This window comes from Trachinotus anak, unplaced genomic scaffold, assembly GCF_046630095.1.
Source record: "Trachinotus anak isolate AG129_WGS33_773 ecotype Australia unplaced genomic scaffold, CSIRO_AGI_Tana_v1 ptg000021l, whole genome shotgun sequence".
Lineage (NCBI taxonomy): Eukaryota > Metazoa > Chordata > Actinopteri > Carangiformes > Carangidae > Trachinotus > Trachinotus anak.
Window position 1 is genome coordinate 6,128,824 of NW_027273872.1, and position 226,968 is coordinate 6,355,791.

General features: G+C 38.7%; 2 protein-coding genes and 2 long non-coding RNA genes across 10 annotated transcripts; 1 reads left to right on the forward strand and 3 right to left on the reverse strand.

Annotated features, from left to right (window-relative positions):
- Positions 1 to 4,544: 4,544 nt before the first annotated feature.
- Positions 4,545 to 78,525, reverse strand: fam13b (family with sequence similarity 13 member B). 5 transcript variants are annotated; one of them, XM_071457976.1, is made up of 24 exons: positions 78,266 to 78,525; positions 58,858 to 59,010; positions 55,261 to 55,473; positions 50,421 to 50,633; positions 48,984 to 49,161; positions 48,230 to 48,374; positions 38,399 to 38,526; positions 23,509 to 23,553; positions 19,160 to 19,255; positions 18,105 to 18,252; positions 16,224 to 16,321; positions 15,144 to 15,195; positions 14,768 to 14,888; positions 13,886 to 13,957; positions 12,982 to 13,255; positions 12,725 to 12,866; positions 11,668 to 11,749; positions 10,757 to 10,948; positions 9,754 to 9,968; positions 9,320 to 9,403; positions 9,137 to 9,232; positions 7,921 to 8,291; positions 6,594 to 6,695; positions 4,545 to 6,197 (listed from the first exon to the last, which is right to left on the reverse strand). In XM_071457976.1, exons 3-24 carry the CDS (start codon positions 55,424 to 55,426, stop codon positions 6,074 to 6,076), a joined length of 3,144 nt encoding a protein of 1,047 aa, XP_071314077.1. In that variant the 5' UTR covers positions 55,427 to 55,473; positions 58,858 to 59,010; positions 78,266 to 78,525; the 3' UTR covers positions 4,545 to 6,073. The 5 variants fall into 5 exon arrangements, with proteins under 5 accessions (XP_071314077.1, XP_071314078.1, XP_071314079.1 ...); XM_071457977.1 differs by having other exon boundaries at positions 58,858 to 59,005; positions 78,266 to 78,524; XM_071457978.1 differs by lacking the exon at positions 13,886 to 13,957.
- Positions 6,819 to 9,901, forward strand: LOC139606022 (uncharacterized). The gene is made up of 3 exons (XR_011684528.1): positions 6,819 to 6,897; positions 7,930 to 8,020; positions 9,768 to 9,901. It is a non-coding gene; the product is annotated as an uncharacterized lncRNA (long non-coding RNA).
- Positions 78,526 to 79,485: 960 nt separating the features above from the next.
- Positions 79,486 to 90,176, reverse strand: cxcl14 (chemokine (C-X-C motif) ligand 14). Its single transcript, XM_071457981.1, has 4 exons — positions 89,795 to 90,176; positions 87,313 to 87,418; positions 83,111 to 83,224; positions 79,486 to 81,757 (listed from the first exon to the last, which is right to left on the reverse strand). The coding sequence occupies exons 1-4, from the start codon at positions 89,856 to 89,858 to the stop codon at positions 81,742 to 81,744; spliced, it is 300 nt and encodes a 99-aa protein (XP_071314082.1). The 5' UTR covers positions 89,859 to 90,176; the 3' UTR covers positions 79,486 to 81,741.
- A 10,978-nt stretch (positions 90,177 to 101,154) lies between these two features.
- Positions 101,155 to 193,138, reverse strand: LOC139606249 (uncharacterized). 3 transcript variants are annotated; one of them, XR_011684582.1, is made up of 5 exons: positions 192,798 to 193,138; positions 159,703 to 159,829; positions 112,781 to 112,864; positions 101,678 to 101,811; positions 101,155 to 101,460 (listed from the first exon to the last, which is right to left on the reverse strand). It is a non-coding gene; the product is annotated as an uncharacterized lncRNA (long non-coding RNA). The 3 variants fall into 3 exon arrangements; XR_011684580.1 differs by lacking the exon at positions 112,781 to 112,864 and adding an exon at positions 134,313 to 134,363 and having other exon boundaries at positions 192,798 to 193,136; XR_011684581.1 differs by lacking the exon at positions 112,781 to 112,864 and having other exon boundaries at positions 192,798 to 193,135.
- Positions 193,139 to 226,968: the final 33,830 nt, after the last annotated feature.

A 226,968-nucleotide genomic window follows, 5' to 3' on the forward strand; every position in this document is an offset into this window, starting at 1 on the left:
TGGACTTTGATCACAGCAGATATTTTGACTGACCACAGCAGGTGAAAACAGGTGTATGTGGTGAGCCTGTAAAATGCTTCTGGTTCACATAAAGCTACACCTTTTTGATTTTTCCTGCTCCGTCAGCAGAATACGTCTCCTATGGTTACATTCGATTTGACATGAAAAAGATGCTCTGGCTTTGTGTGTTTTAGTCTGAGTCCGTGGCGGTGCTTTGCATCACACCTCACTTGTTGCCATAGAAACAACATCAGACAATATTGCATGGTGACTTGAGGTCCTCGTGTGGGGAAAAGTTGAATGTTTTGTGTAAATGTTATCTCAGGTCTAGTTTCCTGTAGTGGTCTAAGATCTGACTCCTGATGATGGACTTGTGAGTGACACAGCTGTTCATGAGGAAATAAAAAGTATTAACAGGAAGTTTCAAAAGTAAAAGTACTTATTATGCAGAATGAGTCCTACAAATATAACTAGACCATTTTTATTAGTGTTAATATTAATGGGACATTAATATTGTAGATGGTTTCACTCCATATACTACATAGTTTAATCTGTATGTTATATATTAAAATGATATTTTTTGTGTTTTAAATCTTAATGAAGCTGTCAAACGTAGTGCAGTAAAAAATAGAATATTTGCTTCATAAATTTAATGTAGTAGAAGTTTAAAGTGGCATAAAATAAAAATGTATTGTGTATATATAAAACTGTATTTACTAGAATTATTTGTTAATAACTACTGAGGCTAAATAAACTTTTGTAATTAAAACTCTAATGTGATGCATTTAAATTATTAATATCAAAAACAGGTTAGGTTAGGTTCAAGGCCAAATAAGATTTTTATTTTTATTTTTTATTTTTTTTAGTTTATCAGCAGAGACAAATAGTGGCTATGTGTTAAAAATAAGTTTTAAAGACTTGAATTAAAGGTAAAAATTTGTCTTAAAAACATCCCTATATTACCAGTTTTCTTGCTATATATAGTATAATTTATATAATTCACTATATCATATCATATATCTTTTTTTTTTTTTTTTTTTTTTACTTATTTGGCCTAAAAATCTTAGAAATGAATTCTGTCATTAGTTGTTGTTTAATGTGGTTCTCATTACTTTTCTTTAATTTTATGGCTGCAAATAATTATTTTATTTTTTCAGTAACTTGTTTTGTCCATAAAATGTCAGACGTTGCTTCTTCTAATTTCCCACAGACCAACCTGATGCCTCAGATGTCTTGTTTCTGATCAACCATCCAAAATATTCACTTTATTATAATGGACGACAAAGAAAAGCATCAAATCCTTTTTAAGAAGGAAATATTTGGCATTTTCACTTAAAAAAAAAAAACAAAAAACAAGTTGCTGGTTCATTTGCTGTAGCTTGATAATCACTGCAGCTCTAATCTATTTAACCTGTACTTATACTTTACACCACGCCCAGTTTACGGTTCGCTTTGGTTTATTTGACTCAAGAACAAGGAGAACTGATGTGGCAAGCTTGTCAATTTTATTTTCATGTGTAAATGTTTGTTACTGATTGTATTTTCTCATCCTTTTTGTTAATGAAGAAATAACAGAAAAAAGCATTCACAAAGTATGAAAACATTTACAGATACACACAGTATATTGATGTGATAAAACACAGGTCACCTGGAGGAAGCAGGAGAAGGAGCAGTTCACAACCTGTCTCTCCTGAAGTCCTCGGGTTGAAGGAATTTAACGCAAAATTCAGTGTCAAAGATGTCGTGAAGAAAATAAATTCATTCGTGGAGTTTGTGAATAGAACAGAAATCTAAACACTGACACTCCTCAGACCTGACTGTTAATTCTCCAGCTTTCCTGAACAAGTCGTGAAGAAACAAGACCACCCATTCTTAAAATTTTTAAGGCTTCTGTTTACTCAAAATCCCTTTTACAGAATTGTAAGATATATATTTGATCTCTTCTGTTGCTGTTTTGACCAAAAAAACTGATCATTTCCTTCAGGAGGAGCCGTGACCTGAGAGATCTTTGACACTGACGTCTGCTGAGAATCCCGGATGTGTGAGACCTCCATGCATGTTGGATGGGTAAGTGAGAGATGAAACATACTGTACACCGACAGCGACAGCATACATTTACAGTTTACAACGTGTGAACCACATGTGACATTTTACCACTCTGCTGCTGGCACAATGTAAAACAAAAAGTTGATTTAAAAAGAAACAAAAAAACAAACTGAGGCGCAAAACAAATCAAATGTAAAAACTCAAAGAAAAGCCCTTCAGAGACTGGTGAAAGATTGTTTCCACTTTTTAAATGATGATTAAAAACTGGAATGTTTTCTGGTACGACACGTCTGTCGTTGGCTTTTCAATCCCTGTTCACCTTCCTGTTTAAGATTTATTCATATTTTGGTTTTTCAGCAGCGCCAACATGAAACATTATGCTGACAACAGTGGTAAATACACAACGTGTAAGCAGAGTGTTTGTCAGGCTAAAAACTAGACTGGGAAAAAAAAAAAAAAAAAAGTTGTACCTCAGATATTCACACAGTTGATCCAACCCATCATTACCCATGACCGGATACTGTAAAACCTCCACGCAAAGTTTTATTATTGCTGCTTCTTCATGGCACAAATAACAGAAACAATACATCATGTTTTTTTGTACTATTATGTTCTTGTTTGCCATGCAAGCTCACTACAGTACTGCCTCTGTTTTAACTTATATTACACAGAGCGACAAAATCAATCAGAAAACAGAGCATGTTCATGTTCGATTAGCCACACACAGTGCCAGACTAACTTCTACAGCTGGTTTTACAGTTAGTGAGTAGATACAAAAGGATTATTATTGTTATCATCACACAAAAGAATTGTTATGATAGTAATAGTAATATTTATAATGATGATTAAAAAAAACACATTCTCAGGGCATCACAAATAAAATGAACCAAAGGGGGCCAAACGTAATGTTTGAAATAATTTAACATTTCTGACATTCATTCCTTCGGGTGTTTTTTATGTACACTATATATTTATATTTGTATAGAAGTAGTGCTTCATTTTTATAGAAATACAAATGAAAAAACACAAAAGGGCTGCATTCTGTGAATGCTGTGCAAATAACATCTTTTTACATCAAATAACCTCCTTTACCATCCAGACAAACGCACTGCACCCTCCCTCCCTCCCTCCTTTTGTTCACAAACACAAAAAGTTCAACTTTTAGTCTCATTCAAACCTTTGAGCTCGTCTGTCTTCCACTGACAGACAACAGACTGCAGTCAGCTGTGATCCTGGCAGGTAAATGTACATCGATACAGTAAGAAAAGCACATTTTTTGTCGCATCTGCCTTCAATAGCTACAACATCCCACAATTAACCAGCTACTGAGATTCTGATAACAGAATTCACCTCCTAAACAGCCGGTTCACTAACTTACCAGCGAAAGCCAAAATTCAGCGACTGTTGGAAATTTCTTCATCCCACATTTAAAATCACACTGTGATATCTTGAATCTGATCATATACAAGACAACATGGCCTCTAAGAAGAAGAAAAATAAAGAGGACAAACTCGTTGGCATGCATCAAACCTCAAAATGGACTTTCTCCTCCTCACCTGCTCTCATTTTACCTGCCAGCAGGAAATGAAACTTCACTGGAAATGGAGATTTGACCAGGGACAGACACACAGCTGAGGTTACTTTTGTGTTTACTTTCTTTGCTGTAAAACCTCCCTCTCTGTGTTGCAGACATTATGCTAATGCACTTATCAGACCTCCAGCACCGACTCTGTGAAACAAGACATCATCAGCTGGGAAAAAATGAGTTCTCCACAGATGGAGCTGCATCTCTGTGTCGGTGCCTCGGCGATACAATACAGCCTTTAAAGCTACAGTCAAACTTCAACCGGGAACAAAGATGAGTCACTTTAAGTTCCTCAACAGCAGCTGCACAGCAACTACGTACTGCTTTTCCCTACCTGATACCCGACCTGGTCAGACTACCGTCACCTGTAACCAACATGCTTTTGGTTTCGGAGAAGAAGCAACGTGGAACTGATACTGGGTCCTCTCCTCAGCGTTTATCACCCATAAATCCCTACGAACCTGCCACAACTAATGCAGAATTTTTCCAGATGATTTTTGCAACAACCGTATACACCTCCATCATAAAATCTCCAAATCTGAGTAGGACTGTTTCCTATGAGCATCTTCAGTCTAATGCTGCTTTTAAGTGCTGTCAGAAATGTCAGAGTCACAAAAACCAGACGTTGGAGCTTACGCCGACTTAAAAGCAGCTTTTTTTTTTTTTTTTTTTTTTTTTTGCAAGAGTCTCATAGGAAACAAAGTTTAGTGATTTTGCAAAGAAGACAAACACGCAACATCACCGTATGCCACCTGCTGTACATCTTCTTGACAAGTTTTGCTGAAATAGAAACAGAAAGAAGGGGGAAAATGCTGAAGAATAAAACTAAATGAAAAAGACAATGTAAATCAGTCTTTCACAACAGCTCCAAGGTCAAACTAGGAAGTAATACAATTTTTTTTTTCATTTTCCCTTGGAATATGACAGATATTCTTTTTCATTCAACATGAACAGCAGTGTCTCTCAAACACGTACGAGTACAATTTTTTTTTTTTTTTTTTTTTTTTTTTAAAACAAGACTACACTCATAAACTTGTTTTTAAACTTTGTGAATTCATTTTAAAAGCAGTCAGAAGCATCTGGGATATGAAGATGTTAGATGAAGTTCAACGGACAGAATAAAATAATTAATCACCTTGCACCAAGGGGGCAGGTTTAAGAAATCGTGACTCCCTGAAGCAAGGAGAAAGAGGAGCTTTTCACACTGAACGACGTCCCAAACGAATGCGTGACTTGAATGAAGAGTGTCTGAAATGCCAGTCCTTGAGCTGTCCCATAAGATTACTCAGCATGGAGGAAAAAAACATGAAGAAAAGTTCTTGAAATTAAGAAGTCAGAATGTTTTTTTAATTCTTCCTCAGAAGTTGAGGAAATGAAACATGAGAAGAAATGTCTTATGTCACGTTGGTGGGATGATGATGATGATGATGATGATGAAGAGAAACACAGTGATGATGAATTTTTCCTGTTTTTAACCTGCGGGTGTGTTTTAGATGATATGACGTCAGAGGAGGCAGCAGATTTGCTGTGGCTGATCGAGTGATTTTAAGTTTGACTGGTAGTGGTGCTGCAGTCATGTCGTGGGTAAATACCGTAAATATCCACAACTTAAGTCACCTTTAAGGTGAAGGGTATTGATCAAACTGAGCTTTAGCAAAAGACAGATCTGTCCTTATTTCTGACTTCAACGAGGAAAACGCTGTAGTCGCATATAGATGCTGATATAATCTCTTAAATCAATGACAGTTATGTTTTGTGTGATTTTTGTGATCAAAATGGAAAAAATAGCAGTTTTTAGCTACATATCTACAAACATCAGAAACTAACTGTAATTTAGCAGATTACACTGACTTGAAATGTTTTTGTTAAATGTTCTGCTTATGAATTACTTTCTACTTTTTCTTGACTTGTCAGGAAGAAATTCCCTTCCCTCGTTCTAATACTGATATTACCAACAACCAGGGTTTGGTTGCAGTCTGAATGAATGCTGTACACAAACAGCTGCAGTCTTGTTGTGTGTTGTCTGACCAGTTATTAATAGTTTTTAGACATCAGAAAGTTCTGGACTTTCTGTGGGCAGAAACTATGACCCAAGAACCTTGTCATAAAAGAGCAGCTCAGGTCCTAAAGTCCCTAAAAATGTTACTGGAAAGTTTCCTGCATTCGGGAAGGAAAGTAAAAAGCAAGTACAGTGTAACTCTGAACCAGCACGTCACTCTACGTCACTCACTTCTCCCTGACATGACTGCAGCAGACCAAGCAGGGACCATGACTGATAGTCTCGACTCGTCTTGGTGTGGTTACGGTTGTTAGCTGGAGTGTTTGTGAAACCCTCCCAGGTGTGATGATGTCTGACAGACTGATGGGCGTCCTGGGCGGGTCCTCTCAGCAGCGCTGACAGCTGATGTGTGCGTTGTTAGCGGGTCTCCGAGGAGGGCGGGTCTAGATGGATTTGGAGGAATCCTGTTTGCTGATGAGGACTTCCAGGAGGCGGAGTTTGGCCTTGATCCTCTTGTATTCTCTGTACTCCTCCATCATCGGCACCCTGTCCTCCTTCTGAACATTTCTACAGCAGAGGAGAGAGAGGGAAGAATTAGCTTTCATTTTCAATTAGTGAAAAGCAAAACAAATCACCTGATCAATTAATCACCTGCCAAGCTGGATGAGACAAATCCTGACACATCTCATCTCGTTTATTAAATGTCTTTGTTGTAAGATGTAGCTCCACCAGTGGGACTTATTTTTTTCAAGGCAAATGTATTTGTATCAAAGTGTTTAATATAAAATGTTGGAGGTGCTGTGGACCCTGGATTATTATTTACTATTTATTCCCACTCAAGTTATTTTTCTGGATTCAGCGACATAACTGAATGTTTGTCATCAAATTACTGTCGGAGAGAATATTGATTGACTTGCTTGGATAAATGAGGGCTAAGAGCTGATGAGTGTCTCTCCCACCTACCTTCCATTATGCTGATAGAAATCTTCCTCAAACTCTCTGATGGTCTTCCTCAGTTTCTTCTTCTCTGCTCGGGCCTTCCACAGCTGTTCCAGCAGCTCTGGCCTAGAGGATGAAGAGAAACATGAGGTTGCAGTTAGACATTGTCACTAAGTAAGAATGGAGTTTTGTGGCTGTCAGACTTGAGATGATTTTTCACATGTTCTCTCAAATCTACATAAATTCACAGGAGCCATTTGGATCCAGAGAGGACAGCAGGAAGTGAACTGTGGTGGTGTGAGGGATCAGTTGTCAGGATTATTTCCAGGTAAGAGACCTGAATGTCCAAACCTGATCTGATAAAGGAGATTAAAGGTGTGTGTCTGTCTTAACTTCAGCTCGGTGACACGTTAAACAGATTACAACCAGTGTTTTCCTCCTGTCCTACATTATTTCTGCTGCTGTCTGCAAAGTTAACGATAATCTTTTTCTCCCACGAGAATAAGGCTGATATTAATTAATACAGTATCAAAAAAAACAACAAATGACAGTGAACAAAGAGCCTTTTTATCCCCCTTGCACATTTTTGAAGTTGTGCCTCAGCTTCACGCTGCATGTACGGTGTTTGGCTCTGCCTGCTGTCACTCACCTGACACCCACAGGAATAAACAGATGTTTCTGTCAGAAATAATCTCTTAAATACCAGTCACCATGAAAACTCACCCATGTCTTTTTATTTGGGCAGTTTTTTTCTGATTATGTTTTGGCATTTTTGCCTTTTAATGGACAGTTTAATCAATCAGAGACACTGCAGTTATAAGGTTCGTGTCTGGAAAACACGCCAGGCTGTTTTATGTTCATGAAAAATTAAAAATAAACTGTAAAATAGCAAAATGGTGCGGTCTGTTTTCAAGGAACATTCCTACACTTTTCAAACTGGATCTTATAATTGTGGCCATTCTACACTTGACCTCACCACTGCAGTTAAATCCCTCAAGAGTTGGAAAACGTGACTCTAAACAAACTCTATCAGTGCAAGAAGCACGATTGTAATGTTATCTAGTTGACCAATAAAAAGGATGACTGTGAGTCATTACACTGTGATGGCCGGCCATATTTATTCAAACTAGACGACACAGAAGAAGGATGGAGAAAAGAGTTTGAAATGATTTATGTGGTTGCTGGAGTCTGTATAATGGAGATGGTGAGCAACGTGACCTGTACTCGAAAAGGGACAAGTGTGAGACCCAGGTGGATTTTTCCTACAGCTGTAAATGTAAACAAAACAATGGGTACAGGTGAATCAGGTGTTCTTCTGACGAACATTAACTGTGTGGTTTTCTGCTCTTACATGGACGAGGCGTTGGAGCTGGAGAGTCGCAGATCGAGCGCCAGCCTCCCCGACCCTTCCTCTAGCTTGGCTCTCATTGGACAGTCGCTCTGTCTGTCAGGTTGGTTCTGGCTCCTCATTTGCCTGTCGGTCTGTGTCACCAGGTCAACGGCCATGATGACCTCGGGGCTCTGCATCTCCCCACCGCTGCTCTCTCCCTCCTCTTCCTCATCTTCTTCCTCCTCATCCCTCTCCTCCTCCCTCTCATCTTCTTCTCCACCACCTTTCCGCTCGTCCTCCTCCTCTTCTTTGATCTCCTCCCAGAAATGAGCAGTTTCACCCTCTATGATTGGCTGGAGGGTCTGACTCCGCCTCTTACTGGAGGGGGACACCTGGGGTAGAAAGAGGGGGGGGGGTTAGTATGCAGTAAAGCAGGAATGGCATTAACACAGCAGGTGAGTTGTTATTTTATGCACACTTGTGTTGTTTGAATGCTATGTGTGTATATATACACACACACACACACACACATACATATACATATACATATATATACACATATACACACACATATATATATATATATATATATATATATATATATATACACATATACACATATATATATATACACATATACACACATATATATATACACATATACACACACACATATATATATATACACATATACACACACACACATATATATATACACACATACACACACACACACATACACACACACACACACATATATATATATATATATATATATATATATATATATATATATATATATATATATATAATCTCATTAAATATAGTGGATAAATGGGACAACTTTGTATTAGCTAGGTGTACTTTGTAGCTAATACAAAGCTGTCCCATTTATCCACTATATTTAATGAGAGTATTAAACACAGTAAACACACCTTTCAGTATAACACAAAACAATTCAAGAGCACCACAAACTACAGCCTCCAAAATGACCATGAAGTTGAATCAGCACCTCAACAAACTGAACGCTGCAGCCTTCAGACAGGTGCGATTTATTTCAGGGCTGCTGGATCAGTTTTAGCTACATGTAGACATATAGACTCTGTATATATGCACAATATGCTGTAGTGATTTTGCTGTTTGTGTCTACATTATTATAACTAACTTAAATTCAGAGTGATTATTAGTGAGTATGTTGCTCATGTGGTAAAATAAATATAAAACTATGTGTACTTACTGTGATAGGTGTGATGCTGACTCTAGTGAGCATCTGTTTGACCAATCTGTAGCGATCATACAGAGGCTTCACCACCAGACGCTCCTCTCTGGTCACCTGAGACACAGAGAACTGGTTTGAAAGTCCGATAGTGTGTTTTGATGAACGGACATCTAACCAGGATTTGTGATGTTGGAGACTTACCGGTCGACCGTGCAGACCCTCATAGTGCAGCAGGTTCTTCTGCAGGACTGTCTTCTCACAGGACAACTGCTCCTTTGTCATCTTCTACAGAGACAGACATTCAGACACAGTTGATAATGGAATAGTGACTTTACATTACCGTGCACTGACTTTCTATTACAGTGCATTGTGCAAGTGGCAGATATTAATATAACATAGCAGCTGTGATCTACCACAGTTGCTGTGTGTACATCACTGAGCTCATTTTCAATATCATATCTAAACGTTTCATGCCAAAAAATGACCTAGTTTGTTTCACATGTTAAAAACTTTTATTAGTACAGGAAGTTTGGTGAAGTAATTACAGCTCCACCACAGTAATTAAAAACACCTCTAGGTGTGCAGGGCCTTAAACATGACTGCTGATCCAAACCCTGGTAACATCTGCTACTCACCTTGATGTCATCAGGCCACCCGTCCTCCTGCCGCTTCCCTTTGACCCTGCGCTGGATCAGCTCCAGTGTTTCCTCTCTGGTGGGACGTGGACCCTTGACCTCCCCTGTTGTATCGCAGGCACCTTGATCCAGGGTGGAGCCAAAGCTCTTGGGCAAGGTGTTGCTCCGAGGACGAGTCTGGGGGCCGAGCTCACTCTCTGCACGGTGTTTGGCATCTGAGGATGGAGGGATAAAGTGATGAGGAAGGAGATGAAGGAAAAAAAGGGAGGAGAAAGAAAGTTAAGCATAAAAGAAGGAACGGGGACAGGAAAAGTGGTTGCAGAAAATAAAACAATGGGGAGAAAACCTTAAGTCTTCAGGCAGCAGATAAGACATCTTTGATTGGACAATTAGCCATGCAGGAGTTTACTAGACAGCTGTGGTGGTTAAGGTGAGCTAATCACAACATGAGGAGAAAGACAAGCATGCACACACACCCTGAACAAAAACACACATCACCACACCAATTAAAAGCCCAAATACAGCAACCAACAACCCTGCGTGAACATTTTCTAACAGTGCCTGATAGTAAAACTGTTGAAAAACAAAGACATTCAGAAGTCCCTGAGGCAGACTGACGGCTACACAGACATGGTGCTGCTGAATTTTAATGTGAGGTCTGTTCAGTAATGTACCACCAGTGCTCTCTCTCCCTTTGGTGATAAATAAATAAAACTTTTATAAGTTTTAGTGCATCGTTTTGACACAATCAGAAATCTTGCCTTGTAAGAAAAGTCCACATTTAAATGTGTCTCCTCAAATATATTGTTTTTATTTTCAAATCAAAACCCTCGTCTTCCGCACGTAACTTCACTCGCACACATCTCCAGTGAACTTTCCTGAGCCAACATGCTGTTTCAACAGAAAACACCAAAACAAAGAAGCAAGAAGCTCTAACAGTGCCGCCTCATTGTGACTGTCAGTAATGTATGTAATGTCTACTTACTGAGGGATTGGTACTTACTGAGGTGAAACGGTCTAGAGCTCAGGCCTGAGTAGGGGTGGAGCGGGGGGGTGAGTGTGTGATGGGGAGGTGAGCAGATAGAGGAGGAGGAGGAGGAGGAGGAAGGGGAGGAGGGAGCATGGTGGCGTCTGTGTGAATGGAGCAAAGCCTGGTGCCTCAGCGTGCTTCTGGGTAAAAGGTGGTGCTGGCGTCCTGGTTGGCCGATCAGTCAGTCAATCAATCAATCAATCGGTCGTTGGGCGATAGGAGGAGGAGGAGGGAGGAAAGTGGAGAGCGGGTGCTCGCGTTATTGTTGTTTTTCAATTTTGATTTGAAACAGAGAGAGAAATGTTTCGGCCACTGCGTTCTCCAAAAAGGAGAGCCATCACCCCACAGAGAGGAGGTGGACGAGTGTCAGTGGGGTTTGTTCAGTAAGGTGAAACAATGGACTGTGCCAGAACAATATTTAATATTTATTAAATTCTACCAATTCACCCTCTTTTAATTCCTTTGTTTGGGCTCAGTTAATAAGAATCAACACCAGTTTACCAAAAGGCAAAAACTCGCATAACTTGACCGTAACTGATTAAAATAAAGGTTATTAGAAGATTTTTTACAATTATTTTGCATAACAAAGTATTTTCCCACAGTTTCCCCTTACTGAGCTCACCCCAGATAATGAATGTGGATTCACAAGGACGCACCAGCACATTGGATTGTGAGAGCCACGCAAATGAGAGCAATGTCAACCCCTGGCATGTGCGTGTCTGTATATTTGTGTTAAACCAGCATACATGCGGTGCTGTTACAAAGGTCAAAGGTTAGGAGTGGGGAGGGTCAAGCTGTCCAGCATGGAACAGGATGGCACACAGACACTCTGACCCCGACACACACACACACACATTCACAGGAGAGAGAGCGAGTGGTTCTACCTTTAATCTGCCTGCGGATCTTGGTGAGGTCGGTCATCCATTTGAGGACTTTGGGGTTAGCTGCCTTGTCTCCATGAGAGGGCTGCAGAGAGAGGAGGAGGAGACAGAGGACGAAGAAAGAGTTGGTATTTTAGTGAAAAGGTCAGGATGATACTGGTGGATTTACAACAGCAATTTGGTTTTTACAAATTAAGAGTCAAAATGCAAAACATTAAATGATCAGGATTTGTGATTCCATTCAGCCTGTGTATGGAATCCACTATAGATCCACCTCAGTGTCACCTCAGAGATTTGCAGCTAAATCAAGGGCTGTTTGTTTCTGTGCAGGATTATGTATTAAGCCTCTTAATGTTTGTAATTTCATGACACTGTTTTGTATCCCAAAATGAGCATCAAACCTGAACAATTGCTCTGCCAGTGGTTGAACATATCTCATTTGAGCCAATCAATGTAATGACAAAGAATAATAAAATCTATATTTCATAATAGATAAATTGCTTCATAAATTGCTGTTTCTATTTTTCCATCAGCTAGTATTAGTCACTCACAGTCTATGGTCCTCTGCAGTATTTACAATATATCAATGTAATTTATATTTTGGGCTTTTTATTATTACTAAATAGCTCCTGAACTTCCAACAGTCTTACAGACAGGTGTGATGGATCACAAATTGTTACTGTGAAACAACAAAAAAGTCCCTGATCACTTGTTTTTATTTTATTCACATTAAGGTCCTCAGACCTTCATTAGGTAAAATTCCTATATAAAGAGATGAGAGGGAGGGGGAGAGACAGACCATGTTAATGAACAAAGGAGGAGGAGCAGGAGGAGAAGGATGAAGGTCTGAAGACTGAAATATCCTGAATAATGTAAACACAAGTGATGACTGTGTTGGTCTTTTTGGTCGTTTCTGTCAGGTTTTTCCATTATTTAAAATCATACATGTGACATAAATGTACTTACCCTTAATGATGTACTTTTTTAAAACCATTTTCAGTCCGACTAGTTCTCTTTCAATAATACAATCAATACACATGTTTTACAGTTTATATTTTACCTTATAGTTCCTCTCCTTCTCGAACTGCTCTTCAAACTGTTTGATTTTCTTCTTCAGGTGTTGTAGCTTCTTGGTGAGTTGGTGAGTCACTGAATCTCCTCCTCTCATCGACTCTTTTGAGCCAAACGATGCTCGCCGCGGCCTGTCCAAAGTGCACCACAAACCAGACATTTATGCTCCGACTTGGACCAAAGAAAATCAGTGTAGGTGTGATTATCACTTTAAACCCACAGACAGAATCTAGAATCTCATCGTACCTCTGTGCTTTGGTCGGTGAGGTGGCGTCTGGGTCCTGCTGGAGGAAGCGTTGGGCACTGTGGGCTCCAAAGTCAAGGAAGCGTCGAGCCAGAAGGTGAGGGTGGGAGCGTGAAGAGGAGGGGGAGGCGTCCTGCCCTCCCTCCCCCTCCTCATCCTCACCTTCCTCCTCCAGCGGCAGTGGGGGGAGAGGAACCATGCGACCAGCCAGGGGGGAGAGCTGTGCCTCTCCACTCTCGCTGTCATCCTGCCAGGATTTGTAAGCTGGGATAGGGTCTGTAGAGAAACGGTAAGGAACAGAGAGAAGAGGGCGTCAGAGCGAGTCAGCGGAGGTCAGGGAAGGAGGGAGAGAAAAGTCTGATTTAATCCCTGACTATAAAGAGAGTTGCATGTGAAGTAGGTGCTGCACATATCAGTACACAAAAGCTGCCGGGGATGGGGCTTTTGAGCTGATACATTGAACAACAAATTAATTTTCTTCTTCAGTACCCTGCTGAGTCACTCACATATTGTCAGTGCTACGCTAACAAGCTGAGTCGAGGGGAAAAAAAAGAAGAAAGGAGAAGGTGAAGGAGGGGTCAGAAAGATAATGAGACAGAGCTGAGACACAGAGAAGCAGAGTCAGGGGAAAATGTGTATTCAGAGAGGAAATGTGTTCTGATCAGTCTGCCCAGCGATCCTGCAGCAGGAGGGAAGAGCAAAGAGAGACAGTAAAACCAGCCTACTTATCAGCTCTGAGGGAAGGAAGAGTGTTTTACATGCATCATCAGTATCACACAAGCAAATTTAATACTGTGAGATACTGTGTCCAAACCAGCAAGCAACCAGCAAATAAAAAAAAAAAAAAAAAGGATGAGGAAAGATGGGCAGACTGGTGGAGGGTCGGGCAGATATGAAACTACTTACCTTGGCCTTCTTTTTGCAGGTGCATACATGAGAAGTCTATGGGAGGGAGGTGGAGATGGGAGGGAGGTGATGCTGTTTGGATGGAGGGAAGACAAGGAGGAGGAAGAGGGGAATAAGAAAGAGGAAGAAGAGGAGGAGGAGGAGGGGCAGGGAGAGAGGCAGCAGAGAAGAGGAGCGGTGAGGTCAATCAATCCTAACAACTTCACTCACCAACACTCATTCTGTGTGTGTCCAAGTTTATTTGGTATAAATACAAACAGATGAGGTCAAGTTTTTCCTCAGTCCCAACAGATAGATAATGAAGCTTCCAGAGGTTTCTGATGGTCAAAAAGTCAGTTTTTGGAAGAATTATTTTTCCATGATTGATTCATTTAGTCTATAACATGTCTGACAAACGATAGAAAAAATCCTAAAGTTGAAGGTGACATCTTCAGATGTCTTTACTTTTGTTTCTGACAGAGAAAAGTATCCAATTCTCACGAGTGGTTGGAACTGTGGAAAGTTTCCCATTTTTGCCTAAAAAATGAAGATGATGATGATGACGATGATTATTATTGTTATATCTTTTTGGATTATTATTATTATTCCATTGTCAAAATTGATCGAAGTTTAATAACTGATTAATCAACTAATCATCCGTTAATTCAAAGATTCTCTTAAATATACTGAGGGCATTTAAGTCTCTTAGCCTGACAGACAAAGAATTTTTAATGTTAATCTGAAACAAAATTACTGTACAGCTCAACTCAAACCTAAACTCATATGAACTAACATGGCGGGATAACTGCGTTCTACCAAACTGTGAGAAAGTAAATAGTTTAGGAACGATGTTGTAGGTGAATAGAGAGCGTGCTTTCTCTGCAGAGACAGGGAGATTCCCACCTTCCCACTGGTTGTCAGGAAAGAGTTGGAGGTGGGGAGAGTTTGGTTGGCATGGCGACAGGTGATTCCTGTTGGTCTCACTGGTGTTGGCGTTCTGATCACATCGGCATGACCCCAAGTCCTGAAGGGAGAGAGAAAGAGAAAGATTAAAGAAACAAATAAGAGATGGAACAAATGAAGAAAATAGATGCGACTGACTGAAGATAATGACAAGAAAGTGGATAGAAAGAGTGGATGGAGGACAGACAGAGAGAAATGAATTAGAGAAGAAGGAAAAATGAAGGAAAGTACAGTAGCGGTGTAGCAGTAACATTTTGCTAAATGTTTTTAGATCATAGACATACACTGTGATACATTCCCACATATTGATACTTACACTATGTATGGTGTCAGTCTGCTCCATGGTGTCACAGGGTTGATTGTCCTGCCTGAAATGAAAGATAACGAATGTAAGATCCACCTAAAAAAATCATGACTTAAAGTGGTGAACAAAATACAGTTATACACACACTCATCTGGAGGTTTGTGACTGTGAAATTGTGATTTTTAGGGTATACACCTTTACTGATATTTTTGCTCTGATAATCTAGAACTGAGTTGTTTGTTATTACTGTGTAAATTAATCAAGAAAAGCTTTTTTTTTCATGTGCTGAGCCGTGTTTGAGGATCCCACTGCAAACACTTGATGTTAAAAGCAAGAAAACTCACCTCACAGACGTAGACACAGAAATCTTTGGCTTTGAGAAAAAACCTAAACCATTTTTGATCCAGCTCTGACTAGAACAGAACTGCACTGTGAAAGATCTAAACAAGATCTGATGAAGAGTCACACTGCAGTCACACAAATAAAAGCTTTTCCACATTATGAATGGTTTCTTGAGGGAAACACCCATGAAACTGCTGCGTCAACTTTCTGTTGTGTCTATTGCTCAATCAATCATTTTGTCCTGCTTATTAGCTTTTGTCCATTTTACCTGAAACAGTATTAAACCTGTGAAACAGTATTAAAGCACTGGCTGCCTGAACCACTTTTACAGTTTAAACACTGCACGTGAAATGTGGAACATCATCTGTGCTTGTTAACAATTACAAGCTGGAGGCATTTAACAGTAAGACATATGATGCAGCGTAAAAAAGGAGCTCTGGCTGAGACAGCATGTCCAAGCGATTAAGAAACGCGAGTTGTCAAGTGATCAGTGCCTGACAACATCACTGCCCCTTGTTTGCACGTTAAAGAAAAAGAATTTCACTCTATCTGGGAAAGAGGAAAGTCCTCTCTTCACATCACTGAGATTCTTGTCCAAATTAAGTTACTTTGAGTCCAAATGTGCTTTGATCCTTTAAACACTGTATAAAGAAGCATCTCACTCTGATGAACTTACTTGTTATTTGTTGATTTGAGGTAAAACTGAATTCACTGAAGGCTTGAAAGTAAACCATAACTTAGGTAGCTCACCTGGCAGTGTTGATGTTGTTCTCAGCATCTCTGACAGCCTCTGCATCCAGGTCCATTCCCAGGCTCTCCTCCAGGGTGGTGCCAGAGTCCGGCGAGTCCTGGGAGAAAGCGTCAACACCAATTTCAGATTAATTTTCTTGATTTTATGAATTAGAATCAGAGTTAAACAAAACTAGCAGAGCAGAGTATGAGATATACGTGTGCAAGAATAGAAACTGTGTTAAACTGGGACTCTAACATAAACAGGTGCTTCCCTATTCTTAGAAACCACACACATTGTGTGTAGTTTCACTTTTTTTTTTTTTTTTTTGGATTAAGCAGCAGAGGCTTTTTGCTCTGCCTTAAATACAAATAAATTGCACAAATAAGTATTGAAATGTGGCCATCTTACTCATTACTTCAGTGCAAAGCTCCAACACAAGAAAAAAAAAATCCCAAAGTCAAGGTGAAGGGATTTCCCATCACCACTGCTCTTCCAAACTACCTATCTAACCCTACCTAAAACTGCTACCACACTGTTATTGATGAGTTAAGGTCCTAAACATTCATACTGGAGGTTAAGGTTGTATGTGCTCATTGAACTGAAGTAAACTGAACAGGTTTGTCAGAATAGAAACGTGGTTAGTCATGAAGAGACAGTTGTCACATGACTGTGGAATAAATGAGTTGTCACACTGGCACAACTACTATTATATAAGAAAGTAAATGGTGTGAGTGTTGTAGTTTGATTCTCATGTGCTGCTGTGATTCCTACTGCTTTATTTAAAGAAATGGACCCAGATTACTGCAGAAATGAAAAGTTTCTCATCAGTCCCTGACCAGTTGGCCTCTGCTGCTCACCTCTCTCCTGCTGTCTGGACACTAAAATTGTTCTTGGGATAAGAGCCACTGAGGCTCGAAGGGGGTAGTACCATTGAGGGGTTTTGAATTCCACTGTGACAGGACTTACTAAAAATTTATGTGATGGTCAAGACAAGAGACACTTTAATTGCCTTATGTCCTGCCAGGATCTCCATGACAAAAGACAAATCTGTAAGAAATCTGGGCATCACTAAATTTGGACCTCAGTTTTATCAAGTCAACTGTGAAATCTGCCTTTTATAATTTAAAAAACACTACCAGAATCACAGACCTGTTGTCCGGACGTGACCTTGAAAAGCTGATTCATGACTTCCAGTCAGATTTTAGAATCAGTTTTACAAACCTCTAATTAATCAGTCACCGTTCTTGGCCCTAAATACATTTCTCAGTTGTTAATTCCTTATGAACTCACTAGACCCCTCAGATCATCAGGGACTGGTCTATTAGTTTTTCCTTGGCTTGACACTGAGCATGGAGAAGCAGCTTTTAGTTATAAGTGTTTTTACATGTATGTTTACATAATTTTAATACATATTCAGTATGTCATCCCCTCATGACTATTTGTTAGTTCGAACAAACCACAGCCTGTATGTATTTGTGTATTCACTGATGATCAGTGTGTGTATTTCTTCAACAGGCCTGTTGTCTCTGCCTGCTACCCCAGTAGGATTCCAGCTATCAGAGCAGAACAAAGATGGACTCTGCTGATCATAACAAACATTCAGCCACCGAATGAACCGACACACTGAGACTGGAAGGAGGTTAGTTGTGGGAAATATGCTGTCAGCCCACACAGCAACTGGTCTGGGTCTGTGTATTGTGTGAGTGTTTTTGAGGGAAATCTCCATGGTGTGTGTGTGTGTGTGTGTGTTGTAAAATGTTTTCACTTTTAATTTCTGTACATAGGGGAGACAATTATGCTTTTGTCATTGTTACACTACGTTAACATTTAGTATGTGTGTGTGAAACATAACAAACGAGCATTATGTGTATGTGTGTGTTTCTGTTTCACCCACAGACCTGTGTCTCCTCCTGGCTTTGTTGTATATGTTGCTCATTTTCTGTGAGTGGGGTCTCTCCCTCTGTGTCGGAGGGACTGTCCTCAGGATCTGTTTGTTGCTCCTCGTCTCCATGGCAACCCTCTTCAGCAGGCTCACTGGGACTCACCCTGAAAATAAAATTCAAAAAGTAAATGATACAAGCAAAGTACCTGTATTTTAAATACAAACTAATAACTTCACACTTTGCTATACAGGTGAGGATAAACCTGCTTATTTTAGTACGTCATGTAAAACCTTTATGATGTCATGTCGCCTTCATGGTCGAAACCCACAGATTCCTTTACATCTTGTTTTGTCTCGGAGGTGACTGACTAGTGAACAGCTGCTCCTCTCAACAAGTACTACTTTCTTATTAACATCACTGCTGCCAACATGTTTACCAGTAACCTGACCCATCTGACTGGCTTTGTGCCTTTGTACACAGTGTTCACTATGTCAAATATGTTTCTTTAAGGTCATCCGATGCCACTTTCGGCCGCTGAGGAATCTCTAACGCATGTTTCTACCAGCAGGTGCAACTTCAAAGTTTTGCCAAAGGTGTATAAGAAATGTGGTGGCAAGTGTTTAGTCTTTGTTTAAAGGTCTTATATTGTACAAAGTGAGATTTCCATGATTATAAAGCAGTTCTAGATGCTATAGGAATACTGTGAAATTATCAAAGTGTTTAATCCAATGGGAAATGCACGCAGCCCGTACTTCGGAAACTGTACCTTAAAATGAGCCGTAGGGACTTCCGTAACTTTGTGATGTCATAACTATACAGTTGAGCATCTGTTCAGCTCATTTCAGCGCCAACTAACCATCACCATTTGACACAACTGTGTAAGAGGAGACGTAAAACTATTGAGATAGTTTTTGATACTTAAAACCAAAAATATATCTTGGTATGAATGTCAAAACTTCAAATAAAACACTAGAAAAGTGGGCCCTTAAGTGCTTTTGGTTTTTGAGTATGTGTACGTCTGTATTGTATTGTGTGTTTCAGTCTCAGTGTTTCTGTGTGTGTACTCTCACCCCTGGCTGTCATAGTTGCTGAGGTCTTGGTCGATGGAGGTTTTCAGCTCAAAGAAGTGCTGCTCCACTGCCGCTCTGATGGTTCGCTGAATTATTCTAGGAAAATACACAAAAATACATTGACTTCATTCATTTTGCAGAGATTACTATGCGTATTTATATTTTTTATTGTGTGTGGTTTGGGAAGATGCATTATGTCTTGACTAAAAAAACGTATTTAGTTGTGACACCTTAAATTACAACTAAACATATATTTAGCTCATAAGGGTGACTTCAGTGGACATGAAGCTTTGAAACTATGTGCAACTTTGTATTGTGTGTCCTGTTTGCCTGGTCAGTGTTGTTCTGTCACTGTGTTTATGTTTTAACTGGGACCTGCCAAAGAGGCTGCAGTTGAAAATTAGCTCTGTTTAAAATCATGTTTTATAATAAGTAACAATGGAGTCCATGTTTCTTCCGCTGGAATGAGTTTAGTTCAACTGTAATGAGGGTAAACTGTCACAGCTCAGTTTACTGATGGCTTTGTCCAAACAGGACCAAAGCTAAAGATTTACCTTTACTTCACTACCGTGTGTTCACTGTTTGTTCAGTAGTGGTGGGACTGGGAAAATATCCAAGTAAATCCACAAAAATGAACAACCTCCAAAGTCAACTTTTGTTTTGGACTAATTTTGGGTTGTTTGGGTTTGGTTGATAACAGACCTCTGTAGTTTCCAATAGTTAAACTTTAATTCTGCATAGTTCCATTCACTCACAACTATGACCAGAATTCAAGCAGCAGTGAAGTAGGTCATCTTTAAACTATTATGTATCTGACAGATACAAACTAAATAATGTCAAAGTCTGTAAAACATTCTGATATAAAGATTGAAAATATATGTCAGTAAATGTTGCAACGCTGACTGCTTAAACTAAATGGAGAATCCAGTGCTGGAGTTATTTATATTATTATAAGTTACAAGTTTTTCTGCCATTGCAAAATAAGTACCACCTACCTCCTGTATTATTGCTATTTTAGTTCTGTAACCTGCACTGTACCCATATTTGGGAACAAAACAAAACATACACTAATATGTCCAAAACTAAAAATATGCTACTACAAAACTATACTACAAACTCCCTCAGCTTCAAAAATCTAACATGACCAACACTGCAGTTATTTTGTAATCCTTAAAACAATCCTATTTCCTCTTACTGATCAGAACAAAGACTGTAGTGTTTTAACACTAAAGCTCATTGATGTGCAATCCTCTCTTACTTTAAATCACTGAACTGTCTCTTAATTTATGTGCTCTTCTGTTCAGTTACACTGAATCCAGTAACCTCAGTGGATTGTTCAACCATTTATTTCAGATCTTTGATTCAGATGAAGGTTTGCCATTACCCCGTAATGATGTGCAGATTACAACCTTCATCTCTGTAACCACATGTGATCCTCCTCACACAATCCTACCTGTCATCAACCTCTATTAATGAATGAACTCCACTAATCGATTAACAGACAAATGGCTGCAGCTTTAAATGGCAGACTAATGTGTTTAGCTCCTTGCCAAATACAGGAATATATCTGGCAATGAGGTTATAATATTTAGAGGGATTTACTAAGGGTCAGTAATGTATCAAACATTTTACGAGTCCGATAATCACTGAAACCTTTTCTTTCCCATTCTGGGCTATTTGACAAGTCCGTATTAAGTCAATAACCTGGCCCTGTTCTAAAAGGATTAATAATGCTTAAACTAGAGCTGGAGAGGAGAGGACATCACAGCCTTTAAAAGGTAACAACAACAGACAAACTTTGACCTCTGCTACACATACATGCAACTGTTGATCCACAGGCTCTAGTAAGATTTTATTTAGCTTGCTTTATTTACTGGACTACGTGTGTGTGATCATCGTGTGTCCCTTCGTCTTTCACTCTTGACTTCTTGCAGGCTGTTAGCTTTGTCTCTCCTCCAGCTTAGACAGCAGTGAAGGTTGAAGACCTGGTAGAAACAGACATGAACTGCTCTCTCCAACTCCTCCACACCAACTGCTCTCCTGATGGACTGTACCTCATCTGGTTTAATCTATGTTCCCCCAACTTTTTTCTGTACATTTATATTATTTAACATGTCTACTCTTTAGTTAAATGTGCTCTATACCACTATATGGTACACAGTCACCAATGAAGTTAGATGATTTTAAATGGAAGACTTGGAGCTGGAACCTAACTGTGTTTGGGTTTCACAACTATGTCCATTTAAGGCAAAACCTCATAAAGGTGCTGGGCCCAGGTCAAATAAATGTGTGTGAGCTGTGGATATTTCAGCCAAATATACACTTTTGTGCACACATTTCCCACTCTCGCCTGCAGCAGCAACTCTGCCTCCTGCTGCAAGAAGCTCCACTAGTAATAACTATCGACCACACACAAACACAGCCACATGTACTGATACAAAACACACACTCTGCCCAGAGAGGCACCGTGTTTTATTGCTGCTATTGTCAAAATTTTATCTAAATCCTTCCATGCCTCCTGGCAGAGGACAGGCCTTTTGAACACATCCTGGTAGCCGGAGGACAGCGAAGACATTAATTACACTCAGGGACGTAAGACTTTCTAGGCAACCAAGGTCCTTGCAGCTATCTAATGCACTTCTGGAAATGAGCGAACAGTTAATGTACTCGCATGACACCTGGAGGGCAGTCAAACATCTGGTGAATGAAACTCAAGTAACATGTTTTCCAGTTCCAGCTAGGTAAGTATTCATGTTAGTGTAAGTATTCTTTTTTTTAAATTTGTGGTCAAAAACCTCTCATCTTTTCATGAAACGTGTGTATGTTGTTAGATTAATGAACAACAGGGTGTTACAGCAAATCAAATGATGTGAAAAAGTGTAAGTGTTTACTCTCAACCTCCTGTACAGCACACAGTCAGTGTCCCAAATTGCTCAGAGCAGAGCAAACAAACTGAGTCCCTCATCCATTATATTAGTGAGTTAAAATTACTAAAGCTTTGTAGGTGACATTTTCAGATAGCTTGTCTCGTTTGATCAACAGCCACACAACCAAAGATTTTCAGTTTACAATGACATTGACAAAGAAAAGCAGGAAATCCTCTCATTTTGGAAGCTGGAACCAGAGACTTTTGGCATTTTTTCACTTTTTTTGGTTGAAAAGAAAAACAAAAGAATCACTGAAATGATGAACTCAAAAATGTTGACTAATTGACTAATCATTTCAGCTCTAAAACAGGTTATCCGATTGTCTGCTTAGAATTTCATCTTGCACTGATTTTTGTTTATCTAGATTAAATCTGACTAATAAACATTTATTTTTTAAACATACAATGCTAAGCCAAACAGGTCATTCTTGGCATGTTGAAAATTATGAAAAAGCCACCCTGACAGAGAAACAATGTGCCACTAGGCTGAAACAAAAATGAGCTGATCAGCAGAGTATTAATTTGATAACCGATTAATAAATTAAGCAATTATTTGAGCAAAAACCATCAAACACTTCCAAGTCCAAGCGTCTAAAATTGTGATGATTAACCCCTTCTGTAATAATAAAATTAAATATCTTATTGTGTTAAACTGTTGGCCTCGACTAAACAAACAATATGAAGATGTCACGCTTTAAAAATGGTGATAAGCATTTTCTGGCATCTGAGAGACCAAAAAACATGACCAGATCAATTCCTACAACACGTTGATGTCAACAGATGCAAATGGTGAAAATGAGAATGTGACTACTCTGAATGGACCATTCGCAGCCATTTCATGTGTTATTCCTGAGCACTGAAACAGCTTGTGTTAGTGCCCTCAAGCCTTCAGGTCAATTAACTCACATAAATGTACAGCACCATAGAAAATGGTTTTATTCCGTTTGCATGTCATGCAGAGACCTGAAAGTCATGTGATTGTTGCGTTCATGTCAGGGGAGCGAAAGCACAGAGCCATGCAAAAGGCTTTAGCTTAGCTTTATAATCAAAACACAAGGTTGGCTTTCCTCCTTATTACTTCCTCTTTAGCTCTTAACTTTCTCTAAACTTGACTCTTCTCAGCGCTTCCTGCACTCTTCATTCCTGTTGTTTTTTCTGCCTCTGGAGCAGATGGCTCTAGTGTCCCTCTTCACACTTCAGCTAATCTAAATCTGTCTTTTACCCCTTCTTTGCAGTTTTTCTATTATTCTCTTACTATAAATTGCAGGATATCAGTGCTTAGCTTAACATTTTTTCTAATTAGTTTCTTAGGCAGCTAGAATTTTAGGTGTGTATATTAGTGTGTGTAGAGAACAGAGAATGTTATTGTGAGTGGATAAAATTACAGGAGCGTGTGTGTGTGTGTGTGTGTGTGTGAACTTACTCAGCAGAGTCAGCAGGCAGGATGGATATGGGGGAGAGGTGGGAGCTGTAGAGAAAGAGAGAGAGAGTGAGAGGGGAAAAGGACAACATGGTTAGAACATCGTGTACTCCTCGACTCCCTTCCCATACTGACATGAAATGACCTTGGAGAGTGTGGGTGTTGGGCAGCAAGAGCCAAAACAGCGAAGAGGAATGAATGCACCATGAATGTGTCTGTGTACACTGTGAGTCAGAAGCAGAGAGAGGATCAAGCACTGAGTAGTAGAGGTGAAAGAGAATGAAATCTATTGTGTCAAGTGACAATCTCAAGAAATGCACCCCACACACACAGACACAGACACAGACACAGACACAGACACAGACACAGACACAGACACAAATAAATTTTGAGTCAGTGGCGCCACTCTGGGTGGGCAGATTGTTATTTAGGCTACAGGGCTTTGCTAAACCCTGCTGATCAGATAGAAGGGTGTGTGTCATGTCATATTTGTTCTTCCATGTTCCTTCATAAGCAAGTGTGTGTGCGCGCGCGCATGTGTGTATGAAACTAGGAGGCGGCTGAGATGTGCCCGTTGATTCAGCAGCCTGCCGCTGGCCTTACAAACGCACTCAGTGCCAAGCACGCAAGGACTCCAGACTTATATAACACCTCTGCACACACACAACACAAGGTCATTTAGACTATGCCCAAGAGCATGGGTAGGTCTCATATATACTATGTGTGTGTGCGTGTGTGTACGTGTGTGTGCTTGTGTGTGTGGTCAAACTTGTCTCATTAGGAAAACAGCAGCTGAGGTTATGCAAGTGTTACGTGTGCATTGGCTCTTTAACACAATCACACAACCACACGCCTAATGCAGCAAGAAGTCTTCAGGTAGATCGATACAGACTGAATTATTAACGGCAGATAGGAACGATAATGCCCTCCATCTTTATGCTTCTTTTCTTCTAATTCCTTCTCTTGTTTTGGGCTATTCTTTCCATCCTTCAGCTGCTTTCAACTCTTTTCTGCCCTCCTCGCATCATTTCTGGCTCCCTCCTTTCAATTATGATTTTTTTTATTTGATTTTCTCTCTACAATCTCTTGTTCTCATCAGTTTTTTCTCTCCATTTACTCCATATCACCTTATTGATTATTCTCACCTGCATCTATAACCATCTTTCCTTTCTCTTATTCCACCCCATGACCCTCCACACAAACATCTTTCTTCATATTCATATCATCTCTACCTTTTGCTTATCTTTTTCTCAACTTTCTCCCTTCTCCATCTTCCTTCCCTCATGTTTCTTTCCTCCTTAATCTTCTCTCCTCCTTTGGTTCTGACTGACTTTGAATGTAACAAGCATCTCACATTCCCTTTCTGCCACTGTTACCTTGATGAAGCTTGTGTGCGATGAAGACAGAGACAAAAAGAAAGAAGGAGAGTTGCTAGTGTTGCAGAGATCAAACAATAAGTTTGCCAAAATGTTGCCAAAAAAAGTTGTTGTGAGGGAAGAGGAGTAAGTTAATGTGAAATCATATACTAAATAAAGACTCTCTTTTGTTCTCTTGCCCTCCCCAGTTGATTAACTTGGATCACTTTGTAATAGCATCTCTAGTATTTTGTCTGTCTTTCTCCAACGTCCTACATGTACAGTATATCTCAATCAGTAATTATCTGGACTGAGTTTACATTAGATAATTTGTCATTTAAGGCTCCCCGCTCTTTTCTTTTCCTGTTAGTTCGAATGGAGAACTGCCCTTTAAACAGTTACACCCTGCAGCAAAGACTGTCTCTTTGAAGGCACCCTTAATAGCATCTGAGTTCTGCAAGAAAGGAACCATGCTGGGTGGCTGCATCACTAACAATAGATGCTTGATAGGACCCTCAAGGATGTTACATAACCTCCATGGGCCTTAAGTAGCAAAGATAATATCTGATCTTACACCATTTTGCCCCTGAGGACTTGAACTAAAACCGTTGTTGGCCCTTAGGGATGTTCTTGCCCTCCTCAAGCTCCCTAAGCAACAAAGATAACATTTCTGTCGGCGTCAGTTAAGCCTTAAAGGACCGTACATAACACCCTTTATAGAGCCCTTTAGGGTATGTCTTCCCTGACTAGGACACTATGAAGGGCAGATAGGATCATGGAAAATTCTAGGTCCCCAGTGTAGAATAGTGAGGTTTTGTATCAGGATGGAATATTTCATGCAGTTTTCTTTAACTAATCAAGCAGCATAGCTGTCATATTAACAAACAATTAATAAATAAACAAACTCCTGTCCTAATGGTGATTAGGACAGGAGTTTGGCAAAGCACTTTTGATTTCTATCTCACACATCATTAATTAGTTTTGAACAAAAGTTGACAAATAAACGTTTCCACTCTGTTTTAAATATTTACTGTTATGAACAAAATTACTTTTTCTAAAGTACAGTAACATATGATATAAACTGAAGACTGGTCATTTTGATGAAGATCCAAGTTGGATGCATGTTCCAAACCATTTTATGACATATAAAGGTTAAGAATTTATTTCCACTTGAGTTTATGGCCTGAAGCTGCCACATGTACAAGGGTGCCAAAAGAGTAGTAGTTGGCGAATAAAGCCTTGGCTTTCAAAAGTTCTCCATGTAGGTCGGATTAGATCAGCTCCTGCCCTACAGGCACAGCGGCAGTAGTAGCCAAAGACAGAGATAAGCCTTTGATAATGTCTTAAGGAATCACACCTTAGGCCAGCAGTAATATTCTGACATCTGACAGTGAGAGCTACTCAGGTGTTTTTAAATAATGTCACTGCTAACAGACTCAGAGTTTTATTTATCCAGTAACGACTGATCGCTGATGGATGCCACTTTTCCCCTGCTCACGTACCTGTCACCTGCCCCATACTATCAAACTTCTACAGCTACCTTCTGATTTGATTTTTAAATAAAACAAGATTAAAACACAGTAGCCATTATTAGTTAACTATTTTGACTCACTAATTGCTTTATCAACTACATCCTAAAAGCATCTGAGGTGAGAGGCAGAGTAAAAGGAATGCTGTCAGATTCCCTTAGATCACATCAGGCTAATCTGCCGTGTGCTAACTAGATCCCTCAGCATGATCTCAGCAGTAAAAATCTGTTGCAGCAGGTAACCGGAGGCACTTATGCATCATCTGAAGGTTGAATAATGCTCTTGTGATTCCACTTCAATAAAAGAGACATTTATAAAATAACTGATAACATAATAAAATGTCATCTATCTACTTAACCAACCATTCATTGACCTGAAAATTGAAAACATGTTTCGATATCAGCCTCTTGGTAACTTTACAGTTATGGTTGCCTTAAATGCAGTTATCTTTGAAACTCAAACTGAAAATGATATGAACTGGATATGAACTGACAATATAATCGTTTTAAACAAGAGCACCATAAAATTGTTGTAAAAGAAGGTCATAAATGGAGTGTTTTGATAGATTTATTATTGACTACAACCAGTTTATTAGGTACACCTAGTTATTAACTCATGCAGTCTAGCTTTAGTCCTGTTCGTTAGAATTCTTTTACAAGCATTTTATGGTGCTCCTGTATAAAACATTACATTGTCAATTCATATCATATTCAATTCGAGTTATTAAGAGTTTTCAAAAAACAGGATCATAAAGATAACTGCATTGAAGACAACCATAATACGTATACAACAGCCCTCTAATAAAGCCTAAAGGTTATAATGTTCAGTTTTTACTGAAATTGCTTGAGTGCGGTGTTGATTCAACTCTATGGACACTTCAAGTCAGTTTTTGCTGTTGTATAATCAACTGGCGTAAACAGATGGTAGTACTGCATATCACAGATATAGGACAAGAGTATCAGTTTCACACAGCTAAGAGTATATACTGCAGAGCTGAAACGCTGTGCTGTGTATCAGTGGCCTCGTCTCAGCTGACCCAATGACTAAACAAAAACAAAAAGAAATCTCAGAATGACCATGGTCTTGACTGCTGCATTGAAAACAAAATAAGAAGACAGCAGAGAAATTTTGTGTTCTTGGTGCTGATGGTAAAGAAGAAAAAGACAAATTAAGGACTTTCCTATATTACTTACAACAATTATTGAGTAAGGGTTAAAAAGTGTGTGAGTTTGTGTAAGGTGAGTTTGAGGCTGATAATGACTTCACCGAGATGGTGTTGTCAGCAAACTTGAATCTGCTCTGTTCTGGCTCGGAGGTACAAACTACTGCAGTCTATGCATCCACTCACACAATGTCTTACCACACATATACACCAGCCTGCACAAAAAGACATTTTAGTGCTTTGGCCTGCATCTACATCAGACTGTAAGACTTTCCTTCCCTCATACACACACTACAACACACAGAAACCCACTGCAATTCACAGAAACACTCACACAAGCACACACAGAAACATAAGCATCGTCTTACATGTCATAAACAGCTATTATTACTGCCTCTGAAACAGTAAACATTTATAGTCCTTCGTTTCAGGGCCAAGAAACTCTCACAGACTCCAGGAGCAGATGCTAGCATTCAAAACATCCACAACTTGAACACAGAGCTGGAGTTTAGTTTTCTACCTAGATACTGCTCATTGGTTTGCTTCCAACAGCTGCTTTGCACTTGGGACTATTAATGACCAATGCATGTGCTTCTTCATTTGTTTTCTCTTAATTATCCCACAGACATTTGGCCATGTGAGTTTAATGAGCTATTTTGTTTAGGTGACTCAACAAATCTTCCCCTTCTCTGCCTCCTCAACCCCTCTTTAATTCTTCATTCCACTTGCAGAGTCATGAAGAGATGATGCAAGACTGCTGATAGCTTGCATTAAAACTGTGATATTTTCCAGCACAGGCTTAGTGTGCGTATAACTGAATGAGCTTGATAAATAAACCATGCTTGCAAAAGATATTACAGTCTCTGGTGTCACGTAAAGTTCATGTCTAATGATAAAAGTTACAAACATCCTCACAAAGTCCAGATTAAGGCTGCAACTAATGATTATATTCATTAATAATTAATCTGTGAATTATTATTTTGATTCATTTATTAAACGTTTAGTCAATAAAATGGTGAAAAATCACAACTTCCCAGAAAACAAGGTGATATCAAATGAAACAAAATGAAATATTCTATTTTGCAACTAATGGTTACTTTCAATATTTCACAATATGGTAAAAGAAAGTTCATTATTATTTCACATCAATGTGACATTTCCAAATGTCTTCTTTTGTCTGACCAACAGTCCAAAACCAAATGAAATTTTATTCACTATCATATACAGTTTGACACTTTACTATCAGCAAATCCTCACATTTGAGTGGCTGAAATCACCCAAAGGACTTAAAGTTTTAGTCAATGATTAAAATTCTTGCTGATTCATTTTCTGTCAGTCAGCTAATCAATGAATTGGCCATTTGTTACAGCACTACTCCATATTCACCATGGCAAGAAGCCATGCGAGCTGAGTTGCTGCTAACGTTTGCTCAGCTTGTTCTTCTGATAAATAAAGATCCAGATGTCTGATGACTAAAATTCTTCATCTGGTTAAGATATTCAGTGAAAAAAAAGCAAAAAATCAGAAAAACGTGGCTTAAAAAAGTCAATTTTGAGCTTCTGGCAGACAACCACTATGCTGACGCACGCACAAAGGGGATATGATGCCACTGACATGCAACCAAATGAAACTGACCATTACCTTGATTAAAGTCACGAATTTCTGTACAAAACAGCTGGAAAAATTTGGGACAATGTAGGTATGTAACTCAAAAAAAAAAAAATATATATGTATAACATGGGTCTAGTCTAGACTGTTTTAGGCATTTCAATGCAGAAGTTACATATTATATCTTTAATGTGACCAAATATTTATTTGAGAGGACAACTGCCTATTTCTTCCCCTTTGTGTATATCAAAATGCTGACTAATTCTCAGCCCCACCCACCCTACCTTTTTTACACTTAGATTACCTAACATAATATCAGCTGTTAAGTAATTTCATGACCCCTTTTCCTTCACCTTCTCCTGCTCTATTTCTAATTCTAGTTCCTTTGAAAGAAAAGACACAGACTTCCTCATGTCTCTTCTCTTTCATCTCTCCCTGTTAACAAAACAATGAACAAGACACACAATCCCAGCTCATTTCCCTCCATTCTTACATTCATAATAATAAAGTGGAAGGCTTTAAATCCCCCAGCATTAATGTTTCCTCAAATTCATTCCACCATTCACAACTTAATCTTTTCTTCTAGCTTCCCCTATTTAATTGTTTGTTAATCACTTCATTCATCCACTTTGTTGCCCTTTTTGCCCTTTCCATGCACTTCTTTCTCCCACCGTTCCTCATTCATTCATTCATCTATTCATATATCATCCAACCACATATTAGCTTTCTTCTCCAACCATTCAGTCTGCCATCACATCATTTATTCCAGTCAGAGTAGAGGGGTTACATAACCCTGATGTTTACCTCTGCAGCAGAATGTCACAGGCCATTCTCATTTTTCCAGCTGTGTTTTCTCTCACTGTGATCTGTCCTTTTTGTTTTTTTTTTTTTTATGTCAGTGGATCCAGCCTGCAGGTGTGTCAGTGTGAGGAATGACTCTTTATGTCTAGTAGGATGTTTCTGTCAGTTTCTCTGTTGTGTCTCTTCTTCCTTTTTGGACAGTGCCGTCAGCGAGCTAACATGCAGGTTATTCAAGTCCAGTCTGTTTTTTTTTTTCTTACGATCATCCAGCAGAGAAGTCAGGTTGACTTTTAACTGAACTCGGCACGATTTCTGTCTCCTTCTTCTTTTTGCCTGTTAACAACTTGACACATCTCATGTAGGAGCAGTATCTAGCGGTTAAGCTTGTTCTGTCTGAACTGTGAGTCTCTCCTCTGGTCAGATTTCTTCTCTTTCAGTGTCTGGCAGGTTTGCAGGTTGGCCTCGTATCCACTGTGTAGGTTATCCCAGTTGAGCACTTTGAGGTGTCAGCGTCAGTACCAGCAGGTCGAGCAGCAGAGCCAGGGTATCGCCTGGGTGCATTCTGTGGTGTCCTCTGAATGTGTGTATGCTCTTGAATGAGTGTGCGACTGTGTGTGTGTGTATGTGCGCGTGCGTGTGTGTGTGTGTGTGAGTGAGTGAGGCTGCCTCACTCTGCACTCTGTCTGTAAAAGTGCTGCAGTAAACATCCAGCGCCCTGCTAAAATATATGAGCTTCTGATGTAACTAGGCAACAACCCCTGGAGGACCAATGGAATGGGAGGGGCTGAAGTTGTGGAGCCAATCATAAGGAGGGAATGAGTTCTGTGAGCCAATCATCAGGCAGAAAGTGGGAGGGCATTTTGATTCTTTTGCTCCACTCAGGACTGACTATAAACTAAGCAGTTATTACAGCCGACCCAGTGGGCTGTGTAATGGCGTGTACACACACACACAGGCATAAATATATACACAAAATGCACATTAGCACAGCAACACACAAACACACACACCTGTGCCTTTTATATCACCCCCATGAGCCTTCTGTAATGGCAGCCTTTCAAAAGCATTAAGACATTTAATACAGGATCAACCAAAAACAGGACAAGAAGGGGTGACAGTGAGTCAGAACGAGTGGATCATGAAAATGAAGGTATGACAGGACACAGAGAGACAAATACAAACACAAAGGAAAGAGGAGCAAATAATAAAAGAAATGAGAAATGAGGTTTTATTTACCATTTGATTGTCACCTGATCGTAAATAAATTACACTGTGATGTCACAAAGAGAAGCAATAAAGAAAAAGTATATCAACAAAGACACTAAAGAATGACTGACAGAAGAGTAGGTCCAATCAAAACCTAATTAACCTTTTCACTCCAGCTATAAGCTAAATCATCTACTCAAACCACTTTGATTCTGCAGCAACATTTTGTTTAGATCGGGTCAAAACATTTTAAGTTGCATATCATGTCTTGTAGAGATGTTTGGCATCTCAAACAGGAAACAACAGACGAGATTTGTGTGTCTTTGCGTTTAAAGCATCCTCACCCGAGAGCAGTAAGCCGATATAATGCAAAAACTAAACAATAACACAATGGCTCTTGCCGCCACCAAAATCTAGTGATTCTTCAATTCCAGACAACGTGGCTCTTGTTTAAGTGACTAAATGACTAAAAATGACAACACTAACAAAATTAGTGTTTTAGATTCTTGGAAGCACTTGTCTGATCAGGAGCCACAGTGAGAGCAAGATAGCGAGCAGTTATTTTGTTTTTTAAAAGATCAAACTGTAAGGTACTCCAGATAAATTAAAAAAAATTCACAAAGGGCATTATGTCCATAGAGGGCACAGTTCCCAAAAGAGGCTTTGAAGATTAATATTTTTATGACTTTGGATGACAAAGTTGAGCCCCATGTTATTCCACACTGGGTTCCTCCTGTTATTTTTCTGTTAAATATTTTTTTTTTCTTTACTAAAGACAGAATTGAGTAAATGTGGTTCAGTGGTTCATCTACTGACTGGATATATAAGGTGTCCTGCTAGTTGACACCTGCACAAAGTATCCTTGGATGTGACTGATTTGTAAAAATACCTCAATAGCCCCTGACATCCTAAAATAGTTTCATTTTTAACTGTATTATGTTTCCTGTCTGGGGTACACCTGTCTAAACTCTATGACATTCCAGAAATTCCTCAGGGGAAGAAAGAATAAATGTGAAGCAACTTTGGTCACACATCATTAACTCTGCTTTGGCTACAGTTGAGTGCTAATTCACCCTGCCTGGTATTGTTGGTTCTGCTGAATCTAATCTAGAACTTGAACTTTATCTTCTATGACTAACACAATGCAACTACAGTGGCGAGGTGCTGACACAAAGAGGCCTCAGCAGCAGCATGTGCTACGACAATTAAAGTAAATATTTTTCCGTGATGATTTAGGGACGCGCGTGCTGCTTAGAAAGCCAGATAGGACAGCTGTACTCGAACTGAGGGTGAGAACTGATAGCCCATGTATAAGTGTGGTGCTATCTAGGTCAGTTAGTATATCACACTCTGTGCCGAGTGCTTGCACGCAGACCTCGACACAATCAGAAACTGAGTGGTGAGGGTTGGGGGGAAAGCAGGGCAAGAAGTAAAACAAACTAAGGGAAAGAGAAGGAGGTGTTCTACTTAAACATTAACTACTAATGAGTCCAACGGTTATAAAAATGTATCATATCTGAATCTATAAGAATTAATGCTTTTGGGCCATACAATGATATACAGTCCCAGTTAAAAATTTGGACACACTTTCCCCTCTGAGAAAGTGTGTCCAAACTTTTAACTGGGACTGTAGGTACCTCTGTTGAGAAAGGTTATATATCAGATTATATGGCTTGTTTATATACAGTGCATTCCATTGTAATATATGGTGAGGACATGCGCTGTAATGTAAGCAAGGACTGTTTTCAGACCTCTCCCTGTGGGTGCTTTAAAGGACAACAACAACCATTTCCCTGCAAGAATCAACCAAAATCCCTCTTCACTTTAAACCATTGCTCCGGGTTTTGGGATTTTTCACAAAACTTCTATAAAATTATAATGTGCTATGTTCTGATCACAATTTGATTTATCACTTCCTGTGTGCATAGAACTGCTTACACAATATATCAGAATTTAACTGGAGGAAATTAAGTGGAAGCATTTAAGCTAATTAAAGTGATCTAAATATAAATAAATAAATAACACTTCACTAAAAAAAATCTTACCTTGTGTGTAAATCTTGTTTCCTTTGGTGTCATTTTAAGAGGAAATAGCTGTTGACTTTTGACTATGTGAACCATCTCTGAACTAGGTCAAAGTGCCAAAAACACACAGATGATAACCCTGTACTGACCTATATACTGTGTTTATGTCTATGTATAGGTCATGTAGATATATTTCATTCAACTGCTCTGTTGCACCCAAGTCATGACACTAAAAGAAAACCAGAAAGAGAACAGGGTCAACACAGGGACACATACCGCACAGTATGATCAGCAATAAAAACTGTGCCACCACAAGTGTAGCAAAGTGTAGCATAGGTTTATCACCATCGAGTCCTACATACAGTAGCAGGAAAGCACTGGGAAGCCCAGCAAAGACTGTTTTAAGAGTCAAGTTCATTTTACCAAAAAAGATCTACAACTGACAATTATCCTCCTTTCAGAGTCCAAGTGGACCAAGATGGAACTTTGAGAGACGTCCACAAACCTGATTTTGAGCTCTGGCAATCAAACAAGATGTGCAATGATGCAAAATACACTGGCTGCTGTGACACTTCGTAAGGTGCCATTTTTTGAATATGGAAGAAAAGAGACACATACCCTTCTGCCATCAGGATTTTGTGAGACTCATCGCATCACTCATCTGGTCACACTGTGATACGCCATAAACTTACATGATTAACTTAATAATATCCTGGATTTCTGTGTCTGTGTGTGTGAGTATCATCAGGTGCTTGCCATAAAAAAAGCAGATGTACTTGACCGAAAGAGATGAGTTTACATATATTTGTGTCTGCGTGTTTTTGTGCGCGTGCACATGCACATCGTTGGCACAAACAGAAGAAGAGGGCTCGCTGGCACAGTGTGGTGTCATGTTGAGATATAAATCATATAAATGACAGGAGGAATATCTCTGAAGGGGATTCACTGTGAGGACCTTTAAGAGGTACAAAACTAGTTATTGCAACACGAGACGGGACGTATGACAGTCGTGCTAGGATATTATGATGGTTGTAACTGTGAGGAATGAGAAGCAGGAATGGAGACAAATTGAAGATAAGTGTTTTATAATGTTCTTAAATGCTTCTTCTGGCTTGACCTTTTCCCTCTTGAGATCTGATATTGTGTTTTCACTCAAACTGAAAATCAATAAATCATTCACAAGAAGGGACGCTCATCCAATTCTCCCACCCTCTCCTTGCCCCCTCATGGCCTTCTCTGACCTGATTCTCAGTTGCTGCCATTAATCCATCCCTCCTCCCTGCCCATCTCCTCCTCACTGGGGCCAGAAGTGCATCCCAAGCGCCCTCTTCCCCAGTCTGCCAGGATATTTCAGCAGCCTCATCAAAAAATACTTTCCATACACAGGGAGAATATAAGCAGAGTAGAGAGGGAGGGAGGGAGGGAAGTAGTGACGGGGGAAGAAGAGAGATCAGAAGAGAAATACCAGGGATTATATATAGATTTGAAATGAGCAGAGGCTGTCAGCATGTAAGATGTGAGTGTATGGCTCTGTCAAAGTCTATTAAGGGAACAGTGCAACAGCAACAGAGGGCAGACTTCCCTGTCTGTCAAGTGCAAGACAAACAACTCAGCCACAGTTAACGTTGAGTCACTAGACGGGAACTTTCTCTGTATTTCTGAGCTGTCATACCCACTTAAGTGTCAAAGAATATCTCATAAACACATGAAAGAGAAATACACACGTATATAATGACTCATCAAAACCCTTGAAATACTACTCAAGGTTATAATCCCATAAGCAACATTTTGAGACAGTGAAGGTAAGTAACACTACACTGTGTGTAAATGAATTAGACAATAAATGAAAAAAAATGCTATTATGAAACATCAGGCTTAGAAAATGTTTCATAAACTGAGCAAACTAAAATGTATGTTATTCTAGTTGAGCAATCTTTCAGGAGGAATCACCACAAAGATGAAATGAAACCATCAAAAAGATCCATGAGATGGAAACACTGACTTTTCTACTGAGACTGATAATTTATACATTGCAAGATGGACAACATGGATAATATATTTGCTGAAATAATAGACATAACTGCTGGCTTACCTCTCTCACCTTTACTCCTTTTATTTTCATCAACCTTTTTCTATTTGTTGCATGTGTTACCATTCATCTGTAATTATATTTAAATCATTTAGAGCCATATAAAGGTTTTTTGCCCATAATACAGATCTGTGATACAGATGCGATGGTGCCTGGCAATGTTGATCATCTCTTTTGTTATTATTTGGATAAAAAAAATGAAAACAATTTCAGGAGCCAAGGGAAATGTATTAATAATTTGGCACAATTAAGATACTTAAAGTCATTCCTGTTTGGTACGGTCAAATGATCTGAACAGTGATCCATCAATGGGACACATTTTCAACAAATGTATTTAAGTAATCAATTGTCATTGTTGTTTGTGCAGGACTGAGAGAGATTTAGTTCTACAACTGAAGTTTCTTCATCTGTGGAGTTGAAAAAAAGTGGCCATCTGAACTTCCACATAAAACAGAGAAATAAAACATTTTCTTTAATTTTGTGTTAAGAAGACTTACATGCTTCTCACTGTATGAGTGGCTACCTCGAGAAACACTTGATATTTTTAGCAATTTAAACAGATGTATTCTGTTAAGTTCTGGGTCAACAATGTTTTAAATGGTGTTGTGGTGTAGCCTGTCAACCCCAGGGTCTACAAATAGGCCAGACACTGAGGTTAGACAAGGTCACAGGGATGATGGCTACAGGCTAGAAGTAATACCAACTTACACAATCACATAAGACTTAAAGATCAAAACAGACTAGCTAGTGTCGTGCATTTGAAATACTATGCAGCATGTTACCCTCGTCCATCTTCATCAGCAATGATTAAAGCTTTGAGTGCAGTCTGAGCACCACTGTACAACAACTGCCACCTAAAACCCTCCCTCCAGTACCACACACACGCAAAAAGAGACACACAAAGAGGAATCCCTTGGTGTTATCCCACAAACAATGTATAACTACTAAACTACTTAGAAACCAAAGATGCAGACATCCATACACACATGACAAACACACACACAGCAGCGTGAACATGCCTGTTATCCATGACCTTATGCATCAACACAGACAGTTCAACCCTGCACTGTGGGCTGAAAGTAAAGTGGGACAACAGCATCCCTGCAGCACAGGCAAAATGTTAAAATGTTGACTTGAGCCAGTAAAGTCAACAATGAGGCCACCTTTTGCACATGACTCTGTCTTTGTGTTACACTGAGTGACACAAACACATACTGCGGGCGTTATATGATTTAAGTCAAGTGAGCATGGGTGTGTGTAGTGTAAGAAACTGTGTGTATGTGGATTATGGATTACTGTCTGTAATCACCTTAAAGGCCAGTAGGACTAGACTGGCCAGCAGCATGACCCGGACAGACACAGACACACACACACACAGGCAGGAATTAAACTGGTTTAAACGACCATGACTCAGGATCTAATGTGAGACAAATTTTAGAAGCAGCGTAGAAACATGTCTGCTTGAGTTGAAAACGTTTAAACCTGAAACTGCTTTAAACATACACAACAGACAGAGACTGACAGAGAAAATCAGAGAAGGGTGGAGGGAAAAAACTGAAATAATTGGAGTTCCTGCTAAGCTCTGGGATCAGTCAGAGGCTGAGTGAAACATAAACACACAAACTTCACACACACACGTTTAATGTGCCCGTTTCTAGCTATCTCACTGCTAACATCTGCACAGTTGGTACACATTGGTTGCTTGGGGGTAACAATACAGACAGCATCGATGGTCCCTGGGGTCAAGTTTGTGTGAATGATGTGGAGAGAAAATCCGTGTCTTCTGTCTGAACACATTAAGATCGACTGAGGTCTCCACATCAAGACAATCATTCTTGTATGGTTGAAATGTATTTTTCTGGACAATGCATAGAAACCCAGACTAGATCAATGTAGAGGGAGACAAAATGCAGGCTGACTCATTCTTTCAAATGCAACTGGCATTAGAGAGTAATTACAACAAACTGAACATATAAAATGGGCCATAAAATGGCAATCATCACCATGAACAAGTGTAGCATAGTTGTAAAAAAAGGGCATAAATCACTGTAGAATCTGGAGACAGCTATAACTTCTAATTTAAATGGAAAAGAAATTATTCATTTTGGAAACATATTTATATTTACTAGCTTTTCTTAACCGATGTTTTGCTCTTGGTGGATGTTGTATCTGTTTTGTTAATTCTGTTTTGTTGCTCCCAGGTTACTGTCCTGTTGATTTGATATTCACTTTGTGAAGAACTGTGAAGTATTGTTCTGAAGATAAATCTTTACTAACCTACTCACTTTGTGTTCTGTGCTTACATGAGTTTATCTGCACAGCAAAGTTCTGCTATGACTTAGTCAAAATATGTTGTACTGAGCTCTGAACTCAAGACATAATAAGACTAACTTTTGAATATATGCTATATATTAAGACAACATGGCATAAAATGTGTAGGTGCCTATATACAATAGTCTGGGTGTAGTGCTTAGTAATCAACTTAAAGGAGATCAGCAGATCAGAAGAAGCAGAGGAGATTGCAATGTTCCTGCAGGAGGATTGAACTCTGGTCCTTCAGTCTGGAGGGAGACTCATTATCCTGTGTACGTGAGCATCTGCATGTTTGTCTTCTGGTTGGTTAACAGCTAATTATAATCAGCAAGTCATCACACAAGCATCTTTAAATGTGAACTAGTGGAAACTGCTGTAACTGTGATATAATTTAGCATATTAAAGAATGAGCAGCTCAGTTTTTCACATCAGACTCATTTTAAGCGTGGAAACCCTGTTCTGATCTTTGAACTTTTTGAGACAATTGGTGTTGTCTCACAATAACAACCAATCATCTTTAAATTCTTTAAAGATGTGAAGATATCATCCGAACTCACAAGTCCATGATACAACAATCAAAAGCTGTGCAAAACAGTCTAAGCAGAGCAGCAGATAACTAAGCAACCGAATAACTGATCAGCTTGAAGGATGGTAAATACCATATAACTGCAATGTCCTGGTTTTTAAATCCAGCCTGGGACCGTTGTCACATGTCATATCCCCCTCTCTATCCCATCTGGAATGACTCAAGATTTTATTTTTGATTCTTTTATCTAAAAATATAAAATACAGCAGGTATATCTCACCTGGCTGTGGGGTTGTCATCAGTGTGTGTGTGTTGTGGTGAGTCGGAGGAGGCAGGACCCTCCTCCCCGTCCTGAGGAAGCTCTTCACATTCTGCCTCACACTTGTCGTCATCCAACAGCTCTGTGATCTGAAGACAGAAATATATAAGAACAGAAAAGGTTACTACTAAAAATGTATTTATCATTGAGATGAAAAACCATGTGATCCGGAATCTATTTATTATAATAATTATAGCACCACAGATACTACACATGGTTTCTATCAAGTTGTTATTTTTGGGATTTTTGCAAAAATATGGAACTAAGATTACTGCTTTGCAGCCAACAAGTCAAGTTCAGAGTTTCCCGTAAATTACAGAGACTGTGGCAACTCGCAACAGTTTCATAATGAACTGAAAAACTTTACACTTATCATAACAACATAAAAGATCATCATCAAGAAAAGCCAATTGATTCATCCCACTGTAGCTCTCTCTTTCTTTCTCTCTCTCTCTCACAAACACACTTACAACAGACCTTCTGTCATAGTCGGCCTGGTTATTGGGAACACTGGGAGACCAGTGGATCTTCAAAAAATCCATAAAGTTTTTACTGTCCTTGGTAGGCAGGCAGTACTCAGCACCAGCTCTCTCTGTATACCTGTCAATCAGTGCACCTGGAGTGGGCTCACTGGCCAGTGACAATAATCAACCCTCAGTGACCTGACCTGAGTCCTGAGTTGTCTTAAATTGTGGAGTGATTATAGTGTATGTATGGTGTCACTGAGATGTGTGGACAGACGGACAACCCGAAAAGATAATGTTTCTGGCCATGGCTGTCGGAGGCACAGAGGCATAAAGGTTCCCTTATTTGTAAGACTTCTGAGATTAGAGTCCATCTACCATCTAGAAAGCCTTTGAGATGTTGGCAGTTGATTCTGACCTTCTATATTTACAGGGATTATGTAACAGCTGGCTAAATATTAATAACTCCCCTTCACTATGCTGTGTTAATGAGTACAGAGCATCATCCAAAAAAAAAAAAAAAAAAAGAAAAAAGTGCGCAGTGACTTAGTCTCTGGAGATGAACTGCCCAGTACAGAAATCAGCAGAAAAGATTTCTGGCTAGAGAGATTCAAAGAAAGGTGTTGATACTCTGTGTTTGTATTATCTTATCTTGCACACACATAGACAGTATGGACGCGCAAGACAGGAACAAGACATCACAGCTTGTTCCATACGAAATCTAAATATAGATGAAGCTAATGAGTAAGACACTGACAGCACAGAGACAGTAGAAAGGAGAGAGATAAAAGAAAAATCAAGAATAAATAAATAACGTTTTCTTGGAAGAAGAGATGGGATAGATGGAAGGGTGGATGAGAAAGAGAAGAGGGAGGGATGGAGAGTCTAAAGTGGGGCTCAGTGTCAGGATATCATTTTCATGTTGACTTAGCAATGTACCCATGCATGACAGTCACATTACAAATTATGTAATAGGCAAAGTAGACCCATCATGACTCACCAACAGAAAACTGAAAATTGATATTACAGATATTGCAAATATTCCATGACTGATATTCAAGTGGTCAGTGAACAACATTTAGCATATGTTGAGTAAAGAAAGGTAGCAAGTGTCTCAAATGGATTTTTGCATTGACAGCAACATTGTGGAGAAGGGTGATGAAAGACACTCTAAAAAAAGAAGAACTGTTGGTGACATTAAAACCACATCTGCTATTTTACAGTATTTTAGGTTTTAAAAAGATCACACGGAGCAGATACAGTTCCTCTTTCTTTACAAGTGGCGCAAGGACTGGAACTAGAGGTTAAAAACTACATGCACACTTGCTCATAATATCACAATATATAATGTAAAAGAACAATACTGCATTGTTATTTTTGTCCAGTATAGCAATACAGTTTAGCCCTAGTTTAAAGGCACATGTAAAGGCAACGGATATAGTAAAAATAACAGGAAAAAAAAGGTAGAGAGAGCCAGAGAGAAGAGAGTGATGACGGACGAAAATAATTAATCAAACAGCAAAAGTGAGAGGGAAGGAGAGAAATGGAAGGGAGGTAAATGCTGAAAAGAGGAAGGGAGGGGAGTAAATATATAGACAGAAATAACTCATCATCATATAGATAGCTGACAGCATTTGAACATGACACACAGACAAACAGAAATCCTCGAGCTGTAGGTTAACAATAACAAACTGCTCTTTTCTTTCTTTTCTATCAATTTTATATGACCACAAAAGCTTTTTGATGCGATTCCTTCCTTAAACCCTACAGGGGAAAAACCCTGTTAGGCACATGGGTTAAAAAGGTCATTAACTATATTCATCATCACGACACTTTTTTCCCTCCATGTCACTTCCTCTACCGTCTTTCCTTTGCCTCTCTGCACGTCTCAACAGCAACCCCATCTGCTACTGTCACTGTATCGTCGCTATGGAAACATCTCTTTTCCAAGAGCCATGATTGGCTGTTGGGGAATTCTTGCATCGCCACATGTGCAAATGAGGGAGGGTGACTCACAGGACCTCTCCTTCCTTGTCTCCCTCTCTCCCTCTGTGAGATTAAGTAGAAATCCTACTTTTACTCAGCTTCAGTAATATTTCATATCTTTCCTGTATTAAGCACAACGTTAAAAAGCATCTGAAAGTTCAACTGAGCAGTGAAAATGTTTGTGTTGGTGTGCAGCCAAGCAAAACCGCACTGTGATGTTCATCTTTATGTGTAGGTGTCTGTAAAATGTTAACTGAATTAATAAACGATATGACAAATAATGATTAACCACCATAACTTCTTGCTCCAGCTCACAAAGCCCTCTTGTATTTGGTGAATATGACCAAAAGAACTTGTGATCTCGAATTCTCTTATTTTTCTTCTGCACACGATAGTGTTCTGTGCTAGTTGTTTTAATTATATTTAAAAAACTCCCTGTTAAGAAGTCTCCCTATTTAGCACATGAACATTTAATTAAGGGTTTACATTCCACTAGAATGTATATCATAATATACAATGTGCTTTAAGGACATTTTAAGTGCTTATTAATGTGCAGTATCTGACACTAATTACAACATCTCCTTGTTTTCATCAGTGTTTCACTACATTGCCATTTATTGTCATGTATTATCCTATGTGTCTCCTAATGGGTGCCCACAGGAGAGGTTATAGTTATTTACAAACACTATAATAATCCTTATGACTAATACACAAAAATAATGATTAACATTAAATCATTATGCAGTGTTCTCCTGGTGGTTTTTATACAAGCAGTATATAACCACAATATCACAGGTTTCAACTCTTTAAAAAACAAAAATAAAAATGAAATCATTGTTTTGCATTTATGGCTCCAAAGTGAAACTGACAGATGGACAAAAATCCAGATGAGGGACAAACAGCTGGGGATAACACCCCTCCATTAAATCAGATGGAGCACTGGGACAATCATCTAAAACAGTCATTAAACAAACAGCTTCCCACCATCATCATCCAAATCAGTATTTTTTATGTAAAAATGTTCTATATTAAATGTTAAGAATTAAAATCTGCAGGATTTTAGAAAATACAAGCATTGATTGAAAAACTGATCTATATTACCATCACATCCCCTTGTTTTGATCAATTAAAATGGAGAGGCTGGCATAATGAACAATGAAACATGAAATCATAACTGCCTGCTGAACTACAGGTATTCATTCAAACTGTGTGACCACAGCAGTGAATATGATCGAGGCTCTGCTGAGTTATCAGAAAGCCTTTGAGGTGACGTAACAATATTAGGGGATAAGGGTTGTTAAATCCCCTGTCAGGATGACCTGGCATGGTCATTCATAGGGGTGGAAATATTATCCCCTTATTCAAGACTGTGGAAAATTTTAATCACATTAGGCCACAAATCACTAAATTAAAAAAAAAGTTGCTGTGTGTTTCTGTGCATCATGCAGGCTTTTAGATGTCAGTGTGCCTGCACATGTTTGATACACAAGTACATTTCTGCATGGTGTGTGTATGTGTATAGCAGAGTGGGTGAAAAGACAGGGTAGAAAACGCTCTGGAACAAAAGGTTGTGACCTGGGCCCTGGTTTAGGGGTCCGGTCCAGAGTCTAGGGATGGATAACGCTGGAACACTGGAAATACTACAGCGGCATCAGTTGTTTGGCTGTTGAACTGTGAGTGGGCCAAGAACACAGAACAATGACGACTGTCTGGGACTGATATTAGTCAAGTCTCAAACTGTGAGCCAAATTTGTGGTTTTCAAGGCTCTTTTGCTACTCTGCTACTAATTCAGGCAACATCAGCACAGTTAATCTCTTTACAACAATACAAGTTCCAGGTTTTTCACAGGTTTGACCATGAATGAGTCTGAGAAAAACATCAAACAGACAGAAACAGTTTGTTCTCATTTTAAACCCTTTCCGGTTGTGTAGATTTCTCTAATCGTAGAGTGGAAGTAAACTTGATTTTAAACCTTGAATCTAATTCATGTCTATAGATTTTCTTCCTCCAACTTTCGACTGCTAGTATTTTTGACTGTTAGTTTCTTTTACCTTTTTTTTAAAAAAAATAAACCTGCATGGGAAGGATCTATGTGTTGCTCAATTACTCAAAGTCTTTGAATGTGTAATTGCTGGCTTTCAGTTTGTATTTCCATTTTTGTTACCTTCTAATCCCCGTGTAAGATATGTTTAATTGTAATTTTAGTTTTGAAGTGGCAGAATTTAAGCACTGGAAAAAAAAAAACACTTAAATTTCTTCTCCTCTCAGTGTTTTCTTGCTCATCCTTGCATGTGTTTATTTGCAGCAGTACCACTGGAGATAAGTCCTCTGGCCTAACGTTCCTGCAGTGAGTGGGCTGTGTGATGTAGCTTTCATCCTAACCTCCAAATGTGTTGGCAACTGATTTACAGACGTTCATATTCTCTCTGACGACTCATAACATGCAGTCAAAGTAAATCCATCAACAAATCCATCATGTATTTGATGGAAAAAAAAATGTGTGTGGGTGTGGGTGTTCATATTATATGTCTCCATAGAGAGACGACATACATCTCCTCGGCTGTCCAACTAGGCCATCACCTCCTCCTTAAATTACTCCATATTCCAACTTAAATAGGTTATTGCTCAACAGCTTATCACTTTGACACTGGATCATGTAGGTTTACATACTTCAACCTATATAAAATGCTCTATGCTGCTGAACATTGTGAAATCTTTTGGTATTTGTGACATTAGTCCATTCACCCAGTTCTAATTCATGTCCATAGTCCAGGGTACAGTGACACATTCACTGTGTCATCTGTAACATGGCTCAGGTCCAGAAGTACTTGACTACATTGGCACAGGCAAAGTAATAGGGCACATCCTGATTCATTTATCTGCTAAGGTTAAACTAACAGACACGGAAAAATAAGGCTTTCATTAAAAGACTAATTAATTAAGCAGATAAACCGCAGACAGTATAGTGTTAGCAGGCCACTCAAAACTGCTGCTGACAGCTTTTCCAGACAGGAAATACATATCACTGCTGGCTTCATTTAGCTGTTAGTTTGATGGCTTTTGATAACTCACACATAGGTGGCCAGTACATTAATGTTGCGTATGGCTTTATTCAGACATGACAGGACATTTGCAGAAAGAGCGATTTCTTGTGGGGCATTTGGCACCTGGTGTGTCAGAGGGTGCAATACCACTGCTTGTTAAGAGTGTAATTTGTTTTTCTTCAAGCTCTGAGCTTTAGCACTTTCAGTTTGAAATAAAAGAGCTTTAATTTAAGTGGGTCTGCTTCAATGCAATGCCAAAGTTGAAGGAACTGTGTGGAAGACACGGCTCTTTTTGTGCCCAAACTGCAAGGATAAAAAAAAAGACTAAAGACCATAAGTCTTGTGGATGAGCAGTAAATCATTAGCATGGTGAAGAAAAACCTCTTTATGACTGCACAGCAAGTCAAGACAGCTCTCCAGGATGTAGGCAGACAATCAAGAGAAGACTTCATGACCGTAACTGCAGAGGATTCACCACAAGATGCAAACCCCTGGTAAACCTCAAAAACAGACGGCCAGGTTACAGGAAAACTGATACAGTTCTGGAGAAAAGATCTATGGACTGATGACACAAAAATCAACTTCTATCAAAATGATGGAAAGAGGAAAGTGTGGAGAGAAAAAAAAGGAACAGCTCATGAACCAAAGCCGCCACCTCATCTGTCAAACATGGTGCTAGTTCTGTTGTGGCTTTGGCATGCATGGCTGACAACTGGACTGGAACACCGGCATTTACTGATGATTTCAGTGCTGAGGGAAGCAGTAGGATGAATACAGATGCATACAGGAGCATTCTGTGCTCAGATTCAGCCAAAGGCATCAAAACCCATTGGACAACATTTGATCATTCAGCATACGGCCAAAGCAACCAAAGAGCTTTTCAGTATAAATCTTTGACTGGTCAAATCAATCACCTGATCTCAGTCCAACTGAGCTGCATTCCACCTCCTCTTAACGAGACTAAAGGCAGAGATCCCACAACAAGCAAGATGAGCAATATTCAATACGATGATTTTATTTAACTTCTCATGTATCTGTCCAATTACTTTTGAACCTCAATTTTGAGCACTATGTGCTCATAGGGCCACATCTCCCACACAGTAGACCCTCTCAAATTAAAGCTGAGACTTGGCACTTAAACATAGTAACCATTATTTTATTCAAGCAAAGCATGAAAAACAAAAATGTTTAAATGTCAAAATACTTATGGTCTGGACTGTGTAATTCAAGAACATGTTGCCTCATAATGCTACAGGGTGTAATTAAGCAATTAAAACTATGCTGCGTTTTCTGCCTGGAGTGCATCCTAGGAAAATGTGTGCTGAGGAATCAAAACTGACTCTGCGACAGTTCAGCCCTTGTTCCAAGCAAGGCCAAAAACATCACAGCCTGACTCATTACTGAACGCACAGAGATGGTGAAATTTTATACTCTTATCTAAAACAAATAAGTAAATGACTTTCAATTTTAGTTTTTTTTTCCTCGCTCTGCTTCGGTACCCCAGCAGCAAAAAGATTTTTTGGGCACAGAATCAAAACCAACACATCCACTGGGTCATGATTGCAGCAACAACAAGCCTCAGCAAAGTTTCGCTCTCGCCTAAACAATAATCCCACTGACTTTCTTTTTCCCAGCAAAGCCAAAATCAAACTTGGCATTTTGCATTGTTAACTCATCCATACCAACCCTTAAAATTATGCCCAAACACGCTACAGAACAACAACTGTCTTCATCTTTCTCTGTTACCCTTCCAACCTTAACTCGTCTCTCCATTTCTCAATGTCAGGTCAACTGTTCATTTTCTCTGTAGTTTATTTGAATTGTTCTGACCTCTGTGAAACATTTTTAACTCCTAAGTCTGATTCGAGGCTTAACTCAAAGCATGAAGCATGTGTGTGGGAGATAATCCCCTTCATGAGCGTTTGTTCGCACAGAGCCATTCCCAGTGTAGTCCAGGGGCTGTAGGTGTGAGTTGCATGGTTACATCATCACCAGCTTCTTTTCTTATCCCTCCCCTCCCTCGCCATCTCTCTCTTCATTTCTTTCTTCCTCTTCTCTCTCTGCATTCTCGCAATTTCTCCTCCATCTTCCTGTCTGCTTTCTCTCCCTCTACCTCTCTAAACCACCTACTTTTTGCCCTCTCTCTTACGTAAGACACAGAGATTGCTGCACAGATGATTTGTCTTCGTAGATTTTTCTCACTCTTGTTGTCTGCTTCTTCTTCTTCTGCTCCCTTTCTCATTCTGTCTCTGGGTAATGTTATATTCCTGTTTGTTTGACAGGCCAGACACTAAAATTTACAACAGGCGACAGACGGAAAAACCAAGAAAGATAAGGAAATTCAATTTTGGAAAACAATCAATATTAGCAAGCCAGAGCTTTGGTAGATTTTTTTCCATTAATAAAGTAAGGATGTCACTTAAGATTACAAGGAGAGCAAAATTAAAGCAAACGTTATTGCTGTACTGCAATACAGATTTTTTTTTTTTTTTTTTGCAAAAAAATGGTATAAAAAGGAGGGAATCAGTGAAAGAGAAGGAGTAAAGCAGTCAGACGTTTCTGAATAGCTGACCCTTTGTAGACACTAAGGTTTCACTTCTGACCAGACTTTCACCATGACTGTAGCCTTTCAGTACAATATTCCTGCTGTGTTGGACAATGCAATCTTAAATGTGACAGGAATTCCAGTAGAAAGGCGACGTGCGATACCAATCACGAGTTGTCATGTAATTATTGTGTTATTGTGTTTTAAATGATATAATAATACAATGTAATCAGGCCACTGTAAAGTTAAATGTCACTCTTTGTGCTGTTGGTCTGATGGCAAGGTTGTGTTGCTGGGTAACAGGGGAAATGCCTTTGAGTTTGTTTAGTCTGCCGGTCACGATCTGTGTGATCAATGTAGGTCTAAAGCTACGACTGGAATGTATAATAGGACAAAGCCAAAGATTTTATTCAATACCCCGTGACAATTGGTGTGTGGGGAGTGTGTTTGGGTGGGGTTCTTCTACATTTGTTTCTAAAAATATTTTGTTGACAGAAGAACTATGTAATGTACAGCAATAGTTGATGGTGAGTACAGCTGAATATCAACATTACTCACATTCCTTTACAACACAGGTTCTGCCTGACCCACTGAAGCTAATTAATCATTCTCAGCCAGGATGAAGTCATTCAGTATCAGTATCTATCATTATGTATGTTAATGTTGCCTGATATTTTAAAATATACAAACTACTGCTAGTAGTAGTACCCACTAGTAGCTGGTTATTACATCTACTGCTGGGGTTGCCAAAAACATGATATATAAACTAGAAACCTCAATCCAAGATTCTGATGCTGAAGCCAGAAGTTTAAATTGAAGTGAAGTTTAACAAATGAACGGACAAAAGAATGTGTTAAATAACTCTGTTGATTCATCTGTGGATTCAAAGATATCTAAAACCTTTCTACACCACATTACTCAGCTTCATCAGCCGTCTCTCTCTGGTAGATCTGTTATTACTGGCCTGTCTTTTTCTACAAAGCAGGCCTGGATTTGCTGTGTATTGTTAACAGTCTAATGGCAAAATACCAAAACTTCCATCTTTCACTTTTTGTAGAAGGATTTGTCTGTTTTCTCTCTGTCATCCCAGAAGGAATTTCACCCCCGACCCTGGCAGAGTTAAATGCCACATTCTACTATTTGAAGAAAGAGAAAGAAAAAAAAGAGAAGACAATGAGCATTTTGAAGAGGTTTGTAATTTTGACTTATTGCTGTTATGTCAGGAATGTTGACAGTGAATTAATGTATTCATAGTGTTGCAGTTTTTCTTTTTAACACTGAGCAAACAGCATCCAGTCTGTATTCTGTTTTGCTTATTATTTATGACATTTTTATTATATTTGTCACTTAATAGATCATCGATTCAAAGACATTTATTGTACCAAGAGTAGATAAATAGCCTGGGATTATGTGGGCAAAAAAGAATAAAAACAAAGAGCCCTTTGGGGGATGGAGGGGTGAACAAAAATAGATAAAACACACTTTATTGATCCCGAAGGAGAAACCGAACCATTACAGTAGGAGGGAAGTGGATGTGTAGGCCGGAGAGACCAAGAACTAAAAGATGCTTAAAAAAGGACAACCTCTCTGTGGTGAAATGTTTTGCTATCACAGCTTAAACAAAATTTACCCCATCTTCATCATCCACAAAGTAACAAATTTGGAAATGTCATTAATTAAATCAAAAAACTGCAAAAACATTAGCACAAAATGTACTATTTGTATCATATTGTATCAGGAAATGGGCTGTACCTGTTCATTAATGGAGCTGTAGTCGTTTGTGGTGGAGACGTCATCATCCTCTGAGTCGAACAGGCCCTCCTGGTTGTCTAACAGCTCTGCCAGGACTCTGCTGACAGACTCCTGGTCCCGAAGGTCCTCTCCTTCTGATGATAGACTGCAGATGGAAGACGAGAGAGGAGTTGTATTGGCTGTGCAATGCCACCCAGGGGATGATAAATGATTCCAGTAGCTGAATAAACTTATGTGAAAGTGGCTTTGTGTGTATGTTTGTGTGTATACCTAAATACACAGAATTCTTACCAATGTGGATCTTGTTAAAACTGTGAAAAATGATCTATTTTCTACACTTGGATTCCTCCGTGATGAGAATAAAGTGAAAGTATGGTGACAGCTTCAGCTGTGCGCCCAATCTGTGGCTGCAGTAACTGTGGTGTCACATGTAAGGATGCAGCTTAATCAGTTTTTCCCAGTACAGCAATCTTGTCCTCTTGTTCCCCCTTTCTGATGATTTGATGACATAGGTCAATTTGCACTAGATGATTTTATTTCCAATGCATATGCATGAAACTGGAGACTTTTGATACGGTAAATTGCTACTTTATGTGCAGAAATATGGATGCAAACAATCTGTCTGGATCTTGTAAAAGTCAAATTGTAAGTACCACTATAGGTTATTTCAAGGTTTAAGGGTAAGGTGACCATGTTAATCACAATTATTAGATAGCCCTAAAAGCTTTGGCTTTGTCCTGTTCAGGCATCTTACTGGAAGATGTCTGGTCCGAAGACGGCGGCCAGCGCCCCAACGTTCCAGCTCTCCTGCTGAAGGGATGCCACACTGGCCAGGAAACGGCACAGGAAACGCAGCAGGCCGTAGTTCAGCTGGGGAAGCTGCTGCAGCAGGTACTTCAAGTTTCTACACAGCTCCTCTTCATTGCTGTAATCTGGAGATGTTTAAAAACAGACTTATGATCAAATGTGACTATTAGCATTTTCATAACCTTCAATGCAGTCAGCATCTCCTACTCACTGTTATTACTGTAATTAGTTTTTCTGAAGAAAGGCTGTCATCAACAGCACATGTACACTCAATACAATACACAGTGTTGCTACACAGCTCTGTTTCATTACTGTACTATGAGATACTCTGGAGTGAATTATGGGTTATCCAGTCTTCATGTTCCATCACAGTTGACCTTAATTCTTACTTTGTGAGAGTGTGCAGAAACAGTGAAGACTGTGTTCAGTCCTCTACGAAAGGAGAAATGGAGTGAAACAGTACAATTCTTCATGTAGTACAGCAGTGCCATAGTAGAATAAGAAATCAATGACATGACATAGAGAGCCCGGAAAACACCCCTACTGCTGTAATCTTCATGACAGCAACAGGAACAACCATCATCATCATCACGACAAGGGGATTAGAGTAGATTATCTCTGATAGACACAGATGCAAAAGAGGACAGGGCAAAGAGCAGAAGCAGAAAAGGAAACTGAGTGGGAGATTTGTGGAAGTGATTAGACGTCATCCACATGTATAATTCCACCTCTTTGTTGATTATTGCATTAATGATTCCAAAATACCAGCAATGAACATGATCATCTTTTTCTTGTTTTCCAAAAATCGCAAAAATGTCTAAAACAAAAGAATAAGTAATAATTGGAAGAAGGCACCTCTGAGCAACAGGAAGACAAATTAACACAACCTGAGACAGCAGAGGCAGTGAGAGACAGTATAAAGAAAAGGATGTACCAAACCTCACAATAGTAGACATACAAACACACATAGGCTATTCAGATACTTATTAAGAAAGAGTTTGTTTTAGCCTGTTTCTGCTTCATTTAGTGATCTCACAGCTGTACTGTGTATTCACAGCTTAGAAAAGCGAGATCTGCCTCTATGGCCACAGTCATAACAGGTTAACAAATAACAACTCAACTTGGAAGAAATCCAAAAATGGTAGACAATAGTGTGTGTTTCATAGTAACAGTTGGCTCGGTCCCTTTTTGTGTTTGGTAAATACAAGACGGCAGCAAAAAAGGCTCAATTCCTGCAACACGTAGAGATGAATGTATAAAAATGACCTTAAGACAGAGGGGAAAAAAAACATTAGTTGTTGTTTTCAGATTGGATAAAAAGAGTTAGTAAGTAAAGAATATACAGAACAGCATCAAAAGTGGATAAGACGTCCATGTCACACACCTTGGTGTAGCTGTAGTATATGTGCCTGTATCGCTGTTGGTATAACGGGCTCAGGAAGCTCCTGCAGGAAGAGTCGGAGCAAACTGACCGCTGATGCCAGGTCTGCCTCCTTCTCTAGCTCCACCTCTTCACCACTGTCATAGCGCTGACGCAGCCAATCCACACGCTCTGCGTTGCCGTTAACCAGGAAGAGCCCCTCCAGGTCCAGATGACCTGATGACACATACAGCAATAATTACTGCTAGTCATTTATCAATATTTGGGCTCCTGACTTAGTTACCATAAAGATATTCGGTATATCATTATATAACTTACAGTCTTCAATTAAATGTTTTTCTCCAAACAGACATGAATGAATCAAACTGATGAAATTTGCTTTAAAGAATTATTTCATTCCTCAGCACAACCTGCTCATATTTGTGTCCACAGCCTAACATGACTTGAGATGCACATCATTGCCAGGAAGATAACCTCATCACAACCCTACTCTGGAAACAAGCCACCGGCATTTAGCTGTTATTCTCTAAGAGGTTTTGGTTGTAGCTGGGCATTAATATCAGTGATATGAAAGTGATATATCCGGCAGGCATCCAAGCTTATTCTGGTGTACAATCCGTCCTCTCTGGTGTAAGGAGTCCTTCGCTGCTAAGACCGTGCTTCCAGAAAATTACAACATATATGCTATTGTCTTTGCAGCATTTTTGTGTGCTAGTCCTGGATACATGATGCTGCCTCAGAAAACTTGTTGGCCTGGCCAAACCTGAAAAAAACTCATGGTGCAACAAATGCTCCTCATCACTTAAGTTTATCACCAGGTTCATCACTGGGAATCAGAGTATTAACACCCATGGTGAACTGGGGTAAATTCTTTGATATCAATGACATTTCATTTTGGACAACTGGCAAATATATCCCTAATTAACATCATATCGACAAAGCTGCTAGCAAGAACAAATATCTGGTGAATAAAGCAGAGTCATATCATATTCTTAACTTGGGAGTTAATGAAAATCAACTGGGTTCTAAAATAAATGATTGTAAATGACTCTGAGCAAAAGGCAGATGCATTTCCCTGTAATGTTTAGAAGAATTTCAGAAATAGAAATGGATCTTAACGGATTTGTTGTCGTAACTTCTTTATTCTGGAAGTGCAGACATAGAGGGATTCAGGCTCTGCACTTGTGCATAGCTTATATAAGGTCAACATAAGAATAAGGAGCTGTGTGTCTGTGATGCATTTGCGTATGTGGACTCTTCCCTTATCTGTATGAAAAAATAGAAGCATGACCACATTGACGCTTATCATTCCCATGTTTGACAACATCACTGAGTGTGTGTGATGAAAAAGATAAACCAATAGCACCAGTAAGTTTTGTCAGGGCTTGGACCTGTTTTATAACATTTTTTTTTACTTATCATGTTTTTCCTCCTTTGCATAACAAGTTATCTCTTCATCTTCACAATGTTATGTTTGTATTATGTTCTGTGTTGTCACATGAATGTCTTGGAACAGTTTTTTGTTTTTGTTTCTGCCACTCCAACTACTACTGCTGGTAGCTCCTGTAAAACTAATAAATTAAAATTTCACCATGTATATATATTAAGTATGTGTACAGCAATATAATTTTACTACTGTGACTTCTTTAGATGGATAACAACAGGCTTGTTTATATGTAAACCCTATTCCATTAACTCTTAGCCTCTTCTGGCTTGCCTTGCCCACCCCTGCAAATGTTTAATTGAACCAGGGGAAAATCTGTAATAGCATGACTTAAAAACAGTGGCCGTCAAATAAGAATGTAGACTGGTTTGGTTATATTTTGGGATGATTCCAGAAGTAAACAGGTTAACGATCGGAGCCTAAAGGGTTCGCTATGCTGCAAACAAACTGGTTTGTGCAACTGGTTTCCGAACATGTCTAAAGGCAAAAATGTTACACCTGTTCTCACAGGCCACACTCAAAGGCTGGGAAAAAACCATGCTGAAAGAGAGAGGGTGAGATGCAATGAATTACAAATGGGCATAAAAAAGAACTTTTTTGAACAGTCTCCACTGAAAAGCATTGTGTAGCATAGTGTTGCACTGGGTTCTTCAAACAAAAAGTCTGGAAGTAGTTGTGTCAAGAAAGAAAAGGGAAAGCGTCAGAAAATTTGTTGTTTCTACAAGGGTAAGCTTTCTAAAGCATACTGACACCTTGAATGGGCCTAAATTGACTGTGTTCTTTCTTCCTCCCACGCTGTCACTTGTTGCTAATCCTGTCACACTGCAAGTCATTGTCTGTCATGACGACTACTGATGACTACCTAAACAGTCTTGGTGAGGTATTAACACAACATGCAATGCTGCACGACGTGTAAGTGGTAATTGGTGGCCTGCAGATTGTGATTCCTATTCACTGCCTGATTGTTCATCCATTAACACATCAGATAACAAAATGTTTAAGTCCTACTGTTCTACAGGATCCTGTGGGACTCCACAAAATAACCTACTTGCAGAACAGGAAACAGTGACAACAGGGTTGCACTTATGAGTATAATGAAATAGCTACAGTGACAATCACAATGTCACGCAGCATGTATGGTCAGTGATGTCCAACATTAAAACATTGCTCAGTCCTATGGAACACAATATATCTGCCAAAGCATTTGGTCGCTGTTCAAACAGTGTGAAGAATTTAATCTGTCACAGATGCCACAGCTTCAGGTGCTTTCAATTTTCCATCTCTGTCTTACATCAAATTGCCTTTTTACCTCATAATTTCAACACCCTACCCCTACTAAAACCTAAAAGCATCGCACACAAATTAAATAAGAGAGATTAAGGCCTTTTCACTGGCTGAATAACTTCTGGACTGGCAGCACCGCTCTAATTAATGTGCCAGCAGAGCCCAGAAGGATTAAAGACTTATTACATAACCTCATATGGCAAGCAGCCCCCCTGGTCAAACAAACCTCCAACCTGCTCCACTGCTCACTCGAGGGGACTCAAGGTAAAGCTTCCTTCCAAATAGTTTAAAAAAAAGCCTCCAGTGACTGGACAGGTGTGACAAGAAAATGTCTTTGTTTTGTGACTGACATTGCTTACTGCACAATGGAAGGCTCAGAAACAAAATTAGAAAAAGGAAGCTTTTTCTATTGTTTAACTTCTCACTGAAGATATGTGCTCGAGGTGCTTTCCTGATTTACTGATTAGCTTTCACAACCTTGGGGCCAACAAAAACACCTCTACAAGACACCTTGATTACTTTCTATGATATGTAGATATGTCCAGTATGTACACAGTCTGCTAACCTGCCTTGTAAGCGTTCAATCTGAATATTAATTACAAATGCATTTTATGGGAGGCATTTTATAGCTATTGCGTCTACTGTAAGACAGAAAGTAAATCAGTTCTATAAGCTATGCATTTTTTTCGAATTCAATTTTCTAGATGTACAGTTATTTAGCACAGACCAGAGATAATAAGATTCAGCGAAACAAGTTAAAACTAATCTAAATGACTCAATTTATCAATTTCTCCAGGGCACAAAAAGGATTGACTGGGCAGGTGTCTGGCTAAGGCTATATAAGCTATGTAACACTACAAAACGGGTACTGACGGAGTTATGTAGCCAGTACCATTATCAGCCAAATGCAGATAAAATCTGGCTGTGGCTTGTTAGGTTTTAAAAATCTATTTTGGCTGGTGACATAGTCAAAGTCACCATTTTATCCCTCTCATCCTTCAGAGCAAGAAGTCTGAAACTGCCAACCTGCACATACAAAGAAAATGACATAAGACTGATGTTCCTGCTCCACGAGGCTTGAAGAGAAATGTTCCGGGGGGGATATGGGAAAGGCCCAGGGCTAACGCTTTGGTCGCTTCCTCTCTCCACTGTTAAGCTCTTCTGTTTTCACAAGTGGATCTGCAGTTGACAGAATGGTTATGTAATGGAGAAGGAAGCGGACCGTGGAGCTGTCTGCTGATGCATTCAGAGTTCATCTTATCACATAAACTGGATCTCCACTAACAACATATTTTGATTTATCATGATGCAAGAGCAGTCACGTCAAGTCAACAGCAGCAGGGTGTGTGTTTGGGAGACGGAAACAACATAGAAGGCAATCAGATATAACTTGGTATGCACTTTGAAGTGATGAGTGGGCCACTCATCACAGAATTCAAAATATAAATGCACAAAGGTGCAACAGTAGTTGGCTGAAAATCTGCACCAGCACTTTTATCCCCGTTTTCCTTGTGAAACACCACTGTGGCTCTGTATGCTTGGTCAAATATGAAGAATTGCATTATTGCATTACTCTTCTGTTAGAGCATAATTAAAAACTAAAAGTCATCAGTTACACTGCAATATGAAGTTAAAGTCAACTAACATTAAATAACATTACTTAATGGTTGTATCCAGCTAAATCAGTCTACGGAGTGAAAGTGTTTGAATAGTGTGTAGGTTCATGTTATGGCCAATATATTCAACGGTTCATTTGGATGAAAAAGCTTCATTCCAAGTTATATGCATTTGAACAAAATAAATAACGCTGAATGATGACCTACTTTCCATTAAAACAGATATAACAGATATAATGTATCTGGACACAGGTTTTAGAGGTTTATCAGACATTTAAATTTACTGAAATTGTTGCATTGGCCTCATCAACACTGAGTGATACCCAGATATTTTTGGATTGGTGAAATCTGATTTCATGGCTTCAATATACTTGAAATGAAATAATTTAAAGAAAATTTCACAATTTGGAAAAACAGCTACATTTTAATCAATGCTTGTATATGTTTTGCACTGTGTGTATACACTGTGTGTGTGTGTGTGTGTGCGTCCATCACTCACCGTGCTCCTCAATGTAGTCGACAATGTGTTTCACCAGTGCAGGTACCTCATGGCCACTGATTGTGTGTGTGCGTGACACCTCTTCTAATGGAACGCCAAAAACCCGTGTGGTGCTGGCTGAGCTCCCGCCCTCATTGCCTGGCAACAGAGACACGCTCTTCCTCATGGCCTCCTCCTCCTCCTCCTCACCACAAACCCGCCAAGACCTCACGTCTTCGAAAAGAAAAAGAAAAGCAGAAGGAAGGAGGTACGACAAAAAAGTGAGATGGGGGGATTTACAAAATAAGAGTCACACCACTTTTCATCTTCACTTGTACTCATGCTGCAATCCAGAGAGTAGAGAAAACACAATCATCAAGACAGATAGAGATCCAAGGAGATAACAAAAAGAAAGATTAAGGGACTTGAGCCAACTCTCTACCTCTGCTGTTCACAAACAAATAAAATGACCACACCAGCCTCAAACATAACAGTGGTTGGCTTTACTCACTGTTACTGTCTGTGAACCTCCCTTCCTGTCATCTAGCCAGGAGGAGGAGGGGTGGGAGGAGAAAGGAGAGGACAGCAGCAATATGATAGTGACCTGCAAATGTATTTACACCTAATTCCTTATGGAATAAGTAACATGGATATAGGAGGAGCACTTCATTAGGAACACCTGTACACCTGCTTATTCATGCAATCAGCCAATCATGTGGCAGCAATGCCTTACAAAAAAGCCTGTAGATACAGCACAGGAGCTTCAGTTAATGTTCACATCAAACATCAGAATGGGAAAAATGACCAAAGTGCCTCTGACTGTGGCATGATTGTTGGTGCCAGACAGGCTGGTTTGAGTATTTCTAAAACAGCTCATCTCCTGGGATTTTAGAGTTCTATGGTGCAAAAAACAAAAAAACATCCAGGGAGCAGCAGTTCTGTGGACAGAAACATCCTGTTGATGAGAGAGCTCAGAGGAGAGTGGACAGACTGGTTGGAGCTATCAGAAAGTCTATGGTAACTCAGAAAGCCGCTGTTTACAACTGTGGTGAGCAGAAAAGCATCTGAGAATGAACATGTCGAACATTGAGGCGGATGGGCTACAACAGCAGAGGACCACATTAGGTTCTGCTCCTGTCAGCCGAGGCTGCAGTGGTCAGAGGCTCACCAAAACTGGGCAGCTGAAAAACATAGCTTGGTCTGATGAATCTGGATTTCTGCTAAGTCAGTAGAAGGTAGGGTCAGAATTTAACACAGCCTATCTGAATATTGTGGCTGACCACCACATCTCTATGGCCAGCATGATAAACTTCAGTGGTCTCCCCCGTCACCAGGTCTTAATCCAGTAGAACACCTGTGGTATGTGGTAGAACAGGAGATTGGCAGCATGACTGTGCAGCTGACATATCTGCAGAATGATGTGATGCAGTCATGTTAAGAGGGATCAGAATCTCAAATGAATATTTCCTACATTTTGGGGAATTCACGCATGAAGAATCAAGGCTGTTTGGAGAGCACAGGAAGGCCCTATCTCGTATTATTATGGTGGTCCTAATGAAGTGCTTATGTTTATGTTTAAGTGCATTCTATGACTGGGAGTGGGCAAAGTCTACAGGCCTATGATCACTGCATACATATATGACATACAGTGGGTCAAATTATGTTTTTGTAATGATCCCTACGTACAAGTGTGTGGACAAAATATGGGCTGAGTATTTTAAAAAAAGAAGTTTAAGAAACCTCTGCATTTGGGGAGCCATAGTTGGAAGAAAAGGGCAGATTTAAAATTTATGCAAAGCAACAAGTGTGGTTGTGTTGCTGTCAGACAGGGCTCATGAAGCAGGTCCCCTGTATAAAGGAGCAAAGTATCAATGACTTACAACTATTTGTTCCAACAGGGAATGTTTTAAATTACATAAACATAATTCAGTCTAGGCAAATAGATTTTTTCTACACATGTCCAGTTGTCTGCTACATGATCATCATTTAAAAGGTCATTATGATTAAATTTAATTCCCCTCCCTCCAGCATTTGTTACGTCCTCTGTCACCATCAGTCCTTAGTTTCCAAGAAAAGAAAAAGCTGTCTGTGGCCGAGTCTGACAATGAAAATCTATGCAACAATCAAACAAACAAAGGAAAGTAAGAAACTGCAATAGACATTTCTATTCTAAGTTTGACTTTGATGATGGTGGGTTGGTGAGTAACCTGAATGCAAACAGTGGCAGACTTTTTTCAGAGGTTACAGTAGATCAGACAGACAGACAGACGGACAGACAGATATGGGGCAGTTGGGCTGGATTTTTGTACTAAGAACAATGCTTTACTTGTTTGAAGCGGTCAGCTGTTTACTCCTCCTCTTACTCTCGATAACCAATTTAAAACCAGTTTGTTGTTACATTTATGGTCAGTTTTTTTAGTAAGTTAGTTGTCTCAGTCAGTGTGTGCAGGGTTTGTTATTCTTACATGGCATTCAGATGTGCTTATGTTCAGCTGTTCAACTTGTGGAGTGTGTTGTATTACTTGCACATGGGAGAACTAATGTGCTGAATCTAAGTTAACTGTTTAAAGGTCTTGGACATATTCAATGTATTGTTTAGCTTATGTTATTTTTTTTATTAATGCTAGATAGATGATTCCCTGTATTTCTAAGTTTTAAGAGGTGACATTTTCAGTCAGTGACTGTTGTCTTTGAGGGCTGAAATAACAATGGTTCCTGGCAGATTTGCTCAGTTGTAGATAATCAATGTTAATTCTGTGAGTTGGCCACAGGACAAAATGAAATTCTTGGCTGTGGGCAGGATAATGTGCTCTCTGTATGCCTTAGTCTGTACTGTCTAAACACACAAAATGATCAGATGCCACATCAAAGATGCTACCCTTTAGAAAGAAATAGCACTCTGTATTGTTTTAAAATATGAAAAGACAGAGTGAACTTTGGTGTTTTGCCAAAGCCCTAGAGTCTGGTGAATCCTTCTTTGGGTAAACAATCCTGTTGAATGCATTTTGTCACTTTCAAAATATAGTTAATAGCTAGCTAGGGGGCTGTCAAGTGTAAATAACTGACAAGGGACAGATTATGGTTAGTGGTAAAAAAAATTTAAAAGAAAAAAAAGTTAACTAGACTTTGTTTTTTTCTAATATTGATGCACATTTCATTTATAATACATACATTTGTTTAATAACTCCCTATTTTAGAATGTGTACTAGTAGGACTGAGTGGGAACTCTTATTATGAAGAGACAGGAAGTTCTTTTGAGTTGTGGATGTTGCAGAAGGTGGTTTTATTCTGATTTATGTGAAATAAATGAAACAAAATGGGTCACAAATGAAAACAGTACAGCTGTCTGTCTCTGTCAGTCTGTGAAGCTGATGTTAGCTAAATTGTGGCACTTACAACAACGGTGCAGTCACCAAAAAAGTGCACAGGCCTGTCAGACCATTTATGACAGACATGTATATATGTGCAAAATATTATCTCATATGCATGTGTACTAAAAGAATTATATTATGTGTTTGCTCACAACGAGGCAGCAAAAGAATCTACGTGTTGTACATGTCAGAGAATAAATTAACCTAGAGTGAAGCAGTGTGTATGTGTGTGTGTGTGTGTACTCACCGTGTAGCAGTGAAAGTGTGTCCTATCCTCTCCTCCCCTGACCAGTGAACCACTGAACCATCTATGGCTGCTTCAGGTTGTGGCAGAAGATGAGCCGGTAGTTCCTCATTGACGGACCGCTAATCCCTCTTGCAGGATTCCCTTCTAGCTACACTGAGGAGAAACAGAGGGGAAAAAAGGGGAGGGTGGAAGAAAGAGTCAGGGTGGTACTTGGTAATTGTAATATAATGCAGAAGTGTTTCAACATGCACATTGTCTATAGTTTTTACATTTGCAAGAGCAACAGTTTTCTGTAAACTGTGTATGCTTATTCATTCTGATTATCAAATTCTGGTACATATTCTTTCAATTCTTCATATTATTTTAGGATGACAGAGAAATAAAAAGTATTGAAAGAAAAAAACACCTTCATTTTCTATTTTAGGCTGTTATAAACAGTGATGTGTCATAAATACCATTGAATACCTTGGCACTGAGCAGAAATACAGACTTTCCAGCTTAAATCAATTTAAAACATATGTGATGGGACCTGCCATTCTGTTTGAGCTCCATTTATAAAAATATACAATTACACACATTGTGTTTCACATTATATGATGATCAGCACATTAATTTAATAGAATTAAAGTTCATCATGCCTCTTTATTATAATGGCTACAGACTGTTTGCACAAGGACAACATTTAGTTTAATTATAAGCAACTGCAACACAAGGAATTAATACAATGAATCAAGCAAACTAAACCAAATCCAAAATGCCTTTTAAATAAATACATGGACTCATCAAGTCAAGAGATGACTATTTTCAACCTTTTTTATTCTGAAATCATGTAGACATGGTAAGAAAGATTTCACCGTGAAACATGTGTTTGGCCCAACAGTTACCAGCCTTCATACTAAAATTTGTTATTAGGAAATTTTAACTGGTTTGATTCTGAGAGATGCTAAAACCAATTCACAAACCGGGGTTTCTCTTTTCTTCTCCTTTTTGGTGCTTAAGATTTGGTGTAAATTTCTGCTGTTTTTTTTTTAGTTTTCTGCACTCCCCTTCTGTCTTTTTTTCTCTTTTCTCTTTGGTATCTCTTCTTGTCTCCCCTTTTACTTCTTTCCTCACTTTCTCTCCAAATCTATCGTCTAACTCAGAGGCTTGAGATGTCAGGTTGTCCAGGAGTCAGCTGGAGGAATGAAGACAATAATTAAACTGACACAGGCTAGAAAGCTGTGCCAGTGTGTGAGTGTGTCTGTGTGTCCTACGTGTCTGTGCATGTCCTTGTGATGTAAACTGTCACTTTCAATCTGAGTGTGTTGGGTGTGAGTGCCTGTTAATGGCTGCCACTAAAATGTATCTGCATATTTGTCTTAAGGTTGCCACACATGTGAATGTGATGAGGCTGTCGAGAGTGAATACACGGCTCTTGCTAAAGGCAGACCAGCCATCTGAGACAAAAATGGCTTAGCTATCGTGTGTGTGTGTGTGTGTGTGTGTGTGTGTGTGTGTGTGTGTGTGTGTGTTAAGAGTGTATGTGAGATGAAAAGGGTGAATTTGTGTTGGTGTGTCCAAGTGTGTGTGAAGAGAGAAACTGTCCTTTGAGGCTGTCCCTGTCAACTTAGCTGGTCTATATGGGAATGTAGTAAAATATTAACAACGCAGCTCTGCTTTTGAGAGTGTATTGGAGCAAGAAAGGCACTGAAAAATACAAGAGATGGACAACACAACAGAAACTGAGGGGGACAGAGGAAGATGGAAAAATAAATTTGCTAGAGATATAAAATCTGTTTAGTTTAAGTCCTTGTGTTCTTTAAAAATGTAGAAGAAGTAAAGTCTCTGTGAGAATGAATGAATCAATAAATTCAACAAATGAATAGTCAAAGAATCACACACACGGTCTGAATGTTGTAACTTGATGAAACATTGCCTTTATTTGTTCATTTGGTTTTTTTTTTGTTTTTTTTTTTATCTAAAAATGAAGTTTGATAAGGGATTTAGTTTTGATAGGGGGATTCTCAGAAATGCTACCTAAGATCAACCCCACTTACTGACAGGTCAGTTTTTATTATTTACAGGTCTATCAAAATCTGAGCACATTTATTTAAGACTGATTGGTCTAAATTACTGTTTTAATTTGTCCATTTCTTCCAGATTTTTTAAAGCTTTGTTTTCCCATTTCTGCCAAACACATTATGCAGCACTGAGTTGGAAAGGAACCATGGTCTTTAATATGCACACATGCACCTGGTTTGCTCTGGACAAGTCTTGAATTCCCAGAACAACTCTCTCATTCTTGATTTCCTGCTATACACTCTGTCCTGTTACTCCCTCTTTTTTCTTTTACCCTCTTGTGTCCTTTCCTTCTTTCATTCATCCTAATGCAGGGTCTTACACAAGCCGTCCGACCTACTTAGGTGGTCTGCATCAGCTCCATGTCAAGAGGACCAGAGGACTGGAGATGAGCAGATTTGAGAAACATTCTGAGCACAGACACTATTTGTTCTTTAACTTTCCCTGTGATGTCCTTTCAAAAGACAAAGGCTTTGCTCTGACCTGTTAAAAGCATTTATCTATACAGAAAGAGTTCCATCACCAAATCACAACACTATCCAAGGCTCCTTAAACTATGTTCAATCAGCTAATATGGCCATGTAACAGGGCCAAAATACTTCTAGCCAATACTTTGTTTTTTTAGAGTTTTGGCAACTACTAATTGGAAATAAAACCTTTTGCCATGGTATGAAAACTGTAAAACCCAAGAACTGGAGTCTATACAATGCTTTGAACATTTCAAATACAAGGAAAAAAATATTCTAACTATTTTAGGTACAAAGGGAAGGCAAATCTTTAACCATTTTTGTTTTTAGAATGAAAATGAACAAAAATAAAACTCATGACAGATGGACTTTTACCCTTACACTGAAATTAACTTTAGCTTTTAACTCTTTTGTTAATATGACAGCTAAATCCTTGTTGTGACCTTTTAAGTACACTAAATGTTAGTACCAGTTTTGTATCTAGCTCAGTGGCAGATGTGATTCTGTGCCTAATGCTGGTTAAAAATTGTTATTGTAATCGGGAAGATCATAAAGAGGCCGTCATTTACAGCCTACAAAACCAAGCCTACAAACATTTACAGCCACTGTTTTTTATATTACACTACATTGCTATAATGGTTATGTAATATGTTACATGTAGTTCTGTTCAGACAGATATATACAAGGTTGCTAAAAAATTCACACATCTTTATAACGGATACTTTCAAAGAGGACTAACACCCCAGCAGTGGGGAACTAACTGCTGAACTGCCCTGGTCCACTCATCTCATCATTTTTTAGTCAAATCACAAGTAACAGTCAGAGTAAGATTCTTCTGGAGATGATTCACATTCAACAGGGGTAGAAAATGATGAATAATGAATCAAACTCACAGCTACCTCCGCTAGTCAGACCTTAACAACCAGGTCAAGCAATGCACACTCAGGTCCCTAGCACCACCTGAGTGTGCATTGCTTGACCTGGTTGTTAAGGTCCTTGATTTTCAACTGTGTCTTTGTGGGGATTTAAAAGCACATATGAAGTTACAGGAACCTGAGAGGAATTTTAAACTGCATCTTGCACTAATACAGGTAATTTTCTTTTACCTTCTCCGCCATCAAATTATTTTTTTCATATGCCATACTGCTCCTCTAAGGAAAGATACAGTAACTCCTTAAGTAAAGCCTTTTTGGAATAGTATTAGGTCATTTGCTGAAAGAAGTTTTACTTGCTGTAGATAATGAAACCTTATTTGCTATCTGCAGGTCTCATTCATTTTTATTATGTTTTCGCTCTTGATGCAAAATTAAAGAGAAAATATTTAATTCCAGGATTTGTATTTGTTGCTGACTAAAGAATCAAACATTATTTTCAGGTTTTTCCTTGACTTAACATTGGTAAATCTGGGATTCAGGAGAATTGTGTTTGCTCACAAAGATTGCCGAGTTCTCTAAAAGGCATTCTTCAGCCTCTGTTCTTTCCAAAACCAACTGAACTGGTGCTGCTGGGGTGTAAGCCTCTTTAAAAGCTAGAGAAAATCCTGTTATTGGAGCTGAAATTCTTGTATTGGGCAAGGGCCTTTACTACTGAAACCAAAAATGTACAACAAACCAGATCCTTTTTTCTCAGCTGACTGAGTCCATAAGAAAACTACAGCATTTTGTTGAATATTGTCTAATGATTATTATTCTCAACAACTGGAGTTCCTAAGTAGCACAGTGCCATAATGCATACACCATTAAAGCATGGGTGGGCCAGTTACTGCCAGGCTCAACACATCTGAGCTTTATCAGACAGACGAGTACAATGACACCCGCAGGTTAGTGAACTCAATGTTCCCAAACCAGGGCCTCGTCTGCCATGAAAACTGACCCTAAAAGGCATCTGTAGCGAGGATTTGGTCAGTAATGGAACAGTCTAGAATAGCTGTGTCTGTGTGTCTTAATCCCAGATATCATGCCTGACAACCTCCTGCTCAACAATGAGGGACATTGTTAGGAGAGAAAGAGAGAAAGTTAAGACAGTGCTGTTAAAAGAGAGAAAGAAAGTGAAAGAGAACGAGGACCTGAAGGGAAAGGGGACAGCAGAGAATATGAGAACAACACAGAGTACAAACATAGTTAAAGAACAAGACAGCATTAAGCCATGTTAAGACAAATTTCAATGAGAAGGCACTTTGTCAATAAAGCACATTCAAGTGCATGCTTTTGGTAGATTAATCTGTGACTTGAAGCCCTGGTGTCTGGCAAGCATTCATGGATCTAGTATGCAATCTGGCATTGTTTGATCAGTGTTTCCGCTAAATACATTTTGCAGTGGTGGATTATTATTACCGCCACTGCAATGTCATAAAGTCACACTTACACGACTCTGGGGAGAACTTTTAATTTGAAACCATGAATACGGGAAATGGAGACATGTGACCACTCCCAGTCGAGGTGAGAAGAAAGAGAAAGAAGAGAAAAAGACAGAAGAGAGTGAAAGATATATTTAGCTAGCTAACATTACATTAGATAGATTTGTACTACCTATGGATTCACTCTGACTACCAGTGTACGACACCCATAGCCACGCTGGCCATCAGGTAAACCGAGACAAAGCTTTAAGGACATTTTAAATAATGGCTCTACCGCACAGGTAGCAGCAGTAAATTTAAATGAGCCAACTGTATCAGATTTCAGTTTGTTTCTAAAAGCAGCACCTGCACACATCCAGACATGAAGCCTGCACAGCTGTCTGCAGGGTGGCAGCGGTTAATGGAAACAGTCTTTAACAGAAAGGCCACAATACTCTCTGACTTTATGAAGTGTGCTTTAGGGAGACCTTTAACCCAAATACTGGTTCAGTCATTTTTTAGGTGAGTATAAATAACTGAATGCTAAACATACAGCCATATTCTAAACAGCAGAATAAACAGAAGATACCAAGCAGGAAGTATTTAGGAAAGACAAGATGATTAACTCTCCACTGAAAATGGGTACAAGAATATCAACAAAAACAAACCCTGATGTCCTGAATAATAAAAGTTGAACTCAAAGATCTCTTTCTTTATATATCAAATATTCATCATTGAAATGCCCAGTGCCAATGTAAGCAAAAACCCAGCATCAACAAATGGAAGAGCATATTCATATTTCATGAAGACAACTTTATATGCAACACGTATGAGAACAAAACCCCTGTTATGATTAATCTGTGATCTGCCAAAAGCCCCACTTCCATCAAAACAAAGTGCATGACCAAAAAGGAGATAAAATATTCACAAGAGGTTCTAAATAAATCAGTAAATTTCCTCCAACTTGCATCATGTTGTGATATGCCAAAAATAAAAGAGATCAAAGTAGTTAAACTCTGCACAGTCTGTCATCACCGGTCACAGTGTCACGGTCAGCCAGAAATCCGTGAAGTAGAAAGTGAGACAGAAAGGTCAGACAACAGGGAGCCTCTTCAGAAGATAAAATTGATCAGATTCCTGCGTCTAAACCTATAAAACCCAGGGAGGAAAAAAAGAGCTAAACAGAATAAATCCAGTTTGATTATATTAGTTGCACAAGTTAAAACCTAAACGGAAAAGAGAAAATATTCTTTGGTGACAAAAGAACCCTGATCCCTGGGCTAGTGAGACTGTTTACTTAAAATCTCAAAAGGTAAAACAAGCAGAAAAATACCTCAGAGCAGTAGAGGAACCCGATGAACCCTGTTCTCTGTCCTAAATCTCCATAAAACCATCAGGAAGAGAATGAATGCCTGCAACTTCAGCATCTATATACCGTGTTATCAGGTTATAAGTTATCAGGTCCATTACTCACACATTGAGTAACTCACATCCCATGTTCCTGACACAATGCACAACTTCCTTGTACTCTGCAGTATGAGCATGACCTGTCACATTCAAATATTCATATGCCCTCCCAAAAAAAAAAAAACACTCACATAAGGACAAAAAAAGCATGAAGACATGGTGAGTGTGGATTGTATCTGAATGAGCACAGAGACAGACTGATACAAATCTCTTCCATCAATCTCCGAACATGTGACTTAAACCCTCATCTGCTGTGTGTCATAGATGGACTGAAAATCACATGATGTCACCCGTTCTAGAGATATCAGTCAGAAAAATACATTTCATGGCTCTCCTGCTTAAACAGCCAACTAACAAATAAATTCATTTCACTTGTTTTGCAGAACAACAGTCCAAAACCTATTTTTATGTCATATATGACAAAGAAAAACAGCAAATCATCAAATTTAAGAATCAGAGCATTTAACTGCAATGATTAATCAATTATCAAAAGAGTTGCAGGAAATTACATTTGAAAAATGATGGTCACATTATATTTGAGGACTAAACAATTACACACTCATGACATCAGATAATGGTATTGAATGGAGTCAGCATGGTGTAACACCAGCTCCGACAGCGAGTGTTGCATCAAGGGTATTGTTGCTAGGCTAGTGATTGTCTTTGAAACCATTATACTGTGTCTTTTAGTTAATCATCCCAAAAAATGTTTTGTTGGCCCAGTTTAACCTGCAGGAATTCCAAAAGCTCACATAATGTCTTCTGCTGCCATGGAGGGAATCTATTCATTACGAGTGAAAATGAGTTCAAAGTCTCTCCTGACATCTTTACTGGGCAAGAACTACAACTGTCACAGAGGACGAAGAGCTTAAATGACAAAAATACAGACTTAAAAATGCTACATACTGGAGACAATAATATCAACTGCTTCCAGTCGTCTGACAAGAGAGAGTGACTATATGACATAGGTTACACAAATGTGGGATTTATATCTGCTTTTGTGGAAATATTTAATGTTTCACATTTATTTAAAAAAAATCCTTGAATTAATACTATCTCAGGGAAACTTTCCCAACAGGACAAGTGTGACAGTGTGCTGTATCTTCAAAAAGGATTTTCTGTTGGAAAGGAGGGGCAAAATTGGGGCTTTTAACTTGAAATCTGTTCATTCACTCATACATTCTATTCAAAATGTGTCACCTCATGGATTGTTAATTTTCTACCAACATTAGACCTGTTAGCCATCCATGTTTAACTATTTTGCAAGAACCTGTATAACAGGAAGTCTATGAATGAGCTAGTGTTTTATGTTGATCTGAGTGGCTTGAGTGTTCGTTGCTGCAAACCTACGCTAAACACAGTTGTATCAGTCTTCTGTATACACAACATTGATAGATGGGGGATGGGGATTGAAAGAAAAAAAGGTTAGCAAATTAAAGCCTGCAGTCTACAGTGCTCCTTTCTGTACATCCTGTTAAAACCCACAAACACAGACGCAGATATACACACCCAACAAACCCTAAGATAAGGTGTTGTAAAAGCTGACCTAAAACCTGCTTGTGCACATTTTAAGCTGTCTGCCATTCGCGATGAGCCCTGCTGTCAGACAGTCCTCACCTCTGGCAGTAAGACAGAGATGAGGACTGATGACCACCCTGATACTAAGGTCAACAGTAAATAAACAATGTGTAGCCAATAGCCATACCAATAGGAGAATAAGTTAAAGAGGGCAAAAAACACTTCTGTCAGCAGCTAATATGAATCTTTATCTTGATGTCTTAGCTTTAAATTAACCTATTTCTACAACTCTAAAACGTACAGGTCAGCATTCAGATGTCAACTGAAGCCCATGCTTCCCATGCAGCCCCAACATTTTTGGGATTCTAACTTGCAAATCATGTTCTTTTCTGCTACTGCTGTAAAGAAAACAGAACAAGTAAAGCCACGAGTGACTGTTTCTGATCAGGCTATGTTTTTATTTTTTAATTAGAGCCACAACTAATGATGATTTTAATTATTGATTAATGTGCCAATAACCTCCTCTATTAATCAATTAATTATTTTGTCTCTAAAATGAATGAAAATATTTTTAAAAAAAATCCCCTTTATAATGTTCCAGAGTCCAAGCGACATAGGCTCATTTCTTATTTTATCAGAAAAAATGTCAAAAACCCAGATACATTTGTATCACTAACATAAAAGACAAAGAAAAGCAGGAAATTCTGACTTTAACGAAGATGAAAACAAGAATTTTTGGCTTTTTGTATGAAAAGTGAATGAAACAATTAATTGATTAACAAGGCAGTTGCTGATTCAATTTCTGCTGACTGATTGATCAGTTAATTAATAATTAGTTCAACTAATCAAAGCAGCTCTATTCAGTCAGTGAAGGCAGATGCAAAACAAAGGTAATTGGAATATTTTGAACTCTAACCCAAACCAACTGCATGACATGAGTCAGAATTCAGTAATTTTGAAGCATGTAGACACATAACTTAACAGGTGCCAACTCTAAATTGGAGCCTGTCTATCTGTCTGTCTGTCTGTCTGTCTGTCAATCCTTGCCTATCTGTTAGTTTGCTTAGAGAAAGGAGTGCCGAGGACCCAAATTCTTCAACTGATGCAACAGTTTGACCTATAAGGTCTTATTCATGCAAAAATTCATGTGAACAAAAAATACAAACAAACGATAAAAAGTTATAGCTCCCCAACAAACAAGAGATCCTATGATACAAAACAGCACCCTTATCAATTGGCTATATACAGAGAAAACACAACATGTCCTGAAGAAAAGACAGTAGCACATGAAGGACATATTTGAAAATGCAGATGCTCTTTTTTCTGTTTGTTGTCCTGCACTTCTACATGACTGGGTTGGATGCACGCATTATCCGCTTTTATGTTTACTTAGCACAACAATCTCCTTTCCATGTAATCTGTCCATTTGCTTGTCTATCTGTACCATTTCCAAAATGAACTCAGACACATGTAATCTCATCAGTGCTGTCTCATTTGCTTGAAGTAGGTTGTCTTTACTAGCTATCAAACTCACATATGATGTGGGGTAAGCAGATAAAAAGCGATATTAGTGAGCTGGACAGAAATCTGGGTTGAAAAATTCATATTTCATTCATAAATTTATAATTTGTCATCATGAATTAATAATTCAATCTATAAATGTATTTATCATTTTACCTGAAAATACGTAATTCAAGGGAAAATGATCAGAGCAAGTCATTGCCAAAGGTAACACAATATGGCTTAAAGCCTGAACTTGAAATATGTGCACATAGTATCCAACGCAGCATCACAATTGCATGAGAAGGAGACTGTAGGCATAACTTAATGAGGGAATAAATACATGAATTTGATAGTAATATTGTGAAATACAGTTGCTATCCTTACAGAACACTCGTTTACAGCTACTTCCATCTTCACACCAATGATTTCCAGGAAATTATTCTGTAACACTTCTGCACAATTAGTATCAATTCTGTCATTTAGTAATAGAAAAAGGGATAATTTCAGGTCAAGAGTTAATATGGTGAATCAAACTATGACTTAGTGCTCAATAATCTATTCATTTAAGGTTACAAAGTACTAATTTGAGCGCAAATGATCATTTGATAAAACCGGCCTGGCTTTGTGGGTGAGCATTTGTTTTGAAATAATGGCTCTGTTTCACGCAGGCAGGTCAGGCTGGGAAGCAGGGATACAGATGGATGGAGGAACAAAGGAGGACAGTCAGCTTTATGGAGAATAAAAGAGCCTCAGAATGAGAATGGCAGAGGAAGATTAAAGAAAAAGCAGCAGGGAGAAAGGAAGTAACAGCAAAGAAAGAGTAAGTCAGGTAAAGAGAGTCAGAGCAGGAGAGAAAAAGATGAGGCAGTGAAGCCAGCCTTCGCCCTTGAATCAGCAGCAGCAGTTCACGGTCCTAGCCTAGTTTAGCTGCTGCTTCCAGCTTAGCCCTGTCGGAGATAAATTAATAAGCACATGTCTTCAGGGGACGTGGGCTTTTTCAGGCCTTGTTATCTCTTACGCTGACCAAACCAGCAGAATCTACCTTTTATTTGTATAGAAGGTGTACGACGCATGCAACAAAAATAATGGTTATTTTTAAAGATTTGACTTCACATTACAAGATCTAAGTTGAAAAGCAAAAAAAAAAAGCTTGCCAAACTATTAAGTCATCCTTTCAACAGGATTTACTTTACTCAGTTCAGTTCAGTCCAGACTACCACATTTGTTGTAGAGCTGAAAAACAATTGGTTTATCTGCAGAAAATTAACTGGCAATCATTTTATTAATTAATTCATTGTTTCCATGAAAAGTGTTTAACATTATCTATTTGGCTTCTCAGTGGACCAAAAAGCAATATGACTAGAAAATGCACTCAGTAGAGCACAGACCTCCACCAAGGCCAATGTTAAACAACATCCACCAGACTAAAGAGAAAAAAAAATTCAAATTCATAGGAAATGATCTAGATCTGCCCTAAAATGTAATGGGTTCTTTCCTGGCCTGGTTTCATGCAAATCAGCTCAGTACTTTTTGCATAATCCTACTAACAAATAAACAAACCTGATTACTGAACCTTGTTGTGGTCTCTCTTTTTTATTAACCTACTGCATATTCAGCTAAAAAGAACATTTTCAGGCTACCTACACTTTATCCAGCAACATCACACTTCATATGCACACTGTACAGTTACACCCCAGTACAACCAAAGCCTCCTGCAGCTAACGGTTAACTGTAACTACACACTTCCACTGCCAAGGTTAAGTGCCCACCTTAACAGCATCTGCTGAAGGAGGAGGGAGTTTCCCCGAACTGGTGATCTTCCAGTCTTAAGCCTGCTTCACTATACTCCAGGTTATCATAGCCTGCTCCAATGTTTCACGTCACTCTCCACTACATTTAATACAAGGGCTGACATAACTTGCAAGTGCTGTTAAGGGAAACAGTACAATAAGATCCATTCTTTGCCAGCCTGAGGGGCTGTGACACTGCAAAAAGCTTAAACGCCTACAGTGGAAACACAAGTGCAGCTCTGTGTTTGCAACTGTGGGAGTGGAGGCAAAGCGGCATTTTGTTTGGGACATTTGCATAAAGTTTGCTTGGTGGCCATCTGGGTGAGAAGTCATATATGTTCTTCTTTCTGTGAAGTTCTTTATCTGCCTGTTGACTCTCAGCAACATTTTTCTGAATACTAAATAAAAGCTTTTGATCACAACAACTCCTCACATAAAATCCTTTCTGGAAATTCTGGCTGTACACTTTCTTTGCATGTGGGCTTCACAATTTGCCAAACAGCCCTAGTTTTCATAGCATTTGACCTTTAACTAATCAAACCCGCATCCTATTGTAAATGCCATTTCATTAGCAATGTTGGTGTTCAACACAGTAAAACCTCAAACTAAGATAAAGGAGGTTTTTAAGCACCCATTATAATACGATCTGTTATCATGAGGGTGCCTCTATAATATTTTAGACATTAAAATGATTTTTGTTTACAGGAGTTACACTGTAATTCTCTCTGTATAATCATTTTTATGCTCAGCTACAAATTTGTGTCACTTACAATGACTTATGCTTACTGACTTCAGTAAGTATGAATCAATGGAACTCTGTCACTTTTAAGCCTCAGACTGAGATGACATTGAATGTGTTGAATGGATTTTACCTGTGCATACATTAGTGGTGGAAGACATTAATACAATCCTTAGTATCATTTAAATCCTCTTGGTCATAAATTATTTATTATCACAGTACTGAAATCTGTTTTCTGGAAAATGGTGTGTTGTGTGTGTGACGTCACTGTTTTGCAACATGCACCTGTCAAAATAACATGCTGGCATCAATAAAAGTCAATTGATATGCTTGGACACACAGGGTTCCAATGGTTTGGATAATTTGGAACCACTTCACAACTTGAAGCAGTTCTCACTTCCCACTGTGACAGTAAATCTCTCTTTATTCCTCTTTAAGCCTAAAATGCACAAAAATGGTTTTCACTGCCTTATGGTGATTCACAACACACAGAACTAAATTTCGCAGCAGCATCAGTGCATCATTGAATAACTGTGATCCCAACCTCAGCAGAGCCTCATCTGAGACGACGACAATGAGCTTTATTGATTTAGTATTGATCTGTATCACCTCTCCCTCTCGCTGTGTCTCCCACTGATGGAAATTTCCAGACCACTGCACGTTTCCATACCACCCAGAATGCTTCTGCCTTTGCTGCATTAAAAAAAGATCTGGTGTCTTCATATTCTGTACAGCACATGCCTGACAGCTCTATGAATGCAATGGCGGTGTAATAAGGAAGTGAGACTTCAGTGAATCAATGAGGAACTCTCAAGCCTGTTGTTACAGACCACTGAATAAACAGTCTTTGCTCTATTATACAAGACCTGAATTAGACTTAATTAACACAGGACAAATAGCTTACACAGGATTGTGGAAGTCTTGTCATTTCCATCTGTGTGTGTGTGTGCCTGTGTGTAAACAATACATCAAAACACCAGCTGTGAGAGTATGCTGACAAATGAGCAGAAAGTAGAGCATGCAAACAGTGACCAAGCTAACTGACAGTGCAGTTCAAAGGACTGTCTCACTGAGCATACAGGAAGTGAGGCTATTAAAGCTTTATGTTGCATTCCTTTATTCAAATTTGCTCCTTTTAATATTTTGTTAAGTATTTTCAAATGTAAAAATGTATATGATTATTATTATTAATGGTAAACCGATAGGCCTGGAATGTGTTTCAGGCCTGTGGATCTAGGCACTAAAGCATTCAATCAAAACAGAGGCAGACAAATGAGCTGAGATCACTAAGGATTTGCTGTTCAACTGGTCTGTGACCAAGAGTCAAATGCCTCTTTTCCACATGCAACTTAAACTGTAAAAGTTCAAGAAAATATCAGAGTCAGCATCATGTGAGGAACACGCAGCAGAGTAGGTTTTCTGTTTATGATGCCCCTGTTCCTTCTCTCTTTAACCATGCCTCAAATGGGGACAAGAGCAGCTAAATATGGCAGTAAAGTCCATGTTCACGGCAGTCACCAAACTGAACCCATTTCTAGTGTTTTAACTGACACAAAGTTGTCCATTTGTGCCAGTGAAAATTACAGGGGGTAAAGACCAGAATATCTCAAAGAAAATTTACAATTTGCCATTATTTCATCAAAGCGCCGCCATTTGAGAGAAAACAATATGCATACTTTTATTTTTTTTTTATGTTTTCTATTTAACTGAGAAACCTATGTGACGACACTGAAATTCAATACTTTTAAATATAACTGAACTTAAGTGTAACAATGACTTAACACTAGGATTGGGGATTAATCTGATATTATCATGTTTTAACTTTGAAAGTTATCATATTGTGATAATATGATAATATATCCATATCAGAAAAATATCCTTCGACCATGTCAACCAATCCACTAAGAACACAATTGTACTAAGCACTTGCCACAAAGCTCATTATGTGGGTTCCTAATTTCCCAATTAAAAAACTACAATAATTTTGAGACAGAGGATGTAAAGCTTGCCGCAGATACAACTGTGATTTAATTATACCTATCTGAGCTGTAACATGTACCCAAGACCATTTGTCCCAAATGAGTCAATATGAAGAGAAATTAAAATGTCCTAGTATCCTATTAAAATTTGGTTCTACACAAAAGCCAGACATGACTATTGAGCATAGCTCCAGAAAGGCACTGCTTTATTTTAATTCATCTAGGTAAGCAATGACTCACTGTCTAACGTGACCTAAAAGGCCCCAGAGTAGTGTTGGCTGGTTTTGATCACTGGGTACGCTGCCAGAAAACAGACTTTATTACTTTACTTTCCAATCCAAGCCATACTACAGCCAAGCTCAAGACAGGAAAGCTAAGCACAGAGGTCAAGGTCGAATTAATTTATTAGCCGATGTACCAGCAAAACATAAGTCTACCTAACATCAGGTAAGGAGGCACCAGTGGGTTCTGAGACAGTGATATCTACCTGTCCTACTTGTTCTTTTTGTCTTCCATGTATCAATGTAAACAAACCCTTGTTCCTGGGGCTGTCTAATCACACCTAGGTTTCAATACATCTTCAAACAGAAAATCAAAGACTTCATGTAGTGCAAAGGTCCTCTGACTAGTGTAAAAATGGTGCCAGACGTTACAGATACAGACTATGTCATCCTGTATTTACAGTCATGCAACTTTCATCTCTGTGTAATCACTCTAGTGACTTGACACTTGGAGCAGATGCTGTACAGTTAGAGCTCTGGGTTTAGACCTGCTGAGAACATGTTGTCACCCCCCCCCAGATTACTTCATCCCAACCAGCTGCTCAGCACAGGATTTCTCCATCTGCCTTTTTGTGTACTCAAGCTGTGGTCTTCTTCTTCTTCAGTCTTTGTCTGGTGCGGTATAGTACTAAAAATGTAAAATTATACAGTAACATATAGGCATAATAAAACCTACGCAATTCTATTTGGTATCTACAATAAAATTAAGAGCATGTCTCACCAAATACTTGGCCAGTAACTAGTGACATGGGGCATGACATCAACCCCTGTGCCCAGAATCTTGTTTATCAATTAATACACACAACAGATGAGGAATGGAAATAATTCATTCAAACAAGTAATGTATGTATGTGTATATGTATGTATATAATATGACATAGTAAAAATTGAATAGATAAACTGTTATTAGATTAAAAAAGCCACCAAGTCTATTTCTTGGTAAATGGATTAAATACCTGAAAAATCAAGGAATTTATTTAAATTGATACCAAACTCTGTAAATCCAATATTGCCATAACGCACTTATGCTAACTGATTTGCAGTATTGCAAATAATATACTAATAAAATTAGAGATAAAAAAATAGAGCTATAAAGATAGCTTTCTTGGCAGAAATGGGATAGTAATGTTTTTAATAGCTGACAAACCTCTAAAAATCCCACAGGGTATATCATCATTTTGCCTTACCCTGATCTGGGTTAACCACAAAAATATAGGTCAACTAAGCAAAATGTAGGCAAAACGCAGGGCTCTCCTTACAACAAAATGCTGAATAGACAGAAATATGGATATACATTTCTTGTGCTTAGTGAGCAAGTTTTTTGATAAGCACAATACTTTCAGTTGTAAAACTGAAATTAGTTTTGCTTTCACATAAACGCTCTTGAGCTAGGGCCACCTTTTATGATGTTCTCTTTTACAGAGCTGAAACAACTGGTTGATTAATCAGTTAACAGAAAAATTATCAGCAACTGCACTTTGACAACTGGTTAATGGTTTAAGTCACTTTTAAGCAAAAAATTCCAAATAATCCTTTGTTGCACCTTCTCAATTGCGAGAAAGTGCTGCTTGTATGCAGCACATTGTCACATTGTACATCACATTGTACCCTTGTATGATCTTTCTCTGATATTCTTGGAAAAAACATTAAAACACATGAATACAAGCTGATTTTTTTTTCTGCAGAAGCCTTTGTTATTTCAACCTCCTAACAGACTATCTCTATTTACACAATTTTTCAGCCTGGTCAGTGCCACACCGTGCGAAACTGCCTTCAGCCTTTTTGGCTTAATGTACACCAGGAGACAATGCTCAGGGTTTCAAGAGTTTCTTATTACGCCTTGAAATCTTATTCAGGAAAGACACAATTGTTAAATGACTAAAAAAAGAGGAATCTATGGAACATATTTATCCTACAGGTGTGAAAATAAACAGACTGGGATTAGTCACATTAAATCTGGTAAATTTCTGGCAATGTGGGTCCAGCTTTACAGAGATTCGGACCACATTTGGTTTAGCTTGGCCCAAGTCCACAGAGTCTAAAACAACCACTCACTGATATGGCAACAACAATCCCACACTGCAGGCAGCTGTGTGGTTATGACACTGCTGTGACCGCTGTGTGCATGCGTATTTTCCTTCCATATAAAAACTATGGGTCGTCTTATGTACACAGTCTTATCTCGCACTGCAGGAGGCTGGAGATTTGACACTGTAGGTATGTGCATACGTGAGGTCCTTCACATAAAGGGCTACAGGTTCAACTTAGGTCCACTTAATGAGAAAGAACTTGTCGTTATCTATACCTATACATTTTAGATGAGTGACATTAACACAATATTTTAGCTTTGTAAGCTTAAGCTTTAAACCTGCTTGGGGACCGAACAATGCAGTGAACCTCTAGTGGTCAAGCTAGCAAAGAAAAAGAACACTTATTTGCCCCATTTATTCGGTACACCTAACTTTAGGTGAAATTAATAGTTTTGGTAATATTTTAAGCAAAACTGCCAAGTCACCTGTTCCCCATCCTCACATGAGGATTTTTGTCTTATTTTGTCAGTAAACTGACCATCTTTAGTGTCTGGGTTGATGGTCAGAGTGAACATGCAAGATCACTATGTTCTCTGGAAAATTTTATTGTAATGGTTATTTATCACTATTTTCTTCCATTTAATGATTAAAATGACTGATTATTCAAGTAGCTAAAATCATTGACATCTAATATAAAAGCCCTCCAATAAATCCTACCAGCATGTTCTGTTTTTGTTGAAATTGTTTTAGAAAGGTGGAAGCTGCAGTTTGTGGTGGCACTGTCCGCCTCTTTTATATCAATGAGCTTGGGTCAAAATAATAAAAAATAACTCTCAGTAGTATGTCACAGAGTTCAACAGCATCACAAACTGCAGCCTCAAGAATACCGGTGACATTCAATCAACACCTTTCTAAAACTGTTTCATCAAAAATGTAACCTTATAACCTTCATGAAGGTACAATTTATCACAGGGCTGTTGTATTAGACCAAATTCATTTTGCAAAGTGCACCAATACTAGCAACTGAGTGTAAAGTTGACAGTATCAATCAAAGTCTATTACAGCAGCTGACTCAGCAACCATTTTACTAACATTTTTCCAACATCAGCACCACTGCAAAGTTGACCTTTAAGCCGGTCTGTCTTTAGACATATCTGCTGTCTCTTACACAATACCCCAGATGTTTTGCTAATAGGTTAAACTTTACTGAGCTATAGGAAAGATTTTGCACAAGCCCCTTAGATAAGATCATACATCATGTGTTTTCTGGCTGCAGATTTATTCAAACTTGTTTGAGTCATTATTGTTGTTGTGATAGTGAAGTCAGTAACCTAGAAAAACAAAACAAAACATGAATACAAAGCAAAAGAGACTATTCTTCACAATGAGTGGTTTACCTTTGAATCTTAAGTATATGTATTATATGTAGCAGTATTACTTTTTCACATTACATATCTAGAGTCTGGGGTCATTTCCACCTATATATACAGTGCATAAGTACATTGTTGTATTTCACAAGTTCAAAGCCACACATACTTCCTCAAGTCAGCATGTAGTACAGAAGCAGAGCCTTCTGTAGCACCAACTAACTTGGGGGACAGTTCCACTTTGACACATTAAACAAATAACTTCCTCTATGTGAGTCTTAAACGCATCTCAGGGTTGCACTGACATAAGCTTTGATACATAATACTGGTTTTGATTTCCTATTTATAGCCTATTTACAGCTTGTTTTGTATAATTAACAAAATTTAGAGCTGAAACATTGAGATGATTAACTGATTGACAGAAAAATATTCTGCAACTACTTTGACAATCAATTAATCACTGCAGAAACTTTCGGGATTTTCTGCAGCATATGTTTGTCATGATTATTCATCACATTTGCATAATATACATTTTATTTTAAATGGTACTTTAATTAATATTAATGATATTGATAATTGAATAGCTTTGGGCTGTTGGTCAGACAATACAAACGATTACTTGCAGCCATGCCAATAACACCTGTTTGGTATTATAACTGAAAAAAGACATTCATGATTAATCATTGTACAAATAGTTGCTTATTAATGCTCTGTCATTCGACTAATCAATTAATCGTTAGCGCTACAATGCTGAAACAGTAACTTTGCACACAACTTAACAGAAATTTGAACAGTGATTTCTTGTTATCTCATACAAACTCAGTGCTTGTGTATGAATCAAGGGGTTTGCGTGCATGCAAGTGTGCACAGCAATGTCCTACACTGTACATTTTCAATGCAATGACGGTCCCTTCACTTATGCCTACAGCACACCGTGTGGAGAGACCAATCCGTCCTAATTCAGGGCAACGGCCGGATACGATTATGCAATATGCAAAGGATTTGAGAGAGACCAGAAATGAAAGTCAGCCTTCACATCCTTGAAACAACATTGTTGAATCTATTATTACACATTAAAATCTGTTTGTGAGGAACAGGGCAGCCAAAATAGTTTGACGACTGTAATCACTGTGCCACAAAACGCCAGAACATTCCAGCACAGACACCTCACAGCAACCGAGCAGAGAGGATCAGGGTAAATAATGAAGCTTTCTAGCAACAGTCAAACCAGAAAACGAAACTAAAGGCTACAGCTCGAAAGAAAGGGAACTCTAAACACCCGAAACACAGGATGTTCGTTTCTGAACACTGTGGACAATCACCGTCAAAATCCAGGTGATTCTGAAATATCCATTGCATCTTACATTCAATAAGACACACAACTAAGCTACTGACTGAAACAACTGTAGTATCAAATGTCTTCTAAGTGAAAACAAGAGGCGTTGTTCAGTTTTGCTTAGGGTATCCAAAAAAAAAAAATATCCCACATATTTAATTATTTATGGCAGTTTTTCTTTTTCTGTCTCCGAGTTAGCTTGCTGTGCCTGCGGAGGAGCCACAGATGTGATGGAACTAACCGTTAGCCGTTAGCTCCCAATGAACACAAATAAAGCTACTAACGTTTTTTGTTTTTTTGTTGTTGTTTTTTTTACAACCACTGTGCACTTGAATATTACGCTCTAAATAAAGATACAAGCACAGCGGATAAAGTCATAAACCACTTGTGAGCAAATAAGAAATTAAAGAGACAACAAAAGCGTCTGACACAGTTAGCTTAGCTGGCTAGCGTTAGCTACTAAGATGCTGAGTGAACCAGAAGAGGAGCTGTTAGCAGAGGAAGCTAATCAGTCGCTCCGGGGTAGCAGTTACCTTACCAGGTCAAAACAAACAGGAACGGGAAGCAAGATGCATTAATTTCTTGTTTGTGTTCTGTGGTCGACGTCCGAAGAGACGGCAACTTCGACGAGATCAAAGCAGGCGATGCAGAAATATCGTCGGAAACATTGCAAAGACAGCCGAAAATAATGTGGTTCCTGTTTTTTCTTTCTTTTTTTTTTTTTTTTTTTTTGCTCGGACTGGCTCGGATGCCCGTTTGCAGGTCGTTGCTTAGCGAGTCTCACTCACACACACACACCCTCCAGGGACGAACCTGCCAAATACTGACCCCGCCTCTTTCACTCCGAACACAGCGGGAGACAGCTGCCAAATACTGACCCCGCCTCGCAGACAGCAAATTAATAACATACTGAGACAGATAATTGTTGATTTCTTTCATCTATTGTGAAAACACTTAAACCAACCAAGTTTTACCGACACAAGTTATTTGTGTAGTCGACCACCGCATTTTGTACCCCCTGTATCAGGTTGCTGTAATTTTGACTGAATTAGTGACATTTTGTCTGATTGTTTGATAGCAAAAGTAAAAATGTCTCTGTGAGTACGATTTACAGGTGATGAGAATCCATTCTTCACATGGAGCATTTTACCATTGAATCCTATGAACATTTACTAATAGAAGAATTACTTATATGTATACTAGGCCACATTAGCAGGAAAGTCCTGACAGGACAGTTTTGTGGAGATTAGATTTACTAATTAGAAAAATTAAAGTTAAATACACTTTTCTTCCGAGTCAGATTCATCAAACTTGAGGTTAATAGGTTTCTTTTGTGTTCTTATCCTAAATATAACTTAATTATAACCAATATCAAGTGTGAGGCACTTTGCAATGCTGATTTAATAACTGAAACAAAAATAAAAAACCGTATAAATGTATGTGTGTTAACTATATCTATCTATACATGTGTGTATTATCTATATTACCTCAATATATGTGTGAATCAAATTGTATGTCTGTTATAACAGAGCTAACAGAGCTAACTGGAGGTGACTAATATAAACATTATCCACCTCCAGTTAGCCTGATAGAGGTCAGTTGGTATATACCACCACCTGGTGGGCTGCTTCCCTCACAGCACTTCAGTTTGAAGGGGCTGTCTTTGTTTTCCTTTCCCCTTTCACATCTGCTACAACACTGTTTTCCTTGTTTTAAGTTTACAATAGTTAATTCAATGAATCAAATGCAGACACAAGCTGCTCTATAGACATTTATTGCTGTGTTTATTGTTTTATACTCAGTGGAATTTCTAACTGTGTTTGGTGGGCCAGTCCAAACACCCACGCTCCAAATATCTGTTACCAAACCAAGATTTAAATAAACAAAAGCAAAAACAACTACAATGCAGTAATACAATATACATGACACTATGAAGTCTTAAGGTGAATTCATTCTCACTAACATATAGGCTATACTGGTCCATTTACAAAATGCTTCTTTATATATTTATATATAAGATATAAAACAAGAGTAATGCACATTCTTCAAAAGATAAAGAAAATGTGTTGTTTTTGTATATATGCAGATATATTTGTGTGTGAATTCTGTTTGGTGGCAACAAAACAACACCCAAAAGTCATAATTAGAAAGTGTATCCACAGCATACAAAATAATAACACAATTGACAGTATTGTTCAGGAGATCTACATGAGGACAGATCATAAAACAGCAGAGTATCAAAACTCATGTAGGGCTGTAGGAGACAGTGAAATGATCATTAGCAATACAAATGAATAGCCTGTAATATATTTAAACATATGCTGTAATGTAATTAATGAGTGATGTTTTATGTGTGAACGGTGAGTATGGTTTAGATTTTCAGCCAAATTGTCAGAGCTAAAAGAAGTAAAATTTTCTGTGAATTTGTCCTGTGCTTATTTTCATAACATGACACGGTCTAGAACCACTTTTAAAGGATATGTTTGATGATATTCTCTATTTTCTCACTGTCCAAAAATCCCATGTACAAAACAAAACCAACAATCAACTGATCATACTTGCAAGTATTGTCTGTGTATCCAAAGCCTGATATATTTTACTCAACTGTGCCATCGACCTCCATTGTTATCCAAAAACTATTAATGTAAAAACATCTCAGTGAGCCAAACTCCTGCACTGGCTGATATGGTTCCCTATTACCACAAAAATGGGCACTCTAGTGTATTTAGAGTCATTATTGTAAACATTTAGTAAAGAACCAAATGTGTATGAATCCACGGCTGAAAATAGTCCCCAACAAATGCAGACTTTACTCCTGTCTGAGTTCAGTTGGCTAAAAACTACAGCTCCCACCTGCTTTAGGAAGTTATTAAGCCTTCTTTTAATTTATGTCTTCAACAGGAATGAATGGGATATTTTCATGGGATATTGGTTCACGAAACATCAGACAGAATATCCCCAGTATTATCCTTTAAGGATGGTATCATAGCTCAATGCAGTGGTGATGTAGGCAGTTTGTATTGCTTCATTGCTCATTTGTTTTAACTGGTGGAACGTAAAAAAAAAATTGAAACAGTCAAAATATATAAAAGATCTTTTGTTGATGTAAACTGCAGACAGTCTTGCTTTTTTAGTGTTTTTAATAATCATGTTTTTTTCACGAATTCCAATCCAAAGACTGTAATTTATGTAGCAATGGCACATGTGAACTATTTGTATTCTTTAATATCTACTGAAACTACACCCTGCAGGTTTAGTGAGATAGTATTTTACAAAATGTGTGCTGCAGAGTGGTGTGCTTGTTTGACACATATAACTAGCTTGAACCTGATAAACACACACACACACACACACACACACACACACACACACACACACAGTGGTAGATCTCCTCTATCTGACTGAAAAATAGAAACTTACGCATCATATGTAACCACTGCCTCTCCTCTACACAAAGAGAATCAGATTCATTGAGAACCTTTATCGCTGCATATCTACTACAACCTCTTGAACACAGGTAACCAGATCCTAAAGGTTGGAATTGTACAAATATCATACCTGTCATGTTGAATACAGAGTAGTGAAAATCTTAACAAAAGAAACACCTACACTGTATCTGTCAAAGGAAGGTTTGCTCGTTTCTCACGAACGACACATTCTTCATTTTGAAAGAAGCCTAAAACCCAAAGCAAAAGAGAAGCCCCTTTAAATCATATCTGAACAAACCTACAGCTGTTTGAACACAGACGGTGGTGTCTTGTCCACTATTTGACAAGTATAACTACAGTTGTAAAGACTGGAGCGGTGAGTGACTGTAACTACATTGATGGCTGACTAAAAGGAGCCCACCAGCTTATATACGAACTAAAGATATCTCTTAATGCATTTGACAGATCTCGGGCAGAAGAGGGAGAAGTACAGTTTGATTGTAGATTATATCTTGCACTTCATAAAAAGAGTCCTGGTGGTGTTTTTTCATCTCAGTTGATCCACGTGTGCTGGGTAGCCGATGTTTTAAGCTTCATACACCCTGAGGAAGAAACAAAAATTTTAGTTACTTTTGCTGTGATTTCAAACATCTGTCCAGAGGTCTGTGCTATGAAGTAGGATTTGAGGTTTTCAGTCCAACAACGGTGGTTCGCTTGTTCCCAGGGTAAATCACCATGGTAACTGAGGCTTTTAAAATTATTCACACACTGTTAAATATTTCCCATGATTAGAAATGAACATTTCAGCCAGACAGATCTCAGCAGACATGAACTACTTCTCTCCTCTCTACTTTGGCAGCAGAAACAGTCTGCCATTGTTTGAACTTTTTTTTTTTTTTTTCAATATTTTGTTAATCATTAGACAAAAGAACCAAAATACTCAATAATTAATACATTTATTTACAGTATATCCTTAGTCTGATTTTAACATTTGGAAATTAATTCTAGTGTTTCTTTTTTATTCTAGTCGTGTGATAATATTGTTTACATTTCATCTTCTTGAATATCACTTTTGGATGTCAATATAACCGAATTCACTGGCTGCCTTTACATTTTTCTGCCAGGGTCATCTACTGCCTCCACCAGGTGTTTTCCTCTAGTCTCTGGACAAACAGAGATCAAATGTTTCTTGTATTGAATGTACTGGCCTTGTGGATGTAAGTGGAAGGTCACAGGTTTAATCACTCTGTAATCCGCAGAGTTCCTGTAGAAATATGCCTGTGTACTAAGCAAAATATTGCATCACTACCACTGCAGTGCATTTCCTCAGGGCTTCTGTCTCTGGATGTCCCTGACCTCTGACCTCCCCGTGGTAGAAAGAAGGTGAGAGGATGAGTTTCAACAAAACAAAATCAAAAAAGCTCAAAGAAAGGGTATGTGTGCATGTGTCCTTGTGTCAGGTATATGCAGTCATCACTTATGAGCAATGTAGGTTTTTCTTATTACAATGGAAAATATCATTTTTACATTTCATTTTTCTAAAGATTAAACAAATATAATAATAATCATACTTTGAGTAATGATTTTTAGAGGTGCTGGTAGGCAGATTTTGGACAACCAGACTAGCTAAGCTAATCAGCTGCTGGCTGTAGCTTCATAATTAGATCTTTTCATCTAACTCTCCACCAGGAAGCAAATAAGCTTATCTCCCAAAATGCTGAATTAGTCGTTTAACATCAAATGATTGTTTTCATTTAAAGGGTTGATTGAATTATTTTGCTCACTGCATGCTAATTAGAATAGCCAAAGCAGTCACGAATATGTATAAAAATACTTGTACATCAATAATGTTCATTCACTCTTTTGTCCTTAGATAACAAGATTAAAAAAAATAAATATTATGCTTTTAAACTAACATATTATCAGATTTTGTGCAGGAGTTCTGAGATTATTACCTGTGCTTGTCCTTCCAGATGCGGAACCATTTGACCAGATTCTTGGTGCTCTGAAGTTTGGGATGAAGACAGTACTCCTGCCCTTTGAACCGAGCAACGTTCTCCATCGTCACGCTGAGGAGGGGAGCAGAGAAGACACAACAAAAAGAGAGATATTATTGAACCCCCCAAAAATCTAATGTTATTACCAAAATATTTCTGATGAAGGTTTGTTTGCCGAAAACATTAAAGCAAGAAATTAACTAAATATTCAACAGAACACCTCTGTATGAGTTTAATTTACGATTGTAGGGCCACCAACCATTCAGAAAGATAACATCTGTAGTTTTATGTCAACCTTTGCCAAAACTAGTTTTACAACTCCAAAAAAGTGCAGCAAATTTATCTCCAACAACAGAAAAGCAGCCCAAAAAAGTAAATATTCCAAGATCACCAGTATCTGCTTATTACTGCATAACTACTGTACTGTATTACTGACTGTTGGTGTAGTGGTTAGTGAGGGAAATATAGAAATTCTACAATAAACATTTGACTTTTGAACTCCTAGTGCAATCACATGGCTATAAAATAGTTTGATTAGGCTGCACAATATATTTGGAGACTGAGATGTCAACTTCAATAGATGGAAAGAGGGTTGATATCAAATACAAGAGGCAACTTGTACTACGTCTTTTAAAATGAATGTGAGTGGAGCTGAATAGTTTGAACTATTTGAACTATTTCAAAACATCCGGGATCCAGTCATTTGAATAGAAACGGGTCGAGTTGTAGCGTGGTTGACATGTTTTTGCCCAAAACTTCAGTTGCTATTCTTTGCTTCCCTCAATAACATTTCCTCAGTTAAATGGCCTCACAATTCAAAAGATCAGCTTGCACTCGGAGGCCAGTTTCTTGGCAATGAAGCAATATTATGGAGGTGCCACTTAAAGATGTGACATCTGAGCTCATTGAATCAGTTGGTCTGTCTGTAACCCTCTGCTTAAGGCAACGGCAGAGACAGTTTGCCTGCATGTGGCATATTCAGGCCAAACAAGAGAAATGTGGGAAAAAACACCCACCATGCCATGGGGCCTTTCCATCCAGTGACACACTCAAAGGCTCACTAAACCATGAATGTTCAATGAGCTGACTAGAAAAGAAAAGACTTGACTCTCGATAAAAATGTTGTATTCAGTAATTATAAGAATTAGATTAAAGTGTTTTGCATCTATTTTTACTGCCCATTCTTTGTCACTTTGTTTGGCTATTGAGGTTTAGTTGGGCAGCTCTAAATGCTTTGTTATGGAAGAACTAAGCTTTGAGTGTGTGTTTGATAGAGAGAACATGAAAGTGCTCTTGTATGAGTGGATGCCAGGGATCTCATCTCTACGAGGCTGTAATAAAGGCACCTTTAATGTTCACCCGTGGCTGCTTAGCAGGGGTTAAATATTACCTAATTACTGTGTTAATCTCAGCTTTAGTTCCTCCTCATTATCATTCACCTGGGCAGCTGAAGTGCGGCCACTGGCTCTAAAAGCTCATATGGTCGGCAAAATGTTTAATGAGTGCAGAGGGAGAAGGGACACTATGAGAGGGCTAAAGGAAGAACATAAGAGCAAAGAGACAGTGGTCAAGTGTATATGTACTTCAGTATTTCCACTTTTTGCTACTTTTGCTGCTCCATACATTTGAATAGGAAATATCATACCTTACTACAGTACATGTATTTGACAGCTGCAGCTACTAGTTGCTTTGCAGATTTAGATTTAACATACAAAAATATGATTAGTTTATTAAACTGCCAAAAAGTACTTCTACTAGTAAAAACATGAAAACCATTCCCAAATGTTAATGAATCAATGACAATAATATGACGCACTCATATGAGGTATTCTGCATGTGGATTTTACATTTTGAAGTACAGTTTAAAGTACCTTTTGCTGCTAATACTTGTGCTTAGTGTTTCATTGTGTGGTATTACTGCGTTTGCTTAAGTAATGGATCTGAACTGACAAACACAGGGTAGAAGAAGAGAGATAGTGAGAAAAGAGATAGAGACAAACAAAGAGCACCAATAAGAAACATAACGAGTGTTAAGACTGGAAAGAGTGTGAAAAATTATATTAAAGAGAAAGAATTAGATACAGTTGTAAAAGGGTGAATTTAAGATGAAATGGCAGACAGAGAACAGAGAAGGAAAAAACAGGGACATTTCGGGCTCTCAGCTTGTGTGTGTTTGGGGTTAGGAGTGGTCGCCCTGAATGCCAAACTGAGCGCCGTAAGCCAAACAGCCACAACAAAGGCCAGAGGGGGGACTCTCTCACTCATTTCTCTCCTGCTCTCTTTCTTTCTGTGGCTTTCCGGAGCCCGCTGAGGCTCATTTTTCACTGGGCAGCAGTGGCTGGTGGCCCCCATCTCATGCTAATAGAGCAGCCTTAAATAATAGTTACGTGGCTGGCGGGGAACACACATCACTGACCTGTGGGTTGATAAAAATGATATCAACTCTAGTCCTTCTCAGAGTTGTTTTTTTTTTTGTGATGCACACACTCTTTTTTTATACTGTCACACATCTGTAAATATTAAGGCTGCAACTAATGATGTGCTTTTTGTAATATTTTTATATGTTGATTATTCAACATAAGAACCCAAGGTGATGTCTTCAAATTTCTAGTTTTGTCTGAATGATAATCCAAGAGACTCAGAGCCTCTCTTCTGATTGGCTCACTGACCCGCTGTTACTAGAGCTCCAGAGAGAAGTCTGAGAGAGGAGATGTAAAACCACATTTAGATGGGTTTTGGTACTTAAAACTACAAATATATTCAGTGTAAAATATGGGCCCTTTAACAAAATTGTTGCAGTTTAACTTCAATCTAACTTTATTTTAGATTTAAGCAATACAGAAATGTATGGAACCCATGTTATCCGAATAATCTCGATTCTATTTGGATCACTTCTCTAATGATAATCTGTACTCTCCACAGTTTTATTCCATAAAATGTGCAATTTAAATATGTTATTGTTAGTATTTTCCCTTATTTGACCTTATATACTAAGTAATATACACATATTACACAACATATGTGTAATATGAAAAATCCAAATCGTCACCATCATAATTATGTTCCTGTAAAATAACTAAATGTTATACTTTCTCAACTGTACTGTCAAAACATGTGATGTGATTAATTACTAACCTTAAAGAATACACGGATTTATTCTCGTCACATTCACACAATCTGTTTTCTTGGTTGCTTGCTGCTGTTGTCCAGATTGTGTTGCCTGTGTCATATTGTAATTTGCCAGCAGGTGGCAGCAGAGTTTGTGCCTTACACAAAGGGGGGGGGGGGGCTGACATAATATTCCCATCTGTTGCCACTTCATGTGAATTTGAAACTTAAATTCCACATATCTCACATTTCCAGCTCTGGGTGAGACTTGAACTCATACATTAAATACGTTGTACTTCGTGTGTACTAGATATGTACGTTGTATTTATTTAGGATTGGAATGTCAGTGTAAGCGCCACAGGTTAGTTCAAGTCTGTTTGGATCTCTTTAGTTGAAGAGGCCTAGTTACAGTCAGGGAGGTTCATGCTGAACTCCACGATAAATAGCTCAAACTGTACTTAATAGCTGACTGTCTGCTCAGGCTGTGACTTAATGGGTCAAAGGTCAGATGGCAAAGAGACAGGAGGATCAAATAGACTGTCTGTCTTGTATTTCTAAGTAAGACTTGTTGTCAAAAGTCTTGGAATAAAGCTGAACCTCTCATCAGATTGTCAGTACTTGAAAGCTCCTGAAAGCTGTGTTTCGTTCCTCCCCATCTTACCAATTAATATCACCAGCAATCATCTTTACCTTCTGGCTGTTGGGTGCAATTAAATCATGAGTTCATCATCACACTGTGAACCCTCCTAAGGGCTTTAAGCACAGATGACAGGATGTTTTGATAATGCCTGTAAAGCTTTATGATATTTTGGAGTAAAGTCATGGCACAGTTACAACTGTGTATCTGGCTGCTGAGCTGGTACAAATACATCTTACTCGCAGTGCACACACAGAGACGAGAGGGAAGAAGAAATAGAAGACAAGAGGAGGAGGAAGAAGAAAAACCGTACTGTGAAAAGGTGAAAAAAGCTACGGGAGGGACAAAATGGTTACAAACATGTCAGAAGAGAAAGAGATAGACTGAAAGAGAGAGAAAAAAAAGTCTCACTCACAATATCATCTTCTCTTGGCAGTACGGGTGTTTGGGTTTGATCTCCAGCTTCTGCACATCCTTGTATCTGATCTTTGGTCCTTTTCTGGTGCACCTGCACTTGTAGGCTGTTGAGAAAACAAACACATTAGGGTGATCTAATTGTCTTCAGGCCTTGTATTTTCTTGTAGTGGTAGCTAACACAGTGTACTTGTAGTTGTGGAGGTTTAAAAGGTACAATAATATACTGAAACTGCCCATCTGGAGACTGAATTGTATAACAGATTATTTAAGTTAGTCTCATAATTACTTAGCGAACTGATAGAAAAGTTAATTCTTTGTGATTTGCCAGCAAAGTGGATCTCAATCAACATGAAATCCCCAGTTTTTCTATAAATTACACACTGATGAGGAAGATCACTAGTGCCAGTGCTTACGTCTGGTACCTCAATGCTAAAGCTTCACGTGTCTACAAACAGTGTTACTTCAGTTGAACCCATGATTTATGCACTTGTACAATACAGTAAATGTTTTAAATAAAAACACACGTAATCATTGTTACAACACAGCTCACTGTTTGAGGAAAAGGCAAGCAACATAAGCCAGCTGGAAGTGGTGATGCAAATTTATTAAATAGCAAGTAAATAAGTAAATAAAGGTGCAATCAAGGTGAGAGGGTAACTTAAAGAGGGGAACAGGGCAAAACAAATGCTGCTAAATCAAAAACTATATAATATATAACTCTACCTGAACAAGAGATGCCAAACTAAAAATGAAGTGAAACAAAAAAACCTTTTTGCTCAATTACTCAAAAACATAGAACACACAGGAACCAGTTTAAAAAAGTGATTAAAAACTAAGAATGGGCATTTAGTTGGTATGACTTAATTCCTCCTCAACATAAAAGCTTTTGATTCCTCTAAAGCTACTGTCTGCCGCACATCTGCAAAATGAACTGATTTCATTTGCTGTTTAATCCAATGCAGCTCTGATAATTTATGAATACAAATTAAAGGGTCAAAATTAGGCAGGGAGAACCTTTGGCTGCAACTGTCCTGCAGCCATGGTAGACAACTCACTTTTTATGCACTTGCTACTTTAATGTAACTGTCACTTTGTTGTTTAGGAAAAAAATTGCATTAGAAACACAGGGAGGGAAGCACGCAGGTGTTCAACTGAGGTTACACAAAGTCTTACTGAGTCTTACTTTGTATAAAAAGAACATTTCAATCAAACAACTTCTCCAGCTTCAATTTTCCTGCCATTTTTATTTTATGCCTCTGAGGAAATGAGTTTCGCTGGGTTGTATATTTGTGATGGGAGGTGATGACCTGGATAGTCCCAAGGTTTCCTTCATCCATCACCCGCTATCTGGCCTGACTGCCTGCCTCTAAACCTGTCACAAGCCCCACAGTGGTGGCAGCACTCAGCACAGACAGCACTGGACAACAAAGGCCAATAAAACCAAGGAAACGCAGAGGTTAGTTTATCCATGTATACTATCAGAAAAACAGCTTCAGCATTTCTCACAGTTAGATAGAAGGAGATAGGGTCTATTTTCTTTACTTCTTTTTCTACCACCTATGTGATGGTAATAGTAAATAACTTTATAAACATGAATAAACATCTGCTGAAAAAGATACTTTTTAATCAATCAGTGTAAGTACCAGTGAATTTAGTGCAATATACAATGTACTGAATCTACGTTCATGATGACTGGTTTCCCGTCATTTAGCCTAAAATATGATGGTAGCTGACTAATATTAATGAGGCTCCTCATTAATACAGACATATAGCCACTTTTGCGGACCTTTCTTCCTCAGAATGTTTTCTTCAGCAAATGTATTTCTATTTTTTAACAGAAAAAAAGGACATTTGGTTCCACCAATCCTCACCATTCCCCCACCCCGTCCACATGGCCCCATGAATATTGGCTTTAAATGATTTCAGCTACATATGGTGAGCTTCATTTGTCTTGCCAGACACACAGTACCAGAGAGGAGTTCAGGATGCAAAAAGGCTTGAGAATGCCAACACAGACTCATGATGAGATATAGTCGTATTTAACACTGCAGTCCAGCTTTAAGAAGTTAGCAGTGTTTATGGATATAATGATGTTATAACAAAGTGCTGAATTTAGTGTTTTGTGGTCAGATCAAGAGTAAACTACATAGACCTGGTGCCATATTGGTGTTGTCCACATAAAGTCATTTTGTAAGCATCAACATGCAAATGCCTCACTGAAACGCTTCAGCTAAGTTGTGCTGGAGCTTTTGGGGATCTTGATTTAAACAAACTTCGGATGGGAAGAGTGATTTTGCATTTGATTCTCCAAATCATTGCTTTCTTGCACATAACAAACCACATGAGGCGTCAGAAACATTCATCTCTCCACCTATTGTTTGTAATTCAGTCACATCTTCTCCAGATAACTTCCATAGCCCAGTTTCAAAAGTGACTAACTTCAAACTAAAGAGGAACACATTGAAAGTATTTTATTTTACCTTCTGCGCTCAAGAAGTACAAGGCCACCACTAACAAAAGTAGCACCGCTGTGCACCGATGCATGTCTTCACTAATAAAAAAGACGGATTTTTCTCTCTCAATCTGGCTCCTCAAAAATCCGAGATCTCCAAAAAAACCGGTCTCTACGAGTAAACGCACAAAAACGTCAAGAGAGAAAGTCTTTCAAAGTGCAAATAATATCCACTTGCAGTGAGAGTTGGATGGCAGCACTGAAGGAGCGCTGAGGGTTTGCTTCCTTTTGGAGTCCCTTTGGAGCGCTGATTGTGCAACTCCGTCTGCGCGTCCTGAGCGCTTGGATGAATCTCCAATCACTCGCGTCTCTCTCTCTCTCTGTCTCTGTCTCTCTCTCTCTCTCGCTGTGGAGAAGCTGGCAGCAGCTCTTTTAAAAAGCAGCCCGCTGTCCCCCTCTCATTAATATGCACGGCCAGACAGCGAATCAAACACTTGTGGCCTGCGAGGGAAAAGTGGAGAACGTGGAAAGGGAGGGAGTGAAGGAAAAACACAAAATCCGCATATTGTCCACAAAAATGAGGGTGGGATGACGTCTGCTTTAATAGACTGCGGTGACTACTCTCTGTCAGGCTTCTGACCTGAGAAAGAAGACAGAAAACCTAGGGGGTGTAGATGAACGTCAGAGGAAAGGCAACGTTTGCGCTCAGCACATTAAACCCAGGGAATAGTCTCTACTAGTCTGTCTCTGTGAGATCCTGTGTGGTGGATTTGTGTTTGCAGTTTCAGTGAGTCGACAGTGTTGCTTACAAAAAAAACATACAATGAAAAGTTTTCAGTTCATACGTTGTTCCTCTGGCTTACAGGACTGTTCAAATAATTGCTGATGAAAACGTAAATAAAAAATACATTACCTAACACATTCTAGGGCAGTAAAGGCAACACTTAGCATTTTTTAGAGTAGATCCTTTATAAAATAGTCAAAGAGATGAAGGTTTGTATCCTCCCCCACTGAGAATTGGTCCAGAGTGAAACATCTCTACAAACACTGGATGGGTTGCACTGTCCTTTGGTCGGCCTACAAATGCTCACAGTCCCCATAGGATAAAATCTACTGACTTTGGTGATCCCCTGATTTAACCTCTAATGCCACCATGAGATTAATATTTTTGTCTTTCAGTGAAATATCTTGACAGTGAAAATTGTTGTCCTCCACAGGATGAATGTAACAACGCTGGTGAACCCCTGACTTTTCCACTGGCACCACCATCCGCTCGATTTCGGTTTGGTTATGACCAAATACTGCAAAACTGAGGGCATTCCCATCAACCTGGTGAACATCATGCTAAACATCAGCAGATCACTGAGAGCATGTTAGCATTTAGTTCAAAACACAGCCTCATAGAGCTGCTAACGTGGCAATAGACTCTGGTTTCAGTAGGTTTGGTCACATTTGTACCATTTGACGCGATAGGAAAAAGTCTGAAGTCCATTTTGTACTTTGTTGCTACCATTAGCATTAGCATGCCTGATAAGCACCGAAAAATATACATGGGGCCCATTGTGCTGTCTTAAGAGCTTAGCAAGATATTTAGGGCTGATGAACAGTAACTTTAACTGCATGATAAGGTTGTATCTGGATGCCATGACCATGGAAAAACCTGTGTCTTATTGGCTGAAAGTCGTCTGTTAAAATCACATCAGAGGACACAAAACAACACGAGCTCAAAGGTTCTGCTCCATTTGTTGTTTGAAGACCAGAAGATGTGATTGAAAGCACACAAAAAAAGCTAGTGAACATTGGAGCAGCTCATTTTGTCACATTTCATTCCCAGTGGGATGAATTCGTTCTCAAACCTCAAAGATAATTCAGGTCAGCAGTGTAACCACTATATCAGTGTGCAAATATCTATGCACCGCCGTTCTCACCTTACCACGGGTTAAACTGACTGCAATCATTAATGTAAACGCTGGTTATTATCTGTCTGTGTATATGGAGATAGCAATTATAAAGAATATAATGGCCTTTGTTAGTTTTTTGCATTGCCCAGGTCTGTTACAACTGGGACACACTGGCACCACTGCAGTAACAATCCAGACAAACTTCACTTGAAATAACTGATTTTCACTGGTCATGAGGGGCAGTGGGAACAAGTTGTGAACACAACATTGACATATAATCACATTTTAGAGTGATACGGAGAACATTTTAGCAAAGTTGCTTATTTTCACATCCAACAATTACAGAGCAGCAAATATCAATCATCTGGAGATGTGTTTCTGGCTGCCTGGTGAATGTAAATCCAACATTCCTTCTCTTCTAGCAGCTCTGTAGATGCTAAATGCTCCACCACATTCACTGGCTCGTCTCTATCTGTGTGTCTGCTGCTTGGTGCTGAGCAGGTAGTGTACAGTAGGATTATGGAGCTTTTTAGCAGAAAACAGCTGCCTGCTATGGCCAAAAAATGACAGTAAGAGTATAAGAGTGCCGAGCATTAACCATAACAGTAAAGTTTCAGACTGGACAGCTGAACAATGAGCTGAAAGGTGCTTTAAAGCTCCATAAAGCCAAGGGGGGCTGCAGATTTGGGTGATTATTCTCTATAGCTCCATCACTATGAGTGACTCCTTTCACACACAAATTGTGATTGACATATTGTAAATACAAAAGTATCAATTAGAACTGCTTTAAGGTCCTCAAAGAAAGTAAGTAGTAAGAGTTCAGTGAGCCTTGGCTTCAATCTCACCTCTTGACTGATGGATATAAACTCATTTGAATGATTTCTTATGACAGCATAAGAAAAGTTTTTGTCACATACTGCAACATTTTTGATTTGCATTTTATATTAATTCTGCTCAGTTCACTTTAGTGGTTTTGGTGAATTGTTTTTGTGTCATGCGCCATCATTTTTTTTGCACATCAATTTCAAATCATTTAAATTCAGGCATGGTGCTATTTATGTGAATGCAGTGGTATAGGCTTTTCTATTCTTTCCTCTTTATATGAATAAATGCAGCCATTGTATCTGAGGATGCCATCAAGCTGAACCTTTGGCCTGTAAGAGATAGCCCTGAGAAGAAGGTCTGACCCCTCCCACCTGGGAGGCTGTGAGCACAGGATTAAACAGCATTCATCACCATCCTGCATCAGGAGGGATTTGTTTGTGTGTGTTCACTCTGCCCTCTCGCTATGTGTGTATTTGTGTGTGTTTATGTGTGTGTGTGTTTGTGTTCACCTTCCTGCCCTGAACACTGATGCAATCAGCTCCTGTCATCACTCAAACCAGTGGCCATGAAATGTCTGTCTGCAGAATGAGCCTGTGTGTGTGTGTATACAGTTTATTCATGCATGCATGTCCATATTTGTGTCTTTGTATCTACAAGCATGTACATCTGTAAAATATTGTCTAATGTGTGATTGCACAGTTTACATGAATGTGCAGCCTGTATCATCTATGGATCTTGACATCTTAATGTCATTTCAGGGCAGCAGACAGTGTTGAATTATATGGCAAGTTTTTAACAGCAACAAGAGATCTGAGGTTTTGGCCCATGAAGCCACAAATCTTGGTTTCAACCTGTACACAGACAACCCTGAAGTCTGAGCCACATACAGAAAGAAATCTAAATCCTTGCTTTGGTCCCCGAAGTCATAAACAACAGTTAGACATGATGCCAGCCATCATTTACAGCAAACTGTGACAGATTAAGATGTACATGACCCCTGCAGGACACTGACGCTGTGTGAATCCATCTCACGCCTTTTTGATCTCAGGATAAAAGACATGGGTGAGCTGTACTTTCCAACTTTCAGCTGAAGTGATTGATAATCAGTCAGACAGCTGTTGTCTTCATCCATTAGATCATTTTGGCTTCAATGAATACCAAAGGAACAAAAGAAATGGAAGGCAGTGATAGGAGTTTTTAAAAAAAGGTTGATTTCAGCCAAAAGGAATCTGACCTGAAATTGTATGATCACTACCCACAACTGAGGTAATAAATATGGTTGTATTCATTTATTTGTTCATTCCTATATACAGAAAAGTATATACATTAGCAGCTCAGACAACAAAACACCAGCCAAAATGTTTACCAGGTGCTACCATGAAGTTGGTGCCAATATCTCAAACAAAGGTAATGAAATCTGGCAAGCCCTGGAGCAGCTGCTCTAGCTGTTTTTTTTATACTGATTAACTCCAGTATCTCTTCTTCTACACCAGTCCATGTCCTAATGTGTTCATTTGAATTGACGCTAAGCTACATTTTATTTAACAGTATATATTATAAAAAAGTGGATATTTTTACACTATGTTTTTCATACAAGACATAGTGACCCAAGACTTGTTCATAGTTAGGCCTGGTGTCCTACAGATCAACCTCGCAGTGGTTGTAACCCTATCTGTGTATTTGCTTTTCTTCTAAACACAAATACATGGACATATATTTTTCAATCAAGTCATAATTTCTTACTTTTAAAAATAAATACAGAGGTGCCCCTGGTTGGCAATCACTGCTTTGAAGCACTGAAGTTTTTGCTTAAAATAAACTCTAAGATGAGGCAATACCCATTCATGACCCTCCATCAGAGGCTCTGTGGAGTAGCAGGCAGATCAAGAGTGAATTTCTCTTTTCATCTAATTATTAAGATGGGCTTAGAGGCTTAGAGCTGCCGTGTATCTCACTAGAAAATGAAATAGAATTGATGATTATACATTTATACGTTGCATTTTTTTTCTTGTGTCATGAATCAGAATGTATACCCAACTGCCTGACTGATCATTTGAACATAAGAAAAGATCCACTGTGTCCTTTAGACAGCCTGAGGCATCAGTATGAATTTCAAAAGATCCCTGTCATTTTGGTTATTAAAAAAAAATACACCGCACTCTGACAATTTGCATAATGAAAATGTTTTTCTTTTAACTGATCAAGTCAGACAGCTGTTTTGTGAAAGTGGCTGTCAGAATACTTTAGATACACTGCCAGCCCCTCAGGACACCTCTCCAATTCTTTCAACCTGACTTCATCATAAAGAGAGGGACCACATCTAGTTACACAAACCTGGACCATTTGCTAGATTGTAAACTCCATTTGTCCTGGTGAGCTAACCTGCACTGTAACTAATGGCTTTTAGTGGACTTGGCAACAGCACAAGTACTGACTTAATTCACTGGAAAACCGTACAGTTTACCCCAAAGTCAAACATGGCAGAGGGTGTGTGAAGTGTGTTGAGGCTGTTTAGTTTGGGATGATATGTGGTAAAAGTGTGAGAAGAGACAGAGAGAAAAGGAAAGAGCTGCAGAGAGACAGAACTTCAGTTTGTGAATGATGTGTGTTGGGAGCCAGACGGGAGTGTCTCGATATTTAAACACATGATTCAGTCTGTAACTAAAACACATGAAAACTTTTCAGGTTGATTATACCCATCAGTGGATAAACAGTCAACAACAGCTTCTTAAAACACCAGAAAAGCTTTTTGAAATTAAGTGTGATACAATATATTTTTATAATTACTGTGAATATATAAGATTATAGTTCAGATAGCAGGCAGCTTGTACATGCTGTCAGTGAACTGTTATGACTTTAGTCAGAGGTTTATCACTGAAAATGATAAACATGTTGGTGATTTCTCTGTTACTGACAGAAACTTGAAAACCGTGACCTCTTCCAACACTGGACAAACAGCACCTGCTCACTGTTCTGTGCCAAAAGGAAATCTAACAGACCAAAACTTGATCTAGTGGCACACAGTGGCCTGAAATGAGACACTGATTGTTTACTTTCTGATGTAAAATTGAACTGAAATCTGTGGTCAGTTTGAGGAATGATGGAAAACGTATGTCCTTGCTTTGAAAAGTGATATTTCAGACACACAATACACTTAAAACATGTGTTTTCCTTAAAGGGGCTTTTCTCTGCTGCTAAACATGTTTTTTTTGGCCGGGGTGGGTGGTGGTGATTGTCACGTTTACAAGACAAGAGGTTATAGTACACTCTCAGTGCAGCACTACATCTTCAGGACAGACTGGAGGCTACAGTGAAATATCAGAAAGTGATGAGATGGGCTGGGGCTAGCCTGTTAGCATACTAACTTCAGTAGAAGAAAAGATGTGATAACAAGAGGGCCTGTAGGGTGTCAACACTTGTTATTATTATTTTTTCTTTGTCTATCCACTGTGTGGCTATGAGTTTTACAAATATTTAAAATCACACTTTGGATCAACAGATGCTGACCATGTGGACATGAGCCCTTATGAATATTTGCATTTAAAAATTTAAGTTGTTCATCAAAGACACCCAGCACATTTTCAGTATTTTGAAATACATGTTTTAGGCCAATTATCTCCAGCTGGATGCCTTATATCTTTTGGAGATTATACTTTGCATTATTCTTAATTGCATGCTCCCCTCGAGTTCGTATAGGTTTCCTGCAGGTGTTCCTGTTTCTTGCTACAGTTCAAAGACAAATAGGAAGTGAGAGACAAAATAGGTGATTTGCATGGGTACAGGTCAGCTGGCAGACAGACATGTAAACAGACAGGTAGGCAGGTGGTGAAGGTAACTGCAGGAAATAATGATGATTTCTGCAGGCATGTAGGGGCACTGCATACAGACACATAGACAGGTGGGCAGCTGCTGGGAAGTAACTATTGGTAATAACAGGTTGCTAAGCAGTGGCTATGTGTTGTTGTTTCCCTGCAACCAATGATTTAAAAAGCTGTGAATAAACCAGTGAAAGACAACTTTACCACCATGAATCCTGTAGACATTAAAATGTGGCTGAAGTTCTGTGTGCGTTTGATTTTGACTGACTTAGCAGCCGGCGGACAGACAGGGAAATGGACAGACACAAAGGTATGCAAAAAAAGCTGCATGCAGGCAAAGAGGCAGGCAGGTGTGCAAGGGTAATTCCTCTCAGGAGACTGAGGTGGGGTGAAGGGTGAAACTAACTGCCCTGGGCAGAAATGTAATTGCTGTTTAAACTGTCATGTTCACATCACGCTCTTTTCTTAAGTTCACAGCAATCAGCCTAAATAATGGTGGCAGGATGTTAGTGAGAAGATGACTGGAGGATGGATTTTGTTTCTGTGGGGTGTAATTTTTCCTTCTCTTGTTGTCATTTCACATAAACTAAGTCGTGTTGACTCAGAATATTTTGTTCCATTTGAGATGTTGTTTTTATTTTAGCCCTTTAATGTTTTATCTGTACAATATATAATTTATTTCTATTGCTTTTTCATGTTCTGAGACTGAAGCAACTTTCCTCCTCCCTTACTCATGCAAATTTGACATGCACACCAAACATGTGTGCACAGTGTGTGTCTGTGCACCATATTAGACAGGTCAGATGTGCACTAATCTCAGAATGTACCGGAGACTCCAGGTCTTTTTGTTATTTTTTTGCAACTGTGCAGCCTCCATAATTCGCTTTGCACACCAGTATATAACTAAAACACTTGGGGCCTACATGGACCTAAAAGACCAGACATTGAAATAATAAAAGATTTCTATTGAAAACAATGTATAAATCTAAACTAAACCCAGATCAGTTCTCTGTGAGGCCTAGATTATTTATTTACCAAACTGACTTCTCACACCATAGATACTTTCAAAATACTTTTTTTTTCATGTAGACTCAAACTGAAGGAGACTTTTCTTCCTTATACAGTCCTGAGTCTGAGTGCGTCTTGTGCAGGGACATGAAATGGCCTAAGAGCAGAAAAGACAAACACACCATCAGTTGTAGTTTGTTTGGATTTGCATGGCTTCAGAAAGAGAGGTGTGTGTGTGTGTGTGTGTGTGTGTGTATGTGTAGAGATTCCTCCTTGAAATCCCTTATATCCATGTCAGTTAGCACATAAACAGACAAGCCATTAGTGCCTAGCAGAGAGACACAGTGTCGATCTGTTTTGACACTTATCTCTGTAAAAAAGCAAGTGAGTGCACATAATGTCCACACAACAGAACGTACATGAGAGCACACCATGGTGAGACCGCAGAAACAGAGCATTTTAAAAATATATGTGTAAAAAGACATTAAGACAGGATCAGATTAGCAGAAAAGAAGAAATAATAGGTTTGTTTCTAAAGCTAAGGGGATTTTAGGCTCAGTGATACTCAGTGGAGTTAAATCAGTTAATGTTATTCTGTGAACACAGCAGGTGAAACGTCTGTCATGTGTATTAGACTTAACAGTAAGAAGTAAACTGGATAAAAGAAAAGATGAGAATGAAGCGACATAAGTGCAGATATTTAAGATGAATTTAAATCAGTCAGGTAAAGGAATAGTTTGGGAACTGCACTTATTCACTTTGCTGCCAGGAGTTCGACAAGAAGTGCTACCCTCATGCCAGCTAAAGACTGGGAACAGGGGGAAACAGCTAGCCTGGCTATATTCAAAACTAACAACATCCTCCTACAGGCACATTTGAGGCTCGCTGATGGAAATTTTACAGTACACCTCATTTGTTCAATCCATATAAAAACTGTCATCTAACTCTCAGAGACGGGGTGAAAAAGCGCATTTTTCCAAATGTTGAAGTATTCCTCTGTGTATACCGTAGATGATGCTAAATCCTATTATGCCAAAATGCAGATCTCAAAGACACCTTTGCACACTCACATTTCTGCAAGTGTGTAAGTATGTGTCGAGGTCCCTGGTGACGGGGCTGTTAGGTCAACAGGAAAAACCAACCAAAGCATGATGCTCTGGCTCTGACTGCAATCAAATTCACCATGAAAGCAGCATATGTTCAGTCCCAGAACATGTCCTATTTTGAGGTATTTCATGACACTGATCCTGGCTTATGTTGACGTTATGCAATTATTTACACCATATTGAGGCCGATTCTAAAAACTGACAGCTCATTCCACTCACATCTAGGTTACGTGGGACACAGCTGACTGGGCTTGGATATTCATGGAATAAAATAAGAACAGAACAACACTGAATTGAAAGCAATGAGGAAAAAACAGTACAACGGAAACAGGACCAAATAAAAACTTTTTTTTTGCATGCATCATTAATAAAACGGTGTGCAAAGATTTTAAATGAACTTTAATCTAAATTTATATATCAAATCACAAAATAACAGTTTAAAGTGCTCTCTGTTAAGAGTTGGCAATGTTTACTGCAACTTAGTGAGAGAAACTGATTGATTTTGATATGTATAGATCATGACCAGTATCCTGCACTGAGTTTATTATTTTGCACAACATTGTGTACATGCTTGATTTCTGTTCGGGATCGGGCGTTATTGGTGGTGACTGGTTTCTCCATCCAGTGCAAACAGTGGGCATTGTGCACAATTCCAAAGCCATTTGAATCACTGAACAAATCTAAGATGTGGGTTGTAATCCAGAAGTCAGGATCCAGGCTTTGTTATCAGTAGTGGGGTATATACACAGCAGCTGTCATGGGAATCCAGCAATTAGACTTTAACATTACTTTCTCATGGACCACAGGGCAGGGGGTGTCCATGCCATATACTCCAGTACTTGGTATCTTAACCAACAGACAAAGAACTGACAACAAAATCCTCAATGACAAGACAAGGAGTACAAGAAATATGTTATTATTCTGTTATATTTGACCACAGTCTGCATACTGTATGTGTGTTAGCAAACTATAATTGTGTGTGTGAGTTGTGTGTGTGTCAGCCAACTTTCATAACTCACAGTCAACAGGTATAAAGTAACATCTTTAACCAGGGATAGCCCACTCACACACACAAGCATAACATATGGAGGAGTCTGCCTCTCAACAATATTCAGAGTGATTTGTTCTTACTATCCTAGCCATAACTTTACAAAACCCTAAGCACTCATACTTCATCTCTTGGCTTGCAGCTGATTTGGAACCTGTTCAGGCCTGATGTTCTCCAGGTTTCAGTCAGGACTCACAACATTTCCAACTTCCAACCAAAAAATAACAAACATATAAAAGCAACAAGTCCACCAGCCTAGATGCAATCACAACAGAGAAATTATTTATCCTGAGCTGCAACACAGATGAAGAGTAACATTTCATCAACTTAACAGAGATGTACCTTTGTGGGGTGAACTGAGCTGACCTGATAATATACAGATACAGTATATTTGACTGGTCTATTGAATTTCTCCAGTTTTTCCTCTTAAGACTGGTCTAATATGAGTTAGACAGCTGCACAAAAATAAAACAAAAAGTTCCATTCTGCCCCGAGGCTAAAAAATCATAACAATCAATGAAACCATCCTTACAACTTAGGAAACATTTCCCCAAATGTTGAACTTTAGTTTTAAACTTGCTTTGTTCCTCCTGAGGTTTTTCAGTACATATTAGTATTAGTCCTTTGGCCAAAGTCTGTTTATCTTTTTATGCATTTTCAAAACATGAGATTGGTGGGGAGGGATGATGGGAGGTGATGACACGTTCCTGTTTGCATCATTTTTTTTTTTTTTTTAATTGTGCTATAATTCATCAGGAAGTCATCACACTAAGACGGTGAACAAAACTATTAGACCTATGTTAGACAAAGTGTGACATGCAACCAACAGCTGAGATAACCCTGATGACATCACTGGGGTTGTTTTCTCACACTTGACTATAAGCCTCAGATTATACAGCTGTTTTCAGAAGCTGAGCAGAACTATGAGTACTAGTCCTATGAGTTTTAGCACACTGACTGCAATGTGCAAAATCAGTGCAATTCCCCTTTAACTTTAAGCCTTAGTCAAAGTTTATCTGAGTGCAATCAGCTTTGGTATTATATGTGATATAAATCTCAAAGTCTTATCTGGAGAAGGAAAAACAAGTTCATACAAGAGTAATGACACACAGCTTGCACTGCTTGCACTGATATGATATATGAATGTGATTGGATCGCAGCCAAAGGTGCGAAATGCAGTCTGTGTTTGTGAGAAAGTACAGCCCACGAGAACTGTCACGACTCGCCCAGAAGTTTGAATTATGCTCAGCTGCAAACACGGCTGCAGCTGAAACTTTCAGGCAAGATGTGCATGTCCTCAGACAGACAGCATAATGTTGTGCAATTCTATTATAAATGGAAAGTAAGAAGGAAAAAAAAAAAAAACTTGTGGAACTGCAGGTGGCTGGAAGACGCAGACGACGCTGTCTGACAGTTCTCCAGTTCAGTTTTATATCACAGGAATCCCCAGACTACAGTTTTAGTCACGGCATGTAAAATACTACTTCAATATATTAAAACAAGCTCTCTACAGTTGATCTTTTGACAGCAGCCATGTGGGAAATTAATCAAACCTCAAAAAAGCCGACCAAAAATTCTGACACGCCAGAAACCATCTGATCATCCAGGGGCCACATCGTTGATCGTTCAGGTGATTAATCAGTGCTGTGATCCCCCCGAATGTCAAACGACAACTGATCTGACAGAAATGTGGAAATTCAAAAATTAGTCAGGGCGACCAATTCAGGGCTGAAATCTTTAATTAAAAGTATTACACTGTATATAAATTGAAGAGATTCATGGAATATACAATTTAATTCATACAACTGATTAGATTTAATCTCATTCATCATACATGAAAGCAAATTAGTTAGAAGTTAATAATATTCCCATCATAATATCTAGTATTGGCATTAGAGATGCATTGCTGTGACAATGAAAGTCAGTCTATAACTTTAAAGGGTCTGCAGGCCTTTGGATTTCTCCTTCTGGCTGAAACTGCTCTAGGCCTGAAGAAAGGAAAAAGGTTCATGGAGAAATTACTTTTCTAATAGTTAGTAAGAGTAATTAAGAGGAAAATGAAAGTAACCAAAGAGTTAAAAGCATGAATACCACACTAGTGAAAGAGATAAAGCTCTATGCATAGCTTCTCATAAAAATCCACTTGAAACACTTATAAACTGTCCATCAACCCTTTTTTCTTTTAAGTACCTAGACAGACTTTACCTTGTATTTCCTCTCTCTACCTCTGTGCCTCCTCTCCTCATCTCTCCCTCAGCCCATTCCCCTGTTGTGTTGCTGCCAAGTCAGATGGAAGATTTCAGTGAACAGATGCAGGAGAGATGTTATCCATTTGTTCCCTGTGCAATAAAAGAAAAAAGAATTAAATCCAGAAACCTGTGCTGTTCAAACATGTTGTTGTTCAACAAAACACATGGACAAGACATTTCATGTTAAAAATGTAAAAGGATAAAAGTTTTGTGTATAAACTATTTCTGGTAAGTAAGCTGTGTTGCTTGACTTTGATTATAGATTTTGACAGATTCTAGTCTGTGATATTTCTAAATGAACTGACAGTTATAACTTTTTTTAAACCAATTGTTAACATCAAGTGTTACTTGGCTTGAGAAACTGTGGAGTTTTTTAAAAAATCCTGAATCATCATTACATAAACATAAAAAATGAATTTGTTTGCACAAATTCTCAGTGTGATTTGTGGTTTTGGGGTCTGTGGAGGATTGTCAGGTATTTTTTTCACTTTTAAAGAAGAGATGCTGATTTCTTTGTGGAAAATTATGTTTCTCTTTGATGCACAGGGCTGAAATTGATACCAATCTTCTAATCTGACTTTGGATAAAAAGGCAAAGTTTACTAAAATGAGGAAAAGATATACATAGTGGAAGAGGAATAAGGACAGATCGACATAGAGATAAATGGCCAAAAACACAGATAAGAAGCAGAGGCAGGCAGAACGACTTAAAAATGTAAATGGCTGAAACCAGAGCAGAGACAGCAGTAATTCAGATTGCATGTGTTGTTAGATTAACAATGCTCATTCATGGAAATCAAACACACATGCAGATCTGAGGGTGTCTGGCTCTGGCCAGAGCCCTGACTGTCCAACTCCTCTCTAAATAAACAGCAGCTCATGCTAATGAATCTACAGAGTTGTGGTCCTGTTCCCTCCAAATGTGGGGAACAGGACCACAACTCCTCAGCTCCACTACTCTGTTTTGTCCACCGTGCTCAGTTCCTTGTGTTTATTTATCACATAACATTAAAAACTGTGATTAATTTGTTTTTATTAACCTCTACTGGTGCCCTGCAGGTATTACAAGAGCATAAAGATGCCTCCTCTTGGTTCTTATCCAGCACCCAAATCAAGATAAGGTATAATCTTAATGAAAAACATTCAGAAAGAACCATTTTTTCCACTGACAAGCAGTTTGTGGTGTTTTAAAATGAAACCAGCCGAGGAGTTTGGGTCCATGTGTGTTTGTGTGTATCCATCACAGATTAGACACACATTTCACATAGAGTGTCAGTGTCCTATTGGTCTGTTTTGAAATCCTTTGACACAATTGAATCCAGATCCTATTCAGAGTTGTCTAAAAATATAATAACACAACTCATCATGCCCCAAAACCTTTTTATTTGATGTGGTTTTTAGTTTTGACACCACCTCCTCTCCTAACACCTCTAACACCCTAACATAGCTAACTAGCACTTACTTTCCACTTTTAGCGTGTTTACTTGATCTCCCTGCACTTACTGAGTAGATGTAGTACTCAGTACTTACACCAAGGTCTCCTCCTACACTCAAGCTGAAGTAATGTCCCTAACTTGTAAGTTGCTTTGAATAAATGTGTCCGCCAAATGAGTAAATGTAAATGTAGTTACTTAAAATAACGAGCCAATATGTACAAACCAGTTGGTTATGGTTATAGATTTGGTAGCAAAACTGAAGCCTGGTTTGTGTCTCATTATATTCCACTGGTCTCTCATCCCTTAACTTCTTAGTGAATAAAAAAAGATATATAGCAGTACATTACCTCCCTGTTACTGATAATAAAACAGCAAGACCTGCTCTCCTAACTTGTAAATCCTCCTTCGGTTTCAACAGAGAAGCTGTAGTGTCTCAGTTTGAACTCTTGTTGAACACTGTCAACGATCACTAAGAATTTTCAACTGATAATCATCACATTGCCTTCTCATTTTTCCAATCACCTAAATTACTTCAGTCAGTGCGGTCTCGCAGCCAGTTCAAACTAATTTCTATCTGTGCTGTTTTCATTCTAATGTTTTTTTTTCTTTCCAATAAAAGCCACATGCACCTGTTAGAATCCAACACTGGCCAAAGCGTGATCTGATTACTGCTTATTAGAAGTAATTTCCATGAGGTAATTCCAACTATATAGAATCAGACAAAATGATTTGATGTTTTCTCTGTGAGTCCGTGAGTAATAACCAGGAGGTGCTTGTCACAGAGTGAAATGTCAGAGCAGCAGCTGTGTCAGCTTCCCTCATGATAGTTAATAAAAAGGTCATGTGTCTACCCTGAGCCCTTGGATGTATGTGTCAATAGTTCTTCAAGAGTAAAACCTTAGATCGGTCTCTTTCAACATCTGGTAATGTACTTTACAGACATCAGTGGTGACTATTGCAAAACAATATGGACACATTATTTTGTCTTTTGATAAAATACAAGAACTATTTGTAAAATAAGATTTTAACTGACTCTGATTGTATTTTTGATATATAATGTATAATTTTACATATATCTAAAATATCTAGTTATATCTATCTCTAAATAAATATGTTTCAATTAGCCTTCATCTCCATCACCTGCATCTTTTTGTAGTCTTTGATTTTCTTCTAATGATACACTTAAAAGTAAAGAATCAACTTCAGTGTGTTTGTGTAGCCTCAAAAGTATTTGGTTCAACATGTGGGACTATAATTGCCCTAATAAGCCTCAGAGGACATTGGTGTCTGGTATTTGGGGTGTTTAAAATGACCTGGCAGCATGACAGGGATAATGACCTTTTTTGTGTTTTTAGCTAAAGGGATCAGAGCGTCTGCCTTTGTGAGAGGGACTTGAATGTCTTGACACTTGAATATCATAAGTCAGATGCTCAGGCAGCTGATTTCAGCTGCTAAAAATGCTCAGTTCAGTGAAACATCACACTACATTGTACACATACACATCTTGATTTGTTATTATGAACATAAACAGTGTAGAAACTGCAGCAATGTGAAAAAAAGGTATGGTAACAAACTGTTCCTCCAAATGTTTGTTGTAGCTGATAGAACACTAAGAACTGATTTAATTTCATGCTTATGTTAAAGGGTTATTTGTAAGCTTCTTCTGCCACCAAACTTGGTTTTGGTGATGACTGTCGCTTAACAAGAGCTTCTCCTATCGTTGTCTTTATAATACAAGAAGTTATAAGACGCCCTCTGAGCAGCGCTGTGTCTTCAGGGCAGATTGGAAGCTACAGTGAGTCTCTATCGGAAAGTGGAAAGATGTGTCGGTAGCTGGTTAGTGTTCAGTAGGAGAAAAGAAATGTTAGAGACAAGAGTTAACATTGGTGTTGCTTTCCACCTACCACCTCCTTTCCTCTTGGAGAGTAAAGGAATGAAGTTTGATGTTGAACTTATAACGTTTCTTCTAGACTGGTAAGTAAACAGCTGTTAATGCTAACGCTGGCTATTCAACAATAGTAAAACTACAAATAGCTCCTTTAAAGTATTGAAGAAATTATGGATTTTAGAACTGAGCCTTCATTCAAAGTGTTGACCCCCCGCTCTGTTCCACACAAGAAATCAACTTGAAATCAGATTAAATTCACAAACTTAATTCACACAGCTGCAGGTAAAATAAGTGGTGTTAAAGGGACAGTTCAGTGTTAGTTAGTCACTTTCTTGATTCACACATTATGTGCTTATTGTTTAATCCATGCACAGGGGACTTTGTGCTGGACTTCTGTAGGCTGGGTAGAGCCTTTCCAGAGAGTCACTGTACCTGGTCAAAAAAATGTTCCACACAGTTTTTGTATAAAGAGGAGTGGTATGACCCTCACAGCAAGAGAAAAAATAAGTGCACTTGCAAAAATATTGAACCTCCTCTTTAAGGTGTATTTCAGATTCGTGCTGTAAGAAAACTGCTAAGAGTATGTATTAAGCATGAATTGTAAAGAACCTCACTCAACTGAGAACTTTTCCAACTATTTGATACTTTCCTGACTTTAATGAATAAGAACAAAGGCCCTCTGAGCTGCCTGTCATTCAGTTTTTATTCACAGTTCCCTTCAGTGAAAACCATTATCATCATGAAAGGAAATCAAGACGCCTCAGATACTGTGAAAAAAACATGTAGGAGTTATGTACATGTTACAATGTGACAACAAGAGACAAGATATTTCATCTGATCCAACATATTCTCATTTGTAGTAAGTGAACAACAGCGACAGATTTATTTTCAGTCCAGGCTGAACACGTCAACATAAAAGCTGAGAACACGATATAGGTCATCAAGCTAATACTGGCACGAGACGAGGTGCACACCCATGGAAACGTGACCGGACTCCTGAATAATTCACGTGCCATGTAAAGGGATAGCTCAGAGATCACGCACACAGAAAGGCCACTCGCTGTGGAGCTCGAGACTATACATGGTGTCGGCACAGATGAGGTCATAGGAACTGAATGAACAGAGTACCTTCTCTGATGTACTGCAGGTACGTTGTAGTTGACTGCATCTTTTGCAGAAGTAAATATCTGATGTGCAGACACAGGAGTCCTATTTGGAAAATACATGGCCATGAAGGTGTTCACACCCTTAACACTGAGATGATGAGGAGAATTAAAAACCTCAAAATGCATGAATCAGCTACTTCAGATCCTTAGTATCAGACCAGTTCAAACACAATTGTTTTACATTATTTTGTAAAATTAAAAAAAAAGTCTGATTACAGTATCGCTTATGTTGATGAATTTGTTTCACCATTATTTCAAGATGAAATAACTTAACAAAAGAGACACATTGTGTGTTCATCAAGTAAAATTTAGCTAACGACAAGCTGAGTTATAGGTTTGATTTAGATGAATTAAAACAACTTGTCTGAGGGTTTAGATAATATTTTAATATAAGTTTATTCTTTAGCCTGGAGTTTGACAGAAAAATCTTAACTCAAGGTCCATTTAATTTTTTTTTTTCCTGGAGATTTTTAGATGACAACTCATGGTCTTCCACACATACAGCTGCCTGTAAGCACATGAGTCCCATACTTCACGTCACATGATGAACAGTGAGCAAACCCCATATAAGGAAGAACAGTTTTCAAATGTAGTTGAAAGCTCTGAAAAAACCAAATAGATTTTTTGGCCAAGATTTTAGTCCATTTGTTTTTGGGTAAATTTGACAAACACTGAAAAAAAAAAAAACTTCGCTCTAAGGAGAAAATAGAAGTCATCAAAGAGGCTGATATGAAACATCAAAAACCTTTTAATCAGCTGATCTCATTAAGATCAAGACTGAATGGTGAGCCAGACATGAGCAGAGCAGAGAGAAAGAAAAACAAATAATAAAAAAAACGTCTGTTTTACTGACATATTGTAATTGTGCCAGAGAGAGTCTCTGATCAGAGAATGCTGGAGTTCTGTGGCTGGGGGACATCCGCTAGCTTAGCAACATGTTCATTAGGTATTGATGAAGCTGGTTAATTATTTACCAGTTTGTGCTCATTAACTCTGACCACAGTGACCTTAAGGTATATGAGTCACACTTCATAATCATGTCACTCAGGGTCTGTTAAACATGTGTAACACACACACGCGCATGCACACACACAACAAACGAGTACAAGTACACAGGTAAGCAGACTCGGACTCACTCATGGAAAGATTTAAGTACACACACTGACACCTGAGACTTCCTACTGCTGTGATTGGCTGAAGACAGCTTCTCCACTCATGGAAACAGGTGATTAACTCTGTCATCCATCTATTCAAAACTTCAACTCTGAAATCCACGAGACAGAGCGTCACAGCCAACAAACCTGCAGTGTCTGTTTTCACCTACACACGAGCCAAAGGTCATTCACCTGCTTCCACTCACACAAACACACACCAGCATGAATGAACTGGTTCACACAGGCCAGGAAAAGAGGACATGCTGACTGGTTCACTCTATGAGGAGTTTCTTCCAGTAACGTCACCCCTATCACCCACATTTCTTGTCTGCAAGTAGGGTCGTTATTTTCAGTTTTGATTAATTAGCATTTTTAAGATGTAGAAATAGTAAAAATCTAACTATAGCTCAGTTATTCTGGTTTCACCTTTACTTCTCATTTCTATTTCTTCTTAGATTGGCTCAAAAAGTAACTAATGACTAATAATCCTGTTGGTATTGCCAACTAGTGGTGACCAACAGCTGTATATAAAGATGGACGACATGACAGATTTCCATAAGTGTTGGCTGGTGGCTGACAGGTTCAGGTTATACACTTCACCCCTTCATGTTAGCAGCTGCATTGGACAAATCAAAAAAATCTAAGTTAGCATCAAATAAAACTTTCCCAAAGACGTTTCTGTCATTTCAGGTAGCTCCTATCAGGCTGATGTATGCTCCAGTGCTTATTTTTCTGATACGCTTGGTTTTTATTATGTATTTGATGCTATAAAACAGGAGTGTGATGTCATGATTGACAGCTGTGACTGACACTCTATCAGGTATGGTGGCTGTATGTACTATAATATCACACCACATGCCGCACTTGACCACACTCTGTAGCACTGAAATGTTAATGCATACACACAGTCATACAATACCTACACACAGACACATGTAGAGTTGCAATGATTAGTTATTAATTAATTGGTTAGTTGATTGACAGAAAATTAATCAGCCTCTATTTTGATAGATATTAAAATTATTAATCAATTGAGTGTAAACTGAATAGTTCTGCTTGTTTGTTTACAATTTGGATACCTCCTCTTGGTCTTTGGGAAATTATAGCAAACAGCAACTTTCATTATTTTCTTACATTTAATAGACAAGTTGATTAATCAAACAACTGTAAATAATCATTAATTGTAGTTGTAGATGTGTGTACCTGCATTGCCACTCTCAATATTGTCATGTATCAGGGTGTAAAGCTGATTAACTACATTAGAAATATCTGGGTATTTTGGGTGAAAACTGAATCTATAAGATATTTGCTAAAATGTATACATGAAACTATTTTTTAGATGAAACCTAAATTATGCTTATGAATAGTTTTAGAGGAAATTTAAATCTAAGATTTGGTCAATCAGTACTGAGCCTGAAGGAGCTGAAGGACGATATTACAAAAGAGACAAAACTCACCTCCTCACCTCCCACTGACCCAGGGCAAGGAGCTGAATTTGAATATCACATTCTCTCTCTCTCTCTCTCTCTCTCTCTCTCTCTCATGCATGAACACATGCACACACACACACGCATGCTGACAATCCAGACAGAACAGATATACAGTCAGATGGCTACTTGCAACTTGCTTTTGCAACAAGCCCCAAACCATTTGCTGTGCTGAGATTTTTACTTTGGCATAAAACCACAGCCACCTTCAGCCTAGACTAGTGTGTGTGTGTGTGTGTGTGTGTGTGTGTGTGTGTGGACACAAACTCCACCAGCATCTAAGCAACTGCTATTGACCTGTGGTGGAAACTATTTGTGAATGAGACATGGGGTCCTATGACACAGATGCATGCAAATACACATGTGCACCCTAAAGGAATGTATGCAAAAGCACATAGACACACTAATATAAAGTTACACACACACACACACACACACACACACACACACACACACACAAATTTGTGACATCATGTTTTAAGTGCACGCATGCACGTGCATGCACATGCACACACATGCACACACACACACACACACACACACTCTTGTCCTCAGATAGCCCCCTCAGTGGGGAACAATTTTGCTCTGTCTAAAAAGGCTGCTTTGTGTCCTGACTATCTGCTAAACACACACTCACACACACACAGGCACGCACACACATACAAACACACCTAATGACTGCTTTGTGACCACATTTAAAGGCAAGGACACACACATCCACACAGAGACCAGCTGCTTTGCACCCTCATTATGTAGCTGTTAGGCTCAGGCTACTTGGGATTGCAAACACGGGCCAGGCAGATGTCCACTGGCCTAACAGCGCTGACGGCAGCCACACAAACATACACAGATTGTGTGTGTAAAGACACACTCTCCTCTCTCTCCTACACACTCTGTTAACTGAGCAACTGATTTTGTTGTAATAATCTTGTGTCAGGTAGGTTTTACACAGGATACACGTATCCTCTGGTTCGCAGGAAGTGATGGATTATACATTTCCACGAAGGAGCGAGAGTTTGTTGTCTGAAACAGAAAAGAATAAGAACCGAAAAACCGGGTAGTTAGCAGCAACAATAATATCCACCACAAAATCCAACATGTGGCATTACTGCCGGCACAGTTTGAGGAAGCATTGTAGATGGCAGTGGTCTGTGAGGCCATTAGATACATTGCTTAACCCCGCTTCAAAAAGTTCCACCATTTTTAAAATCTCTTTGTCATGTCCTACAGTTGTAATATTGGCTATTATTTCTGGTGGTAATGCTCCATTTCGTCTGTATCAGTAAGCTTTCAGGAAATGTGCAAAAATATGGATGAAATGAATGCAGAGTACAGACAGAGGGCACCGACCATATACATAAACATATCTAATATTGAGCATAAATGAGCCTTTTAATGTTTCAGACAAAGTTCAAGTTTGACCATATCATTACACTTACATGGAAAATCAGGGGATCATCATGAACGGTCAGTAGCATCTGGAAATCTGCAATCCATCTAATGTAAAGTGAAGCAAACATTTGTTTCATGTTACATCTGTCTGAATCTTAATAATGAGAATGAGACTTTCTTGAAACATAATAAGACTTTCTTTTCCACATTCTCTATTTTGTGTATGACCATCAAGTGTCTCCTTCGTCTTTGCCCCCCCCCAACACGTTCCATAAATGAAACTTGACATATTAATGAGATGACATGATGTGTTGTCTGACGTTACTGCTCCTCTGCTGAACTCTGTAGGTTCACTCCATAGATATATCGTATGAGTCACAGGGATAAAATGTAAAATGTAGGCAGCAGTGGAGGTAGCAAAGCCAAGAATGAGACAGAGCATTGCGCATTAGATGCACAACAATGCTATACTTTCGGCCACCGCTTACGTTCATGATCGTGTTTGTTCGTGAGTCACGAGAGGGCAGAGAAGAGCACAAAAGGTCTGAAGAATGGGAAGTAAGTACAAAAGATTCAGCTATTGTGTTGAGTCAGTGCTCTTATTCAGCATATGTTGACTGAATGTGAATCTTTATTAAATCTGAGTCACTCTGATGCTTTTATGTGGCTTCTGGCTGGATGGGAAACAATCTGACGTTGAACAAAGCGTCCTTTTCTTTGCCCCGCAACGACTGTGTAAAGCGATTGACGTACTTCAGATTCGGTCCACGCCTACTCGGCACGCATAGTTTTTCATGACACACTTTTAGCTGCTCACCGAGTCTGAGTGGGATTCATGGCTGTGGCCATTTACCATCTAATCTTTATAATCATCTTTGCAACATATTTTGCATGTGGACAGTCAATGAATTGACTGAAAGAAGGAAGTTGAGGGAAGTCAACCCACATGAGCATGTGGTTTTGACATAACTAGACAAAACCCTGCAGAGAATTCTTGTATCTGGGAGTTTTGGGGCAGGGTGGGCTGTGAAATACCAGATAAGAGCCAGCTTCAGCCCACTGAGGACATGAGATCAGGAATATCTTGGAAACTTGGAATGAGAGCGTGTCATAATGGGATGTTGTTGTAAACAGCTGACTACTTCCACATTTCTCTGCACATGTTGCACTCAGTTGCACCCAGTGCCAAGAGCTTTATCCTTGTGAAAGTCAGAGAAGGTAGATTTGTCTGTGCTACTACAGAAAAATGGTTAAGGAAATGCATCTTAAGCAGCTGAGAATGACTCAGAGTAAGTTCGATGATCTGATGCATCACACATTCCTCTTCTCGATTAGCATACCAAAGAGATCAGCAGTGACACTTCCTCGGTGCAATCGCAGTTTGCAGTGTTTTGGCTGCCTACATGATAGGTTCGACCACAGCACCATGAATCCTCACAGAAGGTGCACTAGATGCATCACCACCTAATTTCACAGACACTACAACTGTCTCTGGGGTGACAAAGCAAGGTGAATGGAGACGGCGAGTAGCGAGGAGACAACTCGATCCATCCCAGGCTGCTGTCCCATGAAAGGGCACCACGGACTGCTGCCGGAGCCAGACGGGACCTGATGTGCTTTTGTGAGTTGCCTCAGGGAGCTGCAGCATGGACAGACTCAGTGATGAGGAGAGGACGACTCTGCTCCTCATTTCACATTCCCACAGACATTTCTCTGTGACTGTGATGATTTTTTTGAGTTTTTGGTGCTACTTCAGGTTTTTAAAAAATATATTGTACATATGATGACATTAACCTTGTGTTTGCCTCAGCCCCATTAATGCGATTATGTCACAAAACTAATTAGGCAGTTATTGCATTCTTACTGTTTATGTATCCTTTTCTTATTGTTAAAGCCACTGTAAATAAATAAATACACATTTAACAGAAAAGAGACATTACTTGTACTAATAATAATCATAGATACATAAGCAATTATTATTAATTATTCTGCCAATATTTAATAAGTATTCTTAATGATTTGTCAAGTACATACTATTTTCAGTTGTGGATTAAAACACATTCGGTGTTATAGACAGTATTTAAAGCAGCAGGACCGAGTATTTGAATTGACTCAAAATTGACTACAGTGCTGATGTTCATGGTAATGAAGGAAAATGTCATCCAGTGCAACAGTGTGGCTCACTGATGTGTTTTAACAGCTTTTAAACAATTATGGAAAACCTATGGCACAGAGGAATAAACTACATTGGCTTTGGCTACAGAGAAAGTATTTGCTGGTAGAATCCCTTCAGTGTTGGTTTTTATCTTTTCCAGGGATTTGGAAAGAAACAATAAGGCACAAGAAGGTAAACAGGTGTAGGTGCTTGTGCTCAGTTTATTGGAGTGGTTTATATGCAACATTTGCTTCAAGCTGTCTCATTCAATCCACATAATGTTTTCATTTCAGTATTTATATGAAAAAGATTGGAGGAAATTCACATCCTTAAGTCATCCTGTGCCCTGAAGGACGAATGACAGAGAGATTTATGAACATACTGTGCATTCCCCAGCAGTGATTCCCAGATATCTGAGTCTTCTCCCAAGTAATCCTCTTAGTGATGAGATCTGAGACTTCATTTCCTGAAAGAGTATCAGGGAAAAAATGGTTTACCATTATGTATGCAGTGCACCTGGCAGTCTGTGCTCTGTGCCTGACGTACATCGCACTTCTTATTTGACAAAGTATTTCCTTTGGAAAAATTCCAGTGCGTTTGCTATTTGGTTAGTGTTGTGAATATTTGCAGCATGTGTTGTCAAATTGATGACAATGTTTTCTGAATTTACTTGTGTTTTGTCCATTTGCGTGTGTTTTCTTAAGTTGCAGGGCTTTGAGCACTCAGGGCCCCCGTAGGTCTTGCATTATGATATCCTCTCATGGCAGCTACAGCATTATTAAACATTTTTATAGTATTAGGCACTCACAGCACGTGGTGAAGGTTATGAAAAATATTTCTGTTTTGGTTAAATATTGAAGAAGACCATAGTGACTTCAGACACAAGGTGCTTATTACCATTTAACCAAAACCGCAATCTGAACAAAAGTGCTTTAGTTGTCCTAACCTAACCACAGGCGGGAGTCAGGATCCAAACCCTGGTCTCTGGTGTGCTTTGTCCATCCACCCTGACCACATCCATCCCTCCTTCGAGTGCAGTACTTCATCTACTCCAAAACTGTTTCTTCTGAACATAGTCCTAACAACGACTGGTTCTTTACTTCAGCAGCCTCCTCTTTTGAGGCGTCTTCTGCTGGTAACTCTGAAGGCTCAGCCGTCTCGTCACTGGGTCACTGGGCATTTGAACAAAGCTCTGGAGATGTAACATGTGTAACAGCTTAACACAATATGATTGGAAAAAAAGTTTATTAATTTATACACGTCACTTCTAGGAGACAGGGTCGAATTTGACTGGCATGGTATAATATTCATATCCTGAGAAATAGGTAGGTTTATTTTTAAAAACGAGGTGGAAACTTGATGTTGGGAGGTTCAGAGTGAGCAAGAAGGTCCTCAGAAAAGAGAGAGAGAAGCTGCCACATGTTTTGCAAACAGCAAAGACAATGTTTGCATGGTGTCAGCCCTGTAAACAGAAACCGAGACATTTGTTTTGCAATGGAAAACATCCACCCAGCAGTCAGGGTGTCTGTGAGGAAATGTGAGATAATGATAGTGATTATCATGATTTTCACTTAGCAAAAATGCATTGTTTGTCTTTTGTAGGTGGAGATGTGAGAACATTTGAGAGGGAAACTGATCTCCTTAAAGTACCTTCTTAAAACTTACTTTTATCAAAAAGCTTTTCCTGGTTTTATATTTTCTTGAAGTGTTTTATTTCTCTAAAGTTACTCTGTATTATTATTTATACACCCGATTGTTTTATCTGTTCTTCTTCTCTTTGAAATCTATTGATTTCATTGATTCTATTTTATTCCTGCCTTTGTTAAGCGCCCTGTAACATAGATTTTGACGAGTGCTCTATAAATAAATATTATTGTTATTATTATTATAATTATTAAAAATGAAATATAAAAAACAGGATGGAGCCCATAAAAGACTAAACACGCTGTGGATGGTATAATACTATGAGTGCAATGTGCCATTAAAGATCTATGAAAATGTCTGAAGATGCTGCCCATTTTAATAATCACAGGTTTGTGAATCTTTTGCAAACATGCATTTGATTGTGTATGTGCAACACACCATTTTCTCTTCATCTAAATAGGAAATGAAAGAAAATATAAATGATAATGAAAATCGCAAAATATATATACTTTATTTCTAAATTTCAGGGCAGTGTTTTACATTAGCCTATATAAGATCTTGCAGTGAGTGCACAGTAGTGTTGGTGTGTGAACAACTTGACAAGACTATAATCACCAGTCCTGACATACAGTTAAATTGTTCAGAGTAAAGATAGAAAAAAGCTAAAAGCTTATTTCCATTGTGGCCGTTTCGCCCACCTGAAACAGGCTAAATCTGACAAAATCAGCTACACGTGTTTGTGTGCCAGGGGTTATTTGAAAGATTCTAAACAAGAAACATGTTTCAGAAGATAATTATCCACTGTGCTATTTCCTAGGGCATTTTCCTGAAAATACCAAGGAGTGTTACACAAGAGGACGAGTCTCTGACGCACACAGAGATACCACTGATTGAAGGTTATAATTTCCCGACCTTCTCATTCACTGTAATGTCACTTGGTTTGTTACAACACTAAATATCTTCTGTGAGCGGTTGTTGTTTATGTTGTGTTCTGTTGTTGCCAAGTTTTCCAGGTTACATCATAAAGAAGAGCCTCAGCCTGTATGAGCAAAAAGCTTGAAGATATACAGACAAATGGAAAAGCAAAATAACATGGTGCCATCTTGTTCTGAGAATGTAATTCATTCTTAAACTCTAAGGGAAAGTCTGTGTGATTATTGAAATGCTGATTTGATAAATCTGAGTAAAATTCACAGAATCCATCTAATACTGAGGACTGTTTCAGCTTTTTTTCATAAAGCAAGTTTCTCTGGAGCTGTAACTTTGTAACAGTGAATTTATTCCATATATAATATTTGCTGGTCTGCTCCAACCTGAGTGAAGCAAGGCCAGTGTTTATAGGCTGCTCACTATAGGTGACAAAAACCTTTCCTGAGAAGCACTCCTGTAGCATACTGCTGCCCGCACTATGCTTCACAATGAGGACGGCCTTCGCCAGGGGATGAGCTTGGAGTTCAGTTTCTGTCTCATCATGTCAGAGGATCTTCTTCCTCATAATCTCAGAGCCCTTCAGCAAACTCTAGGTTGTTTGAGGGGCGTGACATCTAGGATCTTGGAGGATGTGTGAAGCTTTTTTACTTGACCACTGGGGTCTTGGTCAGGCCCCCAAGCAAGGCCTTTTTTTTTTTTACCATACTTTGGCCAGATGGCCAGCTAGAAACTTCTCCCAAGTCACAACTGTAAACATCCAAAGCTTTAGAAATGTTTTATAACCTTGCCCATATATATGCCTTTACATAATTTAGTTGCAGGGGTCTATTGAGAGTTCAGTGGACTTTCATGGCTTGGATTTAGATCTGACATTACAGTCTCTTTACACAGGCAGGTTTATGCCTTTTCTAAATCATTTGCCAGATGATGGCCAATCAAGTTTTAGAGATATCTGGAGGAAAGTAAAAGCAAACAGGATGTACCTGAGCTCAGTGTGAAGTGCCTGATCAAAGGGTCTGAATACCTGCAAGGATAAGAGGTTTTTAATAAATCTGAAAGAAGTTTGCTTTGTTGTTGTTATTATGTGTAGACCGAGGGCAAAAAGTAAGATAAGTTCCCTTTTAATGAAAAATCAACTGTATTATACACTAAAGTTCAAAAAGTGAGGGAGTACATTCTGGCATATAGATCCATATGTCTGTATCATCTATAAATCTTTGTGGCATGGTGAGTCTTACTCCTTTCAGCATGAACTTAACAGGACTCTCGTTCCTCTCCTTTCTCCATCTTTTCCTCTCTTCTGCTTTTCTCTCTCTCTCTCTCTCTCTCTCTCTCACACACACACACACACACACACACACACACACACACACCCCCCTCACGTGCATCCACATTCATCAGCCTCTCTTCTGTCCCAGGAGGACTCGGCTTTGCGTGCACAATCATCGGGCTCACATGCTCACGCGGTCCTCTTCCCTGCCAGCACGCACAGCTTATAGATTATTGCCTGCAAACGTGTTCATCATCTCTAGGCGCACCCCACGCAGTCCCACGTGCACTCTGCTGAGCCTGTCCTCTCCTGTACCCCATATCCCCCTCCATCTCCCTCAGAGAGTCTTGGCATTAACACAACATTCCTCTAACACTTCATACTGCTATCATTTTCTTCTGCATAGTGTTTTCTCTTCCCTGACACTGTGTTCTCCACAAATCTTTTCTCTTTCAGTCATTTTCTTCTCCACTCTTCTGTTCAAAACCAGGACATCTCGGATCAGCAAAGAGCCCACGAAAGGTTGGCTAATGTTCCAGTGGCAAGCATTTCATCATCTGGGATTTGGTGTCTTTGTTTTGTTCTCATGTTGTGGCATTTCCTGTGTTTGGTTGTTTTTCATTTAGTCTGCAGGGCAGTTATTTGTGCACCTGGTAAAAATGAAGAAAGGACTGTGTATTGTTTGATTTTTTTTTTTTTTTTTAAATGACTTCCAATACATTACATTAATTTTGTTACTTGCTTTTCTATAAAACATGTGGCCTCTATGCTGCAAGGGCACAAACTGCAAACAAGCTGGAAAACAAACACAGAAGCTGCGTTTGAGGAAAGGATGTGTGAGGAGGTCTGCCGCTACCCTCACCTCTACCATTCATCTTTACATGAATAAGTACAGTCGAAAAAGCAGCTCTTCTTCTTCTTGCATGGATGTCACCATTTTGATTTGATTCATAGTGCGCATGCGTGGAATTTATAGATGAAGATCTACTGTGCATGTACGGAACGTGCCCTCCGAGCAGAGTATCGATGAAAACCACTTTGCCTTTGCGGTGTCCACAGCTGTCAGTGTACATGTCCACAAGCGAGAATGACCAAGACCTCAGCAGACAAGACCGAATCTCACGAGACGTTCAATGCCAGCTTTTGACTGTCTTAACACGTTGGTTAGTTGTTCAAATGGTTTGAGGTCTGGTCAAATCACTTTCATACCAATCAGCGAACCTTTTTGCACCGTGGATGACTCTTTATCATCCTGTTTCTCCACTTATTTATTCAGGTTTTTACTTTAACTTGTCACCCATCTGTACTTCCAAAGTGCATGGACAAGGGAAAAAGTCTGAAGAGGTCAAAACTTACACTGATGGAATAAAGACCGATTCTATTGTGAGACCAGAGTGTCTCAGCTTGTATCCCTCATCACACCAGACAATGCCGTGCTCGCTGATAGACTCTTCCTTTTACACTCACATTAACTAAAGAGGATGTTTAATTACAGTCAAGGTTGATCAAGACAAAAGACAAAAATGTTGCATGTTTGATGTCTACCTTAAAAACAAGGTCTTTCCTTTATTGTGTTGATTATTTGTACACATCAGTGTGTTAAGAGAGTGAACCAATCCTCAGAGAACAGAGAAAATCAGTTGATGGTGTCACATTCAGTTTGGGTGAATAATGGAAACATCGAAACTAGCTGCTTTCATGGCTTTTAGGTCAGATGGAGGTGATATCTGAATTGAAGAAACTATTCAGCAGTTGTTCTGGTTTTCTAAGCAGCCAGAGAAAGTCTTTGAAGAAGTTATCCAAGAGTCTGACTCCCTCGCTTCAAAGCATCTGGACCCCAGTTACTTACAAGCCAGGCACCGTCTCAGGTCTATTAGGATCTTATTGGACCCAGTTTCAGCTCATATTCCTGCTGGCTCATTCTTTCAGTCTGCCCCTCAGCAGGGAAACAACCTGTGCTGTATCGTAGATGGATTTTCTATATTGTAATATTCATAACCACCTGTGCTGTTAAGTTGACAAAATATTATTAACAGTATCCTGAATTCCCTTTTCTCAGCTGTGAGCTTGAACACAGTTCCTCTTATACTCATATATCTAGACACACATGTTACAACATGGACAATGAGGGCAATTAACAATAATTACATAAAATTATATCTATAAAGTTGAGTTTTAAAGATGCTCAGACAGGGTGTTTCAAACACTGCCGCTTTTAAACTGTGGGAAACTTATTGTTTTACTGGGAGTTATGCTGTGTGAATTGTAAATGTTGCGTGGTGCAGTGAACTGATGCCCTGTGTTCAGTCTGTACCTCATTTTTAACCAAAACAAATGGATGTATTTGCATGCATTGGGTACAACTATTACACACTGATATAGAGTGCAAAAAATGATGATGATCTAAAATGATAGTTATAATGATGATGACTTTTCAGAGGCCCTGAAAAAACAAAACACTGATGTTACTGTGACTGGTTTATGTTTTCTATTAATATAATGAGATGAAAATGTTGTTAATCTATGTATTTGGCAAATCACAAAAGTGTTGATATTGAACGTAAAAATAAAATATTGACAAAGTATTTGTTTTCCCTCAAAATATCCAATCTTCCATTACAACATCCACATGTAATGACTGCAACATTATTGCATCTATTTCAACTTTTTTATGGTTAAGTTTAGAAAAAGTTCACAGTGACTTCAGACACAATAAGTTTATTTACATTTTACCAGAACTGCAATCTTTCCTTAACTTTATCCAAACTGATTTTGTTGTCTACACCTAACCACAGACAGGGTTCAGGATTTGAACCCAACCACCTCCTGGAATACAATTCAATAATATGTGAATATAATGTCTCGGAGACAAGGCTATGTGAATGCAGAAACTATGATTTGAGAGTAATATCTCTGAGGGAAGAGAAAGAATTTATAATCTCATTGTGTGACTGAGATTTTAATTCAGTAGATTCAACAGTTGTGTCAATAAAAAAACTGAATTTAACTGACTTAGACAGATGAAATTCAACAGTCAGCTAGAGAGAAACCCTGTTAAACAGAGACAGGTGAGGAGAAAATGAGTGAGTGAAAACACAGACAGGGAACAGATTGAGTAATGGTGGTTATACAACATATCGTGCAAGAAAACCATCACTAGACAGTCCTGTAAAGTTAGATTTTCTGGGAAGCAATTTTAGAAAACAGGTTTGTCATAACCGTAAGTTACACGTGTAAACACATGCAGACAAGTGAGAATCCAGTGACGCAAGAGGTAAGTATGAATGAATATGCTGTTTTGTCTCTGTTTTTTTAGTGTAGGTGTAGTGTCTTTGGTTTAAGCTCTGCCATCACGGACCTGAGCTGAAGCAGTAATTACCTGAAGAATGAAGTAAAAACTACACAGCTGCAGCGTCAGTGGATGTTTTTCTTCCTCAGGTGGCAGCATTTTGTACATGATTTTTAAAAAAAGGCGTTTGAAGTTTTTAATCACAGAACTTCACTCCGGCTTGGGTAACATTACAAGATCAAAATGTGAATTGAATGAATCATTCTTTTCATAATTTTTGCAAAACTGAATTTTTGAATGTGTAATGGGAAATGTAGGGGTGTTAGCGATTCTGAAACTAAAACTGCAAAACAAACGTCCACGATGTGGTGTCGTGATACCAGAAGACGGGACTGCGACACGTGCAACCTATTGAGCTGTACGTTACTAACTGGAACAAAACACATTTTTCATTTCACAATTAACACTACAACACATGTAAATCATCAAATCATTATTAGGCCTTTATTTAAAGTTAGGGCAAGCTGTATATTTTGCAAATACACACACATTACACATATTTTATTGTGACCCAACTGCGTGTCACATGACTATTTTGGTCCAATCATGATCGAGTGATCACACCTGCGGTAAAAATACAGCTAGTTTAATCAGCTCAAGAAGGATAATAACCCTGAGACTGCAGACCTGCCGGGGACATTCAAATGATCATTGTGGGTATAATTTGGTTTGGAGAATCACGACACTCCTTTGGGACACAGTGCCACATAGTGACAGCTTGACTGAGTGTCTTATATGATGATGACAGGAAGCTGTGGTTCAAACTTGCCAAGCAGGTTGGAATAATCAAAGTTTCTGCAGATAAGAGGATGACATTCCTGTTAGATTAAAGTGAAATGTTTTGCTCTCTAGGAGGATTTTTGTCTGAGGCCTGCTCAATCATCATACCAGTAATCAGTAATGAGATATTTCTCCTCGTTCAAAAACAGCCTCCAAGCATATTTCTGCTGTTCTGTCACCGTTTTTTGCAAAAATAACCTTGAACTGTTGTGAAATGAATGAGAGCAGCTCTGATAAGCAGGAGGGAGGAGGAGCGGAAGGTTGTGTGACGGGGTCAGACTGAAGATCTGAGATTCATCATCCTTTATTGAAGGTAGTGAAATGTTCATGGCTTGTTGAAAATTACAGGGATACTCAGACATTTTTGAAACATCAGCCTTTTCCCAGACTCTTAGGGGGGGTCAAACTGTCCAACTGACAGAGCGCCCGGAGGGAACACATGTAAATAGACTACACATGCAAAATAACCTAGGAAAAATATTGCAAATGAAGTTGGGGGTGGATTCGTCAGCTTTTAAGATTGGAATGAATGGAAACCTCTCAGTAGAGGCTTGACAGCAGCTCTGCAATCCATCAGCAGACTTCAAAGCTAGTCCTTTAGTTGTAAATACCTTCTCCTTTTACCTTTTCCTCTTCCGGGCAAAAGCTGCAAGCCTAACCTTTTCCCCAAGTGAATGGAAAAACCCTTTAGTAGGTAGACAGGGGCCAAAACAGGAGCTCAATAACACTGTTGCATTTCTTGCTTTCCCCAGCTCCTCATTTGCATCTACTAATCCTGTTGGTGTCACTCCTGACAAGATGGAAAAACACACACGAGACAAAGGATAAAAGCAAGCAGACATGGAACCAATAACTATGTAGTAATACTGTGTAAGGAGCAGTGCAGATAAATATAAGGATTTATGTCATCATTTGCCTATAAATCCCCCTGCAGATAGTGACATTAGACCCACTGTTAATGGAATAAAAATACTTGAAGAGCCAAAGCAGTAGTTATGTAATTCCTCATCTAACTTCAAAGGTGGTGGTTTGATGTGACACTAACTCTCTCCCCCCTGCTGAGTAAATGTTACAAGAATAACCTACTTTAGATGTCAAAGAAAAACCATTGGGGAAAAGAAAATGAGTCCTTCGTGGAGCTGCTCTTCCTCTTCAAGAGTAAGCTTTCAATAAGTGAGGTTTTACAGTATAGACATGGCCAACAAGTCCTCCAACCATAGGTCATTTGTCCCTGTTCTCAGATACAACCCATAGGAGCATACCAGGACCTGTGGGGACGTTTTTTACACCAGTACAGTCTTGCAAAATGCTGCATTGTTCACATTGTGTCTCTTCTGGGTTAAACACTGTTCCACTGTCTTCTGTATCTCAATGCAATTTCTCACTGAGGGTTTCTTTTTTCTGAAAATGTTTTCCTGGGATTGTAAAATGTCTCTAGTAACTGCGGCAGAACAGCTCGCATGTAATTTGACCTGAGTCGGGGACCACATACTATGCATCACTGTAATAGAAACCCCCCCCCCCAAAAAAAAACCCCAATCTTTTAATGAGAATTTCCTTCTTCTAGGTTTTTTTTTTTCAGTCTTATAACATCCATGTTTCAAGTCTGTTCAAGTAATGTAGTGCTGCTACAAAAGAGAAATGTTAAATACAATACAACAATGATCTCACAGCTTTTTTTTTATTTTTTAAATGACCATTAGTACTCTGCACACCGTCGATCAGTTTGTATACAACATATAATACAACACGTATGTCTGTTGTCTTACAATAACTCATTGATTATATTTATTTGAGACCCTGGAGTTAAATCTCAGTGTTTTTTCGACTCATCCATCCGCCTTGATCTCCTCTGTCAACAGCGTCACTGGACCCGTTGTGATTACTACAGCCACTAGAGGGCTTTGTCACTTGAATGTAAACCTGTTGTTCTGAGGCTACCTCGATGAAACAACTCTCCTCAACAAAACCAACATTGTGTTTTGTTCTTACATTTGAATTACACTGGAGAGCTATTTAATCCTGGTCTAGTGAGAAGGTTGTAACGTTTATCCAACCTCTTCACTGGGAATATATCCAACTGGGCAGCGATACGCACACACACACACACACACACACACACACCATAGCCATCCATCAGCGATGGGAGCAGAGCAAAATAATGTACTCTGGTTTCACAATTCAAATCCATGCTCAAACACAAACACACATACACGCATGCACGCTACAGTAGCTCTTGTCTGGGCTGTGGGCACATAGCACTGTAATTAGGTCTGTTTTGTGCTGATAGAGAAACAGTAATGTGATATGCACACATGCTTCTGTGATTAAAGACAAAGCCAAGGGCAAAAAAGAGAGGACAGACTAGAAGAGCAGAAGAAGGGAACGGGGAAATAAAAAATCTGCACTCGATGCCATATCTGATGTGTGTTGGAAAAAAAAAAACTAAGCCAAAGAATATTTGATACTATTTTGTTATGCAAAAAAAGGAAAACCTACACTCTTTGTCTGGTAATAAATCTCAACGTAGACACCTTTGAGATGTTAGAGAAGATGGATTTAGTTCATTAAATATAACATAGGCACATCAATGCAAAAATCAGCATACATTCATGTTCATGTGTGTGCGGTGGTAGAGTGATAGGAGGGCCAGATGGCAGTGCCCTGGGGTGAGGGAGTGAGAGAGAGAGCTGTCATTTCACTTCACTCTTAACTTCTACTATCACTCCTCAGATTGCCTCCTCTTCACATTCCCTCCAATTACTATGTAACCGATACAACGCAAATGAGCACAGAGAATCTGATATTTTAAAAGTATTAAAATAATGAGAATTGGCTCTGCACAATTAGGTCTAATGCAAGCATATTACCCATGTGTCCCCTATTTGATGTCACTATAAACTGTGGGATTCCCTTTTGTCCTGATGAAGGTTGAATGACTGACAGCTTGGCTTGTAGACCAAATGCACAGACACAACATATAGAAAAACTGAGAATAAATCAGGATAGAAAGTACTCAGGAAATCAAAATAATAGAATTACATTAAAAGGGAAGGAAATACTGTATCCACAACTTCATCGAAATTTTCATGTTAGAATTTAAACTCACATAATGTTTTTAAAGTTAACAAACAAAAAGGGAAAAATGAATTTCCCCTGCTTTTGGGTCAGCCCTGAACGTTTGATCATTATTATTAAAATAAAAAGTGCTCTGAGAAGGCATTATCTGGCCTCTGTGTTGTTACGAGGTCAGATGTGGGATGGCAACATTTTTGAGATTTTCAAGTGGGCCATGAGTTGGACAAGGTTGGGAACCACTGTTATAGAGCAAGCATGTGGAGCAGATTACTCCATCTCTTCAAAGAGAAAAAACTCAACAGCAGTTTGATTCGTTACATACGGTGCCTGAGGTTTTCCCTTTGGTGACTGAAATGCACTTAACTGCCTCAAAATATGCAGTGATGTGAGGACAGCTGCGTGTCTGGACTGACAGAAACATGTCATGTTTGATCTGAGTAGCAAAAAAGAGATTAAGGGTAAACCTGAGCTGAATGGCAATTTAGGGTGTGTTTGCACTGCGTATGCCTGTGGCTAAAACTGTGTCTAACTATGTCCAAAAACATTATATTTACATTTTGGCTCACAATAATTATCGATATATAACTAAAAAAGAAAACATGGTTAAATATTTATGCCTCAACAGGGCAACAGCAACAATGATATAACACAGAAGATCAACATGTTATGCTACACATATTGGCTATTACACACTGCTGGCAGTTGTATTTAGGTTACTGGGCCACATGATAATAAAAAACATATTAATTCTAAAAATGTTACTTATCAAAAATGTTCTTGGTAATGTCTGACAAGGCAGAGTGAACTACTGCTGCTGGGGTTTGAACCTATGTAAACACAAGAGGCTTGTTGTTTGCGAGCCTGGACGCTAAAGTGATCAGTTCGGCAGTTTGGTTTATTCTGTTTTCCGTCTTCATCATATCTGGATGGTGGATATGTTGTTTTCCTGTTAATCTAGCTTTAGAGATCCAAACCACCCCCAAATCACCAATGTTGTGTGACCTCTTTCCTTGGCAGATTTCTGAGCCCTGTCACGGTCGCTCATTTTTATGTCTCCACCAATGTGTGTGTTTTTTTCCTTGTTTTTGGCCCTACAAGTGTCAGCTACATAACCCTATTACTGTAGCCTTTTAGACTGAATGTGCAGATGAGGGTTGACACAAATGCAGAGCAGATACATTTGTCATAAATTATTGTTTAGTGTTAAATAATTATCAGTGTCTGGTTTAACCACTTTGTAGTAGCGTTAGCTGTTGATTAGTACAACATTAATGTCTGAACATGAACTGAGTGCACTTTGTTTGACAAAAAAAGTATATCTTTTTGTTTACTGGTGGTATGACAAACCTCGCCTCTCACTGCAGTGGGAGCTAAACAGTGCAACCAATGAGAACTACTGAGAACCACATCTGAGTCTAACTGGCTGTGCAAAGTAATGTCTTCCTGAGAGCAGCTGATTTAAAGAACACAGACAAGCTGCATTAAGATACACAACTGGTACATAACTCAAGAGTAGCTTAAATCATTTAGTCCCAGTCTGTTTACTATGTGTATACAGCAACTTGATGGACGATGTGTGATTATGTGTCTATGCGTGTGTGTTTGTATGTGCATATCTGTGACCGTTTGCCACGCCTCAAAATCCAGGTTAAAGGTTGATGGCAGTAAATAATAGTTTTTCCTACCAAGTAATCATCAAACCACAAGACCTTTCACATCCATATAATCACACAGGCGTGTAAATATTAGCATCAGCACATATGCACACACCCTTAACAACCATGTTTTGCTGTGATGTAGTTCATCTTGTGATTTGTGTTTTTCTTGCATTTATGTAGATCCCTGAATCTCCAGCTCAGGCTTATCTTAATGTCTCAGTTAACGCATTAACTTTAACTGTTTTTCCAAATTTTAACTTTCTAATGCTGAAATTAAATCTAATGTTATAATTAATGGCATGCTGGAATGAATATTTTTGTCTTATTTTTTTAAGCTTCCGAAACAGCTACTAAATAGACTTAGATGTGAAACCGTTTTCTCAACAGGCAACCTTTTCCGTTAAGGTTTACCATAACCATGATTCTGTTTGTAATTCGCAGTAGTAGTCAGGTTTCAATATTTGACATATTGTTCTTCTACATACCATCAAAATGTATCAGTAGAAATGAAATGTCTTTATCAACTCTGTGCCTGTAAATCACTATTAAACCTAAAATAACTTGAGCCAAGGGTTTACTTTTGTGATTGAGGCTAGACACTGAAATAAAATGTCTTCTCAATGCACCAAGCTTGTTATCAGGGATCACAGGCTGTTGTATGTAAATTTCACCAGGGTGTTAGAATGAACAATAATGTTTTGAGGTTTACGGATTATTTGCTGTAAAAGTCTGGACACTGTTGTCTGTTGGACTGTTGTCTGTTAAAATGGTGGATATCTTACTTTTCTTCTGACGTCATGTTTTATAACTTCAGGTGAAAAAAAAACAGCTGAACTTTCAGAGCGAGGAATCATCTTGACTTTGCCCTGGAAAGCAAACAGGAAGTCCACCTGTTCCCAGTGAGATGAATCAGAGCAGAGAATTGGCTGTGGCGTCATGGTTGCCCCAAGTAACCAAGGGGACAGTTGACAGATGACAGCAGCTAATTGGAAAACTAATGAGGTCCAGAAACCCAGCCTGGACTCTGCTGTGTGTGTGTGTGTTTGTGTGTAGACAGAGAGAGTAATGAGGTCTAGAAAGGAGGACAGAGTGAGAGTTCAGCCTTGTCAAGAGCAGATGCTCATAAAACAAACACCCTGTTGAAGAAAAGCCTCTGCTTGTATAAAATGAGAAACTTGTATATTGATACACATGGATCATTATGATACAGTTAGTCATTTCCTAGCAGGTTTCTGGCAGTTGTTAGGACGTAATGAAACTTTCCTCGCAGGAAAAACAAGCGCATAGGTGGCTTGTGGAAGCAGCTGGTAGTTGTGTTTTGTTAAGAGACAGGTCATCGAGTGAGACAGCATCAAGTGTTAAGGCCCTCTAGTGGCCGTAGTTGTTACGACAGAAGCAAAGATGGTCGTCAGGTGATGTTGTCACGGAACAAAGTTCGTTTAGAGGGGAGGTCGAGGTGGATGGATGGGCTGACAAAACACTGGATGTTTACACGGGAGACTGCTGTTTGTTCCCTGTCACCAGTGTCTCTCGTAACCATGGTCATCCTATAACCTTAACCATGCATTTATTGTTGTAACCACGACAACAAAGGTCAGAGCACTTCTTTTAACCCAAACTACAATCTTTCTGTAAACCTACCCAAACCTTTACCATAGCATTGTCACATTATAAAAGGGTTTTCTGTGGCATTTCTCCTTCAGCACCAAAGGCACTAATTCAGGAAACACTCTGGTGAGAGGGTAGGTGCGGACAACCTATATAGTTGTTTAGGTTGGAGTTTATTTTTCAGCTAATTTCTTGGAAAGTTTTCCATAATTTTTTTAAAAAAAAGCTGGTATTTAGTTTTATATTACTAGGATAATAAATAACCTCAGACATTTTAAGTTGTTTCTAAGTGTTCTGACCACTTAAACAAATCACCTTAAGGTCCAAAACCCACTAGTATGACCAAAGTTGTGAACCTGTTGACCTACTTATCTGTTTTTTGTTTTCTGAAACGCTTTACCTTTAAGGGCAACTGAACAAAACTCTTTGCTGTGATGGTTCATATCATCTCTATCACAGTCAAGCCTGAACACCGTCAGATACAGAGAAACAGAGACAGACGCACACAAAAAGAGAGCGGTAGTCTGTAACACCTGGCTGATTTAATAACCAATTTGATACTGTCATAATCCTGGGTGTGTGTGTGTATGTGCATGATATAAAGGCTTATGTGCTGGACAGCTCTATAAATGACTTTGACACTACTGAGAAATGTCAATTTGGCAATTTCTACCATTCAAGAGATCCAAGACGCTTTTATTTTTTATACTTACTGGCTAAAACTCTTTTTCATGATGGATCAAAAGTTTTAAACAAACACAAACATTATAAACCACAGCACCAGACAGGCCATCAAGGTCACAACTTCGGTTGTATATTAATGGTTTTTCAGACCTTATAGTCTATGTAAGGTTGAGTAATCCCTTTTTACGTTCTTTTTTTAAATTCTTATTTTAACAATCTCAAAAAACAATTGGATGATGCATTTGCTGAAGGTCAGCAAGGTCAGGATTAACTTCTTTTTAGAGCTCAGCAAAGTCAAAGACTCTATATATTCGGTATAATAAAAGCTGTGCATGTCTTTGTGCAAAATCTCACACTCAGACACACTAACACAAACCTACAGTGTCATTCACACACATAGGGAGTTATCAGAAGGCCATCAAAAGGCCCACAGCTACTTGCCTCTTAAAAGTGGAGATTAAACAACCGCAGAAAGAGGATTATAGAAAACACAAAGAGCAGTCTTGAAAAAGACAGGGCTACAGAGAGGTAGAAAGACGAGATAGAGAGAAACTGAAATGAAAGAGAAGGGGAGAATGAGCAGGAAGATGGTGCTATAGAAATAGAGAAAGAGGATAAGATATGTGATGGAGGAAAAGAGGACATTAGGAAAGATGAGAGAGGGGTGGAGAGGAAAAGCCATCACATGTACCAGAGAGACAGAGGGAGGGGAGAATGACATGAAGGGCATAGAGGATTTATATGATAGGAATCATTATTATGTGCATTACAATGGTGATGGAAGGAGGGTGTGAGGAAACAAGGAAACAATGAATTAAGGGATCCATCAAGGAAAAATAGTTTTAAACACTGCATGAAGGATACTGTCACAGTGGTAATTTGAAGCTTCAGACTCACATGCAGGGTTTCATTTCAGCACGTGATATACAGAAAACCCTGAACCCTTCCAACTACATTGGGTTTCTCCTCTTATATAAGACGTTTGTAATTATAGACATGAATCTTCTGTATGGATTTTAAAGAACACATTTGACAATATTGAACAATGTGTTCTTGTAAAATACCAAAAGTTAACAACTCACTAGCTATTAGGCCTTGTAATCCAGTTTCCATCTCTTTAAAGGAAATTCTGACCCATGACTCCCACTGTGAACGAGAGAAATAAAAACAAAATTGTTACTGAGGAGTAACTGGTGCAACGCAGATAATAAGATACAACAGCTTCCTCTATTTTGGACTCTCTGGCTCTCCATCACCTCAAAATAGGTCAAAATAGCTTTCTACTGGTCATTGGTGCAAATTCGTGTGTCATAGGTCACCAAAGTAGAACCCTATGAGGAACATTCTCAAAATAATTTTAAACAAATCTACTGATGGGACTAATACATTTCCCTGTGAGTTTTCTCTGTTTTAAATCCTGGTTTGTCCACCTCTTATCGTCCAAACAATCAATTTTAATCAATCCAGAAGTCCAGAATTGTGGTGGTCAAATTGTAATTACTCATGTAAAAATAAACCTGCATAACGAGAGACTGGATAGAGCATCTTAAATGCTACTTTCAGCTTATTACAAGCCCAATTTCTACATTTATCTCTCAAAATGAATTTCACCAAGCTTGTGAGGCAGTGCTCACCAAGTCTGCAGAGGTCTGAGAAAATTTCATGAAATGTGAGAAAATTTAAATTCTTTAAATGATTAAAATTCATATTCTGTGTTGAGAACAGTGAAAGATTGACATGAGTTTGACTACATGGAGTTATGATGAGTGTTTAACGGTTCAGTTTGTTGCTAACGTGTTTGCGTACCAGATAACATGATTATCAGGAACCAGCTGAGGCTCTGGTACCCACTCCAGTCTTCTTCTTTCTGCCTCTGTCTCACTCTATCCTCCTCTTTTTTTCATTGTGCTCAGTCACAGTCATGACTGAGTTTTCTATCTTTGCAAATTTTTGCAATAACTATTAACTCTCAACTTTAACAATGCTATATTCATTAGAATATACTTGAAAAATAAGTATCTTGTTAATTTCATGATTCAACAACTGGTGTACAGCACCACTATATTGCTGGTCCAGGTACTAGACTGCAGTCCAGACTCACAGACATGACCCACCATGTAAAATCAATCAGCCTGTGACAGTCAGTTTGATGGGAGACTGTATAGCAATCACAGATTAAGGCTTTAAAGATATAATATCCACTTAATTCACCTCTGAACATATCATGAGACACATTAAACCAGCGATTAAATGAGACTCATTATATTTTCTCTATTAGGAATCTGCCCTCCATAATATCCTGCTTCAAGGTCAAGTGTTTTTCCCCCCTTTGGTACAAGGTTAATCTTTTCTGCTTCAGAGTCTGTGGCACTTTTTGTCTGTTCTCTTTGTGTTTCTGCCTAATTCTTGTTGGAAACTGAACCAAACCTTGAAAATGGTCTTATTTTGCTAGTAACTCCATCTTGAGACTAGGTCCATTATGTCGGCATCCAATTTGCTTCTTGAAACCACTTAACCTGACAAGCATGAACCTGTTTATTTTATGCAAAAAGGTTCTTGTCCACGACTGAGGTTTTAGAGACTGTATATAAAAATGGACATAGACAGCGGGTCTGAAAAGTGAAGCCAATGCAGAAGTGCTTTAAACCTGCATTCTATCTAATCTAATCTTGCAAAAAGAAGTCTGATTGTATTGAAGTCTATGGGGAAATGACCCTACTTCTAACTTGATTTATTACTACATTAAACATTTTCCTAATGCGTTTTTGGTCTCAATCGCTAGTTTCAAATCTTCATCAACACAACATGATGTAAATTTTTTAAATCCTGGTCCCATTTAGAGGAAAATAGATAATAGAGCAAGGTATACATTAGGGTGTGGCTATTGTGTGATTGACAGACTGTATCGCCTATGGTGACGTGCCTGACAATCAGGATAGAGTACAGAGCAGGTCCACCCCTCACTCCTCCTCAGCCCCACCTTCTCGTCCACATATGGTTTCTTCCTGGTTTCACTTCACAAACCAATAGGTAACGTCACAGTGGGTTGCCACTTGGTTTATGTTCAACAATTAGCAGTGCTTGTGTGTGGGAACTGGCTGACTTTGTTCTAGCAACTTTGGGTAGAGCTGCATGCTAGGTGTAAAATTAAACAAGTGGCTGAATTTCTGAAATACCAAGAATATTGGTACTTGTCCAAAGATAAATATACAAAATACAGCTATATTAGCTAGCAAGCTAAATAGTTAGAAAGAAAATTAGTGAGTTAACTATACACTGAAGGGGCCTAATGACAAGTTTAGATAACTGTTCATGTCATCCTCTAGGTTTAAATCTAAGTCAGAGATATCAGATACGCAGGCAATTACATTGAAAACATGTAAAAATATGAACTCTAATTAAGTTTATTCAGCTAATTAAAAAGGATTTATGCTTGTTTCCGGTGTCACTTGTTAACAAACCACTCACACAGCAAAGTGTGTATGGTGTTAACTACAAGACTAGCAGTAGCTATAACAATTTTATCATAAAAGTAAACAGAATTGTGTCAGATGTGTTTCTGTACCTCTGCCAAAACAAAATCAAACATAACTTCAGGCTCATTTTCCCACTGTGAGCCTGAAGTCCACACACACCTTTAAACACAGGTGATAGCTTGTTTGTTTAGGATGTAGGAAAAACATTTTTCATCTGGTTTTTCCACAGGAGTTCCTGTGGTTTTATATAGAACAAACTTTATCCCTTTCATCACTTTCCCTCCTCTGTTTCCTAATCTTGATTAGACTGATAACCGCACTGGTCTGATTTAAAACACATTTATGAGGGAGCAAATATCTTCATAGCAATGGAGAAGAAAAGAAACACATTTTTGTGAAGGAGTCACTTCATTAAATCCTTTTACTGTGGTGGTTTTTGATCTATGGGAATCCGCCCAGCTAATCAATCAAATGTGTCACAGTTCTGCCGCCTTTTGTCGTTGTCAACATGAGTTGCCATGAATACAAAAAAACACACTTCAAAACACTCTTCAGTTAACTGCTGAAGCTCAAAGTGCTGCTGGCAGTAAGTGTGTGTTTGAGCTTGTGTGTGTATTACTTTGCGGATAAGAGGGCATAAGTGTGTGCGTGTGTGTGTGTATGTGTGCGTGTGTGTGTGTGTTAAGCCCTGGGTTCATGCTGTCAAAGCCGTCCTCTGTGCTTAAATTTGTGTCAGCGACTTGTTCAGTAAATGATGAATGACCCCCCCCCCTTTTTTTTTTGGACTGCATAATGCTCATGTAACAAAAAGAAATGGAGCAGTGAGAACCTGTTTTACGTCATATCTTACCTCCACACTTGAGCTTTTTGTTGGATCTCTACCTGTAATTAGCCGACTTACTCTGCATTATTAAAGTTTGCTGTTGTCGTTCACAGGACACCACTTAAAGAGCATTAGAGTTGTCAGTGTGCATGTTGCAGGGCTGTGTGTGGGAAAAGTCCTTTCACTATTCAATGTTTACCAAAAGAAGTAAATAAAGGTCATGTATTCCTCCTGTAATCAGAGTTGGGTGTTGCCAAGGATTACAGTCATTGTCAAGCGGAAACAGAAGACGTTAAATGGAGTAACCTAGCTCTCTAAACAACTCTTGTTTAAATCATTACAGCTGTATTGTTCTGATGACAATATCTAAATGCCCCCAGGCAGGGTAACCTGGAAACACTCAAAACAAGCCAACACTAAACAGTTTGTGCCCAAGTACAGCTAAGTGTCTCATCAGATTTTATCAGTTTGATAAATCAAATGTTTCATAAACAAATGCAGGGGAACAAAACAGTACTTGTGAATCTCTGGAGGAACTTGTCTAATGCTGATAGCGAAAAAAAACAGGAAGTTTTTCCAGTGCAAACACAATAAAAGCTTTTTGAAGGGGTGGGAAAATCAGATCAACCATTTTTATCTGCAACAAAACAAAAGGAAAAACAAATTCATGGAAAGGGACGTCACACAGGTGGGGAAACGGTTATATTCCCTGTGTCACGGGAGGGTAAACATAACCTGCTTATCTTATGCAGGGTGGAGGAGGACTGGAGCCTATCCCAGCATGCAATGGGTAAGAATCAAGTTACAGGACCTTAAAACACTGAGCTCCTGTGTCAAAATTAAAACTTTTGAGACACACAAACTTGACACACATATTTCTTGATTCAGTATGGCTTATGCTTCTTGAGGATATCATCATGGTTAAATCTACAACTACTTTATATATTAATTTAAAACATGCTCATTTTTGCACAAATACAACAAAATGCACACAAACTTTATCAACTTGCATTTTAAAACAGTTTCTAATGCAGTTTACCCTGGAGGGCAGATGCGTTCAGACTACGGCTTCACTGTCACTGGTGATGAAGATGTTTTGTCAAAATACATATTTGCAAACAGTATTTGACACACAGTAATTGTCTTTATAAAAGCACAGAGCACATATTTTGAAATGTGCCATCTGAAATTTTTGAAAGATGCTCAAGGATTTTTCTAGAGAGTGACTGAGAAGTGAGTTGTGTGTGTGTGTGTGTGTGTGTGTGTGTGTGTGTGTGTGTGTGTGTGTGTGAGTGTGAGAGAGAGAGAGAGAGAGAGAGAGAGAGAGAGAGAGAGAGAGAGAGAGAGAGAGAGAGAGAGAGAGGCATTGATGGTGTCCCAGGCCTGAGGGGCTGCCAAGACAGCTTGACTGGTGAGAACAGATGGCAGCCCACTAAGTGCCTGTGTGTGTCTGTGTGTGAAAGAGAAAGTCTCTGTTTCCAAGTGTGAGCGGGTGAATATGTGTAGAAGTGAAAGTGGGTGTTCTGTACACATGCATTCTCTTTTGTGTGTGTGTGTGTGTGTGTGTGCGCAAGTGAACAGCTCAACCTCGCACACAGGTAGGAACACACACGATGCTACCCACAGTGGGACCAGATTCACACTCGTCAAAGCCTGAAATTACAAACCTTGCCACTCCATGATTCCTTGTCCTCTATGCTCTCTCTCTTTCTCTCTCTCTCTCTCTCTCACACACACACAAAATTCATCTTCAAAACACAGAGAGGACAACAGAAGAACGTTTACTAAATCACCAGAGGGTCGATCGTTCATTTCAGTTTGAGAAAAATGCTAAAAAAATGCATTTTATTAGAAATGTGAGGTTGTCAAACGTGATAGCTCATTACAGAACAGTAACCGCTAACAAGCACAGAGTTTTTCTGCTGTAACTATACAGCTCAGCAGAAGTTGTGTGATGCAGCAGGACAATGACGCTAAAGATGACAGTAAATCTACAGAATGGCTTCAAACTAAGTGTGGCCCTGTCAGAGCTCAGACCTTTACCTAGTAAAGATGCTGTGGAGTGACCTGAAGGGAGCTGCTTACATCAGACTTCCTAAGAATAAGGCTGAGCTAAAGCAGCTCTATGAGGAAGAATGGTCCAAAAGATCAGCAGCTACTAGAGGAGCTTGTCTGAGGTAATTGGTTATTAAATCCAAGGGCTCGCTTACTTTTTCTACCAGCACTGTGAATGTTTAATGGCTGTGTTTTTGTCTGTGACATAGCTGAAGATCACATCACCTTTTACAACCAATCAATGCAGAGAACCAGGTAATTCCAAAGGGTTCACATATTTTTTTTCCTTGCCATTGTTCTTGTAACTCCATAAAAACACCTTTTGTGTGCATTATGTCCATGTTCTGTTCCTCTTACTGTGTGCCTCTCGTTTCTCTTTCTCTCTGTGTGTCTGTTATAACACAGTCTGACCTTGTACATTGGGCCAAATCAATTGCCACACTTCTGGAGCCAAAGCCCTGAGGCTCAGCTGTGGCCCTGTATTCTCTCTCTCACACATCAAAAGCACACACACACACAGAATTATGCAATGGTCTTACAGGCAATGGTTTAGACTTACCAATATACATAGTTCACCAGGAGCCATTTCTAATGAAGCCTGAGATTTCTCCTGCACGAAGATAAACAAAGAGGCACAGGTTGGAAGTGGCTGAGAATACTGCACTGATGGGAAAACAGAGAGGCAACCTTGCCAGACTAGATAAGTCAAATCTATACCAGTCTCCCAGTCATCATAACTTTAATAAGAAAAAAAAAAAGAACAATGCATTATTTCATCTCTCACTACTTTCCATTTTGCCTGGCCTGTTGGGCTCTCAGCCCCAAGCAAATTTGTTCCCACTCAATACATTAATCATCACAAACAGGTCACACATATATTTCCAGTTTTAGAACACCTCAAGCCGTCATTTAAATTTTTACATAATTTTATGTCTCAGTGATTCTGAAATTGACAGAGGTACTGTTGCAACTAAAATACATTATATCACAGGGGAGATACAGTTTGGAAGAATTATAATCCTCACTCCACAAATAAGTAAGACATGATGGGATTTTCTCTTCAAGACAAAACCTAAAAAGACAGAATCTAAACAACTGAAACAATATCTTGTGGGAAATTGTTGCTGCACAACCTGTGTCAGTATAAGGCCTTCAAGTGGAGTGTGTATGTGTGTGTGTGTGTATGTTGCTTGAGGGAACCATGCCTTTAACTGCTGGTGCCAAACAGAAGTTAATGCACAGAGTTTGAACTCATGTTTTCTCATGTTTGAAGTTTCATGTTTGAACTCATCATCAGGCAAAGTAGACTAATAGAGAGCACAACAGACACTGCCACAGATAAAGGGGTGGATCAGAGGGGTGGAGGGACAGTGGGGTGAGAGAACAGATGTGTGTATGTGTGTGTGTGTGTGTGTGTGTGTGTGTGTGTGTGTGTGTGTGAGGGGTCGCTCAGGCACCATTTGGGCACCATCTGCCCCTGTCGGTTCTCATGGCAACCATTGCCAGCTGTGAGGTGGGAAATGTTCACTTAACACTGTCATGCCTGTCTTGCCCCCCCACCACCACACACACACACACACACACACACACACACACACACACACACACATCTGTTCTCTCACCCCACTGCCCCTCCACCCCTCTTATCCCATAAATTGTACCAAATCACTTCAGGGCTCATTAGTGAGCTTTCCTAGTTGTTCTTTGCCAGTTTGACATTAAACTCTGCTGAAACTTCCAAGGTTGAGCACTTTGTTGTCCTACGGCCACAGGACACGCTGTGTGTGTTTGTGTGGTGAGACCTGAGATAGATTTGTTTCCAAATATAAGATACTGTGCCAGTTTTGTCCTTAGCAATTATATTAATTTAGTCTTGGTCCCTACTGCAACAGCTGACAGTTGAAAATACCAGATTTCTAGCTTTGCTAGCTAAAGCAGACTGCTTTAAGTCAGCCAATGATGTTAATGTAACAACTCTGCTGATCCCATCATTAATATTGTTAAATAGTATTCATTTTTAACAAGTGCTAATCAGGATGTCTCACATGTCTGCTTCACCACCACAACTGTGATTCAGTTCACTTTGACTTTCAGCCACAAATCCCTGTGAGCACAGCCACATTTTTCTGAGATGGAATTGACCTCTGTAGCACCTGGATCAGCATGGCTGGATCAGAGGAGTCTCTGTGCAAACACACTATGTTTTCAACAAGACCAACACTATGATTAGTCTGCTAAAAAGTTTCACTATATATACATAATATCAGCATTGTATATTTATATATCAATATATCAATCTGGCAACATGAAATTTCAGCACAACGCAAGAAGATAACACTTTATTTTATGGATCTATGAATTTAAAATAATTTTCAAGAGAATTTCCTGGAAAGAAGTACTTAAATATAGCAAAAATAAGGAGTCACCATTAATCTCACTTAAATGCTAAGCTTACTTTACATTCCCTTCTTTTCAGTGCATGGCAGGTCAGCTGAATGTCCAAAAATTGAATATAAATGGCAGCATAAAATTCAACATATATCTAAAATAAAGTTTCCAGTAATAAATTAAAGATAAATCAAGATTTACTTGGGTTTCAATGGTGCTAATCTTAAAAAAAACCCCTCTAAAATCAATAATAAACTAAATGAACTAACTAGAACACCTGCTCCAGAACTTTGTGTCCATTTTCCCACTAATTACTAAATTACAGAGTCCTGTACTTTCAAGAAATTAGTGGATAGATAAGAATAGCTCATGTCTCTTTAACACTAGTGAAATGGGCAAACTGTATGTGAAGCCAAGCTTCTCTCAGCCACTGATGCTGAGAAGCTGTGGGTCTCCACTATGGCCACCAGAGGCCGCAACACTCCACCTGACAGTCATTTATTTGTGCAAAACGCACAAATGCATCTTCTTTTGCTTTATTTTTTTCAACAGCAGTAGAAATATGGCCTCTGTCTCCACACACACACACACACACACACACACACACACACACACACACACAGTCTGTCATTTCGTCCCCATACTTCTGAATTCCTGTGACAGGAGAAGCAGTTACAGAGCATTTATTCTTTTTTTAAACACCAATTATAAACCACGTCATTCACTGCCTGATGACTTCCCATGTGTGTTAGAACCTATCAATAATTTGTATGTCAATGGTGACCTCTGTAGGTTGCAGTTTGCACATGCACTGCATGTATAACAACCAGAAGCTTTGGGCAGATACACGTTGCCCTCACACCAACATGCTGTACATCAACTCACTGTTCTTATGCCTGTGAATGACAGAAGTGGGTGGAATTTTAGGCTCCTTCACACTAATTAATTGTCCTCTACTGACTTTCTCAGTATGTTTTTCATTTTTATTTTGTGCCATAACTTTTATTTACCATGCACAAACTACAGCAAATTCAAGTTGCGAAAACTAGTAGAGTTAAATAAACCAATCAAGGTTAGCCTAAGCTCCGGGAGTCAGAACATAAATTCCAATCACACTGGAGCCACATATCAGTCGACCTCCAAAAATGTTTCCAAAAGAAAATGAAAGTCATCCAGGAAAGAAGGTATGGGCCTCAGAGGAGCATCCAGGCCTAAGAGGAACGTCCAGTCAAAAATCACTACACGCTGTATAAAACATGAATAAAAAACTACCAGCATACTCTCAGGAAGTCTGAATTAAAGTTCTGTGGCATATGAGAAGAAGTCAAAGAAAATGGAAGAAGGGCTGTAGTTAAAGGATGATTTAGTGCAACCTGGATGGTTGCAATTATTGGATGAGCCATAAATCCTGCTCTGGACAGAAAAACACTGATTCTCTCACAGGAGAATATGAAGCCATCTTTCTACAGCTGAAGTTGAGGTGTAAATGGCTTATGTAGAAAGAAAATGATCTGAGACACAAACTGGATTTCAGTCTGACTACAGAAGAGGAAGAAATTTAAAGTTTTAAAATTGTCTTGTCAAAGTCTGGACCTAAATCACACTGAAATGTGGTGGGTTTCTGAAACAAGAATTTCATGCCTGCTGAGTTGAAGCAGTTGAATGAACAGTCGGGTAAAAATTAATCCTATCTGCTATTACTGCTTATTGAGTCTATATGATTTTTATATTGGATGTGAAAGGAAACAGGCAATCTTTTAAATCTTCTGAATTTTTGAAAATGTGAGAATTTGCTGAGGGTAATAGTGTGTGTCTAAACCACACATTCTGGACACAAGCTGTCGCAGAGAAGCAGCACAGCTGATTTAAAAATGGCATGTTTTCCTCCTCTTTTATGCAACTGACGTGGCTCTATTTTTCATAAATAAACATGAATCAAATGATGAAAAATGTGTTGCATCATTAGCTCAATCTGCAACTACCCTTATCTCTCTATAGTGTTTTAGTGTCCTTAACACTCTCATCAACTATGTGTAGCAGCATGTAGCTGTTTCTGTCCACTACCCACCCATCATCAACCAGCCGACAAAATGAGCTACTAGCAGGTGAACATAGCAGAGCATTTAACAGCTGAAGAGCCAGATACACAACTCCAAAAGAACAGTGTTGGTCCGGGTCTGCTGGAAATAGCACAGCTGAATTGATTTAACACAAAGATGTCAACTATTTTGAGAACAGATTAATCATATAGAACTATTTTTCAAAAACATCAAAAATTTTCTAATTGTGAGAATCTGCTTCTTGTCTTTGTTTTATATAATTTATATAACTGAGTTTTATTTTGGAAGAAACAAGTATTCTGAAGACATCCTGATATGTTTTAGCCTCATTAATCAATTAATTGGGACTCAGCTGTTTGCTAACATGTTCACACTAACTCTAACTAATTACGTAATTATATTTCAAAGCTGCAGTACATTTACATCTTATTACACAGAGTGGTGTAAAAAGTAACTGATAGACACTACAGAGAAGTTATCAGTTGCTAATGCTTATCATTACTGTTTCGATAATAATTGACACTAGTTCATGAAATTATAGAGAACACAAAATAGTCACAGGCACAGTTAAAGTAGAAGAAAACCTTTCTCATTCACTTTCCCCATCCAGTCTGAGCTGAATCATCGAGCCTCTGGTTCCAAACACTCCTCTGTATGCTTTTGGCTACACGAAACTCAAGGGAAAACTCAAACTATTTTAGATTAAAGAAAATGAAGTTCATAGTGCAGATAAAAAAAAACTGGAGGCAGTAGAAGTCTTTAATAGCATCACTCTGTATCTGCTGTGTTCCCTTTTTGCTGGAAGTAACACCCAAATCACACTTGAGGAGGCCTCTACCTTCTGTTGTGCTGCTGTGCCACTGAGACTCTCAGATCTCTTAGCAAATTATGCATTCTCCTAAATACATGTGACTGCAGCTATTAAAGCTAATGTGCTGGTTTTGCTTTTTTTTTCATCCACATAACTAGAGGCTTAATTTAAGTTGGCACATATATGGTTTTTAATGTTGCAGCTGAAAGCCAGCTCATGTCATCTTTATAGCTGCAGCAACAATGAGACGAGGAGAAAACTGAAATTATAAAACTGTCAAATAAGATTAACCTTTAGTACATACGCAAATGAAATTGTGTTAATGAATAAAAGTAAAAGAACTAATTAAATTAATGTATAATTTATGAGTGGCTGATTCAGAATGAGTGATTTATCTGAATCTAGTCACGGGCAGTGTTATTTATAATTCAGTAAATTAACTTTTTGGACCTAGTAGTTTGACTGCATAATTTGATAAAAACAACTTTGTAAAAAGTAGACAAGTCATTCCATGTATTTTATCTGTTTCTGCTTTAAAGGCTCTTATAGTCATCTTCATCCTCCGACAGAGAGAGAATCCCTCCAGAGAGCGGTGAGGATGGCAGAGAAAACCATCAGGACCTCTCTCACACCTATACCGGATCTGTGCTTGACACACTGTTTGAGCAGAGCCACCAAAATAATCAGACACTCCACCCACCCCACACATGGACTGTTTACCCTTCTGCCCTCTGGCAAACGCTGCTGCAGCATGTGGTGCAGGACTGCCAGGCTCTGCAGGAGCTTCTTCCAACAGGCCGTCGGACTCCTCAGTTCCTTTTTTAAAAAACACACACATGCACACTACAAAGACAAACAAAGACTGACTGAATGCGTATATTCAGCCCCCACACAAACTGTACTTTTTATCTGACTTTAATGTATTACTTGTATTTTACCTGCTGTTACCTTGTGGAATAATTCAGTGTCCACGACTTGAGCACCTTATTATCATAATTGACATGTTGCACTAGTTGTTATGTCCTAGTCGTCTATTATGTCCATTATGTCTATTTATCCTTGTGTTTGTTTATTCATATTTATATTTGAACATGTTTTTTATATGGCCCCACACTGAGCCAGGAGATATACAATTTCTTTCTGCTGTGCACTTCAGTTGTATGGTCTGAATGACAATTAAGTTCATTTTGACTTTGAGAGAGCAATACCTGAGGGGGCCATTTACACATATGTATCCAATATCTAGAAAGCATTGGTATGATGTAATTAAAGTGGAATAGCAACTTATCATTTTCCTTTTATAAAAACATACTCAACTGCAAAAGGTAACTTTTGTTAATTCTGAACAATTTGTTACAATGATGTAATTTATTTAATACTGATAAGAAGATATCAGAAAGTATTATGATCAGTCACTATTCTATTATAATATTATATCATTATTTGGTGATTTTCTTTACCTATTTTTAATATAGACCATACTAGAGCTGCAATGATTGTTTGATAATTCAAGTTCAGTTGATCTAGTTTTCTTACATTGGCCTACCTGGGTCTTATTCCAGTGACTCTTCCATTCACACAATGTTCTCTGAACATTTAGTGTGCCGTGTCAAGAGTTTACTATTCCTCTGCACATTTTGCAAATAATTCAAAGAGCTTGTACTGAAAGAGTAAAAGTCACAGAGGAACATTTTGAATTTTGAGCTTTTAAAAAGGTCCTCCCTCACATGAACTCTTCACTGAGGATTCTGCACGCATCTCTCTTTGTGTTGATGGGTAAAGTGGGGAAATTTGTCAGTGCTGTGCCACTCTCTGTTTGTTGTAATTATTAAATTTCTGAATTTTGTCACTAAGGTTTTCCTCACCGCAAAAGATGGCTTTGAACTTGTCACAGGAAGCTTTGTACATAATCTCCTTCACTGTGCTGCTGTCGTCGCCTGTCACTTCTGTCTACCCGACCGTGGCAATCAGAGTGGATACTGTTCATATTTACCTGTGTGGGAATGTCAAGGTGGTAGTAGAGGGGAGGGGCTTTGAGAGCAGACCGAGTCTGAACGCTGCAACGCAGCTCAGAGAGAAGCAGCAGAAGTCACACAGAGGATTGTACATCTGTCAGCTTGTCTGTGTAAAGCAGACGAGGGAAGCTGCTGTGAGATTTGCACTTGGAGCTAAGTGGTCTACAGTGACAGTATACATTTATTAACCTTGACATTTACAACGAAGCCGTGCTGTGCATTTCATTTTGCAGAAGCATCACACTGTTTACACATTACACTGGAGCTTCAGTAATACAGATTCTGTTCCATATAATCTAATTTGACTAATATTTCAATGACTAATACCTTGACCTTTCTTAATCTGTCTTCCTTTGGCACATTTTCATACTTAAATTAATGAACATATCCAACTCAATGTGACATGTGGTTCATTAGACATTTAGACTTAAGTGTGTGGCATCGAATCATGCACCAGTGCGTTGAGTAATTAATGTATTAGTCATTTTTTCATGTGTTGGATGATTTGTAATACTTCCTGAAGAATTCTGGCCCAAGGACAACTATGAGTTGTTTTTGTATCCTTGGCTGAACTTTCAAACTGCCATCAAGAGAGAGCAGTAGATTACAGATCATCACACAACAACTGCAAATCTTTGCGGCACATTATGATTTTATCTTGTAGTGATCTGCTGTAGCAGAAAACATTGGCTGTAACTGTGCTTTAGTTTTCAAAGCTGCAAAAAGCGTTGCTTTTGTCATGCGAAAATGATGTGTTTGAAAAGGAAAAAACTGGTCTACCCCTGAAAAAAGAAAGGTAACTGAGTTTCCATGGAAACAACAAAATTTCAAGTGGGGGGGGGGGGGGGGGGGGTGTCTTGGAAAACTGGTAAATAACCATAAACATCTTTAATGCTACAAGCATCTAATTCATTAAGTCTAATTAAAATCTAATATCAGTGCACATGAAGCATTGGGACATGTGCAATATGTTTTTATTTCTCATGCCTTATGGGCTGCTTTCACATGTTGTATTGTTCAGCAGATTTGGTGTCAGATCAGTGATTCTCAACGACCGGCTACTGGAGCCCATCTCCTGAAAGAGAAGCAGCCTGTGTTTCTGTTGTGCACTAAAGCTGAGCATTTTGTCAGTGAGCATGCAGTAAAGACTTTACTGCTTGTGCGCCCCAGGATAAAAGGTGCAGCTTTTTGCTGTCTTTTAAAAACACAGCTGCCCGCAGTAACATTAACATTACAACAGAATACTGTAACATTATCACAACAACAAATCAAGGCACTGGTTAGGTTGACAAAGTGAGGCAGCGGGCACACCTTTCCCAGTGGTACCTTAAACATACACACAAAATAGTAGATTAATGAAACTATTTCCTTAATGGTTCTTAATGATAAACTATTTGATATATGTGTTGAAAGAAGTTGAGAAGAAGAAGAAGATGACTATGGAAATGGGAGAAAAGGAGCAGTACAGAAAGGCAAGAGCTTCAATCAAAGGATGAAGTACTGGGGCAATGAGGAGACTACTGCAGCGGAAACACTGTGAAAAACTGAAATTACATCATAAGTGAGGCGCCAACAGCAAGAAGGAAAAAGGAACAAATAGCAGAAAAAGAGACACCAACTACAGACGTTCTCAATAAAAGAAAAAGTCCAAAATGAGAATGTGAAAGCCTAACTGTGGGAAAATAAGGATGAACTCAACAGAGGGAAATGAGAAAGTACTGAGGAAGAATGCTGAATGAAGTGAGGAAGAGAGAGAGGAATGGTTGCAGGAAAGAAGTGAACAGTTGAAGAAGTTTTCTTGATGACCTCAAGACTTCAAAAATCTTTGCAAGTGAACAAGTGAACTAGAGAGGCAGATGAAAGAAGAGAGGGATGAAAAGAATAATAAAACAGCTGAAACGGGTGCTAAAGAAGGCGTCTGAGCAAATGGAGGAGATGGAGGGAGAGAGACTGGGATGGTTCTGAAAGACGAGAGAGGGAGGAGACACGCAGACGGGAAAGGGAGGAAATGAGGGAGATCTGTGAAGGAGAGGCCAGTGATGAAGAAGAAAGAAAACCTGATGAAGGCGATTCCCACTCATCATGGTCTCAAAGACAGATGAAGAAAAACTTTGAAAGACAGGTGGATGAGAGGGACAGAGGAGAAAGTAAACCAGGACAAAAGTTAGGGGAGATCTGTGGATGTTTTTCTATACTGGAGGAGGTCGAGCTGAAAACTGCTGACAAGAAACAGAAACAACAAGCTGACATGCAGCAGAATGAATATCTAAGAGGAACAGGTCAATAATGTATTAATGTAACTATAATTACAAGTGATGTCTTTGCCTCTGAGTGTAGCACTAAAACTACTCTGACAAGAAAGACCAAAAAGTATAAAAACCACATGACTACACTCCAGTTCTCCCTAATAAAGGTGTCGAATCGCCACTTCAGCAGCACAATTTTTTTTATCAAAATGAAGGGAAGGAATTGTAAAGCTCAAACTTAAAACACTTATTCTTTTTTATGACTCGTTACGCCCCCAGACAGAGGGATTTATATCATGAGTGTCTGAGGATAAAAGTCAATATACTTCTTTTTGATTGATCTGATAAGTTTGGATGGAGCCATGGGAGAGGTGCTTTGAAAAAGGCGGCGGTGGCAATGAAGTATTCCCCGGGGCACAGACAGCTGGAACTAAATGGACACTTTTATCAGGATTTCATAACTGGAGTCGATTAGTTGGTGAAGACACACAGAATAATAAATTTGATTGGTAAGTGTGTCAAAAGTGTAGAAAGTGATGGTGAGATTCTTAGTGTTTGACTGAATTACTGTTACTTTACAACTTGTGTGGTAATGATTAGCTGAGTTTCTCCTAAATTGTGAATGTGTTAATATATATTCTAACTATATATATATATATATATATATATATATATATATATATATATATATATATATATATATATATATATATATAGATAGCTATTATAATATTCTTAGTTACCTACAGCAGATTAAGTCAGGGTGAAGTGAAGACAGTTATTCTGTCCTTTGTCAATGTTGTACTGCTAAGTTAGTCACTATTTTCCAGTTTCTGAGAAGTGAAGCTTCACATTGGCCAAAGCAGAAGGCTGTATGAGTCAGCTGAAGAAGAAGAGCATCTTTTGTGCTGTTCAATGCCGTTTTGGGGAAAATGTGAAGTTACGCCACTGACAGCCTGAGAGCCATGTTTGCAAAAATGAGGGTGCAAAAAAAAAAAGGGCTGAAATTAGTGAGACAAACAAAAGCAGATTTGTGCACCAAAGTGACTTAATTTAATGGTAACAAGTGTGGTACAAGATATACCAAAGTCCCACTAATGCTGACTACTGTCAGTGTCCACAAGATGTGAGGAGGCACTGATCTTTTAACCACATTAAAATAATTATATCTCAACAATAAAGATGAACCTGATTTAATGATTTCACAAATCTTGTTAATAAGACTGGATATATCCAAGTTAATGAATTAAGTCTTACAGCCTGCTAAATGCAAGTAAAAATAGCCAAAAACAACACATAAAAATGATTTATTATCACCTTAACCATAAAAAAACCTTCACTTAAATTCAAATCATAGCTCTATTGGGCTTTAATTTATCATCTATTAGTGCTGCGTGTATGTTCTGTATAGTCACTTATTAATTCTAATTGTTCAAAACTCCTTTAAGCATTTCCCAATGAGAATGTTTAAGATGCAAAAAAAACAATTTGGTTGGTACTGAGGCTGTTAGCTCACAGTTATAACCTGCTCATCAACCTGTGCACTTGCTTAGAAACACTAGATGGCAGCAATGCATCAGAGCAGTCTGGCAGGATACCTGACTACATCACTCTGACATGTCCACTCTTATGACGCTGAAATTCTGTTTTGTGTCAGCCAGACCCAACACACACCCATGTTACAGCTTTTACTGGATAAGAAACAGTTGAGTTGTGTACGATTATGTTTTGCTGGAAGATAAACAGAAAGTAGGCGAATTGTACTTGTGCTTTCGCTCTACGCCTTTATTGATTGCCTATTGGCTTCTCTAATCAATAGGCCTAACATTTTCCCAGTGACCAGAGAACATAATGGAAGGTTACTCCTTGGCATGAACACTGACCCCCCCTGCTGATCTGGAACAGATTGAATTAGAAACTGGAGTCTCAGCCACTTCCTGAGCACCACGCTGTGACACTGGATTGGATCTCCCTCAAAGGAAATCATCTCCCAAAGTCTGTATTAACACCATCTTGCCCCCCTGCCAAGTTAGGCCAACCTGTTCCACTTGTCCCTCGCCAGGGTTACAACTGGCACATATGGCAGCAGGTACCTTTAAATGCGAGCCAGGACACAATTCTCAGAAGGTGGGCTTCTGATTAATTGAGCCTGAGGATATGCAGTCTAGCCTCTGACAGATACTAAGTGCAGGTGCCATGTTGAGGGAAAGAGCTTTCCATCTTGCCCCCGGTGACTCGTTCAGTGCTGGGGAATAGAGTGGGAACTCCCTTGGAGTGTCATCTCGAAGAGCTATGCTCACCAGATCCACAACATTTGAACACTGCCGGTGCACAGATGTTCCCCTTGTGATCGATACCTCTACCCAAACTGCAACACCTACTCGAGGTTTCAATTTAAATTCCATTTCATTGAAAAATGATTCCTATTGGCTGACCACTGTCCATACACTCAATTAAATATCACTTTCTCCGTTCAGTGAAGATCAGCGAGAAATAAAATAGGTCACTACTATGGTAATGGTCGACTGGCCCTGCAGTCAATTTTAATCTACTGTCTACAAGCCATTATGTTTCTATTCACTATTTCATTCTGTAAACAAGTCATGCTTTTGCCTCTTTGTCCCATGCTGTTGATGGCTAACGATGTTTGATGGCATAGTGGGAGGCTTGTAGCCAGGCATGGCAACTGCGTGAGAGGTAATGATTTCACACACACCTACAGTTTCTCACGCAGATCTAGGCATGTACACGCACAGAGACACATACACAGAGGGCATGTTCTTTGTGTGCTAATAAAGATGTTGATAACTACTGCAGTAAGACTATATGCAGACAGTTAGGCAGAGCTCTTCTCCCTAGAGACAGAGACAGCCTTTCTATAGTGCTGCAGAAATGATCTCTAACTGCCTTCTGTTGTAAATATGCTCATGTTTATGGCATTTTAACAACAACCGGCATGCAAAATGAAGTACCTGGAGTGTGGGTGTGTGCATATTTGTGTGTGTGTGTGTATATGTGTTTGTGTGTGTGTGTGTGTGTGTGTGTGTGTGTGTGTGTGTGTGTGTGTGTGTGTGTGTGTGTGTGTGTGTGTGTGTGAGTGAGTGCGTCTTGTGCGGATTGTGCCCTGGCATTTACAACTGTGCCTGGATATCATGAGAATACATCGGTCTCTGTGGCTCAGGCAGCTCAAGCAGCTGAACCAGTCACTTATGATTATACTTATTTCCCTCTTCCAACAGCACAGGAAGCTTGAGAGAGAAGAGTGGGAAGAGGGAGGGGGAGGGAAGGGGAGCGAGGTGGGGGGTAATGTGGGAAGGAGAGTGAGGGAGAGAAGAGGGAGGGCGGGTGGAGAATGAGAATGTGTGCGGTTAAGGGAGTTGTAAAAATTTACAGCTAAAATGGGATTTCGCTCCACAACGAGCCGTACTTGAAATGATATGAGCCTTACAGAAAAGATAAGGCAAATATTCAATAGTGTAGCCAACAGAATAGAAAGGTGCAGCTCCTCCATGCCTCACAGGATGCACTGCAGGTTGAACATTCAAACTGATAGAAGTTTAAGTAGCACAGACTTATTACAGCCATGAGGTCTGGACTGCTGCCTTTTGGGCCACATGCTGCCTGAGGTTAAGTTTATGCAAAAGCATAGTAAGATTATTATTTTTTGTTAAATCTACATTTATTCTTCTGTAGGTGACAGTGAGGTCTCTGTCTACCCCGTGGGCATATTTTTTTCATCTATGCAGCTCCTTGCCATTTCTAAATTATTCTTAAGCTTAATTCATTTTAGAGAGATATCTTGGCAGCAGACAACTATCCTCCATGTGGTATTCATTATACATGGGGATTTTCATCTGAAAATATGGAGGAAGCAAACGTGTAGGCGAAGAGACCAGGGATTCAAGAATACCCATGAAGATCACAGTGTTACCCTTTTATCATATAACCTTTTCTATTATCTTTAACCTAGCAGTTTTATCTTATTATAGCAGTCTTTTAAATGTTTAAATCTTGACACATTAATTGCCCACTCGTTTTTCCTTTTAAGTAGCCCTATCTGTCTGATCCTCACAAAGATAGAAACTATGGCATTTGGTAATAAATAGGTTTCCTGTGATAACACTTTCGAAGATTTCTCTAAGAAGATTAAAATTGTGTCGGAGGAAGCCAGCCCATCTGGCTTGTATTAGCACCAGTGACAGGTCATGTTTGTTAACAGAGCAAGAGGTAGCCAGGTTTCAGTGTCTGATATTTGAAATTAAACAAATCTTGATTTTGTTTATTTCCCCAGTGGGATCCTTTAAGATCATACAAAACTAGCAGAGTCTTTGAGTTACACATGGTGGCCCATATGCTATATGCTATTTCAATTAGTAAAACCTGATAACAGACGTGGGGCAAATACTCCTGCCAATGGTTTCACACTATCCCACTGATCTGCAGGAGGCGGTAACACACCACCATACGCAGCAATGGTCTTGCAAAGACAGATGAAGAGGACGACGACTGCCAGCTAGTTGACACGTGGACACGAACAACACTGAATCTGAAAAGAGATGTCACGGTGGTGCAGTGGTTAGCACTGTTGCCTCACAGCAAGGAGGTTCTGGATTTGAACCTATGCCTTTCTGTGTGGAGTTTGCAGGGGCTGTGTGGGTTCCTCTGGCTCCCAAAGACATGCTCATTAGGTTAATTGGAGATTGTAAATTGCCTATAGGTGTGAATGTGAGCGTGAATGGTTGTTTGTCTCTATATGATAAACCGGCCCGCCAAATGTCAGATGGGATTGGCTCCAGCCCCCCCCCTCCAACTCTGTATGGATAATAAGTGGTATAGATAATGGATGGATGAATTTGAAAGAAAACAAACCAAAAGATCCGAATAATTTTTTAAGGGAGGAAACGCATTTGTTAGACATCAAAGACACACACAGTGCATTTGGTGAGTACCAGTGAATGTAAACATAATATTTGTTTGTGCAAAAGAAAACTCCTTAGGGCCATCTTTAATAAAAATACCCATAACAAATACTCATTGTAAATCCTGCATTTATTATTTTATCTAAGTAAAAGTACAAAACAATAAGGAGCAAAACAAACAAAGTATCAAAAGTAAAATTACTCCTTAACTGGCAGAATGATTCCTCTCAGTGTTGTATTATGTTTATCTGACTTTTATTACTGACACTTTACTTTGAAAGCTGCGGTTGAATAGTTCAACCAGCTGAGGTGAAACTAATTTAAATTATTTTAAATAATGTTGACTAGTTCAGTTTATTAAGTGATCCCATGTTTTGTCTGTAAAATCTTGATCTTCAATGTAGTTGTCAAACAAATGTAGTGAAGTAAAAAGTACAATATTTCCATCTGAAATGTAGTCAAGTGGAAGTACTGTATAAAGTAGCATAACTGACGAAAAGCAGGAGTACGTCAGAAGTATACACAAGTATATACTTTCCAACCTTATCATTTTGTTAAAATAATGATACACGTTTGTGCACTTCCATGTACACACTGTATATAAGATACATTCAGAAATGTGACATTTAGTGCAGAGTGAAATTTCCCATAATGATGTACTCTGTGTGCAATGTGTAATTTGTTGTCCTTTGTGACTTAGCCAATAAGAAGCACCGGACTCGTTCTTACCAGTGAAAACTCAGTATTATGATGATTATGTTGTCTCTTTATTCTTCAATATTTTTATTCATTTGTGTTCTTTGCAGCGGCAATTATCTACCTCCCCTGAGGATAAATCAAGTTCATCATACTTGTCTCTTGTTTATGTAAAGTGACTCCCTGCTCAGTGTCAACAACCATGTTGTTGTATTCTGGGATCTAACAATGCTAATGACATTGTTATCAACTCTGCTGATGACTCTACATCTTGTTTGCTGAGCACTCAAATGAATTGTTGCTCCCAATACACAAGCTGCTCCCAAGTTGAGTGGAGTATTATCCACCTACCAAGAATCAGCTGAAAACATTTCATTTTACTCAAAGTAAAAGAAAGAGCTGATCATACATAAATGAAAATCATTAATGTGATGGAAATGAAATGGAAAAAAATCAAGCCATCTAAGCTACTGTTTTTCAAAATAATTGATGAATTATTTATCAAAGCTTGTGTTGCCAATGATGCATCATGCAAAGACGAAACACAGAATTTATTATTCAGTCCTGTATGTTGAAAGTAAATTAGGTTCTCTTTGAGCAAATGCAAATGTCGTATGAGGAAATCAGAAATTCATCTGTGTTAAATTATATATTTCATTTGTATATCACGCTTGAAAACATTTGTTTTGTCTCTTGTTGACTCCAGTATGTTCAGTGGCCCTCTACCATATGTGCTCCATTTCTCAGGTTTACCTCTTCCTACGTCTGTCCTATATCAGTATGGGTGAGCTGAGTTTTGCAGGAGAGCTTAAGTCTTATCAGCTCTTCATTATATATCATATCATAACTCTTTGCCATGAATTGGAGAGCTGCTGGTAAGATTTAAAAGACTTCCAAATGAAAACTTTCATTCCCATCTAATGCTATAATGCTTATCTTCCAGTGTGAAAACAGATTCATTCAGTTTCTATTGCAGACTGATTTACCATGTTCAATTCACACACTGCGATAAGTGGAGATACAAAGGAAGCCATTCAGCTCTGATACTGTGTCAGGATGTCGAGACTCCAAGCGACAGACCCTCTGACAGGAAGAGATTGGGATTGTATTCATTTGTATCACAACTGTATGCAGCAGAGTACATGAAACTGCTTTACCAATATTGTCAACAGCAGAAGCACAGATGACAGGAGAAGTCAGATCAATGAACAGAGTCTATTGTACTGAGTATGTTTTATCTTGGCCACAGCCAAATTTCGGTAGCAGAACAAACTCGGCTTCTTGAGTTCCCCTGCAAAATCACCTTACACCTGCTGGTCTATTTTTATCTTCCAACACTCCTCTGTGTACTGACACAGCTTCAAGCACAACAGGACCTCACATATTTGCAGTGATATACATACACTTCAATGCCTTAAGTAATCTATATCTTTTTTCCACCTCCATGAACAACCGAGAAATGAAACATAACTGACAGCCTCAACCAGCACGTACAGTAATCAATGCCTTTTGAATCAGTACTAGCTGTTGGAACAAGGCTTTTTAAGCTTAGAAGATGTTTTTATAATGACAAAACTCTTCCCTGTAGTATTCTCATTACTGAGCAGTTGAAAATGCATTAAAAATAAATGGAATTAGGTGGCTGAACAACTTAAGTGGGTCTTGAATGAGAGTATGGGCCAGAACATAAAAACTAAAGGGCTGGTTTGTATCTACACTGCTGCAGTATAGATGTATATACAGTACTACTTAAAGCCACTTTATCAACACGAATTTGAAAATGTTTTGATTGAACTTATCTGCAAAGTCATGAAATGTTCATGCTGAATAATACTAATGTTATTATTGACAGTATTTTATTTGTTTTCCCTACAATATCTGCTCATGGCAAACAGGACATTACAGGTGTGTTAACGCACCTCAAAGCATTTGTTTAAATATCTTGGTTACATTTTGAAAATGTCAATAGTGACACGAGACAGGGCATATTTTCTTTTTCTACATTTAACCATGTTTTCTTCACATAACATTAAAATAAGTGCTTATGTACCTGAAACCTAACCACACATAGGACGGGGGCATAGACCACAGTCTCCGGAGTCATTGTCCTGTGTTTTGTTTGCTTTCCATCCACCCAGACCACCACTCGATGACGTCTGTGGTTCTTAACAATACAGCACTTTGTGGGCTAAAAAAATGCCAGTGAACACAATCTATGCATCAATTACAGTTCTGGAAAAACCTATTAGTGGTAATAGAGACACAATTTTTGGGAGATAAAAAAAAAAAAGAGCAAAATGTCAAGCCATCTAAATTATACAACCGCTCACTGTACTTAAGTGAATACACATGACTCAGTGAGATCAGATGTTATAAATGAACTAAATCTATGTGAAGAATTAAACATACCATAATTCAAAATATTTCTATTTATACACCTGGACTGATACCAACCAATCTTAGTCACCACTGCAACCAAGTGCTTTGAGAGCACTGTGCAGCAGGCTTTGCCAACGGACAGAATTCTTCATGGCAACATCACAAATACTGGCTGACATTTAAAACGTCATTTTGCTGCCTCAGTGTCTCTCTTGAAATGCATTAAAGAATTATCCAGCAGGACTAGTAACCCTGTCAAATTGGTCCTCTTCAGATGAAATATTTATTCCACATATGATAAATTTGTTCATGGCCCTCTGACTAATCTGGCTAATTGCACTTCTGAAACAAGGGCACAATCTTGGAACAAGGGTAAAATACCATTCACTAAATATTTCCATGCATTAAAAAGGGCTTTTCTTACTGCAGGGGTGAATGAGTGCTTCAATGGCCATCAGACAGAAGAGTGCTGGGTACCTTTTATGAGTGAGTGCTGCACAGCTGCACATGATGGCTGGTTTTTCAGATGAAATCATTTGAATGCTCCAGCTACACTTCAACAGTTCTGTTACTCTTCATGAGAAATTGAGAAAAGTGAGTAATGACACACACACACACACACAACTTGAGAGAGATGCGGTACATTTCTCTCAGTGTTTAATTCTCCTTACTTTTTAAAACACTACTATGAATTGGTAGGGTGATGTTTCTTTAAAATCTATATCTAAGGTTTTGGCTCGATAATAATTATTCTCTATAGGTTAAAAAGCACCTAACCAGAATTAATATCAGACACTCTATAATCCTCCCACACCCATACAAACTTGCCTTGCTGGTTTCTTTAAATAGCTTTTCATTGAGGAGTGAGAAAGGTGTGAATGCAGAATTTCTATCTTTTAAACACTGTGATTACACAAATTTTTCACTGTATGAGATTTTTGTCATAGATGAAAGTCTGTATTACTGTATACCCTGATGAGCCAAAACACTGTGTCCAGCCCGGTTACTGTCTTATTGGTTCTCTGTGGGCTACTATAACAGCTCTGACCTTCCACAGCATGGACTCATGGATGGCATGGGCACCTCTGAAACAGCAGATCCCTAAAGTCCTGTAAATTGTGAGGCAGAGCAGCCGTAGATCAGACTTAATCCAGCGCATCCTGCAACACACTGTCGCCAGCTCTCACTAGCACTGATTGGAGCACCCCACATTTACTGGTGGTTCATTTGTTATGCCATGCACCCACTGAACCGCGTTATGGTAATTCCGTGTATTGTGATGCTTTTCTGCAATGAGACATCATGAAATTTTGAGTAATTATCTCATGTTGCGCAACAGCTATGTTGAAAGCAAACATTAAGGGAAGCTGAGGCAACTGAAGGTCACACTTGAGAGACGAACTGATTCACATTCACAGTTATCAGGCAGCAGATTGTTCACAATGTAGTTTTGAATGCTTTGCATCAATGGCAATGCGTGTCCCCATTCAATCAAATACTGTATCTACAATGTGGTGGACCTGGAATGACATTCCTGTCTCTAGCCTCTTAATTGAGTAAACACATCATCCCAACAACAGGGATTTCTCCAGTTACTTCCCTGCTCGTTTGTTACAGACCTGTGCTCACAGACCCTGCAGAACCATGGGTAATGAAGGCACTGCCAGCTGTGAATTCATTCATAGATCATCTGGTGATTTTATTAATGCATGAAGACTTGCTGGGTAGACCCACAGCTCGCCCCAGCCCCCAAGGAGAGCATGATTAATGGTGTTCCCCCCAAACTGCATCAGTTAGCCAGTGCTATCTGGTATTTGTCTTTACAAGATCGTATCGACTTTTGGGAGATCATGCAGAAAATGAACTGTCATGTGCGCAGGAGCTTGCTGAACGAAGGGTGGTAATACCTTCGTTCTGCAGGCGAACAGACACAAGCCTCAGCATGGAAATAGATACCACAGAGTGGCTGCGTAGATGACGGTGCACAGACACCTCCCTAGTGTCTTTCTGAGAGGAGAAATCTTGCTCTTCCCTTAATAAGTGTAGCTCCCCGCTTCTTTTATGGAAATGGCTTTTAACAGAGGTCTCAGAGAGGATATTACAACATATCAAGCTGTTCCACTGTTTGGTTACACCACATAATGGCATCATTATTTCTTCCTTCGCATGCAGATAGAAAATTTACCACCGAACACTGACAGAAGGCTTTGTCTTTGTACTGTGTAAATGGCTACTTATAGTCAGATTAACATCTAAGACCAAACTTCTAAGACCTTTTGATTTCAAAGAGGTTTTTCTCTCGCCTTTGTGGCTGTACTTATTTGCATGTACTTCAGAAAGACATTATCAAAACGTATTACAAGATTGAATTAACATAATTACATGCTTGTTGTTTATATGCACTTCTCTTCAAAGACATTGTTACTCCTCTTATGACTCCTTATAACTGCCACACTGGATAGAGAGAGAAACTTTGATCTTCCAAATCTAATATGGCACTGACTTGCATAGAATTAACAAATGATGACTGAAGCAAAACCTTTTTCTTTTGCATGTGGCACATTTTAACTCTTGGTGTAAGAACTCAAAAGCTTCGTTCAGTGAGTTAAAGTCAAATATAGACCTTTAGGATTTCCAAAAAATCAGCTGTCACTGTAGTTATCTTGCTTCTATGTACTCAGCCTTAAACATATTTTTACTACAGTATCATCTTTCTAAATTCATGGCAATTTTTCACAACATTTCCCCTTTCAAATCAACTGTTAAAGGTTGTGATTCCGTGTAATTCAGTCAAACCTCAAAATTTAGAGTCAGGTCCCAGAACTCATCCATCTGCCATTTTTGGGCCAGTCTGAAAGAAAGAGATTGCATCAACCACACTGATAATGCAAGTTAAGCCTGAGGCTGATTTTCAGACAGACCGGAGCTGAGGCCATGAGGGAGATCAGCAACCAACAACCGGTGCAGTAACGGAAAAAGGATGGCAGCCCTCTTACTGAGGCGATTCACATCTACCCAACAGAGAGTGGAATGACTGCTTTGGGAAGATAATTGTGCCTGGAGAAAATCCAGCTACAGGAACACTAGGAATTTTATCAGCAAACCACCTTCCTCTTTCGTCAATTGGGGCGGGATATGAAAACTGGCAAGGTACAGGTGGCGAGGCAGGGAGTGTCATTACCGGAGGGTCACTGCACACATGATAATCCAACCCACTCTTTTATTCCTTTCATTTTGTTTATGCCCTTCACTTGGTTGCGTGCTTAAAGAGGTAAACATATTGGTCTCCTGGCTTTGGAAATCAATTTGATTGTGGACTTGTATCCGCAGACACCTGACAGACCCTGTGGTGCAGCTCCGTTATGGGGCCTAGAGGGGTGCTCGGGCTGCCCTCCTTCCCTTCAAACACTGAAAGAGGAGCTGGTGATTAACAGTGACACAACAGCAAACCTCACTAACTCACAGGCACAAGTAGAGATGCCGCCACAGTCTCCCCCCACCCTGCCTCCCACTGCTCTCCAGCTGTGTTGCAGTCTTGGGTAGAGGCCAAAACTCTGCAGTTTTTGGATGAGCCTTATTCCTGTGAGAGACTGTAAAGTAGGTTGCGAGGACAGCCGTACCCACAAGTCTCTTCCTAAGCTAATGAACATTCTGGAAAATAATTAGTGGGATGCAGCCAAGTGTTGTCTTTGACCTCTGAAACCTTCATCTGTCTGCTATCTAACCAACTGCTTCACTTTTCTGATCATGATTGCACACTTATCCATTAGCTTTGTAATAGTAATAGATTATTGTAACTAATACTACATCTCATCATTTGGTGGTAAATAGGTAGTTGTGCTTGGAAACAAATTACTCCCATCAAAAATGCTGATAACTACAGTCAGTAAACATTACATGTTTAGGCGTTAGCTTCATTTGATGGCCCTAACATTAAAATGTCTAAAGTCATGATGAATGACTGTTAAACTGAAAAAACAAAACAAAACAAAACTTAAAATAGACTTCACAGTAGCTGGGTCAACTTCAGACCGGGGTATGCTCCAATTTCTCTGTGGTATGGAATTAAGACAAAGGATGCATTTTCTGTGTAATTGCTATATAAACCACTAGACTGGATTTTTAATAATCAAATAATCAGTATTTCAATTTATCATTAAAGCAATTAAATGTCAGAAAACAATGAAAAGACCCATCACAATGTCTAAGGTGACACATTCAAATTAATTCCACTACTACTGTACTGAATTTTTGAGGCAGGAACTGATTTTTGTCAAAAGAATCAGACAAACACACACACAGTGAGCCCAAAAGACAATATATTTGACAATGTCAAAGCTACTGTAGGCTATGTATTGAGTTGATATTTTACATTTAGAAAATCAACTTTCTGGTGTGCCAAGTATGCAATGCTGTCACTGTTTCTAAATGACCTTATATACATCTTTGGCATTGCTGTGCAGGAATTTCTTGTTACTGCCTAAAATACACACTAAAACTGATATATCTGCAATAACATAATATTGGTTGATATATCAGTGTGGCCAATTCATTGGTTGGGCTCTAAAACAAATTTCTCGTGTTATCTGCCAATGTGCAATTTACAATAATATGAAAAAGTCAAAAGCATAGTAAACTCACATTTAATAAGCTGGCGCAAGAGGATATTTAGCATTTTTGCCTGATACATGACAATTAATAACATCTAATTGATTATCCAAACTGTGGGTAATGTGATTATACACAATCCATTCCCTGCATGAACGGATTGTGCACTTCTAATATGCTACAGTGATAGTTTATTAACCCTCACAGCATAAACGGTCCTCTCATCTGAGGGTCAGACTGTAATGTCAGCACAGTCCCTGACATTATTTGTAAAAGGACTCTTCAGCCGGTTGCTGTGAGAGCAGCCTGAACCTGATATTCCTGGCTGAAGAATCATCTTCTAAATTATTGGGTCACTCTTGACACTGAAATGAGGTATGATTTATGAGGGATATTAAACTTTATGTGTAATGACTTTAAGTGATAAATTAAGTGACTTGTACTCATGGCTGTCTTTACCAGGCCTGAGCTGATTACTGGTTGTAAATAATTCCTAATATTTATGTTAACCTATTGTAGGCATGGGGTGGGCTCAGTCTATATCTATAGAAGTGTTCATGTCATTTTTGATGAGTTGACAATTACTAGTTACTTTGACTTTGAATTGCCAGAACTTTCTGCTGCTCCCAGTAGTGAAATTGTCACTATATTGTCAACTACAAAACCGCTATTAGTAGTTTTTCTTTTTTGGGTACTGCTTCTTACCCCTACATGAACAGTGCCAACCCTGTGTCTTAAATTGAATGGTGTTCATATACTACTAACCTTGTTTTTTTCCCAGTTTGTCTAAGCATAACCACAAAAAAAATGTAATAATGCTGCAGTCACACAAATGGACACTGAACTGTAAGAGCAGATATTTTGGCAAAAAGGCATTCTCGGTAATGTAGGAAGTTAGTTATCGGAGCACGTAATGCTGAAAGGAGAACGTCCTCCCTAGAAAAACAACAGCATTGGTTGTTTCAGCAAATACTTAAACGCCCCTCTTGCTTTCGCTTCTTATTTCCTACAGACAACCATCAATGTTATTTTCTTTTAACCTTGGCATTATGTCAAAGGTCTCCTAATCTTAATGTGTTTATCTATTTATTTATTTTTAACCCAAACCGTGATCTTTCTATAATCTTTGTGCCCAAACCACAGCAATCTTAACCATAGAGTCCTCACATCATAAAATGGTTTTTAAATTTGCAATGGTGATTTTTTAATTGTCATCAATGTCATGATGCCACTTGATCAGAAATTGCTTGCACGTGTTGCTCTAAAAGAGGTTGCTTAACCCACCAGTGTGTTTGAAAAACATGTTTTTGTTTTAAAATAAATACACTATTTATCATAGTCTGAGGCTGTAAAAAAAAGAAAGAATTGTTGGATTTCCAACCTTTTAATGGTCTTTCAACTAACAATGTGTGACATATGCTTCTGTCAGCAAAAATAACCAAATCTAAGCTTAATTTGGAGAACTTGTTAGTTGAAAGATAGTTGAAAGTGTACTAAAATGCACGTAACATCAGAGATTTGAGATTTATAGAAGTAGGGTGTGAAGGTATAAATCTAGTCGTCTATAATCATGCAAAAAAAACCAAAACATACATACATACATACATACATACAAGCAGACATATAAATCCAAAATTACAATAAAACAGTCCTGCTCACCACTGCCCACAATGACCTCGTTTAGTGTAGGGAGTAGCTAAGATGATATAAATGGCATGGCAAAGACTCTGATGGCTAACAACTTTAACAACTCTTTGTCAGAGTAATCAAAAGGCAGTCAAGTACTGAAGCAGATGTACAGTAAATGAGTCATAAAAAAAAGAGAAAGTGGAATTAGAACAATGGTAAATTGCAACACTGCAGAGCAGAAGAGTACTGCAACACATCTAAGATCAAAGATTTATGATAGATATCAGTACATGAACATCTGAGGGTTGTCTTTGTCTTGAAACCAAACACAGGCTTATTTTTAAACTCTATCTGACACAGACCTATTGTCTGGATTTTAAAATACATGACTTTGTTTAATTTGCCTGTTTCCTCCTCCTGTTTCTTTGGTAGAAGTCCAAGTGCGGCTGTGCACTCGAATTAGCCTGATTACCATAAACACTGATAAATAAAGACCTTCATCAGAAAGTCCAACAGAGAGCTGACATGCACCAGTTTTTCTCAGTGCGAGCTGAATAACTCAAGGTGAGATCAATAGGTGAGGCCCTTTCTACATGAGGCGAGTCTCCAGCGCGGCTCTGCCCCTAAAGAGCCATTATTTACTGCTTGCTCACACTGCTACAAATGAACTCAGCATGGGCCCATTAATGTGTAATTAGACACAAGAATGAGACAAATATTTAACAACACAAGTGTTTCTCCTCATTAAAGCTGCTTCAATGGGGGATTATTAATGGTTTCCAAGTTTAAGTTGTGGTGATGAGCTCAGGTTACAGGAGAGGGTTCAAGCATGATTCATTATCGTGCTACACTGGGGTGTGCTAAATATAATGAAGATTACTTGTTACTATTAATTTCCAATAGTATTTCTCTGGTATTTTTGTGTAATAATATGAATGTAATTCATTGATTTTTGTTGGCAAAGGTAATGCAACCAATGTGAAATCATCTTATGAAGGTCACTGATGTCGAGATGTGATGTTTTAGCAGGGGGGTTCTCAAATGTGAGAACCCCCCTGCTCTGTTCCATATGATTGTCATTTGAATAAATTAAACTCCACATCTATAATAACTCTATAACTCTATATCTATAATAAAGACAACCATAAAATACAGATCTAGCTGAATGCGGAAAATCTCCTTTCCACTTGTTTTTTTTTCTCCATTCTGGCCACATGATGAATGAAGTCTAATATTCAAACTCTTTTGGACTCCACCCACTCCTGAGTAAAAGATGTGCCTTTTTAGCTGCTTCATTTTCCACTTTGTTCATTAGCAGATCATTCATTTTTTGTCTGTTCTGTTGTGCTGGACAGGTAGTGTACTGTCGGTCTTTAGAGCTTTTACGCAGACTACAACGCTGATGAGCGCATAAAGGCCGGACTGAAATAGTGAATTTGCAGACGGTAAAATCAAGGCAATCCATTCTGCAGAGTTGAGGGGAACTGTAGAAACACCATTTTCACATACATTCAGTCATGCGATCCATTGTTAATATAAAAATCCTAATCATAGCTTTAAGTGTGTTGCAGTGAAATGATCAAAAAATGAAACAATGGGAGCATGGATGCTATTTACTTGATTATTGGCTCCTATCAGACAGGGTGTCTTCCTTAAAGAAATCTTTCCTCACTCTGTGTCAGCCTGGATCACACTGCCAGTGGAAATAATGCACCAAAAAGTTGGTGCATCTGTAAATAGTTCCAAAATCCAAAATTCTATTGGAATAATGTACGGACCCTAGAAATCAAACTTGAGTGAGCTTTGAGCTAACTTTATCTGCTATAGTCTAACATCTTTAGCTCAGTAAACAGACAGAAAAGCTCAGTTCACACCAAACTACACTTCGATGTGAAATAAGAAAACCTGGTTTCACAGGGACTGCATTAAAGAAGATGATACCTGGCACTCTCCAGGACTTAACAGAGGTAGTGGAGTTAGAACTGTCTGAATTAGGCACAGACTACAGGGACTGGCGGCAGTGGGAAAACTACTCTCCACCCTTAACTTGCTTGTGTTGATGTGATTAAATTTAATGCAGTAGTCTGGTTGGTTTGGCACTTGTGAAGCTTTCCCATGTCTTGTAATGGTTAATTCATATGCTGGTTGTGTTTTTGTTATTCCACTCCATAGTATTTTTGGGGTTTGTTCGCTCTCACCTGAAGAGGCTTCCTTCCTGTCCATCCAGGTCTCAGTGGCAGTTGATCATGCTCCACAACATCCCCCATAATCCCTTGCTCTGCTTCCATTTGATGTCATCTTTTCCCGGGGATTAACACAGGTGCCCTGAGGGTTCGAGATAAGCACGTCTTCTTAGAACAGCCCAGTCAATGAAAACCAGAATCGGGATACTTGAAAGTTTCACTTACACACACTCACACACAAGAACACACACACTCTCACACACACACACACACATATATGCAGGCAACGCATGAACATTCAAAAATGTAGTGCATCTAGAAAACACCACCACCAAATAGAGTTGATTGTTTATCTAGATCTTAGATGAACTCATGGCAATGACTGACAAAAAGGCAAACTCACTGTTTAATAAAACTATTTTGTTGATGGAATTTTGGCAGCTTTTACTTTAAATAAAATTTGAATAAATAACTGCATTTTCCTCAACAGTAGCCGTATCTGTCAATCATCAAACAGTGAGCCCTGAGGCTACAGGGTGTTTGTGCAGCAGTGTTTGGATAAAAACAATATTCAGTCAATTACACAATGCGTGTTTTTGCCAGGTGAACTGTGGGTTTTGAACATTTGTCAGTTTTTCCAGAAAAAGAACTTATTTCAGCAGGGTGTAGCCTGGCATTTAGGTGCTGGAATAACATTTGGCTTACAGCGTTTTTACCCCTGAATGTGGATTACGCTTGTAAGCCTCAGACAAAAATACCACTTCTTGGTTTTGAAGTTTATCTATTCACACATATGAATGGTAAAGCCCAGAAAGAAGAGAGCTAAAATACATATTTGTACAGGAGAGATAAATTATTATTCTAATTATTATTAGAAAGGCTTTAAAACATCTTAAAGACCAAAGACTTCAGTGTTTTTTTCTTTTCACACCAGAGGCAAGCTGACAATAAAACCCAAGAGGTGGTAAAATGGTATTACAAAAGATAAATGCATAAACGACAAGTAAGAGAAATAAACTGAATGACAAGATTTTGAGGTGGGTTGTTAAATCATACCAAAAAAAAAAAAAAAAAAGACACTTTTATTCTCAGACAAAGCTAATAGCTCGGAAACCAACCAATATGTTTAATATTATTCAGAGTAACAGAATAAGATTTTAGTAAGACCGATCTCAATTGTGCATCTCTGCAAGCTGAAAATGCACCTTTAAATAAACACCACATACAGTCACATCACTTGCACGCTCCTGTCAGCAAACAACAGACGCAGAGAGGATTGAGGGTACACTTAATGAGCAAACAACAAAACCGCATTAATACAGCACTCTCATGTTTTCCCAATTGAATCTGACACCTTGGTCTTCAGTCAATACCTAGCAATCAATACTTGGACCATGCTGAAGCCAACATTTTCAGATGATACCAAGCATAAATCATTTATGTCATGGCTGAGTTATTGACCTCAAGACGGGAAAAACAAAAACAAAGTACACACACAAGCACACAGAGATAAAGACGGCCTATAGGGACTGTGATCTCCATGTGTATTTAGGGCTGTCGTTACTCTTACATGAAATGCCACCACCATTTATAGTCCCGTCTCCTTCTCTCATTCTTTCGCCACTTATGCACAGAAAAACAGGATCATTTGCATCTCTCTGGGGTACATCCCTGCTGGGCTTTGTGTGGGTTACATGTGTTCTAAAAATTTTCCTCATTGCACTTCTAATCATTCAGCAGATAAGGGTGGGCTTTTCTCTGGGAAAAAATAATAATGAGGGACTTACACAAAAAAAAAAAAAAAAAAAAAAAAAGTTAATGAGGTTTTTCCTGTAGTACACCTCTAGAGGCAGGGGTCCGCTTAGCAGCAATGTCATTAGGCAGGAATTAAACTGGGACTGTTGTTTTGCTGTGCTATCAATTTATATGCTTTAATTGCATAACCAAACTGTTCTGCCAAAACAAGGCAAGCTGAAGATGCGGCACTGAGTGTGACCGTTTGTTTTTTGTATCAGTGAACAAAGGCTTTCTTGTGGTTCTTCTTACTCTGTGCAAGCTGCTTTTACACACACAAAAGGAAACCCTGCTGTCTTGTTTTGTAGGTGCATTTGTTGTAAAGTTTTAAACTAGACCAGACACAAACTTGGTCCCAAGAGAGGCAATACATTAGTGAACACCCTTTAGCAAGCTGGGTACTATGTCCTAATAGTATTTTAAAGCAGCTACACTTGGCAATCCATCATGGAGATAGCAATCTCAGTCTGTCCCCACATACTACAATAGACTTACCATCATCAAATACACAGGTACGCGTATGCACATCTATGCACAAAGTAATTTAGGACTTCTTGGAAATACAACATGACACAACAATATAATATAAAATGTTTTGAATTTGTCATTTGGATTATAGGTAACATTAAACTTTATCGGGAAGTTTTATCAGCCCACTACGAAATTGCAGAGAAGTCTGTGCCCTGCAGACCAGGTAAGCAGAATCGAGATAATGATAATGTCATTCAAAAGGGAGCTGCCCCACTTCTTTCACACACAACTCATGTCCCCAAAACCAAAAGTAGACTGTGTGATAAAAAACAAACCTCTGCTACTTGTCTAAGAAATGTCTTGCACTATAAGGTTAAGATATTTTGTTTGGAAGGCCCTTATTTGAATTCCATCCACTGAATACGAGTAAATATATTTACACGTCAGACCAATAATACAGAGTGAAACAAAAACTGATAGAGGCAAAGATAGGAAAACAGAGAGATGAAATTCACTGCTATATGGAGGTTGACTTATCTTGGAATAGGGTTCACTATATTTACTCATGTGATACAATCTGTAAACTGCAAACTCAGACTGTGGAAATCAGCCTTAAGATTTTAATATGTTTACTGTTATAGTTTGACAAAATTATCTTGTCATGACTGCAAAGCCCACTGAACTGAATGTAATTGATTTGAGCAGAAGACGAGTGTGCCAGGGAGAACATGCACAGACAGACACGCAGATAGACAGGGCACAGACAAAAACCTGACAGAGGATATGTCAAAATGAAAAATACTACAATTTCTTTCTGCCTTTTTTTTTCTTTCCTTTGTTGTATGGGAGAGTAGAAATGATTTTTCTGCATTTCCTTTGTTTTGATATCCTGGCATGATGAAGGCATCATTCATTCTCATACTGCTGTCTCCACTGAGTGATGTTTTGTTCAAAAGCATGTTAATATTTTCATTTTCCTGATTGCCTTGTGAGGGAACTTTGGGGAACAGAGTGCAGGGAGAACAGCCTGGGAGAATTTTACACATCTATCCCGGTCCCGCAGACTTCGTGCCGTCATTGCTGCTTCCGCACCAAACCTTTGTAATTGAACCTGAGATATCAGGATGGGTGGCACTGATGCCAGGTGCATACTAAAAATAGTGCTCTCTCGTTGGACCCTCTCGTAGGGATGCCATTTTGTCATGCATTATGCATATATGCAAATATGGGACAAGGAAATGGATTACTTGAAAGGGCACCTGTGGTTCCCTGCTCAAAGATATACACAACAGGGGAAATGAAGCGAACGGAGCTATCATTTAGCCGACACACAGCTGTATGGGGAAGTGGAGGAACTCTCTTTCTGACAGTTCTGTAATTCAAAAGTGGGTGATGATTGATAAATGGGGGTGAAATCAGAAGCAGACTTGAGGGTATACATGCAGGTATATGGAGGGCACTTTCCGTGTGTGTGTGTGTGTGTGTGTGTGTGTGTGTGTGTGTGTGTGTGTGCGTGTGTACGTGCAAAACCATTAGCTTAATTACCTTTGAAATATAAATGAAAGTTGGAGCGCAGTATAGCACAGTATTATATCAATCCTCACTTCTTTAATCACTTTCATAACTACACCATGATTAAAATGCCTCAGTATGGTGAAAGTATGGGGAAAGAATAAGCTCATAACGTAAAGCAAATATCACCAGTCTGCTAACTGTGGCAGAAATATGTGTGCTCTGCTTTATTCATATCCCAAGACAGCAGGAAGAAACCCCTATCTTAGCCAGCATTTCTCTGCCAGCTTCACTCTGAATCCAGTTCTTTAAATACCTCGATTTCCTGTCACCTACTCATGTCTAACTTCCACATGGTACACTGCTGCTATCATCACAACACTCTGTAGCTGCAGCCATTGCATTTGCAAATTTGTGAATGCATATTTAAACATGCAATGTCATGGAGATTTTGAGTTGTACATGGATGGATGCATATTTCATGTCCCAGGCTCTCCACCTTTCACTGAAAGTGAAGTTGGGTTATGCCTATACTGTGTATGTCCATATCTGTCACGATACATTCCCGTAAAATTATTCTGATTTCTCATCTACCCGCTGACGCAATTCTACTACTGCATCTCGATTTCCAGCTTTAGACCTGAGGGACATAAATGAGGTCCGGCCTCCTACTGTGAAGTAATCCCTCTCCTTCCTGACTGAAACTGAGGCACACTTTCTTTCATCCTGTCACGTGGGCACGAGAGAGCCACACACAGCCTCCTATAGAGCGTTGAAAGCAGATGGATGCACTGTTACTGCAGAACAAAGGTGACACTTCTCAGTCATCCACTCACTGCTGGTGAAATTGGGGTCGCAGTCTTGACTCTGGCGGGGACCCCTGTGACAGGGGGTTTAGATTTAAAAAGGCTGAATGGCAGCTACATGTGTGAAGCGCAAGAACGGGGAGCCAAGAAGTCAAGGAGCTCGGGCAATATCTTTAGTCAGACACGTATCCGTGCGCCTGCGTGTGCAAATACGTGAACTTCACACACTGATGCCCTGAATAAAAATTGATTCCAATGTCTCTGAAGAAGAAGTGCAATTATCGCCCATGTCCTCGCCCCATCTGCTGCTTCTTTGTGCTCAGGATGTGTAAGCTATATGCTGTATGAGCAAAGAAGTATCTAACCCATAAGCTTTTGTCTCATCAGCACAAGCTATAGAAGCTGATTTCCCCAGCGTCCCCTGCACATGTGATGCAGAGTGCACCCACACGCTACAGTATGTTTGTTTGTATGTAACACAATCGACATCAATTAGTTGCACTGTGAGGATCTTTTAGTCCTGCTGTAAACAGCACATTGTTTGTTTGTAAGTATATTAGTGTACAACCAGTGATGGGCTTTTAAAGCTGAGCTCACCTTCAATATTTGAGAGTTTAAAAAGTCTGATCATGTTTCAGCCAATATTAATTTTTTAACATTTTTGATATGACTATTATTAACCGAGTTATGTACTGGTAGACAAACTATGTAATGGAGACACTTTTTCTGAATTACTGCAAAGATATCTTTGACATTTTGCAACTGACTCACTACTTTCAATCAATTACCATTAATTTTCTAAGCAGAAATGTCAGATTTCACTGCTTCCACCCTTTCAGATGCGAGTGTTTGCTGGTTTTCCTCATCTTATGTAACAACAAACTGAATTCTGTTTTATCTTTGTATTGTTGGTCAGACAAAACAAGCAATTTGAAAATGTCAATTTGGGATTTTGGAAACTGTGATTGGCTCTGTTTTGTTGTACTGTTTCTCTGAACTAAAAAATTAATTGATTTGGTCAGAAAATAATCCGGCTGTGAATACTCGGCTGTGAAAATAATAATTACATTCGGCCCTATTGTATCTGTGGATCCGTGTCTGTGTATGCCTTTTAACAGATGTAATTGTGATGACGTGGGTGCATGTCTGTGTAAAAGGTGTGTATCTGCGCACGAACGTGCTTGTGTCTATGTGTACGTGTTTGTGTTCATCTGTTCTCCAGCCAGCTGTGGCCATTAGCCGGGGGCTGAGCCTGTTCAGACGTGCAGGTCAGAGTTCTGATCTAATCTGGAGGATCTGTGTCTGATGAGGTCTCCACTGTAAACAGAGTGGCCAGCCGGAGCCAGTTGCAGAAATCATGAAGCCAGTAGGCAGTGGGGATGGAGTGGGCAGGCAGACATTAGCACAAGGGTAATTGCTGTCCCCACGGCAGCCCACTGAATGACATCTAATATTGCTGGGGAGGGCAGCTAACCATTACCTGGTGCGGAAAAAGAGCTTTTTGTGATGGCCCCTGAAGTCCAATAGGGCTTGAAAATGGTTCATCATACACCCTGGTCGACCAATTTAGCCTCCTAAGCTGTTGTGTCTGAGAAAGGTGCTGCAACTAGATTATTGATTGTCCTTGAGATTTTTCATACATTGATGTTTTTCCATAGACTTTGAACTGACAGGAGGATTGTTAGGCTAAAGTGAAGAGGGTGACTGCTGCATTTATGGATGTGGTGCATTGCAGAGGCACACAAGCCTGATAATTGTGGGCCTTTGGCGACTTAATCTAACCGTAGGCTCCCTCAGCTACGCAGGATTTGAAATCACTAGAATAATGTGCTTCATAAGCAAAATGTGGTCTCAAATGTGCTGTGTTTGTTTGCAGCCAGTTTCATCATTCTGTACTGATTCATTCTGACATATTAAACGTGCTTTGATCACGCTTTGAGGAAACAAGACTTGTGTTCAGAAAAATATATTTTCTAAATGCGCTAAATGTCACAGCTCATGATTGCATAGCTAAAAGTTTGTATGAAGAAAAAAGTATATCTCATGAATATATCCCCACTGGGAATGCACAGGATTATGACTCCGCGATAAACAGATGTTGCGAAAGAAAGAGTAAATCAATGAAGCCATATATTGAAATGATGAAATAGTTACTTCACTGCTACTGTTTGCAGAAGCCATCCAGCTGTCTCTTTTCCTTCATTTAATTGCACTGGGAATCTCTTATATCCCAGAAGACCTTTAAAGAACTAGATTAAGGACACCTTTTGCACACTGCGTTGTCACCAGACACTTAAGTTTGCATTTCTTCTCTTGTATATAAAACTGCGATTGTTTCTTTTGCAGACCTAATTGCTGCAATTCATTTCTGAACCCAGGCTCCCCTTTCTGCTTGCCAAGAAGCTTGAAATCAGGCTGGAACCCCATCTGCTTCATAGCTTTCCGATCACCTCTACAGCTGGTCTGCAGGCCCAGTTGATGTGCAGATGTGGGGTTTCATTAAAAAGCTTAACTCGGCCCACAATTCCTTCTAAAATTTGGCAATTTAAATTTGCAAAGGTCAAAAGTTTACTAATGCTGGACAATTTGAATGTTGTTGTGATTTATACTTAAAAGCCTGCAGTTTCAGTTCATGAAATCTTTAGGAACTGATTGCTTCCCTAGAGTGTGCAGTCTCCATTTCTGTTCCCATGCAGTTTCCCACACATAGACTTTACTTGGGCTGGCCACCCAGGTTTATTAACAGCCATGGCAACAAATTTTAGCTTTTTTAAAAACTTTTTATTTGTCCAAGGCAACGCCAATGCAATCAGCAATCAAATTACTTAAATAACTAGTGGACAATCTCCTCTTGCTCTATCCCTCTCGTACCTGTTCTTTCGCCCCGCACATTCTAATTTGTGCATTAGAATATTTTCACACTTGTCATAATAACATAAAAGATTTCTACCATAGTTATACGCCTTCGCTGCATTGTAGAGCTGTGGGCAGGGCAATGATTCGCTCAGCACCTCCTTGCCCTGTTCTCTCTCTCTTTTCTCTCACAAACACATTGATAACAGACCCCTCTGTCAAGTGATCCAGAAATCCTGCTGTGTAGGTTGCCCAGTGGACCATGGGGCCATCTATGCAAAAAATCTATACGTTCTTACAGTCCTCATCTGTGTCTTTACTGGCCCTCTGTCCTTACCGTCCCTCTGTGAGCCTGTCTTGAAACGAGAGCGTGCTGCGTGCGTGTGATGATGCTGATGATGAACTGATTACATTAGATCAACCCTTACAGACCTGATCCAAGTCCGACCCCCCTGGAGGTTGGTTTGGCCTGATAGGACGTTTTATAAACAGAATCAGCTTAACTTTTGCCGAAGGCTGTGCTGCCTCCGCTGGTCACATAGGGACTATCACCGTTTTTGCATGGAGGGTTCATTCACAAAGTCCATATCATTGTATACCTGAGATAATCTATTTCTAAATGAAGATTGATTTTATATAAGACAGCTTTATTTGTAAATTATGAGCATGATAAGGTTATTGGTTATAGAATAGCAATAATTATATATTATCAGGAGTTAATAATCTAGAATGGCAGAGGGGGAAAGCCGCCACTCGGTCAGTGCGCTGCAATAAATACGCAACAGACTTTAGAGAGAATTTTTTTAGAAAGACATTTTCCACTAAAATGTGAACTAAACCTCTGTGGTTGGAACAGCACAGAGCAATTACACCTCAGGATGTTCTGTTACCATGAATGTAGTCCATGAAATCACACCTCAGTGTATTCTCTTACTAATGATTAGATTCAGAGTGACAAAAATCTGTTTTATTAGAAACGACATATGCACAAAGAAGTAAAGCATGTCATGCATGATAACACAAACTTCAAATGATGTTATAAAGGAGTAATTCATTTTTGAATAAGATCATGGTGGCTTCTTTGATGCTACTCGTGTTGCGTCTACTGAATTATATGGTGTTTTTGAATTTTTCCTCAAATATTTGCCTAATGACCGAAAAAGCTTCTGTCATGAACATTTGTTTCTAACTTTAGGAAACTCAACTTTATCTGAAAGGTTTTATTCCAACAGCAATCTCAACAAAACAACTGCAGTGTGTTTCCCCCACATTAAAGTGTAACTGAAATCATTCAAGCACATTTTAATAGATACTGAGTACCTAAAAGTTAAATAAAAACATAAAAAAGATATAAAGCAATCTATCAGTTATCAGCTTTTCCCTGATCCAACTATCGTTACTATATCGGCCTTGGCAACTATTGGTCATCTAATTTTTACTGTGAATTTTGTCACGGTTTGAACTTGTGATAGGTGTTTTAGCGGCTTAAACAACTTCAGCATGTGGATCCTTGTGTGCTCCACCTGAAGAAATTGTCCCTCCAGCTGCCTTTGTGAAGCAAAACATGGAGCTGCCAGCATCTTATTCAAAATTTACAACTCAGTCTCTCACATCAGGGAAGCAGTCAGTCATGCTCCTTGCAGTCTCAACTCAGCAGCTGGTCTTGCCTCAGTGGCAGAGCTGCTTTATCATGTGCCGACCTGGACTACAGTTCAACCACTGTCTCAAAAACAACACTGCATAGTTTCTGCACAGGAGTAATAATCAGTGAGTGCTATGCTGTTAACACTGCAGTACCTCTCCAGGGCTGGAGGACATTTCTGGCCAATTGCTGCTGTATCCTCTATGATGCAGCTCCAGGCATCCTTCTCCACATGGGGAGCATTTGTTTGACAGCTTCACCTTTATCACGGCACATCACTTTTTATTCTATTTTACAGATTGGAAAAGCTAAAAAACACTGTTGTTTATTCAATGTTTCATGGATTTAGTCATCAGTTTAGCTTTGTATCAACTTAATTACTCATTTGCCTTCGTCTTTGACTTTAGTCAACTACTGTGGCTACAATTAAATGATCCCCATTGCACCATTGTGGCTCTACGTAGACTGACATCAGTTAAGTTCGTTTGCAGTTGAATTAGAGGAGGAGGCTTCTGCAGTATGCTTATAGACAAACCAATCAGTCAGTCATTCAGTCTGTCAGGAGCCAGCTGGACCAGGCAGCAACCCAGCACTGGAGGGGAACTGGAGGCGAGGAAGACACGGTGTAAGATTATCAAAGAGAGCAGAGGGCTGTGTATCTAAAGGCTTAGCAGAGGCACACCAAACACCAACAAGAAATAAGTAGGTGGGGTGTGTGGGGGGTCATTTGGGTGACAGAAGAAGTAGGAGAAAGATGGAAAAGAAACACAGAGACTAAGAGACACACAGATGAAGAGATGTGGTTTTGAAATGATTGAGAATGAAACCCCATGTGCTGAAAATCACATGGGAATTTGTTTGTCTGTGTGATTAGGTGTGTGTGAGACCAGGAGTGAGAGAGACAGCGTGTGTGTGTCTTTGCATGTGTATCAGCTCAGCAAGGCGCTCACATGGGAAGTTTCTCCCGGGGGCTGTTGTTTGTTTCCTATCTGTCAAATCGTATACAGGAAATATTCAAAACATATTCAGACAGACACCTCGTTGGTGATGGTGAACTTTGGAGGTCACACAATCTTCAGGGGAAAACAATGTTTACTGTGCCAAAGATTTTATGCAAAGTAGTTTATTATTTATAGGATAATTCCCGGTATTTTCATTCTATTGGATTATGCATTCTTGATTAATGCAGGAGCAGCATGGCTCCCAAAACTAATAAATCACAAGGTGAGTTCCGTAATTAATAAACTCGCTGTCCATCTACCTATCTATGTAAGTGGTCCAGGATAACAGATACCAGCACTATCCTCTTCTGTCTACAGCTACTCTTTCAGGAATCTCAGCAGACATGTACAGAATACCAATTGGACATTTGGTTCATACCATTTTATTATCTCACACCCCCTCTGAATGAGAATCATTTTATTCACGATGCACAATGAATGTGCAATACTTTGTCCTGCAGATATATTACCAACAAACTCAATAACACTACTGACAACTGTCAGTATGCAGTAGTATTGCATACTGACAAATGCCTGAGTGGAAAGCTGCCAGCCAACTGTTTAACAAAAAACTTGATAACTCATTATTTTGAAAAAAGTGGAGGTATTTGTATGTTTACTTTCCATTTCATGCCACTGTATATACTTGAACTGTACTCTACTATAATTCACAGACAAGTATTGTACTTTTTATTCCATTGCATTTAATTGACAGTTATAGTTGTTATTGTCTTATTATTGTATAGTTATTTTACTAACAAAACATATGATGAATTTATCAAATATAATGCACTGCTATTCAACAACAAAATAGTGTATAAAACAATTAAAATCTAGTCCACCATGATAAATGTGAACAATAATGCAGTTTTTCTGCATCGGTTATAGGGCTGGGCAGTCAACCAAAAAAGTATTAAAACTGACATTTAGAACCTCTCACTGACTTAATCTTGCTCATGTTGGTTAATTCCGTTAATGATTTCCCCCATGCATGTGTTAATGAACTGTGTGTTCAGTCCAAATAATCCAAATAATGTTAGTCCGCATTCACTCAAAGCAAAGCTGGTGACATGGATGACGATGACACAAGTACAAACACTGAGCCTCAGGCTACGTCCACACTAATACGTTTAGTTTTAGAGGAGTCGCTACTCTAGAGTTTTCAAGTCCCTAAAACAGAGACTCTGGAAACTTTGCCAGACTCATTTTAGTTTGAAAACTAACGAGGTTGCGCTGCAGTCTGGACAGGCAGAAACAAACTTTTGGAACAATGACGCAGACACCTGTCTTGCCTCCTGATTGGGTCCTTTCAGTCACGACTACCAGACAGTGGTGAATGCAACATGGAAAACGACCAAAGGTAACACCACCAATTTGTTTAATTAATCGGAAGATAATCACATTACCAAATATAACGAGTGCATGGCTCAAAAAAGAGAGAGACTGATAAGTGCCAAGGTAATCGTTGATTAATCATAATCATGGTAAAGTTTGATGTGTTTACTTTTGATACTTTAAGTACTTGATTAAATAGTGTTTATACTTTTATGTGTAATGGAGTATTTATAACGTGCGGTATTGCTACATTTACATACAAATTCCTTGCAAAATTTAGTGGCACTGCATATTTGACAATAACACACATTTTTATAGAGGTTCTGTTTGAGGTGTTTACATTCATGTTGTGCAATGGCTTTAAAATGGATTAAAACCTGTACCCGGAGAGAGTAAGTCCCCACCTCCACATTAAAGCTTTTGTTAGAGCTTTTTCTCCTTGCCTCCCTCTCTTCTTTTCAACTACTGATGCAAAATAAATAAATACATAAACTGAACAGTGAAGTTAAGTGGGCTGCCTGTCTCCCTCATAAAAAGCTAAAGACATTTTCTGGTATAGGTTAAATTTAGTCTGCCAAACCTCTCTGGCTGTTTAACCTGTTTGCAATACAGTGTTTTCCAATCATGTTTTTTTTTTTTGTTTGTTTGTTTTTTTTTTTTTCAAAGGACATTTACAACTCACCTTGGGAAATTGGAGGATATTTTAAGAAAAGACATGTGTTGTGGTAGAACACCACAACACAAGAGGTAAACTGTGACAAATGTGAGGGTCTGTGATGAAGTATGGGAGAAAGCTAGAATAATTTGAACTTTAACTGCAGCTCTCTTTGCTTGCAGTCAGTGTTAGGACATTGGAATTTACCATCAACTCTCGCTGAAAATGAATGCTATTCAAGTTTGTTGCAAACTGCTCAAATCTAAATGGAGCAGAGATGAGTCAAATGGTTAGAGGAGAGAGATGTCTCCTCTTCACTGAATGAACTGCCCCGGAGCTTACCTTAGTCATACTTCAAATGTCACACACACACACAGGCAAAAAATGTGTTGGTCATTATCATTGCCAGTGCATGTTAATATGATAATTAACACTGCAAAAAGAAGTCATTACCACAACCACCATCAAAGCATCTCAAAGCCATTTTTATCTCCACTGACATGCAAAGAGGAGATGATGTCATGTCGTCATGTCACGTTTTCAGATTAGTTTTTGCATGCTTTCATATTTGCAAGGAATCAAAGGCTTGCAGAGTTTTTTTGAGTTGGTTTCCAGTTTAGTACAACATCTACAGCGTTTCACCTCACCATGGCCAATACGACAGCAAGCTAATAGAGATCAAAAGCAATGCAACAGTGTCTAAATCCTGTGACATATTCACCACACAGACCAGCCACAGGTATTTTAGGTTGGAATTAATTCCCACCGTGTCAGCACTCACCTTTTACCTCTGGGATAGCTCTATTTCCTCGGAGGCCCCCTCTACGCCTTGTTAGCCAGAAAGCTCAACGTTCTGCAGACCCTGCAACACTGTCAACTTCACAGCTGTCTAAAAATCCCCACAAATCACCCCAAGCATCTGCCACTTTGCTCCTAAAGTCAACCTCTGACAAGTTTCCAACCCATTTTACTTCATGCACCCCCAAGAATGTCGATCTGTTGTTGGTGTGGTTCCTCTGTCGACCAAGTGGGGGCACTGTGGCTTTTCAAAGCTTGTTTCTCATGCAGGATGCCACAAATATAGCCTGTATTATTCATGGTTGCAGGCAGACTTTGGTCAAAGGTTTGGGCACAATTTTCCATTCACACACTTGCCAAAGACCTTTTAAGGTGCAAGTCAGCATGTTGCCACACACCAGAAACACATAGAAAAGAAGACTGGGGGAGAGAGAGAGAGTGTGAGAGAGAGAGAGTGTGAGAGAAAGAGAGACAGATTTGAATTCAGGAGCTGTGGGTTCTGCACTGTGTTGTCTCCTGAAGCAAATGAATATGACAAGTTCCTGCCGACTCAGTTTGCAGACAAAATCAGTCGCTAAGCCAAAACTTTGCGTTGGAGTTGCACTTCTCCCCCCTCTGCTAAAATCCCCCACAAACCAGTGGCTATCATTCTCTGTTCCCTAGGCATCTGCCATTTTGACAGAAAGAAGCAGAAAATGTAAGCTGCTCTAAGTCAATTTATTTTGAAACCATTATAAAATCAATCCTACTCCTACTCCATCAAAAACAAACACAATCTTGTCCGTAAAAAATCCATAATCCAAGATGATCTTTTTCAAAGTCAGATTGCAGGTAAGATAATATTACAAATATGATGAAATGATACCATAAATATCTGTGCCCTTTAATAATTGCTTCCTTACTTATGAAAAAATAATTAGCAGCAACAATTAACTATACGTCCCTTTGCTGTTAAGCTGATTTTCACATAATTGTACTGAACTGTAAGCCTGCACTCACCAGTTATTTCCTTTCTGTAGTGAACGTTTAGTAATTGGAATTTTTGTTGCAGTCTCTAACAATAACTCTTCCAAAACTCCCCAGATCTTATCATATTATAACTGTTATATGGTTATGACAATATTTACTAGTTCAATGTGTTTTCCCATTATTCAAGACAGAAAGACTATGTGTCCATATCAAGATTTCCAGCCCTCGACAGTGCTTGGATGAAAGTCATATGGTGATGTATTGCAAAGCACAAAGAAAGAAGACAAGCATGACACTAATACAAAATAACTTGACATGTTCATATAGAATTAAGCGGCACAAGATGTAACACTGCGCCAAACTGCCAACCATGTTTGTGTTGAATCTGTATTCCAAATGCCACGCTACATCCTTTCACCATGTCCTGCTGCAGTGTACTGACGGATCGCTAGCGCCATCAATCAGAAAATCCCTTGATAGTAATTTCCCTTTTTGTCTGATCAAACCATCAAACTTGACTGTCTCTGAGGGAGGTGGTTTACAAGGTGATGGCTGGATGTGAGCAAGAAAGAGGGAAAGACAAGAGACGAGAGAAGGAAAGAGAACTCATTTAGAGTTTACTGTTATTTATTTGTGTCATATAAGTTGTTACTGTTGGTACCACTGTTCTGTTGATGCTGTGATACTGACTCCCAAATGGACCATTGTGATCATGAATTGTGACCTTCCAACCTTTATCCTGAACCTTCCCACTAACGTAATTGCTAATCTCTTCTGTCACACAGGCTAGGCCTTAAGAATAACACTCATAATGTTCCTGTCAATAGACAATAATCATAAAAAGGGCAGCAAGAGGTGCAATGTACCATACACGCACCACACAATCAGCACTTAATGGAAGTTGATAATAGACATCAACATGCTCACTCACTTGTGAGAGACTCGTTACATGGATTGATTGACTAAATCCGTGTTCTGATGTCATCTTCACTGTACAACGAGGCATCATGATTTTATAAACCTCATCACTTAGGTGAAAGCCAATTAAAATGCCTGTCATCTTCTATGTTGTGCCATCAGTTGCATTAATTATATCAGAAAGGAGAAGGGGAAATTTCATTTTTTGCCCACTGACACTGTCACAACAACCTATTTATATAAGCTTATCTTATCTGCTCAGTTAACAGGAACAACATTTATCAAGTTCAGTAGAAGTGTTCTGGAATAGAACTGAAACAATTAGTTGATTATTCGATTTATCTGTGAGGATTTCCTCTGATTGAGAACTGTAAACTGAATATATTTGGGTTTCGGACAGTTAATCAGACAAAGTAATACATCTGAAGAGTCGCTTTGGTCTCTGAAAAACTGATGAGTATTCACTCTTTTTTTGATTCTTGATTTTATAGACTAAATGATTACTCGATTAATTAAAGTTGAAGTTAACAGATTAATTGAGAAAACTATAAAATCAATAAAAGAAACAACTAATAATTATTTTTGACTAATCAATAGTAAGAATAATTGTTAGTTGTAGCCATACTTTGGAACTGTTTCCCCTTCTTACCCTGAAAAATACATTAAAGGCTTTGTATACATCAAGGGCTTTATAAGAGTATGCAGCTGCTGTAAAGAAAAAAAATACTTAATGAGTCTTGAAATTAGTCTTGAAATTCTTGCATTATCTGCCATTATTGTGGAATTGCATTTTAAGAGTCAATTTTCTGGTGGAGTTAAGAGTTGGAGCTTAAATGGCAGCATCAAAATTGCACTGGCATCACTGCAAGTCATGAACTGAGACTCTGCAGCTGTGCCCCTAATTTCCCTAGCAACCACAGACCACATTGTCATGAATGGCCATGATCTCTGGACAAATAAAAGATGCAACATGTAACATCCAGACAAGCTGACAGGATTTAGTGCCTCCCATTTCTCTTGACCATGTTTGAGATGTCTCTACACCTTGACTGGAGTCCTGTGACTAAATTCAATTGGTTGGACATGATATTGAAAGGTACACATCTGTTAGATGACAAAGCATATCACAGCAAAAACCAAGCTATGTATAATATGCATTGTCAGTTGTGAGGCCTTATAGAGTGTCACCTGAGCTAAATCTGAAGTGTCTGAATACTTATATCAATGTGATGTTTCAGTTTTTTATTTGTGATCACTTTGCAAAAAATTCCAAAATTCTGTCTTCACTTTGTCATTATGGGGTACTGAGTGTAAATCTGTGAGATGAAAAATGATTTTTTTTTTTTTGAATAAGGCTCCAACATAAAATGTGAAAAAATGAACGGGTCTGTGGACTTTCTGAATACATTGGAACTGCAAAACTGATGTGATGAGGATGCATTTGTTTGAGGTCCTTTAACTCTGTCTGCACCAAGACACTGAGCTGCTGAAGTTAATCGTAGTTTATCTGAATAGTTGATTGACTAACAAGCTGACATTATGAAAACACAAAATCTTTAACATGTGAAATAACATTTTTCCAGTAAAAACAGCATAGAAATTTGTCTTAGCCTACAGCATTGAGTATAGTATTCAGTTTAACTGTTGGCTGCTCTGCTATGCATTCTCAAGAGCTGAGGACGTTCAATATGGCCTCTAGCAGTGGCTGCAACACAGGGACTTGAAAGTGGCTCTTCTTGTTGAAGGGCAGCCTCCCTAGACTCCATACTAAACTGCTGTTCAAGCTTTCATATGATTAAACAATGTGCTGTTTTTAACCATGTAAAATATAACTGTGTCATATGGACAAAGCCACGTTTAGGTGAGAGTGAATCTCTGCATTTTGCCCTGTGGCATTTTGATGGAAGACACATCCTCCTCATTTTCTCTTTTTGTTCAGGAGTCCTTGGCTTTTCTTTTGTACAGGCTGAAGGATGTGAAATTTCCTCTAACCTGCACGGTTGATTGTCCCGACAGGATATCATTATGGTAATAATAATAAATATGCGGTTAAGGTTATGGAACTGTATTGGTTTGGTTAGGTTTATACGCAAAAACAATTTGGTTGGGTTAAGGAAATGATTACCGTTTGGGTTAAAATATGTTCTTTGTTGAGGTTAGCATCAGGGTTACAATAATAAACATGTGGTTAAGGCTGTCAAATGGTCATGGATTAAAGAAACAACACTCACTATCAGTTCGAAACGGTAATGAGCAGCGGCCTCCTGTGTTAAAGTCTTGTGTTTGTCGGTCAGTCCATCCATCCCCACCTTAACAGAGATTTTGTCACTCTATAAAATACATTAGCTAACTTCTTCCTTCCTACTTTTACTCCTGTCATAATTACTATGTCCACTAGAGGCCAGCTAAAAACAAAATGTAACTATGGGATGTAATATGCTGTTTAAAGAGTTAAAGGAACACAAATCAAAACTCAGTAATTCTTAACTATAAGGCTTCCAATGAGGTCCACTGTGTTGAAACATAATATATAGCATGATTATTCATGTTTGTCCAGAATATGACACATTGAATATACCTATCAACAAAGTTCCTAGTTTCCAATGCCATAAATGCTGTTTATCTCTTTTACTAAACAGCAAAATGACATTCTCCATAGCACCAAATGTAATACACAGCTCAGACATTACCAGTGTTTTGCTATGCAATAACAATATTCAGTATCCAACCTAAATGATTTTATGGACATATCTTCAGAGCAGGTATACAGTAGACGGGGGTGGTTCTGGGATGCTGTGATTCATTGTTGAGAGTCCTGGAGGTGTTATACTGTACATGCCTAACTGAACAAAAACACTTATTATAGGAGATGCCCACTTGATGCCCACAATAACAAAACTGCACACACTTTTTTAACCTCCAAGCTTAAGTTTAACTAGAATGGTATTATTACTTATTAGTTTCTGATAGAGCCAGTGTGTACTACTGTTGACATGACTTCATAAGCTTGTTTTATTCACTTTTTTTATCTCTTTTAGCCTTGTTAGCCTCTAACTTGGAGCCTTCAGATCTCAGAAATGTGTCATTAAAGTTTGTAAATGCTGAGTCCTGTAGTCCATAGTCCGCACAATGAGATTCAGCCTTGGTGTGAGTGACTCATTTCTCAGCATTATGCATACTCAGCTGACTGCTACTTGCTCATCTTTATTTCATGGGCCTAAATTCATAGGCAGTAGCTGAAAATTGTAGTTTGGAAATTTAAGCGGCAGCTTTAGTAAATAATTTTATTAACACACTGCTATTACTATTGGCCCTAGTGAGGTAACTACTAGAATGTGCATTTTCATAGAAAATGCATCTGAACGCTGCTGCTGCTGCTACTGAATCATGCATCTACTTGCACTATGCATTCGTCATTAAAAAATTAATAACTCCTTAATTATGAGAGACATCTATGAGCTGTTTACAAGCTAACATAGCCTAGTTAAACCTGACACTGTATAAGTGTATCTGGGAGTAGTAACAATTTCTATCAAGCAATTATTGCTTTTTTCCATAGCACCCCCTAGAGATGAAATGGCATGAAACTCAGAAGTCTTATTTGTGGTCTTGTACAATTGATCCAAATTTGGTTGCATCTAGATAAAGTATTAAAGAGTTATAGCAGATTGAACTGATTTGACCACATTTACAATAGATTGTTAGCCAATCATGGAAAAACGATACACGATATCTCAACACAAACGTGTGTAGTATCAGGTTCGTATAAACATGATATATACCAGGTTTGCCGAAACTTGAATTGAGGATGTAGGATAGTGTGTCAAAAGTATGACTAGCATAAATATTTAAATGGCAGTATTTTTTTATGATGCAAATGGAATCTCTTCACCATCATCCACTGAATCCATAGATACCAATTCTTCTATGACTAACGATTGCAAAATATTTTGGTTAATATCTTGGCAATGTTTGTTAGCTGATTTCTCACCACAAAGTGGTGCTATCACTACCATTTGTATGTATATGATGCCCTGGAGTAGCTCAACTGTTTGAGTCTTGTAGCCTTTAAAGTTTTTGAGATATTCATGATGATTCATAATGTTTCATTATTTTTCACTCAGTTCCCATAACAAAACAAAACAAAAACAAAGCAAACAAAAAAAAAATCATATAAAACCAGCTGTTAAAGATATCTGCACCAAAAGTCATAGCACCTATCCCCTTAATATGTTTAACATTTTAAGTTTGGAACCGTGTTTATAGCTGCAACCGTGCAGGACTAGTAGCATGTCAAAAAACATACGGGAACAAATGGAATAATAAAGGATCTCAGTGTGATTGCTTTCAGTAAAAGATGGAAATTAAGCCCATACTGCTGCACAAAGGTGGGTGTAATGTGTTTCTGCTGTAAGCAAAACTCAACATTATGTACACGTCTGTGCTTCAATGAGCGGAAAACTGACTTTGTGAGTCATAGAGTGAGTCTAACTATAGCTATGCACATATTTATACTTGAGAAATTAAATGTTTACGCAATACAGTCAGAAGCTACGCAATATTTTAAAATGTACTGTCCAACACAATGTAATACATTTGGCTCACTATATTAACTCATTTATTTTTGTACTCAGCACCGCATAAACAGGCACACTCATTTGTCTCATGTTATAAAAGCATTAATTGTATGTCAACAACCACATGCCTTACAGCATACACAGAAAACCACCACTAAAACACTCAAGTGTAGACACAGCTACAGTTAGCTACAGAGCACACCAAATTCATTGAATAATTTCCCACCTTCTGACCAGTGACAACTGTGATACAGTATATGGGGTCAACAATATGCACTAAATGTTTGTTCCCAATCACCTGACAGTGGAGCAACCAATATTCTAACTCTCATCATATAATCAAATCTTTCACTGAAAATGAAATATAGGTCAAGCTAAAATGATATCGAATAATTCAACAATCACTGTGTAGTAATGATGGAAGAGAATTCACAACCCAACTCAACTGCAGAGAGAGTGGTTTGCACTTAGAGCAATCTAAAGAGCCCCATTCAGAAATAGACAGCAAAACTGGGGAATCGCGAGATAAAGTTGTATGCAGGCATTGTAAGCTACAGTTAGCCTACCATTAGCTAGCAAAATGAGGTCACATCTCGAAAATATGCAAAATGAACACTTATATTATGTGCCTCATTCAGTTGGTTTGCCCTTTTATGAACATGACTCTATTAATGAACTAGTAGTAATGCAATACTCCACTTACAGGCAGTGGCAGAAATATATTAGTGTAATTTCATGGGTTGAAGAACTGTATACTAGGGCTGAATGATATGCAAAAAAAAAAAAATCAATTAGAATTTTAATTTTTGCATTTCATTTAAAAAAAAAATATACGAATGTCAATGATGTGATTTTTGTTGGGATCTGTACTTAACAAGGATGTTCCTTTACATCTGGTGTATATGATTTGATTGCATCGCTCCACAATGAACCACAACGCTTCATTTATGGTATGTTGTGACATGAATATTGCACTTGGCCTTATTTTGATAATATTTTGATTCATTGTTCAGCTCTACTGTATATATATTTACAACTTGGCTACTGTATGTGTTGTCCTTTTTATGTTGTGGTGCCAGGTTGTTTCCAACTTCATGCCAGATTTTCTGTCTGTTTCTAGAGTAATCATGCATGACTGGACCAACAAGGCACACATTTCAACAATTAAAAAGTAATGTGCACTCTATAAACTCACAGAATGAGCTGCCTATTTATGTGACTCGTGGCAAAATTTTCAATAAGTGTATTGCAGTATTTACAACAGATGTAAAATACTTGGAGTAGTACGAGCAGTGTACTAAACCTTGTGGATATAAGACATAATCAGACAAAACTGGCAGTGGCAATGATACAATTTGTATTACCTGCACTACTTACAGATTTTAAATGACAGAGAAGGTCATGATGTCATGGACGTTTGACTGCAGTGCATTACCAATAAAAGCCTTTGGCATTTTAATTTTGAAAGCTATCCAAAGCTGTTATTTTCATTGTCAACAAAGTCTCCTGGAAGCAAAAGGGATCCCGTTTGACACCTCTTAAATATACTCCTGAGGTAGAGCAGTCATCTTTGCTGACAAGAACAATCATTGCATTTCAATTGAGACTACAATTACTACAACATTTAACCTTCTATTCAATCAATGCATCATTGAACATGCACTCACTGTAATTGTCATCTACATGAAATGTCTTGGTGACATTTTTGACATACTGACATCTGACATACTGACGTTTGGAAACTGACACGTATTGAACTACACAGCGCATAAAGTAAACACTGACTCACATAGTGCTAATGCAAGAGCACAAAGACCTCACGCAGAGCAAAGACACTGTGAAAATGTAGGCCATACATATCATTCTCCAAACATACAGCGAGACGACTTGTCAAATTGGAAGCATCATTTCGTGCAGTTACTCCTCTATTCTCTTTCTATAGTAGGGCTGTATGTACACGTAATGCACAGGGCTCTCACTCCACTGCTTGGAAAAATACACAGTGATGGACCCTGGATGTCAAATTCAGATTGAATTTTATGCAACACACTGGTGGTGTCCTACACAGACCTCAGCACTATCCATGAATGTAAACTAGGGGAGAATATGGTGTTGTTACAGCGCACGTCTCATTGCTAGATCACTGTAAACATCAATGCCTACAAGTCTGGGTAGATGCAGGTCAGTAGGTTGCACAGTATGATGACATTCCAGTATTGCAGTGGTGGATGTTAACTCTGGATCTATATGTGTATATTGTATGTTTTAACCATTCTGTAAGGTCTAAATGCCCTCACAAGGTCCTTCTTTTCAGATTTTAGGAGGTTTATTTATTTTTTTCATTTTTTATTTTTAGGTTTTAGGGCAGTGGTCCCCCACAAGTGGTCCGTGAAGTTGCAAGTGGGCCAACAAATCATTTGCAAAAATGTACAATTTTGGTGAAAAGATGTAATTATGAAAAAAATATATTCATACATAAATTGTGTTTTAAGACAAAATGATCTTAAAAACATTCAAATTTTTTTTTTTTTATTCTTCTTCTTTTTCTCATATTAGGGCTCACTCACTGATAAGCCAATGATAGAGACTTTTGTCTTTTTACACTTGTGTATCGAAATGAATATCTGGTTAGCAACAGGAACAATTTAAAAGAAAGATGATGAATCGAAACCTCTCCTAGTCAAACAAAAGATAAAGGTTGAGCTTCCCCTGCTTTCAGTTTAGTTCTGAATTTCGATCATTATCATTAAGATAAAAAGTGCTCTGAAAAGGCATTATTTGGCCTCCATATTGTTATAGGGTCAGATGTGGGGCGCAAGGATTTTTGAGATTTTCAAGTGGGCCATGACTTGAAAAACATTGGGAACCACTGGTTTATGGTATTATAGTAATTGAAGTAGATGAAACTTGCTGCAAATTATTTTGGCACAAATGTAAACTGCTTCCTCAAAATATCTGCAAGCTAGTTACACATTTTGTCTATCACTGCCATTTCAGATTTGTCTACTCATTTTTGTCCTTGGTATAAGGCCACAGTGAATCTGCTCAGTTAACTTTCCTGAGTATGCTTCCACCCACACCTCCTTGTACTGGGTGCAGTTGCATTGCTTCTCTCAGCCAGTGGAAGGATCAACACAGGCTGGGCGGGATAATCCCCATTGTGCTAATCTGAGAGACTAGCCTCTGGGATGCCACAAAATTGACTCACAGAAAAAGTGAGCTTTGCTGCTCAGCATGAACCCCCTGACCACAAAACATAAACAAGCTGGCTCTTAGTTATCTTTCCATTCAGAATGGCCTCATCTCACCAAAGCAGCGATGATCCAAATTGAAAGGGACAATCTTAGGCCTTGAAATAGGTGAATCATTTGAGTTTTGTCCGTATTCTTCCCTCCAGGTATCGACATGACACACTAGATTTAGGAGACATTAAGCTGACAAAAATAACCTCAAGAATAGTAAAATTCTTTAGAGAAGAGTAATGAATTTATCCCAACACATTAGTGAGTAGATTTGATTTTGGCAGATGAAACTAATCTGCAGCAGGCAACCTAAAACATTCAGGTTTGAACAGGTTTGGACTTGCATACAAATATATTCATATTTAGCAACCTTACATAAGCTTAGTAAGAATGCAAGTTGAATAATTGTCATATCCAGACAACTATGTTTCTTAGTATGATTGAATATCAGCCTTAGGCTGGTAAGCACAACCATTTCTCCCTTTGTGATGATGTTATTCATAAATTCAATAGTCTTGCTTATTTTGCATTAATTAACACGCAGCACAAAACCCTCACCACCACAAATTAATCATGACCTAAAAATAAGAACAGACTGTAATTTTGTTTTTGGCACCACACAGCAAACTAGTCCGCATTGCATTTTTAACATGGCTTCCAACACCCAAGTGTAAGCGCTCAGTAATCCTTCATTATCGCTTTGGTTCTTAACAATACTCAATTAACAAGGGGAAACTTTATTTTACAGTAATTCAGGGGGTCTTTACAGGGGACCCTTGGAGGTTCACAACCTCACATGTTGCCCTTCTGTCAGAATCTGCAGGCAGATTTTCATGGGGAGGGTGTTTGTCTACTATTGTCACCAGATTGGAACCGTGGCAATCTCAGCTCTGCTGAGCAGTTGTTCCTGATGCAGTTGTAAGAAAAACATGCCTTTGGTCACTCAGCCTCATACAAAGACTCATGTAGACATAGACGTATGTATTTTTTGCTGCCTTGAGAAGAAAGGAATTATAGATTCTCACCCTGTAACTGATTTTTACTTTGCAGTCAACCTCCATTTTACTTTGAGTTAAGCCTTGTCTACTCCTTTCTGTTTGTCTACACTTTTCACTTTATTTAAGCCACTAAGGTCCTCACAGTAAAGATAATCAATAGTAGTTATACTGGAGAAAGGCTTCCATCTCAACTTGCTCTAGTTTCCCCTGTTCGTTCCTTTTAATTTGCATAAGGTACACTTTTAGTGAAGACAAAAACAATCCTTATTTTCTAATCAATGGCCATTTTTTCATTAAACAAAGGTTCTTAAAAGTAAATGACCAAGTGCATTCAAGTAAGGAAAGAAAAATAAAACTGAACTCCTCAGTATGCTGACATTTGTGCAACTCTGACTTCACCTCCAAATTATCTGACCACTATCATTTAACTAGCAGCTACATTTTCCATTATACATCAATATGCACAGTTATGCTATCTTCATCTATGCTATCTCCATTCATGCTATCGTCTGCATTCAGAGCTTGTGCGGTTTCACTTACAGTACTGTCCTTTTTTTTAAGTGCCATTTTTGTGCCACCATTGTGTGGCTGTGTACCTAAAAATCCATTCCAACTATGTAGTGTCTGGTGGAAAAATGTGTTTTTTAAGCCAGACTTTGCCACGCATGCAAGAAACACACACAAACACACTTCCTTTACAAGAGGCTGCTACATGTCCCATGGGATGATTATTGTTTCGAGAGGCTGAAAGGTTTTTGACTTGTTGACTAAGAAAGGCATTCCCCCTAGGACTAAACGTCAAGAAAACACTTTTCTGCCAATCCCACATGCCAGCCAATCATTTGACCACCACGGCATCCTGCTGAAAATCAATGGCAAAACATTTTTTTAAAAAAAGCACCAGAATTTTTTTTCCCTATCAGGGGAAAAAAATCACAATCACAATATCACAAAAAGTGTTTAGTCTACCCATTTTTCCAACGAGGTCACAATACAGGCGATAGTGTTTCCAGACGGATAAAACAAGCTTGTCTGTATTACAATATGCTATAATGTGGCGCATGATGGAGGTAGGAATACATTTACCAAGCCATACTTCATTATTCAACTCCTTATTTGAATTGTGCAGCTTAGCACCCTCAAGAGAGAGATATCAATTATGTCTAGGCTGAGACAGTGGTCACTAAAGGTGTTTTGTGCTTCATTGTGGATAATGTAAGTTCAATAATGCAAGAGCATAGTTCTGAAACCAACTCATTTTCACTCGGAGATTGGGTATCCCTCATTCAGGCGATGATTGGATTTGTGACATGCTCTCCACTTAGGTAAAAGGAGTGTAATTATGGGCTTGACCTTTGGGGGCATTTTCTGCATCGGATCCTCTTAACAGCATTCAAAAGTGAGAATAAAACTGTGATTGGTTGCGTTTTGTACATTTTATGGACTGCACTTCTGTTTCGTGGGATTAACTCATCTAGGACTGGTGTACAGACACACCATTAAGAGGTTTCACACATTTTTTTGGGAGGGAAGTGTAATTCCCCATCCGGCATCTTAGGTTATGCTTTCTTTTGTTTACATATTTTTGCAATACTTCCTTCCTTTTAATATGTTACTCACATCTCCTCTCATGTCAGATTCCTATTTCCTTTATATTTTGCCTGTTGATGTGTTTGCCTTAAACTTAAAATTCCTGTCTGGTAATACGATAAGAGGGAGCCTAGGTTGATACATGGCAACTTGTCATGTCAACCTATTTGACACGGCTGCCACAAGTGTTTTTTCCCTACTCCTCAGACAAATCTTTTTCAGTCCTCACTGAAGTTGGCACAGATGATGTTCAGACCAAGACTTATGAAAGTTATCACAAGGATTTTTGATTTGTGAAAGTGCTCAACTATTACGGCCAATTGAAATTAGTTGTATGGGTCCCAAACAAGAAATCAACTCATATCTCCGTCAATATTAACATGAAAACTGAAATTCGCAATCATAAAGTAAATTGATTCAGTAGTTCAGCTATTGAGCAATATGTACCTATCATTAGCTTATGTTATGCTAACTTTAGCCATCATAAGCTACTGGTCATACCAGACCAAGCACAGGTGTGGCAGCAGAGACCCTGGGTGTAATGAATTAAGCTAAGATGTGTTTCACTGTTCATGATTTTAACTTCCATAAGTGGAAGACCTTGTTGTTTCCTCTTTCAAAATCACCGATGTATTTAACACTCCTTTCCTTGCAAGATAAATCGGTTTTTGTAAGTATATAATTTTAAATGCGGTTACTTGTGTTCTGTAAAATGTGGAATCCCTCAGACCTCTGACAAAAACATAAGGCATTGTTTACAGGATTAGAGTTATCCAGTTTCAATTTTATGCAGCAATTGCTCCCCTGTAATCAGATAATGACAAAATTGATGGACATACATAATCTTATTATTCATAGTAGCAAAAAGTTGACTGTTGGATAACTCAACTCACAATTCTACACTCTCTGGATAATTATTACTGTAGATGATAGCACTACATATTAGAGGCTGGGAATTTCTCCAAATTGTAGCTTGATGACAATTGTTAAGATGTCTGAGACTGCTTTGCCTCCAACAGTATTTGACATCAGTGTAATCAGCGTTGGTCATTGCTTTGACTGAGACAATTTGCGTAAGAAGCGGAGCCGTCACACTAGATGCACAAGAGAGATGTGTGACTGAGTGACAGTTTATTGCCTCTGACAACAAAGTGCTTGAATATTTCTTTGTCACAGTACACTATTTACAGGCAAGTCAGATGTGCCATTTAGAGCATACTGCGATTGGATTTTGGAGAACTAGACGGACTAAATGTAAATAAACTTCCGAAAAGAGTCCGCATTTTATCATCTGAATGTATGCAAATCAAAGGGAAACTGGTTCCTTTGCATCACCAGCTGCTACCACGGTGATACCAAAATCAATGCAGGTAAGTATTTTCAGTTATTAAAGAAAGATGAAATTGTATGCTAGCATGCAGAGAGCACTTGACTCTCAGAGGCAGTCAGGCATCACTTAAGTGTAAGTGTCTCTTTCTTTGACAGCCTCTTTTCTGGGGGGCCTGTTGGCAGGGGTCACTGTCCTCCCAGTTCACCACACTCACTGCCTGCGTGACTGATTCTGAGCTGCGGATCTGCACGGAAAGCTGTTTGGATAACTGTCAGCGCTCCCTCTCTCTCATTGCCATCAAAGATGAAGGGTCATTTTTCTCCATCTCACCATGACTCCCCTCAAGACATCTCCCTCTGAAATGCAGAGGGATGGCTTCCTTGCTTGCCTCCCACAAGCTCGTAATAGATGGCTCATCTTTGAGTGACAGTCAATACAGTGTTTGTACTGTATTTGTGTATGGTGGATTCATTCTGCATAATGGAGTTTGTGTTGAATGAAGTTCAAGCATCAAAAGTATGTTCTTGTATGAGCCACAATATTATTAGATGAAAGAATATATTCAAGGCTAGATTATGCAATTTAATTTTACCTGTGCGCTGAAAACATTACCTTCTGACAAAGATTTCTTTTCCTGCCATGCCCTGATATGATATTAAAAAAAATCCCACCGCAGTAGCAGAGCAGACATTGAGTATGTCAAAGCTCTGCCTGCTGGCTTGTGGACATACTGAAACTTGTCTCCAACATAGAGTTACAGAGAGCTCCAGACAATGCCAAATATTATAGCAGCTTCCTCTCCTCCACTAGCCACCATTCATCATCCTCAGCCAGAGGACTTCTAAGCATCTCTCCCATTGGGTGAGAGATTGATGGTGACCTCAGCTAAGTTTATTGAGCATCCACGTACTCTTCTTGCCAAGCGAGCACCAAACACACAGCCTGACTCTCCTTGGGTCAACCTCCTTCCTCTAGCTGCTGTGAAGCAAACAGATTTCCATTGCTTCGACAGGTATCCTGGACCACGATGATGTGAAGAGATGTCAGCTCCTTATAGTTCCCAGGACCATATGACTGTAAGTCCCTGACAGATAGCGTGATGGGACTCTGTCTGATATACCCTTGTGACCTGTTTGTCTCAGATACCATCATTTAAAATCCACAAAGCCCCAGTCCGCCTGTCAAAGGAATGAGTATACGAAAAGGAGAAATATTTCAAACTTTATCAATATGGAGCTTTTCCGTTTAGTTGCTGCAATTTATGGCCAAAAATAAAATATATGTGGCAAAAATATATTTTATGAAACACACATTCATCAGCACAAAAATATCAAAATCTCTATAAAAACACAAAATCTTCTCCCATGTTGCTTCATTCGACATACATCTCATATTTACAGTCACTTGAAAAAACACACTATCACTTGTCACACACCTCCAACAAATCAGCCACGGTGACAAGAAATGATTGATTTTTAAATTGAGATGTTATTGATCCTCATCCAGGATGTAAATGAAAGCCTCCTCGACATTGCTCCTGACAGCCTGCCCCGGTTCTATTAGGGAGATGAGAGGGAACGTGTGGGAAAATCAAGGCCATCTGTCTTGATGGTGCCATGTCCTCTGTACGCTGTGTCTGATGTAAACAACTCCATTTGTCAAGATATGATGAACCTTGGACTGTCATAACACACACCGCACCCACTGAGACCCCCAGCCGCCACATAGCAAAACTCAGCAATCTCTGCCTGGTTTGTGCTCAGTCAAATCTTTTTGAAGAAACAACTGCATGCATCTTTTATGCACTGATTTTAGCAAAAGTTTCAAAGGTCGGTGGACTCTGACTCCACAAATTACAGTGGCACCGTACGATGCTCGACTTCAAGTGTATGCTTAGTTAAAAACATCCTATATTAGAGTGTGGTGAAACTGTGCATATGCCCTTATTATAACAGCAATGCCTCCTTCACCCACACACAGAGAACCCAGCCAGCGTTCAACCCAGTCAACTGCCCACCCCATCAGCTAGGTAGGAAAATATTACTAAAATTATTTGATATTCTATTAATAAAAAAAACTCAGAGAGTATGCAGATTTCTGACTACAGTGCAACTGAGAATATTTAAACAGGCAGTGGAGTCATTATAAAATAATTCAGCAAAGATGGGAGTTCAAGAGTGTTAGCAGCATTAACTGCCAGACAATACATTGGGGATACTCAAGTCCTTGTAACAAGTATTGCAAAAAAACAAAGAAAAAACACAATAACACATGATACAAAGGCAAATAACCTCATAACTGTATAAACTACAAAGTTTTAATAACCCCTTGCCAATGATCAGATAAACTATGTTTGAGGTTAGATTCAGACCTATAAATATTTGGGACAATGTTATCAGATGGGATAACCTTATTGCAGATATAAGGATCACATAGCCAGTAGGTCACAGTAGAGAAATGCTAAAGATACTGTAGGTTGTAGTGACAACCTCATTACAAATTATATCCACCAGAGAGCACTGACAGATTTATTTTATAGGTGTTACTTGTCCTGTCCAGCATATATCTTGTACACAAAATAGAGAGAAAGAGAGAAAAGGCAAAATATAAAATATACATATCAATACTGAATCATCCTAAAAAATCCTGTACTGTTTTCTGTATACTGTTTATATTAAAAGCACTGGCATGTATGTAAGAGATCGCTATACACTGCAAGCTAATCATTTTGCCCACATGAATATATGTTCTATCTGAATTTTTGGAATTGATTTTGGAAAATTACTGCAATTTTCCACTTTAATTGGATGAGTCATTGCAAACATCACATTGGTCCAGCAAAACGATCAATAAATTGCCTGCCTTGGTCTTCACAAACAACATCTCTACAGCAGAGAAAATATGAGGTTAATTCAATGGACATAAACTATAGTTTTATATGTTTCCTCTATTCACCTATACTGATGGAAGTTTTGATTCCCTGAACAACTCAACTTTAGCTTGAGGCTTTAACTTTCAAGGTGAAATCTTCAAGTCCTTTTAGAAATAAACTTAACAGTTCTAGGATCATGACACATATCAAAATGGACAGATTTTATGTGGTGCTTAATGTACTGATGCTGACTTCAAGGTGTATTTATAGGCTGGGATCCAAGCACAGGGTTCACTTGTTCTGACCTCGAGTCCATGTCTCCTCTGTTCAGAACATGAAAAGAACCTGTGAAATATTTCCAGCAATTCTCACTGATATGCTGTGAGTGAGAGTATGCTTATGCTCAGTATCACTAGTAATTATACATTTTCATAGTAACAGACAATTACACAATATTGTCATTCTCGTGTCACCATCTTACGACTGTTACTTGTAAGTGAGGTGTAATTTTAAACCATTTCAATTATTTTACAGACAAAGTAAAAACTACAGAGAGCTCTGTCCTGCCCCATTAAATGAAATGTTTAATTCTAAAATGTTTTCTACTCTTAGACCAGGTTAGAACTGACACAAACCTCATTATACAGCATATCTTTTTTTTTTTTTTTTTTGCATGTTACAGCCATTGCTTTACTTACTAGAGTTTCTGATGCTTGCAGTCATACAGACAGACTTACTCTCTGCACCCAGATGGTTTATGTGTGTTTATTAAACACTTGCATGGGTTGGCTAACACATTTGAATGGAGAGGGACATCTGTGGCAACTGGAACCTTGCTTTTTAGAAATAGTCAGTAGTTTATAAAATAGGTTTGTATCACTACCAATGGAAACACTGTTTTCTTGAACTGCAGTCTCTTTCTTTTTCTTTTACTTCATATTAAAGAAATATACTGATTTTCTGTTGTTGTTTTACGTATTTGGCTGCATCCATCTGATCCAAATTTTAGGCACTCACAACTTAAATGTGTCTGCTTCTCTTGATCTGCATTTTAATTTGTCTGGAAGACCTGTCAATTAGTGTGCCTCATAAAAAAGAGTAAATGTCTGTATTTTCTTTGTACATTTGGTGCACTTAAAATCACAGTAATAACCTTGCATCATCAAATATCTGAAACTTAAAACGTAAAAGATGAACTTTTGATTGTCGTAAAATTAAATCCCTTCAGCAATACAGAGAGTGAGTCTTTCATAAACCATCTTCTCACAGACGCAGAGCTGGGGGTTTTGCTGCATGAGCTGAGGTTGTCTTCCCTTTGGTAGGGCAGTAACTGTAAAATTACTGCCACTGAGAGGGTATCAGTTGAACAATTTCCATCTTAATTGTATGAAAATTAAACAATTTCTTCTCTCAGAAATGGGGAAAGTGTCCGTATTTTACAATTCAGTCATCATCCCATTGAATAACTTCACTCAGTAACTCCTCGCTGGATTGGATGGCCTATTTTTGAGCATGCAACACTTATACTCCTCCCCCGAAAACATGTGATACAATCACATAGCCTCAAGCATGTTTTAATGAGTTGCTGAACAAAAATAACTCCTCTTTTTGCTCTCCATGGTGTGTATAGATTTATTAAGTGAAAAATAAATTGTCTTGACTCGGTTTAGCTCTATGTTTCAAACATCTTTGTCAGAGACATTTCAAGTAGAGGGCCTTTACTAACATGAGTTTACATCAGGCATTGAATCCTTCAAACCCATGGGTAAACTAAGAAGGAAATCACCTTGTCTGTTATTCAACCCCAAGCAATGTGAAGGAGCCCTGCTTCCTTTCTTCACTGGATCTCTGTTGCTTTTGATCAAGTTCCCAATCACAGCTATGTCTGATCTGCTCACACTCCAGCCCTCTGTCAACACTCACGCCATTTCCTTTGGCAATTTATACCTCCTGACAGGTTAGTGGATTGAATCTGCAAGACAGTATCCAAGCGGTTACTGGAAGAAAAGACCGGCTTCATCAAAACCCCAACTTTTGTTCCAGCTTTTGGGCAGCAAATTGTCACATATTCAGCAGTGCAGTGCAGTTTTACTGCCTCAGCAGCAATATTGCTCAATGTCTAAATGAGTAATCACCAAATGTTTTCACATCAAGAAAACCCATTTAGATGCACATTAGCCCAAAGACCCTTATTTCATTAGCACTTGTTCCAAAGCACCCCATCTGATGTGATCTTTGTTAGAGTTTTGGTACAAAGTTATTTAACTGTATACAGAATTATTTAACAGTGGGCACTGTGTGGGGAATAGGCAATAATGTGGGCAATCATACTTATGATCTAAACAATCATCATTTTGTATGGTCATTTCCATGATCTCTGGGTACTGAATAATCATCAAATGGAACTGATTTTTATTTTGGTTGATAAAACCAGAAGCCTCTCAAAGACCCCTGACAGTCTCCTCATGCCACTTCAGGACTCACAAGTCTGAGGAATACATCTACGAGACAGGGAGTAAAGATCTATAAAAGACTAAATAGATTTCTGGTTATATGTCGTATTATTTTTTATGTCTGCTTACATTCGAGAAGTTAATATCTTTTTGAGCTCAACAGTAGAAAATTTTAGCCAAGAGGCAGTAGTGGTTCTGGCCCATTTAAACCACAGGGGTGAGACTGTGTGCTGCTGTTATGTTACAGGGGCCGGATAATGCCAATTAACATTAAAGCTTTGATCAGTAGTGTGGTGTATAAAAAAGATTAGAAAAGAAGCTGAATTATACAGGCCTTTTAAAAAAATAGGGTGGGATCTAGTGGGACAATGCTGGTGTCATTTTACAATAACCAACACAGACTACCAGAGGATATTCAGACAACAGATATATCTACTGTATGGTCACATAAAAAAGAAACAATACATGCCATAGACACATGGCTTTCACATAGCTTACACATTATTTTCATTATCTATTAATATGCCCATTAGTTTCCCAATTAACTAATTGATTGTTTTGTCCATATAATGTCAGAATTTGGTAAAAAAAAAAAAAAGGCCTGTTTTAAATTCCAATAACCCAATGTAATGACTTTAAATGCCTTGCAACAGTCTGAAACCCAAAAATATTAATTTTACTGTGATGTATGCGAAGGAAAGGCAACCTCGCATTTGAGAAGCAGGAACCATCAATTATTTGGCATTTTTGCTTATAAATTGACAACAAAAAGATGGGCAATTAATTTTCTGTTGATCAAATCATCGATTAATTGACTAAATGTTCCGGCTTTACTAAGATTATTTTAATAGCAGTAGTACAGTATAGTACCTGAATAAGAAGGACTACTCAGAATTAACTCCTGGGTAATTTAAAAAAGTCAGTGTTTACACTAAAAAGCGATGCATGGATCAAATACATGACTTACCTACTAGTTGCACATCAAAGCTAATTACTCATTACACAGCACAGCTTAAAGACAAAAAAAAAAAAACAACACTAAATTTTAATAACCAACTGTCACATTGTCTCTGTGGGATATAAACATCACACACAGCACAGTTGGTGACTGGACTACTAGGGGGCTCTGTATACAGCAACAACACAACAACGCCCAGAAAACAAGGCACAATAGTGGCAAAAGCATATTTAACAATCTAACTCCAGCTGCACATCAGGTCAGAAGCAGGCGTGGCAGGCCACTTAGCTGAGCCACTGAAGAGACAGACAGACAGAGAGAGTGAATGTGACTCACGCTGTTTGAGGATGAACGTCCTCCTCCTGTTCTCTGTGGACGCTGGGTGGTTAACATCCATACTCCAACACAGCAACTTATCAGCAACAATACTGCAAAACTGGCCCACTGCTAACCGCTAACTGCTGACTTACCTTTTCAAAGTTAGGACTACATTTGTACTAACATGAGGTTGAGCACAAACGACTGCCACGCAATGTTACCTGAGATTTAATGACTTCACCTGTCCTGTTTAATGACAGACTGACGTAATCACCACCCGACCTGACGTCCTCCATGTGCTGAGGGGAGGGCGCTGTTTCACCATTTCTTGCTTTCTTTATTTTTTTTTTCACACATTTATTTAAATTGAACCAAATTACAAACATTCAGACAAATCAGTTCATATATATATATATATTTTTTTTTTAAAAAAGAACAAATAAAATAAATACATAAATAGAATAAAATAATAAATACGTATATAACTTGACAGACTTGTTCAGACAAACATATCAGAATATATATTAACTGCTGACTTTTCTTGTTTGTTAGAAATTTGAGAGACTCGAAACAACTTGAATGAAGGATTAGAAGAAACTCAACCAAAACTGAAGAGGAGATGGCTGTGACATCACACAACATACAGTGGCATTTCTTTCATTGTCTTGTTAGAAAAATACTGGGAACACGTGGTTATTTGTAATTGCTGTAATTATTTTATGTATGTAGCTGCTGAAGGATATCTGTATGTTTGTTGATAGTGTTCAGTAAGTAAATTATTTATTGTATTAAAATTACAATATATGATAACTGCAACTCTAAGTGTATTGATTTGGCTTAATAAAGACAAAGTTACAGTGAAATGTAACTCACCCACATGTATTAATAAATGCAATAATTATGTAATGAACACTATAATAATAGCCAAAAATGCAATAATAGCCAGAATTATACCATGTATCGCTCTGTATTGATCTATTCAGTGTTATATTTTTGCCTTTTGTTCTCTGACTGAAAAACGATGGGTCATTGTTCTTTGTGCATTCAGCCAAATCAATAGTATAATGTATGAGCATGGTGGGTTTCTAACCTTATTAGAATCAATACCCATTATAATATTTTTGTATTTTTTCAGGGCACATATGTGATGGTAGGTGTAGACATTTTCCAGAACTACAGAGGAGATGTGTGAGTCAGCACTGCTAATCAATTTTTCATCTGTTGATCATAATGACCAGCATGGCTGCAGCCTTCCAACAGCGGGGTACTGTTTTTCTGACTGCAAGGAAGTAATTACCATCTAATCATTCAATTAACACTTGGGGATCCAACAAAAGATTGTCTTTGTTACACTAGAGATCTGCTACATTTGAACAGGACTAACTACTGTAAAATGAGTCAGGGCAGTGATGAAAAGAGTGCGCAAGACCAAGATTTAATGAGGTCAATTATACTTTATATAGAAGATACATTTATAACATACAACACATTCTCCTGGTATTTTATTTAAAAGCTGATTAGTATTTCACTGAATGAATCTATTGAAATATGGCTTCATGAAGAGACACATTGAAAACTTCCTTTGTAACACAGAACATACTGACTCACATGGTACACCTGATGACCTCTCCTGCCGTGTAAGGGGGCTGTGTATATAAGGAAGTGTGTGTTCATATGGTAATACTTAATAAATATTGTATAGCCTTACTACTACTATTTTCTTGAATTCATTTCCATCTCTTGCTGTCCTATTCTCTCAAATGGTTTGAGGGTACGTGAGTTCCTATGTGGCATAGTCGATTTGACAGTAATCAGCTGATTAGCATACAACACTTGCTATACCATACCACTTAAAGTGAGTTATTAAAATTTTCCAGATTGCCTCCTGCCAACAATTTTTCACCTACTGTTGTAGCAATTACACCCGTCATACCAGCAAACTACCATTTTTGAGCCAGAAAGCAGTCATTATCTTCCATTACGCACAAAGGCTACTCAGCGAGCTAAGCCAGAAAACCTGGCAAAACAGGACCATCTTTGAGAAAAGAAAAAAAAAAAAAATTTAAATTAAAAAAAAAAAAAAAAAAGAGGTCTTGCATGCATTGTTTTCTCCAAAATGGAGACAATTGGCCCATCGTTGATAAGAGTGTCTGGTAGACAGAATGTGAATATATCTTTAGTGATATTTTGAGCAAGGAAGAGTGCCTTTCAAAGGGGATTGTGGTTACCAGGCAACAAGCAGCAGAACCAATTGAGGACTAAAGTGAAAAAAAAAAAAAGTTTCTCTCTCTCTCTCTCTCTCTCGATCATGCAGTCTCTCTTGCTCTCATGCAGTGTCTCTCCCTTACACATGTGTAAGTCAGTGCTTTGTCTGCAACCGAAATCCCTTCTGAATGGGGTTTGACCATAGATAGGGGACTTAACCCATTTCTTATGCTCACGTGTAGGATTTATGTCCAATTGAAACTGAAAGGGAAAGCTTAGATAGCAGAGACGGGCTACACAAGTGTTGGTGGAAATCCATGTTGGCATGCTTCTGATAGTACCATCCCCTTTTAAGAGGCATTAGAGGCTAAAAAGCAAAAGCACACATGATGTCGTGGTAACCTTTCCACATAAAAGAAAACTACCAAGGAATGAAAAAACATCACAACAGCAACCTACATCATCTAATCAAAGATTGTTCAAGTATCATCAATGCCAGATTTTCAGGACGTCTTGTTTTTCTTTCAGCTCCTCTTGAAACACTTTTGTTTTTTGCCTTTGCTAGCACATAGTTAATTAGCCACGCAATATGGGCACAGTAATTGAACACAGTGCTGTGATGATGGAGTCTCCAGTCATTCGAATCTGGACATTGTTTTTCTGTTGTCGCACCTGTCGTGGGATGATGTGTAAGAATTTAAATATAAACTGATGATCATCATGAACAAAACTGCTTACATCAGAATCATCTCTATAACTCAGGCAGTACATGTAGGGATTTTTACCCCATGACCAATTATTGCAAGAACTCCCTTACATGCCTCATGCTCAACATCCATTAAGGGGGAGGAAGGGAGAGGGAAGAATATATATTTTCTTGTAGACAGAGAAAGGGTTTCTGCACTGGATTATAATGGCCGCTGATGAACTGGGTGGAAATGAAAAGCACACGTGTGTTGTGTTAGAGAATATCTCTGCTTGGTTTTCAGTTAATTTCCTACTTTTGTAATGTTTGCACATCCTCGCTGAGTGAGTTACACCGGGTACACCAACAGTGACAGGTATCGACTGGTGGAAGAATAAAGACTGACTGACTGCTGGGAATGGATAATAACTCCTGGAGCATCCTGCATTCTCTCCACTCGCTGCAGATGCTGCAGCTGCCACAGCTGCCTGTGTAACAATGGCAAAACCTGCATTCACAGTTGTCTCAGGTAGGGACATAAGCCCTCATCATCTATCCATTCATGTTTTGGACATTTGATTTTTGCCACTATTTCTGTTATCTCCTCTGAAAATGTTTTGTTTGAGGCTCAATTTGACACTTGAGGAGGATATGGAAATGTAATTTTATCAAAGGGAAGAGAATATACCTTAATCCAGTTTAAAATCTTATCAAAGTGAAGGGTCTGTGTGAAAAAGAAAAGGAAGCAATTTGCTGTGAGCACACGTACAGAAAAAATAAAGTCTTATGCGAACAAAAAGAAATCCTCGTAGCTGTAGCTGCTCTGTGCAAAAAGACAGAAGAAACAACATAAAGTTTCTTCCATTTTGCTGAAAGCTATAAGAAAGGGTATATTTACAACCTCTTTAGATTTTTATTGACACTCCTTAAATATTAGAATATTTTTTAATCAACTACTACAGTTAGGCTCCTATGATAACACTTGCTAGGCTGGGTCAAATCATGCCTAAGGTTGAAGGAGTGAGTCACAGTTTTAAACACCAACTCATTAAATGTCAGGAATTTGGGTTGGCCTTGAGTAAGTGCTATTTTTTATACCAAAGAATTCAGCTTTGTGTAAAGCCTATGTTTGTTCTTAAAACCCTCTGATTATAAGGGAACATAGAACATTAGAGGAGATGCTGGTGTTAGCTTCACAGCACCCCTGGGAGTCTGTTAGAGAGTCTGGCCTTTCAAGTCCTGTAAGCTCCGGGTAGAGGCTTCAGTCTGACCTGTAATGTACTTCACGTTGGCCCTAGAAAGGTGAGTTGAAAATAAATGAATGCTGTTTGTACTCAGTGATGATACACAGAGTATTGTTTTATTTATCTGTTGTTAAAAGAGAGAGTGAGATAATGCCAGTGCGGAAAAAAAGTGTTGTAAGTCACAAGTTGACATAAATGTTGACATTTCCTGTTTTTTCAGTTCTTCCAGATCCAATTTTTTAAGCACTAGAGCAGATTTAGTGTGCTGCCCTGCTCCACAGTTTCACACATTCACACATTCACATCCAGAAGGTATCAGCAAAGTCTTTCCTCTTGGCAACTGAACATCTGCAACTGGGATTTGAGTGCCTTGGCTTGAGGGCACTTCTGTGAATGTTTGTGGATGAATTTGTTATAAGAAAAAGTAGAAGAATTAGATCCTTTATGCTTGCAGTCAGATGAACAGCCTCCTACTTTCTTCTTTTTGTGTAATCTCTCTGTGTAGGTTGTTCCATGTTTTCCTGCGTCATTCAGACTGTGGCACAAGGCAGATAAATACTAAACACTAAATTCTTTATCCATGTAAGAGACAGGGTTCAGCTTATTGTTTTTTTTTTATGAAATGTATTTTTCATATTTTGTATTTGTATTCATGAAATGTGAGTATATACATATATAAGTAGTTAGCTAAAACCATGCTCATGCACATACAGTAACAGGTCTTATTTTTGTGACTTCAACACCAACCAATGAGCCTCTTTGCTGCTCAGGAGATAGAGATAGGTATGGCGATTTGTTGCGTGCCAAGCTCATTTTTTATTGAAATCCAACTGTGCACTGCAATGTGGTGTCAAGGATGTTCATGATGTGCACCATCTGGTATTCAGTCACTCTGAGCAGATCAAAAAGTGCACAGTGCAGAGCAGATTATTTTGATCATCTTAGGTGGTGGGATGCACCAAAAAAGACCCCAAATTCACACAAACCAAGCTACATTCTTTTGGCTATACACCGCGTAAGTAGTGAATGCATGATAAAAATACAGTTTATACTGAATTGTTGCAGTTATGCCAGTAAGATGGAGTATGGATGAGTGCACATTTCTCTCCATCATCTTGTCATCAACAACTGCTTGTAGGTTGATTGAATCCAAAAAGTCATCTGAGGGTAAATACTGTGCAGCTTTTAATTTGAAGAAAATACAAAACATTGTCAAAGAACAGAACAATAATCTATGTCTTATTTAATGTGGGTACTTAACAGGTTGGCTATATAACAACTGGCAGCAGGTGTGACCAGTATTTCATCTGCATGTGTTGCAGCAGCCAAAAAATATTTTTTTAAATATAAAAACATTTGCCAGCAAAATAATTACATTCAGCAAGAGGGTCATTTGTGCAACAGGTGCACCAGCTACTTTGGACCAACCACCTGCCTGATATGGTGATACATATTTATAATCTGGCTACATTTCTCGAATACTAGCACAACAACACTATGTAACACTAAATAATAGCCATGTATCAGAAGCTCCAACTGGTAAGGGATTTGAAAATTCCTTTAAAAGCAGAACTCTGGGTAAAACCACAAGTTTTCAGTTCAACAGCTGCTCCCTGTAAAAGCAGTGCATTTCACTGCAACCTTATGTAATTCATGTGAGACATTTAATTACATATAAATGAATGTCTCATTTTTGACTTAAATTACCATCCGTTTGTAATTTTATATATATATATATATATATATATATATATATATATATATATGTTTATTAAATTTTCCAGAAATAGAACAGGAACACATGACAAAACGAACATACAAACATACATTTGGCTCACACACACATTTAAATTCAAATTTATACAGGCGAGAGATTCAGGAGTCAACCTATAGAAATAAAATAAGCAAGTAAAATAAAAGCAAAATAAATCAAGTGTACATTGCCATGCATAATACATTCACATGATCAAAGAAAGGTACACAGAGACAAAAATATATTAATTAAATAGGACGTCATTTACGACGCAGAGCCTTCACAGCTATGATACAAACCCCCTTGCAAGAATGGTAGAAATATTTAAACCAACATATGACAAAAAGGGTTCCCATGTTTTATGAAACGCATCATCTTTGCTGTTTAGTTTACATGTCAGATAGTCCAAAGCAACATATTCAAGAGTCACCCTTTGCCATTGAACCTTGGATGGAACTTTATCCACTATCCAATTTAATAGAATACACTTCCTAGCACAGAAAGCAAGTGTTTGATAGAGTTTCCTTCTAAATTTATCAGTGATGGACAGATCAGGTATGCCAAGTAGCAGATATAAAGGATTATTATTTCTAATCTTATTAATTTCCTGTCCAATGACCTGCCAGAACTGCTATATTTTCCTACAATACCACAAACAGTGTGTAAGACTACCTGTTTCTATTTTACACTTGGGACACAGTGGAGATGAATTAGGATTAAATTTATGGCAGATATGAGTCCTGTGTAGGAGCTTCAGTTGCGTTTTTGCGCTCTTCCATGCATCACTCCAGCTATCATCTGTTATATTAACATTAAGTTCTTTTTCCCATAATCCTTTCAAAAAACAGGTGTTTGTGGTGTTATACCCCTTAAGGATGTTATAGAATAATCTAATAGACCTGCCAGATTTCAAATTGGCATTCTTGACAAATGAATAATATGCAGGAAGAACATTGATTCTCCACATAGTCAAATATTACATACAAATATTCAGAATATGTATTAAGAACACAATCTTGTAGTCTGCAAAACTGCAAACTTTACTTCTGTCTCAGGTCATGGACAAAATTTCAAAGTGGAATCATGAAAAGGTTTTGCTGTTATGTTTAATTGCTGATTTAAAAAACACTCTTTGCTGCATGCTTCTGCAAAAATTGGTTTGAGGGTTGCAGTGGTTAAGCATGGTTGTTATTACATGATCTCATGTAAAACGTTTTCAGAGCACATCATGAGTGCTATAAACATTAATTATAATTTTGATTCAGTTGTCTTTCTGTTATTTGATTTGGTTTAATTTTGGCTGAATTGTTAATTATGAAACAGCAAAAAGAGATACACATTTTAAGCGGTCTGAAAGGCAGGCAGTGATGCATAACTGATTAGACGTCAAATGAGGTAAATCAAGCATTCTGCCTGACACTGGTGAGGTCCATAAAGAGCCATGTGGTTTTCATAAAAAAAGCTAAATTGTGTTGATTTCGTAACCACACAGGTTGAAGCAGATTATTATGACTGCTTGCCAGCGATGACAATATAAATATTGTTTATTTTTACATTGGGTTAATATTAATGATGGAAACTATTGTCAACCTACAAATATAACTTTACTTAAGCCATCAATCTAGTATAATAATAGCAATGAGGCTGCTACATTATAACTGTGTGGTTTTCGTCCTTATGTCAACTGCTGAAAATTTTAATATAAATGATTAAAAAACAGATCATTTTCATGTTCTTGTTGTACCATCTTGTTATTGATGGTCTCTCTTTTGGTTTGCAAAGGTTTGAATGCATGATTTACACACATTTCTGTGAACACTATTATCAGTTTTAGTGCCACTGCCATTATGTTGAAATTGTCTGGTGTACTGATGCTGTGAACATCTTTAACATATTATAGCAAAAATAGATACAGTATACATTTTGAATATGGTCCACAAAGCCACAGCATTTTTAATGTACAGAAAATAATTTCTGTTCTCCCTGCCCCACCTCCTCTGCAGTGGAGATAGAGAGAAAAAAAAGGGTCCATAAGGTATCTTGTTTGCCAAATCTTTGTTTTGCCAAAATCATGCTCCATTTGTGTGGAGCATGTGCAGGGAATAAACCCTTCCTAATCATGAGGCATTGTTAGTCATGCTGTCAATCATGAAGATATAAAAGTTGTCCCAGATACAGCCACAGTGGCTGCATACAGGAAAATGGTTTAGCATGCACCATTATCTTCATTTTCAAGTTCCCTGACATGCAGTCAGATGAGAAAAAATGATGTTGATGAAAAAGATAAAGTGGAAATACATATCAAACACTGTTGAGTTTTGAGCACGACTGTTGTACTAACCCCTTCTGACTTTTCCAGTCAAAACAACCGTAGCACCCTGTTTAGACTGTGAAACAACTCCAATGATGATTTTAATCAGTCCATTGGGATTATTCTGGCCTCTCTTTGCGGCGTCCATCTCAAACACACCTGCCTCTGATTGAGATCTGGCTTGCTTGCCAAAGTAGCCATTTCCTTAACTTGTCTTCATCCAGTGTTCAGCTAGAGACTAATGGACCAGTGTCAGATTGAACACTTTGCTAATGCCTTTGCAAGAAGAGGATGAAAGAGTAGGGAGCTGATGGATATTGGCTCGACTGTCTTCCCCTCTAACGTGAACACTTTCATGGTGAAGGCAAAAGGATGATTTTGGGAATACCAACATTTCTGGTGCTCCGGAGAGTTGTGTGAGAGTACCAATATTTCTGAGAGATTGCATGCTGCTGTGAATCTGTTGAGTATTCCTGTTGGAAAGCAAACAGTTGCCCTTGAAATTTGTGGTGCAGCTCAAAGTAACGCGTCTTACTGAGAAGGTTTTGTTACTGTGCGGATCTGAGCCAGGCCTCCTCTAATGAGGACAATTTGGCTTAGTACCTGGAAAACAAACTATTAACTTCTCATTATATGTATGTGTGTATGTGAGAAAGTCAGAAAATGTGAAGTGTGACTACACAACAACTTCATAAAAAGGAACCTAATCACTGTTCATGTAGCTGTGATTACACAAGGTACAATAAGTTCTTGATGGGTGAAAAATGATTATTCCATGTTCCTTTCTTTGGTGGGAACAGTTTCCATATTTATAAGCTGTAAGTGCTGGTTGTATAAAATATAGAGCATAATGGATAGTTAGAAGGCCTCTGAACCAGCGTTCACCCTTGTGTTAGAGGGATTTCTGATTCTCTGTCTTGTCATCTTGTCCTCAGACAGATGTTGCGTGTTTTTCCACATCTGCTGCAGAAGATTACATCAGGGCCTGTCAATGACTCTAATCAACTACTGTACAAGTTTAAGAGTTTATTCCCTGTTCTTGCATTTACTGTTGATCAGTGCCTGAAATAACAAAAATGTTGAAAACTGAGTCACTTCCTGTGAGATGCTTCTGGTTTAAATAATTTAAATCATTTGTTTTGTCAGCGACTTTGATGCAGTGCAAATATGTTTATTTCCACTGTTTACTGCTACAGTTTATGCTAGGATCAAAAATATACTGTTGTTCATGTTCAGTATTTCTTTAGTCATCACAGAATAATATTACAGTTTAAGAAGGAAGGAAGTGTGTATATATATCCATATACATATACCTGCATCTATATCTATATATATATATATATATATATATATATATATATATATATATATATATATACAGTTCATATATTGATGGACATACAGGTATAGAATAAATCTGAACTGAATTCCTACTCAAAGCCTGTGCAGTAAAATTGAGATTTTTCATTTGGAATGAAAGCCCTTTCATCAGAGGGCGATGCATTTGATGCATTAAGTGTGATTGAAGGGTCAGGCATGGGCTGTTGCCTGCAGCATTAGCTGCTTCTGGCTATAGCCAGCATGAGTTGGCTTTTCCTCATCAATGATTTCATAGCAGTAAGGAAACTGGGGCAGAGACAAGACTCCTGAATTAGATTTTGTAGGCATCTGCTTGCTGGGATAGCTCAATATGTCTCCAAGCTGGGGCACAGTCTATGGACAGCTACCACCCCCACCCAACCACAGCAGCCTGTGCATGTTTAGAAGGAAATGAGGATCAATGTGTCATGAAAATCAAACAGCTCAATTAAAAAAAAGAGTTCTACAGTGGAGAGGTAACGAAAGAGCCGGCTTCAGACGATGAATCAATGCAAGCATGTGGCAGTCGCACCTGCTGCAGTGTGCTTTGATGAATATCTGGCTGTCACTGCAGCACCCCCACAGGAAAACATAATTACAACTCTTTAATTTTCTCCATCTTGAGTGTACCACTGTGTCCCAGAGAAGCCCTGTGTTGCTCTGGATTCATCACATGCTTATTACTGCAGGTCACAGCTCCTGCCCATGTTGCTCTGCCCTCTCCCACCACCTCATCCCTCTCTTACCTTCTACAAGATCAAGGGCAATGACTACATCCGCATTATTTGTCCTTCAATAGAAGATTGCATTCTTGAGTATAATACAGTAATTAGTATAATTGAACTCATATGAAAGATTCTATCTATGAAAGATTGTTGCTTTTTTTAATTCAAATATATGTATAGCATCTTTCCACTTTGTCAAATCAGCAAGTGCAGCAATATGGAATGAGGAAAGATCTTTAGGGTCATTAAGCAGGTGGATGAAAAAACCTGCAGGAAGTCGATTTATAAAATGTAACATGCTGTTTATGTATCATTTCAGTTCATACTACAAATGTTCTGCTGTATTGAAAACTTGACTGACCTTTAGTGTTTACATTTTGAACTTTAAATGTATTTTGGATTTTGGAAATGGCTGCTGGTGAGCTGAAGCAACTGGTGTAAAATATAATTATTCCATAAATGACCTCATAGCTCTATGAATAAGAAAAAAAAGCTCAGTTCAACACACCTTGATGTTTATCCATTAAACCTAACTGGTCAATACTGGAAGTTTGCAGACTCTCATAAAGTTTTGAAAGTTAATTTTGCATACAGGACTGCAGAGTGACTACATGAATCCTCTGAATGCTGTAAACTCCAACCATCTGGGATTTTATGTACTTTAAGGTAAATGCTAGGAGTTACATGGTAGTACATACACACATGAAAATGCCCTTGTTCCAGAGTGATTTAGCTTGTAATACCTCTGCTTTAATAGTGTTCATATGTCATTGATGGAAAAGCAGCACAATTACAAGCTCTGGCAAACATATTGGTGTAATGGATGCAGCAACTCCTTGGGGTGTCAGAAACTTGTAACCAAGACTCAGACCATCTGCTTCCTCAACAGTAAATGTCAAAGGAATGAATAGAAATGCTAAATGGTAGAGGAACGCTGTTTGTCAACGTGATAACACTCACCACCAGGAATTATCAGCCAAAATCTCCCTGTGAGATGTTTAAGAATGACACTCAGTTGACCAGTAAGTTCATTATTAGTGCTGCTTTACTGACCTACTTAATGTGTAAATGACATTTGGGTAGATTTAAAAAACTATTTTCTCTTTAGCAGCATATAGCTGCTCCATCAACTCCATCGTTACAATAAAAATTAAAGGCTCTGTAAATGACATTTAAAAAAAATAATATACCAGCAAGCAACTATTTTCTATGTAAATATATAGTGCAGTAATGGCGTCCTGAGTGGAGGGCAATCATAACATCGACACACATTCCCTCACAGTCTCTGTTTGGACAAAATGATAGGAAGCTTTGCAGGTAAATTATTTTACAGTTCTATCAAAAAAAGTTAGGATTCCTTTTTTGGGTTGACAGAAAGTCAATTGTACTGCCCTAACACCACTGTCTTAGTTATTCAGAGGCCTCCAGAGAAAAGGTATTTTCTATTCCAACTTCCAACATAGATCATATTATATCAATATTTAGATCTTTCATTGATTATGGATACATGGCTTATGAATCAGCAGCTCCTACAGTACTTAAAAAATAAATGGATATTGTACAAACTCAAGCCCTGAGAACATGTTGTGTGCATTTCGAACTACTCCAATACCTGCCTCAAACAGAAATGGGAGAGATGCTGTTGGAAATCAGATGACGTAAACTTGGACTGACTGACACTGTGAAACATTAAAAAAAAAAAACCTGCCAGATCAACATTGGAAATTCCTGGGAAGAGTCAGAAAGGCCAAAGCAAACTTTGGAAATAAGCTTTATGGGCTCAAATTAGGGTTAAAATGATTTTGAGCTTGTGAAGTGATGTTCACAAGTGATTTCAAAGTTTGTAGCTGTGAACCAATTTTTGTAAACCTGTGACATAAATCTGCATGAGATATCCAAGTTTGTGCATGTGAAAAACTAAAAAAAACTGTGGAAGAGATTTGAATTGGAAAAAAAGGAAAAAAAAAGAAAATCCAAACACTACCTGCAGCTACTGGCAGCTATCAGAATGAGTCAACACACCTTGAATCCGCTGAGTCCGTATGACAACTTTTTATTTTTTTATTGGATGTCTTGCATGACATACCCTCAGGTGATGATTGGATCTAGCATATTACCACATATTGTGCCATCTCATCCCTGGTTTCTGTACACTTGTGTCACACTGTCATGTGGAGAGGTGGTGAGATTCTAACCGCAGCAAGACTGGTAGGTCAGCCAGAAAACTTTGAGCTTAAGTCAGGCTTCATCACAAAGCTAGTTCACTTTAAACTGGGTTAGCTCACCATGGCAACATGCTGTGCAGCCAACATGCTCCAGCAGAGATTCAGTTCAGAGGATTGCACCAAAATGTGTAAAAAGCCTGTGACTGGTTCAGTGTCATCTCACTTGGTTTTTTCATCAGTGCATCTCAGAGGAACTTGAATTAACTTCATGGTGAATAAAAAATCTTTTCATGCTCAATGAGAAGAAGATTATAAAGTAGACATTAATCAGAGGGTGTATCCATCATCAAGGCTGCACAATCTTCTAAATTTGAATTATTCATTTTAGGAACAAATTTTAATAATAGAAAAAAAGTGTGAGTGTTTAGACTGGATCAACTTCCTGTTTAGCTTCAGCAGCTGAAGCAGGATTCCTTTTAACTATAATAGATAATAATCTGTACTGATTACATTTATTTATTATAATGTGATGTTCTCTGAGCATACCAGCAGAGCTGTCAATAGTTAATTTCTTTCTCAATGTCACTATGGGGTCTAATAGGTGTATAACTCCTGAAAGAATCATAAATATTTAATCTAAATTATTTTTACTGTTTTATGCTAATATTCTAGTGATATAATCATGCCTGATTAAACACTAATGACATGATCTTAATACTTACAAAATGTTTTCACGATATTTCTCTCCTGTTACTATTATGTTCTTGAGCTTTTTCCTTTATTATTTGTAACTTATAATTTATTTTATTGCTGTTTATAACCTACTGTTATAACCCTTTGTTGCCACAATATTGGTTGTTTGCTTTATTTTTTATTGTATTGTTTTTCTGATTTAAATTCTTTACATTTGTGAAAACACAAAACACATGGAGGAACAGGAGCCCTTTGCTCCTGTTCCTCCATGTGTTTTGTAAATAAAGTCACACTCACTTTTGCAAGGGAGACCTGGCCAAGATAGCGGCATAAAAAGCTGTACAGTACAAATCAGAACACACATAGAACAATTCTTAAAATTCTTAATATTAAGACAAGGCTTTAAGATATGCTAAGAGCAGAGAATAAACATCTGAGCTCTGAAACACAACACACAATACTGACTGCTTCTGATCACAAATGTCAGTGTGCTCTGATAAACATGACAGCATGCTCCCTGGATAAGAAATTGTAGGGTTAACATCGCCAGTTAACAACCAGCTTTATGAGACTGGTTATCCAGGGTCACCAACATTTGGTTTCTTGAACCCAGATAACAGAAAGAAAGAGAATCTGTCTAAGTTGGACTTTGTGATAGAGGCATCTGCACGAACACTCTGAACTTTTAACCATAAGCTATTTTCCTACCTTTGTGTTCAACTCCTGATAGCATAGTTTGAATGACATCTCGCAGTTTGGTTCATCTACACTTGCTGAAGGGTGCCAGCTGGCCCTCATTTAAAATCATCTGGCAATTCTCCTGAAGCATGGGAGATGAGGGTGTCAGGGAGTAGAGATGCCTTTGCTCAATGAAAAGAGCACTTCCTATCAAACACTTGCTGAGATTATTGCTGATGACACATCAGCAGGGTCAGTCAGAGAAAAGTGTCCTCCCAGGGCCAATTGACTCACTTAATCAAGGGCTGTGTCGGAGTGCCACGCTACACATTGCCGACTGATGATGTGAAGCCGGTTCACCTTGGATTTTGCTTTTTGAGAGGTGAGCACACTCTTGACGTAAACTAATTTGAGTATCTCAGAGGAGCGGTTGTGAAGAGATTATTTCAGATGGATGTGGGGAGATCAAATCATCATCTATTCATCTTTGTTGCTACTGAATGTGCGTGACACTCATGGCACTCACAAAACTGTGTTTGTGTCTGATAAAAAATGCTGCTAAAGATACTGTACTTCCTAAAGCTAAACTAAATCTCTAAACAATTCTGATCAAAAAATTTAAATGGATTTAGGTAACAAGATAGAAAAAAGACACACAGCATAAGTAACATATTTTCTCATAACTGTAAACAGGGAAACATCAGCTTGTGAAAAGGTTTTTCTTTTTCATAAACAGACATAAGAAGGTCAAATCCATGTTCCACAACGAATGATAAATGTGTTTCTGATTCTGGGACATGACTAAGAACTTGGAAGGGATTTGTGGGTGTTGGCCAGTATGCAGCAGAGATGAGTCAGCTAAGGGTCATGCAATCAAGGAGGCTGACACCTGAGCTCCCTTTAAAAATTAAAGCTGAAATATGTAAATTTGAATAGGTTTTAATGGCAGTGAGAGGTTACTGAAATTATTTTTTAACTACAACAAAGAAAAAATCTCAAACCCTCATAATTGGTTTGTGCCACACTGCTCGTGCAATTTCACTTCCACACAGTCTGAAAATATACTGACCAACCTGAGGCCTATACAGTTTACAGGTTATACACTGTATGAAGGAGCTTTTAGTAAGGTTTGCGAGTGCTACATAGCCAACATTAGAATTAACAGCTGTTTACTTGCGAGTCTAGAAGAAGTGTTGCAAATTTGGTATAAAATTCATACCTTTTACTCACCAAGTCCTGTCTCCAGCGGTGGAAAGCCTCGCCCATGTGAACTCTTGTCTCTGTCATGTCTTTTCTTCTACTGAAGTTAGCATGCTAACCAGCTAGCCCCGGCCCGTCCACTCTTGTCCACCTCTTGTCCACCTCTTGTCTTGTAAATGTGACGATGACTGAAGCTCTTGTCAAGTGACAATCACCACCACGCAAGAAAGGCAAGAAAACACATTTAGTGGCAGAGAAAACTTACAAATACCCCCCTTTAAAGGACCTCAGTTACATTACTTGTAGTTAGTAAGCCTTTTGGACCAGCAGTAATGTTACTGAAACAAAATATACTTTTAACAAATTAATAGTTACAGTTTATTCCAAGACAAATAAGATTTAGTATAAAAATGTTACAAATGTTGTCTAATATATTTTTTTCATCTGATCATGAGATGATCTGACAATATGATGTCACAAAGCTATCAACAATGTTTGGTTAAGTTCGTGCACAAAAATGTTTTGGATGGGGTTAGGAAAAGGTCATGGTTTGGGCTAAAATAAGTATTTTGTTCAGGTTATGGGAACCGTCATTGTCATGGTTACAGTAATAAACACAAAGCTTAGGGGATTTATTCTGGTTATGGTTTAAAAACACATACAAACGTCGGCTCTATGCTGGAAATAGAGCTCGGACAGCAGTCTCCTGTTTTGATGCTTGATGTTTTCTTGACATGTGTTCAACCCTACTGTTAAGGTCATGCTGATATTTGTTTTTGAACCTGAATGCAGGCTCAGACAAGATGGGGTGAAGGTAAAGTGATTTATTGTCACAAGAGTAAACTCAGGGGAAGCTGACAGCTGGTGACTGACTGAGGGAGGTGAAGCAGGGTATGGCAGAGACCAGTTCGGGATGAATGCAGGGGTGAAGGCAGGGGGATAGGCAGCGGTGGTGCTGAGAACAGTGGAGGCTGGCTGGCACTGGGATTCTGGACACAGAGAAAGACATTTAACAACAGATGGGAGAATACAAGCAACTAGAAACACTATAAAATAATAACTTCTCTAGGAACGAGAGTGGCCGTAGGCATATCTACTGCAAAGCAGACCGGCAACAATCTGGCGACAAGTGGAGAGTAGACGGGGTTCCTGAACTGGTTGCTTGATGAGTAGATGGGTAACAGGAGGTGGGAGAGAGAGGACGTGCCCACATACACATACACACACAGAAAAGAGGGGAGGGGGAGACACAAGGGAAAACAAGGAAACACAAGGGAGAAAGACTAGAGTTGTGGCAGAGCTGTAACACCTACCTCCTTCCTGTGCTCGAAATAGCTGTTTTCCAACCTGTGGATCAGCACCCCTAAGGGGTGGCAATATGAGTTTAGGTTGTCGCATAATTATTACAGAGACAGAAGAAAAATTAAACACAATAAAACTGTTTTTTTTCTTAAATCTTTTTATATTTTCAGGGAACTTAACTCTTTGGTTGAAGTGCCCACAGCTCATGAACATTTACAACCTGTGACATGAAGTCGCAGTGAAGCCGGCAGTATAGTCATACTGCTTGGCCTCAGTATAAAATGTTGAAAGCTAAAAATGTTCGGAACCAGTGCTTTAAATTACTTGAAAATGCCAGGAAGCAGGGCTAATGTTGTCCCCAAATTAGGGCTGTTTATAATCTGTCCTTTAGTCATTTATTTTTTTATTTCATACTGTTGAAATAGCTTAATTGATTTTCTCAGGTGTGTGTTTATGTTGTATATTCTTGGCCTTTCTAAATGATGTTACATTCTCCACTGGGATGCCCAACTTTCCCATATGGATCAATAGTTTTAGAGTGTAGATGCTGCCAATGCTGCATGTAATTGGCCAGCTATTAGGCTCTTTAGGCTTAGTGTCACTGGTAAATTCAAAGCTGGGGCCCAGTCACAGACATATAACACACACATGCATTTGAACAGTAAGTTGGGAGACCTTTGAAAAGATGATCAGAACAGAGCAATAGAAAAGTAATGGGAGACAATGCACTCAACTCATGTGCTCAGATGTGTTGGCCTCATGACTAGCAGAGAGACCTGCAATCAAAGGAATGGTGAAGGAAAGTTAAATTCTCAAAATTTAAGAAGTAGACAATGTAACCAGGAAAGATGCAGATGGACAGGCAAAATCGTGGATGATGGCGAATCGTCGCTCACAAGAAGTTCTCCAATAGCTAATTATTTTCGTGGCTGATATTTTCCACCCCGTCAGCCTGAGGCACGACGATGATGGAATTCACAATGATGTGAAATGCCTGGCACAGCAAATGGCTTGGCTGTGCTGGTCTCCCAGCGTACTATTGCTTGCCAGGTCTCTTCACTGTAGTGATAGGACCTCTCCAATGAAAGCCTATTCCTCAGTTACATTGGCGATAAAGCCAGGGCAAGGCCAAACATATAAATATCCACTCCTCACACCATGAAAAGACAGAATTACTTCACAGCCACAGAGAAACAATCTGCTGGGATTTTTAGTTGGATTTGCATCTTTTATTCATTGCAGGTTTTTGTTGTTGAGCTTGAATGACTTTTTATAAATTGGGCTGAGATGAAATGGATATAAAGCATGAATATGATAAAGACTAATACAATAGGACTGGCTTTAAATCTAACTATAAATACTGTATCTAAATGTATGTAATGAATGGAATTCATGAGATGCAGTCAACAGAGTAGATTAGTTAATCTTTCAACCACAATGTGATCATGTTTTTAAGGTGGAACTATAAAGTGGACCTAAAGCCACTGTTGCTGCTGGTCAGACAATAAACCTTGAAGTAACTTTTAGTTAAGATTGGTATGGTGTCTATTGCTTTGACAGCAGGTTGGAAAGGTTTGCATTGTACCTAAATACTTATTGATCACACCAGTATATCCCCCAAAGCAAAGTCACTGTCAGAAGTGATACTGCAGCAATTAAAACATATGGTGGCTGGAGGGAGCAATTCTCAAACATTGATCCATGCACCAAAGGAAAACCACCAAGACACCAACCAACTTACCTGGGTTTTTTCCTGTGGGCAAAACTATTTATTACAGGGGACAGCTGGACTTCAATTGCCCTGACCTTCAGCCTGAAAGTGATACCATCACAAGACATGTCTTTCCTTTCACAGTTAGCTTCAGCTCTGCTCTCATTTCCCTCTCTAAATCCAACACCTAAAAAAATTAATTCTCACCAAATTCACAACAAACCATTATGCTACTTTTCAAGCGGATGTTTGTTTTTATGCTGTCACTGAAGGTGACAAAATGAATCAAAATTACACCAACTGAATGTCAGAGCATGACTGTTAAAGAATGACAGCATCCAGTCTTTCAACAGAAATCCATATATAAGTAACAACACATAATGATAAAACACATCATACGCAACTATTGTACATTAGCAATTTACGATCAAAGACAATGTGCAGCGCCATAGCAGGAGGTAATGAGACAGTCATATATCAAAGCCAAAAGTAGCCTGAGGATGTGGATGGATACATTAAGCATTTGCAGCCCATTTCATACTGGTAGTCACAGCTAACTAGGAGTTAGTTATGTAATGGACGAATATGCCCTGAATGATTTATGTTCAGTGCCAACACTTTGTGCAAATGCAGGAAGTAGTGTGTCGTAAGTGCAGCAGGTGCAGGTGGATTGTGATGGTGTAGAGGTCGGGGTGGTGGATGGCAGTGAGCAGAGCAGTGGTTTCTTTCTGTCACATACCTGCAGTTAATCTTCATATTGTAATATACCAAAAGTTGTGAATCACAATCATTCAGTTACCTTAAACGCGTGTTTCAGTAGCCAGTAGCATGTTAGCAGAGCGGCAGCAGCTCCAGTGCTCTGTGTGCGTTTACAAAGCAGGCGTTCAGGCACTGCATTGAATTGTAGGTCACCTGTGTTTTGGCAGTGCTTCAAGCCCACAGTACTTACGCACGCTAAATGCAAAGAAATAGACATGGAGTGTAAAAAATATGCTTTGGCTCTCATTTCTGTGCATATAGTGTGAATAAAATGTGAGCCGTTGAGTGTAGACAGTTGCACTGACTAAAATAGGAGAGTATCTGTTCTGTCAGACACATGTAAAACAGCTGAGGGGCTTTCTTTGTAGACATGCAACAAATCCTCACCATACCTTAACCATAGTTTGTGCGCTACAAACACAATTGCTGTGTCCCAGTTGGGGGTCCTGATCCTTCGGAGGCCGCGTTTGAAGACAGATTGTGTCACAGCAGTGCAGTTAGGTTGTCCTTTTTCAAAGGCTCCTTCAAATGTGGCTGACAAATGTGTCCTTTTCCTGGGCAACATTCGTGGCCCAACCTATCCCAAGATTCATTGCACGCCGGTAATGGCAGAAAACAACACCAACAGAGGATTACACTTTTAAATGTAAGCACTGGGTTTCAGCTCAGTTCAGCAGTACGGTTGTTAAAACCAAGGGCCTTAAAACCTCAAGTTTTTTTGGAAAAAAGTTACATTGTGGTTTGGGACGGCTATGAAGGGCCACACCTTCATACAGCAGACCAGGTCCGCTGAAGGATGCAGCCCCTGAGTTTGGACACAGCTAGTGTCTTCCTGTCCTTAACTATTCTGTACTTTCCATGCACAGATATACTAGAAAGTGAGAAAACTTTGACACTGAACGCATCGTAGGATCCAGAATCATCCAACACCTCATTTGATATTTAGTGACATCTTGTGACAGTAAATTTTCACACACTTTCTTTTTCTGTTGTTGTCATTACATACGTATCTATATATATCTATCGATCCAAAACAAAGTTTGACACGATCTCTATTCTGATGTCAGAGTGAATCTTGGCACCTTTAGTAAATAATACAATACATACATAGAACACATTGTTGTTTGAACATTTTGTGTGACTGTGGTTGTCAAACACAAAGCACATGACTGTAGCCTGATTTCAAGCACGTCAATGCTCTCTGAAGTATAATAAAATGTGTGATGGGAATTTATTATGAGATCTCTAAAGCCTAAAATAGAAGTTGTCCAACAGGGTGGAAAATTATTAATTGTCAATTTAAACAAGTACAGATAGCACATAACAATAACACAGACCATGTTGTAAATACCCTGAAAATTGAACTTGAACACCAGTCCTTTCAGCTTCACCTGTCTCTGCACCATCTGACTGCAAAATACAGAGAAAAAAAAAGGTTTATTGTAATATATAAGATGAACTTGTACAGCTTACATAAGGCTCTCCAGATTCCATTATTTCAGAATGATGGATTTATCTCAGGTCAGTGGAAATGTCAAGATGATTTTCTAGTGCATATTACATTTACTGAGAGATGTAGTGGTGATTCAATCAGCACCATCATTTTTCACAAACAAAGGTTAAATGAGTGCACGAGATAAAATTTGAACACTTGAAACATTCATATACCTGACTATTATTTATCATGTCTTTCTTTACTTATTTCTGTAGCAAGTGCTGCCTGTAGGTATGGCTACATAATGGAATAATTAGTTAAGCAGGAGACGAAACCTGTCCTTTCTTGCTTTTCAAAATATGGCACTATGTTCTCTGGTTGAAAAGAAAGAATCTATTACCTGATTCTGACGTAAATAAAATATCTAAGAACTGGTCAAACCTTTGTCCTGTCTGGGTTTTTAGAGATTTGATTTGAAGGACTAAAGCACTGCTCTGACCTCTTTATTTATCAAGTTTAATCACACTGATTTCACTGGAAAAGAAGCCCTCTTTGTTCAGTTTGAGACGATCTGCCAAATGACAGAATGAAAAAGGTTGGTTAAAATATGTGAAGGGCATCAGACCATTGCTACACAATGACAAAAGTGAAACACCCTGAAAAATCCTTTCACTTACATGAGGACAGCAACATCATCATCAACAATGATGGAAAGCCTTGCACAAGCGGGGAAGTGAGATCATCAAGTGCAGCTCGAAAAACTCAATTTCACTTCTCTGACTTAAAAACTCTCCATCTGTTGAAGAGAAAATGTTTATTTAAAAGATTATTTTTTTAAATGATTTAGAAATTGTTCAAGTTATTTGAAACAAACAGAGTAAACAACAGGAGTAAGGCTGTCTAGCAGGAAGACCATCTTTATGCCTCATTCATTCTCAATGAGGCTCTCTCTCCCCCCACTACTTGTAATCAGCTGACTTCAGGTGTTTTTGGTAACCAATCAGATTTCACCACAGTCTCAACCAGCCATCATTTCAGTGCGTATTGCTGCGACCTTCCTCTACCCCAGTCCTCATATCCAGTACCAGGTTGAGCTCATCAGAGTCCACTCCTCATCACATCCAGATCTCCAGCATCCTCTTCTTCCCATCACCACCACCAGTGTCTGGGGGGTGTCCCATACCTTGCACAATCTCACACCCTTTCAAATATGATGACATCATGATGGGGGTCTAAGACTCTTACATCTCTCACTTTTATATACAAGCTGTCCATACTATGACTTGGCTAAATATAATGAGTAGAGTTTAGCTTTCAGGAAAGCAGAGAAATACATGTCAGTGACAAACAACTTGAAAATGTGTGCAAGCTCCACAAACAGATTCCATATCAGAAGTGTTAGGTCTTAGCAACAAGTCTGTGAAGGTTAATTGACAGGATACTGTGACAAGTACGTATGGCAAAACTGTGTGTTCCCTGGAAACCCATCAGTAAATGTGTGGATGCGTTCTGTCACTTGAATGCTGTGGTAAAATGAATGTCACAAACATTTCCCACAACAGATGTCTATGTGTCAGCTCTGGAATCTCCTACCGTGCCAGAACAACATACAGTATAATTAATTTTTTGTTTCAACATATTTTAATCTTGCAGCAAATATAATATATTTTACCAAGTAATTCTATATCAGCAAATTTTCTACAGTTACAAACTGATGATTCAGTGCCACCAATTGCTTCCTCACCTGTGTTTAAAGTTAAAAATGAGCAGTTAGACATGCAGGTTTTTAACAAACCACGAAGTGAACTCATTTGGAAAAGGAAACAAAGGCTACGAGTGAAATTATCACCCATACTGTAAACATCAGTCATCGCCAGTTTATAGACTGACTGCCTACTTCACATCTGGCCTGCTGAACTGACATTTCAGCTATTGCTTTGGTGATTGCAGTGATATCATAACAATGACCAAAACTGTAATAAACCAGAATTTCCTTTTCATGTTCAGAATACAGGATTATTAGTAAGTACTGTGCATGCAAACAAAAATATATTTCTGATGTACGTGTATGCATCATCACAGTATATGCACTGTGCATGCAGACTTGGCCCAGTCTCTCTGTCCACACTGGACCGTTTCCAAATCATTACGGAAATGTTCCTTGACACAGAAGTGCTACATTATGTACTGTGTCTTATTTCCTCATCTAGGCTCTGTATGCGTTGGATTTGATTTTATAATACAGCTACTTATTACAGTTGGGTGATGAGTATTTGGGCTTGTGATGGGAAGGACACCAGAGTGGGGATGCTTAATGGGGCAGAAAGCAACCTTATCACGACTCCGAGACTTACCAGTGTTGGCAGCTGCCATTGATTTCTCTTCCAAATTATTTCCATGTTTTTTCATTGGTCTGTCAAGCAATCTCTGCCAGGATAGCCAGATGTGTGTTTGCTTGAGTTCAGTCTAACATTAACTTCCAGTTTTGCAGTAATGACTTTTACACTTGCCCATGGGCGGATTATGAAACGCTGGGCCACTGAGCACCGGCATGTAAAAGGCCCCTCCGCCCCTCCCACACAGGAGCAAGACTCTCAGACTGAAACAGACATGTCATCTGCAGTTGTTTCTTGTCTCCTTGTTGTCATTTTGGTTCCCTTTTTGTAGTTTTTGTTAAGTCTCTTTGTTGTCCTTTTGTGCCTGGTTGTGGTCATCTCATGTCTCTTTGACATCATTTTGTGTTTCTGCAATTGTTTTGCATTTCTTTGTGGCCAAATGCCATCTCGTTGAGGTCGTTTTCCTGCCTCTTTGTGGTCATTTTGAGCCTCTTTGTGGTCATTTTGAGCCTCTTTGTAGTTGTGTTTCTCCGTCATCTTTGCATCTCTTTGTGATCATTTGATTTCAGGTTTTTTCTGTGATTGTTTTGCATTTCTTTGTGGATATATTGCATCTCTTTAAGGTTTTGTGTCTCAGTGTGTTCATTTTGTGCCTCTTTGTGGCCATCTTACACTACTCTGTCGTTCTTTTTTACCTCTTTGTGGTCGTTTTGCATTTCTTTGTGGTTGTTTTTTGATTGTGATCTGTTTATTGTCCCAGGTCAACAGAACTTCAGTTGTAGTTTTGTTCTATTGAACAGAAATCAAAGTGATAGTTTCACACTGAATAAACAGTACATGTCAGTTAAAGTGATTCTGATTTCTCATGGAAGTGTCTTGCATCTATAGCCTCCATTGAGTCCATTCTACCAGCTTTTATATCTCAATGTAGAACAAGTAAAAACAGCATGTGGTTCCTACACATATTTCATGGTGCAGCAAAGAAATCATCACAAGTGATGCCAAGGAGTTGGAAGTCCTTTCTCTTGGCAGACTGTGGCAGACTCTATCGCTGCCACATGCTGGGTGTCTTTTTGAGATCTTAATGGCCCAATTATCACAGCTCTGGAACAGATCAATGGAGACCTGCCAGCCAGTGCTCCCTCCACAATGGGGGATGGGAAAGGTGTGACAAGATGCACGAAGACCCTTTGAAGACAGTGACAGGTGCAGCCACTTCGCCAGAAGTCTGTCTTTCTCCAAAAAGTACGGCAGTGACAGGAAGCCGTCTGTAAAATGGCAGCGCTCCTCTTTTATACACGAGACACAATGGCTGTATTACATGCAGTAAATCTCATATGCCATTGTTACATGGCAGCATGTAACTGTATTTCTTGCGGTCAGTGAGGAAGTTTACTATAACAAAATCTGTTGACAAGTTGTAGATAAACTTGTTTTCCTTTATCTCTCACCTTGGTAAAAAAAAAAAAAAAAAAAAAAAGAAGAAAATATTGTCACATGCCTTGTTTCAAAGAAAGGCCAGCCAGCATGCACAGCAGTGGTTGTGATATTGTTCTTTAAAAATCAATTTATTTTACAATTCCACTGATAACATCATCTAACTGTTCACAACACCACACTGTTGTAGTGTTCCAGTGATGCTCAGTTGGTATTAAGAGATCTAATTTGTACCAGGAAAAGCTTTCCTCTTCACAAGTCTGATTTATTGTGATCCTACCTTCAGCATGCTAAAACACAGTCTGATACGTGTGGGACCAACAGACATTACTTCATGCAGGTGGTGATGACCCACTATAGCTTCTTGTAGTCTTGGCTGACAAAAGCAGAACCCAGCATAATGTTTGACTGCTGTGAGTTCAGACAGAACTACCTGTGCCAGGATCAGCCTAGACGACATCAGCCTGACCTGACTGACAGTCATCGAAAAAGAAAAAAAAATCAAACAATTGCTCATCAACTTGGCATCTGATTGGTAAAATTTGATATCGATATTCATCGTTCCCAGCTGCAGACTCCTCATGTACTGGTCAACAACTGATGGATTGCAATTGGTAGACACATTTAAACCCCCTCAGGATAATCTGAAATCACTTTTGGTGACTTTTCCTCGAACACTATCATCAGATGAAAATTTGAATGTGTTGTGTTGTTATGTGCTGTTATGTGTTGTCACTGTGTTGTTACCATGGCTGTTAAGTTTTGTTTTGGCTTTTACAATGTTTTCAATTAACCTGAACCCTAGGACCACCAGGTTCTCTGCTGTGCACAGCTATAAACATGGCAAAACAAATTGTGTTGTTGATGCAGTCAGGTGGAACAGTGATGTTGGTCCCTTGTACCTCCTCCTCATGTACACTTGTAAACTGGGAACTGTGCCTCTGCAATAATGTTTGGCTGTATGACTGCCTAATCTAATAGAGTGACCACATTGAAAGACAAGAATACGGTACATGTGGAGCACATGGTCACAAAATCATTGAGTACATACAGTTTATGCATGTTCATGACGCTGTCTTCTTAGAGGGTCCGGCAAATTGTCTCTAAATATTCTCATTGAAAGGGCGTGGCCCCAAATGCTTCACTGAGCAGCCATTTCTGAAAAGCACGAATCTCTGTGCCTGTGCTATGTTTAATTCACACAATGAATAGCTTTAACTTTGTGCATGGAAGTTTGTTTTTTTTACTAAAATATCTTTATTTTTCATTTGCATGTTATTCCTCTCTTAGTATAACAGCTGACTATAACTCTCCATTTTCTTCAGTGTGACTTTCAATTGCAAATTTCATGCTCGAAATTCTATTTTAATCAGGCGTGAATTAACATGCTGGCTCTGATTTAGCTGTGTTGAGCAGATTAATCTTGGACAATTTTTATCAGATTGAGTAATCAATCAAGATTTTCACAATATGCCCTATGTTTTTTTTCCAGCCTCTTTTACAGGGAAGAAAACAATGGATAAGAAATGATGTCACAAGAAGGCCTCTGTTCCCCAAAGTCTGGCATCAATGCACCTTCTGCATTTTTAATGAGTGTAAAAAATAAAAACCAGCAGCAATACCCATTCAACACACAGACAGATGGATCTATTCTATCCTACTTTATTTCAGTCTGATATCTGGCTGCTGAGCTCACAGGGCACACATGCAAATTACCCAACTGCATTGTCTGTTTTTACATACAAGCTCTGTTAGCAACACACTGCTTCTCAATCATACAGTCACTGTAGTACTAACCCAAGGCCTTAGGTGAGCTCTGCACTTAGCACTGGGAAATCAGTGTTCACTGTGAATCTTATACCTGAGTGCAGAGGAGGATTTCTGCATTAGCCTTCTGGAGCCATGATTGAACACAGTGAGGATCTCTCTCTGTTTTCTCTTGCATTTGGCTTCAGTTCTTTAGCAGCTGAGGGAGGTCATCTTAACCCAGGACTCTAGTGGACTGTGCTGGTTTTTAAGATATCAGACCTGCTGATTAGTATTATTGGAGAGGCTGAAAAAAGTATAAAGCTGCAATTACAACCTATCTACTCATTTTATGTTTCAAAGCGAGTGCGGTTTTGTGGAGAAAACTCTCTCCCCACTCTTTGTCCCAAGGGATTATACATCACCATTAGAACTGAGGTCCACTGCTCTTTATTTTTTTCTCCTAATTGAATGACCTGCTGACTAATGAAGGCTGTCATCATAGCTTTTCACCCATCACGACTCTGCACCACTTGAGACCAACAATTTTTCCCCCACTTTTCTCTCCAGTTTTGCATATTTTAAAACCTGCAGCCTGGTATATGCTTTAAAATCAGCACTTTGAGGAAGGAAAGACTAAATGGATCCTGTGATTTTGCAGGTGCACTCATAACCTTCATCTGACAAAAACATGTTTAAACAGTCCTCCACTGATTTAGTATTGCACTGCTGTTACATTGCTGGACTCATGATGGACAGTTAAAAAAAAAAAAATCATAACTAATGCTGCAGAACCTCATCTTTTTTTACCCCACCCCATCCTTCTCCCTCGTCAGCACCTGGTTCCTACATTGCTTCTAAAGCAACTCAACCGCTAACAGTTCAGTCAGACGCTCAGATGTGTTATGCAAGGAGCTGCTACTGTAGCCTTGATCTGATATCCTCAAGCAGAGATTAGGAGCAGCCTACTGAGGTGTGGTCAAGTGCTTCTTTCGCAGTCAACACCGCCAGATTTTTTCTCCCTTTTCAAGCCTTCAGCTCCAAATCAAGTGGCATAATTCATCAGATTTTGCACAGCTCCCACTGGAGCCACAAAAGACTTGACACAAGCAGTAGTACTCCCCAAGACCTGTAAACAGACTTGAATGAGTAAAATCAGTAGAGTTCCCCTTTCAAGTATCTAAGAAGCTTAAACATTAGTGTATTTCTTACTTTGGTTGGTTTAGTGGAATTAGAAGTTCAGATTTTCTGTGCAGAAGAAGTTTTATGAGGTCTGGTAAGAGCAGGGGTAATTATTCATACCACTCTGAACGTAATGTTCCATACAGTTGGAGCCTTCACAGCCATTTCATTAGCTGCATATCTTTAGGTGTCTTTGGAGCAACAATGAGCACACTCAAGCGTTTTGCCCTGCAGCTTTGTCAGAGTCATTCCTCCCATAAGAAGGATGGTACAGAGTCAAACCTGGGTGAAACATTACCATTCTCAGCAAAAACTGAATACTGCAGCTCTGTGGAGGCTGAAACACCATCCGGAGAGAGCTGATTGTAACTACTCAAATTGGATTTTGAGTAAAACATCAATCTGATTTAGCCTTGTCTAGGTCTCATTCTTCCAAACCTTTCACAGGGGACCCAACAGGGTGTAGCTTGAACCAGATGATTACTACCTACTATTTCCTGATTCTCCCTAAATGGGGGGAGATGTTGCAAATTAAAACATAATAAAAAACATTTTTCATAATTATGTTTAGAACTTACAACATCAACTGACACCCACAGTGAGACTTTGTGATGCCTTGTGGGCACTAAAGAGGTCAAGAGTGAGGAAAGGAGGGCTAAAAAGGAATAAAGGCGTTTCTAAATGTTGCCTGTCCTCAATGCTAATTTGGCCTTTGTGGCAGAAGAAAACAATGGAGTGAAAATAATTTAACTGGCTGTCTTCAGCCAGAGGAGATGAGAAATAATGAGCAAATAGCAACAATAAAAGTAGAATAATACCAGGATTAGCAGTGGCCTCACAGGCTTCTGTCCAGCTTGGTTTATTATTTACAAGTTGTGTGCTCTGAGGCCTGCAGCTGGAGATAATAATATTGTCTTCGGCAGCAAAAGCAATAAGGGTAAGCAGAAAACTTCAGGCACACCCCACATCACTCTCCTTCTCCCTGGTGGAATATGTGGAGGAAGGAGAGGAGGATCATGGGTAGTCATTAGTGAGCTGGAGGTGATGCTTTTTATTGTTTATTGCTAATTCATCTAGTTTCTGTGGAAAAATGTATCCTGATGTGATCTTAGCGTGCGGGAATGTTAGTGCAGAACCTTGTTATTTTCTGCCTTACTGACTGAAAGGTGGAGCTATTTTACCACATGCATTTTAGTTTAGTTTAATCGTGTGGAGGGTTTTTGGACAGATGGGAAGTATTTGAAAACATCCTAACAAAACAGACCTCAAAAGATTTTTCCCAGGTAAGAAAACAAAAAACTAAAAACCTTTGTGCTCACTTCAAAAATGCACAACATGCCTTGATGATTGATAGTGTATATTTCCTTCATCATCTGGTGTTTTATACTTTGCAGAATACTTTGGACCCATCAATAAACTGCCCGACTTGTTCTTTGGAGTAATGTACTCACACATATTCCCAAGACAGTGATATGAAAGTTAAAAAAAAAAAATGTTGAGATAAGCTGTTTCAGTATTTTAGAACACAAGAGTGCTTCAGAAGCAGGTCATACACAGATCTTAGGCTGAGTGTATTTCATTGATTTCTGCTCCCTTAAGATGGTTTTTAGCTCTATGGTGAAGTCTGGCACCTTCAGTCTCCAGAAGCCCATGAGTGTGATGATTATTCTCTTGTACCACACGAATCTACTCTTCTTCTTCTTCATCTTTGTCTTCTTCTTCGACCAGACCATCATTAAAGCCCCTTTGTGTTATAGTCTCTGCCTTCATGAGGAGTTCATTGGCTGGACAGCCCTCAGGGGTCACACAGACCACTCTGGCTGCTGAGGGGATTGCTGCAGGGTAGAGGGATTGAGGAGAGATCACAGACAAAGTGGGAGTTGCTGGTGGGCTCTCACAGCTCTGCAGCAAGCATAATTAGCTACATGGTGACCCTTTTCATTCTGGTTCCTTTAACTGTAAAGGGCCAAGGAAAGCTCCTTTTGAAACACTGAAAACTTTATTATTATTATTATTATTATTATTATTATTATTATTATTATTATTATTATTATTATTATTATTATTATTATTATTATTTAGTAGTGGCAGCATAATCTCACCATCTGTATTATTCACATTAACTACAGTGAACAGTCATTACTCAGTACAAGTGAAATGAGTCTTGCAGGTTTAGAGACTGTGTGCAGCATGCAACCAAGTAGATATACAACAGCAGACTTTAATGACACGTGTGTTGACTTTCCCTACAGGACGTCAGGTTAATAAAAGTATCAGGTAAACAAGTTTCTCATTATGCCACGTGACTTTTGTTTCCTAGCAGGTTTCATTTATAATTTCACAGCTTGAACTGAAACAAACCAAACAAGAAAAATGCACTTCAGTAATAGCACATTAATTCATCACTTAGTCTCTACATGTTTTTATTTTTACCTCTAACTGTGTCATTTCGGGTCGTGCAGATGCATGCTGATTGCAGATGCTCTCTCAGGAGTTGAAACTTTACTGTTAAAGCAACCACTGCATTTATAGACTATATAACAACACTTATGGTGGCAGCAACCTTTATTTCTATTACTGATTAATCTTCAGATTTATCTTCATTGTTTTAATTAAAGTAATTTTCTAGTCCATAAAATCTGCAGACTTGTCCATCATAATTTCCTAAAGGCAAATTTTACATTTTCAAACAGCCCAAACTCACAAATGAAAAAGTAATTCAGCAAATCTTAATGTCACAGGAACCAGAGAATGTCTGTGCTTGAAAATGACTTAAACAATTAATCTCTTATTACAATAGCTGGCAATTAATTAATGACAACCTTACAGTAGTTAAGGCAGTAGAGTGAGTTGGTGTTTTGATTCTTGACCTAGACGGTAAAGTCACATTCCTAACTTATCTGATTTACCATAATTACCAGTTTCCCACTTGTGAATACTGTTCATGCTGACAAGTCAAATTATGACTGGAAGCTTCAGTATAAACGACAAGTAGTACAGAACTCCCTGAAAACCAAGTCAACCTTGGACAACGGGCAACATTTTGATTGTAAACTGAATTCATTTAGATTTTTGGATTGTTAGTTGTACAAAACAAGACACTGGAGGCATCACCTTGAATTTTATAAAACTCTAACAGGCTTATTTTCCTCAATTTTCAGAAATATTCATAGGCTAAACAATGAATCAATTATAAGGAAAACCAGCTGTGCTTGAATTGTCCAGTGCAGGTTGTCTACCCTCCATCTCATATGACGTGACCATGGCATGAACAGAACATTCAGTGCTTTGTGTGGCAGCCCTGCCTCCACTGGTGGATGGATGGATATGTATTTAAGACATGCTTAAGTATACTGTAAGAATGCCATTAAGGTTCAATCATATTGATGTTTTCTGTCAAGGTTAACTAAAGAACTCTAATTTTTCTTAGTGATATTAGCGTTGTTGACAACATGTTGACAACTGAGCTTCTAAGAAAGACCAACACACATACATGTAACATGGTACATGGACGACAATATTTTACATTTAGTACATGGCGACTGATAAACAGCAGGGAACATAAAGGTGCATTTCTCTGGATGCTCAGGTACACTTGGCAAGGTCTTATATCACCTTGGGAATTGATATAGCTTTTTCTTTCCATAGCTCTTCCCTTAACAACTATATGTAAACAAAAGGTTTTTATCAGGCATTTCACAATTCCCATATTTGATTCAGTGTGTTCTCAAAAGAACACAATGTTTCTTATCCCTCATCACAACCGACAGACAAAGTAAAACTGCATCTCACTGAGGCAATCCACTCTTGACTGGCTATGGCTCCCATGAGAGAACATTCTCCCCACAACAATGAGCTACTTAGACTGCCAGAGGACACAATGCCTGTGCAAAGAATAGAGATAAAAAGACAAGTTAGATGTGGGGAGGGTAGATGAAGAAAGGGAGGAGGAAAGGGAGGTTATGAATTTAACATAGAACAGATGTGAGACATATTGCGCCTAGAATGAAGGAAGAGATCATCTGCAGCATCCAAATGCTGAATCAAAGTGCACATGATGGGAATAAAACCGCAATTAAAGAGACGATCAGTGCTGTGTGAGAGTGTACAATGGCAGACACATGGATTATTTAAAGTACAGACAGGTAGATTAAGGAGATTTGTTGACTCACTTTGGCAGCTAAGGAGAAGCAAAGAGCTGTTTTATTGACTCTGAAAGATAGAATTCAATTTAAAAAATGGACTATTACATACGTCAGATCCGCCTCCATGAAACATATCTTTATGAATTGTGTGTCTGCAGAGCATAGACCTCTTATGAAAGAAATTCTCAACACTTTGAACTAACCATTAATATTTTCAGTTATTTACGATGGCATACATAGACTTTATCACTAAAGATATGTAAGGTTTTACTGGCAGCAGTGTCATATTTTGGGTTTCTGGCAGGTTTATACTTTGTTAAATTGACAAAATGATAAGAAAGACTTATAACTGAGTTTGTGCTTAAAAAAAAAAAAAAAAAAAAGATGCTATGCATAGGCAAGTGTAAAATGTGCCAAACACTGACAAAAATTAAAGCATAGAAAATCAAATGAACCAACACGAACCTGGACTTGAGTGGGGTACAGGTTTGAACTGTCTCTCATTTACTTGAGTGTTTCATTTGATGGCTCATTGTACTTGTAACACTGTTTCACAGAGAAATATTACAATTTTTGACGCACCACAGTTACCCCTTTTCACAGTAAGATTTTGCATTTAAAATATACATGACTATCATTTTATAAAATACTAATATTTTTTAAAGATTAAACCATTAGTTTGTTTTCTAACCATTTAGTTTTGTTTTCTTTACAGTCCTATTAATGACTACCTTTGAAAGGGGCCCAATCCAGATGTTGTGAAAGACTGGACTTAACTACTGTGCTGTACATGCTGAAACTAGCTTCACCTCAACCAGTTACAAGGGCTTTAAGCACAGTTTGCTGGTAATTAGTAGTATTTTTAAATTGTTGTATTGGCACTTGGTCTAATAGAGGATATGAATAAATGAAAATCTTTTAATAAAGATGAAAAATCCCCAAAATCCAGTCTTTAGTCATTTCACACCAAGTGTAATGAGATCAGCCATATGGAAATATATGAATGAATCAGTGGATCGGAAGTAAAGAGACGATGCAAAGCCAAAATGTTTTAGGAAGACATCAAAACCTTATCATTAAATATGATTCTCCACTGAGCCACACAAGGTGACTCTCTTTGCTTGTCTGAACTGAAGATCTATAGTGACCTTGTGAAGGACTAAGCAAGCAGAGAAAATTAATGAATTCGCACAGTTCCCCGAGTGAGAGGTTGAATCAGCATTTTGTCATATTATATTAATGCAAATGCTTAATCCCCTTCCATGGTATATTTTATCTGCTCCTCCTAGGACAATACATCTACACATGGACGACACTGGGGGTTATCTCCTCAGGCCGGTCTCTGAGGTCCCTCTCACCTGACCAGTAATATTTCATTGGGTCCATTTACAAACTTCAATTACACAGTCATTTCAATGACCTTGACAAAATGAAGTAAAAATCAATAGATGCCCCTGTTTTTATTTTTTTCCAATCCATGCAGGTCACTCCTCTTCCATGGAAAAAAAACAAAAAAAAAAAAAAACAGCTCTAATTCTTCGTTGACAAAGGATTACTGAGCTTTATCATCTCACTGACAAAAAGAGACGCCCATAAAAGTAGAAGAGCAGATTTATTTAATCTCCTCCTTGATAATTTGATCTATATATCAGCCCTTCTGGGCACCAGTCCATGTAACACAGACATATTGACGGATAGAGCGTTATTGTCACCTGCACATTAAGGAGTGTCAATGTTATTGCCTTGCTAAAAGCAATAGCTTAGTGTTGAAGCAATATCACCACTGCGCTGTAATATTTTGGGAGCAACTCATTGACCGTAAATAAGGCTTGACAGCAACACATTTAATTCAAAATATCCTTCACTTCACGGGTAGAAGATCTCAGTACTGGTGCAAATTGGTCCAGCTGAGTGTATGTTAGGCCAACAGAATACAACACCATGGAAACAAGCACCTTACAGAGCACCCACTTATCATCACAACATTAACAATACATAAACATCAGTCTTCCAAACCAAACTGTTGCTAAATGCTAAACATGAGACCCCATTCAGCGGGTCTTCGCTGGTAAACATGTGCCAGTATTAAATGACTGGCATTTTCTGACTTATTATTGCAGTCTTTACAGAGTCCAGTGACAAACTAACAACAGTGTGACAAAAACTACCAGCTGCCAGACCTTTGCCCAATGTTCCTGTCAGCTTCACCTCTGATAAATCATTACAGGTTTGTTGTGTCTGTGCCCATTTCTCCATTTTTGAGACTGACCTCACCAGAAAAAAAACAGAACTGGTCATTTGTTCAAAAATGCTTGCTCAAAATGAGCTATGTGACCTCTGTTTCCTGACAAGTGACCTCTTCTAATTGTGCAGATAATGACTGTCCTTATCCATGTGGAAAAGGTGAAAAGAGCTGTAAAAAGTCTGAGGGCAGCAAAAGGAAGTGGAGAGTTGGTTGTATAAAAAACACAACTTTGTCGTTGGCTTCTCATTGCCTCCAAACCTTCACTAATTGGTTTTGGAGCCATTTTTAAACCAAAATTCATCACATTTTTTTTTTGACGCTGAATGCAAAAACCACTGGGTATTATCATCCAACTCAGCAGCTTTACACAGCTTCTTAGTCTCTTTTAGTGTGGTTTAGTGTGACCCAAGCAAAATAGCCCTCATAACCCTCTGTACTCTCCCTGCGCAGCACCAAACTGCAAGCTGACAAAGTTAGCAGCTCTCTGGTGAAAAGAGTTTAATCCAACAAGCTAAAATGACAGATGTTTCTCTCAGCAGTTGGTGGAGACTAAAACGTAGCCAAAAGAGCGTGAATGAACCACAACTCTGAATGAATCATAATGTTTTGCTGGAAGGGTATCTAGGCAACTTTTGGCAAAATGTTAAACTAAAACATTTGGTCTTGGCCTTGTGGTCATAAATCATTCAATGCCACATTACCTGTCCATTAGTCTTGAACCATAAAGAACTGATGTGGTTTGCAGATGTTCCCACAAACCATATTGTGTCTGATTCTATGCTTCTTAGTTGTAGTTTCTCCTCATCTTACAAATACAGTAAATCAAACAATGATCAGGCTGAAATTCACAGCCAATCACTGGATCTATAATAT

Coding starts and splice junctions, on each gene's coding strand:
- fam13b (XM_071457976.1), bottom strand. CDS start 55,426: ATGAGGAAGAGCGTGTCTCTGTTGCCAGGCAATGAGGGCGGGAGCTCA. Junction 48,375..48,983: donor TTCGGACCAGACATCTTCCA/GTAAGATGCCTG, acceptor TTCCATCTGCAG/TCTATCATCAGAAGGAGAGG. Junction 14,889..15,143: donor AGACTGACACCATACATAGT/GTAAGTATCAAT, acceptor CTCTCCCTTCAG/GACTTGGGGTCATGCCGATG.
- cxcl14 (XM_071457981.1), bottom strand. CDS start 89,858: ATGCATCGGTGCACAGCGGTGCTACTTTTGTTAGTGGTGGCCTTGTAC. Junction 87,419..89,794: donor GTACTTCTTGAGCGCAGAAG/GTAAAATAAAAT, acceptor TTTTCTCAACAG/CCTACAAGTGCAGGTGCACC. Junction 83,225..87,312: donor TGCCAAGAGAAGATGATATT/GTGAGTGAGACT, acceptor TCCCCTCCTCAG/CGTGACGATGGAGAACGTTG.